Genomic DNA, 288,358 nt, shown 5'->3' on the forward strand with positions numbered 1-288,358 from the left:
TGAAATGCATTTAAATGGATTATAGTAAAATTCATATGGGTTCAAGGGCAATTTAATGAGCCCGAAAATTCATCCAAATCATTTTAAATTGATTTGTAGACAAGAAAGGTCAATTAATTCAATTTAAAATCTATTCCAGTTCTTTAAGTGTAAGTTTTTAATTGATTTGGAGGAATTTAAAATTGATTTAAAATCAATTCAAACAACCTGAAACCGTTTTTGTCAGTAAGGGTATGAATTCAAGACTGCTAGTAACAAGGCAAAAACCGACTGTCCATAAATTGTTCCGAAGGTCCATAAATTGGTCTCTAATAGTTTTTGCTTAAAGAAAACTGATAAAATATGAGTCTCAAGCTTAAGAATGGGTCAATATTAAGAATAAAAGCCCCAAAAGTTTCAAATCAGATTCTAAAGAATTACAAAACTGATCTCGATGTCAAAAAAATCAAACTTTTGTTATTCAGCTAAATTAGACTAAACTGACCGAAAGGCTGACATCTCAATTACAATTCTACCAGAGATCAAGCGCCAAAGTAAACTTTTTTAAAATTATAGTTTCTGTGATTCTTGCTGCTTTCGCCCAAATTAATTTGAACATCAAAATTTGCAGGATCATTTTATGTTCCATTGTTCTTTCTTTATTTTCAAACTTTTATTCCAAAATAAATTTGTTGGAAAATTCCTTGCTTCTGGTACAGTTTATTTACTGAATTAATTTTAGAGTTGATTAAAAATGGTTTGAAGATTTTTTGTTCCAACTTTCGAAGGAAACAGATTTTTTATGCTTGGGCTGGGTTTTTTTGACTTTTTTACTGAGCAATTTTGACAGAAGTTCTACCTAATTTTGATCTTTTTTTAAAGACGCATTGAGCTTGAGGAGTTATGGGTGCTTTGGTGACACGAGTTCGTTAAAACTGCTTTTCCTTAGTTTCAATGCATTATTCGTACGAAGTTCCCTATTTGTCACCCGATTAAACACGTTTCAACCACTAACGTCGAATTTTGGTTTGATGCGTCGATTTCCTAGACAGGACCCCATTTTTTCAGGGGCTTCAAAATTTTTACTCAAAATTTCGAAAACCTTTCAAACTCAGAGGAAAATAATTTGGTCTGATTATTAGGACAGGCTATAATACATCCCTATGCAGTTAATGTTAGAGTGTTAGCAAATAATATTTCTTTTCCTTCCTCCAACTTTTCAACCAAAATAAATAATTGAATTTGACGTGCAGTCGGAAAATTCGGGGCTTCGCCCTGATTTACAAGCACTCTTGCTTCCAATTTAATTTGACAAAACAAACATAAAGGGGCTAGAAGATTCATATAAAAATTCGTATTCAAAATTGAAGCTTTATATGGAAGATTTATATTAAAATTGCTTGCCAAAAATGGTCATTCTGTCTGGCTACTTTGATCAATATACCTTCGCGACAATAATTACTGGTGTTGTATACCAGTGTCATTCACACCCGCATGTGATGTTTAGTCATTAGAAAAATTCTTTTGCGATTGGAATAGCGTCACTCTGAGATATTACTTCAGTAGTCTCAGTTATAAACTGACGTGTATTTATCGATCTCAATTGGCTTTGAGTATATCTTTTCTTTTATTACTAATATTTTGATTACTGGACCAAGTTTATCAAGTAGTTTTTGTCTTCTTGTGTAAACTTTTGATGTTTCTCACGCATGGCGGAAAGTGTTGAACCGGGACAACCAACTGATTATGGGTTCGTTACCGAAACAAAGTTCGACAACTTCACGAGAACCGAGGTCAGCTCGTCCGTTGAACCGGGACAACCAACTGATTATGGTTTGTTACCGAAACAAAGTTCGACAACTTCACGAGAACCGAGGTCAGCTCGTCCCATGATGCCCTTGGAGTTTTGCCACAGAAATTGGCTAAAGTAGCCGACTCCAAGGAGTCCAGATGGACTCATTTCAAAACTGCTCTCGGCAATTCAGGAGATGCCCTCATTCCAGAGGTTATTGGATCCCAGAATGTGTTTTGGGTTCTATTCTGGGTGCTGGCCTACGTCGGTTTGACTACAGTTTTCATTTTTCAAATGTCAACTCTTGTCACAAGTTACCTCGAGTTCGAAGTCGACACCCAAATTTCGATCATGAGGAAAACTGAGGCAACTTTTCCGAGTGTGGTTGTTTGCAACACGAACCCCGTTCGGAAGAGTATCATTTCCAAGATCACAAAGTACCAGGGACTTGGGAATCTGGACGCTTTTGTGACGAGCACCATGTACTCCACTGCTGCGGCTGATATGGGAACGAGTTTTAGTGTATCCTGTACTGAGGGACAGGTGCAATGTCCTGACTCCGTTAGTCATCAAATTGATCAATGCTATCGCGCACCTATATCAATTAGTTGCAATCTATTTTATACAAATAAAATAAACAAAAAACTATAAAAAATCAATTTTTAGAGCAATTCAAAATCAATTAAGTTTCATACAAAATGTTGCTTAAAAAATCAATTTCAATCGAATCTGAATCGATTTATGTCGACGTTTAGTCATTTTTTGATTTCAATTACAAATTAATTTTTCTAGCAAAAAAAAAAATCTTTAATTGATTTAAATCAATATTTTCCACTTTTTTGTGATATTTTCAATTCATACATATTATATACAGATTATGTTCAATTTTATTTGATTATCCAACACAATTTTCTTACAAGAGAAAATTGGAAACAAAAATGTAACAATGGATTTTTCAATTGGATTTTTTAAATTGACAAAAAGTGTTAGGCAGATCATTTTAAAAAATTTTGATAAGATTCTATGAAGAACTATTTCATGGAGAAATATGGTTTGAAGCAATAGGCAGTTTTATTTTATAAAAGTTATACATATTTTTAAAGATGTTTCCTTACCTAAACTGTTGCTATTGCTTGTAAACTTATAACTTGTAACATGTATACACTAACCCTCATCTTACTTTGAGAAAAATGGTTCGCAACCAAAACTTTATCTAACCTAATTTTCTTTGAAATTTGGCGCTCTCGAATTAAAGCGGTAACTACCTGCCCACCTCGAAAGATCTAATTTCCTTTTTAGGTAAAAGAATTAGTATTGGTTTGAAAACGATAAACAAAAATTCGCATGCAAAAATTATACGTCACTTTTTTTGGAAGTTTCGAGTAATTAGAGTCATGCTCTCGAACTTCCGTCCTGGTTTAGGGGAGCGGTGGTAAAGTGGTTAGATGTTCGACGCCGCTCATGATTTGTGCTGGAAGCAGCACTACCAATTCCAAAAAACAGCCTAAAAATCATTTATATCTTACTAGGGACACAACAGCGTTCTCCGCGATTAGCCAAAGAAGTCGCTTGTGGTTCATTGTGGATATTGTTTTCCTTGTATCTAAATTCACAACAAAAACTACTCTTTAATCTTTTCGAGCTCCATTTTCAGGTATGTATCCCCACTGAGTGGATATGTGATGATTACACAGACTGTAGCGACGGATGGGATGAAGGCAACACCACTGCAAGTAAAGCTCTCAAATCTATGCCACTCTTTTTTTTATTTTTTGTTGTTTCAAATATTTAAAAAGTGGGGAAGAACTTTGTATTCTGGTTTGTTTTAGTTTTTTCTTTTTTCTTTTTTTATTTCCCCGCAAAATCAGCTACCACAAATGATCATCGGAGAGAATTGAGTGATTTATCGTCCTAAAGTCTTTTCAGTTGTGATCCAAACGAAATTAAAAAATTATAAAAAAATTACCCGTGTTGAGAAAAACCGTTTGAAATTTTTGATTTTTTATCTTAATGCGAGCGAATAAAGCGAGAGAGCAGGCTTACAATAGCTTATTTTAATGGCTTAATTGCTTATAATAGCCTAATTTAGGCCGTACAAATTTTGCTTTACCCGAGTAAAATTAGTTTAATTTTGAGGATTTTTGCGCTTTTTTGGAATTAAAAGCCACAAAGATTTAAAAAAAAACAGCAATAAAAATGAAAAACTTTTTGAATTTTTTCTTGTTTTTCAAGTCATTTTTCTAAAAAACTGTTTTCCAATTTGCGCAGTTAACTATGACAGTCGAATATGCCTAAGGTCTACTTTTTAGTTCAGATCCTTTTTATCACACCTCACCGAAGAAACTACACTAATTTGAAAAGTCGGCTATCCTTGTTCAAGTTTAGGACCGATAGTTCCAATCAAACTCACCCCATCCCCCATCCCTACTTCACTAGTAACAAGCTGATATTTGTATATTTTCTGTAATGGCCCCTATTGGTTAAAGTAAGACTGAGGTCCGTCTACCCTAGACAATGTTTGACTTTTTTATATCACAAATTTTTTGCACATTTTTGCAGCTAAGTCAAAAAATTATCATTCTCTGGTACACCTCTAATCATTTCCTGATTTTTTTTTGAAATTCATTTTATTTCAATTAGCGAAAAGTGGGCGACACGAAGTGACTAAGAAATTTTAGGAATCATTCATTTGAGATGTTTACAAAAATATACTTCAAAGGGGGTTTGAGGTTATTGAAAACTTTTACCACTCTTATTTGAGTTTTTCTAAGTCTGAATACCTCTTCTGTTATGATTTATATGATATAGTTTACGAGCTCTTTTTTGTTCTATTTGTTCTTACATAAGACAGAGTTTTTTGAAGTCTGAATGCCTTTTCTGTTATGATTCTTAATATATTTTTTACGAGCTCTTTTATGGTCTATCAGTTCTCGGTGCCCATATTTGGAAGGTTTAAATCATCTTTTGAAGTCTGAATACCTCTTCTGTTATGATTTGTATTGCACATTTGACGAGTTCTTTATGGTCTATTTGTTCTGTCATAAAACTGTCATCTATTTGTTCTGTCATAAAACAGCGTTTTTTGAGTCTGAATACTTCTCCTGTTATGGATAATAGGATATATTTTACGAGCTCTTTTATGTTCTATTTGTTCTTACATAAGACAGAGTTTTTTGAAGTCTGAATGCTTCTTCTTTTATGAATTTTATTATATTTTTACGAGCTTTTTTATGGTCTATCAGTTCTCGGTGCCCATATTTGGAAGGTTTAAATCCTCTTTTGAAGTCTGAATACCTCTTCTGTTATGATTTGTATTACCCATTTGACGAGTTTTTTATGGTCTATTTGTTCTGTCATAAAACTGTCATCTATTTGTTTTGTCATAAATCAGAGTTTTTTGAGTCTGAATACTTCTCCTGTTATGGATAATAGGATATATTTTACGAGCTCTTTTATGGTCTTTTTGTTTTTATATAAGATAGAGTTTTTTGAAGTCTGAATGCCTTTTCTGTTATGATTCTTAATATATTTTTTACGAGCTCTTTTATGGTCTATCAGTTCTCGGTGCCCATATTTGGAATGTTTATCAGCGAAAAAACAGCAGTTTTGAAACCCAAAACTGCCCAAATGTAATGTAGGAACTGTTTTCAAGTTCCTGCGAATCGCAGTGGATCTATCAGTAGGCCTTTAACAGTCCTGTCAAGGATAGTCTGTGTTATTTTGTTGAGCGAAGCTCTTTTTTGCGACTCAAGGCCGTTTTTGTGGTACCACTATTGCATCCAAATTTGGTCAGGTTGTGGTACACCTGAAGCTAGAGGTCAAGTGAGAGCTCGTTCTCACACATTATCCTTGCCATGGCTTGGGATCGATTACAAGTGAAACGAAGTTTGTAATTTTTTAATGAAAAAGGTTTAACTCGAGAAAAGGAATATGTTGAAGCTCCTAGAATGCAACATTGCTGAGTTTTGCAAATCGTTCAGCCCTACATTTTATTTGGATGTGATTTGTAAAACAGGGAATTAAAACTAACTACACCTAATGGTAGAAATTGTGTACATCTTTTTTCCACACAGCGGTTGCTAAAAAGAGTCCTGCTAGTATAGTTCAAAAAAAACCATTCAACATGTAGCCATTTTAAGTGCATTTAGCTTTCGAAATTTGTTAGAAACCAACTCACATGTTTTTGGCCAATATTTTTTGGAAAACGTTTATTAGTGTTTGTTATCATCATAATAGATTACCATAAAAAGTTCAGATTTCAGTGAAATAAGACTTTTTCCACCATAGCAAACTCATTTATCAATAAGTTATCAACATATTTTTTCATAGAAGCAATTGATTTAAAGCAATCATATATCTATCTTTTGATTGGTGAAATAAAGGCTGACAACGCGTTTATTCTTATCTGTTCGAGGTCCTTATGACTGTGCCACTTACTCGCCAACTGCCACCTACGAGCAGTTCAACCCCGATGGCTACTGCAACATAGGTCTCGTTAAGTGCGGATCAGATCCCACCTGTGGAGTCCCATGCGATAACAACACAGATTGTGCCGATGGGTTCGACGAGTCGGAGCAGCTAAATTGCACCCAGTACGACACTTGTGGTGGGGACTTGACGGCCACCGGGTCAGACCAGACTTTCGCTTCTCAGAACTACTTGAGTGGTGGGAGTTACCCAGCCGGCAGCCACTGTATTTGGATCATTACCGCACAAAGTAAATTTAAATAACATTCAAGACCACCTACAAGATTTTAAAGCGGAAGATTATTCTGAAACCACGAAAGTGCATCTAATGAGTAGAGCTAATCTAAGATTTTTGCAAGAGAACAATTTTTCAAAAACTGAGAAAATTAGCTAGCATTTCTGGGCAGTTTTTCGAAAACTTGTCAAAAAAATTCAAGACGCCTCTTAAAAATTTGACTTGGTTGGAGGACCCATTAAATGGTTGGGGTGTCAAACTTCTGCAAAGAACGTTTCTTACCCCCCCCCCCCCTCCCCCGCTTTATTCCCTATGTCCGCCCTTGCTTATAATACTTTTAAAATCATAAAAAGACCTAAAATTCACTAAAAATCTGCGGCGCAGTCGGATTTTGAAAGAACGTTCGTATTCAATCTTCTTTATAAACTAATGAGTTATTTCAGATGTTCAGAACTCATATAGTAATTTCAGATATGGTACACCGTCTGCTCGTCACGCCATCTTATCTTCGGCCGGATAGATTCGTGCAACTTCTTAGTCTAATACCGATCTTAATCTTACTCTTATATCTCTTAATCTCAATAGATCTAGAGTATACTGGTTTTGTTACGAGTCGGTCACTTGGAAAGGCAACTAAGTTCTAAGTTAAATTCAAATCTCTCTGGTGCTGAAATAAAAGTAGTTTGAGCACTTACAAATAAGTGGGTTGTTAGTTTGATGGAGTATGATTGTTTAGTATCCAATATTTTATAGGGATAAAACATCTAAATAAAAACCAATAATAAAATCTAGTTTGGATCTGGTTCCAGTAAGGGTGCGCGTCCCTTTTCTAAAAATTGTGCCTTTTTTTGAGTTGGCTGACCAGAGATATTGTCGTAAAAAAAAGAAGTGTCCATGGTGAGAACCTTTGGGGAAATTTTGTCAAACAGGATTGAGAGACGGTGGTAGCTCTATATCTTGTCCCTTATCAACTTTCTACTGCTCTGATTCAAGATTTTTAGAATATGCCAGCAATGTTTTTTAAAGTTTTCCGCCAGTCAAGACATGCTTCAATTGTACTCAAACTTCGCTTCATGCTGGTTTGTACTCAGGTGCATCGGAGATCGTGGAGTTGACGTTCGATAACAACTTTGGTGTAGAGGCGAGCAACGACGGCTACTGCTCATACGACTATTTGCAGATTCGAAACGGAGCCACTGAGTCATCACCAGCCTTCTTCTTCAGTTCGCGAAGCAAACTCTGTGGTTATACGGCGCCCCCCAATCCAATTCAGTCAACGGGTCAATACATGCTGGTCCTTTTCCATACGGATAATTCCGTGCAGGATATTGGGTTTAAGATAAGCTACAAATCGGTTACTCCCTCAGCTCGAGCTAGACGTGACCTCCCTCAGACTCGGAATCTAACAATCCCCCAGCAGAGGGGGTTGTTTTCAATCTACCACTATATCCAGTGCAGGACGATGAGAAAGAGCTAGGACGCGAGCGTCGTTCCGGTAGCTACGGATATAGCTACCCGTACGGTGGCGGCTCTACCTACACTTGGGGTAGTGAAACTGGCGGCAATTATTACGGTTCAACTACTTACGACTCTAATTTCTGGGATAACTACAATTCCTGGTACGATTCCTTTGACCCTTATGCTAACTTTGACAATGATGATCTCTCTGAGTACAACTGGCCCAAAGCCTACGAGCTCTCAGAAGCTCTGGATTATTCCGACCTTCGACCATTTGCTCTATTTTCGAATGAAGAAGTTCGCTTCTTCGGAACTCAAGCAAATGATTTTATCGCCCAGTGTACTTTTGATGGCCGGGTCTGCAATGGTGAAAACTTCCAGCAGTTCCAAAATCCGGAGTACGGAAACTGCTATGCGTTCAACTCTGTATTCAACAGTTCATTTGAAAGCGGACTTTATTCGACGCTGAGAAACACATCAAAAACTGGCAAGAAATTCGGCTTGAAGCTGACACTGTTCTTGGACAAAGACGAGTATATTGGCGTTTTAAGCCAGAGCTCAGGCGTTCATGTAAGTGCTATTCTCATGACTGTCCGAAACTGTTCCAGTAGTCGATTGCAGCAATGACCATTCTATTTTACCTTGAAATTATCCATGTTATCTGTCAGACTTTGTCCAGGTGTTGGTAAATGCCCCCTACATTCCCCCCATGCCTGACTCTGACTCATGGGTGACGCCTGCAGGTGCTGCCACAGTGATATCCGTCAAACAGAAAGTCATTACCCGCAAAGGGGGCAAGTTAGTTCATACAAAGATTTGATTAAAATATCGCGTTAAATATAACATGTTTCCGAATTACTTCAATTATACAGTGCTGTGCATTTATACTTGGAAAATTTATCGACCTTTTTTTAGGTCGACCAATTTGTTTTTCCGAGCTCTTCGAAAATAGGGACCCTATTTTGTAAAAAGGTTTCTGCTCCAAAAAAAAACAAGATAAAAACGACGTTTTGAGCACTTTTAAAAAACATTTGACCAAAAAAATGCGTTTTTTCGGCGCTCGCACCCCCCCCCCCCCCCCTCAAAGTTGGTATATTGGCGCCCAAAGCGCATCTAGACAATTTTTGGATGTTGGTCAGCCAAAAATGGATCTCGTAAAATTATACCAAAAGGGGGAAAATTGGGGAAAAAATGACATCCAGAATTTGGCAACCAGATAGTGTATGAGTATGCACTGTGTGAGTAGCTCCCGCCGCCGATCTGCACGCTACTGAGACAGTGCATGCTCATACAATATCTGCCCGGGTGGAGATTTAGTATGCACCATGATGAAAAGAGTCAAGGCTCTGCTGTTGTTTACTCTCAACTTTATGGAGGTTGTTTCGTCTTCACCACTAATTCATCCTTGATTTCTCCGCCGCTAGTTTCCGACTTATGAGAGGGTCATTTACACTTCCGGGGATCGTCATCACTTGGGGTCGGGGGGTCCGAAGGGTCTGGATTTTTGCATGCCAGGGTCAAATTATCTCTAGTATCCGTCCTATTAGTTTCATAAAGCTAGCCCGGTAGTTTCTATTGGGGGGGGGGGGGGTGGTTTGCAAAATCGGTACCGTTTTAAAATCCTGCTTAGTCTCTGTTATATTGGAACTTAACCAATTGTTTACTCTGCTACTTAGCTTAATGACGAATCAATCTTACGCTCAGGTTACTAAAGCATGTAAGTTCTAGCCTCAAATACAAGACAGCTCGGCAAGTTTTTTTCGGGTGGTTACACTTTGTTGATCTAGACATGTCTGGAAAACCAAAATTTCGAATTTTTGCTCGACTTGTTGCAAATGGTCCTCCTTTAGAGCATATGTTTTTGGTGGTTTATGCTTCTCAGACAATACAGACTTTCCATCAGTCAGAAAAATTTTCTTTCTTTTTCCTCTGAATCATTCAATCACAATTTCGACCCACGTAAACGAACGGTGGAAAATGTAAGCGAAAAAAAAACAGCTAGAAATTATACTTGAACAATGATTTTGAACAAGCTCTCTGTATATCATGATATGGTATTGATAAAAAGTTTTTGAGCTAATTCATCCTTATGACCACGTATGTTAACAAAAAGAATCTTTATGACCAATCCATTAACTTCACGAGATCTGACCAACTTCAACTCCAGGAAAAGTTTCAGGGCTGGTCGTCAATTGATAAGTAACTGGAATTGCTCAAATTTTTTATAGGTTGCAAAGATGTATACAAATCGATAACAAAGATCAACAAGACTGCTCATATCAGGGCGAAGCCTTGAATGTTCAGACAGCCTTTTATGGTTTATGGAGCAGTAATAACACAAAATAATGAATGTAATAAAACAAAATTAAATTTTTTTTTCTGAAATTTGAAGTTTTCTATGAAAATCATCCCCCCACGCGCCAGATAAAGTACAAAAGAATAGGTTTTGCTGCTAGTAACAATCAATTATGACGAATAAGCTTATTTCAACCAATATGGAACGATTTCTAGAACGGATTAAATCTCCGCTTACGCGTTAATAGCGCGAAATATATCGCGCGTTAATTGTGCCAAATTGACCAAAATGCCTATCTTTAAACCCCCATAACTTTACGAAAAATGATCACTGGTGAAATATCTTTTCAAATTTAAGCTCAGGACAACAATACCTTTTGAATGATATAAAAAACTTCCGTCAAAAATGGGTAGTTAAAAAGTCGAAATTTGTCTGAAGAAAAAAAAAACCCACCCCGAGCACAAATATTCCGTTACTTTCGTATCGAAAGTTGGAACAAAAAGACTGCTAGTATATCAGGGCGACGCCCTGAATGTTCCGAAGGCCTTTTAAATGTTTTTTGATTGAAAATTGTCAAGATAATAGAGTAATAGACACACTAATATGAACTGCAAAGGATGAATTTAGCGTCCGCCCCCTAAGACGACCAAATGATTTGCCTCTATTCTATTTAGAACACATTATTCTGCCGCCACACGTGTTGTCAGCAAAATATCGGCGCTACTTCTCTCAATTCCGCCAACTTATCAAAAAATTACTATAAATTCATTGAAAAGGATCACAAGTGATGTTTTTTTAAACAATTTGAGCTCCATATACCAATATTTTTGAGATAAGAAAATACGTACAAAAGTTTTTTTATATATAAGCTCTTCAAGTTTAATGAAAGAATCGTTTGTCCAAATTGCTTGTTTAGAAAGTCGAAAATTATCTGAACAAAAAAAACCGGCCCATGCATTAATATTCGGCCCATGCATTCGTTTTTTTCGAATATTGGAACAGCAAGATTTCTCGAATCAAGGCAACGTCCCGAATGGTTTCTAAACTTTTTTAAAAAAAGTTTGAACCAACCGTACAACCCACCCCAAACCGATTTAGGTTGAAAAAAAACACCGGTTTTTCAGAAAACACCGGCTTCAAGGGCAATTTAAATTGATCTAATAAGTTAAAAACTCAATTGATATCAAAGTATGATTGCTATTTTACGCTATCAACAGGATAAAATAGCTATTCGGTAAAAAAAAATCTGGCAGTATATTTAGTGCGCTTCTTTGAAATGAATATTTTATGTAAAGTTAAACTTCAGAAATAATACCTGCTTGGGGAGACATTACATTCTAAGGTAGGTTACAAGGGGGGATTGTATGGTTGATCCAAAAAGTTTGTAAAAAAAAGGAAAAAAAACTCAAATTTAAAACTAGATTTTGTCATCTTTTTTCTTTAATTTATACCATTAAGCGTCATCTAAAGAACGAAGGACGTAATTTTGGTTGTTGTAGCAATAATACGACTGAATCGCTCGCCTCATTTCATTATGGTTAGTATGAATTAGGAGATATATTTTACATTACCGAAAGATATCACTAGCTAATTACCTCAATTTAACCTTGGCAATGGTTGCCACAAACTAAAAGAACATAACTTTGTAAAAACGATGTCGAAGATGATTTATTTTTGTTCCGACGATGTGGGTTTTTTTTATTCTGACGAATTTCGACTTTTTAACTAGCCTTTTGGCGGGAATTTTCTTGTATCATTCAAAAAGTATTGTTGCCCAGAGCTCAAATTTGAAAAGATATTTTACCTGTGATTATTTTTCGCGCAGTTATGCGGTTTTTAAGATTGCCATTTTGGCCAATTTGGGTCAATTGACCCGCCATATATTTTGCGCTATTAACGCGTAAGCGGAGAGTTAATCCGGCTTAGAAATTGTTCCAAATTGGTTGAAAGAAGCTTATTTTGCTATAATTGATTGGTTACAAGGAGCTAAATCTATCCTTTTGAAATTTATATGGCGTCTGGGGGATGATTTTCATTAAGAAAATTCAAATTTTAGAAGAAATATTCTAGTAGAATTTTTTTTAGTACTTCTAATTTTTAAATTTTATTACTGCTCCATAATTTTTAAAAGGCAGTTGGAACATTCAGGGCTTCGCCCTGATACGAGCAGTCTTGTTTCATTTTGAGCTCAATACGCTGTTATTTTTTCAGATGGCATAAAAATGCATCAAAATTGGCTTGTTAAAAAACTCAGTTTTTCAGGATAAAAAATCAACCCAAGCTCAAATATTCAGTGAATATGTTCAAAAGTTGGGAAAACAGCAACTTTGCACATAATTGTGTAGATTTTCACAGAATAAAAACCGGGGAGCTGAAAGAATTGATTTGTTTAGTTTCTTTGGGCTGAGATAAACTGACTCCATTGTTGCTTTTGTTTTCAGATGAGGTAAAAACTACACCCGACAGGTAACAAAGATGTTACAAACACTTATTCACTAGGTCCGAGCGCTCAAAAATAAAGCAAACATTTCAAAAACTGTTTTGCAATCCAAATATTAAACGATCTAGTTTGCTCGTACATGAAAAAATGTCAATCATCATATTTTTTGGTTGAAAGGAAGGAAAATAAGGAAGAAAGGTGATAGCGCTATAGTCAGGGGACATAGAAGTTACAATTTTTTTATTTCAACGAAAGGACCTTTTTCTGAAAAGTTTTTGGCGTTTTCTCTGCAACTATTTAAGAAGTTCAAAGTTTGACAAATGCTAGTTTTAAAAGAATTATTGTTGTGGAAACATCTTTGCACACAATTTAAGAAATGTGACTTATTGGGCTTGAATAACTTGTTTAGGAAGCTGATCAGCTTGAACTGCACTTTAAGCCGTCTTAAAACGACAGATAACTAACACGAAAAATACACGTCACCCGGCGCCGAAAAACGGCTGAAATTTAAGAATAGTTTCACGCTGACTATAAACAAGTCGACAAGAAAACTATTCCAGCAATTAAATCGGAAAAAGTACTGCTGTAACCCATGCACAGAATTCTCATCAGCAGCTATGTTGTGTGCAAATTTTGTCCAAGTTTTTCAGTATAAGCTTCCAATAATTATTATTTTACAGGATAGCAGATTTGATCTTCTTCAACGGCGGGCCAAAAAACTTTTTCAATTCTGTTATCTGTCGTTTTTAGGCGGTGTAAGTCAGAACTATCTTATCAGCTTTGCAAAGAACTAATTTGAGCCCAGTAATTCACATTCCTGTTTGCGAAGAAATTGCGCAGCACAAACACCGCTAAAATTAGTTATGGGACACTGGCTTGTTTATGACTTCAGTTGAAAACTTATCAAAACTTGGCCCGGCTAAGTCCTTCCAAGTAGCATTTCCAAAATTTTGAACGTTATAATTTAAATAGTTGGATAGAAAACGGCAAAATGAGAAAAAAAATGTTTAATTGGTGATTGGAATTAAAAAGTTCCCATTTGTATGTCCCGTAACTGTAGCTGGTTGAAGATTGAATACCTATAAATCTAAATTCAACAAAAGTTTTCAGAAAGCTGTAAGTTTCAAGAAGCTATAAATTGGTACAGTAGTTTGTCAAAGCACCATTTATGCAATTTATTATGTTATTCATGGAGCTGTTTCTAACTAAGACAGGGTAAGCATCGAAAAGAAAACAACCTGTGGTTTTTTGTAGGCACGCACTGTAAATTGTCCAGCTTTTGAGGGAAATTGATTGCTTTGTATAAATTAACTTGCTAAAGTATAAAGATCAGAAAAAAACGATTTAAAAAATCTTACATTATTTTTTTTTGCTACCGTAATCCCTAGGTGCCTCAATTAAGCTGCTTGTTTCAAAATTCATTTTTTACTATGTTCAATTTTTTAAAATTTTTTTGGTCGGTTATTTGGTCGGTAAACTTATTTGAGCCGGTTTGAAAACTTCACATTTGAATCGGGTCAAACAAATCGAGAGCATTTTCTATAACTGATATTTGTTTGAGCATGCTCAACATTTTCACATGTTGGTCGAGTTAGGCAAAATCGAGCTCATTTTTTCAATCGAAACTTCTTCGAACGTGAAATCGCACTTTTTTAAAATCGAAAATTTTTTGAACGTGGTCAAACATTTCACATCTGAATCGAGTTGAACTAAACAGAGCACAATTTTTATAATCGAAATTTGTTTGAGCACGGTCAAAAAAGTTACATCCGGGTGTGTTCGAACTGAATCGAACGCTTTTTTTCTAACCGAGGTTTTTTAAAAACTGTCGATTATTTTGCATCTAGATTGGGTCCAACAATGTTGACTGCACATCATATAATCGGTTTTGTTTGAGCAGGGTCAAAATGTTCATATCTGGGTCGGGTCAATCAAAATCGAGCGCATTCTTTCTTGTAACCGTGATTTGTTTGAGCAGGGTCAAAAATTTCACATTGCAGTTGAGTTGAGTAAAATCGAGAGCATTTTTAAAATCAAAAATTTTTTGAGCCCCCCTGAAAACATTACATCTTACTCCGATCAAACAAATCGAACACATTTTTGTAAATTTGATTTTTTTTGAACAGCGTGAATAATTTTATATCTGGATCAGGCCGCACAAAATCGAGCACTTTTTTTGTCGGGAAAGTCGAAAGAACACGAGTTCAATGAGAAGGTATGGTTAAACCAAATTACGGCCAAAACAAAGTGAGTACCTCGACCAGGTGTTCGTTAAGCCTCAGTTTGTTTCCTACAAATACTCAACCTAGAAGATTGTGAGGCAACAATGATTATCATAAATGACAAAGTGAAAGAAATTTATACGTTCGCGGATGGTTAGGGTGTAATGTGTTAAGGTATGGGGAGTGCCTGAAAGTATGGCCTAACTTCGTGGCCCTGGACACAGACTTCACCAACCAGTGGCCCAGGTATGACCAGAGAGCGTGTGAGAACTACTGCATTGAAGCTGAGAAGTACCGCAGATGTGGATGTGTCACTAACTACTACGGTATTGTTTTAACATGTGGGCTCTTCTACCACCGTCCCCCATCTGATAAACTAAATTAAAACACATAAAAATTGTTGTACATTTCGGTCTAGCTGTCATTAGTTGGCATTTGATTTAATAATTTAACTAAAACCAGTATGCAGAAAATCAATGGTTGCGCTTGAAAATGATGTTTATATCTGCGGTACTGAAGCAAATGGTTGATTAAGTCAAGACTGTTCGTTTTTCTCTCATGACCCTGCCCTAAGGTCCTGAGAGGTTAATGGGCTGCCACTACTTTGATGTTTTAGCCAGCCATAGCGGTGTTTGCTTAGTTAATCTAAAGTTTGATTTGCCAGCGGATATCGGTGACTGGATAGCGGACTGTTGCTACGGTTTCAAAAAACAATTAGTTTTTAATCGAAGGCAATATTTTTCCCCTATTTTTTTGCTTCAATTTTTATTACACTGTAATTTCTACGATGAGATAATCTGGGCGAAATATTCTGCGATCTACTTGTAAAACTAAGGGCCATTTTTGCAGATATTATTTGATTTTCATCTGTTATGTTCTGTTTAGGTAGTGTACCATTGTGTTCATCGTGGAATAAAGCTGCGCGAGATTGCCAAGTAGCGGTGAATAAAGCGTATCGCAACAACGACTTCGTCTGCCCATGTGGACCAGCATGTGACGACAATTTCTACTCGAAAGAAGCATCCAGCGCTCATTGGCCCAATATACATTACACCTCCTACCTGATACAGCGACTGAGGAAATACACGACTTCCCCAAGGATTCTACAATTTCTGGACGACACTTTATCCAATGAGAATGCATCCATCGCAGACTTAACTGAGAAAATGAGAAGCAACTTTGCCAGAGTCGAAGTGTTTTTCCAGAACCTGAACTTCGAGATAATTCAAGAGCAACCCAGGTACACTCTCACCCAGCTCATCACTGACTTTGGCGGGAATGTCGGTTTATGGATTGGCTGGAGCGTGTTGACATTCCTGGAAATTGTTGTTTTTGCTGTAAATATTATCAAAATAATCATTCGTGGAAAAATCTGAGTACACATGACTCATTGAGGCTTGCTATGTAGATATAAAAAAATAGTGATTCTGAGCAAAAAATTGATATAACAATCAATCAATGTACAAATTGAATAAAAAGTGTATTTCAAGTGTATAAAGAGTTTAATATCAGCAAATTAAAGCATACCGGCCACAAGAGCAGTCTTTTCTCCAAAACTTGAGAACAGAAAAAAAACGACAGAAAATTTGTAATCCGCGTGTTTTTTTTTCAGACAAATTTCGACTTTTTACTTTTGACAAAGTTTTTTTTTAAATCATTCGAAAAGTGTTGTTATCCTGAGCTCAACAGTATTTCATCTTTGATCAGTTTTCGTAAACTTATGAGGGTTTGAAGATTGTCATGTAAAAGACAACGCTTAAAATGTTTCACGATAATAACGAGTAAACGAAGATTTGATCCGGCTTAGAAATTGTTCCGAATTGTATTGAGGCATGCTAAACATATAACTTTGTAGTTATCATAGCGTGTAGGTGATGATTTTCGAAAAAAAAATTTCGAAGTTTTTTGAATTCTTTTTGATAATTTTATTACATATTTTAACTTAATAAAACGAAAAGCAGTCGAAACGTTCAGGGTTTTTCTCTGATACGAGCAGACTTGTTCCAAAAATTCCTGAAATAATTCAATACTGATTTAACTTATCCGGACAAAACTGTTATAACTTGAAACTTCAAACTCGTTCTTCTCAAATAGAGTTAAGATTAGACAAGAATTGATTAAGACAAATGTTGCTTAGAAATGCAACACAACTACCATGGTTCAATTGGTTCTGAGAAAGCCGCAAGCAAAATTTACACCAAATATCGGTCAACTTAGTATTTATTTAGTTAACCGAGAATTAAGTTAGTTATTTAATTAGTTATTTAATTTATATAATTTTATCACAAGAAGTTTCTCACACTATCCAAGACGAGCAAAATCTTAGGAAAACAAAAGATCAAAAACTTTGCAAAAAAGTTTTCAAAAGTTTTTTAAACAAAGATTTTGTGTTTTTATAGTAAAAAGTATCAAGCAAAAGTATATTCTCCTAGATTTCTACAGTTTTTAAGAGTTTTTACCCTTCTAGAAATTAATTGGGCTGTGTAAACTGCTTCATGTAATTTAATTTTGGTTTTAATTGTTTCATTAGTTACATCATAAATCCTAACTAACTGTAAAAAGGCAAAACGACCACCCATTTTTCAGTTAATGTTTTTAGTTTGGATTTTCATAAAAATTTTGGTAAAATTCTAAGAAACTTTTGTCCCGTTCACTATTAGTCTAAACAATTTCTGAAAACCGCGTTTAAATTTTTCACCGCGTTTAAATTTTTCGTTTTATCCAGTTAATTTAAATCAGCACTGTATTGAAGGCTTAAAACATGCTATTTACCCACCCACACAAACACAAACACACGCATATTGGGTTACTTTTCTTCATCTAGTCTAACTCCGGATAACTTAATTGGGATTCAAGTCACTACTGACAGTCATCTTTCAGAAAAAAAAGCAGAGTTAATTTGAAACCTAAAAGTGTTTGTAAGCAGCTAATCCTTGTTGAGTTGTCGTGAATATCAAAATTTTAAGTTTCTCAAATTGGCCCAATTTAGAGCTTTAGAATTTTTATATTCACAAAAATTCATCAAAGACTAGCTGCTTACAAACATATCATGCTTTCAAATTGACTCTACTTTGTTTTCGTTCGGAAAAACTTCATGTAGCCACTACATTTGAATGTATTTAGAAAAAGATGGTGCAACAAGTGTAAATACCTATTGCTATCTTAAATTCATACATAATGAAAAAGGTATAGCCAAATTTTGGGCTCTCTTTGTCCATAAATTCAAATGAAGTAAGATTTAAGAATCCACAGAAAACAATTATGTAATAATTTACTTTTCAAAAACTTTTCATTTTTGCTCATTAACTACAAATTAAAGGACAAGAAAGGAACCAGTCGAACAGAGTAGAGAGATTGATGATATGAGCAGCGTATCGACAATTATTTTTGATACTGCATACTTTTTTTTGGATCAGAGATGGAGATAGGCCCTGGCCCTGCACCGAGCTTATACCACTTTTGAGTTTAATCACTGAATAATCGAACAAATTTCGGTAATAAGAGCCTTTATGTGGCTCAAAGAATTGCAAGTGTTCGCAAGTCTTTATCGCAAGTGTTCAAATTCACACTTTTGGTAGGTCTTTATTTTGACAGACACAACCTTGACAATAAAGGTCGGCCAAGGCGCTTATTAAATCAATTTAAATAGCTAGACAAAAAGAATTTTTTTTGAGGGGCTCGAACTTGAATATGGAGCGTATAGTTTATGTTCTCTCTGGTTAGGCTAATATTCGAGTTTTACAAAGGAAACAATTAAGGTGTGATTGGAACCTACAACAAGCCCACCGGAATGTATTCTGTGGGTATAATTGTGTGTGTATACGCTTGGCTAGTGTCCTTAGTAGTATATGTCGCGCGGAAAAATCGTCCGGGGGAATGACCCCCATGTAATAACAAAGGCTATGTTCGCGCTTAAATTAATGACGTCATTATGGCGCGAAAGTGAAAAAGCTAAAACTAGATTTTCTTAGACAAAAGACCTTGAAAACTACTGGTTTGTCCGATTAAGGTCAGTTTGCCATCCAAATGTTTATAGATTTTTGAGATTGTTGAAAACCGTATTGCTAAAATGCTAACCGAAAATGTTAAACTGATTGTTGTCATATATTACTTACTCTTCATATTATCTGTTAAGTTGCCGATAATTTACAGATTTTGAAGCAGGTTTTTGTAGATCTTACAGGATACGAGAGTGCGGCACATTTTGGTCCGCCGACCCGGACTCGATAGTCCGGACGATATTCCAGAGGATTTTCAGGACGATATTCCGGACAGTACGACCCAGTTGGCCGAAAGTGTGCAATAAACCGAAAATTGCCCAAACAACCCAATTGGCCGAAAGTGACTAATTAGCCGAAATTTGCCCAAACACAAGCCAATTGGCCGAAAGTGACCAATTAGCCGAAATTTGCCCAAACACAACCCAATTGGCCGAAAGTGACCAATTAGCCGAAATTTTTCCAGAGACGACCCAATCGGCCGAAAGTGTCCAATTAGCCGATATTTGTCGAAACACGACACAATTGCCCGAAATTGTGCAATTAGCCGAAAATTGTCCAAACACGACCCAAGTGGCCGAAATTGTGCAATTAGCCGAAAATTGTCCAAACACGACCCAATTGGCCGAAATTGTGCAATTAGCCGAAATTTGTCCAAACACGACCCAATTGGCCGAAATTGTGCAATTAGCCGAAAATTGTCCAAACACGACCCAATTGGCCGAAATTGTGCAATTAGCCGAAATTTGTCCAAACACGACCCAATTGGCCGAAATTGTGCAATTAGCCGAAATTTGTCCAAACACGACCCAATTGGCCGAAATTGTGCAATTAGCCGAAATTTGTCCAAACACGACGCAATTGGCCGAAATTGTGCAATTAGATGAAAGTTGCCCTAAAGTATCCCAATTGGCCGAAAATGTCCAATTATCCGATATTTGTCCAAACGCGACCCAATTGGCCGAAATTGTGCAATTAGCCGAAAGTTGCCCTGAAGTATCCGAATTGGCCAAAATTGTCCAATTAGTCGACATTTGTCCAAACTTGACCCAATTGGCTGAAATTGTGCAATAGCCGAAAGTGGCCCGAGGATGCCGAATTGGCCAGAAGTGTCCAATTAGCCAAAAATTGTCAGAAGGTGACCAATTGGCCGAAACGACCCAATTGGACGAAACGACCCGATTGTCCGAAAAGACCCGATTGTCCGAAACGTCCCAGTTAGGAGAAGGGGAGGCCTTTTCAGGTATCCTGATTGTGGATTGTGGACACCCATTTTTTCTCGACACCCGAAGTTTTCTGTGGAATTTGGATTCTACCGGTGAACGCCTCTACAAAACTTGTAAGACTAAAAAACCAAAACTTTATTCATTTGCTGATTTGATGCTTTAAAATCTAATACGAGGTTTTTTGATGGCAAAATCGTAACCCCCAATTTTTCTCGATACCAAAACCCGATCAAAAAATTTTCTGTGGGTTTAGGAAAAAACCGGCCTCATAAATCTTAATTACGTTATCCTAACACCTTGTTTGTAAGCTCAACACCGTATCAAAAAAAAAGACCAAAAATTTTGAAAAAAAAAATTGAAAATTTTTGATTTTTTTTTCTAAAATTTTAAAGTCATGCAAATTATTCAGCAAAGCGCCTAGTTTCATAATAATTTAATATAAACGACCGAGTCGAGTTTTTTGCCCCAAGTTTTGGACTTTAAAAAAAAAATTCAAAATTTCGCAAACGCATCAGGTTATTGTTGGAACTTGAACCGTTGGGTGAAAACGTGGAAAAAATTTTCGAAAAAACATTCGAAAAAAAAAAAAAAATTTTGTAAAATTTTCGGAAAAAATCCGAAATTTTCGAAAAAAAAAATTTCTGAAAAAACGCCGTGTTTGTTCTTGAAACGTGGTGCAGCTAACTAAACTAGTTCAATTGGATCCGTAGCATATTATTAAGCAAATCGTCTTACCTTTTGCTACAACCTTGTTAGCTCAGGGTGTTGCGGGAGGTCAGGTCGCGGTTTGCTTGATTCCCTCCCTCTTAAGTTGATTTAAATCACTAAATGTTCATACTAGCTGCTAGCTCGCTGCACCACGCTTTGAAAAAACTTTCCCCCGCTTCGCAAAAGCGTGTATCTCAATCGTGCTTAGCCATTCCTGGGTTAAGTTTCAACCATAACGCAGTGAACGTCCGTAAAACTTGTCAGTATCAACTTGATCACTATCTCTTAAACCGAACCGACATTGTTATTTGGCACGACGCTGTTAATAACTCTATTAGTCGACACCGTAGTAATAACTTTAACGCACTAACTCCTAACCAGCTTAAGAAGATTCTTTTAAAGTATATACGCAATATTTATGCAATCGTTTACTGTAAACGTGTAGGCACGGAAGATATATATAGTAAGTTGAAAGAGTCAGGTATATTAGTTATTAACATAGTAACAGACCTGATATCTAGAAGGAAGCAGAACCTCACTGAGTTAGGACAAAAGTACTTAGAACTACACCAGGATCCCTCTGTAGAACTGAAAACGTTTACGATCCTTAGGCGTTATAGCAAGAATTTGAAGTATATTGTTTCAAAGAAAAATACTCCTAAGCCAGGAAAACGCAAGCGGCAAGCTAATCGAAACAGAAGAAATGCTGAGCAGCACTAGTAAATAAATAAATTGCTTCTCTAAGGTGTGATATTGTTTAATGAGTCAGAATATAATTTATCAATACTAAATATAAGGTCTTAAATTAATTATTCCCTTTTTTTCTCTCAAACTGAGCAGTTGAGCGGTTAAGTAGAAGTGAACAAGTTTAAAAGTAATCAAAATGACAGAACAATATGAGATAAAATACCGACGATTGATGAATGGTCGAACATCACTAGAAAATGAGCTTTCCGCAGTTCACAGTCGCATAACTGAGAGTTTAGAGGGACCAATTCGGAAAACAAAAATAAACGCCTTAATTGAATCTTGCAAGAGTATTCTCGAAAAAGCATTAGCTAAAAACGATGAACTTGTGATATTAGCTAATAAAATCGATAACCATAGCAAATTATTAACGGAGTTGGCTGCATGGTGGGATAGGATAGTTAAAGTTAACGATGAAGTAACTGGTAAGGCTCGCGCTTATATGGAATCTAATCAAGCTTCAGAGGTCTGCGTCAGTGAAACTAATCGATCAAAATTTTCATCAAAATCGGCAAAATCCGGGTCGAGTAAGCAAAGCTCAATGAAATCATTGACCCCCAGTGAGCGCCGCAAAGAGCTGCTCCTAGCGAAGATGAAACGAGAAGAGTTGGAAAAACAACATGAAGCAACCTTAAGACTGAAACAACAGGAAGCCATCATCGAAGAGCAACAGCATTTGATTGAGATGGAACGAAAACAACAAGAAATTAAATTTGAAATTGACCGTAAAGAGCAAGAACATCGTTTACGAATCGGAAAAAGTCGGCTTGAAATGGAACGATTAAGCGAAGAAAATCGTATTAAAGTAGCTGAAGCAAAAATGGTTGAAACTGAATACCTCGAAGAGTCTGAAATAGATCAGCATCTCGAGCTGGCGTCTTCGGTTGATTGTCGTTCTGACAGGGTAAACGATTGGGTTGATCATGCATTAGAAAACCAAAAAGGACCCAAGGTAGTTCCGTCTTCTTCAAAGTTTGAAAACTGTATAAATATAGAAAGTGGTTCGCATCAACACAGACTTGTGTCCACAGCGGAAGCTTCACCTCGGCGGCGATCGTTGCCAAATCGGACTTTTGATTGTGATCAACAATGTTATCCCTATCAACCAACCGTCTCCTTCAGTGATGGCGATGGAATCAAGCACGCTGTATCCACTAATCCTGAGCACGAAACGCATTCGTTGCTTATTTCCAATAACGCTACAATTTGCGAAAACAATACATCATCATTTCTTAATCCAGCTGGAACAGCAACTACCAATACTCCGGTATGCTGTTACTTCTCTGTACCTCATCCTTCGTCTTCCATTCAACATATCCCTGTCAACAACTTCAATAACGATTCCCGAGTTGTTGGAAACATGCCCGCCATCTCCAATCAATACTCTGGATACACCCCCTATGCCATTGTGTCACAACCACCTGCAAATTTAATCTGCAGAAATCAAAACTTGCTATCACATAACGTGTATAGCAACCCTGCGTCAGTGAACAATCCGTTTAGCGGACAGTCTGCCGTTATTAGTGAGCCCAACTTGCCACTAATGTCACAGTGGACACCCGCAGTCACCCAATGTATCACTGGGGTAACAAGTGATGGTAACACAATCCCATCAGTTGGCGTTTTTTCATCCGTAACGCCAATATCTCAGCAACAATTCCCCCACGTATCAAGTGGTGGTACAGTTTACTATGGGTTTCCCAATCACGACGCATCGGCTGAAAACACTTACATATATCAGCAGCAACCTTTTGCAGCTGATCCTAGCAACACATTGCCGTCGTTGCAACCAGTTCCCCAACCGCAAGCCGTGACACTGAATGACTTAGTCCAAGCTCTGTCAGTCTCAAAGAAGGATCCCCTTCCAGAATGGAAGCTGGCCCAGTACGATGGCAACCCGCTCCAATGGCACGAATGGTTTGGCCAATTTTGCAGTACTGTAGACGCAGCGTCCCTAAGCGATGATGAGAAGTTGACTTATTTCAAAACATTAGTCACGGGAAAAGCTAAGTCAGCCATAGCAGAGTTCGCATACAGTGGAAGAATGTATAAAGATGCTCTGAAAACTCTAGAAAGAAAGTTTGGCCAGCCACAAAAAGTAATTACGGCCCACCTTGATAAGTTGTCCAGTTTCCCGCAGCTTCGAATGCACAACTCTGAGAACATCATTAGCTTCTCGATGACCATTTCACGTCTAGTGGCTGTCTTTAGGTCTCTTGATTATGAAGAAGATTTGAGAAGCGTCTCTTTGTTAAATCAAGCTCTTTCGAAAATTCCACCAAACATGAGAGAATCGTGGTCACTTTTTGTCGTGAAACGTAATTGGTCACACCCCAACCTAATTGACTTTAACAATTGGTTAAAAGATAAAGCAGAAGCTCATGAGCAAATGAAAAGTATGCCTGGAAAGCCCAAAGTCGAAGAGCCATCCAAAACTAAAGCTGTAACGAGAGTTTTTGCCTCGACAAGTACAGTTGAGAAAAAGTTTGAATATCCTTCTTGTATCCTCTGCAAGGGGAAACATGTCTTGTGGAAGTGTTCTGTGTTTAAGGAGAAAACTCCAACACAACGTGCGAAATTCTCTGCGGAAAACAAATTGTGCTTCTCCTGCTTACAAGGGAACCACGCATTCCGGCAATGTCCCAGAGTAAAGAAATGCACCAAACCAGGTTGCACTAGCACCAATAGTATACTTCTCCATGGGGCTGAACGTGTTTTTCCTAGTCGAAATCCGGACAAAAATGATAGCCATACAAGACCCAACGCTGGTCAACCAAGATCTAATGCAGAGCCGGATAAATCGAGCACAAACGCTGATCGAAAATCATTCAGCAAGAATATACCAAACGCAAGTTTGAATCATGCAGACATTAATCCCGTTCCGTTGGATGTAAGTTGCGCAATCTCGAACGACCAATCATCAATCATAACATCGAAAGGGTTACTGCCCATAATCAAGCTCCAAGTTTCCACCGATTTCCAGAGTGCTGATTGTTTAACATTGTGCGACTCAGCATCTAGTCATTCCTGGATATCGGCTAAAATAGTCAAATGTCTGAATCTCTCAGGAAGAGATTTGGATCTCACAGTAAATGGTATTAACACAACGACTGTTGTTAAAACGAAACAAGTTCAGATGAAGGTATCTTCTAACTTCGATGGATTCGAATACATATTCGAATTAACCGCATTTGTCAAGGATGAACTTAAAGTCGGTACCGATACCGTCAACATCCCTGCATTACAGAGCAAGTATCCGTACCTTGCTCCAATCAAACCAATTGTGTATAGCTACGCCGATGTAGACTTAATAATTGGTCAAGACTCCTTCCATGCTATTCGGCCTGAGGAGTATTTCAAGAGTGAGGCCGATCCAAACACATCGCCCGTCGCGGTTCGCCTTCCAATAGGCTGGGTCTTGAGCGGCGCAATGCCGACATCTACTGGTTTCCTTTCTACTTGTTTCAAGTGCAATACGGATGATACCGAACTAGCTTGTCAAATCAAACGCTGGTATGAAATAGAGTCATACGGAGCCTACAAACAGGTCGATTCCCGTTCAGCCGAAGACAAAAGGGCGGCTAAAATACTTGATTCCTCCACCGTCCACGATGGATCAAGATACGCTGTAGGTATGCTTTGGGCAGAAGAATCTATCATGTTACCAGATAATTACTATTCCTCTTTGGTTCAGTTAAAGTCGTTGGAAAAACGTTTAGCGAAAGATCCTCACTTAAGGGATCAATACTCAAAAACTATCGAAGATGATTTGAGTAAAGGATACGTGATTCAAGTTCCTCCCCATAATTTTTCGAACCGCAGCATACGCGAGTGGTATCTTCCTCACCATCCCGTGGTGAACCCAAACAAACCTGGTAAAGGGAGGCGTGTCCTTAACGGAGCGTCTAAATTCCACGGTACGTCATTGAACAAATCGTTGCTAGTAGGACCCGACCTACTGCAAAACCTTGTGTTCGTTCTCCTCCGTTTTCGTCAACATCATTTTGCCGTATCGGCTGACATTGAAGGGATGTTCCTACAAGTCGGCGTCCTTCCAGAGGACCAAACATCTCTTCGTTTTCTGTGGCGGAAGGACCCCACAGCCGATGTGGTTGTACACCAGTACACCAGACATATCTTTGGAGCGAGAGATTCGCCAACGTGTGCAAATTATGCATTGCAACGGACTGCAATGGATAATCAGGCGATGTTCCCTGACGCAGCATCCGCAGTTCTAGAGAAATTTTATATGGACGACTACCTTGACTCCTTTGAGGACCCTGACGTTGCATTTAAAATGAGTCAAGAGTTGATTACTCTGTTAGCTCTAGGTGGTTTTAAATTAACTAAATTCATAAGTAACGTAACTAAAATTAATAAAGAGTTAAACCCGCCCCAAAGCGCGCCGCAACAGGAAAGTAAAAATATTGTAACTTGTGGGGATAATTCTTCTCATGTTCTTGGTCTGAAGTGGGACCATATTGACGACACTTTGGTCGTAAGCCGTGGTGTCAACCGTGAACTTAAAAATTCGATAACACAGCGAACAGTGTTAAGTTTTGTTTCTTCCGTTTTCGACCCCATAGGTCTCGTAGTGCCCTATACCGTAAGAGCCCGATTATTGTTGAAAGAAATCTGGCGCATTCATGGTCAACAATGGGATGATCAGCTACCCGTTGATATCAAGACAAAATTTCTTGCCTGGCACTCTGGTTTGCCATCTCTAAGGAAAATGAGTATAAAGCGCAGCTACTTCTCCGCACCAGTCGATTGGGTTGAGTTACACATGTTCAGTGACAGCTCAGAAGAAGTTTTTTGTGCTGTAGCTTTTCTTCGCGCCCGTGTGAAAACTTCACTCGAAACACAAGTTGCCTTCGTCTTTGGAAAAGCAAGAGTGGCGCTCATGAAAGCGCTTTCCATCCCGAAGCTTGAACTGCAGGCCGCGTTACTCGCTACCCGCTTGAAGGAAGATGTCCTCAAAGCTCTAACCATTCCTGTGTCAAACACGTTCATGTGGACTGACAGCACCACTGTGCTCCAGTGGTTAAACTCAGGTAGTAAGCAACCCACGTTCGTGGCAAACCGGATTGGAGAGATTCTAGAAAGTACGACCGTAAATCAGTGGTTTCATGTCTTAAGTGGAGACAACCCTGCTGATACGGGAACCAGAGGAATCTCAGCGGAGTCCTTAAAAACAAGCAGCTGGGTGAACGGGCCAAGTCTGCTGAAAAGTTGCGAGTGGCCTTTCAAGCCGAGCATAGAAATACTTAAGAAAATCCGCCTGGCTGGTCCCGCTTGTGACCTTAATGAAGGTTTACAGCAGGCCTCTAATTTTTCAAACGTTGCACAAAAACAAAAACAACCCATTTTATTTGCATGGGAAAAGTTCAGCTCGTTTCGTAAACTCCAGCGAGTGGTTGCCTTCATGCTCTGACTTAGTCCGAAACACCGGCACTACCGCACTAAAGTCAAGGAAGTAACCGATCCGGTTGAATTAGAAACCCCCAAACAACGACTTTTGTTGATTTCCCAAAAGGAATCTTTTGAAGCGGAATATTTACTCCTGTCCTACAACAAAACCGTCAAAAATTCTAGTCGTATTGCACAGTATGCACCGTTTATGGGTCCTGCATTCCTCATTCGTTCAACTGGGCGAATTCGCCGCCTAGTTGAAACTGAATATGACACAAAACACCCCTTTGGTAAAATTGTTCGTAAGTGATATTCATTATCGCTATCAGCACCAGTTTTTAGACTACCTGCGAGCTGTAATTCACTTAGAGTTCGTAATCTTGAACCTTCGCTCTTTATTGAAGTCCATTGAAGTCCACTGGCTTATATGTAGGAAGCGCAAAGCCAAAACTGTCACACCTATGATGGCAGAGCTTCCAGTTGAAAGGCTTGGTTACCGCAAGCCTCCCTTCACAAACTGTGGTGTTGATTACTTTGGACCCTTTTACGTCTCAATCAGGAGGAGTTCTGAAAAACGATGGTGCTTCCTTTTTACATGTATGACCACCAGAGCTGTACATATTGAGATTGTCTCATCCATGGACACGAGTTCGTGTGTAATGGAAATCGAAAGATTCATTGCCCGTCGCGGCACTCCATCAGTCATTTGGTCTGATAACGGCACCAATTTTGTGGGAGCCGAGAAAAAAATCTTAAATTGTATTCAGTCGTGGAACGATCAAGCACTCCCAGAGCTGGCGAAAAAGGGTATTAAGTGGAAATTTAACCCCCCGGCAGCCCCGCATCACGGTGGTTCTTGGGAACGTCTCGTTCGGTGTTGTAAAAGGGTATTCTACGCAATAATAGGAAGTAGAAAGCTCACTCCCGAAGTCCTTGAAACAACTTTCTGTCTTGTAGAACAATCACTGAACGCTCGACCTATAACATCAGTAAGTGCAAGTCCGGATGGTTTCGAGGTGTTAACTCCTAATCATTTTTTGTTAGGCCGAAATGGTACTAGCTTTCCTTCTCTCTCTTTCCAGGAGCACTTCGACCATCGAAAGCAATATATCCGAGCACAAAGCTACGCCAACGCAATTTGGAGTCGTTGGCTGCGAGATTATGTGCCAGCGCTGAATAAACGCAGTAAGTGGCACTCCGATAGTGACGTTATTTTAAAAACAGGGGATTTAGTGTGGATTGTTGACGAACGCAGCCCAAGGGGACACTACCCTCTGGCTCGTATAAAAACCCTTAATTACGGAAAAGACAACATAGTCCGATCCGCCGTAGTTACCACCCGCTCCGGGGAGCTAACTCGACCGGCCGTAAAACTCGCACCCGTTTTTGCTCCTTTGCGCGCGGAAGATGTTCGCGCTTAAATTAATGACGTCATTATGGCGCGAAAGTGAAAAAGCTAAAACTAGATTTTCTTAGACAAAAGGCCTTGAAAACTACTGGTTTGTCCGATTAAGGTCAGTTTGCCATCAAAATGTTTTTATAGATTTTTGAGATTGTTGAAAACCGTATTGCTAAAATGCTAACTGAAAATGTTAAACTGATTGTTGTCATATATTACTTACTCTTCATATTATCTGTTGAGTTGCCGATAATTTACAGATTTTGAAGCAGGTTTTTGTAGATCTTACAGGATACGAGAGTGCGGCACAGGCTATAGAGCATCCGGTCATCACCCTATGTATTAACATAGGGAGTAGAGTCTACAATGTATTAAGATAGGGAATGGTAAGGGTTCAGTGTGATTGTAAGATAATGGTAAGAAAAACGTGGTAATGTCTAGTTTTTTTGCTAAATATTGGCGCGCGTTGCCTAATGGGAACAAATTTTTGGTGTAATACTTGGGAATAGATATTCCAGTGCATTAAGATTGGTCATAGTTTCAGATGGTAAGATGGTAAGTTTCAAAAAAACTTTGGAGCCCGAACTTTTTGGAGCTCGATTTTGCCAATGTTCCAGATCCTAAATGTTTTTTTGATTGAAAAACAATATACTGTTAACGCAAACGTAGCGTTTAAAAAAACTTTTTTCAAAAAAGAGATTAATTACAGAGAAATTGTATTAATTCACAGCATCGTATACAATTTTACTACATAATCTCCTACAAATTTAGAGGTTTAGTAATTATTCCATCACATTCAACTTCCCGCTTAGGGTAAAAATAGCTCAGTCCTTTTTTAGTTTGTTCATAAGTTGCGACTGCATGATTAATCGTTTTAAGTCCTCTTTTCGTTGACTTCAAATTCCTTGCCTCATCCAGTACTTGTCGATATTTTGCCATCGGTCCATCTCCAGAATCTTCTAATGCACATTCGTTCAGACCTTTACTGCGAAACTTATATTTCGACTTTTAATATCGTAACAGCAATAGGTTTTACTACACAACCATAACATTTTGGTGCATTTGAACTCCTCCTTGAACAATCCTGGTTCTCTCTTGTCATGTTTCTTATGTTTAGAACAGCAAGTACAGGGAAGTCGTCTCGACAATCCTTGCTTCGCTTTTCAGTCCAATCTGCTCGCTTGCTGGGAAGGATACAATCATCTAAATCTTCTTCTGCCAAAGCCAATTTGAGGGAATCTGTATCCATTTTGAGTTCTTCGAATTTATTGACATCGCAAAACTTATCGAAAAAATTATAATACAGCTCCAACATTCTCAACGTGGCATACTGTAGTATAAAGAAACCTACTATAATTGGTTCACGATGCTGTATATTAGATTTAACAAGTTCCACTTCATACAAATCTTCAGCTACGATATTAAATCTCTTGATGAATTGGTTTTTGAAAGTTTTATGAGTGTTTCGTCTCCAGGATATTTTGTCATTGTATGTTATGATCTATCCATTATTTGTTAGCCGTAGGAACTATTTCTTAGAAGTATCATTGTTTTGGCTACTACGCCAGATAAGGGATTTCCATCGCCGGCTCGCCTAGCATCAACAACAGACTGAACAAAACTGTTGAATACTTTACGCTGTGTGTATTGTACAAAACGATGAATTTTTGTACAGTGTATTCCAAGATCCAAGTAAAAGTTAAAAACAGGTGTTATAAGTGTTCCGTTGTTCAAATTGAAGCTCGATATTAATATTCTTTGCGGTTGCTTTAACAAAACGTTTACTTCCGCATATGTCTTCATATATTGCCCAATATAGTTTCTGGTAACATCTATATTCTTGAAAATAGGTGGGAAGTTAGAAAATTTTGCTTTTAGCTCATCTGGAACACTCGCATTGCAAATAGCCGAAAATTGTTTCATTTTTAATGCTTTGCACTAGTGAATTCGCATAAAAAGGTCTTTTGAAGAGAAAGTGTGTTCTAACGTGATTTTTCACGTCTACATTGTTTTTCAATTGATCCCACCAACTACACTCCCACATTTCATCTTTAGAGTATCCTTTTTCTCGAATGTTATCTTTTCGAAGCTCATCCATTGCTCTTTTTTTGGTTTTGCGTTTGATATCATCATCAGTTAGGCTTGGTCTAGCTTCTTGACAAGGGCGAAAACGGAAATAACAAGCCATTGCTTCAAAGACAATGGTTGCAATAACCATAAACACTAAAGCAATCAATTTTTTTTTCTGTTTTCCTGTAGTGTAGTAATTCTCAATTTTACATTCAGGTCGGGTTGCTTGAAAGTATGACATGACCATATTTTCAAATGTTCGAACTCGATCTTGCTTTGCCTTGAATTTTTGTGTTTCTTCATCGTAGTCCCATCTCGTATATAAACCTGTGGGCATATTCTGACAGATAGAATAAGGATAGAGTAGACTAGCATCAATACCAACGATTGATTTACACAAATTATTTGATTTTCGAATAAAGGTTTCATTTGCTACTGCTTTCCTTGTGAAAACGATTGAGGAACCACCGGTCATATCTTCCTGTATTTTTTCAAGCAAGCCACTTTCATTCGAAAAGAATGGGTAAAACTTATAGTCGGTTATTTTGTAGAGACAGATTTTGGCTAGAATCGGTAGTGTGCAGCAGAGCTTTAACATGTGTATCCCTTTGTCATAACAAAATTCAATCATTTTCTGCATAGCATCAAGGGTAGGAACAACATCTTTGTTGTTATACCACTGTAGAGAATCGCGAAAGGTTGTCATCTTTTCCTGTTCGCAGTTAGATGTCAACTAGTCGTAGTTTTTCAATCCCGTAGGTGGTTTAGTTTTGAGGCCGAGTTTATCATAGCTTGCTCTTCAGTTATAATCATCAAACTATTTATCGAGAGGTTTGCTCTTCTTCGGTTTGCTGTAGAAGTCATCATGCTAGGGTAGTTCTTGTTCATCAAGCTTGTTGGGAGTATCAAGCCACTCGTATGGAAGGAATCATTTGATCTCACTGGCTTTGTAAGCTTTTAGAAAAAAGTCTAAAGGAGTAGCTCCACCCAAAAACTTCATAATGTCCAGAAGCTGAACATCTTCAAATTTGAAAGAAACAAAATCGTTCGCTTTCTTGATAACCGAAGGTTCAATTTCTTTTTCGTTGATAAGGTAGGAAATGAGGTATGATTTAATGAGGTTTATATCATACCGACCACTGTTGAATCCAAATACTGGTAGAGTATTGATGTATCTCTCTAGATGTTGCATCAAATCAATCAATTAATTTTTTTTGAATACTGAGAAAAGGAGTGGATGCGTCTGTTTCTTCTTCATCCTTGATACATTCGTCTTCGTACTCTCTTGCTTCACTCTTACTGAAACTGCCTCGTTCCTTGAGTATGCTTTAAATGGTGTATAAAAATACTTTTAAATTGTGTGTGTAAAAATACTTTAACAGAAGATCAACCTTTTCTTTTTCTCAAGCGTAAAATATGGCGTTAGGGTTATTCAAAACAAAAACTTTGAAAAATCTGATTGATGTTTAAAATTAAGTAATCACCGCTTTCCCAATGAATTCCGTGCAAGTTATTTGTCAACCAGTTGTACTTTTTTGTGCAGATTTAGAAAGTGAATTGAAACTGGCTGGAGGTAGAAAAATAAGAAAGTCACTGAAATCAGAAGTTGTAATGGCTACTTCTTTTACTATATAACTTTTTTCCTACAACGGAACGGAATCCTTCCAAGTCTAGCCGGACTGATCTTTCCTTCAACATTCTAACATATTGGTTTCGTCAGTTGAAAATATAAACAGAAAGTAATGCCATTCAAGTGACCAATCAGGCTGTTGTTACATTTCCAGGGTAGCATATAACAGTACGTGGGACCAGTCTTATAAACTTTGTGGACAAATCCCGTGTCGTCGTGTACAAATGCATGCAGTCGTAATATTTTTGAATCACTCAAGTATTTGTCCAATAAAGAATTGTCCATGCCAATAAGACCTCCATATGGTCTAAGTTTAATGCCAACATTATAGTTTATATCATTTTTACTAGAAAAGAAAAACAGAGAACATGTAGCAAGAAAATAATTTCGGCGGCCAGAGTGTTCTGGGTAGGTTTTTTTCACAGTCGAAAAAATCTAGTGAATAGTTTTCAAGCCCGTTGAAGTAACTCTACGTTTTTCCAATTTCCTTCTGTGTGTTTTCCAACACCTCGCAGACCTGCTGAATGTCAAGCCAGTGGAAGTGAAAGTGACCTTGCAGATACCACTTACTCAGTCCTGTATCTCGGTGCTAGATATTTAGATAGATCACTGGAAGTTTTTGATGTTATGAAAAATTTCAAAACAAAGTCGAATCATTCGCTCCACCCCTTTCTCAACCATTTTAGAGTCAAAATCGAATGAGTAATTAAATCGGTTTTCATAAGTAGCAATGGTTAGATCAGTAGCCTTACCATTTTTCTGTTTTGCATAAGCGCACCACGTTATTTGTAAGAGCTCTTTCAAATAAAACTGCTGTTTACAACTTTGAGCATCTTCTTTTATTACTATTTCAACAAACCTCGTGATGACAACTTTATGACGATTGTGAATACTACAACTTTTTGATCTGACACCAGTTGAAAAAACTGAGAAAATTAAATTTTCTTGATCAATATCCTCAGTGTGCCAATTTCCTATAAAACTCATTTTATCTATTTTATTATTCAACATTTCAGTATATCAGGTTAAGAAAGAAGTTTGTTATTGAAAGCGTTGATTGAGAATGAACATGCATTTCAATTCCATTACGCATGTTTACAGTGAAGGTAGAAAATTTTTCGTGGCAAATAAAAAACTTTCAAGATCCAAAAAATTAATTTCCGCCAGGGAACCAGCATTTTGTAACTATGTTTGGTAAAATCCTAGCTGGAGGCCAAAAAAAAAATTTGGATCCTAAAATTAGGATCCCAGCCTTTTTCGGTGATCCTAAAATTAGGATCCCAGCCTTTTTCGGTGATAGTGGGCAAAGCGCTGGGAATAATGCAAAATCCTTGCCCTTGGATCCGAGGAGCCAAAAGTAAGGATCTTAGGCGCCCACGAGAACCCTCCCCCCTCAAAAATCCCCCCCCCCTAAGGATCCCTGGCAGACCCCAATACTACTTAGATGCATGCGCAATTTAAACACTCAGCGAAACCAAACAAAGAAATTGGGCGATTGATGGGTGCAATGATGCAATAAGTACTTGTGGCTTTGGTTCTGGAACATAACATTGGCGTTGGTCTTGCTCTTGTCGAGATTGTTGAAGCTAGCCGCCGTGATCTGCTCATAAGACGTCAGAATGTTTTCTAAAAGCATAAAGAACAGACATCAAAAGCTTTAAATTGAATCTGGTCATAAAGCAAATCCAGCTACCCAAAAAAAATGCCAGATGAGCTCGAGTAAAATACACAGAGGTGAAGTAGAGCTTCGCACCACTTGTAGGTACATCACGAGCTAAGATATCTGGAGTCTGGGCGTTTTCTGTTGTCGGTGGTGACACTGGTTTAGAGGAGAGAGAGAGAGAGAGAGAGAGAGAGAGAGAGAGAGAGAGAAAGAGGGACAGAGAGAGAGAGAGAGAGAGAGAGAGAGAGAGAGACAGAGGAACTGACTGAGCGGCTGACCTGGTATCTGATGTCTTTTCCTGAAGTCAGCCACTGTAGTGTGCAGTTCAGCTATCTGCTTCTTGTGGCCCTCCAACTCCTCCTAAACACACACCCACACCACAATTACACACGCAATCTCAGAGGCGAGCACATATACAAAAAGACAATTAGTAAATGGTCACAGTAGTATATAGTATGTGCTTCAGGTGTCGAAAGTCGAAACAATAATAGTCTGTTAAAAACCATAGCAATGGCTGCACTTAATAGCTGGTTATTGATCAAAGCGAATACTTTCAAAATGAACACATTTTATCGCAACAATATTTGCGTCGCAACAATATTTGCGACTTAGGTTGGAAAAAAGATAGTTCATACTATAATACAAGCATTGCTTGTGTACAGATCAATTTTTGAATTGAAGCGACACAGATCAGTGTAATTTTTTTCTGATATGCTGCACATAACTGATCACTTTGATGATCACACACAGATGCTCAAAACTGATCGGTTGGAAACAGTTCCAGTGAACTGAAAGCTCATACTAAAATTTGGTAACTTTGGGCCAACAACGGAAAAGACCCATTGTCTTAATTAAGGAAGCTTGACCACAAGCTTGAGTGTCATCTTGGTTGCCCTGATCAGCAAAAAACTCCTATTTCACTGTTACGCTAAAGGATTGTTCGGCTGAAAGATCAGTCCCCCAAACAAAAATTTGCTTTCAATGAGGTCTTCGTCCTGATAAGAGCAGTCTTGGTGTAGTTTTTGCTAAGCAATTACCAAATTAATATTCCATTTGCCTATATCTCTTGTGATAACTTATTGATAGCTTATTTGATTTTCAAGTTACACAGAAACGTTGTCCTTAGTTTCCTGCTGATTAGTTTCTTGTAGAGTTTTAATTGATGGGGCGGTATTACACAGAATTGAGGTATCATCTACAGTATATGACACTTGAACGGCCGTTTTTAGTGAATTGTACTTTTTCAAAGTATTCACAACCAGCTTCACTGGAGACAACAAAATCTGTAGCACTTGCTATGGCTGAGTTTTTGTACGAAAGCCTCGTCCGAATATTTGAATGTTGACGCAAGTTGTACACTTGCATTCGTAAGTCTCAAAAAACTGCGGCTCATATTTCACCAAGATTTCATCAATTTGTTTAATAGCCCGTAGTGTTTGTAGACCAACCAGAGTTGTGTCCAAAGACGAAAACTCATATTTGCCATTGGGAGTGCAATCCAATTTACGAAACGTACCTGACCGAGCATAAGATAGTTCGAATTTTCTTCCGACAATTTTCGAAAAACGGAAAGATCGGTTATTTGCTTGCTGCTGGGTCGCAGAAAACCTTTTGGCCCGAACTTTATAAACGGTACGAAAAGGAATGGTTTCTTTTGCTTTTTAAAGTAACTTGTACCCACCAAGATCATCATGTGACAAACGACGAACATATCGACTCGGAATTTAACCGTAAAAAGCTATAGCAATTTTTCCACAGACTATTCCCACTCAACAGTTTGAGGAGCACTCATTCTGATTTCAACGGAATGACTGGCTTTGCTTCCCTGTCACAATTTTCAACAAATTTTTTCACGTAATGACCATCACAGTGAGCAAGAATGGTCCAATCAATATCTTCGGAGAGCATGATCTAAAAAAAAACACCAATCAACACCAAGAAATCTTTGCAAAAAACAATTGAAGTAATTTTAAAATCTGCGATGTATGTATCTTTGTATGTAGTTATGTATATATGTATCTATGTATGTATGTATGTATGTATGTATGTATGTATGTATGTATGTATGTATGTATGGATGCATGTATGTATGTATGTATGTATGTATGTATGTATGTATGTATGTATGTATGTATGTATGTATGTATGTATGTATGTATGTATGTATGTATGTATGTATGTATGTATGTATGTATGTATGTATGTATGTATGTATGTATGTATGTATGTATGTATGTATTATGCATCTAAGTATCTATGTATCTATGTATCTATGTATGTATGTATTATGCATCTAAGTATCTATGTATCTATGTATCTATGTATGTTTATATGCAAAGCAATTTACGCTACTGATCAAAAAAGATAGGAAACTCACCGAGCCAAAAAATCGAGCATTTCAGTATGTTAACTATGCACGCGTTTCCTATCTTTTTTTTGTCCAGTAGCGTAAATTGCTTTGCTTATATACAAAGATACATACATAGATACATAGATACTTAGATGCATAATACATACATACATAGATACATAGATACATAGATACTTAGATGCATAATACATACATACATACATACATACATACATACATACATACATACATACATACATACATACATACATACATAAATACATACATACATACATACATACATACATACATACATACATGGATACATACATATATAACTACATAAAAAGACACATACATCGCAGATTTTAAAACTATTTCAATTGCTTTTTGCAAAGATTTCTTGGTGTTGATTCTTTGTGAAGGTGTTTTTTTAGATCATGCTCTCCAAAGATGTTGAGTGGACCATTCTTGCTCACTGTGATGGTCATTACGGGAAAAATTTTGTTGAAAATTGTAACAGGGAAGCAAAGCCCGTTATTCCGTTGAAATCAGAACGAATGTTCCTCAAACTCTCGAGTGAGAATAGTGTGTGGAAAAATTGCTATAGCTTTTTACGGTTGACTTACGAGTCGATATCTTCGTCGTTTCTTGCAGGATGATCTTGGTGGGTACAGTTACTTCACAAAGCAAAAGAAACCATTCCTTCTCGTATGAAGTTCGGGCCAAAAGGTTTTCTGCGACCCATCAGCGAGCAAATTACCGATCTTTCCGTTTTTCGAAAGTTGTCGGAAGAAAATTCGAACTATCTTATGCTCGGTCAGGTATGTTTCGTAAATCGGATTGCAATCTCATTAGCGAATATGATTTTTCGTCTTTGGACACAACGATGGTTCGTCCATGAATACTACGGGCTATTAAACCATATGATGAAATCTTCGTGAAATATGGGCGGGAGTTTTTTGAGACTGACGAATATAAGTGTAGAACTTGCCTCAATGGTCAAATATTCGGACGAGACTTTCGTACAATATACTCAGCCATAGCAAGTGCTACAGATTTTGTTGTCTCCCGTAAAGCTGTTTGTGAATACTTTCACAAACTTCTTGGTTATTTCAAATCTGAAAAATCTATTTCAGATCTAATTTAAGATCTGACATTTAGTTTTTCTTGGTTATTTCAGATCTGAAAAATCAATGATTCGGACATAATTTTTGCTACTTTTTTTAGCTTCTGCTAGCTACTAGCAGGTACTCAGCAAAGTCTCAAGTTGGAGACTACCGAAGAATGTTTCCCCAAGCATGCGATATACAGTGGAAACGCATAAGTAGCGCATGAAAGTCAAAAATTTTATAGGTCTTCTGACAGTTTTTGAAAACTTTCTAACACACTTGAACAAAAAACTTATAAAAAAACTGTTTGCGAAAATATTGGGAAGTGTTTTTGACCGCTAGTTAATCTAAACTTAATTGTGTATTGCAGAATCATCAAAAAAAAGAAAACATCATTTTTTGCTCGAATTGCATAAATTATAATTTAAACAACAATTTCTCAGATCTGATTTCAGATCTGAAATTTTGTTTTTCGAGGTTTTTTCAGATCTGAAATTATCCATTTCTTATCCAAATTTCATATCTGAAATTTGTAAGTCTTTATTAAGATCTGAAATAAAGAATTTCAGATATGAGAATCAACTTACATTAAAAATTAAGAATTTCAGATCTTGCACAGAAAATTCCCTGGGTACGGGGTTGAAGGAAGCTTAGTTACCACAATTGATTTGTTAATAGTAGCGAGTTTTATCATTTTGTACTTAATGTGCCGTGTGGGGGGGGGGTGAGTTTCACAAAAAATTCTCAAATTAAAAAAACTTCATTTTTTTCTTACATTTTACTTTTTTCATGTCATTACTGCTCCATAGACTGCTCTCTAAATTGAAGCATATTAGTCTTTTTTTTCAAATTGACTGGTACTGCTAATGTGTCATAATTGGCGTGCGTCACTTGAGAAATTTATTAGACTCAAAATTTTACTCATTCAGTTTTTCCCAGTAGCGTTATTGGTCATATTTTTGCTTCGCCTCTGTGTGACATTTAAAATAATTACTGATCTCAACATTTAAAACAAGAAATGATCCTAACTTCTAATTTTAAACCAAATCAAATTTTGATGAAAAGTCTTCGTGTTTTTTTTCAATCAGAGCAAAAAGCGAGATGCGTCTTCTGTATACTGTTTTGGGTTCTTTAGCCGAAACACCTGAAGCACATACTATATACTACTGTGACCATGTACTAATTGTCTTTTTGTATGTGTTCGCCTCTGATATTGTGCGTGTATTTGTGGTGTGGTTGTGTGTTTAGGTGGAGTTTGAGGGCCACAAGAAGCAGATAGCTGAACTTCACACTACTGTGGCTGACTTCTGGAAGAGACACATCAGCTATCAGGTCAGCCGCTCAGTCAGTCGGCTGACCTGATAGCTGTCCAAAATTTATAGACCTTCAGTCGGCTCTTTGATGTACTGTCCAAAATTTATAGACCTTCAGTATTTTCTTTTCCCAAAAACCTATTCGATATGAATTAAGGGGCGGGGTCCTATGCACAAAATGGCCCAAAATGAATACTTATACATCTTGAGCTCTTTGATGTACTGTCCAAAATTTATAGACCTTCAGTATTTTCTTTTCCCAAAAACCTATTCGATATGAATTAAGGGGCGGGGTCCTATGCACAAAATTGCCCAAAATGAATACTTATACATCTTGAGCTCTTTGATGTACTGTCCAAAATTTATAGACCTTCAGTATTTTCTTTTCCCAAAAACCTATTCGATATGAATTAAGGGGCGGGGTCCTATGCACAAAATGGCCCAAAATGAATACTTATACATCTTGAGCTCTTTGATGTACTGTCCAAAATTTATAGACCTTCAGTATTTTCTTTTCCCAAAAACCTATTCGATATGAATTAAGGGGCGGGGTCCTATGCACAAAATGGCCCAAAATGAATACTTATACATCTTGAGCTCTTTGATGTACTGTCCAAAATTTATAGACCTTCAGTATTTTCTTTTCCCAAAAACCTATTCGATATGAATTAAGGGGCGGGGTCCTATGCACAAAATGGCCCAAAATGAATACTTATACATCTTGAGCTAAAATTTATGTAGTCGAATCCGATTGGCTATAATTAGCCAATCAAATTCAACCGACATGGTCAGGCGGTCAGGCAATCTAACCAAAACTTCCAGAAAATAAAAACTATTAGCCAAAAATTACAAAATATTAGCCGAAAATACCAAAATGTTAAACTTTGCCTAATAATCAATCTATTTTCAAGTCACATCGTAAGTTGTTTTCAAAAAAAAAATTCAAAATATGGCTTCAGCAGATTAAAACTTTAATAGTTTTCGGTCATGTCGGCCAACAATTTTATCTGCTTGAAATATCAATTGAAATGCAAACCATGTTATTTGAACTTGAGTGAATAAATTGCCAAGCAGTTCAAGAAAGATGACAAAATACTGATTTTGGGCCGTTTAGTGCACAAGAACCAAGGGGCGTTGTCGTAACATTCATTCAGGACTTTGACTTGTTATACGAGCAGTCTAATCTAAATATCTGACCAGAAATTCTTTTTGAAATATTTAAGCAGGGATTTTCTTAAATTTACTACAGGGTTAAATATGACGACTAAACATGCTTGCCGTGGCCTGACCATTCCGATGCCAATTTTTGTAACAATCGGACCAGGGGCAGATTTAGGGGGGCGCGGGCGCCCCTTCCCCCCTCAGGGATTCGACCCCCTGCCGACCCAAAGGGTCCCCCCTTTGTTTTTTTAAGAAATCCATTTTTGGCCGACCGACCATAAAATTTTTCTAAAGGCGCCTCTGACGCCATTATATACTAATTTTGAGGGGGGAGCGCGCGCCGAAAAAACGCGATTTTTTGGTCAAAATTTTCAAAAAAACTGCCAAAAAACGAAGAAAATATGGTCAGAAAATATGGCCAAAACAGGGACCAAAACGTTCTTAGGGAGAGCTCGAAAAATCAATTTGGTCGACCTAAAAAAATGTCGACAAATTTTTGTTGAAAATCCGCCGCCCCCCCCCCCCCCCCCTCGAGAAAATCCTAGATCCGCCCTGAATTGTACAATATGTACTTGAAAATCATCTCAAAAAGCTCAAAGGTAAAGTCCACCAGAAAAATGAAAAAGACTGAGGATGTTTTTCAATTTGCCGAATATTTGCTAGCTTGTTCATTCAATCCTTCTGGAAGGTGGCGTCCCTCATGCTTGGAGAACCGAATGCTTGAAATTAATTTTAGCTTGCTTTCAACCAATCAGAATTGAGTATTCAAAATCTCAATGTAAATCGCGAAAATCTCAAAGTAAGAAAATATTGTTAGTGTTAATATTGACCGATTAGATAATAAGCAGATGAGTTTTGAAGACTGAAAAATTCTTGATTTTAAACTCACTAATCTTGAAGATTATCTGAATAGTAATGCAGTTGTAGCCCGCAATTTGTAATGTTTTTGATTATTTTCCACTGATTTAATGCATTTTCTGTTAATTTTGACTTCGATTTTGTGAGAAAAGGATTTTGTCAATAGAAAAGCTTAGCGATTTGATTTGTTGAAATTTTTCAAGAATTCGGTCCTTCAAGCATGAGAACCCTTCCACTTCTGCAACATTCTTGTCTTATTTTAACGTCACATGAACGCACAGCCGACAGCTCCAATTCAATCTAGAATGTTCTCCACGAGCATGTGTAGTATACCTTAACAATTTTGTGACGTCATTTCTAGAATATTCTCATTTCTGCGTTTTCATTCATGATTCTACTAGAAGTTTCCTTGAGCCAGGTATAAAAAGGGAACATTTCACCTCTATTTCAATTAATTAATTCGATCAATCAGCTACTTATATTACCATTAGAACCCGAAATTTCAATCATGCTTTAATTCTTGCGAAATGAATCAATTCTTCAATTCTTTAACTTTATTTCAGTTAATTAATTCGATCAATCAGCTACTTATATTACCGGTGCGTATTCATAGGTTCCAAAATAAAAAATTAGTCCCATAGGTCCCAAAAAAGCAGTCGTTTAAGTTCCAAATCTTTTCAGTTGGTCAAAAGACTAAATTAGCCGACTAAATTAGCTTTGCGGCGATAACCGGCTCTAAATTGCGTATAGAGTCCTTCCCTTTGGTTTCAAGCTCGCAACACTTTGGCGCGGCTGCGGCGGTCACTATGCTGCAGCTTGCGTTTATGCTGGTTGAACAGGGGGCTATTCTCATGCGCGAAGTACCGAATGCGCGAAAAAAATTGTGTGCGAAAAATTGAAAACAAAATTAGCCGAAAGTCAATTTTTAAAAAGAAGCAGTTGCCGTTCAATTTAAATGAAGTACATGAAGAAACATTTTGCTTCTTTCATTACGAAACCTTGAAATGTAAATTTTGCCCCAATTTTGCTGCGGTCAATGGCAATATTAAAATTTTGCATATTTCTGCCGTTTTTATATTTGGCCAATCTCAATACCCCAGTCCCTGGAAATGTTTACTTTCTTTCCAAATTTTAGATTACTGAAATCTGATTGGCTGATTTTTATTTCCGCGCATTCGGACCTTCTTGCATGAGGGATTCCACCGGTTGAACAGTCAATCCATAAATTCGTTGGCCCAAATTTCAACCAATAAGAATTTAAGAAGATAAATTTTGGAACTTATGCGACTGATTTTATATTTTGGGAGCTATGACTATTGGAACCTATGGGAATTCACCATATTACCGTTAGAACTCGAAGTTTCAATCATTGCTTCAATTTATGCGAGCAAGTAAAAACACTCAGAATTTTCAAGTACAATATAAAAACAAATCACGCCTAACTTTCAGAAATGTTGCGGAATTTCGTCGATTACGATCCGTATCTTCTGGTACGACCCGGAAATAGCAGAAGAGGACAACCTTCATCATCGGCAGCCTTCTACCCGAGCCGAATGAACTGGCTTTCTCCTCACGCCGACACTTTGATCCAGGTGCTCAACGGAGACGAAGAAAACATAGACAACGACTTCCGAAGCTTAAACTCTCTTTTCGGATCAGGCGTGAACAATGAGCAGATGAGGAATTTTCGAGACGCGGCGGGAGTCGGGAAAGACGACTGGGCTGCCGTTGTCGACACTCGGGGCTTCACACCAGACGAAGTGAATGTTAAATTGGAGGGAAATACTTTGACGATGTCGGGAAACACGGAATGGTGAGCTCGGACGGGACGCACAAACGAACGAAGACTTTCTCGCAGGCGTTCTCGATCACCGAAGATGTTAAATTGGACACTTTGAAGACGAAGATGATGGAAGATGGCTCTCTGGTCGTTCACGCCGAGCGAGAGAAGAAAAAAGAGAAGAAACCGTCGATTCGGGAAATTCCGATTGAAAGAATTCAGCAGAAGGAAAGTGCAGAAAAATAGATGGATATTTAAATTTCTAGCATCATATTTCTAACAATGAACTCTGATATGTGTTTTGTTTTTATACTTAGTCTAAGATAGCAAGCGCAACTTAAGCTCAGCAAAATGTGATTTGTTTACTGAACGCAAGTGATGATAATTAAGCTGCTGGTGATGATTCTTGTTGAAAATATTTACAAAGACCATTACTACTAATTTACTGCTATTGACATTTACTGGATGCTAAGCAAGTTCGATTTTCACAATGCGCTTGAAACAGCTGGTTGAACGACAGGCATGTAATTGGACCTGCAAAAGCACATACACCGCAATCCGGGTCATATCGATGAATTATCTACGAAAAAAAATTACTAGTAAATTACGACCATTGAAAGTTACGGTGCTCAGCAAAAATCTCGATTTTCGCCATGCGAATGAAACGGCTGATTGAACAACGAATATATTGCAACCCGGCTCTTCCTTCTGTAATTCTCTTGATTGGAAGCAACTGTTCCTTTTTCTTTGGAAAAAATTGCAGTTTCAAAAATCCTGACAATGTTTCCTGTGGAAAATTAATTTTAGATGAGTAAAAATTTGCTGCAACTAAAATACAAATAGTGGTGTGTTCGGTAGTAATCTTTTCTACTAGAAAACACAACACCGATTTGAAGGCCGAGAAACGAACAGGACTCTCTCTAATGAACGGTTTTGCTAGATGATTTTACCATTAAAAATTTACGATCCGATAGACTCAACAATTTTCCCGGGTTTCTTGTCTATGAAAGGCCATCTCTGGAGCCATCAATGCAGGCAGGCCTGACCAGGGGAAAAACCAGGTCAATGTCTTGCAAGGATTACCCTGGCTTTCCTGGATCGGTCTAAGAGCACACGGCTGGTTTTTTCTAGGAATCAGGGCTGGATTCCCAGGTTTTTTCGGCGAAAATTAAAAAAAGGCAAATGCCTACAAACCTTGCTGAAAGCTAACAAAAAATTTCTCGAGTGAGCTCACATATGGAGGTAGCCAAAATGGAGTTACAGGTTTTTTGTGTCTATAGACGAAATACTTTCCCTTCCATATTAGCTACCAGTGAGCAAGCAAGAGAGATCTGAAACCACAATAATATACTCTAGAAACCTGAAAAGAAACAAAACATCAGTCAAAATATACAAACATCAAAAAACCTTCAAAAACATCAGAAAACATCTATAAACATCAAAAAAATCTTAAAAACATATAAGAATGTCATTAAAACATTTAAAACTAAGTAATGTTTATAATTTGTTGGGGAAAAAATCTTACGGTTGAAACACATGTAGAGCATCAGAAAGTTTTCCTGAGCAGTCGAGATGCGGGAAAACGAAAAAAAAATTCCGATTTTTCAAAATTATTTGCAGCAGTTTTATTTTTGTATATATATATATATATATATATATATATATATATATATATAAAAAGTTCCCGGCGAGTATCCTATGGAAAAAGCAATAATGGTCTCCTTATATATAAAAGCGACCACGCGGTTGACATCAATTGTCTTAGCTCAGAATAGGATCCAAAATGATTAGATCAAAACTACGCCTCAAAAATCAACAAGTTTCTTCATATTGCAACAGCGATTAAATATTGCAACGACCACGCCGAATTAAGACGTGATGCGTATGTCGCCAAAAAGCTCGCTTATAACTCTAGCGGTTACAGCGTACATTTATCAAAAAGTTAGAGTACTGTAAAAGTTTCATCCCAAAGTCTGCAACAAGCCAAAGTCTAATTGAAGTCAAGGTAGTAGGAAACAAAGAAAAAAGCCAAAGAAAGTCCTCATAATGTCGTATCGATTGCAGCAAACAGCCCTCAAAATTATGGAGTGATTCAAAAGTTATGATCCAAACTTGCGACATGCTCGGATTTTTCAATTTGGTTCTTTTTTGACTATAAAAAATCACAATATTAAAAAGCTAAAAACATATTCAAACGAGCTCTAATAGTGCCCAGGCGATTTTAACACAGAGCTTTTAAAAATATAGAGCGTTTCACGAGTTATAATTTAACACCTGCGACGAGCAAGGATTTCGCAAATTGGCCTTTTTTTAAACATTTAAGATCTCAACGAAATCGCACCATTAAGAAATAAGAATATGTATTAAGAAAGCTCAACTGCGCTAGCGCTTAAAACAAAAAAAAATCTCGGAAATAAACAGAGGTTCAAAAGTTATGATAAAAATTTCGAATCACTAAGAGTCACAAGATTTTCAAAGGCGTTTGATATTTTCGACAAAGTCAACAATGAGGTTATCAAGCTGGAACAGATTTGCTCACGATATCAATGTCGTTCAATATGGTCCAAAAAAACAATCTCATTCAGTCCAGAAAAGTCAAATCAGTTTTTGATTTTCTGGTTATTTTGGTATGCAAATTGATGTTTTGAGATGTATAAACATTTTTTCAGAAAAAGTGCCAACATCTTGAAATTTCAAAACCTTGAAACAGATATCGAGTGATTATCTGATTCTGTTACACACACAAAACGTCATTCTTAAACAATTAAAACACTTCAAAAAGATCGAATTATCTTAAGCTTAAATTTAGACAACAAAAAGCTCTCAAAATCTAGAGTGGCTCAAAAGTTATGATACAAAACCTTCGAAGAGCCAAGACTTAAAAAATTGTTGGCTCTTTTAAGCAAAAAAACTAATAATTTAACAAATATTTCGAAATACTAAACGGTTTTTCAAAGTCTAAGACCGTTCAAAAACTATGATTCAAAGCCTGCGCCGAACCGGAATTTTTATTAAAAATTTGTCTCTTTTTGCTTAAAGTATCAATATCTCAGCAGCAGCGTCCAGTTGGTCAGCGAAGTATATCTCAAAAAGAAGATCCGTTATTGGTCCTGCGATGACGATAAACAGCGTTAAAAAAATACTCATTGCTTGCACAAATTTGAGCTTTTGCTTGCATCAAGCAGGAATTCGTGTAAAATATGCGTGCCAACATTAGATTATTTCCAAATATTCTGGGAAGAAGGGCTATTTTTGCGAGTTCCCGGCGAGTATCCTATGGAAAAAGCAATTATTGTCTCCTTATATATAAAAGCGACCACGCGGTTGACATCAATTGTCTTAGCTCAGAAATAGGATCCAAAATGATTAGATCAAAACTACGCCTCAAAAATCAACAAGTTTCTTCATATTGCAACAGCGTTTAAATATTGCAACGACCACGCCGAATTAAGACGTGATGCGTATGTCGCCAAAAAGCTCGCTTATAACTCTAGCGGTTACAGCGTACATTTATCAAAAAATTAGAGTACTGTAAATGTTTCATCCCAAAGTCTGCAACAAGCCAAAGTCTAAATGAAGTCAAGGTAGTAGGAAACAAAGAAAAAAGCCAAAGAAAGTCCTCATAATGTCGTATCGATTACAGCAAACAGCCCTCAAAATTATGGAGCGATTCAAAAGTTATGATCCAAACTTGCGACATGCTCGGATTTTTCAATTTGGTTCTTTTTTGACTATAAAAAATCACAATATTAAAAAGCTAAAAACATATTCAAACGAGCTCTAATAGTGCCCAGGCGATTTTAACACAGAGCTTTTAAAAATAAAGAGCGTTTCACGAGTTATAATTTAACACCTGCGACGAGCAAGGATTTCGCAAATTGGCCCTTTTTTTAAACATTTAAGATCTCAACGAAATCGCACCATTAAGAAATAAGAATATGTATTAAGAAAGCTCAACTGCGCTAGCGCTTAAAACAAAAAAAAATCTCGGAAATAAACAGAGGTTCAAAAGTTATGATAAAAATTCGAATCACTAAGAGTCACAAGATTTTCAAAGGCGTTTGATATTTTCGACAAAGTCAACAATGAGGTTATCAAGCTGGAACAGATTTGCTCACGATATCAATGTCGTTCAATATGGTCCAAAAAAAACAATCTCATTCAGTCCAGAAAAGTCAAATCAGTTTTTGATTTTCTGGTTATTTTGGTATGCAAATTGATGTTTTGAGATGTATAAACATTTTTTCAGAAAAAGTGCCAACATCTTGAAATTTCAAAACCTTGAAACAGATATCGAGTGATTATCTGATTCTGTTACACACAAAACGTCATTCTTAAACAATTAAAACACTTCAAAAAGATCGAATTATCTTAAGCTTAAATTTAGACAATAAAAAGCTCTCAAAATCTAGAGTGGCTCAAAAGTTATGATACAAAACCTTCGAAGAGCCAAGACTTAAAAAATTGTTGGCTCTTTTAAGCAAAAAAACTAATAATTTAACAAATATTTCGAAATACTAAACGGTTTTTCAAAGTCTAAGACCGTTCAAAAACTATGATTCAAAGCCTGCGCCGAACCGGAATTTTTATTAAAAAGTTGTCTCTTTTTGCTTAAAGTATCAATATCTCAGCAGCAGCGTCCAGTTAGTCAGCGAAGTATATCTCAAAAAGAAGATCCGTTATTGGTCCTGCGATGACGATAAACAGCGTTAAAAAAATACTCATTGCTTGCACAAATTTGAGCTTTTGCTTGCATCAAGCAGGAATTCGTGTAAAATATGCGTGCCAACATTAGATTATTTCCAAATATTCCGGGAAGAAGGGCTATTTTTGCACGAAAAGAGGTGTTTCAGGCCCAGTTAAAACATTCAGAGCCAAATAATTTTGTTTTCAACTCTTTTCCTAAAATTTTCGACAAGATTAGACCAGAAATAGATTTGTGTTGGGAAAACCCAATTTTACGCCTTGAAAATCTCATTATGAGAGGACGGTTTTCCAGGAAAAACAATTTTTTGCTACTTTTTAACCTAATCATCTATATGTTTTGACCCATGTTATCATCAAATGAGATAAATTAATGCCAGCACTGAGCCAAGTTTCCTGAAAAAACCGTTAAAGTTTGTTTTTGATCATTTTACCCCCCATAACCAGTAAAACAAAGTTTTTCAGAAAACCAAAACCTTACTCATATTTAGCTCGTTGTGATTTGCGATAGGTTCATAACGTTCATTGACACTGACAAACTTAAGAAGGAGATAATTTGGTCGAAAAAGAGTTTTTAATTTTTTGGATGATTTTGCATGCAAATGCATGTCGTGATGCGTTTTTGTGAGCCAGTCTTAACACAATTTCCGGTTGATGATCATTTCAAAAAAATTACCAAGATCTTCATATTAAAGTTTCTTGTCTTGAAAGAGACCTTGAGTGGTTATCTGGATCTGCAGCATGCTCAACAACGACAGTCACAAAGAAACACCTCAATTCGTAAATATAAAATTAAAGTCAAATCTAGACAACAAAAAGCTCCCAAAAAAAACTGAGTGGTTCAAAACTGATGATACAAAATATGCGACAAGCCAGGAATTTGAAAATTAATGGCTCTTTTTGAACAAAAAATAATAACTCAACGAAACGCCAAAATAACTAAAAAATATTATATCGCAGAAAAATTTATTAGCCCAACGACATTAGCCCAACGACCACGCCGAATTAAGAAACGAAAAAATTTATGCAAAGGAAGTTATGTTGATGATGTAGCGTTGAGAACAAACAATTTGTAAAAATTTAGTTGTTCAAAAAGTATGACCCAATCTCTGGGGCAAGCCAGTATTTTTTAAGTTCAAAAAATTATCTCATTGACCACGACGAATTAGGAAATGATGAATATGTCAGAAGGAAGCTCTGTAAGTCGTCTGGTGATGACGATAAACAGCTTATAAAACACACAGTGGATGATCTCCAGAAATTGGGAGAAAAGGCATTTGTTTCAGACACTGTTTGAGAAATCAGATCCATTTTTCTGATTTTGATTGTTGTCAACAAATTTTGGACACAATTGGACTAAAATGTAAGTGTGTAGGGAAAACAAAAAGTCACTCTTTTTTCTTCAATCTGGAAACGTATCGATTTATTTTTTTATCGGATTAGTAATTATACAAGTTCACATAGAGTAGGAGCTGAAAACACTCCTTAAACCTAGAGAAACGGGGATTAGGGTTCACGCTTTATCGAGAGCAGAATAGCAAAAACGAAATTTCAATAGCTTCAAAAGTTATTTTTAGCTCTGAAAAGTAAAGCAAACTTGGATTTTTCAATTGCTTATGAATACATTCAAGGGATATATTTTGAGTGTTTATTAAGAACATCTTTCATATAAAAGCCGACAGTCGTAATTTTTTTTGATAAAATCTTTGATTTCCTGGCTATCCTGGAACAGTTGTTAACGATTTTTTCAAAAATTTGAACTCCTGTCAGGGTTCCTAGACGGCTCCTTCCAGGAATTACAGGATTGCACTTGACCCTTAAGTTCCTGGAAGGAAGTCTATGGTTTTCCCCTGGCTTAGTAACCTGGGTTAACAAGACTCTGAAGGTGGTTATTTTTACAGATTAGGGATGTAATGGCCAAATGCTCAGCAGAAATGATCGTCATCTTGTCCGCGGCATAATAGCCTCTAAAAACTTGAGAATGAAGCCCACTTGAAGATGTTTACAATTCGAGTCATTAAAAACTTTTGATTATCATTATGAATAGACAAAAAGCAGGAAAAGCGGCTTGTAGATTGGTCATTGTCTTCATAAGCGCAAAACTGGACAAACCACAGATGGAAAAAACTTAAGTCTCCTTAGGGTCTATAATGCGAGCTCGAACGAAACTCAACCGCCCAAAGTGAGCAAACACATGCTTGATTTTTTTCGACGAGGACATCGAAACACCGCGGAACGGTGACAAGTCTCAGCGTTGACCCAAACGTTATTCGAGGAAAGGAGCTGAAAATTCTTCAGGCATTTGGTGTTGTTCTACTGTTCGCCACTAAAGCGCCAAAACTCCTATAGGAACAAGGATGCTCTCCTAGTGTACAACACGACAATTCAAATTTGATTCAAAATGATGTCTGCAAAAATTAAATCAACCCACAGGCTTCACCGAGAGCAAAATATAGCTCCGAATCAGTGTGAATGTATGTGTGCCCCCATGTGTGTCTGTTTGTGTGCCCCTATGTGTGTCTGTATGTGTGCCCCTACGTGTGTCTGTATGTGTGCCCCTATGTGTGTCTGTACATGTGCCCCTACGTGTGTCTGTATGTGTGCCCCTACGTGTGTCTGTATGAGTGCCCCTATGTGTGTCTGTACATGTGCCCCTACGTGTGCCTGTATGTGTGCCCCTATGTGTGTCTGTATGTGTGCCCCTATGTGTGTCGGTACATGTGCCCTTATGTGTGTCTGTATGTGTGCCCCTACGTGTGTCTGTATGTGTGCCCCTATGTGTGTCTGTATGTGTGCCCCTATGTGTGTCTGTACATGTGCCCTTATGTGTGTCTGTATGTGTGCCCCTATGTGTGTCTGTATGTGTGCCCCTATGTGTGTCTGTATGTGTGCCCCTATGTGTGTCTGTATGTGTGCCCCTATGGGTGTCTGTATGTGTGCCCCTATGTGTGTCTGTACATGTGCCCTTATGTGTGTCTGTATGTGTGACCCTATTTGTGCCCCTACGTGTGTCTGTATGTGTGCCCCTATGTGTGTCTGCATGTGTGCCCCTATGTGTGTCTGTATGTGTGCCCCTATGTGTGTCTGTACATGTGCCCTTACGTGTGTCTGTAAGTGTGACCCTATATGTGCACTTATGTGTGTCTGTATGCGTGCCCCTGTGTGTGTCTGTATGTGTGCCCCTACATGTGTCTGTACATGTGCCCCTACGTGTGTCTGCATGTGTGCCCCTATGTGTGTCTGTATGTGTGCCCCTATGTGTGTCTGTACATGTGCCCTTACGTGTGTCTGTAAGTGTGACCCTATATGTGCACTTATGTGTGTCTGTATGTGTGCCCCTATGTGTGTCTGTACATGTGCCCCTACGTGTGTCTGTATGTGTGCCCCTACGTGTGTCTGTATGAGTGCCCCTATGTGTGTCTGTACATGTGCCCCTACGTGTGCCTCTATGTGTGCCCCTATGTGTGTCTGTATGTGTGCCCCTATGTGTGTCTGTACATGTGCCCTGATGTGTGTCTGTATGTGTGCCCCTACCTGTGTCTGTATGTGTGCCCCTATGTGTGTCTGTATATGTGCCCGTACGTGTGTCTGTATGTGTGCCCCTATGTGTGTCTGTATGTGTGCCCCTACGTGTGCCTGTATGTGTGCCCCTATGTGTGTCTGTATGTGTGCCTCTATGTGTGTCTGTACATGTGCCCTTATTTGTGTCTGTATGTGTGACCCTATTTGTGCCCCTACGTGTGTCTGTACGTGTGCCCCTATGTGTATCTGTACTTGTGGCCTTACGTGTGACCCTATGTGTGCCCTTATGTGTGTCTGTATGCGTGCCCCTGTGTGTGTCTGTATGTGTGCCCCTACGTGTGTCTGTACATGTGCCCCTACGTGTGTCTGCATGTGTGCCCCTATGTGTGTCTGTATGTGTACTCCTATGTGTGTCTGTACATGTGCCCTTAAGTGTGTCTGTAAGTGTGACCCTATGTGTGCACTTATGTGTGTCTTTATGTGTGCCCCTATGTGTGTATGTACATGTGCCCCTACGTGTGTCTGTATGTGTGCCCCGTACGTGTGTCTGTATGTGTGCCCCTATGTGTGTCTGTACTTGTGGCCTTACGTGTGTCTGTATGTGTGACCCTATGTGTGCCCTTATGTGTGTCTGTATGCGTGCCCCTGTGTGTGTCTGTATGTGTGCCTCTATGTGTGTCTGTACATGTGACCTTATGTGTTTCTGTATGTGTGACCCTATTTGTGCCCCTACGTGTGTCTGTATAGGTGCCCATATGTGTGTCTGTACTTGTGGCCTTACGTGTGTCTGTATGTGTGACCCTATGTGTGCCCTTATGTGTGTCTGTATGCCTGCCCCTGTGTGTGTCTGTATGTGTGACCCTATGTGTGCCCTTATGTGTGTCTGTATGTGTGCCCCTATGTGTGTCTGTAAGTGTGCCCCTATGTGTGTTTGTATGTGTGCCCTATGTGTGTCTGTATGTGTGCCCCTACGTGTGTCTGTATGTGTGTCCCTACGTGTGTCTGTATGTGTGACCCTATGTGTGCCCTTACGTGTGTCTGTATGTGTGACCCTATGTGTGCCCTTATGTGTGTCTGTATGTGTGCCCCTACGTGTGTCTGTATGTGTGCCCCTATGTGTGTCTGTATGTGTGCCCCTATGTGTGTCTGTACATTTGCCCTTACGTGTGTCTGTAAATGTGACCCTATGTGTGCACTTATGTGTGTCTGTATGTGTGCCCCTATGTGTGTATGTATGTGTGACCCTACGTGTGCCCTTACGTGTGTCTGTAATATGTGCCCCTACGTGTGTCTGTATGTGTGCCCCTATGTGTGTCTGTATGAGTGCCCCTATGTGTGTCTGTACATAAGCCCTTACGTGTGTCTGTAAATGTGACCCTATGTGTGCCCTTATGTGTGTCTGTATGCCTGCCCCTGTGTGTGTCTGTGTGTGTGACCCTATGTGTGCCCTTACGTGTGTCTGTATGTGTGACCCTATGTGTGCCCTTACGCGTGTCTGTATGTGTGCCCCTATGTGTGTCTGTAAGTGTGCCCCTATGTGTGTTTGTATGTGTGCCCTATGTGTGTCTGTATGTTTGCCCCTACGTGTGTCTGTATGTGTGCCCCTATGTGTGTCTGTATGTGTGCCCCTATGTGTGTCTGTACTTGTGCCCTTAAGTGTGTCTGTAAATGTGACCCTATGTGTGCACTTATGTGTGTCTGTATGTGTGCCCCTATGTGTGTATGTATGTGTGACCCTTTGTGTGCCCTTATGTGTGTCTGTATGTGTGCCCCTACGTGTGTCTGTATGTGTGCCCCTATGTGTGTCTGTATGTGAGCCCCTATGTGTGTCTGTACATGTGCCCTTACGTGTGTCTGTAAATGTGACCCTATGTGTGCCCCTATGTGTGTATGTATGCCTGCTCCTGTGTGTGTCTTTATGTGTGACACTATGTGTGCCCTTACGTGTGTCTGTATGTGTGACCCTATGTGTGCCCTTATGTGTGTCTGTATGTGTACCCTATGTGTGTCTGTAAGTGTTCCCCTATGTGTGTTTGTATGTGTGCCCTAGTTGTGTCTGTATGTGTGCCCCTACGTGTGTCTGTATGTGTGCCCCTACGTGTGTCTGTATGTGTGACCCTACGTGTGCCCTTACGTGTGTCTGTATGTGTGACCCTATGTGTGCCCTTATGTGTGTCTGTATGTGTGCCCCTACGTGTGTCTGTATGTGTGCCCCTATGTGTGTCTGTATGTGAGCCCCTATGTGTGTCTGTACATGTGCCCTTATGTGTGTCTGTAAATGTGACCCTATGTGTGCCCCTATGTGTGTCTGTATGCCTGCTCCTGTGTGTGTCTTTATGTGTGACACTATGTGTGCCCTTACGTGTGTCTGTATGTGTGACCCTATGTTAGCCCTTATGTGTGTCTGTATGTGTGCCCCTATGTGTGTCTGTATGTGAGCCCCTATGTGTGTCTGTACATGTGCCCTTACGTGTGTCTGTATGTGGGACCCTATGTGTGCCCTTATGTGTGTCTGTATGCGTGCCCCTGTGTGTGTCTGTATGTGTGACCCTATGTGTGCCCTTACGTGTGTCTGTATGTGTGACCCTATGTTAGCCCTCCTGTGTGTCTGTATGTGTGCCCTATGTGTGTCTGTAAGTGTGCCCCTATGTGTGTCTGTATGTGTGCCCTATCTGTGTCTGTATGTGTGCCCCTACGTTTTTCTGTATGTGTGTCCCCACGTGTGTCTGTATGTGTGACCCTATGTGTGTCTGTATGTGTGCCCCTATGTGTGTCTGTACATGTGCCCTTACGTGTGTCTGTAAATGTGACCCTATGTGTGCCTTTATGTGTGTCTGTATGTGTGCCCCTATGTGTGTATGTACGTGTGCCCCTACGTGTGTCTGTATGTGTGCCCTATGTGTGTCTGTATGTGTGCCCCTATGTGTGTCTGTACATGTGCCCTTACGTGTGTCTGTAAATGTGACCCTATGTGTGCATTTATGTGTGTCTGTATGTGTGCCCCTATGTGTGTATGTACGTGTGCCCGTACGTGTGTCTGTATGTGTGCCCCTATGTGTGTCTGTATGTGTGCCCCTATGTGTGTCTGTACATGTGCCCTTATGTGTGTCTGTATGTGTGACCCTACTTGTGCCCCTACGTGTGTCTGTATGTGTGCCTCTATGTGTGTCTGTACTTGTGGCCTTACGTGTGTCTGTATGTGGGACCCTATGTGTGCCCTTATGTGTGTCTGTATGCATGCCCCTGTGTGTGTCTGTATGTGTGACCCTGTGTGTGCCCTTACGTGTGTCTGTATGTGTGACCCTATGTGTGCACTTATGTGTGTCTGTATTTGTGCCCCTATGTGTGTCTGTAAGTGTGCCCTTATGTGTGTTTGTATGTGTGCCCCTACGTGTGTCTGTATGTGTGTCCCTACGTGTGTCTGTATGTGTGACCCTATGTGTGCCCTTACGTGTGTCTGTATGTGTGACCCTATGTGTGCCCTTATGTGTGTCTTTATGTGTGCCCCTATGTGTGTCTGTATGTGTGCCCCTATGTGTGTCTGTACATGTGCCCTTATGTGTGTCTGTATGTGTGACCCTACTTGTGCCCCTACGTGTGTCTGTATGTGTGCCTCTATGTGTGTCTGTACTTGTGGCCTTACGTGTGTCTGTATGTGGGACCATATGTGTGCCCTTATGTGTGTCTGTATGCGTGCCCCTGTGTGTGTCTGTATGTGTGACCCAATGTGTGCCCTTACGTGTGTCTGTATATGTGACCCTATGTGTGCCCTTATGTGTGTCTGTATGTGTGCCCCTATGTGTGTCTGTAAGTGTGCCCCTATGTGTGTTTGTATGTGTGCCCTATGTATGTCTGTATGTGTGACCCTACGTGTGTCTTTATGTGTGTCCCTACGTGTGTCTGTATGTGTGACCCTTTGTGTGCCCTTACGTGTTTCTGTATGTGTGACCCTATGTGTGCCCTTATGTGTGTCTGAATGTGTGCCCCTAAGTGTGTCTTTTTGTGTGCCCCTACGTGTGTCTGTATGTGTGCCCCTACGTGTGTCTGTATGTGTGCCCCTACGTGTGTCTGTATGTGTGCCCCTACGTGTGTCTGTGTGCGTGCCCCTATGTGTGTCTGTAGATTTGCCCCTACATGTGTCTGTTGTGTGCTCCTATGTGTGGCTGTACTTGTGGCCTTATGTGTGTCTGTATGCGTGTCCCTGATTGTGTCTGTATAAGTGACCCTATGTGTGCCCTTACGTGTGTCTGTATGTGTGACCCTATGTGTGCCCTTATGTGTGTCTGTATGTGTGCCCCTATGTGTGTCTCTATGTGTGCCCCTATGTGTGCTTGTATGTGTGCCCTATGTGTGTCTGTATGTGTGCCCCTACGTGTGTCTGTATGTGTGTCCCTGCGTGTGTCTGTATGTGTGACCCTATGTGTGCCCTTACGTGTGTCTGTTTGTGTGACCCTATGTGTGCCCTTATGTGTGTCTGCATGTGTGCCCCTACGTGTGTCTGTATGTGTGCCCCTACGTGTGTCTGTATGTGTGCCCATACGTGTGTCTGTATGATTGCCCCTACGTGTGTCTGTATGCGTGACCCTATGTGTATCTGTAGATGTGCCCCTACATGTGTTTGTATGTGTGCCCCTATGTGTGTCTGTATGTGTGCCCCTACATGTGTCTGTATGTGTGCCCCTATGTGTGTCTGTATATGTGCCCCGTACGTGTGTCTGTATGTGTGCCCCTATGTGTGTCTGTATGTGTGCCCCTATGTGTGTCTGTATGTGTGCCCCTATGGGTGTCTGTATGTCTGCCCCTATGTGTGTCTGTGTGTGTGCCCCTATGTGTGTTTGAATGTGTGCCCTTATGAGTGTCTGTACATGTGCCCTTATGTGTGTCTGCATGTGTGCCCCTACGTGTGTCTGTATGTGTGCCCCTACGTGTGTCTGTATGTGTGCCCATACGTGTGTCTGTATGATTGCCCCTACGTGTGTCTGTATGCGTGACCCTATGTGTATCTGTAGATGTGCCCCTACATGTGTTTGTATGTGTGCCCCTATGTGTGTCTGTATGTGTGCCCCTACATGTGTCTGTATGTGTGCCCCTATGTGTGTCTGTATATGTGCCCCGTACGTGTGTCTGTATGTGTGCCCCTATGTGTGTCTGTATGTGTGCCCCTATGTGTGTCTGTATGTGTGCCCCTATGTGTGTCTGTATGTGAGCCCCTATGTGTGTCTGTATGTGTGCCCCTATGGGTGTCTGTATGTCTGCCCCTATGTGTGTATGTACGTGTGCCCCTACGTGTGTCTGTATGTGTGCCCTATGTGTGTCTGTATGTGTGCCCCTATGTGTGTCTGTACATGTGCCCTTACGTGTGTCTGTAAATGTGACCCTATGTGTGCATTTATGTGTGTCTGTATGTGTGCCCCTATGTGTGTATGTACGTGTGCCCCTACGTGTGTCTGTATGTGTGCCCCTATGTGTGTCTGTATGTGTGCCCCTATGTGTGTCTGTACATGTGCCCTTATGTGTGTCTGTATGTGTGAACCTACTTGTGCCCCTACGTGTGTCTGTATGTGTGCCTCTATGTGTGTCTGTACTTGTGGCCTTACGTGTGTCTGTATGTGGGACCCTATGTGTGCCCTTATGTGTGTCTGTATGCATGCCCCTGTGTGTGTCTGTATGTGTGACCCTGTGTGTGCCCTTACGTGTGTCTGTATGTGTGACCCTATGTGTGCACTTATGTGTGTCTGTATTTGTGCCCCTATGTGTGTCTGTAAGTGTGCCCTTATGTGTGTTTGTATGTGTGCCCCTACGTGTGTCTGTATGTGTGTCCCTACGTGTGTCTGTATGTGTGACCCTATGTGTGCCCTTACGTGTGTCTGTATGTGTGACCCTATGTGTGCCCTTATGTGTGTCTGTATGTGTGCCCCTATGTGTGTCTGTATGTGTGCCCCTGTGTGTGTCTGTACATGTGCCCTTATGTGTGTCTGTATGTGTGACCCTACTTGTGCCCCTACGTGTGTCTGTATGTGTGCCTCTATGTGTGTCCGTACTTGTGGCCTTACGTGTGTCTGTATGTGGGACCATATGTGTGCCCTTATGTGTGTCTGTATGCGTGCCCCTGTGTGTGTCTGTATGTGTGACCCTATGTGTGCCCTTACGTGTGTCTGTATATGTGACCCTATGTGTGCCCTTATGTGTGTCTGTATGTGTGCCCCTATGTGTGTCTGTAAGTAAGCCCCTATGTGTGTTTGTATGTGTGCCCTATGTATGTCTGTATGTGTGACCCTACGTGTGTCTTTATGTGTGTCCCTACGTGTGTCTGTATGTGTGACCCTTTGTGTGCCCTTACGTGTTTCTGTATGTGTGACCCTATGTGTGCCCTTATGTGTGTCTGAATGTGTGCCCCTAAGTGTGTCTTTTTGTGTGCCCCTACGTGTGTCTGTATGTGTGCCCCTACGTGTGTCTGTATGTGTGCCCCTACGTGTGTCTGTATGTGTGCCCCTACGTGTGTCTGTGTGCGTGCCCCTATGTGTGTCTGTAGATTTGCTCCTACATGTGTCTGTTGTGTGCTCCTATGTGTGGCTGTACTTGTGGCCTTATGTGTGTCTGTATGCGTGTCCCTGATTGTGTCTGTATAAGTGACCCTATGTGTGCCCTTACGTGTGTCTGTATGTGTGACCCTATGTGTACCCTTATGTGTGTCTGTATGTGTGACCCTATTTGTGTCTCTATGTGTGCCCCTATGTGTGCTTGTATGTGTGCCCTATGTGTGTCTGTGTGTGTGCCCCTACGTGTGTCTGTATGTGTGTCCCTGCGTGTGTCTGTATGTGTGACCCTATGTGTGCCCTTACGTGTGTCTGTTTGTGTGACCCTATGTGTGCCCTTATGTGTGTCTGCATGTGTGCCCCTACGTGTGTCTGTATGTGTGCCCCTACGTGTGTCTGTATGTGTGCCCATACGTGTGTCTGTATGATTGCCCCTACGTGTGTCTGTATGCGTGACCCTATGTGTATCTGTAGATGTGCCCCTACATGTGTTTGTATGTGTGCCCCTATGTGTGTCTGTATGTGTGCCCCTACATGTGTCTGTATGTGTGCCCCTATGTGTGTCTGTATATGTGCCCCGTACGTGTGTCTGTATGTGTGCCCCTATGTGTGTCTGTGTGTGTGCCCCTATGTGTGTCTGTATGTGTGCCCCTATGGGTGTCTGTATGTCTGCCCCTATGTGTGTCTGTGTGTGTGCCCCTATGTGTGTTTGAATGTGTGCCCTTATGTGTGTCTGTACATGTGCCCCTACGTGTGTCTGTATGTGTGCCCCTACGTATGTCTGTATGTGTGCCCCTATGTGTGTCTGTAAGTGTGCCCCCATGTGTGTTTGTATGTGTGCCCTATGTGTGTCTGTACATGTGCCCATGTGTCTGTTTTTCCTTCTTCCTTGATTGTTTTTATTATCCGAAGGTTGAACCAGAACTGCCCTCACTGTTTCTCTTTCCCGATGCCCACTGAGGTCACTAGTTCTCCTACCCGGTGCCCGCTGAGGTCACTGGTTCTCCTACCCGATTCCCGCTGAGATCACTGGTTCTCCTACCCGATCCCCGCTGAGGTCACTGGTTCTCCTACCCGATGCCCGCTGAGGTCACTGGTTCTGGAGAAGTATGGGAGAATATGAATATGAACACATTTACCATGTTATTCTCATTCATATGTCCGAAATGTATGCTGATTCTATGTCTTAAATTATTCTTTGCTTTAACTGCATGTTTTTAGGAAAACTTAGTAATTTTACCTTTTTAAACTTGCATTTTTCTTCAGACATAGATAGAACAAAAAATAGATTAGCCTAATTAACGAAATGAAATGGGTTATTATGGAACTTCTTGACAAAATAATCGATTATATTGGAGAAAAAAAAATTGATTATAATGGACTATAATGGATTATAATGACAACATTTTAGACAACATTTTCCCAGTATAATCGATTATTATCCATGGAACTCCGGTGCGGGACAGATTGGTATCTATAAATCATCCATAAATCAAGCTACAAAAAGGTTGACAGACTCTAAGTTACCGCAAACTATAAACTCAGGGGTATGTATTGAATATTACAATCTAAGGGTTGCACAGAAAAAACCACGCAAGATTTGAAAATTCAGTTGAACCAAATACATTTTGGCTAGAATGAACTTGCAGTAATTGTTGCACACTCTGACTCTGATTCAAAAAGTGGGTAAACATAATCACGTCATAATATGTAAAATGTGTATAATTATAAATGTTTTTGTCGCAACTGATCGCTGAGCATTAAAACAAACTAAATAATTATCAAAAATATTCAAAAACTGATTCAGCGACAATTTTTATGTAGGCGTCATCAAAGAAGTGATCTAAAACTGTGAAGGGATCTTGTTAACTATTTCTCCCCCTCTTTTTGGACGCTGTTAACTATTTCCCCCGTTCCTTTTGCATGTATTTTTTGACAACCATTTCTGTATAAATTATGCATTTCAAAAATGTCAACCACTAATTGGGTTTTCATTTTCGCGCGTTCGTATTCTCTTTTTATATATTACATACGTAAAAAAACATTTATTTATCTATAATTTCTGAAAATTGTTTTAAGCTATTGAAAATGTGGCCGCCAAAGTTGAATTTCTGAAAATCGAAATAGGGGGGGGGGGGAATCGTTAACAAGATCCCGGTAAAGTTAAGGCTAATACCTTTGCTAATATAGATCACCGGATTTTTCGGAACTCATACTATTTGACATTGGCTGTTGAGGGAGAAAAACAAACAAGTTCAAACTTTTCAATGCAATTTTTTGACGAAATTATAGAGACCAATTCAAAGAATTAGAAAGCTTACCCGCACTCAATAAAAAGAGAAAATAGTCGATCATATTATAATTATAATCGTACTCTTAGCAAAATTATAATTAATTATAAGCGCCAGTTTTAGATGTTTAAACGATTTATAATCCATTATCATGATAACAGTTTTGATGACATTTTAATAAAATATAATCAATTATAATTCATTAAAATTTTTCCGAAAATCTCTTATAATCTATCATAATAGAATATGATACCTTTTTCTATGAATCTCACAAAAATTTATCTCACAAAAAGTCAATTAGAATGGATTACTAATTCAGCTATGCTGCATAAAAATACAATAAAAATCAAATTTAATGTAAGTTTGAGCTATAAGCAGGGGCCGATCTAGGACTTTCTTGGGGGAGGGGGGCGGATTTTCAAAACAAATTTCGAATATTTTGTCGACCATTTTATTAGGTTGACCAAATTGATTTTATGAGATCTCCTACCTCAATAGAAAGACCCATTTTGATCAAATTTTCAGCGCCACAGGCAAAATTATGAAAAAAAAATATAAAAAAGTTGGAAAGTTTTGATCTAAAAATCGCGTTTTTTTGGCGCGCTCCCCCACCCCGCCCCCCTCAAAATTAGTCCATATTGGCGCCAAAGGCGCCTTTAGAAAGTTGTTAGGCTCCGTCACCAAAAACGGATATCTCAAGATAGTTCAAAGAGAGAAATCCCACCCCCCCCCCCACCTAAAACCACCTCTGGCTATAAACACAAAATAACAAATTATTTTAGTTCGGTAACCACCCGGGTTGACCAAAAATAGTAGTCATACATTTTTCATATATGAAAAAAATGCTAATCATACACTTTTCATGCAATTCCATAAGTACAGAAAATTGCATAAAAGGTCTATGATTAGTAATTTTCCATATATGGAAACTATATGACTAGCATTTTTCCATAAACCAAAAATATTGATTTTTTACATTTTAATTTCTCAAAATTTATTGGTTGTGTTCGTAACCGAACACAAATGGCATAAACCTTGGTTACCCAAACGTAGAAACCAAAGATTAGGCTGTCTCGCAATAAAAATGCATTGGAAACAGCCTGAAATGTTTAAATTCTGTCTCACACAAATAATATAACGAACGTAACGAACTTTTAATTTTTAGCAAAAATTTTAAAAGATGACTATTTCTAAAATTTGAGTTTTTAAACTACCAGACATTGATGAAGGCATACAAAAGAAAGAGGAGTTTTAAGCGTTTCTGACAAACGTTATGAAGAGAAAAGGAAAAAAATCCAATATTAGTATATCTAGGACTACGTTATACACACAAAAAAAAAATTTTTGCATGCCAATTTTTTTTTTCAAAAAATGTTTGTTCGAGAACGAAAATTAATTTGCTGTTGAAAAAAAAGTTAAAACAAATTTTGGGGGGTCATTTTCAAAAATACTTCGAAAAATTTTTGTCGTCCCAATCAAAAAAAATTGCTAGTCATACATTTTCCATATATGAAAATTGTATGATTAGCAATTTTTGACAAAAAGTTTTAGGATACACCGAGTTTTATGCCAAAACAGGAGAAAAGTTGTTCCAAAATTCAATTACACGATTTTAGCAAAATGTATGAAATTTGTATGATTAGCATTTTTTCATAGATTTAGTTTATGGAATTTTATGATTAGCATTTTTGGTCTATGAAGGTCAACTCGGGCAACTGAAAAGCACACTAAACAAAACAAAAATAAAAAACGAAAAAAAGCAATGACACAATTATTGAATAATAAAGGATTATAATCCATTATGAGGGATTGTATTCAATAAAAATTGAGATAAAAAAATCAAAAAATAATCGAGTATAATCGATTGTAAAATGTTAAAATGATTTTTATTGTTTCGAAAAAAAGTAACATTTTAATGCGGTTTTGATCAATTATAATCAATTCTTTTTGAATTTTATAGAGACTGACAATAAAAATCCAGTGAATCCTATTGTGTTTTCCTTTAACGGGTTGGACTCGCGTGCGGGTTGGAATTTGTCCTGGATATAAGCAGTGAGTTAGGTTCTTTGGTTAACTCATAGAGTAATTTTAGATAGGGTACACCGTCTGCTCGTCACGCTATCTTATTTTCGGTCGGATAGATTCGTGCAACTTCTTAGTCTAATACCGATTTGAATCTTACTCTTATATCTGCTAGTCTCTTTTAGTCTCAATAGATCTAGAGTATACTGGTTTATTGCGAGTAGGTCTCTTGGAGAGGCAACTAAGTTCTAAGTTAAATTCAAATCTCTCTGGTGCTGAAATTACAAGTAACTTCAGCACTTTTTAAATTAGTTAGATGGATCATGATTGGTTACTATTAAATTTTTTATAGTGATAAAATATCCAATAATAAAATATAGTTTAGATCTGGTTCCACCCATCCGGGGTTTACAGAGTTTTTGAGTCTTTTAACTTCTATCTGTAATGAAGGATGGATGATGATCGTTGGTTTTTGATGAGCATCATTTCTTGTTCCGTTCTTGGAGAAGAAAGCTCCAGGAAGCTAGAATCGTCGACATGAAGTTGTTAGCTGTTGTTTGACGATGATTGTGACCGCCAATGAAATCAATCTGATTTCCAAATGGTTTGCTATGATTGTTCGTTCTCCTTCAGCGGAGGACTGATTGTGTTTCGTTTTTGTCTGGGAAATGGCGTGAATATTGAGTTTGGAGGGAATGCCATGTAACTCGGATCAGTACGTATACTTGAACATCGAGGTGGTCATTGGTCTGATCCAACGAAGTCCTTTTCTGCGAAGTCAAGTCGTACTTCAAATCCTTTTGAGTTGTGATTGTGAGCGGCATGTCGGTTGTATTTAGCCATTCTGTAGATTGAATGCGAAGGGTTCGTCTAGTTTCTTGATGCTTGTCTTTGTGGTCGTGTATGATCTATGCACTGCATTATTTAATTTACATTTTATAAAAATTTGTTAATTTGGTTTTTAGCTATGAACTCAATTATTTATTATCGCAAAAGCGTTTTAATTTTATTTCTGTTATTTTTAAGAGTACCTCACCCTTGAGTACCTCTTGTCAAAATATGGAGTGGTCACAAAGCGTGGGTGTAGCACGGTGGGTTAGGCCGGCTATAGAGCATGCTCAGGACGTCCTCTTCTGGTGGGTTAGGCCAGGAGTGAGGTTATAATTGCATGCTGGTTTTTTGTTGGGTCCTGTTTTGTGTTAATGTTTTGTGTTATGTTTTTACTGGTTTTTTCTTTTTGTTGTTTTGGTTGTGTCCTTTTCTTCAAAAATTAAATTGTTTGGTTTGGGTTTGTCGTGCGACTTTTTGGTGTCTTATTATTTCTTTTTTAGACTTGTCAATAGTCTTCAAAAGAATAAATTATCCAGTTCTTAAGCTGGTTTTATCCAGTTTGAGTGCCGTTGGTTTTCTTTTCTTAGTCATGCTGTTAGTTTTATGGTTTATGGTGTTTATTAAGCTGCGTTGGTTAGTTTGGATTATTATATAGTGCCATTCTAACCGTGTTAAAAGAAAATAGGAAACTTGTTATCGCTTGTTTGAGTTGTTGTTAGGGAAAGTTAAAATTTGAATTCATTATTTTAAACAATTCATCCTGGACGAGCTGTGCGAGTTTGGATAGAATTTTTGTGCGAGTGAATAGAGAAAAGCAATTGAAAAGATTAGTACTGCTCTCTTCTGTTATAAATTTACTGCTTTAAATATTAAATCTTACTGCTTTGTGGGGGTTGAAATTTTTATTTGATTTTCATCGTATTGAGTTTTACTACATTAGGGAAAATATTTTATAGATTAATATATTACTGTGAGGAGGAACTTTTACTTCATCATTTAGTGCTTGAACATCGAGGTTGTCATTGCTCTGATCCAATGAAGTCCTTTTCTGCGAAGTCAAGTCGTACTTCAAATTCTTTTGAGTTGTGATTGTGAGCGAGCGGCATGTCGGTTGTGTTTAGCCATTCTGTAGATTGAATGCAAAGGGTTCGTCTAGTTTCCTGATGCTCGTCTTCGTGGTCGTGTATGATCTATGTACTGCATTATATAATTTACATTTTATAAAATTTTTGTTCATTTGGTTTTTAGTTATGAATTCAATTAGTTATTATCGCATAAGCATTTTAATTTTAGTTCTGTTATTTTTAAGAGTACCTCACCCTTGAGTACCTCATGTCAAAAATATGGAGTGGTCACAAAGCGTGGGTGTAGCACGGTGGGTTAGGCCGGCTATAGAGCATGCTCAGGACGTCCTCTTCTGTGGGTTAGGCCAGGAGTGAGGGTATGATTGCATGCTGGTTTTTTGTTGGGTCCTGTTTTTTGTTAAAGTTTTATGTTATGTTATAACTGATTTTTCCTTTTGTTGTTTTAGTTGTGTCCTTTTCTTCAAAAATTAAATTGTTTGGTTTGGGTTTGTCCTGCGACTTTTTGGTGTTTTATTATTTCTTTTTTTAGACTTGTCAATAGTCTTCAAAAGGAATAAATTATCCAGTTTTTAAGCTGGTTTAATCCGGTTTGGGTACCGTTGGTTGTCTTTTCTTAGTCATGCTGTTAGTTTTATGGTTTATGGTGTTTAGTAAGCTGCGTTGGTTAGTTTGGATTGTTATATAGTGCCGTTCCAACCGGGTTAAAAAATAGGAAACTTGTTATCGCTTGTTTGAGTTGTTGTTAGGGAAAGTTAAAATTTGAATTCATTATTTTAAACAATTCGTCGTGGGCGAGCTGTGCGAGTTTGGATAGAATTCTTGTGCGAGGGAATAGAAAAAAGCAATTGAAAAAGATTATTACTGCTCTCTTCTGTTATATATTTACTGCTTTAAATATTAAACCTTACTGCTTTGTGGGGGTTGAAATTATTAATTGATTTTCATCGTATTGAATTTTACTAAATTAGGGAAAATAATTTATAGATTATTTACTACTGTGGGGAGAAGGAAATTTTACTGCATCATTTAGTGCTTTTGTTTAATGAAAGTTTATAATTTATAAAGGAATTTTGTATTTTTATTTGTTTTTTCTTGTTTTGCAGATGATTGTGATGTAAAGACTAAAACAAAAACAAAAACTTTTATCAAGAGTGTTTAGTTGTGTTTTTGAGATTAGTTAGTTTTAAATTAGTCAATTCATTTTAACTATTCGTCAGGCAAGAACCCATCAGGGAAGATATCGTGAATAGCATCAGATGTGGTTAGTAGTTTTGCTAATATGCGGTTGATATTTTTGGCCTGAAGCAGCTGCCAAATTAATTGGCCTAAGCAATTGGTTTTTAATTCTTCGGTGCCAACAGAGAATTCATGAGGTGTGTTTTGGATTAGATTATAAATATTGTGATTGTATTTAGTGTTGTGGATGAATTCTAAAATAGGTATTTCTATAGGTTGAATATATTCTTGCGAGACAATTAGTGGTCGGAATTCTTCTACGTTGAAGTTTTAGTGATTACACAGAATATATACATTTGTGTGATGGGATCATAATTTCGAAGGATGCCTTGAAAGTTAGTATTTTTAATACAATATGTGAAATTAAGAAAAAAAAATGGTGATGTATATTTGGAGTTAATGAATTGAAATCTATGATGGGGTTGTCGTGATGGTATGGGTAAATCAAAGTGATTTTGAATGAAACGATAGTAAGTGTAGGTAAGTGTTTGTTTAGTTTGTAACATGATGTCGTGTGAACAGTGCAAATCACGATCTTTTGGTGTAAATAAGTGAAAGGTTAGTGAAAAGGTTTCAAATTTTTCATAAAAGGATTCATATGTTTGAATATCGGATAGTTGTTTTGAGATGATGTGATCATGTTTCATGTCTAGTATGCTAAATGTGAATAAATAATGTATTTTAATGAAGAAAATTTCTGTTAATTGTGGTTTAGCGAATCTATCGTCGTCAGGGAATTGATTTTACTTAGCTCGGCTAATATTGTTATCATAATACTCGATTGAGTATTGGTTACCTTGAGGTGCGGTGAATGTTTTTAGTAGTTTTATAAATCCTACGTGCGTGAATTTTCGAGGGGTTAGTGCTGTTGTTAGTCTGAATAATTCTATTTTTATTTCTTTCGATTTCCTGTGAGGTGTTAAGGAGTGGTAAAGCAAGGGGGTTTGTAAATTTATAATAGGCTGTCCATTGAAGTGTGGGTATTAATACATGTTCGTCTTCAAAGTTATGTTGTTCAGGGTTAGTGTCGGATTGATTATATGTATATTGGGGAAAGAAGGGTAAGGTTTCTTGGAGATATTTAGTTGTATTTTTTTGGGTTGGATGATTTATATAATCTCGGGAAATTCCGGGTTTGGATGGAAACGGTTGATTGGGGAATTTTCGTTTAAATGTTCTATAAGCACGGTTAGTACTAGTTGACGATTGTGTTGGTGTGGATGACTGATCTAGTGATAGGGTGTAGTCTGAGTAAAGTGTAGGAATTGGTGGGTTTGATCACGTTATTATTGATGATAATGGATGAACAGTTAGGGTGTTAGGGTATTGTATTTGTTGTTGTAGTGTTATAAAATAGTTTAGTTTATCAGAAATTTGGGTATTTTCAGAGGAATTGTTTGTGAAACGTTCAGTTGTAAAAGATGAGTAGGTTGGAGTTGCTTGTGAAACATGAGAAGGAGTAGAGGGGGATACACAAAGGGTTTGGGAGTGGATAGGTTGAAAGGGAGGTTTTGAGAAGGTTAAGGGGCTGGGTTGAGAAAAAAATGAAGGGGATGGTTCGGAGTCTGCAAATTAATCGGGGGTTTCTAGATCGAAGTTGTCAAATTGGGAGATAGTTTGACAAATTGTAATATCTGAGTTAGCGTCAGAATTAATGCCGGATGATGTGTTAATGTGAGGTGAATCCGGTGACCGGAAAGCAAAAAGTGGAATGATGGGAATTGAGTTTTGGAGATTGGCAGGGTGGGAAGTTGAACGGTGGAGGGATTCAATTTGTCTGCTCAACGTGGGCTGAAGAAATGATTATTTTGAGATTGAAAAGTAGTGGTATGGGGCTGTTCGATTATTTGCTCATATGTATCGTCATTTTGAGAATGTTGTGTTAATATATGGTGAACGGGACTTTGTATATAATAAGATCTTAAATTTGTGGGGTTTGTGAGTCCCAAATTTCTAAAATTTCGTGATACTAAGGATAATGGATGATTATGGTGTAGGTTTGGTAAATGTGGTGCTGTGGATGATACGTTTGTTTTATTTTGTGATTCATCATGTGTGTTTGGATTTGTTGATAGTTTTGTATTATATTCTTTTTTTTGAAAGTCTAAAAGTATTTTGTTTATTGATGTGGAAAAAGTTCCCAAAAAATCCTGCAAATAGTTTGCGTGCTACGCTTGCTTGTCGGTTAACTTGTGTGTGTATTGCGCATGTGTTATAGATTCCTTTCAATAATGAGAAAATAAATATAGTTAAACATTGCATATAATATAGTCAATCTTTCTGAGATGTAATAGGGCCATCCTAGAAAAGCAAGAATTTCCTTTTTCAAAGTTACGAAGCTAAAAATATTTATTGGTGAGATGTCTTGTGGTCTATATTTTTCGCGGTTTAAATATATATAGTCTTTCAAATCTTTGAAATATCCTCTATAATCTTGTGTGTAAATGTCTGAAAAGCCTGCGGTTTCTGCAAGTTTGCGCAAATTTCGATCTATTGATTGTCGTTGTATACTGTCCATTTGTGTTAGTAGATCTTGAAATTGTTGTATACAAATGTGATGTTGGATATCTGATTTGGAGTATATTCCTATCAATTGTAGATCGATATTTGGATTATGAGCAATAGCTTTAATACTTTCGGGTGAGAACTTTTTTAGTGATTGCATCAGTGTGGGATATGGTGTAAGTAGATAGTATTTTTTTTCGTCGGTATTTAATTGTACAACATTGTGGCTATTTTTTGATCCACATGGGACTGCTGTATCCCAAAAATATTTTCTTCTTGAAAGTGTATCAACAAAATGTTCTTTATTTTAAAGGAATTTTGGAATTCTTTTGTAACATCGTTTATCTTCAAAAACATAAGAAGGTGATACTTTTTAGGTGCAAGTATAAAACCATAAATTGTTTCCCTCATAGTCAAGGAAGTTTGATCTAATTCCTGATAATAAATATCCTGAATATTTAGAACCCCTAGTGCTAGTGATTGTAAAATTTGTGTTCTTTCTAGTTCACATAGTTGATGTAATGTTTCTAATTCTGAAAGTGAAATTTCTTGAAAAATTATACTAGTTGTGTAGTTTAATCTCATGTCTAAGTAGATATCATGATGAGTTGCGCCAAAATATGTATTGTTCATTAGTGATAGTTTTTGTAGTCGTGTACTTTCTGTGTCTTGTGGTTTTATTTTTCCACGAGTGTTTCCTGCGTATCTGAAAAGGTTTACTGGGAAAAATGACGTTCCTTCATTCAGAAGATGATGTGTTGCGTGGGGATCCTGTATTATTTCTCCAGTGTTCATATCGAAACCTTGTTCGTATTCGACAAGTATTTCGAATATTGTGTTTTATAGAGTGGGTTTCTATATTTACATGCAAGTTCTGTTTCTTGATAAATTCGAAAACGTGTTAAGTTGTTTTCTACATTATGGATGTTTCTAAATCTATGATTTGTTTGTCTTATTTGGTCTTGGTTTAAATCTTCAAACGATAATGACTCGATAAAACATTTTTGATGAAATTTTATCATTCTAGCGGGAATTTTTGAAATGCTGTACAAGTGTCTTCCGGAAACCAGACAATGGTTGCTTGTGTCCTAGTAGTAGGATCACAGTAACCTTGATCATTTTTGCAAGGTAGTCCGATTCCTTGGTTAAATTTAGTGTTATCATTTAAATCGCGTGTGAGTTGTACTTTTTCAAGTTGTATTTTTCAATCAAAAAACATTATTTCTTAGTATCCTTTGTTTTTTGTGTCTGCTTTACAGTTTGAAGGGTTATTTATTCCAATGTGTGGTATCCAATAATTATCGTGAAGATCATAAGTTATTCTTCCGTGTGCGCCATTGAATGGGTATTTTTGTCTAATCTTATATGTTCTTGGTATCTTTCAAGTTCTGCTTGGTGTGCAGAGTCCTGGAAAAATTGAAATTTTACTAATTTTCCGTTTGAGTTTTTATTTGATGTTAAATTTAATCTCAGCAGTTCATTTTTACAATCTTCGGGTTGTAGATGTAAATTTCTATCTATACTGCTCTCAGAGAAAGATCCGTGATTAAGTCAGTTTTTATTTCCATTTGAGACTTGTGAACAATGTACTTTCTTTTCGGAAAATGTCGCTATGAATTTATAGCCGGTGAGTGTGGTAGCTCGGGCTTTTGAGTATAATGTGGCTCTTATGTTCGTAGTTTCGTTTGCTGGTGGTTCGGATTCGCCTTGTGTTACTTGATTTATAGCATATTTATGTAGTGTTTTTTGTTCGTTTTCTTTTCAATCGTACTGTGTTACTAATAAATCCTGGGTTCATGTGCGAGGAGATGGATTTTGATTTTGTTCGGAAAAAATTAGAAAAAAAAGTGGTGAAATGTGAAAATCTTTAAATTCTACATGTGTATGATAGTCCTGAATATGGGTTGTAAAAAGTTATATATCCAATTGTCTTTTTAGTATATCTATCGTACTTATATGTTTTTTCTGTTGTTATGAATGGGGGAGGTAAAGATTGAGCTGTTATATTTGGAGGTGCTAGTGGAAGTGGGTGTTGAACAATATTGTTCAGTCTTACTGTAATTTCGAATTTGGTGTGAGACTATTTTGTTGAAGTATTTGGATGTTATGTTCTTGAATATCTCTGTTGATATCTTGTCTATATTGTAGTCTATTTAGTGCCCAATTGTGAAGTCTACTACTTTCTTGATGTTGTCCAAATAATGGGGGAGGTGCTACGAATTTATTCCAATCTAATCTTAGGTGGGTATTTGTGGATGATTGTTCTTGGTATCTATCGTCAAGATTTGTTGGAAAATTTAGGGGAAAAGATGTTGGTGATATTTGACTCATTGAAGGTGTTGATGGAAGGGAGAGTGTTTCGGGTAAGCTTGTGTTGTAGGTGTCATTGTGTCTTCTTGAGAAGTTGTTGGTGGGGACTGATGTGTTGGTGGTTGATTAGCAATTTTGAAAAGGTATTTGAGTTTTTAACTTTTATCGAGAAAATTTATCTTTGTTATAGTATTCTTCAATGAAAAGTATCAGAAGAATAGTTGCTAAGGCAAATGGGACGATTGCTTTTTTTATACATTCGCCCATTGTCATGATGAGGGATATTAAAAATGTGAGAAAAACTATGAATAGTAGAAAAATATCAGTTCTACTAAAGATGGTTCGAAACATTTAAATAGATTTAAAGTTTTCGTACCTGTAGAGGTGATCAAGGATTTGCGAAATTTGGCATTATATTTCGAATAGGGAGTAGAAAATTTAAAAAAGATTGCAAAAAAATATGAAAAGAATTAATAGAGTTTCAAAAGTTTCAGCTAAAAAAATGATAGAAATTTAAGAAGATTAGAAAATTTTAAGATAAAATTGGAAATTATTTGTTTAAAATTGTTGACTGTTATGGAGAAAAGCATTTGAGAAACGATTCGTTTCGTCGAATCTTTTAAAGTTTTGGGGCTAAATTCAATTGTGGTCGGATTATTTATTGATTTTTTGACAAGTGGTTGAGTTCTGTCAAAATTTGTTGAGGGGTTATTTTATGGTGTTTGGGAGGTCTTCATAGTTTTGTTTTTGTTTTGTGGATAATTGGGGGTATCTTGGAAGTATTTGCACTTTAGGCCAAATGATCATGTGTCTTTCGTTCTTTAGGCTAATTTTTGGATGGAGGGTTTTTGAGTTCTGAGTTCTATTGGCTGATTTTGAACTAGAAAGGTTGAAATCTAATTTCAGCATGTTAATACGAAAATATGAGAATTCAAAGTGACTAAATTATTCTTAATATTGAATTTAAAGCTGTTTTTGAAATTCAAATTTCTTTTATATTTTAGATTGCGGAATGAATGTTTCATAATTTTTTTGTGGCTGATTTCTAAGTTGTGATAATTATCTTTGTTCAGATTTTTGTTGGAGATCTTGTGGTAAAATCTTTTCTGTTATTTTTCTTTTTTTTCTTTCTTTTTGAGGTGTTTTTGTTTCTGGTGTATGAGATCTTTGGGGGGCTATATTTTTTCTGGAGTTTTTTTTATTCTTTGCTTTATCGATGTTTTGATTTTGTTCTAATTCTGGATTGTCTTGTATAATTTTTAAACCTGTGAAAGAATATAATTGAGTTAATTCGCGAAGTGCGTATTCTTTTGAATAATAAGGTAATATGTTGTTACCATGTTGAACAATTTCTTTCTTACTGGAGTCAGTAAGTTTGTATGTTACTTCAGTGGGTTTATCAATTATTTGATATGGTCCTTTTCGGAGTGGTTTTAATTTTTTTAAAAATCCTTTTTGTGTAGTGAAATTTGGAACTAAAACAAATGTTCCAATTTTTAAATCTGTTGCTGGCCTAAAGCGTGATTTGATTTAGTTACTTATGTTTTGTTTTTGTTACAATTTCTTTGTTACTTTTTGGTATATTTCATTATGTTTTATCTCTATTTAAAATCCATTCCAAACGTGTGCTGGAAGCTAATTTTTAAATTTGATGATGATAGCGATCTTCATCATGCGTATGTAGTGGTAGATTGTAACATATTGAATCTTTATTTGGTTGACAATAGCCTTGTGTGTTTTTATGAGCATTTGCTGTGAACATAATTGGCTCTTGTGGTTTTTGATTAAATACCATTTCGTATGGTGACATTCCTAATATTGTTGTGATTTGTGAGTTGTAAGATAAAGGGAATAATTTTATATGTTCGACTAATCCATTTGTCCAAGGAGCATGAGATGTACGTGGTTTATGTTTAATATTATATACGTGACATAGTGTTATGATTTCCTTATTTATAAATTCTCTGCCGTTGTCTGTGACTAATATTTCGGGTAATCCGAATTTAGCTATCCAATGTTCGTAAAGTGTTGTATATGCATAATAAGCATTACAATGTGGTACTGGGTTGAGTGCTACGTAGTGCGTAAATGCATCAACAATGACCATTATATAAGAACTTTCTTCGGAGGATGGTGAAATTGGTCCTTTTGTGTCTAATGAAATTCTATGATTTAAACATAGACTTTGTCCTTTAAAATCTATCTTGTTTTTGTGCAACTTGCTTTTGGTCCGGATAAGGTTTATTTAATTGGTACTTTTAGATCAGGTGTTTACTATTCTAGAAGATCTGTGTTTTCATTTATAGTAGTATTGTTAAATTTTCTGAAATATCGGAGGAGTGTTTAATTTCCTAAGATTGTGGTATCAGCTTTTGCTGGTTTAGTTTTGTATTTGTGCCATGATTTAAGTTGTCTGATAACAGAGTCAAGATTTTGTTAGTTTTGTAGTAATTCTAGGGTAATTTTCTCTAATGTTGGTAGAAAAGTATTGTCTACTTCTAGTTTTGGTAGGGGTATCGTTCAAGTGGGTCATGAAGATTGAAAACTTGATTTATTGTATATTTTGAATTGTTTGGTAATGGTCCTGATAAATTTATTAGTATCAGTTAAGTTTTTTTTAATTTTATTGGAAAAGGGTATTTTTGTGTGGTTGTTGCTAAATTTGTTTCTGTTGCGTATTCTTTTCAATCCAATGTGAATATGGAATTGGTTTAAATGTGGATGTACTTTATAAATCAATTTCATAGTGGTTATTTTGACAATATAAGTAGAGTGGGAAATGTTGTAAATTGTTTATTTGTGATTGATCTATGTCAGTTTTACTGCATATTCTCATTTACATTGTGGTGGGTTTCATTTTTTACGAGATAAAATTTAATATTTTGTGGTACTTCAACGGTAGTTTTTTGTGTAAGTAGTTCAGGTGGTGTATTGCTGCTTAGTGTATCTGGTAATGCAAGGTTTTTTCCTGCTTTCCAAACTATATGCAGGTTTGAAAATTTGATTAGGATTAATTGAAATCTGTAAACTCTATGGTTTGGATTTGATTTTTGTGTAAAGAGAAATATAATTGGTTTGTGATTTGTAACCAAAACTGTTGTATGTTTTGCAAGTATCAAAAATTCATATTAGGTAAGTGTCTATATTATAGCTGTGCATTCTCTCATAAAGGTAGAGAGTCATAGTTCAGCTTGTTTAAATAAACGAGAATTTGCTGATATGAGATTCATTTTAATCGTTCCATTGTGTAATTGTAACAATGCTGCGCCGATGCCGAAACTCGTAGCATCTCACATTGCAACGAGTAGTTGATTGGGGTCTGGTATTGTATTTGATATTTGTTCTGTTAGAAGTTGTTTGGTTTTTTCAAATTGTGTTTGATGTTCTATTGTCCATTCAAAGTTGTTTTGTTGTTTAAGGATGTTATAGAATGGTCTTCAGTTTAATTGCAACTTAGAAACATATTTACTTAAGAAATTTGGGATTCCGAGGATTTTTTGGGTTTTCTTTTTGTTTGTAGGTGGCTGAAGTTTTTGAATTGCATCTATGCATTATTTTAATGGGGTTATAGTAATTCTTTCAATAATTTGTCAAACAAACTTGGGGTCTTTGACACATTCTTTCTTTGACACAAATTAGGAAAAAAATTGATTTGTCCGGGGTTGCTTTCATGGTTTCCGTTTTTATTATATGATGATACTGTTCTAAAACTATAAATATTTCATCTATGGTTTGTGATTGCATGAAAACATCGTCTAATCATAAGATTGCATTTTTCTTGAGTCAAAGTGGTCAAAAAATTTTACTCAGAAAAGCTGAAAAAGCTGCTGGTCATATGGATATTCCATAGAATAGTCTATTGAATTCGTATCGTTGATTTCCAATAACAAACTGGGTCGAGATTGCTCATCTAGGGGCATTTGATTGTATGTGGGGGTAGTTGTTGCATTTGTTTCACAATATCCTAAGAGTCCTAAAGGTAATGTTATTTGATATGGTGAATTGTTGTGTACATGTAAAGAAATAATATCAGAGTTTGAATGTTTCATTGGATTTCATCTTATGGATGAGATTGTTCCGAGAAAATTTTTTTGAATTGTTCTAAATGCAAGGTCTGACATCTAGAAATGTTGTTTGTTTTGTTCTCTATCATATTGATGAACTTGTTTGATTGAAAAGTTATATACAGGTCCTGATAGTGGTTTCAGGTATTTTTGTTCCTGATTGTATAAAGGGTAAAATTTGGAGAAAAAAGGTGGTTGTTTGTTCATTCTTTGAAAAAATGTTAAAGCTGTGTTTTTCATTTTTGGTGGATCTATCTCATCAATGAATTTTACTATTTAGTATGTTTAATGTTTGAATATAGTTTGTTATAAACGGTATTCCAAAGATATTGTGTTTTATGTCCTTTATGTGAAATGTTTGTTTAAACGGTTTGTTTAGGAGTTTGTTTTGTTCCATTGTTCTAGTGGGAACAAGGAAAATTGGATTTTTTCATAGTTTGTTAATGCTGAGCCTTGTGCTGTTGCTAGTTTACTGGTTGTTTTCAAGGGTGTTAATTTTGGATGTAGAAATTTGATTTCGTTCCAAGTAGGAATAAAAATGATATTTGATTCTGCTCCTGAGTCAATTAAAAATCTATTTCAAGATCCGTTGAGTGAAGTTCTTTATTTTTTGGACTTTCTAAGAGAAAGGGAATTGTCCAAATTTTTCTTTGGTAATTATTTTTGTATGTTTTGATAGATGTGATTTGTACGTGAACATGGTATTTGGTCTTTTTCAGGTTTAATTAAAGTGTTGATTTCGTTTACTTCTTGTACTACTGGTATTTTATTATTGGTCGGTTTATTGTAAAAATTGTGAAGAAGTTCCATTTGATTTTTGTAGATGTATGAGTAAAAAAATTGTTCATATATAACAGGTTGATAATTATTTTCAACTTCAATCATATTGATTGAGATGGTGTTATCTGTATTGCTTCCGCTATCTGTTGATTCACAATTAATGTGATTTAATTGTAATTCAGTACTTTCTGTATTATCGATACCAGGAGGGTCTGAATTTGTTTCTTCAGTTGTTTGTACTTGATTATTTGCCTTTGATGTTTTGGTGTGTTGCTTCTATTTTTATTTTGCGAATTGTGGTAACGGTTGTTATTCCGATGAGGGGATTGGGAATAGTTTCTCTATCGATTGTTATAGTTTGAATTCCTATTTTGCGAGTTATCTCGTAATCTATTTGGTTATTGGGTCTTTGATAGTTTGATTTGTTGTTTGAATTATTTGTTGATCTGTTGTTTTGATAATGTTGATTTCGATTATTTAATTAGCTCCTATTTCTATTGTTAGAATAATTCCTGTTTCTATTATAAGATGAGTTTCGTGATCTGTCATTTGAATAGTGTCTATTCCTAGAGTTTGAATGGGAACTGGTATCAAATGAATAGTCTCGTCTGTTCGAATTTGATCGTGAATCGATACTGATTATTTTGACTATTTGATCGACTATATCTATTTTGAGAGAAATTTCGTGAATTTCTTTGTTCTGGTGATCTGCCTCTATAACTATAGTAGTAAGGTGATTGATTTCTTGAATAATTGGAATTGTTTGAAGGTGGTTTTCCAGAGCTATTATTACTGTGAATATTTTTATTTGGTAAATTTTGGTCTTTTTTCATGTATTGATAAAATGACTTATTTGTTTCTTTATACTTTTGTGGTTTCATTTGGTTATCTTGCTGTTTTTCTCGACACTCGGCAATGCTGTGTCCGTATCTGCGGCAAAAATTACACCGTTTTTTGAAAAATGGTTTGCCTTTAAAATTTGAATTTTTCTCATAGATGTTCAAAGTTTCAGTGATTTTTTTTCTGATAAATCTACGTCTGAATCATGTATGTAATTTATGTGTGTAGTATTTGTTTGGATTCTATTAACGTATTGTAATTAAGAGTCTCTGTTTCTTCGAGTTTCATTGTTATTTCAGCTTGTTCTAGTTTATCGACTAATTTTCTAAAATCCAAATTGGGTTCTCGAATTGAGGAAGGATGTGATGCTCTCTTTTTATTTGCTATTTTTCTTAATTCAGGTGTTAGAGTTATCTTAAGATTTCTGTCATTTTTGTGTTTTTTAATCATGAGTATTAAGTGCATATGCTTTTCGAACTAGTGTTTCGATTCTTACTGTTTGATTGTTTCGCTTGGTAATCTGCAAATTTCATTACATAAAACTCTTTGATGTTGTTTGTTTCTTTCAGAATCGAACAATTTTGAAAACCCTTGTGTGTTTTTTTTCCAATTTGATTTTTTGTCTGTAGGTAAAACTGAAAACGATTTTTGACCTAAGCCATCAAGCGTTGTTTGGATTAACACTGTGCGTCTATGTATCCAATTTTGGTGAAGTGGTGTGTTTATTGGTTCAGATCCTATATTTAAAATTGAATTTGCTGTGACTGCATTTAAATAATCTTCTACAGAATCTTCAGGATCTGTGCCCTGATTACCATTAATGGTTTATTTGATGTTATTGACGATCCACCCATCAGGTATGGTTTCATTGTCATTTGTAATGATTTTGCGGCATTTGGTATTTGTGAGAAGTTTGTAAGTTGACTTTTTGTATTGATGTTGTATTCATGTTGTTGTAATTAATATGGTAACGGAATTTCATTTTCCATTTGTGTTGGTTAATAAGAATGTGTACTGACAGGTTTTTGTATTTGCATTGATTGATAGGGTTGCGTACTAGTTGGGTTTTGCATTTGCAATTGTTGGTGAGTTTGTGAACTAGCTGAATTTTGTGGGTAAAAATTGTGGATGCATGATTTTGTCGAGATTTTTGTACACGGTGTTCTTGTGTATATGGTGCAAAAAATCTGGTTGATAGTAGTCGTCATCATCTGATGACAAATAGTTAGGTGTATAATAAGGTGTTTGTTGTTTATTTCGTTTTGTTGAAAATATGGGTAATTTTCACTCTTATCTTGTGAAGTATAAGGGTAGTCATGAAAATTTACTGAAATTGATGATGTTTGTGGTAAATTCGATGTTTGTGAAAATAAATGATTTTGCGTATTTATTCGGGTGGATGAGTTGTTTGTGGTCGGTTGACATAATTATAATTGTGTTCTGCAAAATTATTCTTGTGAATGTTTTTCGTTTTTTCGCTGCTTTCGTCATTGGTCTGTATGTTTGATAATCCATATTTGAATTTTTTGGAGCAAAGGAGGGTTTAACCGTGGATTGTAATGTTACCTGTGATAATATTGGGTTTTTAGGTTTGGCGTTGTAAGATTTGGGTGTATTAGTGATATACTTTGTTGTGTTGTTGTTACTATTGTTTCGACTATTCTTCATTCACGAAATGTCATGGTGTTTGAATATCCTGTTGGGTAACATTTCTAGTTCCATTTAGATTTTCTTGTTGTGCAACAGTTGAGTATGAACTTTTATTGCCTTTTTGATCAGTTAAAAATGAATTATAGTTTAGAGTTGTTGTGTATATTGTGAGTGGAATTACTTTTACGTAGTCTTGTGAATAGAGATTGTATTAATTGCTTGACTTGGGATATCTATCGGGATGTTCAAAAATAGTGGGTGAGACCAATCGGGATCCCAAACATAATCTGATTGATCTGATAAGACAGTGTCGTTATTCGTACTTAGGGGTCTCAAATTTTCTCTTGCTTGTGAAATTAAATCAATATTATGTGTGAAATAATGAAAAATAAACCATGCTAAAAGTTTTTTAGGTCGTGTTTAACATTGTTGGATAAATTTTCACGGATTGTATCTAGAAATTCTGAAAATGCTGCAACTTCATTTCTTACGTTCCTTCGTGTGCCTTGATGTTTGAACTGCTAAAGTACTTTGGGTTGTACTATTATAGATAAATAACTATATGTTATTGAGAATACATCATTAGTAAATAGTGAATTTGCTCTCTGTGGTTTTGATGTTATATGTTTTTTATGTATTCTGCGAATACTTTTGAAATTTTTTTAATCTACATCTTCTGTTTGAATTGTTTATTTACAATGAAATTTACTTGGTGAACTAATTTCTAGATGATAGACTCCAGACTGTTGTTGTATATTACATATTCCTTTTAAATAGTGATCGTCAATTTGTCTTTTGATTTTTATTTCTGGAAATTCTGTTTTGAATGGGCTATTTCCTCGTTCAATTAAATTTGCAATTAAATTTTGGCAAAATTGTATCTGTCCTCTATCATCAGTTAGTGAATTGATAAAAAATGGGAGCAAAGAGTTTTCGTCTTGACTTTCTTCATTTTGGTCCATTTCTGTGTTTGATGACTGTTAATGCGTAATGTTCATTGTGTTTTATTGGTTGATTCCAATTGTATAGACGTACTGGTTTGTTTTTGTATGTCTTTTTTTGTTCTTCGTTTTCCTTGTATTGATGAATGTGATGTGGATTTTGAGACAGAAAATAACATTGGTTTTTGATCGGGTAGTATTTGTTGCCTGAGTCTTTTAATTTGTGAAGTGTATCTAAATTACTGGCTTCTGATTCGGAGACAGCGTTTCTTCGCTTTGAAAATCTCTTTCGCGTAATTTGTCTTTGTTTACTTAAAATTTTTATCTTTATTGTTTGTCTTTTCGTTCGAATATATCCTATGGTTTGTTTGTGTGGAGTGATTACGAGATCGTATTTTTCCTTTTTGATTTCACAATTAAGTAGTACAATTGTTTGTTTATTTCCTAAATTGTTTGGTGACATAAGGTTTAGGATGATGGGTGCAAGATTGTTATTAGTGATTTTAATATCCTTGACTGTTAGTCCTTACAGTTTTTTGAGGTTCGATCCACAGGGTTCAGGTATAATTAAAAGGCAAGTAGTTCCTTAGAGACAATTTTAAACTTACTAAGTTTAAGTATTAGCCTGGGTCAGGTAAGAAGGGGGATTAAGTGAAGGATGAATAGCCAAATTTTTTCACTGTTTATCCAAATTAGAATGTTTAGTTTGTTTGAAAATCTCTATTAGTCCTGGGTCTGAGAAAGGGTTGGATAGTGAATCGACGTTTGAGGTCGTTAGACACTTAATAATTGGGTGGGGGAGAACAAAATTGTTCTATTGGATTCAAGGATAAGCCTTGATGATCAGGATATAAATTTAATGATTTAAAGTTAGTTAAAATAAATGTTAAAAAGAAAATGTTAATCAAGGAAAGTTTTGATGGTCTATTTTAATTTTAAATAAATTTAAGTTAACGAAGGTAAAATTTAGGATAGGCCTTCAGAAATGATTTTAAGTTTAATTGATAGAAAAAGTTAGTTTTGGATGATGTTAGTGGTTTTATGATTGCTGTTATGTTTAGGTGATGAAGCTGGAGATGACGGGATGATTTATATATTCTAACAATTTTTGATCATACTAACTAATTTTCATAATTTTATATTCAATAAGTATTTTTTATCAAATATCTTTTTTGAATTTTACTGCAGTTTTAGGGGAAACGATTAGAGGTGTTTTTATCAATCGTTATTGTACAATAGTAGGTTTAGCTCCTTTAATGATCATTGAAGATCTTTCTTCAAGGTTTCTATGTCTGCAAATGAAAATCTAAATTCATTGCTAATAAAATTCTAAATATAAAAGTTTGTGTTGGCTTTTGCCGTACGACAATGAAACTTAATTGGTTAGTATTAAATGTTTTATAGTGATAAAATATCAAATATTAAAATATAGTTTAGATCTGGTTCCAGCAGTTTTGTTTAATAACGTTATAATATTGCCGGCGTGTGAGCTCCATAGATCAGTAGCCGAGGAAAACAGGTGGCACACACAAAAAATTTATATCTCTCGGTTTTGCATATGAGCTGCAGTTGAAAATATCGGACGGGCATGCATATGGTGATTGAGCGTACATATCAGGCTGGTGTATAAATCGAGCAACTTCCAGACATAGGCTTCTGCATGGGGGGACAATTTGCACCCAGGAAGTGTGGTTTGCAACATGATTTTTCGTTACATCTAAGCACACAGGCCACAAAAGTGAACAAAAAAATCTGAAACTATTATGATGTGGCCAAAGACAGTTGTGGAAAAGGGTCCAAACGTTATTTCTGTATAGTTTTTTCAAACCAAATAAATCTCTTTCAAATGAATTTGTTGATGACAGCATGCTACATGCCATAGGACGTGGATCCAAGCTGGCTTTTGGATAATTAATGCACCGACCAGGAAATGGTTTTCCTGTAATTTCCGTTTTATGTTCAACTTCATGACATCTTGTAATAAACACAATGAAATAGACTGCGAAAATGTTCCGCAGATACATCATTTTGCTTTATTCGTTAAAGAAACAGAACGAAAATTTAACAAGAATTAAAAGCAATGAAGCTCGATATAAAAGCTAATTTGGCTTTAAAAGAGATAAGATTTTATCTGAAGAATTGGGTGAAGCGAAACTATTTGTTTGACAGACAGACGGACATACATGTAACTACAAGAGCAGATCTGTCTATTTAATAGATAAAACAGTGTCAAAGTGGTCCTATTGACAAAAGTGCTTGTAATACAATTAAATTGAATAAGAAAAAATGCCATCATGAAATTCAACGCTATTTATATATTAAAAATATGATGGAAAAATACAAATTTTAGAGTTTTAAAAGTATGCTTATATATATTTTTTAGAGATTTGAGTTATATTTTGTGAGTAGTTTCCACAAACTAATTTTATGAATTGCTGGAGTTTCATTAATTTTGTCTTACATTTAACTCATTCAGAAAACCAGGCTTTACAAATTTCTTTAACAAGACTTGTTTTTTAGTGAATAAATCGGATCGGTGTCCCACTCTTCAACCCCACGATATTTAATCCCCTATGTTTACACGCCCTATATTCTAACCCCGTAACAAGACAACCCCAGTACAATTTAACCCTCTTTTAATGACGATAAGTTGTTTCAATTGAAGTCCTTTTTATAAATACAGGAGTAGTCCAATTAAATGTACTAATTGAAGCCTGAAAAGCTAGTCTTAATTCACTTGATGCCTCTAGCATCTAAAAAATAATTGCATTTAGATTAGTTAGAGAAACAATCCCTCACTCACGCGTTTAGAACATGGTGCTTATTGAAGGCAACAAAAGACGTTTGTGAGTTTTATAAAAAATCATACTGCCTATTTCTTTAACCATTGTTAAGCCAGACTATCAGATCAGATATAATGTTTGAAGCGTCTTTCCGTTTTATTTTGTCTTCGAACGACAAACAAATGCTAGTAGTATCAGGCCACAAGTACTACCTTAAACGCAAAAACAAGACAACTACAGGTTTGAACTGCTCGAAGTACCAACATCATAAAAGCCGCGCAACAGCAATTACAGACGGAGAACATTTAATTGAAACGATGGGTGAACATAATCGCGATATTTCTACGGGCAAACCTGATGCTCGACCGGTTTTGAAAAACATCAAGGATCTGTGCGATAGTAATACCCCAATTGTTGCAGTCGCAACCGCCATTCAGTCCATTACAGACAACATTGCCACTCAACTAGCCATATAAACCAAAGAAAACTTAGTTCGCACCGCACAACGAGTGCGCAAGCAACGAGAAGAAGTCTTGCCAGTCTCCTCAGCAACCAGAAGTACCCGAACTTTTCAAGAATTTTATAAGATTCGACAGTGGGCAAAATGATCGCGAAAGAATTATTTTATTCGGCGACCCTGAAATGCTACGTGCGCTTGAAAAATCTAAGCTTTGGTTGGCTAATGGAAATTTCAAAGTCACCCCGAAAATGTTTTATCTACTTTACTCTATACACATTAGTATTTCAGGAATAGCCCTCGCTTGCATATATGCATTCCTGTCAAAAAACAGAAAAAAAACGTACCACCGTTTCTCAGAAGCCCTAAAAACACTAGTCCCTGATAAAAAACCTGAAAAATTTTTACTGGATTTTGAGCAGGCTGCTATTCAAGCGAATCAGAAAAATTTTCCCGAGTCCAAGCTGTCGGGATGTTTCTTTCATCTTTCACAAAATTTTATGCGAAAAATTGCGAAGCTCGGATTGAAAGAAGATTAGGAAAGAAATCACCAGTTCGTTTTACCACTCAAAATGTTACCCGCTTTGGCTTTTCAAAAAGAAGAAGAAATAGAAAATATATATATACCATAAAATAGTGGAGGAAATTCAAATTGTTTGCGATCGCACCATAAAAGAGTCGACAAAACAGCAAAAGTTGACGAGATTTGCCTTTATTGTGGGTCTAACTACTTAAAAAGTCTAGTCCCGAATCGAGAAGTCCTATTTTCCCCTTCATTATGGAATCAAAGGGATGCCGCATCATTGGGTTTGGCCAGAACAAAAAGTTTTTTTGGAGGGCTGGCATTATGGCATACAGTCATAATGGATCGCATCCCAGTATATGAAAAGTGATTGCAATTTAGCAAAAAGACGCTTCCGTCCAAAAACTTAATTTATATAACGCCTCGATTGGGCACCAATTTACGTAAAAGAAAAAATACCGGGTGCTCAACGAAAAAATGCAGAATATTTTGCAGGTTTTCGGGAGAAAAAAAAGATTTGCATTTCTTTCGCACTATGGCGAACTTGAGTTAAACATTGGATCTTCGGTTTTTTGTATTTATTTTTTCAATTTAAAACTGTTTGCCATTTTTTTTGAGAATTGAGAAAAGTCGTCTCCTTGCAGCCTCCCGAAGACGTAAAAAAAACGCATTGACTTGACTCGCATTTGAAAAATGGTGTCTCTAGCAATTTAATCCCGGAAGAATCGCTCCTTTGGATGGTACGCTAGGTTGGGACTAGGGGCTGGTAAACCCTTTAGACGCTGCGTTGTATGCCGACAGTTCAAAAAAAGTTGACAAAGATTAGATGGTTCGAAAAAATAGTTAAGTTTTCAAAAAAAATGATCGGTATTTCAGTTTAAAATGGTCCGCTTAGATCAACTTTTGGGTCACAACCAGTTTTCTTTTCTTTTTTCATTTAAATTCAGCCAAGGAGTTACTGGCAGGAACTGTTTCATGATCAAGTTCAGGTTTGGAAAAATCTAATCAGTTTTGGTTACTTTTTTGAATCATGTCGGTCGGATTCGTTTTCAAGTTCATATCAAAGTCTAGACTATCGGCAAGGTCATTTCTGTTCAAATCTAAAACGCATTTAGCAGCGTGCCAGTTAATTCATTTTGGTTCCAAAATTTTTCGAATTTAAAGCTTGGATGTTTACCGACGATATGGTTCCGAATCCCTTTCAAGTAAGTTTCACTTTGATTCTAACAATTGGAATTAAAAAGGGGTTAAATTGTAGTGGGGTTATCTAATTTCGGGGTTATATGAGAGGGGGTTAAGAAAAAGGGGGTTGAAAAACAAGGGGTGATAAGCTTGGGAACCGAATAAATCAAAGACCAGTAGCAAGCAAATATTTGTTATGAAAAATTAGTAGGAAGTGTATCTATCAAAGGTTTCTCATGACATTTAGAATTGTTTTAATTAAGTTTATTGCATTTATGCCACTTTTACTAAAATTTGACACTACTGCGGATTTATAAAGTTTAAAAAAACTGCAGTAACGGCAGATAAAGCCGTAAAAGATATTCAATGACTGGTTTCTTTTTTGTTCTTTTTTTTCACATGTTCTACTAATGTGAACTGATAATTTTCAATAGCTAGATACCAGGTAGCTAATAATGAAATAAATGCTAGTTATTGAACTTCCAAAGATAATAATTGTATCATAACACCTGGCATATTGCTCGTGTTGGCTGACATCCTTAGGGATAAAACTATATAAAACTATGAGATATAGAGAGTTGCAAAAAGTTCGGACAGACAGAAATAATTAAAAAGAGCAACTGTCTAGACATCAACCGAAACTAAAACTGAAATAAACATAGCATCGAAAGTTCATAAAGCAGAGTTACGGGATCTACTTAACAATCCCCACTTTCAAGAAAGGGGAGGAGGTTGTTAATTAGATTATTGGCAGCGAACTTTCGACCAATCAGAATGCAGCAAAATTCGAGTTTACATACAATGCTCTAGTGCGAATTTACTGTTTTTATTTACAGGGGTGGATTTTATTTAGTAAATACAATAGGGGAAGGGAGGGGGGGGGTGAGATTGTTAAGTAGATCTGAGTTTCGCTCAAATTCTATAACCACGGCGGGCAATTGCATCTGAAGCGTCGAGCTGTTTTATAGTAAAATCTGGATGCACATCGCAGTATTTAAAAATTAGGCTCGCATAATCATCGGATAACCGACAATCTCGCATTTTGAATTTGGTCTGACAAAAAATTCAAGGTTGTTCGGCTTCAGATTTTGCATGCAAAAAAGCGTCGAAAAGCACTGATTGCTCATTTTAATTAATTCTGTCTGTCCGAACTTTTTGCTACTAATTATACTTGCATGTAAGCTTACGAAAATTTGTTGTTCTCTATGTACGTACATTGTTTAAGAAAAATTCAGTTCTACACTTTCAACTTTTGATGAAAACTTTTGGTTGACAAATTATTCTCATTTAAGTCAATTTGATGTGCTAAAAATTCAAATTGAACGTTACTAGACGAGTTTTTTTGTGACAAGTTTCTGGTTAAAACTGAGTTAATTTTATTAGGGGATTTTTCCGTGTGATGCAAACCCCGCATAGATTGAGAGCTTCAAAAATACCAGAACATAACGTCACAAACATAAAATTGATACTTTGAAAAATACAAAAAACTGTTCAAAGGACATGAATTGCCAATTTTTAAACAAGTGTAATGTCAGGAATTTTTAGGAAAAATTTTGAATATATACATCATTTTTATAGGTGGATGTACATTGTACGCAAAAGTTTTCAGTTTTCAATTTTTGCTCGAAATTTTTTATTGAAAATTTATTTTCATAGAAATTATTCAGATAGGCTGAAAGTAATGCTTCTCGATTAGGGTTGTTGAAAACTTTCAGGTTACATTTTTTCTTATAAAAGTTTTGGATGGGATAATAAACCCTCAACAATTGAGTAGTTTAAAAAAATACAAGAACCAATAAGTCACAAATGTGACAATAACTCTTTGAAAAAGGCAACAAATTTGTCCAATGGACATTTCAATGAAAATTTCAGCCATGAGTTGTCGAGAAAAGTTCAACTAGAATGTATGGAAAGTTGGCAAATGTGCAAACCTTAACTTCTTTTTAATTGAGAATGGGTTCTACTTCTATAAGTTTTAATTATTTTATATAAAAGTTTATCGAAAAAAAACTTTCTTTTTCAACGGATATATTGGAAATAATTTTGGAAAAAATTAGCTAAAAGTTTTGGCAAACTTGAAAAAATCATCCTTTTTTAGTCAAAGTGACATGTAAATTTTTTGATTTCTTAGAGAAAGGGTGATTGAAAAACGTTTAATACCTGAAGTTTTTGATTGGATATTACAATAGAAATCATGCAAACCAATTTGATTCTGCTTCAAAGTAATGATATTGTCGAAAACTCTAGGCCAATCCAATCAATCAGAGTTTCAGTTAATTCGAAAAATACAATTTATATTTTTGAAAGTAAGTGTGCAACTAAAGATTTGAAGTCTGGTTTCAGATGACCAAATTGTTCCAAAAAGTTAAAATTTCATACTTTCATGACATCCAGGGGTTGATTAGGTTGGTTGCAATGGGCGGGGCGAGCGGTGCAATTTGATCTTTTGACTATGTTACTTCTGTGGGAGGTGCGCGTGACAAAAAAAATAATTTTTGCCAAAATAACCCCAGCAGTGCCCACAAACCTCGTGTTGTACAAAAAGTGGGCAAAACGGGGTCTTTAGAGTGTTCTGGTAGAGCTTGAAATATAATTTCAAATTAAAAGTTGACAAAACATTTGACAATTCCCCCTCGAATAATGTTTAGATCAGCTCCTGCTGATATCTATTACTCAAAGCTGAAGTTTCCATCCAAACTTAGTTCTCAAATTAAACGACAAACTAATCAATAAACTCCATGAAAAAAGCGAAATTCATTACGGATAGCCGAATCCGACCGAAAAACAAACACAATTTAGCAATGTTTTTTGCTCGTGTGGCCATGAGTAGATCTGAGTAAAACCTTCGACAGTAGCAAGAGTTTAATACGCACAGTTGACAACAGTTTTTATCTAAAAAAAGCAAAAAACAAAAATTAAAATAAAAAATCAAAACAATCTTTCGATCGCCTAAGATTAAAAAAAAACGTTAAGAAAATTTACAAAAATGAAAACTTTTGGAGTAAACCAAGTTCTGACGTCTTCTTCTCGTTTTGAAGGCCTGCTTGCTTGCTTTAATTGCTCAAATTAGACAAAAAAACTAGATTTTTATACTGGATTTTGTATTTTATGGGAAATCGAAGTAAGACTGCCGAGCATTAAGGTCAGGATACTCCACGGTCAGACAAATCGATTGAACAAAATCATGTCAACTAGTAATCATAATCTAATTAATTAGTCTAATGGTAATCAGAGGCCAGCCTATGACACCAAGATGCAGCCTATGACATCCAGAACAGTGTTGCTTCAGCAGAGAAAAACAACCAAAAAATTGTACGCAACTGGCGTTGGTCCTAAACAACAGTACGCTGATGCACATAAGGAATGATTGCGTACGAACAAACGGCTATTGCGATGGGACTAAAAGTCAAGAGAAGTTTTACTGTGTAGAGAGGTCGACGGATCAGAGGAGGGTCCTGCTGATACATCCATTCGCAGCGACGAGACGATGACGACGTAGGGCGAAGCTGAAGAGGCAATCACGGAGACAGTGTTTTGCGCTCTGGTGATCAATGAGCTGCCTGAAAGCAATGAGCATTTTGTGGTGCAAAAGAGCTTTCAACAAGGAAGAAGTAAGAAGCTTAAAGTAGTGGCTGCTATATGTGCGGTCACAAGAGGCATATGGCGGGGGATTGCCAAGCTAGAAGTGACACAATGAGCAATAAAGTGCTTGAGCTAGTGGGTCGAATGAAACCAATGGGGCAGGCGCAAGAAAAAATATTTCAGATATGAGCATCATGGTTCTTTCGCAAGAGACTGCCCACAGGGAAAGACAGGGTCCTTTGGTTCTTGTGTAACTATTTTAAGGAATGGTGACGATCTCATTGTGGATACGATATGCACTGATCATGTGATTTGCTACAGGGTTGTCTTTTTTTACCTTTGGGAGCCTGAACAAAGGGATAACTCTGAAGAACTCCAACGGCAATTGTCAAAGGTTGAGAGCAACGGATCAGTGTAAATAGGCACCTACCACGACGTGGAATTACTTGGAGAATTACTTTTTTGACGACATGCTGTTTGCCCCGAGTGAAAGTGTCAAATTGAAAAATGTGAGCTCAGAAATATCTAGATAGTGAGTTTTCAATTTTGTCGCAGATACTTCTCATGTACTGGCAACAGATGGTGAACAGGTACAGATGAAGCAGCATGACAAGTTTTTTCTTCTAAAGTTCACCATTTGGAGAAATCCGATGACTCTGGTGGTGAAGACAAAGAGGCAGACCAGTGATGCAATGCTCGGTCACCGATCACTGGAGGCACATCAACAAGCAAGATCCTTCATCACTTGTGAAAGTAGTTGGGACAAATTTTTGCGAAGCGTGAACTGCTTCCAAGATGCGTGCAAAAGCAGTGCTAAAGTAGGCTGGCAGCAGAGCATCGACAGTTTGGCACTGGGTCTTCAGTGACCTCCAGGGAATACTTGAAGAACTAAGTTTGACTAATTTCGACTCGCTGATTGGATATATGTGGCGAAATATGTTGATATTTCACTGAAGATCCAAGAATTGTGGCTGAGAATGAAATGCCTAAGACAGGACAACGGAAATTTTTTTCTTTAGATGCCTCCAGGATATCTAGTAAAGAATACCAGGTAACTCATTAGTTCACAGTGAAAAACAACCCTCAACAGTATGGAGTAGCAGAGCGTTACAGCAGAGTGATCAACGAGATTACTTGAGGACTACTAGCCAATGAAAAGTTACCGAAATTGTTTTGGGTGCGTTCATTGTCGGCAGCTGTGGAGGCTTACAATTGTTCCCTACATCCAGTAATGATATCACCGACGCATGTGCTCTATGAAAAAATGTTAGACGTGTGCTGTTTGCGTGTGTTCAGATGCCTGGCGTACTATCTCGATTGGGTCGTTCTATCTAGACGGAAAATGAAAAAAAAAGGTAGGAAGAGCAAGCTGATTGATTACGATGTTGAGAGCGTTTTAGTGGATAATTCGAAATAAAAAACGAGTGGTGCGAGCAGAGTGGATGACATTAATTGAGTGCACGATCCAGACGACTTCATTGTTGATAGTCAGCCATCGCAAACACTGGAGCTGTCAGTCAACTATTAGTCTATACGATTTGGCCTACACCCATGCTTCCAATTGAGGTGATTGGAACTCACGAGCCAAGGTGCTATTCAGTAGAAGTGTCTGGACCCAAAAGTAGCAGTGGCTGACAGCAATGGCTTTTGAGGTGAAGCCTAGGGAAGCCATAGCAAGCAGAGAAGCAAACAGAGTCCTTCACCCTAGCTAGTATGACTTAATTTTACCGCTTGCTGGCTAATGCGGGCAGAGCGCACCGAGTCGCTGCGAAAATTTTGATATCCTAAACGTAGCAACGATTTGAAGCTGCGGTACACCAAGGACGCCTCGCGGGGATGGTGCGCACTATATGAATTTTTATTACAGTTCGAGTCAGGACTGCGAATTAAGAGGCCAGACTATTCCAAACTCAGACAAATTTATTGAACAGAATCTGTTTGGAGGTCAATTAATCAAGCCTGTTGAAACTCAGGCAAGTTCAACTAGAGATCACAAACTAAAGAGTTAGTCTTTACTCAATTGACTCATCAGTTCTTTTGTGATATGCTTAGCTTGTGCTACTTTCTCAATTCATTCTCCAACAATCGCTACTTCTTTTGCTTAAACTATTCAAACCTTAGATCCAATTTCAATCTCTAACCCTTGTTGCTCTTACTCTGATTTTTAACGCAAGGAGTTTCATATGGTATATCAGTCGACCCCTTCCGAAGATTATTTGTGGAAGTTGATTTTGGGTGGAGAACAAAAAGCTGAAACACACTCGAAAAAATTGCTCGAACAGAAGATTGTTTTTGGAACTGTGGTTGTCAATTGACGTCTCGCATTGGCAAATGAGAAACGTTTTAGATTTTGAGAAAACTCCTTTCTTTGTTTCACAAATTGAAAAATAAATCGAAAACCTTGAAACAGCTATATAAAATTTTATAAATAATTTTTATCAAGCTAATATGCATGCAATTGTCAAACTTTGGTGCATTTAAACTGTAATTTTGCTATTTACTCAGTTTTGCAGTCAAAGCAAAAACTATCGAATCCTTTTAGAGTCGTTGGAATAAGGTAAAATAAATTGATGCCAGCGAATGATTTTTTTTTCTTATAAAAAGAAAGATGCCAGGAGTTGTTTTTTCGCTAGAGAATATGACGTTGAACCCTATATCACTGTATTTTTTTCTTTTTGAAACGTTTTTTTTTCTATTTCAGTCCTCTTTGTCTGGTTTCTGGTGACATTTTTCCTCCACGAATGTCGAATACGGAGGCGGCGGAGGTGCCGACGGACCATGACGACCTCCAGATCCGCCTATAGTTGACTCGCCGAGACTCTGCAAAGGTCCCATGATTATTGGCCTCGGAAAGAAACCGCCTCGGCTCCCGGGAAACCCAATATTTTGTCTCGTCGGGAATCCTCTGAGGTTTTGGTCGCCAGCGCCTGTCTGTTGAAACTCTGGTCGTCTGGACACTCCTGATGCATCCGCGGGATCGTTGCTCAGGGCGGGGTAAATTGGTTGGTCTCGAGTTCTGTCGATTATCTCGGCGTTGCTCCCGCTACTATGTCCATTGTCACAGGAAAGAGAGCGAGAAAATCCTGATTTAGCCTCTGAAACAAGTAATGATTGTGCTTCAAATAGTGTCTTTCCTCTTGTTACAATCAAACTTTTTGTGGTTGAAAAAAATAATTTAGCAATTGAAAAGTGCTGTATCTACTTAAGAACTGCCACCCCTATTAATAAAAGCAGTAAATTAGCACTGAGCTTTCTATTGAGAATTAGAATTTTGCTGCATTCTGATTGGTCAAAAATGCGTTATTTTAATCTACTTAACAATTGCCCCCCCTTTTTTTAAAAGGGGGAGGGGGCAATTGTTAAGTAGATCCTTGCAAAGTATTTGTGATTCGAGAAAACAAAAAGGCAAAGACTGTAGAAGTTTTTTTTTCAAATTCTCGGATAAAAATGCGAATACTCTGATGAATTTATCGATTAGTAATAAAAACAAAAGTACTCGAGGGCAGCCCTGCAATGGCCTTCAACCTGTCCGAGAACCTCCCCTGCTGCTCCGACCCCGACTGTGCCCCCTGATCCCCCTTGTTCCTCCCCCTCCCCCTCGCCTCCCCCCTTCGCTTCATTCCCTCGTAGTCTTCACTCGCCATCTTCGAGTCCAAATGGCGGAAGAAACTGTTGCCTCTTCGAGATATTATTTGACCAGTTTGTCCCTGTTCGCCTAAGGAAACACAAGATGGGTTACATTTTCACAACGCTTAAGAACTTAAGCTAGGCACACAATTTTTTTGTTAACTTCAGGATTAAAACTTTCTAGAAAATTTTCTCGGGACGAGAAAAATGTTAGAAAAATTGCAATTTATCGGTATATTTGCACAGAGATGACCGGAAACTTCCTGTTAAACTTTTTATGGCTCTTTGCTTTAGACCTCTTTAGTAGATACAGGGACTAATGGATATATCAAAATAGTACAAAGGGGTCCCCCCTAAATCCGCTACTGAATATATATCTACCTTGTGCGCTGTCGTCTCTCTTGCCTCCGAACTTGGCGGTGAATCTCTTGCTGGCAGCTGTCTGCTGAGTCTGCGCAGGTGCATCCCCACTGTTCATCTGCTGCTCCACGTCCGCCGCTACCTGTTCAACACCACAGATTATCAGATTATTTGAATTATTACAGGCTTACTGCTCTGGAGGGTTTATTTTTTGGAAGGAAGACAAATCAGAAGTGGAAGTCAGGTATCTTGGAGGGAAGTTTGGGAGATGGTCAATTGTAATAGCATATTAAAGCCATAATGGCAGTGATATGGATTCAACTATTTATCTAAAATTGCTTAAGCTAGTTGTAGCTAATTCTTACAGCTAATTACTTTGTTAAATCCCCTCATTCTAACTAAAACATTGACCAAAAACTAAAAAAGGTGTTCTATTGTTTTCCTCATGTTTTTGTTGCACAACTGAATTGTTCAGAATATTATGGTCGGAACATACTGAACTAATTGCACGTCAACCCATATTAAATTTTTCATATTTTTCAATTTTTACCCATATTAAAGTTTTCATGCCATCTTTGTGTATCCATCAAAATGTACACTCGTGTTTAATTCCTTCCAAATTCGTTACTCTTTGAAGGAGAGTGTGACTAGGGATCGACAGCAAAGAGCCGCAAATTAATTTAATCAAGCATGTTCAGTCATTCTAAAAGATTTTTTTTCTACTTTTTTAAGAAATTTAAAAATTTTACTTTATTTTTTTTTACTTTTTTAAGAAATTCTTTTGTACTTCGTATCCTTTACCCCTTCTGAACCAGCAATGAAAAAAATGCATTATTTAAAAAAAACGGCGTAGGAAATTTATGAAAATAGGAGTTTGAAAAAATTGCCATTTTTAGCAGCAAATTTCAAAAGGCTTTTGCCCAAATGATCATTTTCATTGAGACGGGCGATCTTGCCACCAACCAGTGAGTATTTCCTTCGGTCGTTTCAAAAATAACGCAGTAAAGTACCTACAGAGTTTTTAAGCTTCTAAGTGGCTATAAAATAAAAAAAATGCGTTTAAATTTCGAAGTAATATACCTTCTTCTTCATTTTGGAAGAGAGGAGTGGCTCGAAGATGGAGAACTTGGTGTCGTCCTTGATGCGCAGAGGGGGCAACAAGTCCTCATGTTCAGATCCACCTACAGTTAGAGGGCACAATCGATACATATCAGGTATCGTTAATGGTATGAGACATCATTTTTATGGATATAGTTACAGTTTTGATAATTTTTACGTAAACTGCTTGACAGTGACTTAAGACCTCTCAAAAAACACGCGAAGATGTTAAAAAAGGCAGATTTTTATGCAACTGGTATTTTTAAATGTCCGTTTTAAGAAGTCCACCCTATGAGCAAAAAAGGCGTCCCAAACCATCAGTTCTTTCTTAATCAAACAATCTGCTCGTCGCATTGGAGGCTGATCAACTTACCGATGGAATTGTGAACGGACACTTGCTTTGCATCCATTTTCTTCAGAGACGCCAACACTGAAACATATATCTATTATAATTAAATCCCAGTGATAAGTTCTAAAACTAGCCAAACTCGGGTTAAAAAAACATTATAAATTGAGCGAATAAAAAGTTTGAAAATTTGTAGAAAAAGAAATCCCTCTGTTATCATCATCTTCAGGAGAAACGAACTATCATAAATGAACAAAAAAAAACTTTTTGAACAGAAAAAGCCCAGATGTGACCTCTGTTGTCATCGTCTTCAGTGAGCAGTCCCAGATCCTTGAGCTGGTTATGGTACTCCTCTGCCCTCTCTGTGACGAAGGGGTGGTCCAGGAAGTTCTCCCAGAGAGAGGAGATGATCTCACTGGAGATGAGACAGTTGGTGTTGATGGCGATCAGTCTCATCAGAAACACTCCATCTGGTCTCAGGTAGTGGTGGATGAAGTACCTGCAAATATTTGTATTAATCAAGCCAGAGTAAAAAAAAATCGTCATTTCGATTTAAAAAACTGACGCCTCCAAAACCGATTCTGCACATTCAAAAATGTGTCCCGCCTCGAAAAGTTGTATATACGCGTGCCAGATTCATAAGCTGATCGTAATACATGTTTGGGTAGCAGCTCAGATTTTGAGTGGCAACTGTTTTGTAAGCGAGAGTTTTTCCAAGAAATTAAAACGGAGTTTTTCTGCAAGAAACATCAGTCCATTTTTGATCTTTTTAGACCCAAACCTCTCCTGAGGCTAGAACAAAATTTTAGTTCAAATCAGTCTGAAATATTTTGCTTGTTCATAATACTCAACTTAATAAGTTAAATTGTTCGTTATGATAGAAATGATGAATAATAACAGACATGTTGGCTTATGGTTAAAATCAAAAGTAGATCTAGGACTTTTTTGTCGACCAAATTATTTTTTCGAGCTCTCTTGAAACCAAATAACGGCCTCATACTGATTTCAGGAAAATTTTTCGAAAAGAAAACAAACAGGACGAAAAAGACCGTTTACGGGAACTTTTTGGAAGTTTATGACCAAAACCTGGCGCGCGTTCCCTCTCAAATTTTGTTTTGAATCAAAGAAATGAAAAAAAGAGAGAATAATGACATGCCTCATGAGTTTTTTGGTGATCTTCTTGTGGTGTCGCATCTGGTCCTCACCCAGTTTGCCCATGAGTCTCAAGTGCTTCATGATGTAGTGCTCCCGGTTCCACGAGAAGCCCAGACGCCACAGCCAAGCTAGTCCACAAAACGGACCCATTTTTAACTTTTATCGCACATTTAAGAGCATCTTATTGATTAATATAAACAGCTCCAAATCCATGAAAAGCTTCCAAATTTTGCCTAAAATTGATCGCGAAAGCTCGAACTGAAATTGGGCGTAAAAGGGCATCTATACGAGTTCTAACTGCTTCAGCCAATGTTTGAACTACGAAATAAAATCATCAAAAACATCTGTGTCTTCAGAAGTTGCAACTCCACAGAAAATAAATTGAAGTGGACCTGTTTTCACGCAAAAACAACAAAAACGAAAATATATATACGAAAACTGCCCAGCCATCCTAAAACCACGCGCTCAACTTGGTGTCACCTCTTCAAACCTTCAGAAAATAAATGTATTTAGCGCTATTTTTCTTTTTGTTTCTCAATTGTTAATAATTTCAATTGTTTTAAAAGCTTCATTTCACTTTTCTTTCACTTTTTGAAGATATAAGCAAAATGTCTTCTAAGAACCGCGTCAATTTGTTTTTCAAAATTGAAACGTTAAAAACCAATGCTTCAAGCGAACAAATTCTTCGATAGGTTTTTCTAAAATGCCAACAAGAGCCATTTTGTACAGACGCGTCTGAGCTGCAGGTAAATCTTATAGAACATTAAAATTAAAAGTTATTTGTTGAGAATTTTTCAATATTGCTGCCGATTTTTGCGCTATTAAGAACAGAGCGCTTTCTCACCTTTCTAGGATCATTATATGGGTATTTTCCATAGCTCATGGAGCAAAATATTGCTCCCATAATACTAAAACTACAGTTATGGGGGCTATGATTTTGTATACTAGACTGGGAGCCATAATGAGAAAGACCCAAAAACATCTCGTGTGTGCATATGTGCGGTATTGTTCATTATTTTTCTCCTATTAATATTATTATTATGCTGAACCAAAACAACTGATTTTTTGTATAATGAACAGCATTCGTTTTGGTCGCATATCTTGAGCGAGGAGAAAAAAGCAAAATATTGCACGGAATGATTTTTGCAGCGCCTTTTTGTTGAGCTATCAAACCAAAGGTAATAAAAAGCAACAAGTGTCTGTCTACTCGACTATTTTTTTTAAAATCGTATCGTTTTTCAGATGATTTGAACACCTGATTAAGTCAAAACAATTTTCTGCGAAAAGTTTGAAAAGTTTGTGAAAAAGTTTTGAAAGTTTTTCTGATTTTTGTTGATTTTTTTTTCGATGAAAACTTTTTTCGAAATTGCCTTAATTACTGTGTCCATCACTTAGGTCTAAGTTCAAGACTCCCATTCAATTCTTCTTATCGCAACAGGAACAAAATTAGAAAAAAAACGAACTTGTGTTTTTTAGTTTTTTATATTAATGTCCAATTTTTCTGTGATACTTTCACAGCAAACTTCTAATCTTGTTGTTGGCGTATTTCGTAACTAATCTATAACTTATTGTTTTTTTTGAAAACTGTAAATATAGCGAGATTTATTCATAACTATCTAGAAAGTATATGAAATTAATCTTTATTCAAACTGGCTTGCAAGGAGGAGTTCTTATGCCAGATGTAATTTTTCCATCTGTGAAATTTTCTTCAAAAAATTTTCTACTCTAATTTAGAGTTTTAAACTAAAATTTTTGGTTGAGCTGCACTTTTTTGCTCATTTTTTATGGTTTTGATAAAGTTTTAAGATATCCCACGTTCAGAACTTTGATATTTTGGTACTAACAAATTTAAGATGTCCGGACCAAAAATGGATAAATAAAATTTAAAACAGAGGGCTCTTTGAGAGCCAAATGTGCCGAATTAATTTGAATCTAGGAAGGCGCGGGCAACATATTTGTTTTTTTTACATGAGCTTTTAAAATAAAACTCTGTTTGTTTTGACCTAAGTTTTCTATGTCTGAAATTTTTTATTGGCAATTTTTCTTGCACCAGTTATGGAAAAGTTTTTTTCTTTGTAAAATTGATTAAATCATTTTAAAGAAGTTTGTAAAACTTTGTTGGCCTTAAATTTTTTGAGAAGACATAACAGAAACTTGCAAGCTATAGTGCTTTTGAAGAAAATTGATGATTTATCACAACTTATTTCATCATTGTCCAAATAAAGTTGAACCAAACAATAATCTATCAATTTTGCTTTCTGTTTTTAATATCGAGGTTATTGCAGCGACAAAAGACTGATTAATGAGGTGTGAACTAATGAAAATTGAGTGATAGTTCCAGTAGTTTCACCAACTAATCTTAACAAGAATCGGGAAGTGATCTTTAGGTTTAAGAAAGATAAATTTCCGTTCAGTTACAAAAAATCACCAATACCCCGCCTTTCAAACTAGGTGGTTCCTAGTAGAAAGTCTCGTAATTTTGCAGTTTTTAAATTTCCCAAGTTGTTCGTCAAAGCATCTGCAGGCATGTTTGCTGTTGGTAAAATTGTTATGACACCTTCTTCTGTTGAACTAAATCCCGAAGAAAGTGAAGTTTTTACTATGAACAATTTAAGTTTGGTTGTCAATGAACACTCCCAAAGGCCTATTAGATATTATGCCTAAGTCGCCAAGTATAGCCTCTAAATGAATTCTTTCCTTTACTGTTTCAACCACAGCATTGCGTTCTGCTTCTGCTGTTGAAGTTGATACACAACGCTGGAGTCTGCTATACCAAGTTTTTACACCTGAGTTATCACTGAGCTTGAAACAATATCTTGAGGTACCTCTTCTTTTGTCTATAGTTCTAGCCCAGTCAGCATCCGAATAGCCAAAAGAATCAACGCCTTATCCCTTCTATACACTAAAGGTAAATTTTTTTGTTCCTGGCAGATATCGTAGACAATTTTTCCTGCGTTCCAATGTTTTTCACCTGGGTTTTTTTTCAAAAGAACTTAGAGGGTTTGCTGCAAGGCAAATGTCGGGTCTACTTGATAAACCTAAGTAATTTAGGCAAACAACAAGTCCTCGATAGTCACATTTCTTCATACAATCTTGTTTTATGCTACCTTCTAAAGGGCAATCTTTTTTTTTAGCCAGTTTTTCGATTTCAACAGGAGGGATTGTTATCGGTTTTGCTTCGGTCATCTGGAATCTTGATAACAATTTCTTAAAGTCTTGATAACGTAGTCACAAATTCTTCATTTTTCATCCGATTGTTTATTTGTTGAATTTATTTCATTTTTGTAACAATCAATATGGAAGCCTCCAAGGTCGGAGTTGTAAAAAGATTCAAAGGTGATAAGAAAAGTCATTTTGATCCATGTACAATTTTCTCCATTAAAATTGTGTTACTAGATCAAAAAACACAAATGTACGTTAATTTTTTTTGAAATTTGCAAACAGCATCATAATATCTCGATACCAGGGCTCGGTGGTTAAGTGAACCGATTCGAAGCAAACCGAAGAAACGAACCATTAGATTAATCTCGCGGGTCGAGGAGGCAGTTTTATGCTTTGAATTCTATAGTCCCAATCAATCAAGATTGGGATCAAAAATACACAGTCCCAACGATTTGAAGTCCTGGTAAAGAAAGTGCCTGAACAAAGAACAAAATTTGAATGTAATCAGGATAGTCTGAACAAAATTTGCAGGTCTTTATACTCCGCCCAAAGACCCCACGGGTCAAACCGGATTCTTTTTAATCCACACGATCGGGACATACCAGTTTTAGGTGTGCAATTGTACCAATTGTTCATCTCGTTGTTTATCTTGTTCTGAAAAACAGTTTAAGTATTTGAACTTTTTCAGAAATTGAATCAATAACCAAAGCAAAAACTTATGAAACCGAACCGAACTGACATTAAAAAACCGACTCAATAAAAAATTTGTATTCAAATTTCAAAAACTTCCTTTCAAAGTATGAAAAAGATAATTAAAAACTCCATTTTCAGCAAATAGGGTTATCAGGGGCGGATTTAGGGGGGAGGCTGGGGGAATGGGGCGTACGCCCCCCCTCTCAGGGATTCGACCCCCTGCCGACCCAAAGGGTCCCCCCTTTGATAATTTTTCAGAAATCCATTTTGGGCCGACCGACCCTAAAATTTTTCTAGAAGCGCCTTTGGCGCCAATATATACTAACTTTGAGGGGGAGCGCGCGCCAAAAAAAACCGCGATTTTTTTGTCAAAATTTTTTAAAAAGTGCCCAAAAGTGATTTTTTGACTGTTTTTTCAAAAATTTGCCGGCGGCGCAGAAATTTTAGCCAAAATAGGGGCAAAACAGTGCTTTGGGAGAGCTCGAAAAATCAATTTGGTCGACCTAAAAAAAAAGATCGTCAAAATTTTCGAATTTTTTTTGAAAATAAGACCCCCCGCCTCGAGAAAATCCTAGATCCGCCTCTGAGGGTTATATAAGCAGAAGTCAAGTTCTTGGTTTAAAGAACCAGTTAAATCATGGCGATGGTTTTTTGAAGTAATAGATTTTTTTTCAGTTTCAACTTTCGAATAAAAAAAAGGAAAAAATATGAATTTTATGGATTTTGAGATTATTCGTACCGTACCTTCTGAAAAATAGACTGGAATAATTTGAGCTAGAAAGAATTTAACCGGATTCAGCTATTTGTAATTTATTTGCTAACCGTCTCTTACTTATTGATCAAAACTAACATTGAATTAACGTTTGCGGTGATTTGAGCAAACAAGTTATTTGCATAAAGCTTTATCAAATATCTGTCGCCAGAATTGAGTATCATTGTTGGCAAAGCTAACCGATTTGGTAATTCTGTTGCTTTTTGCTGCCTGATTTGCTTAAAACACGTTCAACTAATTTTTGAAAATAAACAGCTTCTCTTTCTATGTGCTGAACAAATTGGCAGCGGAAAACGACTGCTACAGTGCTGATTTAAATTATCCGGACAAAACGAACAAAACTTGAATTTTCAAACGCGTTTTTCTTAAATTGGGTTAAGATTAGACAAAAAGTGAACAGAACAAAAGTTGCTTTGAATTACGCTGAAACTACTTTGTTAATTGATAAAAATATTATATCATTAGAAGCTTCTTACGCAGCCCAACAAAGTTTAAGAAGGGATAAATCTCCAAAAACCAGTATAAGAGAAAAAATTTTCACTTGATAATCAATAAATGTGATTTTTACTATATAAAACCCAGAATCTCTGTCTAAAACAAATTTCAAACAATTTGCGCCAATTTTGGAGATTTAAACCTTCTTAAACTTTGTTGGGCTGTGTAAGAGGCTTCTAATGATATAATATTCTTATCAATTAACAAAGTAGTTTCAGCATAAATCTTGATAATTGAAAAAAGCCCATTTTTGGGGTAAAATTTTTGTTGAGAATTTCGGAGAAAAAATGGAACCATATTAATTCTGGTGAAAATCTAAGCAAGTTTTGTTCTGTTCACGTTTTGTCTAATCTTAACCCAATTTAAGAAAAACGCGTTTGAAAATTCAAGTTTTGTTCGTTTTGTCCGGATAATTTAAATCAGCACTGTATTTAAAGAGCGTAAAGCCACAACTCGCAACAAAAGAGAACCTGCAATAAAAGACAATTCGCAATAAAAGATAACTCGCGATATACCCACCGCCGCAGTTCGCGCCAACGTGTTGCGAGCTTGCCATTAGAGGGTAGTACTTGACACAAAATTTAGAGCCGGTTATTGGCGCCAAGCGGCGACGGGCGCGTAGCGCGCCCACCGGCGACCTTAAACCGAGAATATAAAACTTACAATTAGCTTCAAAAACTTGCCAGTTGTCGCTTTCCTTAAATTGTGCGAGTTGTCTTTTTTGCGAGTTGTCTTTTGTTGCAAGTGGCATAAAAATCACATCTTAAAACTATGGCAACTGGTGGTGCGTTTGAGGATTTAGAATGTTCAATATGCCGGGAAACTTTCCTCGATCCCCGCGCACTTCCTTGTGGACATTCATTCTGTGGCCCTCCGAGAAGATGTTTGGAAGGAATTAAACACGACAATGACAGAGCTTCGAAATGCGCTATTTGCAAGGAAGTGTTCCAAATAAGTGCGAGTAATCTTAAGCCTCTCTACGGAATCCGAGAAGCCTTTAGCGCTTTGGCACTCGAACAAACCACTTCGGAACTTGGGAGCGATTGTAATCATCATATATCAAGAAGAAAAATGTGGTGTTCTGATTGCAGTGTCCAACTGTGCGGTGCATGTGTAGACGAGTTCCATTTTGATCACAGTCTTAAGAGTTACAGGGCTACTCTGATTAACAAAAAGGAAGAAACTGAAATCGCTTTATCGGGACTCGAAAATGTTGACCTGATAGAATTTCAAATCGCCAACGAAAGAAAGGAGCTTCAGAAAAAACAGAATGATTTTCAAAAAATTAAAAGTATAAAACTAGAGATAAACAAATTTGTGGATGGCAATGGACACGGACCACTGAGCAAAAATCTGTCAAAAAAATTGTGTTCCAATAATTTCAAGGATCAACTTCAGCAAATTGGGGAACAGTTGAAACCATTTGAGTTCACAGTACAAGTTGAAAAGAAGAAATGCGATATTTCAAAACCCTATTGTTCGCTGGGCTATAATTTTCAAATTCAAGTTGTAATTCCAAATAAAAATCAGGCATATTTTGATCTGGTTGTTACACCTGCGGTGTTACTAGATATAGCTTCTTCCAATATAAAAATAGATTATCAATTAGTTCTTGTTAACTCCGATGCATCTAGAAATATAGAGACTAATGTTCTCCGTTACGAGCATGGTATTAGAACAGGTGTGACCTCTCGACCTGGAAATGCTTTTACGCCTCTCTGGAATTGGGAAAAAATTACACATCCTCCTAGTGGATTCATTAGCGAGTTTTCAGCACTAACAGTTAAAATTCAAATACAAAAACTGATCTTATCCAAACTCAAACCCTAATCAGGATTCTGTTTTATATAACATTTATTTAACAATTAAATTCTCTTTTTTTTTAATGTTCGAGTAGCTAAAAAAGTGCAAAAACAGGCTGTTAATGTCAAAGTTGCATGTAGGGAAGTTTTGAGGATTTCAACCAATTGGCTTTATCGTATCATTTTTCTCCGGAATCGTGATCGTTTTTACTGGGAAAAGTTAACACTTTTCTGTTTTTGGTTGGCGGTACATCAAAATGCGTATTAGTTTTCAATTTAAGAACCTTTTTTTTTCACCTCTGCAAAGTTTTTTTATGTTTGAAATGAATGCAATGTTTCTTTCAAGGCGATGTCGAACTTAATAGGAATCCTAAAAGTCGTGTGAGTACATTAGAAGTTTTTGTCGTTTATAAAAACTTTCATTACGAGGCCAAACTGTTTACTGGATAGGCGCACAATTTTTTCTCTGTATGTTCCTGGATTCCTGTCATACCTCAACGTATGAGCGTGAGTATAAGGATGCGAAACGGATTGATAAACATAGTCTTTATGTGGTTTTGAATAAAACAGCTGTTGTTCAGAAACATAAACTATCGTCTGACACTTGCTCATGGACATTAGTCAGCATGCAGCCGTATCAAGGTCAACTGATCAAACAAAAGATAATAATAAATATGTTAATCAAATTAGTGAATAACAACGATAATAAGTTTATCGATCCGTACCGGGTGACACTCTGTCTTCTCTAGAAATTTTAAGTTTCAATATTAAGAGTTCTATAGTCCTTTGAGGACTCATATGCATTTTTTCCCTCTTGTCCATTGTTCGCTATTTCATTGGTTCCTCTTCTTCTTCTTCTTCTAGGCGTTCGGCTCGTTCGAGCCATGCCCTCTCCCCCTGCATCTGTCTGTGTGTTTGGCCATGTTTATCGCCGACAGTGTCCTGTTGCATTTGCTACATTCCTTCTTCTTTGCTATGTATTTTCTGGGTTTTTCAGCTTCTTGAGGGTTACAGACTTTGACGTGATTTTTGTATGGACCTTCTGTCTTCCATGTTTTCTGGCAACGACTGCACGTGAAAGAGTGCGAGGCTTCGGTGTGCATTCTCTTTATGTGAATCTTTAGTCCCCCTACCGATTTGCAAACCTTTTCACATATGTCACACTGTAAGTTCGTCGGGGGGAGATCGAAATTCCTCTTCTCTCACTTTTCTTCCCCATCATGGCGATTCCCTTGTTGGTACTCCCATTTCTCCAAGTGGTCCATGCGTATCTTGATTCTTCTTTTCCATTCTTTTCGGTCTAAGGCAAATTTAGGGGCTTCGGTCCAGTTAATTCCGGCCTCCTTGAGCAACTTCCTCCAGTAGAAAATAGTTTTCTGTTTGTAACCTGGTCGCTTCTGGATTTCCTCGAGGCTGCCCAGCCACCCTAACACCGCCATTTTAACCGTCCTTGCGTTGCTCATTCTTATTATGTGGCCTATCCGCTCTAATGTACGTTTCTTGATCTTCCATCTCAATGATCTTATGTCGTACATGTTCCGGATGTCCTGCATATTAACCCCCTCATAATGCATTTGTTTCAGCGGTGGACCCTTTTTATTACTCCAGAGATATCTATACCTTTTATCTATCCACGACTGAATATTATTGATCTCTTGGTTATACCACGGCCGAGTAGCGCAATCGAATAGGAGCCCACTTTCGACACATGCTTGCACCACTTGTGCTTGTTTCTTTCTGGGAAATTTACTTTTCAGAAGTTGCGAGCGGCATTTTGCCCATAGGTATCCAGCTCGCTTTTTTCTATTCATTAGGTCTTTTTTTGGACCTAGCCAACAACCCAACATGCGTATTTCTTCTGCTTCTTCTGATCCAAATAAAGCCTTTTCTTCTTTGTCTGTGTTGTTCTTTTCCTCAAATTTCTCCATGACTTCTTTGATAATGTTAACGCCCTCTTCCAGCTCTCTTTGCTCGCCGATGATAGTGGTATCATCTGCGAACAAGGATATGGTTATGTTAACAGTTTGCATCTCGCTATTTGACTTTTCGATCTTGTTTATATCCGAAATATTGCTGCCTGGTATCCATCGCCATTTTATGCCCGTCTGTCCAAGTTTCGCGTCTGATATCTTTTTCCGTTCATTCTCCGCTATGCGCATTACCACTTGGTGATAGATATTGAATAGACATGGCGATGTCGAGCAACCCTCCCTGAGACCCCGTTCTGGGATCCATTCCTCGCTATCTCCTTCCTTCCCTTTCACTTGGTAACTGGTTGCCTCGTGTAAATCTGCTAGGGATTCTAGGAAGGGTCCTTTCATCCCGTAGTTTCGCAGGATTTCCCAAAGAGCTGGTTTGTTCACTCTGGGATACGCTTTACGTAGGTCCAAAAGCCTTGCTTCGGGGTCAGTATGTTCAATTTGAGGCAGGTTCCAGATTGCTCGCCTCTTCTTTAGATCGTCTGCGTCTTCTGTTATTCTGACCAGGATTTGTGTTGCATCCGCAGTCGACCTTCCGGCCCTGAAGCCGCTTTGATTGTCATCTAGAAGATTTAGGCGTTCTGTCCACTTTCTTAGTCTTTTGGACAGAATTCTTGCTAGGATCCTGCTGCCCATGGCCAATAGGCAGACTCCTCTATAGTTGTTTACATCATTTTTTCCGCCCTTCTTATGTAGGGGTACTATTTGTCCGTTCTTTAGGATTTCGTCCCATGTCGGGGCGCGGAATAAGAACATCTTTTTAACCATGGCCACTATTGCTGATTTAACATGTGGGCTGGCCAATTTGATGTACTTTATGCGGACATTGTCTTTTCCGGGCGCGGACTCCCTTATTTCACTGATGCAGTCCTGTATTTCCTTATCCGATAGGGTCTCATTTAGCAGGTTATTTTCTTCGATATACTTCTTTTCCGCTCTGTGATCCCTCATACGTGCAACAGTATCCATTAGAAGCTGAGGGCTGATTTCATATATGTTTTTCGATACTCCTTCGAAGTGGGCTTTGAATTCATCAGTTGTGAGTGTTGTGCCAGTATCCGGTTTCCTATCTCTGCCGCCTAATTGGCGTAGTGTTCGGTACATGGTGCCCATATCTCCTTTGATGTTGGCCTGTTGGCATTCGTCTAGGATTTTATCCCACCATTCACGTTCTAATTCTTTCAGCTTCCCCTTCATTTTAGCCCTTGCTTTCCTAAGGTTGTCCCTATTACGCAGTATATCTTGGAGTGGACGGTCCTTCTCTAAGGATTCGTTTCTATCTTTCACGGCCGAAGCTATGGAATTATGGAGCTGTGACAGCTCATCTTCGTGGCCGATCGTCCACGGATTCGCTATCTGCCTGGTTCTCTTTCCACATACCTTTAATGCAGCTTGCGTTAGCGCTGTCGCTGTTTCGCTCCATGAGCTATCCTCGTCCACCTCCTTTGTCTCGGTCTCCTTTTGGAATTTTAGAGCTGTCCGCTCAGTACTCAATTTCTCCCAGTTTATTGCTGGTTTCCGTGCTACTCTTGTTGGTCTGGACCTCTTTGGGATTTTTAGGTGGAGGGATACCGGCTTGTGGTCCGATAGCGTTAGCTCCTCGGTAATTTGTATCCTTTTTGCATGCCTGTGCCTTTCTCCTCGCCTCATTATAAATCCGTCCAGCTCATACCATCTGCGGTGGCTGTGGTTAAACCAAGTTCCCCTTTTCCTAAGGTTAGAGAAAGAGTTTATCCATTGGAGATCGTGCGCTACACACCAATCGAGGAGGTCTCCTCCTGCTTCGGTTGTTGGCGTGGTTAGACCATACCTTCCATTTGTTTCGCAGGCTCTCTCCCTTCAATGTGAGCATTATGGTCCCCTCCAATTATTAATACCTTGGTCTTGGGGGTTCGGGCTACTTCATTTTCTAGGCAGTGTCTATATTCTTCTATTCCTTCGACCCCGTTACTCCAAAGTGGTTGGTAAACTGATATAATTTTCATACCATGTACCTCTATGGCGGTAGTGCGCTCCGAGAAACTTTTCTTTTGGCCTTCGCTGATCCAGGACTTGAGGGCCTCGCCACTGAGAACTATACCGCTACGTTGGGAGTGTATAACAACTGTTTGTTCACTATCTTCACCTAACCATATCACTCCTTTCGATTTTGATCGAAGCTCTGATATTAAGATTATTTCCCATCTTTTGCCTTGTGCATACGTAATTACTCTCTTCAGTCGGTTTCTGTTTCTTTCGTGGACTGATAACCCTTGTAGGTTCCATGCTGTTACCGTAATACTCGGCTGCCCCTCGGGGGGAGTGGGTAATCTTCTTTGTCTTCTCTTCTGTCTGCGAGCTTCCCGGTGTTCTTCAGTGGGGCGTCTCATTTTTCTTCTCCTTGTTTTCTCCCCTTTGTCCGAGTCTTTTTGCCGCAGAAGATGTTGCGCGGGGTTTTCGCAACTGTCTATGCCCCTGGTTTCTTCTTCTTCAGGCTCCTGTCCGGGATGGAGGCAGGGACTCTTCGGTTCCTCTCTTTGCGGGAGCTCGTTTGTCAGTGTTGGGCCCTGCGCGGGGTTGTCGCAGGTATTTGTTCCCCTCGGTTCACCCTCTGCTGACTCCTGGTCGAGGTGGGGCCAGGGAGCTTGTTCCCTTGGTTCCCTTGTGTCTGTTCCGTTTGCTTCCTTTGGCTCCTGCGCGGGGTTTTCGCAGGGTTTTTCTCCCCTCGTTTCAACCTCGGGAAACTCCCTGTTAGGGTTCGACAGAGCGGAACTGCATTTGGTGCACTCAAATGCACATCGGTTGGCTTTAGCTAGCTGTTTGATCTCTTGCCGGGATAGACCGCTACATCCTTGGTGTATCCATTGTTCGCACCATGTGCATTTCACGCTGTTGCTTGTTACTTTCTTCCTGCATTCTCCGCACAGCGTGGGTCCCGGATTCTTCTCAACGTCTCCGGCCCTCGTTATTAGCTGACCCAGATGGGCTAGTCCCGAGTCAACGACAAAAAACCTGACACACTCGAACCTGGGGGAGGTTCTGGCCACAATGTTGTTGTAAGAGGTGCTCTGACTGGCTGGGTCTTCGCCACTCTGTTGGCATTCCGGGGGGTTTTGGGTCCTCGCCGTTCCCGGTTTGTTCCCTTCCGTTCCGAAAATCCTGTGTGTTCTTTGCAGCACAGATAACTCGTGCGTTTCCCGCTTGTCCCGCTCGGAGGGCACACACGCACAAGCTTCTTTCATTGGTTCCTCCACTTCTTGATTGTTGTTATCGTCTACGAGTTTTTCGTGTTCCTCTTGTGTGGCCTCCTTGTCCGTGATTTTGTCCGCTTCGTTGCTGCTTTTCTTTTTTTCGATATATAAGATATCCATTTTGTTCGGGCTTTCATCTGACGAAGTGAGGTCGATAACTTCGTCCATTTCTTTCGCCTTGTTTTTCGGGCTGATTGCCACCAGAAAATTCATGAACGCATGATATCCTGGTGATTTGTCCGCGAAGCCCAATTCCTGAATGAGCGACATGAGGCTTGGTTTCGTCGGTGGGTACATTTGATCCGATGGCGAATCAATGCTGAAATTCACAGGCTTTTTGTGTGTGGCTGACTCCTCAATGGTATTTATCGGGATAGGGTCCCCAAAAGTTTTTGCCAAGATTGAGTGACGTTGGCGAGTGGTTCGTCTCGATGGTGCCATAATCCCTGAAATTGAAGTTGTTGTTGGCTGTGTTTTCTTTTGGGTAATCCTTTTTGGCGATGGTTCGGCCGCTTCTGAATTTGACGACTTGTTGCTCTCCGTGCCACTATGGATGATCGTTTCCGTGGTCGGGCTGGAGTATTTGTGCTTTTCTTCAGAGAAGAAAGACTCATTCCTCGCGGTTTATCGCAGGGACGTCCAACCGTCCTCTTTTTCGTTGGTTTGCGCCGCCGTTTAGCTGGGCTGTTGTGTTTGTTACTCTGCTCCTTTAGCGTTGTTTGCTCCTTTCTTGTCAATTTTCTTGTCAGCCCTGATTTTTCATCTTCCCGGAACATACTATGTTGAGGCGCTGTTGGATCCTCGTTGTCTAAAAAACGAAGATAAGGCCCTGATCTTCGTGCCAATTTGTAAGCTTCGTAGTCACTCAACCGTGATGGTCGACACGGTCCGTAGATTAAAGGATTATGTACAAAAGCAACCCAAATATTTCTCAAAAGTCTAGGTCAGTTACCGAATGCCTGTACCCATGCTGTGTGTGGTGTGTATGTTAAAATTTTTCCGTCGGTTGTTTTATATTTTTGTTAGAATGTTTTGGGATCTTTTACTTTGGTTGCCACTCGGATCGTCTTTATTGCCACTTGGTCTAATCGTTTGCTAAAAGTTTTTGTCTGTGGGTGTTTGTGTTCCTTTATACCTATTGTTTCTTTTATCTATTTTTATTGCTACGTTACGTTTGCGTTTCGCACATGGTGTTTGTTTTGATTCTTGTCTGCTCCAATTGGTTGTGATGGAGTTGCTGTCGTTTGTTGATAGAAACTTCCTCCTCCGACCAATGCTGGAAGTCGTGCATGATTTCAGTTACTAGAGGCGGCTTTGTGAGGTTCTTTCGATCTAAACATGCGTGTTTTGCATTTTCCCAGTTAAGATTGGTAGGTGAACTAGTTGTTGCCAAGCCTGACAGAGGAGTATTTGGTTTTCTGCCCATGTGTGCTTCAAAACGTGAAATTTTGGTTGCACCATGTGGTGTTATGCGCAAAGTTTTTATTATTTCAGCAACGTCCGATGCTAATTTGTATGGTGTATTCGCTGGATCTCTTCTCATAACCCCTAGATGACGTTTCAAGGTTTTGTATCATTCTTTCTACCACCCCTATGGCTCTATCATCGTCAACCGATGCCAAAAGTAACTTAATATGATTTGTGTTACAAGAAAGTTCAAATTTTTTTGCTCCAAATGTTTGTGCTTGATCACATCTTAGCCGACGGGGTACTCCATTATTTTAGACATACCGTTGCGTGAATTTTATGGCGATATCTGCTGTAGTTGTCGGAACAATCTTTGCTGTCGGAAGCTTTGACCATTTTTCTATAGCAACGAGTATGTAAGCATCCTTATTGAATTCATTGGGAAGGGACCCGGCAAAGTCAAATTGTACTTCCTCATTTGGTTCTACTATCGAATCCACTTGGAACGAATGATTTTTTCCTATTATTGGTTTGAGGTTTTTACCTTGTTCTGTACAGTGCTTGCAATTTTTCGCCGTCTGGACGATTGATGATGGGTGTGTCAAGTGTGTCGATTGATCCCTGGGTGTGCCAAGCGTATGCTTTCCAGTATTGTCTGGCGCAGCTATGTTGGTATAACGATGCGTTCGTCAATCAGCAGACAGTCCTCCCGCACATGTATTCTGTAACGGACATTGAACCAATATTGTCCGTAGGCGGATTTTATCGCTTCCCAATCCCGCTTTTTAACAAAATTGATGAGCGGTCTGAGATTCTTGTCCTTTTTGGTAGCTGCGGCGATGAATTTGACCCCCAGGACCTTCTGCAATCGATGTCAGAACAGCGGTGTGTCCTCCTCTGCTTCCGTCATTGTTGTCTGATTAACGGTTGTTACTAACCCTTCTGTTAAGTCATGGTGGCTAGCTTCCGGTTGTGTGGCTTGTGTTCCTGACATCGTGGGCGGTTCTTCATTAGGGGCACATTCCTCCTGGCTTGCGATGTCGTAGTTTATTCTATTCACGAACACCTCTCGTGTCTCCGACCGTTCCTCCCAAATTCTGTTCGGGTTCCCACCAACGATTTATCGTTGTCCGTTTGTATTGCCATTGTTGTCTTCATTTTGGGGATGTGCTGTTTTGCTGGTAGTGGATTTTCTTCAGTAAAGGTTATTGTCGAGAAGTTTTTGACTGGTGGTGGCCTTGAGGAGGTTAATCATCTGGCGTTCCTTGACGTTTATTTGTGTAGTTGCCGATGCCGAATTGTTGGCTGTTGCTTTCTTTTTCATTGGTGGTCGTTTGTGCGACTGAGGATCTGAGAGGCTTTCCTCCCTATCTGATGTCCCTTGCCACTTGATTACTTTTCCTCCTTTCGACCACGTGGGCTTAGTGATTTCACTTCGTCCGGAAGGAATCCGCCTTTGTATTGATTGAGGTCCGGTTTTCTATTCATAATCGGATGTCTGTGTATGAATTTGACAAAATTTGTTGAATTTTTGAAAGAAACTGATCTAGTTTTTGATCTAGAGCGGAACTGATCTAATTTTTGTTTTTGCAATTGACCGCTTGCGGAACTTTCGAGAGATTGCTTATTCAAATCAAGTTTTGAAGTGTTAATTGGTGTCTTTTTATATTCAGCGCGCTTTTTGATCAGCTGACACGGTGCCAGATTCTGATTGGCAAACTCATCAGGCATGACGTTGTCAATCACCTCCAAGTTATTTATGAATGTATTAATTGATGCCACAACAAAATCCTCTTCATACTCGCTTGGGGGTGTTGCCAATCCAACTGAAATTCGTGACATATAATCTTTTAGTCCCATTTTGTTACCAGCTAAGCGTTTGATATCGAATTTAAATAGACTCAGTCGATCATTTCATCTGGTTAATCTACTTTGACTGGTTTTGGCTCTTTCGCTTGCGTTTAAAGCGCTGATTGAAGCTTGGTGGTCTGTGATGACAGTGAAATGTTTCCCGTACATATATTATCTGTAATTTTCAGTTGCCCACACTACACCGAGTAATTCGAGTTCGTTGACTGAATACTTTTCATCGAGGGAATTTAAAAATCTTGAAGCATAAGCAATTGCCACTCAACCTTCTGGCGAATATTGTTTGAGTGACGCCCCTTATCCTGATGTAGAAGCATCAGTTACTATACGTGTTTCTAGATGTTGATCAAAATGTTTGTTTTGTGTTATTCCAGATATCAATTTTTTAATGTTTTCAAATGATGTTTTGTGTTCCGCTTTCCAGTTAATTGGTTCATTTTTCAGTGTGTTTTTCAATAGTGGCCTCAATGCTGCTGCTGTTTGTGCTAAGTTTTGGATATACCTGGTGAGGTGGTGTATAGACCCCATGAAATTTTTTAGTTGTTTGAGTGTTTTTGGAGGAGAGAGCTCAACTGCCTCTGTTTTTCTTATCAAAGGTGTAGTGCACTCGCTATTCATAGTGTTCCTTAGCAAACTTACATTTGTTCAATGATATGGCGAGATTTTCATCATCTAACTTTACCAGAATTGTTTGTAGTTTTTGTTTGTGTATATCGATTGACCCCTTGGTCACAATCAATGTGTCGTCTAAATATGCGTAGGTGTTTGAACAATTTGTAAGTGTTAGATGGATATCCTTTTGAAATTCGGCTGGTAAATCAGTGAGGCCGCAAAATCCAGTTTGGAACTGGTGGGTTCGTGTAGCGTTGCCACCAATTAAACTGAAATTGCATTGTTCCCGAGTTGGTTTGTCTAACGGGATTTGTGATCACGCGTAGCGCAAATCCAGTGTTGAGAATAGAGTTTGCTGATTACTGTTCGATTTAATCACCTGTGCTTTGTTGTCTAACATTAGATTGATGTTTGGCATTTGACATTTATTCTTATGATTAAATTTGTTTATCTTCTTTGAGTCTAACGCCAATTTCACTGTCTGGTCTTTTTTTACTGTAATCAGGATTGAACTAATGAACTTTCGATCGGAATATTTATCCAGTTTTTTAGGTGTTTTTGATCCATGAGTTTGTTGAGTTCTTTTTGTTCTCGTTCTTGTAGATGAACCGGGTCACGGCGTCCTTTCTGCTGTACCGGAATAAATTTTTTTTTGAATTGGGTCCGCATTACGTGATTTTTTGACTTTCCAACATGAATGCATAGTTGTGGATAGTTATTTTTTACACAATGTTTGATTTCTGGGTTTGATTGTTCTTGTTCACGTATATTCACTACGTTCCCTTGTTTTGGCTTTTCCAGTACTAATCTTATTCCAATTTGTGGGAGGATGTTTTTGCCTATGATGTTTGCTTTTTGGTTATCTACGATGATGAATGGAGCAGCTCCTATTTTCCAGCCTCCTGATTCAATTGTCACTATCAGTCTTCCCTTTGGAACAATTGTTTCGCCATTGTAGCATGCTAAGTCCAAGCCGTATCTTCCGGTGGAATTTGTTTCTGTATTACGGATTTGTCATTTTTTTGTAACCGTCGGCCAGTTTTTTTGTTTAAAAACGACATTGGGCTCCCGGAGTCAGCAATTGCAAATAAGTCTTCTGTTTTTGTGTCCAGTTTAATGATGTGTCGGACAATTTTGTTGCGTGCTTTATATCAAATGCTTCAGATATTGCCACCACCGAAAAATTATTGACGTGATACTCCTCCCAACCTTTTTTCGACGTAAATTCAGCAAACGCGACTTGGTCGAGTTCAGTTCCTTGACTATATGATTCGGTTTCATCTTGTTCCTCTTCGTTGTTACGGTCTCCCAGATAGTTAACAATTCCTGAGCGACAAACTTTGGCAAAATGGCCCCGTTTAGCGCATTTCGAACAAATTTTATCCTTCACGGGACATGATTGTAAGTGGTTTTGTCCGAATTGGTTACCACATTTGTAGCATTGCTTTTGAAAGCTAGAACATTGGTTTATTTTTTGTTGAGGATGACCTCGTGTGTTTTGTTGACCTCAAGTTTCCGCTGCCTCTTCGAGGTACCTGATTGCAAAATTACCTCGTCCCCGTGTGTTGATATAGTGTATTGGTTCCTGTACTGTTGTTGTTATCTGATTTCCGAACGGATTCGTTTTCATTGTGCGGTTGTGTTCGATCCCTTTTTCTGTGCGTATTGCATTCTCATACGCATCTTGTGGGGTTCTTGTTTGTGCGAGTAACTCTTCGGATATATTTTCATTGTGCATGTGTGCCGTAGACTTGTCTCGCACCCACTCGTCCTCTCTGTCCCCGCCATCGGTTCTGGAAGCCAACTCGACCAGATCAGCGTGAAATTGTTACAGGCTTTCCGTTTTCTTCTGTTTTCTGCAGATAAAGTTGTTTCTTTCGAACGCGACAATTCTGGTTGCAACGAATAGGTCTTCTAGTGTCGTAAATAGCTCTCTTGTTGTTACTGCGTGTAGTATGAGACCCGGGCGTTTTTGCTGAATTTAACGCTGGCCCTCGGCTCCAAGGCAACGAAAAATGTAACTTCTTAATTTAGCGTCTGCTTCATCCCATCTGAACGAATTGCATAGGACTCCCTTTTCTCGGGCTTTCACTACGTGGTTTTCCCAACCAACTCTCTTTTCGTGATTGCGGACCTCCAGATTTTTCCTCTGAGCGTCTGTTTCTCCGTTTATTTCGACCTCATATATCGGTTCTGTGGGCTCGACGAGTGGAGGTTTATTTCTTTGAAGAATTTTTACTTCGATCCCGTCTTTGACAAATACTGCCATCTCAAATATCGCTGCCCACTTCGACCATTCCAGTGGTTGCTCGCTTGAGGCTTTCTCCCAGAAAGGGTTGATATTCAGCGGGTTTTTAAGTATACTGCCGACTGTGCCATGTCATGCCTCAAGGCATGAGCGTGAGTATAATGAATCCAAACGGATTGATAAACGTTGTCTTTATATGAATTTGAATAAAACAGCCGTTGTTCAGAAACATAAATTATCGTCTGAGACTTGCTCATGGACTTTAGTCGGCATGCAGCCGTATCAAAGTCAACTGACCAAACAATATATAAATAAATATGTTAATCAAATTAATAAATAACAACGATAATCAGTTTAGCGATCCGTACCGGATGACAATTCCAGAGACAAGTCTTTAATAATGTTAAAAATTTGTCGGAACGATCAAAGGAAAGTAAAAAACAAAAGAAGAACAAAGGGAGCCTCCTTGTTGCGGAACTCGCTTACAATGCACAAAATGCACAGTTTGGCCTCATAATGTTCAGGTTGAAAGTTTAAAAAGATATTTATTAACATGTTTTTGCTGAAAAGTTGCAACTTTTCTTTAAAAACATACGAAGATCAGATGATTCTTCGAAAACTCAGTGAGCGAATTTTTGTGGATGAAACAGTTAACAATCTAGTTCTTCTAAACTCTAGGTGGATCTGTGATTTTGTGGAGGAGCTCGTTTTTTATACCGTTTTTAGAAAAATTTGATGTTTTTTTTTAGGTCTTCTGAAGTGATTTTCCAAGCTCTTTCAAAACATGAGGCACTTTTCTGCAAACTTAGCTGCACCGCAGGCCGAAAAAACATAGTGCAATATTTGCATAAAATTAGTATAAGATGACGCCTTTAGACAATATTTAGAGCCATTCGATGTCATCCGGAAATTGAAAAACGAAGACCATTTGGGCAGTGAGGGAGTCGAATCATCGAAAAATTAAGGGTTCGCCCAACTCCCAAAATTCACCCCTTTTTATCTCTTTTTTTTTGCAAAACTGCTTTCTTGCATTACCGTGAAATAAAAAGCAAAAGTATCTAGCGTGAGTTTTATTGTACAATCATTTCAAAAAAATTTTTGACGTCCAAAGTTTTCAAACAAAAAATCATTCAAATGTTTGATAGCTTTCTGAAAATTTGAAAATTGCATGACAAGCAAATTTGCGACAACTGTTATTTTTTTGTAATCCACGTTTTGTTTCATTCAAAAAATCTCTAAGAAAATTTTCTTTCCTTTTCTCGTTTTTCAAATTCGATGGATAGTTTTCTGCTGTGTCAACAATGGAGGTTATCAGCATGTTTTCTTTTGAAGTATGCACAATTTGTTGATAATCAGATTTTTGTGCTTTAATTCCCCTTAACAACTTGTTGTAAAAATTTTCATAACAAATAAATGGAAGCTCAGACTTTGTTTACTATTGACTTCGCGCATATAGGTATTTTTCAGCCTATTACTGTACAATTCGAGTTACTTTTCATAAAAATTCATCCTGGAACAATCTCTAAAGCCAGGCTTGGCCATGAAAAAAAGGTCAGAACCAAAACCGGTGATTTTTTGTTAATTCACAATTGGAGCGAAGCTGACATAATTAGAACCGAAAGCGCAATTAGAGGGTAGGTGCGTACGACCCCTCCCTCAGGAAACAACAATTCATTGCAGAACGACGCTAAGTTTTCATGAGGGCGCCTTTAGTCAAAATTTTTCCAAACAAGCTAATTAACGAGATTTTAGTTTTCCAAAAAATTAATTAACGAGATTTGAGAGGGCTTGGGATTTCAAATTGGTGCGAAAAAAGCTAATTCGATACTTGAATTAAGACTTCCAGAAAATGCAACTTGATTATCGCTTAGATCAAACGAGATAATGTTTTAGATAACATCCGAAGGTGTCAAACACTCCGAAGGCCAAACACCTGCCAAAAATGTCTAGTATTGAGATGAAATGAAATTATTGACAAAAGGAACAATCAAGAACTAAATAGACTTTGATAACTGATTTAGCACTATGAGATACCCTGTTGTAAAAATAAATGAACTGAACTGGTATTGATTAAGGTAATTTTTAGATCTAGATGAAAAGTTTTTACACACAAATTTCAGATTGACCCCGCCGATATTAGCTCACGTTTCTGCACTAAAGTCTAAGGCACTGACTGATTAACATACTAAGTTTTAAATAAATGTAGCTGAGTTTTCAGTTTATACTCCAAAGTTTCATCATTTTTCGAATACATCAATCCGCTCCCATTTTACTCGTCTCCTTTATCCTGATATCCGCCTCGTGATATATGGTCGATCTTGACCCCGCCCATTTTCGTCACAGCCGTTCGCTTCCTGCTAATTTTCTCGACCCCGTATCACTCCCCGAATTTTGGCTTTAAAATGATAATAGCCTTGGTTTCTTTGGTCGTCTTTTCCCTTCGCCCGCCGTCGTTACCGTTTCCGGATCAGCCTTCAACGTGCGTCGCTCCTTGCCCAGTCTTTTTCTTTGATTTTCCGCTCTCCGTCCTTGCGCCCGTAGTACTCGTTTCAGCTTCCTGTTCAATGGCTGTCCGCTCGGTAATCGCTCGCGCCGTATTCCCTTGACCTGTAACTCCGGTAATGATGCCAATGGCAAGTTTGCTCCAATCCGCCTCAATGCCAACGGTTGGCCGTCACTCTCTGAGTCTGACTCCTCATAGTCAATTCGTCTGCCCTTATTTTTGCTTTTGCTTATTTTCACTTTGCTACTCGTCACCTCCCGTTTCTTCGAGTCCGCTATCTTATTTCGTAATTCCGTTGGTGGTTTTTGGTACAACTTGTTTGGACTCGTTTTTTCGTCGTAGTTGCTTTTCGTACTGAAACTCCGGGTTTCCTAAGCAAGGTAACTTAATTCATTTTAAGCGTATGCGTCCTGTCCGCCACAATTTTGGTATTTTCTGTACCCGCTTAAATTTTCCTTCTCCGGTACTGTGAAATACCTTGCGGGATGGGCCCGCTCCGTCGCCTGGTCCTCGAAAGAATTTTGCCGTCGACTCATCTGCCTGGTTTACTGCTTGTGGTGTCGATAGGGTGAGTGGGTGGTTTCGTCTTTTGTCCCCCCATACTCATTGTCAGACCTCATGTCCCAATTGGTGTCGGCCGGCTTCGGCACTTTTTGTGCTTCGGAATCTTATTCGTCTAAACAGGCAGATTTAGACTTTATAATCTTCGAGCAATTCAAATTTCTTAGCGATGGCTTTTTAGTTAAATTTTGAAGTACGGTTTTCGCCTCCCTTATGTGGTGTGCTTCGAATGACGTTTTTTTAGTGTCGCATTCGGAATAAATCTCAAAGCTCCGAGGGCTCTCTCCACCCTTTTGTCCAACGGTTTTGGTTGTTTCGGTTCCATGCGTAAGTCAGAATGGAGTTTTTCAAGCTCCTAGTTGTTTTTTCTACGCAACTGGTGGCTCAGTGGTCATTAACCGGCGACTGTACAATTTCAATGCCATCGGCATGGCAAAACCTTTCAACATCTTTCGACATGAAAGTTGTCCCTTGTTCAACATGAATCTTCCTTGGCACCCCATGATTATTTATGTATTTTAAAAGAAATTTAAGAATTTTGACCGAATGGTTTGTATTGCGGACCATTGCGGATGACCATCTCAAAAATCTATGAACTGCTACTATCAAGTATTTTTTTGATTCCTGCAGGTTGTTTATGCGTCCCTAAAGTCCAGCTGGACGGCCTCATTAGGCTATTTAGGTTCGGATATTTTGCCTAGGTCCCTTTTAAAACACATAGATTTTAAATTCTTACCGCCGAGTAAACACTCCAGGCATTTTTCTGCAATGGAAGCGATGTTCCGATGGATGTACGGCGTCATTCAATTACCCTTCTCCGCCGCAAACATTTTACTCTTCCCATGATGATACTAGTGTAACCAATTATTGATCGCTTTGTGCAGAGAATTTGGGATAACTAATTTATCATCCATCCAAAAGCAATTTTCTTTACTGTGAAAATCATTTACAAATTTTGCTTAGTAACGGTTCATAGCTTCCGGGTCTTTTGATTTAATTAATTGATAAATAGCTTCCAGCTGAGGGTCTGACGAGTATTGCGATTCAATGAAGCGAAGATTGAATAACTCTGGTAATGCTCTGGATTTAGAAACAACTTTACAATTACGAGGAACTATAGACATAATGGTATGCGCCAGGTTAATGTTTCGCGACTACTTCCCACTAGAAGCGATTCAACCAAAATGCCCATAACATGGGAGGTTCCGCAATTTTAGCCGACCAAAATGGTTGAATTTCTAGTGGGTTTTCCCCCCACTTGGGCCTGTTGAGTGCGCCATGTGAAAAACGCTAATTCGATACTTGAATTAAGACTTCCAGAAAATGCAACTTGATTATAGCTTAGATCAAACGAGACAATGTTTTAGATAATAGCCGAAGGTGGCAAACATTTCGAAGGCCAAACACCTGCCAAAGATGTCTAGCCTTGAAATGAAATGCAATTATTGACAAAAGGAACTACCAAGAACTAAATAGACTTGGATAATTGATTTAGCACTATGACATTTGTTAGCCAAAAAATGCGACAAAGTTTTCATTTCCCCTCCCCTTTGAGAAAGTCCCCGATTGACTTCTATTCACTTTTTTCATGTGTTTCAATTAGAGTTTTTTTCATGAATCACTGATGCAAAATTGGTGAGGATAGTTTTTCGTATGTTTTCAGAAACAAATGTTTTTTTTTTTCAGAAACAAAGCTGCGTAAAATGAAACTTTTGTGGAATCTGACAAAAGTTTATTTTGAAATGAGAGTTTCAGACTGTTTATTTCATAGATTCAACAAAAATTTATTTATTTCAACAAAAATTTAGTTTGTTTGTTGAATACCGCTTTTCGGCGTCATTCAAGTACAGCGATGCAAATGAAAATGGTCTCCAACCTTCGATACTAAGTTGCTCTAGTACAGCCCCCACTCCGTTGTGGCTAGCGTCGCGCACTATCCAAATACCCTTATGTACATCAAAATGCCTAAGCTCCACGATATTCGCTACATGCCGTTTCAAAATTGCTAATACTTCCTGACACTCCGTTGTCCAGGTATATTCGTTTTTCTTGCTAAGTAACGGTCATAGCGGTGCTGGTGATTCCGCCAACGCTGGTAAGTTTTGTGCAGACTATGAAATGGCCCAATAAGCGAATTTAGTTGAGATAGTGTGCGAGGCGGTTTGAGTGCTTCGACTGGCTCCGTTTTCCGAATGAGCGGTTTGGGCGAAATTACATTTTGTTAGCTTCAATGACAATTTTTCTTTGTCTAACTTCCGTAGGATTTTTTCCACGGTTGATATACGTTCGATTTCCGAATCTTTTTAACAACTAAGATCTCATCGATAAACGCATGCGCCTGTGGATATTCCGAAAGGATGGAATCCATTACTCGTTGAAATTCCGCCGGCATTGTGGTTAGGCCATAGAATCCGGTTTTGAACCTATACGATCCGGTCAATTTTCCGCCTACTAATGAGAAATTACAAGGTAAGCTGGTATGTTAACTTAGCGGCCGTTGTCCCTACGCGTAGGTGAAATCCAAAGTCTTTCGCCCAATTTCTTTTCACTTATCGTTTGACCGACGGCGTTCATTAGTTGTTCAATGTTCGGCTTTAGGTATTTATTTTTTTGTACTTGCTTATTCAATTCACGTGCCTCCAGTGCGAGTTTTACCGAGTCGTCCTTCTTCACCGTGATTACAATCGGTGATACAAAAAATTTGTCTAAAGATTCTTCCAATTTTTCTATATGCCCTTGTTTAATTAGTTTATCAATCTCCCCGTCAACCTTCTCTTGCAGCGTGATTGGGATCCTTCGTTCCTTTTGTTGAATCGGTGTCAGATTAGCAAAAAAGTCAGCCTGCACTTTATAATTACGTATTTTTTTCCACACATTTAAAGAGATTAGTGAATTGCTTACTTGTAATCCTGCACTTCTCCAACTTGACGTCGTAGTCGTCGTCACCGGCTCTGTCCTGGATCGCCATCACTTCTTGACCCGGCTTTCTCTGGACTAACTGCAATCCTAAGAGGGTCAACTAGTCTCGTCCGATGATGGATGGTCGAGCTCCTCCAATTACCGTGATTACAGCAGTTGTACTCCAACCATTCGATGCCAGCTCCATTTTCATGAGATTATTGGATTATTCCCATAATCGCGATTTAAAATCCTTCAAATAACCTTCGTCCCCCGTTTCTTCCTATTCAAATCGTTCCTGACTATCCTGCCCCTTAATAATCCCGACCGATGAACTCCCACTATTGTTTTTCTTGGCCCGACAGTTCCGTTCAAAATGCCCATTTTTCCGGCAGAATTTGCCGGTCACATTCGTGGCAGCAAACTCGCTCATGTGTTCTCTCGTGAACCCGGGTTTGTCGCAATTATAGCACCTCCGGTCTCCCGTGTATTGCCCCTCGGTAAGATCCTCGGCCTTGCGTTTGGCCCCGTACTCTCCCCCGGTTACTTCGATATCTTCCTCAAATAGTTTCCTCCGATTCCGATTTGATTTGTATTCCGCCGCCTCCGGTACTGCTCGACGCTGTGCCTCCGGTCATAACGTAAGTTTTAGCGTATTTGTCCTCTCGATCGTAAGAGAGAGCGATCCGCCACGCTTCTTCCGGGGTTTTTGTGGCCCTGCACAACTCGTTTTGGGCCTCACGATTCGTCATATTAACGATGAAAACATCGCGTAACTCTCGTGACTCCTGTTCCCGAATGAAAAACGCGCCCCCAATCCACGAAGAACTGTATGAAATTCCTCCAATGATCCCCTGATTCTCCGCTTTCTCGACAACAGCTGAAATACTTCGTAGATTTAACTTCGTTCCTTTTTTAATTCCCCCTCCATCACATCGAGCACCCTCGGATAACGTTCGTCTCCCAATTCCAGATATGGTCTACGTTTGTGAACTTCCTCCTGTCCTTTCTCCCCCGGGCAAAGGTAAAAGTTCGAGATTAAGGTTTGTTCCCCCGCTAACCTGTTTTTTCCATCCACTTCTTCCGTCAACGCCGCTATCTGCGTGGCGTCCAGTATAAACCGCGTAGTAATAATTATTTGGATTTCTGGAATGTTTCGCGACTACTTCCCACTAGAAGCGATTCAACCAAAATGCCCATAACATGGGAGGTTCCGCAATTTTAGCCGACCAAAATGGTTGAATTTCTAGTGGGTTTTCCCCCCACTTGGGCCTGTTGAGTGCGCCATGTGAAAAACGCTAATTCGATACTTGAATTAAGACTTCCAGAAAATGCAACTTGATTATAGCTTAGATCAAACGAGACAATGTTTTAGATAATAGCCGAAGGTGTCAAACATTTCGAAGGCCAAACACCTGCCAAAGATGTCTAGCCTTGAAATGAAATGAAATTATTGACAAAAGGAACTACCAAGAACTAAATAGACTTGGATAATTGATTTAGCACTATGACATTTGTTAGCCAAAAAATGCGACAAAGTTTTCATTTCCCCTCCCCTTTGAGAAAGTCCCCGATTGACTTCTATTCACTTTTTTCATGTGTTTCAATTAGAGTTTTTTTCATGAATCACTGATGCAAAATTGGTGAGGATAGTTTTTCGTATGTTTTCAGAAACAAATGTTTTTTTTTCAGAAACAACGCTGCGTAAAATGAAACTTTTGTGGAATCTGACAAAAATTTATTTTGAAATGAGAGTTTTCAGACTGTTTATTTCATAGATTCCTCAGAAATATTACAAACATAGCAGGAGCTCAGTATTTTTTTAGTAATAAATACAAGATTTTGAGTTTTGCATTGACTAGTTTATGGCAAGCAAAGAATAACAACAGTTTTTTTTTGTGAATGAAAAAGACCAAACTTTCTACCAGCGGCTGCCAGGAAGCACGGGGATGACTAAGATTCTTTAAACCTTGGCAGAATGTCTCTGGATTTCTCCTGGCTAGGTAACCCGAGATTTTGTAATGAAATATTACCGGTTTATCTGAGAAAATATGTTAGACCGCTCTCATATTCTGCAGCTTTATTTTTGAGAAGTCATAAATTTCTGAAACATTACAAAAAACTGTATTCAATAGTTTAGTATCAATCTTCATGGACAAAAAATATATATATTAACACTAACAAGCAGAAAACTTGAGATGGAGGAAAATAACGAGGAACAGTTTTGGGGGTTGAAGCCTAGTTTTTAAGCCGATGAGTAATGCAAGTAAAAGGGAAGATAGGGAAGATTTCCCTTTCAAGATTTTGAAAGCAGGATCAACCAAGGAGCCTTTTTTTACTAAATCCGATTTGAACCCATCGGCTTCAAGATTTTTTGTGACTTGTTGAGTGCGGGGGGGGGGGGGGGCTTGTCGAACAGATGAACGCATTGTTTTTGGTCGAAAAATCCAAAGCGAAGTTCGAGCTCTCTTTTGCACAAATCTAACCGGAGTGGATTAAAGGAGAAGAAAATGAGCGGAGGGCAAATATTTTCCATTTTTGAACCCCCTTTTTTGGCTTCTCCCGTTGTCTGTCCTCTCGAGGTCTCAGACTTTGATGCTCTGATTGTAAGTTTTTTTAATGTTTTACTGGAAAACATCCTATGTCGGTCCCTGAATTCAAAAATTTCGTCTCTCACCGAACATGTTGATGACAGTCATGATGAGTACGAACATAATCCACATCCAGAGAAAGAGGAATATCTTCTCGTTGAACAGATTCAAAGGCAGCACACACTGCACATTGTATGTGAGCAGTTCCCCCACCGACCGCACTTCGAACTCACACATGGTGATGCGTGGGAACTTGGGCGACAGTTCGAGGGAGGAGTTGTCGTGCGCCAGGCTCCTAAAAACAATAAATCATTGAAAGCTACTTCAGAAGATCTAATAGAAATTCTAGACAGGAGATATATACTGATTAGATCAAGGCTTTGACATGCTTGGTTCTACAAAAAAATTAGAGCAAAAATGTTATAATGGATCAAACATTGGCAGCTTTCCCGGATCCCTATAGTTATACCCCTTGTAACCTATTCCAAAGCAGGGGAAATTCGTTGTTAGGTACAAAGTTTGCTTATGCTAATATGCTAAATCGCTTTATCAATTATTCATTGGGTTGGATGTTCGTTACTAGATATCAGAGGGTATTAGTTAAGAAAATATTTTTGTCAATTAAAATTTGGTTGATAGTCTGGACATTTTAGATCGATAATCAGGTCCTTTCTTATGGCGCATTTTTGAAACAAACTAGATCCAGCACTGCTCTGTTTTTTTCCAAATCAGTTGTTAGGTTCAATAGTCTTCTGATATGTTAAACAGATGGATTCGTTTATTTTAGCTGTGGATATTGGTCGTTGTGTAATATAGGCGGGGATTGTTCACATGGACCAGTTTTCTACCTTTACAGGTTTTCGCAAATTTTATGACCAGCAGAAGACTACAATGAAACAATCTCTGGACCATTTCATCAATATGAGCATGCTAACCGATCAGTGCATAAGTTGCACATCATTATTGTACTCACTATGTGAGATTTTACTCAAAAAATGACTTATCTTTTTTTCCAGTTTTTTCGAATAATTTCTAAATCAGAGTTTTCATTATTTTGATGATGAAGCAAGAAGTGTTCGAACAAGCAGCCGACGTTGTTCTTTTCGCAAATGGCGATATATCTCTGAAATCATCACTAACCGGTTTATTTTTAGTTATCATAAGTTACGGATTGCAAATGGGAAATGTTTTTATTCATAACACCACAAAAGAATGTCAATTTTCAGAAGATGGCAACGTTTTTGGTATGAAGAAACAATCGGCTGTGTGTGCGTTGAACTTAACAAAACTTGACAAAGTCGCTTCAAATGAAGTATCTTTGCATATGGAGGGTTTCGAAAGAAATTTAAGAGTGCTCTTTGACGAAAGTCCAGAGAGTCGAATAGCGATGGATGGGGTGAAGGGCACTGGTTGGCGAGGATGCAAAAATAGAAGTTCTGGTTTAGGAGACAACGTGACTGATCCAGATTACCATGGTTGGAAATACAGGTAAGATTTCATCCCAATTGATTAATTTGGTGATTAGTTCAATGAAGTTGGCAATTTAGTTTGTCTCAAAATATTTGTTTGCTACCAAAAGTTTTGGATCAAGTTAACATCCTCTCTCATAAATCAACCAAGTTAAGATCTTCCTCCGCAAAATTTGAATTGTAAAATGCTGCAATATTTGAATGTTAATGCTGGATTCTTATGAGCGAAAAATTTCAGCTTAAAATAAAGTTAAAAAGCTTGAAGGGGGAGGAGCATTACGATTCCTATAGGTGTTTCATTTTGCGTAGCATATTATTATGCTTCAGTGCAGGGGCGGATCTAGGATTTTCTCGAGGGGCGGGGGCGGATTTTCAAAAAATTTTCCAAAATTTTGACGACCTTTTTTTTTTTTAGGTCGACCAAATTGATTTTTCGAGCTCTCCCAAAGCACTGTTTTGCCCCTACTTTGGCAAAATGTTCTGCGCCGCAGGCAAATTTTTGAAAAAACAGTCAAAAAAGCCGTTTTTGGGCAATTTTTGAAAAATGTTGACAAAAAAATTGCGTTTTTTTTGGCGCGCGCTCCCCCTCAAAGTTAGTATATATTGGCGCCAAAGGCGCCTTTAGAAAAATTTTAGGGTCGGTCGGCCAAAAATGGATTTCTGAAAAAATATCAAAGGGGGGACCCTTTGGGTCGGCAGGGGGTCGAATCCCTGAGGGGGGGGGGCGTCCGCCCCCCCCCCCCCCGCCCCCCCCCTAAATCCGCCCCTGCTTCAGTGTAGGCTGATTCTTCGTCTTTATTCCGCGAACTCTCAAAAACCTGTCGCAGAATCCACAATTTTTTGGTCCATTATTCTGATTTAAAACTGCTTTTGATGCTTGTAGTTTGTGTCCTCATATGGCGTGTGAAGTGGCAACAGTGACAGTGGAATTAGTGGACTGTGAAAATCTATGGAGGGCGAAAGACATGACCAACTTAGGGTACAATGTCAGGACATACTCCTCAGCAGAAGACACGAGGAAAAAGAAATACAGTCCCAAGTTTGAATAAATCTTTAAATTGATATTTTTCGTTTCAGCTACAACAGTTTTTCTCTTATTTAGAATGATAAGTTTTGTCAAAATCGAAATATTGAAAAAAATTAAGAAGAGTTTTCTAAAAACTTATTTTTTAGGTACCCGTGAAATCTTTTTTGTTTCTAAAGCTCAATTGAGGCTGGACTGCAAAAATCACAAAAATTTATACTTCAAAAACGTTAGAACATCAAAAATGTTTAGGAGCAGGGGCGGATTTAGGGGCGGGGGGGGGGGGGGGGGGGGGTAGGCAAACATTTTCAAAAAGTGCCTGAAAACGTTTTTTTTTTGGCCTGTTCTTTTTTTCAAAACGCGGCGCAAAAAATTTGGCGCAACCAGGGTCTTTTAAGTACAAAAAAAGTCGACAAACTTTCGAATAAATTTTGAAAATCCGCGACCCCCCACCCCCCCCCCCCCCTTGAGAAAATCTTAGATCCGCCTCTGATTAGGAGCTATCTGAGAACAAAAAAAATCTCTAATTTTTTTAAAATGTAATTCCAAAATAAGAAGGAAACGTCTTCTGATGTTTTAGCATTGTTTAAGGCTAGAGAACTCCCGTCTCATCGAAGCTCTGACAGCTGACCAATTTGACGAGAAAACAAAACAAGTTTTTATGGAACCAGGCGACACAAAAACACTCAGTTGCCGAATCAAGAAAGACCTTCTCGGCTCACAGACAGTTCACGAGAACGATCCAGTCTATTTCTACTTCGTCACTCCCGAAGGACGAAGAATTGATCATGGTTTAACGAACTCAAAATATTCGATTGAAGGCGCCTCTTTGAAACTTAAAGACATTCAAGAAAGAGACATAGGGGTGTATTATTGCGTCGTGGAGTTGAAGGATTCTGTAATTTTGGGAACGAGGTTTAATGTGAGAATCAGAAGCTGTCATGATACAGGTTGGGGTCTTTTTTCCGCTTAAAATTAACAAAAAAAACTCTAAATTTTTTAAAATAAAGAATATTAAAAAAATATATATATAAAAACTCCAAAATGACTATTATAAAAATAAGAAATATAAAATAAATAAAAAACAATAACAAAAAATTAAAAATATGGAAATTCTGAAATCTGAAAGTGACATATGAAAATCTGTACCAATCATAGAAAGTAAAAATAATAACGAAGAAAGGCGACTTAAAAATTTTTCGAAGCCTCGGTTTTATTGTATGTCTTTCTTAAACACTTCATCCATAATTGAACCGAAATTCTACCAGTAAAAAATTCAACTTGCATAATAACGTATTTTCACTTTCTCAATTGATAAGAACATGATGAAAATTGTGAAAACACTGGGCGAAAATAATAGAGTGGTACAATGACCCGAAAAAAACCCTAGGTTGCAGTGGAACTGATGTTTGCACCCATCTTAAAAGGTCAAGTGGAATCACAGATTACATATGCATACCGCTGGACTTCTTCGAGCCAGATACAATAGCGATTGGATATATGACGCCGCTTTGGATGAGAATTACTTTCTGGGTTTTGCTGTGCCTGTTTTTGGCTGCTAATCTAGTCGGGAGTTTTTACTATGTCGCTGCTATGAAAGGGTTTCTAGGAACAGAAAAGCGTCAAAAACGACATCACAAATCGAAGAAAAAAGAAAAAAAAGATTCAAAAAACTACAATGAAACCGAGCTGTAACACTTGGAAGTTGAATGAAAATGCCATAAAACTACTACGAAAAACTGAAGAACGTTTTGTGGTGAAAATTTTTATAACTTCTGTTCACATATTTAATCAGTCTTCGCTAATTGAATACAAAATTAGAAAAAAGAACAATTTGTTATTTTTGGGTTATCGTTTGCATTTGCCATCTTGCTAGTTTATTTCTATGATAGAAAAAAACAGACAAATTGTTAATTTTTTCATCAGCGAACCTAAGGCTAACCTTGAAGCTATTTAGTCAGAAGTCATGAAAGAAATTATTAAACATGTGTTTAGGTCTACCGATCCCGTTTTGTTGTTTTTTTTTTCAATGAAAGTGAGTGGAAAATAAAAACGCTTAACTTTTTTTATGTTGTTTGCAGAATTATGAAGCCTAAGTTAAGAAACATTTCGAATATCAGAGAAGAGCCCTGAAAATTACCACTCCTTTTAAACCCGACGCGCAGTGCCAAAATCTGAATAACTCAATTTTCGACCAAGTTTGAAATTCTGAGTCAGATTAATTCGTACCTTACGCTTTGAATACGTTCGCCTGCATGTAATTTTAAGTTTAAAGTGATATATTTCGCAACTATTTTCAAAGGCGATTGGTACCGTTACTTTTTTTGAAAATTGGAACAATAAGTAACAATCGGGTCATTCCCTTATAGCTGTTTGGTAGCTTATGACTTGGCGGTAACATAGCCAAGCATATTCCGGGCTGGTGAATTAATATGATTAGATCCGGACCTATGATTTTTTCTCAAGAATAATTCCAAGCATTCCATCAAGTTTTTTTAATTCCACCAAATACATAACTGAGCTCTCCTTAAACCCCAATGAGGCGCTAAATAGGCAAAATTGTTTTTTATTTGCTGTTTTTGGGCCAATTTTGAATTCTTTTCAATGCGTCTGATTAATCTTGCTTTCAGAATATTTCTACGGTGTCCGAAAACAGAAGTCGTAAATCAGTTCCAAAGGGTGTAGTGAGGTGTATTAAGTAATTTATGCTTATTAAGTAATAAGTATTAAATTGTTATTGTATAAATTACGCGTTTAGTCATTGGCGCTGGTGACGAAAAAGAATTAAAGTTGTTCTTTTACGTTTTCTTTGTTGACAATAGACATTATCACACCTCCAATGAGTATACTTCTACGTGAGGCAGTCACAAACGCAATCGAGTTACTGTGGACTAGATGCGGACCGACTCAGGAGCCGCCGGTACCTTGGCAAGATTGGGCGCAAAAATTCCAACTCGTCGTAATTGCCATGGAAGAGATAGACATTGACTATATATTTGCAGCAAATACGCTACCGGAGAATGTGTACCCTTGGAAGAACCTATTGGGACGGAAGAAGCTCAACTGTAGATTTAACCTCTTCGGGATAAAACAACGTGAAAACTAGGGGATTGAACAGTTTTATGGAGCATTAAGTGATCTATCCCGAGGGTGTGACTTTGGCCCGAAAGAGGAGTCTTTAGTTTGGGATGTGTTTATATTCAATATGCGAAATGAAGAATTTCGGAACAATTTTCCCAATCGACAAATTTGAGTTTACTCAGTACAAAACGAATATAATGAAAAATTGTAATGAAGAGAAGTGTGATTAGGAGTTTGGCGTTATCGCGATACGAACGGCGTGGGACAAAACTGGTAACAAAATAGAAAATTGTTCAAATGGGGAAAAACCCTTGCAAACTGAATTTCTCGTCAGATTGCACTAGCCTGGTGGGTGTCTTTCATCTAGCTGACAAAATTACACGAGCTCAAAACTCAGGACAGATTTATAAAGAATCGTTCGGTCCCGGGACATTTGAAAAATGCATTCTTTAGTGCGACTGATGGCACGGTCAAAATAATCGGAAGAATCCTCATCGATATTAGGTCCGAAGGATGATTAGCAAAAAGCGCGGAACTGTTTATTACCAGAGACGGCCAATCAATAATCATTGGAAAAATGTCGAACCGCATTTGGGAATCGAAGTTTGGCAGAAACCGATGGCATAGTCGGTCAACGAAGTTGAGCAAGGGATTGATTGCTTGGAAATAAAATACCCTCCAATCCAACGTAATTTCTTTAAGTATTTTTTGCCGATTTTTAACGATTTGTTTGAACAAAAGAGAGTAATACAAAACGCAAATTGTGAACGCATTTTCACGAATCGCAGCGTCCGATACAGGTTAGGGGCAAACGGGTACCGTTCACATATTGCCTCAAATGGAGGATACAATTGGCATATTGCTAAAAGAGGGCCACCTTGTGAAATTGGGAAATTGTACAGAAAATTGTTTTGTTTTACCGATGGTTGCACCGGATCAGTGAAATTAGCGTTGAACTCGAAATTAATAAATGAACAAATTTTTATCAGAATTGCTTTGAGATGCCCAACAAAAATGAATTGGTTGATAACGTAACTTTAGCTGTTAGTGGAAACACCATTGATCCCATGTGGTCGTCAACCTGATGTACGCGCATTCTCAGAGCGAAACTACCAGCCGGCAATGTAATTTTAGTATTGTTGGTGACAACTCAACAGGAACACACCGGATCAAAGCGGGGTTATATGGTTTGGGGATATGCCTAACGACTTCCAAGGGGTTATGGATTCTTTGTTGGGCCACTTACCAGGTGTGCACGTAGATTTAGATGTTTAGATGATATACTCATTACAACCCCGAGTTCCAAAGAACGTCAATCTATAAAAAATTAGAGTGGTTGGGATTTTTTTATTCACTAAATTTACCGTACCGGTAGAATGAAGAAATGAGTCTATCATAAAAATGAAACAACCGGAAAATAAAACGGATATTAGGTCATTGATTGGCCCCATTAATCAGTTCATTAGGTTCATACTCAGTCTTGACGCTACCACTGAACAGTTCAGGAGTTTAATGAAAAAACATTCCCGTTTTGAAAAGAGAGTAGTCCATGAAAAGGCATTTCAGCAGATGACAGAAATCGTGGATGATTTTGTCCAAAATCATGATTTTGACGTTCAAAAACTAACTAGAGTGAAATGTGACGCCTCGAAACAGGGCCTGGGGACTGTATTAGAGCAATTACACGAAGATGGATGGAAAGCCGTTTAGTATGCACCCAGGTTTCTGAACGGTGCAGAGTTAAAGTAAATTTTTAATATTTAAGAACTTTTAGCAGTCGTTTGGGCAATGCCTCATCACCAAAATTATATATTTGGTGCTCCATTGAAAATAATAACAGATCAAAAAGCATTGTAATTGTGTTTATCAGGTGAGAAAAACACAAAACAACCCAAGCTCGGTTAGTACAGTGGGTAGACCAGCTGTTACATTTTGACGACGAAATTGAACATATTCCACCAAAAGAATATGCGATTGGTAGTTACTTTGTTTAGGCACCCAGTGAGAGCAGCCACGAAAATGTCAGATCTTGACAATACATTGGTAGTACCACAACATATTGCAACTAGTACGCTGCTCTAACCAATGGCTAGAATAAACACCGCTGAGAATGATCGAAATCATGAGGTAATATGCAGCACAAAAATGGAGCGAAATTTATTTCATCGAAAATGGTAGAAGACCCAAAAGTTACCCGCCATTATTGTCCAAGGGACTAATTCGCCGAGATAGCCGTCCGCTGAATCAACTTTGATTTCACCGGAAATGTTTCCGTTTACCTTGATTGAGTGGCCAGAGTTTGTTGCAATTCTCACTAAAGCAGACAAAATAATAAATTTTATTGTTGAAGCATTACAATCAAATAAATTAAACTAGATTCGAGACTTAGACCCTTATTTTACCAATTATCTCGACAAGCTGTACGCATCAAACGATATAATAGCAGATAAGATGGTGATGCCGCCGCAATTAAGGGCCTTAACTATGATGAGGAAAATGAAGGAAGCGGCAAATAGTTACTTTTGGTGACCTCATATGATCCGTCAAATTCAACTGACGGCCGCGAATAGTCGAGACTGCATCAAATACGGTAGGAAATTGAAATCGGTCATTCCCTAGGGGAAGTTACAAAAATTGATCTGCTAGAGGAACCAAATCAAGAAACTAGTTAGATTTCCTGGATTGTTGCCGTCGTTTTCGGGTGGTAATTTTTTCATAATTATGTGCGTGGCTAGATTTTCTAAGAAAACTTCAATCCAAATTACTACCAGCTCAATGGCTTGGGTATTTTTGGAAAATATGAAGAACTATATTACGTTGCACGCAATACCGTGAGTAATCTGGACAGACCAAATATCGGTACTCATCTCGAAACCCATCGATGACTTCTGCGCGAAAAACATTATTCGGTTGATATTCGCACCGGTGGGTAACCACGAGCCAACAGGGCTTGTAGAGCGGTGTATTCGAACAATACGCAACACCTCAAGCCAAGCTCTTTCCAAAAATCAAAGTTGGCTCTTAAAACGGCACTTGTTTAGTTTTCGAACAACTGTCCACCAGTCAATGGGAGTTTTGCTATTCGAAAACCATTTTGGCCGGAAGTCAAATACTTTTGGCATACGGGCCCTAAACTTGCGTCCTCAAATAATTTGTCTTGGATAAATGTGTTATGTTCCTTACATAAGGATAAGAAGATATTTCCGGCCCAAGTAATGCCGAATTACACATTACCGGACGATGAGAGTACAATGGGAACATATGACCGGATATGAGGGAAACCTCATACGTCTCGACGACCACACAGTATTGTACCAACTGTTACAGTTGGGGGGCAAGTGGACGCACCTAGTGATCAGAGGAAGGCAGATAAAGGAATCACAAGACCTTCCAAACGAGTCGTTAAAAGCAACGACCAAGAATGCGGACAATTCAACTGAAGTGGCAGGATCAGTGGATAATCCGAGCGTTATCGACTGTTCTTCGGACGGATTATTGTCGGTAGAAAACTCAATAGGAAACCAGAAAAGGAAATCGGCTTCCGAGCTGGATCCTGCAATTTATAGCTTTCGAAGGTTTGAGGAAAAATCCCGTACTCTAGCTCCGAAAAAAATAGCGGAATAAGAATGGACATCGAAAGAGGAGTGAAGGAGCACAGTTGCCAAGATGAAGTGAACTAAAATTGCCAAACGGCTAACGAGTCCTCGGTATTGGGTGTTCAAGATGGGTAACAAGTCCTCGCAAAGAATCGGAGGGGTTAACTGCAACGCCCGAACCAGTTAAGATGTAGTGTCTTAGCTCGCCACCAAAAGACACACCGACGAGCCGGAGAAAACGAGAAGTCCACTAGCTGGAACCCCAAAGCCAATAGTACGACCTACTACGAGACCGCAAACCACCGAAATTTCTGACGGAGCAATTTTCACCAGTAAGGATACAGCGGATGCTAGAACTATTAACGTAACCCAGACGAAATACAGCTCGGAGGACGAGGGCACTAAGTTGCCAAAAAGAGGCCCCAGGGTTGTCATATAAAACGACTAACCAATCCAGGGGAGCGAGCCATTGTGGAGACAGATGAGCCCGAAAGAAAGAAAAAATAGTGACTCCGAAGAAGATCCCGAGTCCTAAAAAAGTAACGCAGAGGACAAATACTTTGACCGAGAGATATGTCGTTTTTAATAAGGAGCGGATAACGTTCAGGACGATATCAGCTATTAGGAAAAACCGTTCTTGGGACATTTCGTCGATGTACTAGACAAGCAACGTAGGATCAACAAGAAATCGAAGGGAATAGTGCTAGTAACTGATTCGCAATGGAACACGATCGATGAATTCCGCCTACCGTCACTTCATCAAAGACTTGAGTCGCCTATTCGCAATAGTCGGAAGAACCCGGGGTTGGATGAAATGGTCGAAGCGGCTCAGGCTGAAATCCAGCGGACTAGGTAAGCCATTGACAAAATGGGTCGAGAGTTGCTCAACAGAGTTCTGTCGGAGGGTGATAATAGCCCAACACAGAGCGCTCGGCGAGTCAAGTTTGGAGTCGTACCGGAAACGGTTGAATCAGGGTCTGAAGGAACAGTTTGATTAGACCTAACACCAGTGGCAACCATGCCGGCCGCGTTAGTGACCAATCAACATGTGGTAATACCATAATTGTCATCACCGCTCTCCGAGTAGACGTCGATGGAAGCAGATCCCACGGTGATATTGATTCGCCGATCAAAGAGCAATTAGGTTACGACCGCGAAGAGCCTTCAGCAATCATACAAGGAGTTGCGGATATAACCAGTGTGAGTGGGGATTTGAGTAGGCCGATGGTGACAGATGATTAGAATATCACGGACGAGTTATCAGCAATAGGTATGACCGAGGAAGAACATCGTCAGATTTCAGGGAAGTTGGAGAGCCTGTGAACTCCTTGACTCTTTGACTGTGAACTCCTTGAAACAACATTGACTACTTAAGACTTGCCTTGTTAGGGCAAAAAGTGACAGAATCTTATTAACAGACATTTTGAATGAAGGGTAAAAAGTACTTATATGTTATTGGAGCAGTAAATTGATTGCTCAACATTTCAAATTAATGAAGGGGGAGTGTAATGAGATATATAAGGTAATGCTTCTTACGTATATAATGTAATCTTATGCTTATTACGTATTATGTATTACATTTTTATCGTATGGTACCAAGGGTAGTCGTAAACTATGCATTTAGCTATTGGCGCTGGTGACGAAAAAGAATTAAAGTTGTTCTTGTACGTTTTCTTTGTTAACAATGTACATTCTTACACCTCCAATGAGTTTACTTCTACAAAAGGGCATCCTTTGGTTGCAGCAGCCGGGTGTGTCAAATTCCTTAAAGAAGAACACACATTCCACCTCCTAAAATGGCTGCTGTCAGCAGCTGTTCCATTCAAGCTTAACAAGTTAAAAGTTAACATGTTTCAACGGTAAAAAAAAAAGTTTTGCGCTAAAGAGTTTTCTGGAACAGCTTCGATGCAATTTTCTCTAACAAATTCGATTTTTAAACTTTTTTGTATTCTGTAAAATCGGTGTGTTGGCTCTGTGAGCTACGGATTATTAGAGCCATTATTATTTTTAAAAGCCCATCATACAAGTCTTAATGCACCTACATTTGTGACTCCGCGAAAATTGCTTTCTCTTTGCGAGCTAGGGAAACATACTTACTCTAGCACCTTGATGGCGTATGACTCTGTGAATATGCTTCTGTAGTACGAGAACAGTGATGACTCAGTCGACCCCATCAGGAAAGTGTCGATCCAGTAAATCTGCAGCACACCTGCAATACAAACACGCAATGCGAACCATTTTAAGTGTGAATTTTTATGTCAAAAACAATAACAAGAAGAGTTCAGGCGTTCTTCAATTTGCTATTGTTATAAAATGAATTCGGATTTTTTGGTGATTGATTAGGTAAACATACGAAAGAGACGAAAAACTTTTTTTCATAAAATTCATACTTTGTGATAACATTTATGACTAGAGCTGTAGTTTGAGAAAACTATTCTTGATGATTTGTCTGGAATCAAGAGCTGAATGTAATTGATTACTGATTCTTGGATGGATTTCCAATTTATTAACCTAATAACATACTGCCCGTGTTCCAACAATAGCAATCTAGGGTTCATGTTAACTATTTGAACCCTTTTGCAAAAGGGGCTAATTTGTTTCAAGGTAGAAAATTTGAATATGCTTTACTGTTCAATTCTTTCTTAATAGATGGGTAATGTCGTTACAAGTTATCATAGGCGGCAAACATTTAACAAGATCCCAATCTAGACTTATCAATGATGATGTAACGTAGTTCGAGACTTAACTAACAATGATGAGATAACATAGTTTGAGACTTACCTAACAATGATGAGGTAACATAGTTTGAGATTTACAAATGATGATGTGACATAGTTTGAGACTTACCTAACAATGATTATGTAACATAGTTTGAGATTTACCAATGATGATGTAACGTAGTTTGAGACTTACCAATGATAATGTAACATAGTTTGAGACTTACCTAACAATGATTATGTAACATAGTTTGAGATTTACCTAACAATGATTATGTAACATAGTTTGAGACTTACCTAACAATGATTATGTAACATAGTTTGAGATTTACAAATGATGATGTGACATAGTTAGAGACTTACCAATGATAATGAAACATAGTTTGAGACTTACCTAACAATGATTATGTAACATAGTTTGAGATTTACCAATGATGATGTAACTTAGTTTGAGACTTACCAATGATAATGTAACATAGTTTGAGACTTACCTAACAATGATTATGTAACATAGTTTGAGATTTACCTAACAATGATAATGTAACATAGTTTGAAACTTACCTAACAATGATTATGTAACATAGTTTGAGATTTACAAATGATGATGTGACATAGTTAGAGACTTACCAATGATAATGTAACATAGTTTTAGACTTACCTAACAATGATTATGTAACATAGTTTGAGATTTACCAATGATGATGTAACATAGTTTGAGACTTGCCAATGATAATTTAACATAGTTTGAGACTTACCTAACCATGATGAGGTAACATAGTTTGAGATTTACAAATGATGATGTGACATAGTCAGAGACTTACCAATGATAATGTAACATAGTTTGAGACTTACAAATGATGATGTGACATAGTTAGAGACTTACCAATGATAATGTAACATAGTTTGAGACTTACCTAACAATGATTATGTAACATTGTTTGAGATTTACCAATGATGATGTAACATAGTTTGAGACTTACCAATGATAATGTAACATAGTTTGAGACTTACCTAACAATGATGAGGTAACATAGTTTGAGATTTACAAATGATGATGTGACATAGTTAGAGACTTACCAATGATAATGTAACATAGTTTGAGACTTACCTAACAATGATTATGTAACATAGTTTGAGATTTACCAATGATGATGTAACATAGTTTGAGACATACCAATGATAAAGTAACATAGTTTGTGACTTACCTAACAATGATTAAGTAACATAGTTTGAGATTTACAAATGATGATTTGACATAGTCAGAGACATAACAATGATAATGTAACATAGTTTGAGACTTACCAATGATGATGTAACATAGTTTGAGATCTACCAATGATGATGTAACATAGTTTGAGACTTCCCAATGATAATGTAACATAGTTTGTGACTTACCTAACCATGATGAGGTAACATAGTTTGAGATTTACAAATGATGATGTGACATACTTAGAGACTTACCAATGATACTGTAAGATAGTTTGAGACTTACCTAACAATGATGATATAACATAGTTTGAGATTTAACAATGATGATGTAACATAGTTTGAGACTTACCAATGATAATGTAACATAGTTTGAGACTTAGCTAACAATGATGAGGTAACATAGTTTGAGATTTACAAATGATGATGTGACATAGTTAGAGACTTACCAATGATAATGTAACATAGTTTGAGACTTACCTAACAATTATTATGTAACATAGTTTGAGATTTACCAATAATGATGTAACATAGTTTGAGACTTACCAATGATAATTTAATATAGTTTTAGATTTACCTAACAATGATTAAGTTACATGGTTTAAGATTTACAAATGATGATGTGACATAGTCAGAGACTTACCAATGATAATGTAACATAGTTTGAAACTTACCAATGATGATGTAACATAGTTTGAGATTTACCAATGATGATGTAACATAATTTGAGACTTCCCAGTGATAATGTAACATAGTTTGAGACTTACCTAACCATGATGAGGTAACATAGTTTGAGATTTACAAATGATGATGTGACATAGTTAGAGACTTACCAATGATACTGTAACATAGTTTGAGACTTACCTAACAATGATGATATAACATAGTTTGAGACATACCAATGATAATGTAACATAGTATGAGACTTACCTAACAATGATTATGTAACATAGTTTGATATTTACAAATGATGATGTAACATAGTTTGAGACTTACCAATGATAATGTAACATAGTTTGAGACTTAGCTAACAATGATGAGGTAACAAAGTTTGAGATTTACAAATGATGATGTGACATAGTTAGAGACTTACCAACGATAATGTAACATAGTTTGAGACTTACCTAACAATTATTATGTAACATAGTTTGAGATTTACCAATGATGATGTAACATAGTTTGAGACTTACCAATGATAATGTAATATATCTTGAGACTTACCTAACAATGATTAAGTTACATGGTTTGAGATTTACAAATGATGATGTGTCATAGTCAGAGATTTACCAATGATAATGTAACATAGTTTGAGACTTACCAATGATGATGTAACATAGTTTGAGATTTACCAAGGATGATGTAACATAGTTTGAGACTTAGCTAACAATGATGAGGTAACAAAGTTTGAGATTTACAAATGATGATGTGACATAGTTAGAGACTTACCAACGATAATGTAACATAGTTTGAGACTTACCTAACAATTATTATGTAACATAGTTTGAGATTTACCAATGATGATGTAACATAGTTTGAGACTTACCAATGATAATGTAATATAGTTTGAGACTTACCTAACAATGATTAAGTTACATGGTTTGAGATTTACAAATGATGATGTGTCATAGTCAGAGACTTACCAATGATAATGTAACATAGTTTGAGACTTACCAATGATAATGTAATATAGTTTGAGACTTACCTAACAATGATTAAGTTACATGGTTTGAGATTTACAAATGATGATGTGTCATAGTCAGAGACTTCCCAATGATATTGTAACATAGTTTGAGACTACCTAACCATGATGAGGTAACATAGTTTGAGATTTACAAATGATTATGTGACTTAGTTAGAGACTTACCAATGATACTGTAACACAGTTTGAGACTTAACTAACAATGTTGATATAAAATAGTTTGAGACATACTAATGATAATGTAACATAGTATGAGACTTACCTAACAATGATTATGTAACATAGTTTGAGATTTACCAATGATGATGTAACATAGTTAGAGACTTACCAATGATAATTCAAAATAGTTTGAGACTTACCTAATAAGGATTATGTAAAATAGTTTGAGATTTACCAATGATGATGTAACATAGTTTGAGACTTACCAATGATAATGTAACATAGTTTGAGACTTAGATAACAATGATTAAGTAACATAGTTTGAGATTTACAAATGATGATTTGACATAGTCAGAGACATAACAATGATAATGTAACATAGTTTGAGACTTACCAATGATGATGTAACATAGTTTGAGATCTACCAATGATGATGTAACATAGTTTGAGACTTCCCAATGATAATGTAACATAGTTTGTGACTTACCTAACCATGATGAGGTAACATAGTTTGAGATTTACAAATGATGATGTGACATAGTTAGAGACTTACCAATGATACTGTAAGATAGTTTGAGACTTACCTAACAATGATGATATAACATAGTTTGAGATTTAACAATGATGATGTAACATAGTTTGAGACTTACCAATGATAATGTAACATAGTTTGAGACTTAGCTAACAATGATGAGGTAACATAGTTTGAGATTTACAAATGATGATGTGACATAGTTAGAGGCTTACCAATGATAATGTAACATAGTTTGAGACTTACCTAACAATTATTATGTAACATAGTTTGAGATTTACCAATAATGATGTAACATAGTTTGAGACTTACCAATGATAATTTAATATAGTTTTAGATTTACCTAACAATGATTAAGTTACATGGTTAAAGATTTACAAATGATGATGTGACATAGTCAGAGACTTACCAATGATAATGTAACATAGTTTGAAACTTACCAATGATGATGTAACATAGTTTGAGATTTACCAATGATGATGTAACATAATTTGAGACTTCCCAGTGATAATGTAACATAGTTTGAGACTTACCTAACCATGATGAGGTAACATAGTTTGAGATTTACAAATGATGATGTGACATAGTTAGAGACTTACCAATGATACTGTAACATAGTTTGAGACTTACCTAACAATGATGATATAACATAGTTTGAGACATACCAATGATAATGTAACATAGTATGAGACTTACTTAACAATGATTATGTAACATAGTTTGAGATTTACAAATGATGATGTAACATAGTTTGAGACTTACCAATGATAATGTAACATAGTTTGAGACTTAGCTAACAATGATGAGGTAACAAAGTTTGAGATTTACAAATGATGATGTGACATAGTTAGAGACTTACCAACGATAATGTAACATAGTTTGAGACTTACCTAACAATTATTATGTAACATAGTTTGAGATTTACCAATGATGATGTAACATAGTTTGAGACTTACCAATGATAATGTAATATAGTTTGAGACTTACCTAACAATGATTAAGTTACATGGTTTGAGATTTACAAATGATGATGTGTCATAGTCAGAGACTTACCAATGATAATGTAACATAGTTTGAGACTTACCAATGATGATGTAACATAGTTTGAGATTTACCAAGGATGATGACACATTATTTGAGACTTCCCAATGATAATGTAACATAGTTTGAGACTACCTAACCATGATGAGGTAACATAGTTTGAGATTTACAAATGATTATGTGACTTAGTTAGAGACTTACCAATGATACTGTAACACAGTTTGAGACTTAACTAACAATGTTGATATAAAATAGTTTGAGACATACTAATGATAATGTAACATAGTATGAGACTTACCTAACAATGATTATGTAACATAGTTTGAGATTTACCAATGATGATGTAACATAGTTTGAGACTTACCAATGATAATGTAATATAGTTTGAGAATTACCTAACAATGATTAAGTTACATGGTTTGAGATTTACAAATGATGATGTGACATAGTCAGAGACTTACCAATGATAATGTAACATAGTTTGAGACTTACCAATGATGATGTAACATAGTTTGAGATTTACCAAGGATGATGACACATTATTTGAGACTTCCCAATGATAATGTAACATAGTTTGAGACTTACCTAACCATGATGAGGTAACATAGTTTGAGATTTAAAAATGATTATGTGACTTAGTTAGAGACTTACCAATGATACTGTAACACAGTTTGAGACTTACCTAACAATGTTGATATAACATAGTTTGAGACATACCAATGATAATGTAACATAGTATGAGACTTACCTAACAATGATTATGTAACATAGTTTGTGATTTACAAATGATGATGTAACATAGTTTGAGACTTAGCTAACAATGATGAGGTAACATAGTTTGAGATTTACAAATGATGATGTGACATAGTTAGAGACTTACCAATGATAATGTAACATAGTTTGAGACTTACCTAACAATGATTATGTAACATAGTTAGAGACTTACCAATGATAATTCAAAATAGTTTGAGACTTACCTAATAAGGATTATGTAAAATAGTTTGAGATTTACCAATGATGATGTAACATAGTTTGAGACTTACCAATGATAATGTAACATAGTTTGAGACTTAGCTAACAATGATGAGGTAACATAGTTTGAGATTTACAAATGATGATGTGACATAGTTAGAGACTTACCAATGATAATGTAACATAGTTTGAGACTTACCTAACAATGATGATGTGACTTACCAATGATAATGACTTACCAATGATAATGCAAAATAGTTTGAGACTTACCTAATATTGATTATGTAACATAGTTTGAGATTTACTAATGTTGATGTAACATAGTTTGAGACTTACCTAACAATTATTATGTAACATAGTTTGAGATTTACCAATGATGATGTAACATAGTTTGAGACTTACCAATGATAATGTAATATAGTTTGAGACTTACCTAACAATTATTATGTAACATAGTTTGAGATTTACCAATGATGATGTAACATAGTTTGAGACTTACCAATGATAATGTAATATAGTTTGAGACTTACCTAACAATGATTAAGTTACATGGTTTGAGACTTACCAATGATAATGTAGCATAGTTTGAGACTTACCAATGATGATGTAACATAGTTTGAGATTTACCAAGGATGATGACACATTATTTGAGACTTCCCAATGATAATGTAACATAGTTTGAGACTTACCTAACCATGATGAGGTAACATAGTTTGAGATTTACAAATGATTATGTGACTTAGTTGGAGACTTACCAATGATACTGTAACACAGTTTGAGACTTACCTAACAATGTTGATATAACATAGTTTGAGACATACCAATGATAATGTAACATAGTATGAGACTTACCTAACAATGATTATGTAAAATAGTTTGAGATTTACAAATGATGATGTAACATAGTTTGAGACTTAGCTAACAATGATAAGGTAACATAGTTTGAGATTTACAAATGATGATGTGACATAGTTAGAGACTTACCAATGATAATGTAACATAGTTTGAGACTCACCTAACAATGATTATGTAACATAGTTAGAGACTTACCAATGATAATTCAATATAGTTTGAGACTTACCTAATAAGGATTATGTAAAATAGTTTGAGATTTACCAATGATGATGTAACATAGTTTGAGACTTACCAATGATAATGTAACATAGTTTGAGACTTAGCTAACAATGATGAGGTAACATAGTTTGAGATTTACAAATGATGATGTGACATAGTTAGAGACTTACCAATGATAATGTAACATAGTTTGAGACTTACCTAACAATGATTATGTAACATAGTTAGAGACTTACCAATGATAATTCAAAATAGTTTGAGACTTACCTAATAAGGATTATGTAAAATAGTTTGAGATTTACCAATGATGATGTAACATAGTTTGAGACTTACCAATGATAATGTAACATAGTTTGAGACTTAGCTAACAATGATGAGGTAACATAGTTTGAGATTTACAAATGATGATGTGACATAGTTAGAGACTTACCAATGATAATGTAACATAGTTTGAGACTTACCTAACAATGATGATGTGACTTACCAATGATAATGACTTACCAATGATAATGCAAAATAGTTTGAGACTTACCTAATATTGATTATGTAACATAGTTTGAGATTTACTAATGTTGATGTAACATAGTTTGAGACTTACCTAACAATTATTATGTAACATAGTTTGAGATTTACCAATGATGATGTAACATAGTTTGAGACTTACCAATGATAATGTAATATAGTTTGAGACTTACCTAACAATTATTATGTAACATAGTTTGAGATTTACCAATGATGATGTAACATAGTTTGAGACTTACCAATGATAATGTAATATAGTTTGAGACTTACCTAACAATGATTAAGTTACATGGTTTGAGACTTACCAATGATAATGTAACATAGTTTGAGACTTACCAATGATGATGTAACATAGTTTGAGATTTACCAAGGATGATGACACATTATTTGAGACTTCCCAATGATAATGTAACATAGTTTGAGACTTACCTAACCATGATGAGGTAACATAGTTTGAGATTTACAAATGATTATGTGACTTAGTTGGAGACTTACCAATGATACTGTAACACAGTTTGAGACTTACCTAACAATGTTGATATAACATAGTTTGAGACATACCAATGATAATGTAACATAGTATGAGACTTACCTAACAATGATTATGTAACATAGTTTGAGATTTAGAAATGATGATGTAACATAGTTTGAGACTTAGCTAACAATGATAAGGTAACATAGTTTGAGATTTACAAATGATGATGTGACATAGTTAGAGACTTACCAATGATAATGTAACATAGTTTGAGACTTACCTAACAATGATTATGTAACATAGTTAGAGACTTACCAATGATAATTCAAAATAGTTTGAGACTTACCTAATAAGGATTATGTAAAATAAATTGAGATTTACCAATGATGATATAACATAGTTTGAGACTTACCAATGATAATGTAACATAGTTTGAGACTTAGCTAACAATGATGAGGTAACATAGTTTGAGATTTACAAATGATGATGTGACATAGTTAGAGACTTACCAATGATAATGTAACATAGTTTGAGACTTACCTAACAATGATGATGTGACTTAGTTAGAGACTTACCAATGATAATGCAAAATAGTTTGAGACTTACCTAATATTGATTATTCAACATAATTTGAGATTTACTAATGATGATGTAACATAGTTTGAGACTTACCAACGATAATGTAACATAGTTTGAGACTTAGCTAATCATGATGAGGTAACATAGTTTGAGATTTACAAATGATGATGTGACATAGTTAGAGACTTACCAATGATAATGTAACATAGTTTGAGACTTACCTAACAATGATTTTGTAACATAGTTTGAGATTTACCAATGATGATGTGACATAGTTAGAGACTTACCAATGATAATGTAACATAGTTTGAGACTTACCTAAGAATGATTATGTAACATAGTTTGAGATTTACCAATGATGATGTGACATAGTTTGAGACTTACCTAACAATGATGATGTGACATAGTTTGAGATTTACCAATGATGATGTGACATAGTTAGAGACTTACCAATGATAATGTAACATAGTTTGAGACTTACCTAACAATGATTATGTAACATAGTTTGAGATTTACTAATGATGATGTGACATAGTTTGAGAATTACCAATGATAATGTAACATAGCTTGAGACTTACCTAACAATGATTAAGTTACATGGTTTGAGATTTACAAATGATGATGTGACATAGTCAGAGACTTACCAAGGATAATGAAAAATAGTTTGAGACTTACCTAATATTGATTGTGTAACATAGTTTGAGATTTACTAATGATGATGTAACATAGTTTGAGACTTGCCAATGATAATGTAACATAGCTTGAGACTTAGCTAACCATGATGAGGTAACATAGTTTAAGATTTACAAATGATGATGTGACATAATTAGAGACTTACCAATGATAATGTAACATAGTTTGAGACTTACCTAACAATGATTATGTAACATAGTTAGAGACTTACCAATGATAATTCAAAATAGTTTGAGACTTACCTAATAAGGATTATGTAAAATAGTTTGAGATTTACCAATGATGATGTAACATAGTTTGAGACTTACCAATGATAATGTAACATAGTTTGAGACTTAGCTAACAATGATGAGGTAACATAGTTTGAGATTTACAAATGATGATGTGACAAGGTTAGAGACTTACCAATGATAATGTAACATAGTTTGAGACTTACCTAACAATGATTATGTAACATAGTTTGAGATTTACGAATGATGATGTGACATAGTTTGAGACTTACCTAACAATGATGATGTGACATAGTTAGAGACTTACCAATGATAATGCAAAATAGTTTGAGATTTACCTAATAACGATTATGTAACATAGTTTGAGATTTACAAATGATGATGTGACATAGTTAGAGACTTACCAATGATAATGTAACATATTTTGAGACTTACCTAACAATGATTATGTAACATAGTTTGAGATTTACAAATGATGATGTAACATAGTTTGAGACTTAGCTAACAATGATGAGGTAACATAGTTTGAGATTTACAAATGATGATGTGACATAGTTAGAGACTTACCAATGATAATGTAACATAGTTTGAGACTTACCTAACAAGGATTATGTAACATAGTTAGAGACTTACCAATGATAATTCAAATAGTTTGAGACTTACCTAATAAGGATTATGTAACATAGTTTGAGATTTACTAATGATGATGTAACATAGTTTGAGACTTACCAACGATAATGTAACATAGTTTGAGACTTACCTAACAATGTTGATATAACATAGTTTGAGACATACCAATGATAATGTAACATAGTATGAGACTTACCTAACAAGGATTATGTAACATAGTTAGAGACTTACCAATGATAATTCAAATAGTTTGAGACTTACCTAATAAGGATTATGTAAAATAGTTTGAGATTTACCAATGATGATGTAACATAGTTTGAGACTTACCAATGATAATGTAACATAGTTTGAGACTTAGCTAACAATGATGAGGTAACATAGTTTGAGATTTACAAATGATGATGTGACATAGTTAGAGACTTACCAATGATAATGTAACATAGTTTGAGACTTACCTAACAATGATGATGTGACATAGTTAGAGACTTACCAATGATAATGCAAAATAGTTTGAGACTTACCTAATATTGATTATGTAACATAGTTTGAGATTTACTAATGATGATGTAACATAGTTTGAGACTTACCAACGATAATGTAACATAGTTTGAGACTTACCTAACAATGTTGATATAACATAGTTTGAGACATACCAATGATAATGTAACATAGTATGAGACTTACCTAACAATGATTATGTAACATAGTTTGAGATTTACAAATGATGATGTAACATAGTTTGAGACTTAGCTAACAATGATGAGGTAACATAGTTTGAGATTTACAAATGATGATGTGACATAGTTAGAGACTTACCAATGATAATGTAACATAGTTTGAGACTTACCTAACAATGATGATGTGACATAGTTAGAGACTTACCAATGATAATGCAAAATAGTTTGAGACTTACCTAATATTGATTATGTAACATAGTTTGAGATTTACTAATGATGATGTAACATAGTTTGAGACTTACCAACGATAATGTAACATAGTTTGAGACTTACCTAACAATGTTGATATATTATAGTTTGAGACATACCAATGATAATGTAACATAGTATGAGACTTACCTAACAATGATTATGTAACATAGTTTGAGATTTACAAATGATGATGTAACATAGTTTGAGACTTAGCTAACAATGATGAGGTAACATAGTTTGAGATTTACAAATGATGATGTGACATAGTTAGAGACTTACCAACGATAATGTAACATAGTTTGAGACTTACCAATGATAATTCAAAATAGTTTGAGACTTACCTAATATTGATTATGTAACATAGTTTGAGATTTACTAATGATGATGTAACATAGTTTGAGACTTACCACCGATAATGTAACATAGTTTGAGACTTACCTAACAATGTTGATATAACATAGTTTGAGACATACCAATGATAATGTAACATAGTATGAGACTTACCTAACAATGATTATGTAACATAGTTTGAGATTTACAAATGATGATGTAACATAGTTTGAGACTTAGCTAACAATGATGAGGTAACATAGTTTGAGATTTACAAATGATGATGTGACATAGTTTGAGACTTACCAATGATAATTCAAAATAGTTTGAGACTTACCTAATAAGGATTATGTAAAATAGTTTGAGATTTACCAATGATGATGTAACATAGTTAGAGACTTACCAATGATAATGTAACATAGTTTGAGACTTACCAATGATAATTCAAAATAGTTTGAGACTTACCTAATAAGGATTATGTAAAATAGTTTGAGATTTACCAATGATGATGTAACATAGTTTGAGACTTACCAATGATAATGTAATATAGTTTGAGAATTACCAATGATAATGTAACATAGCTTGAGACTTACCTACCAATGATTAAGTTACATGGTTTGAGATTTACAAATGATGATGTGACATAGTCAGGGACTTACCAATGATAATGAAAATTAGTTTGAGACTTACCTAATATTGATTGTGTAACATAGTTTGAGATTTACTAATGATGATGTGACATAGTTAGAGACTTACCAATGATAATGTAACATAGTTTGAGACTTACCTAACAATGATTATGTAACATAGTTTGAGATTTACCAATGATGATGTGACATAGTTTGAGAATTACCAATGATAATGTAACATAGCTTAAGACTTACCTAACAATGATTAAGTTACATGGTTTGAGATTTACAAATGATGATGTGACATAGTCAGAGACTTACCAATGATAATGAAAAATAGTTTGAGACTTACCTAATATTGATTGTGTAACATAGTTTGAGATTTACTAATGATGATGTAACATAGTTTGAGACTTGCCAATGATAATGTAACATAGCTTGAGACTTAGCTAACCATGATGAGGTAACATAGTTTAAGATTTACAAATGATGATGTGACATAGTTAGAGACTTACCAATGATAATGTAACATAGTTTGAGACTTACCTAACAATGATTATGTAACATAGTTAGAGACTTACCAATGATAATTCAAAATAGTTTGAGACTTACCTAATAAGGGTTATGTAAAATAGTTTGAGATTTACCAATGATGATGTAACATAGTTTGAGACTTACTAATGATAATGTAACATAGTTTGAGACTTAGCTAACAATGATGAGGTAACATAGATTGAGATTTACAAATGATGATGTGACAAGTTTAGAGACTTACCAATGATTATGTAACATAGTTTGAGACTTACCTAACAATGATTATGTAACATAGTTTGAGATTTACGAATGATGATGTGACATAGTTTGAGACTTACCTAACAATGATGATGTGACATAGTTAGAGACTTACCAATGATAATGCAAAATAGTTTGAGATTTACCTAATAACGATTATGTAACATAGTTTGAGATTTACAAATGATGATGTGACATAGTTAGAGACTTACCAATGATAATGTAACATATTTTGAAACTTACCTAACAATGATTATGTAACATAGTTTGAGATTTACAAATGATGATGTAACATAGTTTGAGACTTAGCTAACAATGATGAGGTAACATAGTTTGAGATTTACAAATGATGATGTGACATAGTTAGAGACTTACCAATGATAATGTAACATAGTTTGAGACTTACCTAACAAGGATTATGTAACATAGTTAGAGACTTACCAATGATAATTCAAATAGTTTGAGACTTACCTAATAAGGATTATGTAAAATAGTTTGAGATTTACCAATGATGATGTAACATAGTTTGAGACTTACCAATGATAATGTAACATAGTTTGAGACTTAGCTAACAATGATGAGGTAACATAGTTTGAGATTTACAAATGATGATGTGACATAGTTAGAGACTTACCAATGATAATGTAACATAGTTTGAGACTTACCTAACAATGATGATGTGACATAGTTAGAGACTTACCAATGATAAGGCAAAATAGTTTGAGACTTACCTAATATTGATTATGTAACATAGTTTGAGATTTACTAATGATGATGTAACATAGTTTGAGACTTACCAACGATAATGTAACATAGTTTGAGACTTACCTAACAATGTTGATATAACATAGTTTGAGACATACCAATGATAATGTAACATAGTATGGGACTTACCTAACAATGATTATGTAACATAGTTTGAGATTTACAAATGATGATGTAACATAGTTTGAGACTTAGCTAACAATGATGAGGTAACATAGTTTGAGATTTACAAATGATGAGGTAACATAGTTTGCGATTTACCAATGATGATGTAACATAGTTTGAGACTTACCTAACAATGATGATGTGACATAGTTAGAGACTTACCAATGATAAGGCAAAATAGTTTGAGACTTACCTAATATTGATTATGTAACATAGTTTGAGATTTACTAATGATGATGTAACATAGTTTGAGACTTACCAACGATAATGTAACATAGTTTGAGACTTACCTAACAATGTTGATATAACATAGTTTGAGACTTACCAATGATAATGAAAATTAGTTTGAGACTTACCTAATATTGATTGTGTAACATAGTTTGAGATTTACTAATGATGATGTGACATAGTTAGAGACTTACCAATGATAATGTAACATAGTTTGAGACTTACCTAACAATGATTATGTAACATAGTTTGAGATTTACCAATGATGATGTGACATAGTTTGAGAATTACCAATGATAATGTAACATAGCTTAAGACTTACCTAACAATGATTAAGTTACATGGTTTGAGATTTACAAATGATGATGTGACATAGTCAGAGACTTACCAATGATAATGAAAAATAGTTTGAGACTTACCTAATATTGATTGTGTAACATAGTTTGAGATTTACTAATGATGATGTAACATAGTTTGAGACTTGCCAATGATAATGTAACATAGCTTGAGACTTAGCTAACCATGATGAGGTAACATAGTTTAAGATTTACAAATGATGATGTGACATAGTTAGAGACTTACCAATGATAATGTAACATAGTTTGAGACTTACCTAACAATGATTATGTAACATAGTTAGAGACTTACCAATGATAATTCAAAATAGTTTGAGACTTACCTAATAAGGGTTATGTAAAATAGTTTGAGATTTACCAATGATGATGTAACATAGTTTGAGACTTACTAATGATAATGTAACATAGTTTGAGACTTAGCTAACAATGATGAGGTAACATAGATTGAGATTTACAAATGATGATGTGACAAGTTTAGAGACTTACCAATGATTATGTAACATAGTTTGAGACTTACCTAACAATGATTATGTAACATAGTTTGAGATTTACGAATGATGATGTGACATAGTTTGAGACTTACCTAACAATGATGATGTGACATAGTTAGAGACTTACCAATGATAATGCAAAATAGTTTGAGATTTACCTAATAACGATTATGTAACATAGTTTGAGATTTACAAATGATGATGTGACATAGTTAGAGACTTACCAATGATAATGTAACTTATTTTGAAACTTACCTAACAATGATTATGTAACATAGTTTGAGATTTACAAATGATGATGTAACATAGTTTGAGACTTAGCTAACAATGATGAGGTAACATAGTTTGAGATTTACAAATGATGATGTGACATAGTTAGAGACTTACCAATGATAATGTAACATAGTTTGAGACTTACCTAACAAGGATTATGTAACATAGTTAGAGACTTACCAATGATAATTCAAATAGTTTGAGACTTACCTAATAAGGATTATGTAAAATAGTTTGAGATTTACCAATGATGATGTAACATAGTTTGAGACTTACCAATGATAATGTAACATAGTTTGAGACTTAGCTAACAATGATGAGGTAACATAGTTTGAGATTTACAAATGATGATGTGACATAGTTAGAGACTTACCAATGATAATGTAACATAGTTTGAGACTTACCTAACAATGATGATGTGACATAGTTAGAGACTTACCAATGATAAGGCAAAATAGTTTGAGACTTACCTAATATTGATTATGTAACATAGTTTGAGATTTACTAATGATGATGTAACATAGTTTGAGACTTACCAACGATAATGTAACATAGTTTGAGACTTACCTAACAATGTTGATATAACATAGTTTGAGACATACCAATGATAATGTAACATAGTATGGGACTTACCTAACAATGATTATGTAACATAGTTTGAGATTTACAAATGATGATGTAACATAGTTTGAGACTTAGCTAACAATGATGAGGTAACATAGTTTGAGATTTACAAATGATGAGGTAACATAGTTTGCGATTTACCAATGATGATGTAACATAGTTTGAGACTTACCAATGATAATGTAATATAGTTTGGGACTTACCTAACAATGATTAAGTTACATGGTTTGAGATTTACAAATGATGATGTGACATAGTCAGAGACTTACCAATGATAATGTAACATAGTTTGAGACTTGCCAATGATGATGTAACATAGTTTGAGATTTACCAAGGATGATGACACATTATTTGAGACTTCCCAATGATAATGTAACATAGTTTGAGACTTACCTAACCATGATGAGGTAACATAGTTTGAGGTTTACAAATGATTATGTGACTTAGTTAGGAACTTACCAATGATACTGTAACACAGTTTGAGACTTACCTAACAATGTTGATATAACATAGTTTGAGACATACCAATGATAATGTAACATAGTATCAGACTTACCTAACAATGATTATGTAACATAGTTTGAGATTTACAAATGATGATGTAACATAGTTTGAGACTTAGCTAACAATGATGAGGTAACATAGTTTGAGATTTACAAATGATGACGTGACATAGTTAGAGACTTACCAATGATAATGTAACATAGTTTGAGACTTACCTAACAATGATTATGTAACATAAGTAGAGAGTTACCAATGATAATTCAAAATAGTTTGAGACTTACCTAATAAGGATTATGTAAAATAGTTTGAGATTTACCAATGATGATGTAACATAGTTTGAGACTTACCAATGATAATGTAACATAGTTTGAGACTTAGCTAACAATGATGAGGTAACATAGTTTGAGATTTACAAATGATGATGTGACATAGTTAGAGACTTACCAATGATAATGTAACATAGTTTGAGACTTACCTAACAATGATGATGTGACATAGTTAGAGACTTACCAATGATAATGCAAAATAGTTTGAGACTTACCTAATATTGATTATGTAACATAGTTTGAGATTTACTAATGATGATGTAACATAGTTTGAGACTTACCAACGATAATGTAACATAGTTTGAGACTTAGCTAACCATGATGAGGTAACATAGTTTGAGATTTACAAATGATGATGTGACATAGTTAGAGACTTACCAATGATAATGTAACATTGTTTGAGACTTACCTAACAATGATTATGTAACATAGTTTGAGATTTGACAATGATGATGTGACATAGTTAGAGACTTACCAATGATAATGTAACATAGTTTGAGACTTACCTAACAATGATTATGTAACATAGTTTGAGATTTACTAATGATGATGTGACATAGTTTGAGACTTACCTAACAATGATGATGTGACATAGTTTGAGATTTACCAATGATGATGTGACATACCAATGATAATGTAACATAGTTTGAGACTTACCTAACAATGATTATGTAACATAGGTTGAGATTTACCAATGATGATGTGACATAGTTTGAGAATTACCTAACAATGATGATGTGACATAGTTAGAGACTTACCAATGATAATGAAAAATAGTTTGAGACTTACCTAATATTGATTGTGTAACATAGTTTGAGATTTACTAATGATGATGTAACATAGTTTGAGACTTACCAATGATAATGTAACATAGTTTGAGACTTAGCTAACCATGATGAGGTAACATAGTTTAATATTTACAAATGATGATGTGACATAGTTAGAGACTTACCAATGATAATGTAACATAGTTTGAGACTTACCTAACAATGATTATGTAACATAGTTTGAGATTTACCAATGATGATGTGACAAGGTTAGAGACTTACCAATGATAATGTAACATAGTTTGAGACTTACCTAACAATGATTATGTAACATAGTTTGAGATTTACGAATGATGATGTGACATAGTTTGAGACTTACCTAACAATGATGATGTGACATAGTTAGAGACTTACCAATGATAATGCAAAATAGTTTGAGATTTACCTAATAACGATTATGTAACATAGATTGAGATTTACAAATGATGATGTGACATAGTTAGAGACTTACCAATGATAATGTAACATATTTTGAGACTTACCTAACAATGATTATGTAACATAGTTTGAGATTTACCAATGATGATGTGACATAGTTAGAGACTTACCAATGAAACTGTAACATAGTTTGAGACTTACCTAACAATGATGGTGTGACATAGTCAGAGACTTACCAATGATAATTTAACATAGTTTGAGACTTACCAAAGATGATGTAACATAGTTTGAGATTTACCAATGATGTTTTAACATAGTTTGAGACTTCCCAATGATAATGTAACATTGTTTGAGACTTACCTAAACATGATGAGGTAACATAGTTTGAGATTTACAAATGATGATGTGACATAGTTAGAGACTTACCAATGATACTGTAACATAGTTTGAGACATACCAATGATAATGTAACATAGTATGAGACTTACCTAACAATGATTATGTAACATAGTTTGAGATTTACAAATGATGATGTAACACAGTTTGAGACTTACCAATGATAATGTAACATAGTTTGAGACTTAGCTAACAATGATGAGGTAACATAGTTTGAGATTTACAAATGATGATGTGACATAGTTAGAGACTTGCCAATGATAATGTAACATAGTTTGAGACTTACCTAACATTGATTATGTAACATACTTAGATACTTACCAATGATAATGCAAAATAGTTTGAGACTTACCTAATAATGACTATGTAAAATAGTTTGAGATTTACCAATGATGATGTAACATAGTTTGAGACTTACCAATGATAATGTAACATAGTTTGAGACTTAGCTAACAATGATGAGGTAACATAGTTTGAGATTTACAAATGATGATGTGACATAGTTAGAGACTTACCAATGATAAAGTAACATAGTTTGAATCTTACCTAACAATGATTGTGTAACATAGTTTGAGATTTACCAATGATGATGTGACATAGTTAGAGACTTGCCAATGATACTGTAACATAGTTTGAGACTTGCCTAACAATGATGATGTGACATGGTTAGAGACTTACCAATGATAATGCAAAATAGTTTGAGACTTACCTAATAATGATTATGTAACATAGTTTGAGATTTACTAATGATAATGTAACATAGTTTGATACTTGCCAATGATAATGTAACATAGTTTGAGACTTACCTAACAATGATTATGTAACATAGTTAGATACTTACCAATGATAACGTAACATAGTTTGAGACTTAGCTAACAATGATGAGGTAACATAGTTTGAGATTTACAAATGATGATGTGACATAGTTAGAGACTTACCAATGATAAAGTAACATAGTTTGAATCTTACCTAACAATGATTGTGTAACATAGTTTGAGATTTACCAATGATGATGTGACATATTTAGAGACTTGCCAATGATACTGTAACATAGTTTGAGACTTGCCTAACAATGATGATGTGACATGGTTAGAGACTTACCAATGATAATGCAAAATAGTTTGAGACTTACCTAATAATGACTATGTAAAATAGTTTGAGATTTACCAATGATGATGTAACATAGTTTGAGACTTACCAATGATAATGTAACATAGTTTGAGACTTAGCTAACAATGATGAGGTAACATAGTTTGAGATTTACCTAACAATGATGGTGTGACATAGTCAGAGACTTACCAATGATAGTTTAACATAGTTTGAGACTTACCTAACAATGATTGTGTAACATAGTTTGAGATTTACCAATGATGATGTGACATAGTTAGAGACTTGCCAATGATACTGTAACATAGTTTGAGACTTACCTAACAATGATGATGTGACATGGTTAGATACTTACCAATGATAATGCAAAATAGTTTGAGACTTACCTAATAATGACTATGTAAAATAGTTTGAGATTTACCAATGATGATGTAACATAGTTTGAGATTTACCAATGATGATGTAACATAGTTTGAGACTCAGCTAACAATGATGAGGTAACATAGTTTGAGATTTACAAATGATGATGTGACATAGTTAGAGACTTACCAATGATAAAGTAACATAGTTTGAATCTTACCTAACAATGATTGTGTAACATAGTTTGAGATTTACCAATGATGATGTGACATAGTTAGAGACTTGCCAATGATACTGTAACATAGTTTGAGACTTGCCTAACAATGATGATGTGACATGGTTAGATACTTACCAATGATAATGCAAAATAGTTTGAGACTTACCTAATAATGACTATGTAAAATAGTTTGAGATTTACCAATGATGATGTAACATAGTTTGAGATTTACCAATGATGATGTAACATAGTTTGAGACTCAGCTAACAATGATGAGGTAACATAGTTTGAGATTTACAAATGATGATGTGACATAGTTAGAGACTTACCAATGATAAAGTAACATAGTTTGAATCTTACCTAACAATGATTGTGTAACATAGTTTGAGATTTACCAATGATGATGTGACATAGTTAGAGACTTGCCAATGATACTGTAACATAGTTTGAGACTTGCCTAACAATGATGATGTGACATGGTTAGAGACTTACCAATGATAATGCAAAATAGTTTGAGACTTACCTAATAATGATTATGTAACATAGTTTGAGATTTACTAATGATAATGTAACATAGTTTGATACTTGCCAATGATAATGTAACATAGTTTGAGACTTACCTAACAATGATTATGTAACATAGTTAGATACTTACCAATGATAATGTAACATAGTTTGAGACTTAGCTAACAATGATGAGGTAACATAGTTTGAGATTTACAAATGATGATGTGACATAGTTAGAGACTTACCAATGATAAAGTAACATAGTTTGAATCTTACCTAACAATGATTGTGTAACATAGTTTGAGATTTACCAATGATGATGTGACATAGTTAGAGACTTGCCAATGATACTGTAACATAGTTTGAGACTTGCCTAACAATGATGATGTGACATGGTTAGAGACTTACCAATGATAATGCAAAATAGTTTGAGACTTACCTAATAATGACTATGTAAAATAGTTTGAGATTTACCAATGATGATGTAACATAGTTTGAGACTTACCAATGATAATGTAACATAGTTTGAGACTTAGCTAACAATGATGAGGTAACATAGTTTGAGATTTACCTAACAATGATGGTGTGACATAGTCAGAGACTTACCAATGATAGTTTAACATAGTTTGAGACTTACCTAACAATGATTGTGTAACATAGTTTGAGATTTACCAATGATGATGTGACATAGTTAGAGACTTGCCAATGATACTGTAACATAGTTTGAGACTTACCTAACAATGATGATGTGACATGGTTAGATACTTACCAATGATAATGCAAAATAGTTTGAGACTTACCTAATAATGACTATGTAAAATAGTTTGAGATTTACCAATGATGATGTAACATAGTTTGAGATTTACCAATGATGATGTAACATAGTTTGAGACTCAGCTAACAATGATGAGGTAACATAGTTTGAGATTTACAAATGATGATGTGACATAGTTAGAGACTTCCCAATGATAATGTAACATAGTTTGAGACTTACCTAACCATGATGAGGTAACATAGTTTGAGATTTACAAATGATGATGTGACATAGTTAGAGACTTACCAATGAAACTGTAACATAGTTTGAGACTTACCTAACAATGATGGTGTGACATAGTCAGAGACTTACCAATGATAATTTAACATAGTTTGAGACTTACCAAAGATGATGTAACATAGTTTGAGATTTACCAATGATGTTTTAACATAGTTTGAGACTTCCCAATGATAATGTAACATTGTTTGAGACTTACCTAAACATGATGAGGTAACATAGTTTGAGATTTACAAATGATGATGTGACATAGTTAGAGACTTACCAATGATACTGTAACATAGTTTGAGACATACCAATGATAATGTAACATAGTATGAGACTTACCTAACAATGATTATGTAACATAGTTTGAGATTTACAAATGATGATGTAACACAGTTTGAGACTTACCAATGATAATGTAACATAGTTTGAGACTTAGCTAACAATGATGAGGTAACATAGTTTGAGATTTACAAATGATGATGTGACATAGTTAGAGACTTGCCAATGATAATATAACATAGTTTGAGACTTACCTAACAATGATTATGTAACATAGTTAGATACTTACCAATGATAATGCAAAATAGTTTGAGACTTACCTAATAATGACTATGTAAAATAGTTTGAGATTTACCAATGATGATGTAACATAGTTTGAGACTTACCAATGATAATGTAACATAGTTTGAGACTTAGCTAACAATGATGAGGTAACATAGTTTGAGATTTACAAATGATGATGTGACATAGTTAGAGACTTACCAATGATAAAGTAACATAGTTTGAATCTTACCTAACAATGATTGTGTAACATAGTTTGAGATTTACCAATGATGATGTGACATAGTTAGAGACTTGCCAATGATACTGTAACATAGTTTGAGACTTGCCTAACAATGATGATGTGACATGGTTAGAGACTTACCAATGATAATGCAAAATAGTTTGAGACTTACCTAATAATGATTATGTAACATAGTTTGAGATTTACTAATGATAATGTAACATAGTTTGATACTTGCCAATGATAATGTAACATAGTTTGAGACTTACCTAACAATGATTATGTAACATAGTTAGATACTTACCAATGATAATGCAAAATAGTTTGAGACTTACCTAATAATGACTATGTAAAATAGTTTGAGATTTACCAATGATGATGTAACATAGTTTGAGACTTACCAATGATAATGTAACATAGTTTGAGACTTAGCTAACAATGATGAGGTAACATAGTTTGAGATTTACAAATGATGATGTGTCATAGTTAGAGACTTACCAATGATAATGTAACATAGTTTGAATCTTACATAACAATGATTGTGTAACATAGTTTGAGATTTACCAATGATGATGTGACATAGTTAGAGACTTGCCAATGATACTGTAACATAGTTTGAGACTTACCTAACAATGATGATGTGACATGGTTAGATACTTACCAATGTTAATGCAAAATAGTTTGAGACTTACCTAATAATGACTATGTAAAATAGTTTGAGATTTACCAATGATGATGTAACATAGTTTGAGACTTACCAATGATAATGTAACATAGTTTGAGACTTAGCTAACAATGATGAGGTAACATAGTTTGAGATTTACAAATGATGATGTGACATAGTTAGAGACTTACCAATGATAAGGTAACATAGTTTGAGACTTACCCAACAATGATTATGTAACATAGTTTGAGATTTACCAATGATGATGTAACATAGTTTGAGACTCAGCTAACAATGATGAGGTAACATAGTTTGAGATTTACAAATGATGATGTGACATAGTTAGAGACTTACCAATGATACTGTAACATAGTTTGAGACTTACCTAACAATGATGATGTGACATAGTTAGAGACTTACCAATGATAATGCAAAATAGTTTGAGACTTACCTAATAACGATTATGTAACATAGTTTGAGATTTACCAATGATGATGTAATAGTTTGAGACTTACCAATGACAATGTAACATAGTTTGAGACTTAGCTAACAATGATGAGGTAACATAGTTCGAGATTTACAAATGATGATGTGACATAGTTAGAGACTTACCAATGATAATGTAACATAGTTTGAGACTTACCTAACAATGATTATGTAACATAGTTTGAGGTTTACAAATGGTGATGTGACATAGTTAGAGACTTACCAATGATAATGCAAAATAGTTTGAGATTACCTAACAATGATTATGTAACATAGTTTGAGATTTACCAATGATGATGTAACATAGTTTGATACTTACCAATGATAATGTAACATAGTTTGAGACTTAGCTAACAATGATGAGGTAACATAGTTTGAGATTTACAAATGATGATGTGACATAGTTAGAGACATACCAATGATAAGGTAACATAGTTTGAGACTTACCCAACAATGATTATGTAACATAGTTTGAGATTTACCAATGATGATGTAACATAGTTTGAGACTCAGCTAACAATGATGAGGTAACATAGTTTGAGATTTACAAATGATGATGTGACATAGTTAGAGACTTCCCAATGATAATGTAACATAGTTTGAGACTTACCTAACCATGATGAGGTAACATAGTTTGAGATTTACAAATGATGATGTGACATAGTTAGAGACTTACCAATGATACTGTAACATAGTTTGAGACTTACCTAACAATGATGATGTGACATAGTTAGAGACTTACCAATGATAATGCAAAATAGTTTGAGACTTACCTAATAACGATTATGTAACATAGTTTGAGATTTACCAATGATGATGTAATAGTTTGAGACTTACCAATGACAATGTAACATAGTTTGAGACTTAGCTAACAATGATGAGGTAACATAGTTTGAGATTTACAAATGATGATGTGACATAGTTAGAGACTTACCAATGATAATGTAACATAGTTTGAGACTTACCTAACATTGATTATGTAACATAGTTTGAGGTTTACAAATGGTGATGTGACATAGTTAGAGACTTACCAATGATAATGCAAAATAGTTTGAGATTACCTAACAATGATTATGTAACATAGTTTGAGATTTACCAATGATGATGTGACATAGTTAGAGACTTACCAATGATAATGCAAAATAGTTTGAGATTACCTAACAATGATTATGTAACATAGTTTGAGATTTACAAATAATGATGTGACATAGTTAGAGACTTACCAATGATAATGCAAAATAGTTTGAGATTACCTAACAATGATTATGTAACATAGTTTGAGATTTACCAATGATGATGTAACATGGTTTGAGACTTCCCAATGATGATGTAAAATAGTTTGAGACTTGCCCAACAATGATGATGTAACATAGTTTGAGACTTCCCAATGATGATGTAACATAGTTTGAGACTTACCCAACAATGATGATGTAACATAGTTTGAGACTTACCAATGATGATGTAACATAGTTTGAGCTGTAGGTAGATGGTGGTGATTGAGAGACCATACCTCCTGCCACAGTAGAACAGGAAGACCTTCTTCTTGGCTAGATTGGCCCTCAGGCGGAAGAAAGGGTGCTGCCTGTACTCGGTCGCACTCAACAGGTACCTGCAAAAATATGATGAGGATTGAGTGTCATACAGCAGAATAAATTATAGTCATAAAGACGTTTTTTTTCTCTCTAACTATTCCATCAACTAGTGGCGGTTTTGGGGGAAGGGGGACTCAGATATTCGACTCCCTTTGTTTTCTTTATTTAGAACTATTTCAGGATATTCATCTTTGGCCGACCAACCCTTAACTTTTTAAAGGCGCCTTTGGCACCAATTTGTAGTTATTTTGATTGGGAGCAAAAAAAAATGCGTTTTTTTTTCGCGGAATCATTTAAAAAATGCTCAAAAACGGCTTTCTGGGCCTGTTTTTAGAAAGACCCATACGGCACAGAAAATTCTGTCAAATAAGATCTTTATGCTGTTTTAAAAGAGCTTGGAAAATCAATTTGGTCCACCAAAAATTAAAAAAAGTGCTTAAAATTTTCGAGAAAAACTTAGATCCGTCCCTGTCATCAGCAAAACGGTTTTCCAGAAAGGCTCTCACATTATCTCTACATAAAAGAACTTGTTGTATTCGGGAAAATTATAAAATCTCTATACCGCATCAAACATTGTTTTGCATTATTATTTGCATCTATAGGTTGTATCGGACCTGTCGATGTGTTTTGCGACCTGCATCACCGCTGGATCTCTGGTCTCGGGGTTGACTGCATTGTCGAACGAGGTCAACAAGTCCACGATGGCATTGACGTCCACAAAGTGGTGGCTGAACACATTGAACCACACAGCTCGGGGCACGTAGAAACACATGGCTGCAGAGAAACAAACACAGAATCAAAAAGTTCAAGTTTAGTTTCAAGTCAAATCTGAAAAACTCAATTCTGAATGTTGAATGATCTGAAATTATTTTGTATCATTTTAATTGCATCGAAAAGTACGCACACCACAAAATAACAATTTAGGTAATCCCTGACTTCTCGGCTATTGGACTTCAGAATTTGCTGTTCCCAAAATTGAAAATGGGTAGGAAGTTTGTATTCAGGTGTTTTAGTTTTTTTTCCCTTCTTTTAACTGTTTTTTGTTTTCTATGCAAAATCAGGTACCACAAACAATCATTCGACTGGGTTGAGTGATATATCATGGTAAAGTCCTTTCAGTCGTGATTCGAACAACTTTGAAGAATTTTGAAAAAATTTTCTCAGCGTCGAGAACCGGTTTGACTTTTTGTTTTTTCTTCTAATTTCGAGCTAATAAGAAGAGCGTCCAGGCTTATTTTTCGTATTTTTTTCGAGTACAATTTTAGTTGTTGCAGTTTTTTAGCACTGTTTTAGGAATCAAAAACTTCAAAAATTCAAAAAATTTCTGCAAAAAAAAGCTTTCTGCATCGAAAATTTCAAAAATTCAAAAAGTTTCTATAAAAAAACTTTCTGCAGAATAAAAAAAATTTTTGTTTTCGATTTTTTTTCTCGTCAATTTCCTTTAAAAATTGATTTTCAATTGGCTGAAATTGCTATGATTGTCGAATCTGCCTAAATTTTATAATTCGTTCATATCTTTTTATCACATCGCGCAGAAAAAATGACAATAATTTGAAAAAAGAATGTATTTTTTAAGACTCAGCCCGGTACGTTCTGTTTCTCTTGCACAGTAACCAGCTATCTTTATTTTTCTGTTTTTTGCTGACCATGCAAAATTAGGTACAAATAGTCATCGGAATGGGTCGAGTGATATATCATAACAAAGCCCTTTCAGTCGTGATTGGAACGACATATAGAAAAAGTATTTTGAAACTAGTTGTCTAAGCACTCAAAACTTAGTTATATTCCAGTAAAGTTAGTTTTTGAAAAAATATTATGTCGTCTTGGCAATAAAAAATTTCAAAAATTCGAAAATATATGTGTAAAAAAATTCAAAAAAAAAGAAAACAATTTTTGATTTTTTTAAATTTTTTTATCACATTTCAAAGAAACTGATGCCCATTATACCTAATTGATTATGACTATCGACAATGCCTAAGTTCTAGGCTTTTGTTCAGATTATTTTATCATACCAGGCACAAAAAAAACTACCCTAACTCGAAAAAAAAATCGAAAAAACGACCCTATTTCTTTTTTGGTAGTTTTCTTAAGAGTATGATCGGAAAGTGTCTTCTGATGAAACTGAGTTTTATACCCTTGTTTTGTCATGATTTTGCCTCTCTCACCTAGACACATGAAGAATAGCGGAATCCACTGGTAGTATGTGATCTCGTTCTCAGCCCTGATCCGAGGCGCCTCGTCTGCACCAAGAGGAACCTTCATGGGGATGTAGTAGGTACTCTGGACGAAGCACAGATTGTTAGTGTAGTCCACCCACGCCTCCTGGAAGTACGAAGGGGTCCAACATCTGAAAAACATGGCACGAATTTCAGAGCTACCAGTTACTGTGCCAAAAGTATCAAAGTATGCGACAGAAAATGTCTCAAATTTACTTGAATTTTTGAAAAACTTTGATAAACTGGAATCAAAGGTATATTTTATTTTTGAAACTCGGTAGAGTGCGTGATTATTGTTTTTAGTGCGTCATGTGAGGAAAGAACTATGAAATTCTTTAGAAAGCTCAAGAGTTTATTTTAAAAAAATGAATGACAAACTAAAGCAAAAAATTTTCAAAACAAATCTTTTCTTAAATTAGTTCTAATTTTTTTTGGACAATGTTACTTTCATAAACACTTTTCTAAAACTATTTTTTTTTCGCACAATAACTTTAAACTTTTTTTGCCAAGAAAGCGCTAAAGGAAGCTTCCATAACGAGTTTCCTTTCTAGTAAAATAAATGTTTCTTAGTTTAGTTTGCATGTATCACTCGAGCGCTCCACTTACTCAAAATAAGAAAATCTCAAAAAATTGAAACCATTGAAACCAAAAAAAATCAATCATTTTGCTTAGGCAGTGTAGAAAGTAAGGAGTCTTATACTTGAAGTAATAATGCTTTTGAATTTATTAATTACAGTTCAACAGTACTTAAGAAAGTGAGAAAAAATCCGACTCCAAATAGTTTTTCTCGAATTTTTTTGATGATTTTTTTTTCGTTATCCGTCCCATGTTTTAAATCAAAAACCAAAAGATACTGTTTAAAGTGAGGCAGAAATTCTATCAGGGCAATTTTATTGCTTCAGTTTGATCCATTTGCAATGGTTAGACCATTAGACAAAGCAATAGCGCCTTTTTACTTGGTAATTACTTGTGTGTAAATTGTGGGACTCCAACCAAATTTTTGAAGCATATAATCAAAGTGGTAATAACTTAACCACTGCTTCAGAAATAATTTTCCCAATAAAACGTTAAAATCTGAAACTAAATTGCCACTTAATTGATTCTAAGCGAAAAAATAATATTGCGAGATAGGTTCGAGCTTAAATGTTCTGATAATTCGGCCGGCGTTGATTAATCCGACTCTGCGCTATTTCCGCTAAGGGGAGCGAGCTGGCAACCAAAAACTTTTACCACAATCAATCATTGTAATGGGTGGAGTGATTTATTGTATTAAAGCTCTATCGGTCTTCATTCAAACTGATTTGAAAAAAGTGAAAGTGTCGAGAAGAACTGGTTTGAGTTTTAGTTTAATTGCTGTCATAAGATCTAGTCATGATTGAAGTTTCAATAAAAAGTCGAGAAAGTTTTTTGTCGGAATGTCTACGTTTCTGCGTGGCCTTATTTCGACTCTCTCTAACTTTAACATTTAAGCCTATTTCAATCTGTCACATTCAACTGAGACTCAATTTTGCTTGTTCACTCCGACCATTGCGGGTGTGTTTGACTTTTTTCTTTTTTTTTGTTTTCCACGCAAAATCAGATACCACAAATAATCATCGGAATTGGTCGAGTGATACATCATATTATAGCCCTTTTAGTTGTGACTCGAGCAACATTTTGAAAAAATGAAAAAAAAAATACTTCAGTATAGAGAAAAACCAGTTTGAGTATATATTGAGTTTCTATTTTAGAGCACTAAAGGGTGGGAGCTGGCAACCAAAAATTTTAAACCTCAAATAATCATCGCAATGGGTGGACTGTTTTATAAGGTTAAACTTTTTCAGTCTTGATTCGAGCAATATTGAAAATTTTTCAAAAAGTTTCGAGAAGAACCGGTTTGAATTGTAGTCTAATTTTGAGCGAGTGAAACAAGCGAGTAGGCATTATACAGAAGAATAAGCCGTGAAACTTAAAATCTATTCTAGTATGAAAAAGTTCTGAAATTTTGTTAGACCATTATTGGAATAGTAAACTTCAAAAAATGACAATTTTTTTATTCAAAAAAAATAGAAAAAAAATAGAAAAATGAAATTTGTTTTTTTTTCTAGTCAGTTTTCGACAAAAACCGTTTCCCGGGTTGCCTGTTTTACTGTGAGTGTCAATTATACCTTAATTTTAGGTTTTCTTATGATGCTTTCATCACACCATGCACAAAAAACAACATTAATTTGAAGAAAAAAAACATGAAAAACTTTTTAGGTATTTTTATGAAGAATATGGTCGTAAAACTATGTGCAGCGTTTTTCCAAGTGCTAGTTTTTTGAAAACTAATATTGTATTTCTGAAATTACCGCGAGCTTTATCATTTTTCTTATTTCCAGAAACGACAGACCAAAAGATTGGTAAGAATTGATGGTTTATTGAACGCTCAATTTTTCCTCATAATAAAATTACAATTTTCAAAGAAGCGAGAAAACATTATGTTAGGCAGGCAGGGTACTTCAATCACAATTTTCCTTCGCTCTTAATAACATGTCAAAAATATAGCTGCCCAGACGTCAAAGTAAAATACATTAATCACCTGCATTTGATTACTATAAAGTAATGGTGTACGCATATCGCAAATCGGCTATGTTCCTGGCTATTAACTACATATTTTTGTACTGTCTTGGTGCACGCACTAAAGAAACGATGGATCATGGTCGGCCTCGAACCACCGACCTCTCAATTGAGGTTCATTACAATTGAGGTTCTTACTGTAAACTTCATTCTTTGTATGCTCACTTGATGGGGTCTGCAATGTATGACCTGCCGATGACAGCCATGGACATGAGCATGTACACTGCAGCAGTGTATCTGTAGTTGAGTCTGTCCGCGAAGTCGTTGTCGTTTCCGGGAGCCGACTTGGTCACCACTTTGAGAAGCTTTTCAAACATGGCGACGGGTGACTACTTTTCGTTTATAAGGTGCAAAAAATTAAGAAAGATGATCAAGTAATGGTTGTTATCCTGCAAGAATGTGCTATTATGCTTTATGCGAGCATGGTTTTTGTAATAAGCTCAAACACAATCCGTGTTTTAAATTCCATAAGGTTTTTCTCACTGCACAATTTTGATGGTTTCGTTGAAATTAAATTGAAATTGAGGACTCGAAATCAAAACATTTGTTGCGCTGAATGAATCTGACTCATGAAATATTCATAAAATTTTTTATTAATTTTTTCAAACATTAACTTTCCAACAGAGTTAGATTGGATATTTTAATGACATGCTTCGTTTATTTCCCTGTATAAGTGGACATCTCTCATATTAAGGAAGAGAGCAGTTACACGCAATCAATATCCATTTAATACCTACTTTATTTTTTTCATGGTATGTTCCAATTAAGGAAATCTGACCATCCAATCGGCTTTAAGCGTGATGTCATGACCTCAAACTGATTCATAATTTTTCATCCTTTTTTAAAATTTGTTTCGGATGTTTTGCAGACAACAATCGATGTTTTGCAGATAACATCTGAGGGTTCAAAATGGGCTTTAAGTTTCAGGTTGCTTATTTGGTGTCGTTTATTAACCGGTGCATTAATATTCAGCATTTTGACATTTCTTGATAGTTTTTTTTTGAAATGATTTAAGTTTTTTTAAGTAAACATTCAAATTTGTCTTGTGATGAATATTCAATTTGTTGGTTTTCCCTATAAAATAGCATGGAAAAATCGTTCTGTTTGTAGGCTTTGAAAACCTCCAAAATATTTAACTAACTGCGGTTATAAATAATCCCCTCTAATTTGGGCCGGGGGAGGGAAATGCGTCAGAAACAACTCAACAAACGACAGAATTCTAGCCTCCAGGTCCAAATCAAATTGATGATAGTCGTCGCTCGCGCTCAGCCTTCGGCAATCTAAATTCAGCTCGCGATTTAAACTCAAAGCTGCGCTCTGCGCTAATAACTCTACAACATTTTAAGATTGGTTATATATTTTTTCGTGTTTTCCGGCGGTATTTTCTGAGTTTATTAAATGGACAGCCTTGGGCCAATTGCGTGAAAAATTTTGATTGATCTGTTGGCAAAATTAATTCAGCCCCAAGCCAGGTTGTTTTTTTCTCATTTTCTCTCAAAAGGTACAAATTTATTCTTGCAGCCGCTCATCAATATTACATTACTTACATTCGGCACAACTTGAAATTTTTAGCGTTTGTTGAACAAAATTTGCTGAGCTCGAGGCTTTGTGAACAAAATTAAAGAACGCACTGCGCTCATAATCGGGGCTTATAACTAACTACTGAACCGCAGTTCGAATCCGCCTCGGGCTTAGAAATCATCGTTGCTTCGCTGCGAATAATTTCAACGCAGCCTCAGGCATTTTCCCTCTTGTTTGTTTGTGCCTCACCTTTGAAATTACGGCAGTTTTCAATTTATTTTTTCCTATTTCCGCTCTATTCATATTGCTGACGCTATCAATTAGTTTGCAAAAAAGCATCAATTCAAAAAATCAGCCACTTTCTTAAACTTTAAATTGGATTTTATCTCGTCAATAACTTTCGAAAAATTGTATAAAAGCTGACTTCAAACCATTTGAAACTCTGGATGATAGATCACTATTAGGTGAGTTTAATACCAGCATCACAAAGTAATTTAATCGTATCGCTTTCAGTTGTTTTTTATGTTTTTCAGATTCTGAGCAAATTTTTTCTTTCCAAAAAATGGTTTCGTAGAAAGTTTTAACTTTTTTCTACAATTTTTTTTTCCGAATATTGAAAGAGTTTAGGCGTTTTGGTTATAAAATGTCTTCTGTTTTTAAATTGAAGATTTATTAAGATTTATTCTCTGAGAACACGTGACTGATTTTGTGTGCCTGTGGTCGTATTAGGGGAAGTCGTAGCAGTAGAATACCTCTCGAGGCTAGATAGGATTTATGATTCCCGCTTGCCCCCGAATTGGATTCCAGAAGAGAAGGGAACCATACGCGCGTATAGTGGAAATGAAGCATCTCAGAATGGCCCGAGGGTCCCTATTTCAGTGGGTTATATGGGTCCCCCGTGCAAATAGGCAGATGGCCCCGGGTGAAACTAAATTGCGCGGGCACAAATCGCGCAGTAAAGAAACGGTTCAATTAACCTAAAATAGTTCGAACAGCACGCTATTTTCGAAGAGAAAACTTTTGAAAACTTTATTCAAAACATGACTATTTAATGATGTAACTGCAAAAACTAAACAAAATGAACAATTTAGTTGTTGCTTACATTTTTGATCTTTTTTTTTCATAAAACGTCATTTTTAAAAGTCCAATTTAATAATAATTTATGTTAGCTGGGAATGAATTTTTAATTATGACAGGAACAGCACTGGGAGCATACATTTTGCTCCAGCCGGGAATTAGGAGTTGAGCTCGGTTGAAATGGGGGATTTGGGGCCGGCGGCGTCTAGCTAGGTCCACCGCCACGCACAGCAACGTAGTATTATTTATTCGTAGCCCTAAGCGTCACTACAATTTTTGCTCATTGCTGCACTACACACATATGGCTCCTCTTGCTTTTAGCCTCCGGTTCTGAACACAGCCGCCCCGATCTGCAACATTAAAACGTGCACAGATATAGTAACTTCAAAATCCGGGACGAGATAGAAACCAAAAAAATTGGGAATCCTTTTTTCAACAGTAGCTTCGAGAAAATAGCAGCAGTGATTAAAACCCGCAAAAAAAATAACATTATTTCTATTTGAATCAAATTTATAAACTAAAAATCAATTACTTGTCTGAATTTGACCGAGTTATACAAACTTCCTTGCATACAAAGAAACAGAGGTAAGTGTTGATAATTTTTTACGAATCATCCGCGCGAAAAAAGTCACATCTTAGTGTTACAAGTATCATCCCATTTTGAAAAGACGTCAGAAAAATTCAAGCTTTTTTGGGCATCATCTCTATGTGATTATGATTTCACACATCGCAAAAAAATTGTTCACGTCATTCTGAAAAAGCATCTGAAAAGTAAAAATGTATTTGAATCAATTTTTTGCCATCTAAATGAGGCTTATCTTTTTTAGTACGCAAAACTTCCTAATGACGGAGTTTTCGAATTTTTTGGTTTTCTTAAACTGTCTCAGCCTGTTTTATTCACCAAAACTTGTTTTAATTTCCAGCTCTGTTTGACTAATTCGATAAAGAAACAGAATCAAGATGATAAACTCTCCAAGTGCAATGGCAGCAGCTGCAGCTGCCATCTACCAGAACCTGCAAATGAGCGGATCTAACACCTCCAACGCATCCCAGGAGCCGCGGAACCTCTCGCCTCCTATATCCCAGTCTGGAACTAATTCCATGTCATCGGTTTATCTTCTTCCTGGAATTCTAAACTCAAACTCGGGTTCAAACGGTATTGCCGACCGAAGGAATATTCTGAATTACTCGGAGTTACTCGCCACTTTTGGAGCCGGAAACACGCAGTCGGTTTTGCAGCGAAGTCAGACGAACAACTCGATGATTGCAACAGAGTCGACATCAAGTCTGGGAGTGCCGGATGCAAAAATTGCGAGAAACCGACGCAGTTTCCACTTCAAAGAGCGTCCAGACACCGATCAGTTGGCTCGAGATCTGGAGAGGAGAGACTCCGTCATCAAAACGATCACAGAGCGAGGTTAGTTTTTTAAACTTTTTCGTCTGCATTTTTTTCGACAAAGTTTTTTTTTGACAAAATTTGATAATCATTACCGCAAGTAATTATTTTTTGATGTTTTCCTTATAAACTGAATTGTCTAAAATACTCAACAACATTTAGTGTTGATTTGCAGTTTTCCAAACAGAACCTGAATATGGGGAAAACATTTCCTCGCATAAGCATATATCATCCTAACTTGGTGCAACTCGTTGCGGTTAAGGCATCAATTCTCAGCAAAAAAAAACAATTCGAGGGTTTGAATAAAAGGTTCGCAGCAGATTGCCGTTATGAGCTAAGAAGCTTATGAATTGCCGTTTCCCTCATTGATAAATTTCTTAATTACTAAAACCTTTTCTTTTCAGGAGATTCCATCAACGGCATCAAAGACGAACAACTGTCTCCTAATTCCCAAAACGGGTCGAGCAGCTCAAGTTTGAAATCAAGTGGCAGTCACTCCAACGGATCCATCCATTCCAAATCGCCCTCCCCCATCCAACCCCACTTGAACCCGACCAACCCGCCCTCACTAACACCCGGTGGAGTTCCAGTACCCGCTCAATTAACTCGACTGAACGCCCCAGTTCACATAGACGTTGGAGGCACTGCATATACTACAACTCTTCAAACCCTGACAAAATACCCCAACTCAAAATTGGGTAAAATGTTCAATGGCAAAATTCCTATTGTCTTGGATTCGTTGAAACAGCATTACTTCATTGATCGCGACGGAAAATTGTTTCGATATATTCTAAACTTTTTGAGAACAGATTCGGTTTTCTTAACGAAAGAATCCCCGATGATCAGTGGTCTCTTAGACGAAGCACATTATTTCGAAATTTCTGAATTGGAGAGTAAAATTCAACTAATTCTCGGCGCGGAAAACAAACCCTACGTAACAAAAACTGAAGACGAAAATAAATCTTCACATAATACAGAAAACTCAATTTTGATTGAAAGTATTGTTCACACAGGGACTAATGAAGCCGTGAAAAAAGACCAATGGTTCATTTCCGGAAACGCCAAGGACATTCTTCAAATTCTAGAGATGAAGTTTTCGGCTAAAATAGCCAACAGTGATATGATAACACGCGCATCAAGTGAAGATTTTGAAAAAATTTCGGAAGTTTCGTGCTTGGAATTGATTCAAAAGTTCTTGGACAATGATTACGTAATTGAAAAGACGAAATTTGCTACCGAAGAATCTGGTAAAATATGTCAGTTCACTTTGAAGAAATGAGTTCATATTGAGGAACTAAAACAACGTTCTTCTACGATATGTATAGCGTCTATTATTTTGATATAGTATTTTAATTTCAGTTAATTATCGGCCAATTGAGTTTTTTCTTTTGTTTTTAAACTCTATTCTCCGTTACTCTGTACTGCTGAAACTCATTTTTGGTATAATAATAACCCCGCACCTACTAAAAAAGGGAAGTATATGTTTTTTTTTCGGTATGGAGGTTCACCATGCACCAAAGAGATCTGTTACCCGGGCAGAGGTCCACAATTTGTGTCCAGGCTTCAGCGCTTAATTTCCGCCAACCCAGACTAATTTGGGTTTCACGTCATTTTTTCACCATTTTGTGACTTTTTCAGGCTACTATAACTGTGGGTGATATGACTAAACTTTGCCATCGAGCATTAAGAGCTAATATAAGAACTATGTTTAGGCTCTAGAATGAAGTTGACGCGACTTAGAAAGCCTGGCCATAAGTTGCAGACATCGATCTAGATATAGCATTCCGCTCAAACTGATTTTTTAGCCTTCTATGCAAATATAATTTTCTTGGTTTCAAAAAGACATTTTGTTTGATAGTTCTTTAGATTATTTAATTACTGCAAATCTGAGACATTCCTTAAGTTAGAGATCTTTCTTCTGGCCATTGTAGTAGGCTTTGTGTTTCGGATTCTTACTTTGCTCCAGCCTTGAAGTTCGGTTTTCAAACGTGTACAGAGGCATCGGCATAAAGTTTCTTCTGGTAATTTCTAATGATACCGAATCCACCAAATTTTGAATTCTTGCCGTGTCGTTTCTGCTGTACGGAAGGAAAGTCGACACATCCGGGTTGTATTTTCGCACGTAGTTTTCAAGTGTGCACAGTAGGCGTTGCGAATTGAATTTGACTTGTAAGAATCGAAGCATCCTGAAAATATCAAAACTTGAAAAAAAGGTGATTTTCAACATGACATATTGCAACCAGATTAGAATTATTTCGCTTTGGCTCTTTTTATTCCCCCAGCTCATTTAAACGTCAATTTTATGGAGTAAAGAAGGACTTTACAAGATTAAATACGAAGATTAAATGCGTTTGTAATGACCTAATCGGGTTTCAGATGTGGGGGCGGGCGGCTGGGGGGGGGGCGGAAAAAGAGCATTTGTTTTTTTTTGTGCTTCAAAGAGTTGATTTAAACTAATCGACGTAAACTATTCTAATCCTTAATCAAGTTCTCTCTACTCTAAAAACTTAGGCGCCAATGGTTAATTGTTAACAAGAACCAAGTTGTTCTCGAATCAGCTGCGCGCACCTTTATGATTTTAAATTTTGGAAAAGTAACCTAATTTATATGCTCTTTTTGGCATTGGACAAACAGTCACCATTTTTTTTTGCCAAAAAGTTCATGTAAACTGACAGACAGTCTGAATAAGCCAAGTTTGAGCTGATATCAGCATTTTTTTATGTAGATCGAGACTAAAGGACATCATGATAACTCTGTTTGGATAGGCAAGTTCTTAAACTGGTCCAGTAAAAAAGCAGATTGCATGGCAGGCAGACTGATAACGCAAGGAAAATCCTTCTTGCCTGCTGAAATGTCCTACGCTCCAGCTATCTCAAATTTGACTTGAAGCAAGATCATGGTCGTATTAGCTCCCTACATGACTCCGATTTTATCTTTCAATTATTCTGTTTTGACTCCTTGGAACGACAAAAAAACTTCAAAACTACAGCAAATCATGATTTTTTTTCTTCACCAAAGCTATATCAGACAAATGACAGGGCATCGGAAGTTGCACAGTTTTGAAGTGGGATACGAGCAAGCGTTTGTTCCGATTTTTCCAAACAAAAAAAATTTTCTTTGGGGTGTTTTTCTTGAGACCAGTTTATCAGAAATTTTGAAGAATGGATATCGAACCTGGCAATCATGGGTTCACAAGCGGGTTTGCTACACAGTATCAATACTTATCGTTGAGTCCAAGTTAAGTGTAAGCGTAACACGGGTTGTTACTCTGCCCACAAAAATCTAGCAAAATGATTTTCTTAAAGGACTCAAAACCTAACACAACATTTGATATTGGCAGATCAAAATCTAGTTTGTATCAAAATTTTTCAACAAAAATTATGATGACCTACTAAAACGCAGTCAAAATTAGTGACTTCATATCATTATACGAGCAGTCTCATTTTTTATTGAAACTATTTTATGATTCGAGTTTTAACCAAAAATTTTCAAGTATTACAAGCTTATACTTATAATTTTTTTGTTCAATGGTTAACTTGCACTTTTTTCCATAATTTGAGTGTTGTTGTTCAACTTGTTGAGTTCGAAGAAGGATAATTTGATCTCTAAGAATACTTGTTCAAACTTGTTTATACTTGAAAACAATTCGGAAAAGCAAACTAAAAAGAAGCTTTTCATTCGTTTTAATTTTCGTTCTATCTTTGAAAGTACTTACTCTCTAATTCATAACACTATGAAGATTAAAATGTGTAGAAAAAAATTTCTAATAAATAACTCAAAGTTTCTATAAAAACCCAGTCTGAATATGCAAAACTTTGAAATAATACCAGCTTTTTTTTAATGTGAATCGAGACTAACGACATTATGAGGACTCTGTTTGGATAGGCAAGTTCTTAAACTGGTCCAAAAAAACAGATAGCATGACAGGCAGACAGTAAATGTAAGGAAAATTTTTCAAGCCTACCGAAATGCCCTACGTTCCAGCTATCTTCAATTTGACTTGAAGCAAGATCATGGTCGTATTAGTTCCCTACATGACTCAAATTTTATCTTTCAATTAATCGGTTTTGACTCATTGGAGCGACAAAAAAACTTCAAAATCTATAGCAAATCACGATTTCTTTTTTCACCAAAGCTATATAAGACAAATGACAGGGCATAGGAAGTTGCACAATTTTGAAGTGATATATGAGCAAGCGTTTGTTCCGATTTTCTCAAACAAAAAAATTTTTTTGGGTGTTTTTTTTTTAAACCAATTTATCAAACATTTTGAAGAATGGATATCAAGCTTGGCAATCATTGTTTTTCGTTGAATCCAAGTAAAGTGTAAGCTTCACACGGGTTGTTACTCTGCCCACAAAAATCTAGCGAAATGATTTTCTTAAAGGATTCAAATCTTAACAAAACATTTGATATTGCCAGATCAAAATCTAGTTCGTATCAAAATTTTTCATCCAAAAATATGATGACCTACTAAAATGCAATCAAAGTTAGTGAATTCATTTCAATATACGAGCAGTCTCATTTCTTACTAAAATTATTTGATTATTCGAGTTTTAACCAAACATTTTCAAGTATTACAAGCTGATACTTACACTTTTTTTGTTCAAAGGTTGACATGAACTATTTCCAATAATTTGATTGTTGTTGTTCTTTTTTGTTGAGTTGGAAATTGATAACTTGATCTCTAAGCACAGCTTATAATTGAAAATTATTCGGAAAAGCAAACTAAAATTAAGCTTTTCATTCGTTTTATTTTGTGTTCTTTATTTGAAATACTTACTCTCTAATTGACAACACTATGAAGATTAAAATGTGTAGAACAAAAATGTCTATAATATAACTCAAAACTTCTCTAATATCCCAGTCGGAATATGCGAAATTTTGAGCTGATACCAGCAAATTTTATATGTAGATCGAGACTAAGACATTATGAGGACTCTGTTTGGATAGGCAAGTTCTTAAACTGGTCAACAAAAAACAGATAGCATGGCAGGCAGACAGAAAACGTAACGAACATCTTTCAAGCCTGCTGAAATGTCCTACGCTCCAGCCATCTCCAATTTGACTTGAACCAAGATCATGGTCGTATTAGGTCCCTACATGACTCAAATTTTATCTTTTATTTCTTCTGTTTTTACTCCCTGGAACGACAAAAAACTTCAAATTCTACAGCAAATCAAGATTTCTTTCTTCACCAGAACTATATCAGACAAATGACAGGTCATCGGAAGTTGCACAGTTCGGAAAAGCAAACTACTCCGAACTGTGCAAAAGCTATGATGACCTAATAAAATGATGTCAAAATTTGTTCATTCGTTTTATTTTGTGTTCTTTATTTGAAATACTTACTCTCTAATTGACAACACTATGAAGATTAAAATGTGTAGAACAAAAATGTCTATAATATAACTCAAAATTTCTCTAATATCCCAGTCGGAATATGCGAAATTTTGAGCTGATACCAGCAAATTTTATATGTAGATCGAGACTAAGACATTATGAGGACTCTGTTTGGATAGGCAAGTTCTTAAACTGGTCAACAAAAAACAGATAGCATGGCAGGCAGACAGAAAACGTAACGAACATCTTTCATGCCTGCTGAAATGTCCTACGCTCCAGCCATCTCCAATTTGACTTGAACCAAGATCATGGTCGTATTAGGTCCCTACATGACTCAAATTTTATCTTTTATTTCTTCTGTTTTGACTCCCTGGAACGAAAAAAACTTCAAATTCTACAGCAAATCAAGATTTTTTTCTTCACCAGAGCTATATCAGACAAATGACAGGTCATCGGAAGTTGCACAGTTTTGAAGTGATATACGAGCAAGCTTTGGTTCCGATTTTCCCAAACAACAAAAAAATTTTGGGTTGTTTTTTTCTTGAGACCAAATTATCAAAAATTTTGAAAAATGAATATTGAATCTGGCAATCATAGGTTCGCAAGCGGGTTTGCTACGCACTATCAGGATTTATCGTTGAGTCCAAGTAAAGTGTAAGCGTCACACGGGTTGTTACTTTGCCCACAAAAATCTAGCGAAATGACTTTCTGAAAGGATTCAAATCTTAACAAAATATTTGATATTGGCAGATCAAAATCTAGTTTGTATCAAAATTTTTGAACAAAAACTATGATGACCTAATAAAATGATGTCAAAATTTGTGACTTCATTTCAATATACCAGCAGTCTCATTTCTTATTAAAATTATTTTATTATTCAAGTTTTAACCAAATGTTTTCAAGTATTACAAGCTGATACTCACAATTTTTTTGTTCAAAGGTTGACCTGGACTATTTCCAATAATTTGAGTGTTGTTGTTCTTTTTTGTTGAGTTGGAAAATGAAAACTTGATCTCTAAGAACAGCTTATAATTGAAAAATATTCGGAAAATCAAACTAAAAAGAAGCTTTTCATCCGTTTTATTTGTGTTCTATATTTGAAAGTACTTACTCTCTAATTCATAACACTATGAAGATTAAAATGTGTAGAACAACAAGGTTTATAATATAGCACAAAGTTTCTATAATATCCCAGTCTGAATATGCGAAGTTTTAAGCTGATACCAGCTTTTTTTTATGTAGATCGAGACTATAGGACATCAAGAGGGCTCTGTTTGGATAGGAAAGTTCTTAAACTGGTCCAGTAAAAAATAGATAGCATGGCAGGCTGACTGAAAGAAAATTTTTCATGCCCAGTGGGTTGTCCTATTTTTCACGCCTAACTGATACAAAAATTTAATTTTTGCTTTAAAATGAGATAAGTGACATCAGCCACAAATTTTTGTTTCATTTTGGGAAAAATTCTAAACTCCTTCCAACCGCAATACTAAGTACGAAGTAACGTAACTTACGGCGTTTAGTAAACTATTATTCCATTCGAATCAGTTCATTGAGGAAGTTTGGGGAAGAGCTTAGAGGTTGTTGATTTGGGGAAATTAATTGCGAAATCGCCAAACCCTTTTTTGTAAACCACGTTCACAGTGAAAACCCAGGGCATTGAGATTCAGGGCATTTCTACTGAAAAATAGACTGACAGTTATTGTCCGAATTAATTTCAATAAAAAAATAGCTTGGAGAAATAACACAAATAGCACAATTCGACCGCTGTTTTGTCGAAAGTCGGAACAAAAATGTCAAAAACGGATCTAATTGGTGACTTTGAATTAAATTAATTAGTTAGTTCTATCAACCGTGATATTTTAAATATTTTTCATTGTTAAGTGTAAAGCAAACAGTTACTTTTTTTTGAAAGAAAACATACAGTTCTCAAATCAGAAAGAAAACTTTGAAAAAAACATACACCCTCAAATCAAAAAAATTACCTTGAAATTTGTCCAACTGGGTTCACCAAAAAATCCTCATAGTAGATGATCATCGAATTTTCCCTTTTGACATTTGAGATCCAAAACTTGTATTGCACGTCCCAGCTCCGCATTATTTCACTGACAAACATCTCCCACCCGTAATCCCCTAAAATCTTCGAGTCTAGATACGTATGATGTGTATCCATGTTATTTTCAGCTTCAATTTTCCTACGAAACATTGACAGGAAAGTTGCGTAAGGATTACGTAACAGAACGACGACTTTAGTCTTCGGATCTACGAGAACCATGGAGTCTAGTTCGTGAGTTGCCTGTAGTATTTGATGGTTGAAAAGAGTGATAGATTCCTTCGTTCGGTCATCCAGCCCGATGCTGCTTCGGATTAGAGTAGATATCCAAGAGGTACCCGACCCCTTGACCCCTAGAAGGTAGGCTGGGCTCTCTTTCACGTTTTGAGAAATCGCATCTAAAATTAGGTTTCAAATGAATTTGATAATGATAAATTTTTTTACAACTCTCGGTTCAAAGTAAATTAAAACAAATCAAAGTAAATTAAAACAGCTCAAAGTAATTTAAAAAGTTAATAAAACTTATGTGAAATAATCATAACTAGTGCCAAAATTATAAAAAAAAACTTCAGGTTCGTTAGTTTTGAAAAAAAACCTATAACTACCTTGAGGAGTTGATTCGGATGATGAGCAAATGTGTCTGAGGCTTTTGGTCCTGTACACTGACACATACCCTGGACCCCCACACGACTGCTTGTCCACACAGACCAACATGCAGTGGGCGGGGTCCACTCCGTCGTGTAAGTGGAGGGAGGGGGAGATGTTCTCACAGCCACACGAGCTGGAAAAAGTGTGATGTACTGTGACTTAAGTACAGGAACAAAAAACGTATGCTTTTTAGAGCAGAACACAAAAAAGAAATTTCAGATCCAGCAAAATGTTTTAAATTAAAGATTCAAATTTTAAATGGACTTCCCATACATTTTACCAAAAAGATATACTTCATCTGAAAAAAATAACAGATAACAGCATGGAACAACCATATTGTTCAGTATAAAATTGATTTTAGAACTAAATTTAGTTGTTCAAAAAACAAACACTTCGACGTGATTCAACAAAAATTGGAAGAGTTTAGTTGTTTGTTCACCTGGGACTTTGGATGCCCGCTAGCATATAACCATTCCTCTCACAGTGGCTGATGCAGAAGTCAACTGAGAGATAGCCGAAGCTGAAGTTGATCAACTGCTGCCATATGACTGCTGGACTTCGTCGGAAACAACCACGGAAACCTGGAGGCAAATTCAATTGGATCAGCTTTTTTGTTAGTTGGAGATTAATTATCTTTGTTTACGATTACAATTTTTGAGCAAAAATTAATCCAAGATCACGCATTTGAAAACTTGTTCGCTCTTCAGTTTTTTCTGAATCCGAGTACCAATGAAGATATCTGAAGGAAATAAAATTAAATGATATCTTTCGTAGATATCTTTCTAAAAATTAGAATTAGACTGCTTTTATGAGAATAAGAGCCTGAAAAAAGCATGTCATTTCATTATTTTTTCTTTTTCAAGTAATGAACCGCTGAGCTTGAGGTTACTTATTGTACATACTACTCTCAAAAGAGTGCCAAAAAACTATGGTACAACAGTTTGTTCCCGCTTTTGCCCAAAAAACTGCCCAAAGTTTTATATTGCGGAGGTTTTGTATACTAAAAATGCCAGTCATACAAGTCCATACATTTTTTATTTTCATATATTGGAATTGTACGAGTAGCAGTCAAACAAAATGAAATTGTATGATCAAATATGGGAATTGCATCACTAGCATTCTTTTATAATGAAATTCTACAGTCATATTTGAAAATTTCTACTTTTAATACATAACGTAGTCCATATTCAGCTTTTTACTCAGAAGAACAAAAAATCACAGAAGGTTTTTTTGTGTTAAAATCAAAATTTTGTGAAAAAGTCATAAATGACTAAACCTGTAAAAAACGTGAAAAAACTTTTTCTCCATGTCTATATCTGATCATCGTAAGATCATAAAAACATCATTTCTGTATCAGACGTGAAGAATGTCTATTTTCAGCATCATACTTGCATCTACATCAGACTTGCATCACATACATGCTAACACCTGGAGTATAGATGATCATATCTGATCGGAACATGCTAACGCCTGCAGGATACTTGATCAAACCTGAACTGAACATGCTCACAACTTCAAGATACATGATCTTGCATGATCTGAACATACTAACACCGGCAGTATACATGGTCATTCCTGAACTGAACTTGCTCAAATTTCTAGGATATATGATCACACCTGAACTGAACATGCTCGCGCATACAGGATACATGACCATACCTGAACTGAGCAAGCCCACACCTGAAGTATACATGGTATTACCTGAACTGAACAAGTTCACACCTGGTTGCACCCCTGAACAGAAAATTTTCACAACTGCGGGGTACCTGAGATAGCTAAACTGAATAAAATGTATCTAAGTTGCTTCAACTTCAGCCGGGAGGTTTTGCACCTTTCTGTTGAAAGCAAACAAAACTCAAAAAGCAGAAATAAAAAAAATTCTTTGATATATAGAGATTGATTAAACCAGCCGAAGTACAAGTCACCCAAAAATGCGCAGAATACACCAGCCAACCGAACAGTTAGATCATATCAATGAAATTGTAAGACTATAGTAACTGTTGCATCATTGTTACATAATCACTATTTAATAAATATTTAATAGTGGCTGGTTCTTACTTCATTTGGATTATACTTCGGCTGGTTTATATACCACCGATTTACAGTACCGAAAATAAAAAGAAGAAAAACGCAAAAAAAACACACCATATTATAGCCAGCTCATTGTTTTCATATATAATTTCGAATTTCTGTATTTTTCAGACTTTTCCTGGCATCGGGTACGTTGCTTGTCGGACGCTGATAAATATTTCTTGTTTTTTCATTGCAGGCAGCGAGCAATTGTTAGCGGAGAGTAGTGGATAGTTGCAAGCTGTCGCTTGTTTATGGAAACAAAAAATTAATAACTCAGTAGATTGCAGTTTTTTTGAGAAGTTAATTTGGAAGCTGCGCTAAAATTGATCAATTATAATTTCTTCAAATCGAATCTGTTTACCCTGCTTTTTCCGTTAGTACAATCTTTTTTTTAGCTTACCTCACTTTAACAACGTACCGTGCAATGAAAACTTAGTTAACTGCTATTATCTAAAATGGTTTTCCGCAAGAACTGTTGGTATATATCCGAGCAAAGTGCTGATGAATCCATCCTTTCATTAGTTTCGGATTGTTTGTGATTAATGAAATTTGACTAACTAAAAGCTTTGAGATGGTGAAAATTCAAGTTTTAAAATTTGGATTGCCTTAGGCCTGCCTCAGTTTAACTTGAAACAACTTTTTAGCGAGGGTAAAGCTGCCAGGCTTATATAATCCGTCTGTTACACTTTCTGCATCAAAATTTTAAACGAGCGATTTGTTTTGATAGACTCGTTACAGAGCGACCGCAGACTCAGATTAGTATAGTTATGGCAGCACCCGCTACAAGCAAGAGAAGCGAAGAATTGATCGCCCAAATAAGCAAATTTTTATTTGGACTTTGGTCTGAATAAACACCTCATGCATATATAGGTGTTTTTCATCTTAGATATCCTAGTCATTACTTGAAAATTACAATAGTGTAGTTTTCAGCCCAGATAAGAGGCCACACTGAGAGCATTACTATTCTGGTTCAAGTAGCTTGGATTTTTTTAATCTTAAGCCGTTGAAACTGTGTAATTACACTAGTCAGAGGGATGCGCGTCTAGGAACAACTGCCAAATATAACTTACAAGTCTTCGCAAATAGAAGAGATAACTGTTGAGGACAGACGAGCTCAATGCCAGACTAGTGAAATACCAGACCAAGCTCAAGGTCAGACTTGAGCAATAGAAACCTAATTAAAGGTCAACTGGTATAAAACTCAATGCACTCAGACAAGGTCAACTGGTCTGCTGGTATTTGATAAACTAATTAATTATCTGGTAATTAATTAACTGGTACTATTTGATGCTCAGTTTGTCGTGTCATTTTAAAAAACACAATCTCAATTCATTCTTCAACAATCAGTATCTCTTCTCTCTCCTCAGTTGAAACCTCAGATAACTCTCAAACCTCTATCCCCTAGTCCTACTTGCTCTAACTCTGAATCTTAACAGGTTATGGGCCCAGATTTCTAAACTTTTTGATTTAATAATTATTTGATTTCTGTCAGAGTTTTTTTTAGCTTTTATCTAGCCTTTAGCAAAGCAGAGATGGACTTGAAACTGGCTGGATTCAGTGGAAAGTCTGAAGATTTTCCAGCTTGGTCGACGAAGTTTGTGGCACTGATGCATACCAAAGGCCTGTTCAGGACTGTGATGGGCAATGACGATCTACCAGAAGCTGAACCTACGCTACCTGAGAATCCGAATGCTGACCAGATGACGGCGTACAACACCAAGATGCAGGAGCGAGCTGTGCTGATCCAGCAGAGGAAAGACAACCGAAACACAGTGTGGTCACATCTAGCTCTGGTCCTGAACAACACCACACTGATGTACATCAAGAACGACTGCGTGGCTGCGGATGGCTATGGCGATGGGACGAAGGCCTGGAGACTGCTGCAAGAGAAGTTTTGCAGTGTGGAGAGGCCTACAGTGGTCAGTCTAGTAGGCCAGCTTGCGAAGCTGCGCCTAGGATCAGAGGAGGATCTCGATGACTACTTCGTTCGAAGTCAAGAGCTGATGACGCGGCTGAGTGAAGCTGGGGAAGCAATTACGGACACACTCTTCAATGCGCTCGTGATCAACGGACTGCCTGACAGCTTTGAGCATTTCGTGGTGCAGGAGAGCTTCCAGCCGGCCAAGACTTTTACAGAGCTGAGAACGAGGTTGAGGAACTATGATGACTCGAGACGAGCTCGATGTGGAGAGAAGACTGGGAATGGACACATAGCTATGCAAGCTGTGAGGAAGAAGAAAGGAGCGTCGGGTGGTGGCTGTTTTGTGTGCGGTCAGAAGGGTCATTTGGCAAGAGACTGCAGATCCAGAAGTGACAGTGGTCAATCTGGTGCTCGAGGCAGTGGCTCGAATGAAGCAAGTGGTCCAACTTCAAGGAAGCAAGGGTGCTTCAAGTGTGGACAACAAGGACACTTTGCAAGGGACTGCAAGCAGGCAAAGACAGGGTTCTTCAGTTGTTGTGCAACAACCTCAATGAAGGGAGATGATCTCATTGTGGATACGGGATGCACCGATCATGTAGTGCGCGACAAGGCTGTCTTCTCAAGCTTTGAGAAATGGGATGAGGGGACAACAGTTGAGAATCCGAACGGTACAATATCAAAGATTGAGGGCATAGGCTCGGTGGAAGTGGACATACGAGACTGTCAAGATGTGACGAGGAGCTACACTTTCCACAATGTGCTGTTTGTGCCGAGCTACAACGTGAATCTGATGAGTGTGAGCTCAGCAATAGCTAGAGGGTCTAGTTTCAGCTTTACATCAGACTCTTCTCATCTTGTGGCACCGGATGGTCGACGGCTACCAGTGAAGCAGCGCGGCAAGCTTTTCTTCCTGGAGTGCAAGTTCAAGAGGAACGCGATGACTCTAGCTACGAAAGCGAAGATGGAGACAAGTAGTGCAATGCTGTGGCACCGAAGGCTGGGGCATCTCAACAAGCATGATCTAATATCAGTTGTTGATGTCGGCGAGCTAGGGTTCTGCGAAGTGTGCACAGCTTCGAAGATGCACGAAGTAGCAATGCCAAAGAAGACAGAGAACAGGGCAACTGCAGTGGGGCAGCGGGTCTTCAGCGACATCCAGGGACCATTTGAAGTTGCGAGCATGCATGGAGCGCGCTATGCCGTGAGCTTCATTGATGACTTCAGCCGTCTGGCAGTGGTCAAGTACCTGGTTAAGAAGAGCGATACTCTTTCGAAGTTCAAAGACTTTGTAGCTGAGCACGGAACACCGAAGTGCTTGAGAACTGACAACGGAGGTGAGTATTCGTCGAATGCTTTTCGGATGTTCTGTAGAGAAATGCAGGTGAAACAGGAGTTTAAGTACCTAATACTCCGCAACAGAATGGCGTGGCAGAGAGGTACAACAGGGTGATAACTGAGATGACTCGATGTCTACTGGCCGATGCAAAGCTCTCAAAGATGTTCTGGGTACGAGCAATGTCAACGGCAGTCAGGGTTCGCAACTTGTGTCCTACATCCAGCAATGAGCATCGCATTTCATCAATGGAGATGCATTATGGGAAGCCATCGAAAGTCAACTACCTGCGAGTGTTCGGATGCCTGGCGTACTACCTGGACAGAGGAAACCGGCGGAAACTGGATCCGAAAGGCAAGAAGAGCAAGTTCATTGGTTATGACGAGGTGAGCAAAGCCTACTTGCTGATGGACCTGGAGACAAAGCGAGTGGTACGAGCAAGAAGCGTGACGTTCAATGAAGACATCATTCCAGACGACTTTCTGGTAGACAGTGAGCAGTCACAAACACTGGGTCTATCAATCGAGGGATGCCTTGATGTAGAGGAAACTAGCACGAAGACCATCACTGAGTCTACCAATAAAGCGAATGATAGTGGAGCAGCAGCTTCAGTGGGGGTTACGGAAGATGACCCAGTCGAGACTGAAGAATTGGAACCACCTTCCACAGAGCCTCCAGAGCAGAGGCCAACAGAGATTCCAGAGCAGCGGTCAACTAGAACGCGGAACCCTCCCATCCGATACGGACTGGCTTACACTCATGCTTCAGTGATAGCACAAGAGCCAAGAAGCTACTTGGAAGCAGTATCTGGACCAGAAAGGGAGCAGTGGCTAGCAGCTATAGCTTTGGAGGTGCAGTCACTGAAGGCAATGGGCACCTGGACACTTGTTGATAGACCAAATTCTCGCAAGGTCATTCCTGGACGCTGGGTGCTTGCTGTGAAGAGAGATGCAATGGGACAAGTGGAGCGGTTTAAAGCCAGATACGTGGTGAAGGGTTTTATGCAAGTGGAAGGACTGGACTTCAATGAGACCTTTGCGCCAACCTGTAAACCAGAAACAAAGAGAATACTACTGGCTTTGGGAGCGCAAGATGATCTTGTACTTCATCAGATGGACGTGAAGTCAGCCTTCCTCAACTCGCCGTTAACAGAAACTGTGTATATGGAACAGCCCGAGGGGTTCAGCAGCGGGGACAACCAAGTGTGTTTGCTACAACGCAGTATCTATGGGCTGAAGCAGGCAGGAAGGGACTGGTACCAGACGCTGAGCACGTTTCTTCTGGAGACTGGTTTCACTCGAAGCACCAATGACTTCTGTTTGTTCACGATGAGGGGAATGGATGATGCTATGATCTATGTTCTAGTATGGGTGGATGATATCATCATTGGCTGCAAACTGCAAGCAGAAGTTGACAGGGTGAGGGACCGATTCACTGACCGATTCAAGATGGATGATCGCGGTCCATTAGCCTGGTTTTTGAAAATGCAGGTCAAACGGGCACCTGGTTCTGTCACTGTGAATCAGTCTCGCTACATTGAAGACTGCTTGGAGCGCTTTGGGTTGGCTGACTGCAAACCAGTAGGGACACCAGCTGATATCAGCACTCAGTTGACGAAGAAGGACTGCCCTGGAGCGGGCTCAGAAGAAGCAGTGGCAATGCAGCGTGAGGACTACAGAGGCATAGTGGGCTCGTTATTGTACATAGCCAAGCAAACGAGGCCAGACATCCTAGCTACTGTGACTCAACTTTCACGGTTTCTGGAGAATCCTGGGAGAACACACTGGGTGGCTGCTAAGAGAGTACTGCGATACCTGAAAGGAACCAAAGATCTGGAGCTGTGCTACATCAAAGATCCTGATGGGTTCAACCTTTATGGTTCAGCAGATGCTGACTGGGCTGGTGACGTTGATGACAGAAGGTCAACAACAGGCTACAGTTTTCATGTGCAGCGGTCAGGAGCAGCAATCAGCTGGAGTACCAAGAAGCAACCTACTGCAGCAATATCTACCAGCGAAGCTGAGTATCAAGCAATGGCAGCGGCTGTTCAGGAAGGCCTCTACTTACGATCCCTACTCAATGAGATGGATATGACGTGTGATGGTCCAACTGTGATCAACGAGGACAACCAGAGCTGCATCAAGATGTGCAAAAATCCCGTAATGCAGAAGCGTACAAAGCACATTGATGTCAAGTATCACTTTGTCCGAGAGCGGGTCGAGGATGGAACATTTGCGCTCGAGTACTGTCCAACCGAAAACATGGAGGCTGACTTGTTGACGAAATCCCTGAGCAAGGCAAAGGTGGATCAACATCGTCGAACGCTGATGGGTTGCAGCCTGACATTGGACAAAGCCAATTCAGCCTGAGTGGGGGTGTTGAGGACAGACGAGCTCAATGCCAGACTAGTGAAATACCAGACCAAGCTCAAGGTCAGACTTGAGCAATAGAAACCTAATTAAAGGTCAACTGGTATAAAACTCAATGCACTCAGACAAGGTCAACTGGTCTGCTGGTATTTGATAAACTAATTAATTATCTGGTAATTAATTAACTGGTACTATTTGATGCTCAGTTTGTCGTGTCATTTTAAAAAACACAATCTCAATTCATTCTTCAACAATCAGTATCTCTTCTCTCTCCTCAGTTGAAACCTCAGATAACTCTCAAACCTCTATCCCCTAGTCCTACTTGCTCTAACTCTGAATCTTAACAATAACATGGTAAAATTTTAGAACAATTACAAACTTTCTACTTTTTTTATTTTGCCACAACTGTTAGTTTGGAATACATAATATGCCTCATTTGATTGTAGACTACCGAAAAAGGACATTCGGAACCTTTCTTGTTTAAAATATTTTGAAAATAGAAGATGCCTCTTTTTTCTTTGCAAGCAGCGAATTGTCGAAAGTTGAAAGCTGTCTTTGTTTTAACTGTCAACAAACAGTTAAGATTTCGCGTGTAAACAATGCTAACTTTTTCTTGGAGATTTTTTTGCAGTCATTCAGTTTCTGTTTTCACATTCAAAGTCTGTTTTTACATGTACTATAACAAGTCAGGATCAATTTTCCAAACTGTAAGAGAAATCTTAAGAAATATAAAAACTTGAATGTTTACGAGAAATTGTACTGAATTAATGTTATTTGATCCTCAAACTAACTTATATCAACGTACCAAGACGGACTCTTCTGCTTGATTGTGTGTCTCATATGCCAATTTCAGCAAATTTTGAGCTAAAATTTTTCAAAAACTCTCTCTAAAAAACCAAAACTAAAAACAATCACACAGACAATTTTCAATTATTGCTTGTAAAGCCATCAGTGTCCTAAATAATTATTTGTGTGTGTGTGTGTGTGTGTGTGTGTGTGTGTGTGTGTGTGTGTGTGTGTGTGTGTGTGTGTGTGTGTGTGTGTATTATTCAGTGTCATCGTTTCCGTAAACGAACAAAAATGCGGAAAAAATTGTACTTCATGAAAAAACGTTCGGTCATACAGTCCCATTACTTTGACACGCTCTTTGAGCTCGAACCGGTTGCGCAGTCTCAACGTTGGTCACTAAAGTTGCAGCAGAACTAAATGGTCTGCATCTTCTGAGAAAAGCAGAGCTTGTAAGCGCCAGTCGCGTCGGTGGCAAAAATCGTGACGTAACTATACGATCGCAAAAGCCTGGGATCAAAATTTTGATCAAAGCCCTTATTCATTTATGTGTTATGTTTCCTACTTTTTATCAGTTTCGTTTCTAAACAAAACTCAATTAAACCCTCCTGTAATTTTGATTTGATGCGAAGCATTGGGATCTGAAGGTTTTTTTGTCAAGAAGTGATCAAAATGGAGACAATATAACTTAACTACACTTGATTTTATAAATAAATGAACGCATGCTTTGCTGAAAAAACTAATTTATTGATCTCATATGTTCTCCAAAAACTTTTCGAACGCTGTATATAATATGTGTTCTCGAGCGCCGCTAAAAGCGCGGTTAAAACCAGGATTGATTATGTCCACATCTGAACTATTCTGAGTTATTTCTGAATTAATCATAAGCTAACAAGTTTTTAGTCAGGCTTTATCATGTTCGAGGCAAGAATAATCAAATCTGCGGCAAGCATGAACAAGTCCCACTCAGGTCTGGCCATGTAAATTCCTGGTACGATCATGCCTGTAAGAAAGTACGTATGCTCATTTCTGAGCAGAAGTGCATAATGCGGGAACAGTCCTAAAATCTTCTCTTCCCTGCTGAATGAAAGGTCAGACGAACAATTGTACAAAAAGTTCAGTACGGGATCTTTTTAGCCATATACACAAACCATGTTGTTTTTTTTTCCTATATGTCTATTTGCTCTTCCCTGCGTCAGCTTAGATCCAAGTCTTCTGGAGCAATTTATCTGAAAAATTATTGCCACTTAATCTATGGGTTGTTCTTATTTGAAAAAAAATAGTGTATCGTGTTCCAGGATTAAAGCTAAATTTGAAGCGGAACTCAAATATAATTTTTATCATTTTAGTCAGATACTTCGCATTTAACACCTTAAAACTTGATTAGGAGGATAGCTAGTCATACTATTCCGAATAGGGAACAATGCTAGTCATAGAGTTTTCATGCAATGTCTTAAATGTATAAAGTGTATGAGCCACCGTTGAGCTAGTGTATGACTAGCTCTTTGGTCAAATCGGGTTTGAGCATTTCAAAAAAAGTTTATCAACATTGTGTCAGTGACAGATTACTTTTTCTGTTTTTTATTTTTTGCAAGTAAGAAAACAATCGATGAAAAAACGGATTATTTTATAATTAAACAAGACTGCTCGTAGCAGGGCGACGCCTTGAATGTTCCGACTGCCTTTTAAGGTCTATGGAGCAGTAATAACATCAAATGTAATAAAAAAACGAAATTTTTTTTCTGAAATTTGAGATTTTTTTGTGAACATCATCCCCCACACGCCATATCAAGTACAAAAGGATCGATTTCGCTCCTTTTAACAAATCAATCACGGCAAATATGCTTCTTTCAACCAATTCGGAACAATTTCTAAACCGGATTAAATCTCCGCTTACGCGTTAATAGCACGAAATATATCGCTCGTTAATTGTCACAAATTGGCCGAAATGGCATCTTCAAACTCCCATAACTTTATAAAAAATAATCACAGGTGAAATAACTTTTCAAGTTCAAGCTCAGGATAACAATACCTTTTGAATGATATAAAAAATTTTGTCAAAAATGGCTAGTTGAAAAGTCGAAATTTCTCTGAAGAAAAACAACCACCCCGAACACAAATATTCCGTTACTTTCGTTACGAAAGTCAGAACAACAACATATGAGTGGATTAGTATGTTAAGCAAAATTTGAAAGACGAAGAAAAAGCTCTGTTCCTTTGCTGCTATTAGAATTATTAGAGGTACTAGAACTATTCTCTGATTTTTTGTACTGTACAGAAGATCCTTAAGTAATGGTTGATTCATTTTGACTGATAAAACTTAACAAGTCTTTTTTGAGTTAATCAGACTTCAATAGAAACCAGCATATAATATACACTTAAGAAGTCTGAAACTTTGTCGTCAAAGTGTCTGAGAAGAATCTCCACTCGCCTTAAAAGCGGAAACATTGTGTCAACTTTCTACAATGCGGCTGCTAGCCTTTTATGAGTTTTCAGAACAAAAGTTTGATAAAATCAGATCGATCATACCTATAGTTGGGGGGATTCTGACCAGCTGTTTGTAAACTGCCAACGTATCGTTTGCTCCAACAATCAGCTTCTTATTCTTCTGCCCTTTCGTTCTTTTCATTGTTATGTTCATGACATCATCACATGAAAAACTTTTCGAATACGTCGGAAAAAACTTGAGAACGTCGCCGTGTTCATTGAAACATGCGCAGAGCTCTGTGTTTAAAATAACTGTCGATAGATGTCGTGCCTGGCAAAACGTTACGCAACTTCTGAATAAGTTAATTTGCAATTTTTCGGAAAATTTAGGCAAAACCCAAAAAGCTGATTGGTTAGAATTTGCAACACCAGATACCATTGACCAATCGAACGACGTCTCAGAAGTTGAGCCAAAACAACCAATCAACGCCAAGACAGAATCGAATTGAAGCTCAACAACGTATTCTTGCTCACGATTTTTTGATTTGGGTGATGATAACAAAGTATCATTTCCTAAAGTTGAACTATCGAAAGTCAGAATGTTTAGAGCAATCATGTAATAAAAAACCAGAAGTAACGAGCAAGAAAAAGCATAAAATACCAACTTGTTAGGAGTGAAATAGCGCTTCATGTTGAATTGAAATGTTAAATGTGTTTAAATTTTGCTTAAAAATACTTATGAACAAACTTGAAGCAAGAAAAATGCTTCACTGCTGCGCATTTTCAAACTGAAACTGGTCGACATCTTTTTTACTTAAGAAAACCCGCTGAGCGCGCGTGAAAAAGAGCAAATTTGTCAAAAGCGTATAATAAGTTTCTGTAGCTTTAAATGATTCATGTATACAGTGCTTAAACACATTTTATAGACAAACTCTGGCATCAACGCAAATTTTAGGACTTGATATTTCAGATTTTAGAAAATGTTTTTATCGTTTTACCTCACACGAGATGTGAAGTCTTGGGTTCGAAGTGTTCAAATTTAGCATGAGTATCTCAGATAAAAATTCTTAAGAATCGAAGAAAAAAGGAGCATGTTTCGACTTGCATCAAAAACTACTAAGTTTTGGCAGACTCGAACATATGAAAAGATTTTCGAACGTGTTCAAAGATTTAGACTGTGCCATGCTTCGACAGACGAAACCTTCGTGATTCTACCCGAGATGAGGCTTAGACTTTATGTGTCAGCAACGCGATCGTAAATGCCTGTGTTTGGAGTGTTGCAGCCTATTCAGCTATACTTTGTACTATCTTGAGATTTGTACTATCTTGAGATACCATTTTGGAGACGGACCCTAAAAGTTTTTTAAAAGGCGCCTTTGCAGCCAATATATATTAACTTTGAGGGGGAGCGCGCGCCGAATAAAAGCGATTTTTTGGTCAAAATTTTCCAAAAAGTGCCTAAAAACGCCTTTTGGCCTGTTTTTTTAAAATTTTGTCTGCGGCGCGGAAATTTTGGCCAAAACAGGGGCTTTTTAGTAATTTGCGGGAGCTCGGAAAATCAATTTGGTCGATCTCAAAAAAAAGGTCGTTAAACTTTTCGAAAACTTTTTGAAAATTCGCCCCCCCTCGAGAAAATCCTAGATCCGCCCCTGGTTTGCTATATCTTATAACTTTCCACCTTGAATTATTTCCACCAGTTGAGCTTCCGGGCACTACAGAAAACTAAAAATACCCTTTTTACCGACCAAGCAATTTTTCAGAAAAAAAACAGGCCGAAAATGGCTTTTTTAGGCACTTTTTGGAAAATTTTGACAAAAAAAGTCGGGTTTTTTTGGCACGCTGTCACCTTCAAAATCAGTCTTTATAAGTTTTCTAATCCCTGAAGGAAGGGTAGCCCCCCCTCTAAATCCGCCCCTGCGTTCAACTATTTTTCAATTTTCTCTTTGCCCAATTTTGGAATTTGTGCTAGATCTTTTCCTTTGTGCGCGTTATACTTTGAACGGTTTTTGTATTTGGTTTGTTTTATTTTTTATTTGATTTTTCGAGCAAGTTGATGGCGTAAAAATTTAGAGACGGGAACTGCGTTTTCAACCGACGTGGTCAAAATATGAATCAAACACCTCTGATACGTTCAAAAGTTTCTAAATGAAATTTTTCTAAAACTAGTTCATAATTTGAATCAGTAGTCTAAATTTTAGTCCTAACAATAACTACCTCATTTCAAAATGATTGTCTTTAGTGAAAATGATCTAACTTAATGCAATTTTATGTTCCATATTTTTTTAAATAATAAGTTAACACTATTTATTGTTTTTTTGAGTTAATTAAGAGTTATCATGTCTAGAACTTATAATTGAAAAACTTGACAAAACTTTTACCATTGACTGAAATATATCATTTTACTTAAAATTTTTTTGACAAGCTGGCATTAGTATGAAGTATTGATAGCTTGTAACATCTACTCATTATATATGTCTCATGTGTCTGTTTGAGTGTGTGTGTTTGACTGGGAGGGTTTTATAATTAGTCTCAGTTTGTTTTTGAATTCCAAAAATGATTTCCATGTTTTAAAAGCACTTGTCAATGGTATCCAATAAGAAACAATGTCTAAGCAAAATGCCATTAAAGATTTTTTGTTGTTTGTGAAACCAGAAACAAAAGTGTTTTGGCAGTTGAAACGAATTCCAAACACGACTGCTTGTATTAGGGCAAAGCCCTGAATGCTCCGACAGAATTTTATTTCCGATGGAGTAGCTTACATCAAACTATTTAATGAAATTTTTAAAGCAAAAGAAAAAAACATCCACCCACGCGATATGTAAAGTACACTAAGATTTGTTTTGCATATAGCAAAGTAACAAATAGATAAAAAAGCATGAGTTCATCCAATTTGGAATAATTTATAACACATATTCAATCTCCGCTTACGCGTTAATAGCACGAAAGAAATCGCGGGTTAATTATCCCAAATTGACCAATCTGTAAACCTCCATTAATTCAAAAAAAAAATTATCGTACATGAAGTATACATATTTTTAAATTTGAGGTAGAGACAACAATAGTTTTCGAATGATGTAAGAAAGTGTTGTCAAAATGAGTTACAGCTGCAAAATGTGTCTGGAGAAAGAAAACCACTCCGAGCACAAATATTCCATAAATTTTTTCCCAAAATAGTCGGAACAAAAATATCGTTGCTGGATTTCGCAGTATTCTCCCTCAAACTTGTTATTTTCATCTTTGGATTCAGCATTTTGTCAATGGATGCCGGATTTTGTCATTGGGCTCCAAAAAATTATCTCTAGATTCTAGAATTTGTCTTTGAACTCGATTAGTTTTGCGCTGCTCAACAGTGTAATCCAGTGACTTTTGCGGCAATTGCTTCAAAAGGCCAGAACACGCTTGTGAAAACCTAACAAGCTACGCATTTTCTCTAATGTTCGTCTTTTCTAGTTAGTGCATATATTTAATAACATTTTTTTAGTTACGTTTCTGTCGTTTCTATCAGATTTTGTTTCTAATATTTTTTGAGGAATTTTTTTCATTTTTTATGTACTCCAGAGACAATGTTGAATCTGGATGACTACCAAAATACCCTGATTTTTGGTGTAGTATTACAAATCATTGATTTGTAAGACGCTCTAAAATAATATCAAATATGGTCATCTGAAAGATAACTAGCAAAAACTAGTGGGAATCAGAATATTTTAAAGGTGATTGGATGGAGGAAGGGGGGGGGGGGGGTTATTCTCCATGCGCGAAGGACCGAATGAGCAAAAAAACTTCATCCAAGTAAACCATTTAAAAAAAATTTAAAAAAATCAAAATTAACTGCTTTTATTGCTTATTTTCTCCAAATTGTTGACTAATAAATTCTGGTTAACTGACAACATTTTCCCCGCATTCCTTGCTTTGGGCATAAAGGGTTCTCCGATCATTTGAAGATTTTCGTTAATAAGATATTAAGGCTCATCTCTTACTTCTTTTTAACGAATAGCTTCAAGTGTCATTTTAAATTTAAAGCCCCGACAATGTAATTCTAGGTAATACGCTCGATGTAAAGAGCTCACTAGATAATACATAGATTTCAATCAATATTAGTTGGTTTGTTAGACTTTTGATATCCTGCAATTGTTGTTTGGCGGTATTTTGCCATGATGTCGTCCATAGTTCTGGCAGACGTCACTGTCTTCTCAATTGTACTTGGAGGATTCATTCTTCCAGGGTAGTTCAGGTTCTCCTGCAAAACAAAACAAAAATCAATTTATGGTAAACCATACCAAACCTTTTTTTACTGACCGGAAACCCATATAAATTAGATAAAAATTTAAAAAATCTAGGCATAATTTTTTTAAAAAGCAGATTATACATTCTTAATTCTTTTGCAAAATTAGGAACTTATGGTAAATATTGATTGATACCTAATGCTGAAGACAATTTTCTGATGATAATCTTTGTTGAAAGTTTGTTTTTGCTGAAAGTTTGACGGTACTCTGGTGTGTAAATCCAAAACCTAGTGAGATTTTTGCTGTGTTCTAACTTAATAATACTTGCCTGGCTAAATCGGCCATCTACTGACTTGTTGGTATGCACAATCTGAAACGCATAGCCATTTTTAGTGCGACCATCATCTCCATAACCAGCAGCGTGGAGCCGAAGCAGTGGATGAAACACTCATTCGCTCTATATTTATATATTTATTTTCATGCATCTATTTTGCTGGAACAAAAAAATAATTTTGTGGAAAAAAAATTGCTGAAGAAAAAAGAACAACCATGACTGGCTCTGGCTCTTCCAAGCTTTTCTTTAATTTTTAAGTTTATGGGTGAGAGCGTGCGCCAAGAAAATGTGATTTTTGGGTTAAAGCTTTCGAAAGTGCGCCAAGCGGCTTTTTTGACGTGCTTATTGATTTTTAGGCGAAAGCACAGGAATTGCAAAAAAATGACTGAAGCGTTGCAAAGAGTGTACACAATAATTTTGATAACGGAAGAGTGCGACAAAACTATATCGCAAAAACTTCTACAAGGTCCTAAAATGATTTTGTCCCAATAAATTTTATGCGGCTTAAAACAGTTTTTTTTTTAAATCATGATGTTTTTGTATAGCTTATCAATCTTCGTTCAAAACGGTTAAAAATTGTATTCGGATAAGATCAAACATTACCAAAGGTTTATTGTTTTCGTCACGGTGATTTTATTATAAATACGACCAACTTTTATTTTCTCAGACCACTAAGCACAGAATTTAATCAGAAATTGATTTTTAGTCTGTAGATGTGTACCGGATTTGCAGGTGTGTAGCGCTTGGATGCAGCAGGGATCTCTGCCGACCTCTTGATCGGGGACTCTGGATACCCTCTACGTCTTGCACTCTCATTCGCATCAATACTTGTAACTCCGCGGTCCAGAACAAAAAAACGAAGGTAATCCAGCTCCATGCACGATTGAATAAGTGAACTTCAGTTTTTAGTATTATCTATGAAGTGTTCCAAAATGATCCAAAGAGACCAATTTTAGTATTAAAATCATAGTACTTAATGACTGATTGCATCGAATTTTCGGTTTCTACCCCTTTTGCTCCCCGCAATCAATGCAAAAACCTCAGTATTGTGGGGAAAGCTGAGCTCCTAATTTTTGAACAGAGGGGAGGGGGGGGGGAGGGGTGGTCATTATTTTTTTTCGAAAATTCGTTGTCTTTTTTTTAGATCGACCGAAATAATTTCCTGAGCACGCCTTATACACTTCAACGACAATGTTTTGTGAAAATTATCTGCGCCGCAGGCAAATTAAAAAAAACTGTTAAAAAATGACAATTTTGGGCGCTTTTTGGAGAGCTTGATCTTCTTAGTTCTCACCTAAGAAGGAGGGAAAAGGGAAAATGCCACTGCCGAAGTGCTTGTGTCCTTTGGCCACGAAGACTGGGGCCTCGGCTTTCGGCCGGAGGTGCTCTGGGACTGCCATGTGTCCGAGTCCTGCGTAGCTCCTATGCCTCCCCCAAGGCTGTTTGGGCAAGTGACCGACATGTTCTTTATACCGGACGAACCTAATAATCGTAAAACTTTCTAGTAATAAATTCGTTTTCAAGAAGGGGGAAAAATACAATAATTTACATCACATTTATGAGCGCCAATTAGAATAAGAGTAATTCAAGAACATTGAAAATCTTAATTCAAGATCAACTGCTTATGTCGAGGCGCTCGATTTATGTTTCGACCTTCTCGACCAACAATGTTCTTCGACCAACAATGTTCTTCGACCAACAATTAGTGTTCTTCGACCGTCTCGACCGAGTTTTGGCGTGTTTCGACTTTCTCGACCCAAGAAAAAAAGTGTTCGATTTTGCGCGACCCAGTGCAAAACGTTACACTTTTCTAGGCCAAAATTTGATTTTTCGACATTCTAGACTTTTTCAACCAATTTTTTTAGAACTTATTTCATGGACCCCGCACAGATATTTTTCGACTTTCTCAACCAAAAAGTGGTGTTTCAACTGCCTCAAATTTTTTTACAGAAATTATTAGACCCAGCTTAAGTATGTTTTAATCGGCGAGAATAAAAAGTCAACCTGATTGTGTTGAATATCTATTTATCGTAATTTGGATTCTTGTTTGTTTAGACTTTGCTCAACTTATGTTACGATTTTTTCGGTCAACATTGGGTACGTTTCTTCTGTTCTCGACCCCAAACTTTGACTTTCCCGATCAAAATAGGGTTTATTTGTATTTTTTTTGGATTTTTTAAATTGCATAGGGACCACGGATTTTTAGAAACAAAGCTGCACCTGCTCGGCTTTTAAGTTCGAAACATAAGTCGGGGCACTGGGCCTGGTCTTTTTTATTTATCTCATACGCTCTTTCAAAGATTTTTTCTAAAAGTGAAAGAACGAAGTGATATATATACTTGGTCATGATTTTTTTCAAGAAAAAATCTTTAATGTTTTTCACGCTCAAAATTGAGTTTTGAGGTTTGACTCGTAGAATACAAAGGGTAAAAAGCGTGAATGACTGCTAGTTTCAACACTGGACTTAAGTTTTTTGAGTTCGCATTGCACAAAAAATTTCTAAAAACTTCCTAACCGTTTTATTAACATAATATTGGATATAATAAAAAAGGAGTCCTTTTCCCTGTTTGGGGCAATCAAACTTTGTATTGACTGTACATGTCGACCGATTGTCTTTTTTTCATTCAAGTTAAATGAATCGACCAAAATTTTTCTTTGACCAAAGTTGAAACAAAAGTTCGACCAGCCTAAAAATTTAACAGTGTTTTCACTTATCGAAAATTTATTGTATTTTGTTTTGTTTTGTTCACGTTCTTACATTGCTTGTTATTTTTTAATCACAATTATCACGTTTTTTTCATTTGGGTCAATTGAAAAATAATAAAAGACCAAAAAAGTTTTTTAGCAGCAGTTCTTTCATTTTTTCTGCAAATTTTGCGTAATTCAGAATCAAGTGAATTGGACCGTTTTGAGAGTATAATTTAGGTCCAATTTTTATAAAATAAACCAAAATCTAGTAACAATCTGAGAAATTTTTTTTTCTACAATACTTTTTGTCGTAAATAGACTCAGATTGAGAGAATTCCCGCACTCAGTAAAAGAGAAAATAATCGATTATGTTATAATTATAATCGTACTTTTAGCAAAATTATAATTAATAATAAGCGCCAATTTTAGATGTTTAAAAGATTTATAATCCATTATAATGATAACAATTTTGGTGACATTTTAATAAAATATAACCAATTATAATTGATTATAATTTTTTCGAAAATCTCTTATAATCTCTTATAATCTCTTATAATCTATTATAATCTATTATAATCTTTTATAATAGATTATAATCCCGTTTTCTGTCAAAATAAGATGATGGATTATGATTTAGCTATTCTGCATGAAAACACAGTAAAAATCAAGTAAACCAGGGCCGGATGGATTTTTCGAGCTCTCCCAAAGCACTTAAGAGACCCATTTTTGGCCAAATTTTGCTCGCCGCAGGCAATCTTTTGAAGGAACAGGCCAAAAATGGCTTTTTTAGGCATTTTTTTGGAAAAATTTCACCAAAAAATCGCGTTTTTTTTTGGCCCGCGCTCCCCCTCAAAATTAGTTTTTAGTGGCGCCAAAGGTTAAAGGGTCTGTCACCAAATATAGATGTCTCAAAACAGTAAAAGGAGGAACCCTTTGGGAATCCCTGAAAAAAGGCGTCCGCTCCCCCCCCCCCCCCTAAATCCGTCCTTGCAGTAAACAGTAAGAAAGTAAACAGTAAACAGTAAACAGTATGAAAAGAAACCAACTGAAAAGCACACAAAACAAAACAAAAATAGAAGGAAATGAAGCGAATACGTTTTTTGAATAAAATGGATTGTAATCGACTAAAATGGATTATAGTTCAATAAAATTTCAGAAATCATTTTTTCAAAAAATAATCGATTATAATAAAAAAAAAAAAATAAAAAAAAATTTAGCACGTGTCTTGTTAAACAAGAAAAGAAACGGAAAAAACAACAACAACCACAACAACATTGACATCTACTGCAACTATTGCGAATATTGCAACTATTGCAACTATTGCAACAATTGCAACTATTGCAACAATTGCAACTATTGCAACTATTGCAGCTATTGCAACAATAGCAACTATCGCAACTATTGCAACTATTGCAACTATTGCAACTATTGCAACTATCGCAACTATTGCAACTATTGAGGAGTTTGCCAACCCCGACACGAAATGATGAGGAGAAGCGACAGAGCGATAAGACCGCCGTCTTATTTTGGTTTTCGTGATCACTCGGAAGAAAATCCAAAAGAGGACACCGTTTCAGCGTCGCAGAGAGTTAGTGACGATGAACAAGAGGATTCATACAACGAAACCGTAGACAAAATAGAAATTGAAGAACAACATACTGGGGCGACTCAACAGCTTCGTGTTATGACCCTCAGTGAGCAAGACCATTATCCTGTCGTACCCATTACAGAAAACGTCACAAACTGTTTGTTTGACGCCTTTGGAGGGTCTCTCGACATATCTAAGGAAGTTCAAGAAACTGAATGGGGGAATAGATGGAATGTGAGTGTGAACCTCCAAGGCAAACTGTATTTAGTCCCGGGGGGAAACATTGGCCGTAAATACGTTGATCTTTTAACGAAAGAAGTCTGCCGATTGAACCAAAACGAATGTTCAGAACGACTTCTTGTCTTCAGCCGATTAATCTTACAGCGGGACCCAATGATAAAAACCACACGTGATGTGAGAGCTTTGATAGGAAGACGGCTTGAAGACTGGGACAATAGTAAGTTCAATATTCTACTACAAGAAGCCAAACGATGTTCACAAAAACAACCGAGGAAACCTATGAAAAAAAACAGATCTGAAGACGAGCACACCGCAGTGGTTTTTGCACGAATGATGATGGAAGGGAAAGTTCGGTCTGCCATGCGTTGGTTGACAAGCAGATCTGGCGGAGGTCTGCTCCATCCAAATGACGAAGTTCTTGATCCCACAACAAAAACAAGAAAATTAGTCATTGACATTCTGAAAGAGAAGCATCCCGTAGCAAAACAGTCAAAAGAAGAAGCAAGAATACAAGTAGACAGCTTGCCTGAGTTAGAAACAGTAACCATCACTTCTTCTTGTATAGAAAAATTTGCGAGGTCAATGCACGGTGGAGCCGGACCTTCAGGAACAGATTCGGAACACTGGAAAGACGCATTTCTTCGATTTGGAGGACACAGTTCGGCTTTGAGAGACGAAGTGGCAGCGCTGATCACAAAGATAGCTAACGAAATTATTCCATGGAACCAAATACGAGCATTGATGTCAGGTCGTCTGATCGCTTTGGACAAGTGCCCCGGAGTTAGACCAATTGGCATAGGTGAGTGTTTGCGAAGAGTAATGTGTAAATGTATGGCCGAAGCGACCAAAAAAGATCTCGAAGAAACCTGTGGATCTCAACAACTAGCTTGTGGTGTGAAAGCAGGAATAGAAGGAGCTGTACACGCAGTGGAGGAGTTGTTTAATAGCACCAAAGAGGACGGACATGGTCTTCTATTGATGGATGCCTCAAATGCATTCAATGCATTGAACAGGGAAACTGCTCTATGGAATGCTAGAATACTTTGGCCAAGGTGCTCACGATTTCTGTTCAACACATATAGAGGGTATGCGCCGCTAATTGTTGCAGGAACGACAGAACTTCTTTTCAGTAGTGAAGGCACTACACAGGGTGATCCACTAGCGATGTTATTCTATGGGGTTTCATTGATGCCATTGATTGAATCACTCAAAGACCGAGATAAGTATTTACAAACATGGTATGCAGATGATTCGGGAGCTCTTGGCGCACTAGAAAACCTGGTTGAATGGTTGTCATCTTTGACTGAAAAAGGTCCGAAGTATGGCTATTACCCCGAGCCAAGCAAAAGCTTTTTCACCCGAACTTTGTTGAAAAAGCTCATCAATTGTTTGACAGGTTCGGCATCAGAATAGTTGAAGGTAGAAGATATTTGGGCAGATTTATTGGCTCTGATGAAGGCAAAATTCGTTTCACTACAAAAAAGGTCCAAGAATGGTTGGATTGTCTTAGCGAGTTGTCCAAAGTGGCAGAAAAAGAACCTCAAGCTGCTTTAGTTGGATTAACAAGATCACTGCAATGCGAATGGAATTTTTTTCCAGAGAGTAGTCAAAGATACGTCGCAGTTGTTTGCTCCTATCGAGAAGATGTTGGAGGAAAATTTTTTGCCAAGCTTACTAGGAACTTCTAATGTCACACACTCAGATCGTGTTTTGTATTCACTTCCTGTCAAAAGAGGGGGACTAGGTGTACGAAATCCAATAGAAGGTTCCAAACTAGCATTTTCCACTTCACGTGAAGCAACCGACTGTCTCGTGAGTTCGATCCTTAACCAAGATGATTTCGACCAAACACTACACAAAACAAAGATGAGAGAAGCAAGAAAAAATCACGAGGAGAAACAAAATGCTGTGGACAAAGATAAACTCGATGAATTGCTTGCAGTTTTACCAGCAGATCAGAAACGAGCGATCCGGAGAATAATCGACAACAACTGTTCCTTGTGGCTAACTTCGCTACCCTTGTTGAAAGATAATTTTGATTTGTCAGCCACAGAGTTCAGAGACGCTCTATGTGTCAGGTACAGAAAACCACTCAAACGTTCTTTCTCGAGATGCGATGGATGTCAACAAGATTTTGACTTACAGCATGCACTTTCTTGCAAGAAGGGCGGACTGGTAACACTACGACACAACGAAATAAGAGACGCAGTGGGCGATCTTGCTTCAATTTTGTGGAAAGATGTGAAAAGAGAACCTGTCGTAAAAGAACCAGATATAGAAAATGGAACCCCGGCACTAATTGCAGATCTTTCAGCTCGAGGGGTTTGGGATAGACAGTCGGCTGCGTCGTTCGACATCCGTGTTACAGACACTGACGGTCCATCTTACCAAAACCGCAATCCCATGAATGTACTGAAAACTGCAGAGATTGAGAAAAAAAATAAGTATGGACCAGCTTGTGAAGAAAAGCACATGTCTTTCACTCCACTTGTCACTTCAATAGATGGTGTTTTGGCACCGGAGTTCACGTTTTTCCTCAAACGACTAGCAGATGGTCTGGCATCAAAATGGGACCGCCCATATAGTCATGTCATGTGCTGGGTGAGATGTAGAATTTCATTCGCTATACTAAGAGCAACCAACATTTGCATCAGAGGCACAAGATCCAAATGGCGATCCCTCGGCGTTGAGGACGGTTACACACTTGGAATGGCATTCTAAAAATTCACACGCTGTTAACTGGGGCTTTCATTGCGCATAACTGACTCCTATGATATTAGAATTTCGACACCATTTGCATAATATTTCGAAGAATATGAGATGTTTGAAGATAAAAACACAGGATGACAACTGTGAACAAGCAATGAAAAACTTTTCCTTGCACCATTCGAAACCAATTTATTTTGATTTTAATTTGAAGAGAAAGATTGGGATTGTTTAAAGAGAACAAAAAAAAATTCTAATCGATTAAAATGTTTTTTTTTGTTTCGAAAGGTAGTTGCCTTATAATCTATTTTTATCGATCATAATCTCTTTTTTTGAAACTTATGGAGACTGACAATAAAAATCCATTATAATCTATTATTTTCTCTTTTTTTTTGAGTGCGGGTTTATTGTAAAGTTTTCTGTTGTTTTTGTTTTCACCTCCACTGCATGAGATTGTTTATGTTAAAATGCGCATTAAAAGTTCGTTAAACCGTGAAAGAATGCGGAATTTACTCTGACGAAAAATATCAAAATGTTTTCTTAAGAGGGCTCAAGAAAACATTTTCGAAAATACTTTTATAATAAGTATTTGATTTATGCATAATTTTACGATTTCAAAGAATATTGATTTATGCATAATTTTAAAATTTAATAATAAGCCCTGTCAAAATTTAAAAACTATGTTCGGCTGACTTTACCTTCGATCTAGTGTCGTGATTGGTTTCTGAGTAGTGTCTGGGAAATGGGTCTCGTTTGCCATGAATGTGTTCGAGACATAATCTTTCCACACATGTGTCTTGTACAATTCCGGCGATGAGGGCGACATCTAGAGATAGCCGATTACTTGCTCTAAACAATCTAAAAAATAAACGAATAAACCTAAAGTTTATGATATCCATAAACTTTTTCCGCAATCTTTTCAGATTTTGTCAAAAAATGATGAACATTGGGAAAAAATCTGCTGTTGGGGAAAAAATCTGATAAATTTATGTTGAAATTACCAATGGATACTTGAAAAAATAATGGAGCACTTCAAGGGCGGACAAATGACTTTTTCGAGTGCTGATTAAAAAATATAAGTAAGATAACTGAAACCACAGCAGTAACAAAATACAAGAAGATTAACAAAATTAATTCTTCGGTTTTAAGCCATTAATCTGCAAATAGCATCGTGGATTTTTAATTTTACGTTTTTGTGGATGCGCAATAGAGTCAAGTTTCCGAAACGATATTGGAGCGATCTTAGATTTTCAGTAGTTTGACACTGTTTAAAGAGCCCTCAGCAGTGCAAATTGTCTGGAGCAAGGCAAAAAATGTGATCGCTAATTTGTAGCAATTTCTTAGGGAATGTGTGAAAACTTCTTTGTGAATATGCTGAGAGGGAAGCGCCCGCCGTATAATTTTCTAATTTCACCTTTGGCTAGATCAAGCAGCTACTGAAAGAACGCGTTTCTACCCTGGAAGAAGTTCAAGAATGAAAAAAAAACAGTAAAATGCAAGGAAAACTTCGATTTGAAATGGTTTCTTTCTAGAATTCATCAGCCCTCAATCTGTGCATGATCTAGTCTCCAAGCATTGGTATGGACTTTTTGAAGGTACCACTGCCCTCATTGTCGCTCTCAGTGGAAGAGTGAGCTTATAAATCGAACATGAGCTGTCGAATGAGCTAGATCTAAAAAGGTCCCTTAAAGTGCAAACAATGCTGGAAGCCTTAGTCGCTCCTGGCAGATGCCTCATTGTTATTAGGCTAACCAGAAAGTCTGATTGCACCATACAAGCCAATTAAGCACGGCATTTGGATGCACTTTCAGCAATTGTCAGTTTCTGATATCTTCTAATGTAGCTTCAATGGAAGGCTTGAGCTGGATTGAACTCTTGAGCTGGATTGAACTCGCTGGTAGAAGAATCTTGTGCCGCTTGACCCATCAGATGTCAGGTGAATTGATATCTTTTTTCTTAATTTGGTTGCAATAGCCCTATGATCCCACAAAAAGTATCAGAACGCTTTGCAAACGACGGATAGTGTGATGATTTGCGAAATAGGGCAAAGGAACGTCTGTTGGATATTCATTGTGCTGGCAGCTTTGACGAGCAGAAGTGAGTTCCAGCGTCCAGATCAGCCAGAAGACAATTTTTTTAATGTGAGGTAGTTTTGGACTGGTTAATGTGAAAATGAAGTTCGGAGTCCAGCCCAGAGTGCATAGTTTTAAGTATACTGAATTAGGTTAACTATGAGACTATTTACAGCCGAAACTCTGGAAGGTACTGGGCTAGAGTCTAATATTGAGACCGATTTGAAACCTCAAAGTTAAACGCCTTCTCGTATATTTAAATTGTCTCGACCTATTTTTTTGTAGTCAATTACAATATCGCATTTTCTCACTGGGGAAGTTTGACTCACTGAGTACCCAAACCCAAGAGGTAAATTATTTGAGGTGCTTTCACCCACTTTGAGCCACTCAAACCTTAAAATTTAAGTTAAGCCCAAAAATTTTCAAAAAAGGGGAGTAAGCTTGTCAAAGCATTTTTTTGTCAATGACCGCAGTTTTTCTTTTCGGTTGCCCAACGTTTTCAATTTCAAAACCACTCACGTTTTTCCTTTCAATGTCGGCTCAGAAAAAAAATAAAATACAATTCAACTCAAACTTTTGTGTTATACTAAATAGTTTTAATTAATTTCCGCCGCGGGCTTAGCTTTTTAGGCCACTCGTAAGATGAAAAGAACGTACTTACGGTTTCAAAGCCACCTGATAATAAGCAAAGGTTGGTCCGAGATGACAAGCAATAAAAATAGAATTAAAAGCGTCTCAACCATATAAGAGCGTCTGTTCTAGCTATGGTTTAGTTATGGTCATATCATTTTATGACTATTACAGCCAATCCTTCAAACACTCAGACGGCCCGCAGGTGTTCAAAAACAACCGAAGTTCAACCAATAATAGTCGTGGCTATTTTTGAACACTTTGATCATAAATGATTAAAAAATATCATTTGACATGTAAAAAAAATAAAAAGACAAGCACCATATTTTTTTATGGTTCATTTAACAAATGCCAATTATTGCAATTAGTCGAGCAAAAAACTGATTGCAAATGCGGACGTGGATATTTTGTGAAGGAAGACAAATTTTTTTATGAAGGGAACAAAGTTTCATCGGACAAAGCCACGAGTCATCGAACAAGGTCCGGAGAACTGGGCGATGGAACCGTTGATCTCAAACGTCCGAGTCTATTGTATTCATAGAGGTATTGAGGTAGGGTTAGTTTATCTTATCTAAACTTATCTAAACACCTCTAATCTTACTTGGGTAAGTTTAAGCCTGAGCAATTTGGGGATAGCTTGCAAGTTTTTTTGATGAGTCTGTTGGTCTGAAAAAGAGATTTTTTATTGGACTTCTACACTCTAGGAATGTGATTGTCTCAAAATTTGATTTAAAAACAGGTAATTGCTTAAAATTTTTCATTTGCTTCTTTAAAGTTTGTTCATGTTCTTCGGTATAAAATTTGATAATTTTAGGGCATAGTACGGTCGAGTGGAGTGCAGCCTGTATTTAGACAACCGCGTATTCATACTCGTCAGTATTTAGACAAATACTGTATGAACCAATCAGAATCGAGAAAAGACATAAATAATCCAAAATAAATCATAATTATTTATTATTTCTTCTTTGTCTCGATTCTGATTCGTTGAAACAGTATTTGTCTAAATACTGACGAGTCTGAATACGCGGTTGTCTAAATACTGCTATGTAACCGGTCGAATACAGTCGAAACAAAGTCAAGCACAGTCGAAACATAGGTCGAGTACAGTCAAAACAAAAGCCAAGCACAGTCGAAACATAGGTCGAGTACAGTCAAACGAAAGTCAAGCACAGTCGAAACATAGGTCGAGTACAGTCAAAACAAAAGTCAAACACAGTCTAAACATAGGTCGAGTACAGTCAAAACAAAAGCCAAGCACAGTCGAAACATAGGTCGAGTACAGTCGAAACAAGGGTCAAACACAGTCTAAACATAGGTCGAGTACAGTCAAAACAAGGGTCAAACACAGTCTAAACATAGGTCGAGTACAGTCAAAACAAGGGTCAAACACAGTCTAAACATAGGTCGAGTACAGTCAAAACAAAGTCAAGCACAGTCGAAACATATGTCGAGTACAGTCAAAACAAAAGTCAAGCACAGTCGAAATATAGGTCGAGTACAGTCAAAATAAGGGTCAAACACAGTCTAAACATAGTTCGAGTACAGTCAAAACAAAAGCCAAGCAGAGTCGAAACATAGGTTGAGTACAGTCAAAACAAGGGTCAAACACAGTCTAAACATAGGTCGAGTACAGTCAAAACAAGGGTCAAACACAGTCTAAACATAGGTCGAGTACAGTCAAAACAAGGGTCAAACACAGTCTAAACATAGATCGAGTACAATCAAAACAAGGGTCAAGCACAGTCGAAACATAGGTCGAATACAGTCAAAACAAAGTCAAGCACAATCGAAACATAGGTCGAGTACAGTCAAAACAAGGGTCAAACACAGTCTAAACATAGGTCGAGTACAGTCAAAACAAAAGCCAAGCACAGTCGAATCATAGGTCGAGTACAGTCAAAACAAGGGTCAAACACAGTCGAAACATAGGTCGAGTACCGTCAAAACAAGGGTCAAACACAGTCTAAACATACGTCGAGTACAGTCAAAACAAGGGTCAAACACAGTCTAAACATAGGTCGAGTACAGTCAAAACAAGGTTCAAGCACAGTCGAAACATAGGTCGAGTACAGTCAAAACAAAGTCAAGCACAGTCGAAACATAGGTCGAGTACAGTCAAAACAAAAGTCAAGCACTGTCGAAACATAGGTCGAGTACAGTCAAAACAAAGTCATGCACAGTCGAAACATAGGTCGAGTACAGTCAAAACAAAAGTCAAGCACAGTCGAAACATAGGTCGAGTACAGTCAAAACAAGGGTCAAACACTGTCTAAACATAGGTCGAGTACAGTCAAAACAAGGGTCAAGCACAGTCGAAACATAGGTCGAGTACAGTCAAAACAAGGGTCAAACACAGTCCAAACATAGGTCAAGTACAGTCAAAACAAAAGTCAAGCACAGTCTAAACATAGGTCGAGTACAGTCAAAACAAGGGTCAAGCACAGTCGAAACATAATTCGAGTACATCCAAAACAAAGTCAAGCAAAGTCGAAACATAGGTCGAGTACAGTCAAAACAAAAGTCAAGCACAGTCGAAACATAGGTCGAGTACAGTCAAAACAAAAGTCAAGCACAGTCGAAACATAGGTCGAGTACAGTCAAAACAAAGTCAAGCACAGTCGAAACATAGGTCGAGTACAATAAAACAAAAGTCAAGCACAGTCGAAACATAGGTCGAGTACAGTCAAAACAAGAGTCAAACACAGTCTAAACATAGGTCGAGTACAGTCAAAACAAGGGTCAAGCACAGTCAAAACATAGGTCGAGTACAGTCAAAACAAGGGTCAAACACAGTCCAAACATAGGTCGAGTACAGTCAAAACAAAGTCAAGCACAGTCGAAACATAGGTCGAATACAATCAAAACAAAAGTCAAGAACAGTAGAAACATAGGTCGAGTACAGTCAAAACAAGGGTCAAACACAGTCTAAACATAGGTCGAGTACAGTGAAAACAAGGGTCCAGCACAGTCGAAACATAGGTCGAGTACAGTCAAAACAAGCGTCAAACACAGTCCAAACATAGGTCAAGTACAAGCAAAACAAAAGTCAAGCACAGTCTAAACATAGGTCGAGCACAGTCAAAACAAGGGTCAAGCACAGTCGAAACATAATTCGAGTACAGTCAAAACAAAGTCAAGCACAGTCGAAACATAGGTCGAGTACAGTCAAAACAAAAGTCAAGCACAGTCGAAACATAGGTCGAGTACAGTCAAAACAAAAGTCAAGCACAGTCGAAACATAGGTCGAGTACAGTCAAAACAAAGTCAAGCACAGTCGAAACATAGGTCGAGTACAATGAAACAAAAGTCAAGCAGAGTCGAAACATAGGTCGAGTACAGTCAAAACAAGGGTCAAACACAGTCTAAACATAGGTCGAGTATAGTCAAAACAAGTGTCAAGCACAGTCAAAACATAGGTCGAGTACAGTCAAAACAAGGGTCAAACACAGTCCAAACATAGGTCGAGTACAGTCAAAACAAAGTCAAGCACAGTCGAAACATAGGTCGAATACAATCAAAACAAAAGTCAAGAACAGTAGAAACATAGGTCGAATACAATCAAAACAAAAGTCAAGAACAGTAGAAACATAGGTCGAGTACAGTCAAAACAAGTGTCAAACACAGTCCAAACATAAGTCGAGTACAGTCAAAACAAATTTAAGCACAGTCCAAACATAGGTCGACTACAGTCAAAACAAAAGTCAAGCACAGTTAAACATAGGTCGAGTACAGTCAAAACAAGGGTCAAGCACAGTCTAAACATAGTTCGAGTACAGTCAAAATAAGGGTCAAACACAGTCTAAACATAGGCCGAGTACAGTCAAAACAAGGGTCAAGCAGAGTCGAAACATAGGTCGAGTACAGTCAAAACAAGGGTCAAACACAGTCCAAACATAGGTCGTGTACAGTCAAAACAAAAGTCAAGCACAGTCTAAACATAGGTCGAGTACAGTCAAAACAAGGGTCAAGCACAGTCTAAATATAGGTCGAGTACAGTCAAAACAAGGGTCAAACACAGTCAAAACATAGGTCGAGTACAGTCAAAACAAAGTCAAGCACAGTCGAAACATAGGTCGAGTACAGTCAAAACAAAAGTCAAGAACAGTAGAAACATAGGTCGAGTACAGTCAAAACAAGGGTCAAACACAGTCCAAACATAGGTCGAGTACAGTCAAAACAAAGTCAAGCACAGTCCAAACATAGGTCGACTACAGTCAAAACAAAAGTCAAGAACAGTAGAAACATAGGTCGAGTACAGTCAAAACAAAGTCAAGAACAGTAGAAACATAGTCGAGTACAGTCAAAACAAGGGTCAAACACAGTCCAAACATAGGTCGAGTACAGTCAAAACAAAGTCAAGCACAGTCCAAACATAGGTCGACTACAGTCAAAACAAAAGTCAAGCACAGTTAAACATAGGTCGATTACAGTCAAAACAAGGGTCAAGCACAGTCTATACATAGTTCGAGTACAGTAAAAATAAGGGTCAAGCACAGTCTAAATATAGGTCGAGTACAGTCAAAACAAGGTTCAAACACAGTCAAAACATAGGTCGAGTACAGTCAAAACAAAGTCAAGCACAGTCCAAACATAGGTCGACTACAGTCAAAACAAAAGTCAAGCACAGTTAAACATAGGTCGATTACAGTCAAAACAAGGGTCAAGCACAGTCTAAACATAGGTCGAGTACAGTCAAAACAAGGGTCAAGCACAGTCTAAATATAGGTCGAGTACAGTCAAAACAAGGGTCAAACACAGTCAAAACATAGGTCGAGTACAGTCAAAACAAAGTCAAGCACAGTCGAAACATAGGTCGAGTACAGTCAAAACAAAAGTCAAGAACAGTAGATACATAGGTCGAGTACAGTCAAAACAAGGGTCAAACACAGTCCAAACATAGGTCGAGTACAGTCAAAACAAAGTCAAGCACAGTCCAAACATAGGTCGACTACAGTCAAAACAAAAGTCAAGAACAGTAGAAACATAGGTCGAGTACAGTCAAAACAAAAGTCAAGAACAGTAGAAACATAGTCGAGTACAGTCAAAACAAGGGTCAAACACAGTCCAAACATAGGTCGAGTACAGTCAAAACAAAGTCAAGCACAGTCCAAACATAGGTCGACTACAGTCAAAACAAAAGTCAAGCACAGTTAAACATAGGTCGATTACAGTCAAAACAAGGGTCAAGCACAGTCTATACATAGTTCGAGTACAGTCAAAATAAGGGTCAAACACAGTCTAAACATAGGCCGAGTACAGTCAAAACAAGGGTCAAGCACAGTCGAAACATAGGTCGAGTACAGTCAAAACAAGGGTCAAACACAGTCCAAACATAGGTCGAGTACAGTCAAAACAAAAGTCAAGCACAGTCTAAATATAGGTCGAGTACAGTCAAAACAAGGGTCAAGCACAGTCTATATATAGGTCGAGTACAGTCAAAACAAGGGTCAAACACAGTCAAAACATAGGTCGAGTACAGTCAAAACAAAGTCAAGCACAGTCGAAACATAGGTCGAGTACAGTCAAAACAAAAGTCAAGCACAGTCGAAACATAGGTCGAGTACAGTCAAAACAAGGGTCAAACACAGTCCAAACATAGGTCGAGTACAGTCAAAACAAAAGTCAAGCACAGTCTAAACATAGGTCGAGTACAGTCAAAACAAGGGTCAAACACAGTCCAAACATAGGTCGAGTACAGTCAAAACAAAGTCAAGCACAGTCCAAACATAGGTCGACTACAGTCAAAACAAAAGTCAAGCACAGTTAAACATAGGTCGAGTACAGTCAAAACAAGGGTCAAGCACAGTCTATACATAGTTCGAGTACAGTCAAAATAAGGGTCAAACACAGTCTAAACATAGGCCGAGTACAGTCAAAACAAAAGTCAAGCACAGTCTAAACATAGGTCGAGTACAGTCAAAACAAGGGTCAAGCACAGTCTATATATAGGTCGAATACAGTCAAAACAAGGGTCAAACACAGTCAAAACATAGGTCGAGTACAGTCAAAACAAAGTCAAGCACAGTCGAAACATAGGTCGAGTACAGTCAAAACAAAAGTCAAGAACAGTAGAAACATAGGTCGAGTACAGTCAAAACAAGGGTCAAACACAGTCCAAATATAGGTCGAGTACAGTCAAAACAAAGTCAAGCACAGTCCAAACATAGGACGACTACAGTCAAAACAAAAGTCAAGAACAGTAGAAACATAGGTCGAGTACAGTCAAAACAAAAGTCAAGAACAGTAGAAACATAGGTTGAGTACAGTCAAAACAAGGGTCAAACACAGTCTAAACATAGGTCGAGTACAGTCAAAACAAGGGTCAAACACAGTCTAAACAAAGGTCGAGTACAGTCAAAACAACGGTCAAACAGAGTCTAAACATAGGTCGAGTACAATCAAAACAAGGGTCAAGCACAGTCGAAACATAGGTCGAGTACAGTCAAAACAAAGTCAAGCACAGTCGAAACATAGGTCGAATACAATCAAAACAAAAGTCAAGAACAGTAGAAATATAGGTCGAGTACAGTCAAAACAAGGGTCAAACACAGTCTAAACATAGGTCGAGTACAGTCAAAACAAGGGTCAAACACAGTCTAAACATAGGTCGACTACAGTCAAAACAAAAGTCAAGCACAGTTAAACATAGGTCGAGTACAGTCAAAACAAGGGTCAAGCACAGTCCAAATATAGGTCGAGTACAGTCAAAACAAAGTCAAGCACAGTCCAAACATAGGACGACTACAGTCAAAACAAAAGTCAAGAACAGTAGAAACATAGGTCGAGTACAGTCAAAACAAAAGTCAAGAACAGTAGAAACATAGGTTGAGTACAGTCAAAACAAGGGTCAAACACAGTCTAAACATAGGTCGAGTACAGTCAAAACAAGGGTCAAACACAGTCTAAACAAAGGTCGAGTACAGTCAAAACAAAAGTCAAGCACAGTTAAACATAGGTCGAGTACAGTCAAAACAAGGGTCAAGCACAGTCTATACATAGTTCGAGTACCGTCAAAATAAGGGTCAAACACAGTCTAAACATAGGCCGAGTACAGTCAAAACAAGGGTCAAGCACAGTCGAAACATAGGTCGAGTACAGTCAAAAGAAGGGTCAAACACAGTCCAAACATAGGTCGAGTACAGTCAAAACAAAATTCAAGCACAGTCTAAACATAGGTCGAGTACAGTCAAAACAAGGGTCAAGCACAGTCTATATATAGGTCGAGTACAGTCAAAACAAGGGTCAAACACAGTCAAAACATAGTTCGAGTTTAGTCAAAACAAAAGTCAAGCACAGTCGAAACATAGGTCGAGTACAGTCAAAACAAGGGTCAAACACAGTCCAAACATAGGTCGAGTACAGTCAAAACAAAAGTCAAGCACAGTCTAAACATAGGTCGAGTAGAGTCAAAACAAAGTCAAGCACAGTCGAAACATAGGTCGAGTACAGTCAAAACAAAAGTCAAGCACAGTCGAAACATAGGTCGATTACAGTCAAAACAAAGTCAAGCACAGTCGAAACATAGGTCGAGCACAGTCAAAACAAAAGTCAAGCACAGTCGAAACATAGGTCGAGTACAGTCAAAACAAGGGTCAAGCACAGTCGAAACATAGGTCGAGTACAGTCAAAACAAGGGTCAAACACAGTCTAAACATAGGTCGAGTGCAGTCAAAACAAGGGTCAAGCACAGTCGAAGCATAGGTCGAGTACAGTCAAAACAAGGGTCAAACACAGTCCAACATAGGTCGAGTACAGTCAAAACAAAAGTCAAGCACAGTCTAAACATAGGTCGAGTACAGTCAAAACAAGGGTCAAGCACAGTCTATAATAGGTCGAGTACAGTCAAAACAAGGGTCAAACACAGTCTAAACATAGGCCGAGTACAGTCAAAACAAAAGTCAAGCACAGTCAAAACATAGGTCGAGTACAGTCAAAACAAAAGTTAAGCACAGTCGAAACATAGGTCGAGTAGGGTCAAAACAAAATTCAAGCACAGTCGAAACATAGGTCGAGTACAGTCAAAACAAAAGTCAAGCACTGTTGAAACATATGTCCAGTACAGTCAAAACAAGGGTCAAACACAGTCTAAACATAGGTCGAGTGCAGTCAAAACAAAAGCCAAGCACATTCGAAACATAGGTCGAGTACAGTCAAAACAAAAGTCACGCACAGTCGTAACGTAGGTCAAGCACAGACGAAACATACCCATTTATATTCGAGAAAATCGAAACATATCTATGCGGGGTCGAACAAAAAAAATTTTGAAAAATTTCGGTCGAGAAAGTAAAAACATATCGAAATTTGGTCGAGAAAGTCGAAACATATCTTTACTGTGTCAAACAAAACTGAAATTTGTTGGGTGGAGAATTTCGAAAATACCAAAATTTGGTCAAGACGGTCGGAAAATACTGATTTTTGGCCGAGAAAGTCGAAACTTAAATCGAGCACCTCGACCCGGGTAGTGATTTCATTTGTCAGTTGGGAGCTAGTTGAACATGTGTTGTTCTTAATAGCAATTTGGATGTGGACTTTAAACTCTCTTTCAATTGGCCTCCGTTTGTACCCGAATGCGCTTTTAACTCAAATAGACCAACCCTGACTCTGCTTGTTGTTCTTACTGTTTGTTTTTCTCTTTTTCTTGGGCCCGGGTAGAACGGGTACGATTCGTGTTTCTTGAATTTCTATCTAAAATTGAACTCAGGGATTCGAACCCCTGCCAACCCAAAGGGTCCCCCCTTTGGTACTTTTTAAGAAATCCATTTTTGGCCGACCGACCCTAAAATTTTTCTAAAGGCGCCTTTGGCGCCAATATAGACTAATTTTGAGGGGGAGCGCGCGCCAAAAAAACGCGTTTTTTTTTGTCAAAATTTTCCAAAAAGTGCCCAAAAACGGCGTTTTTGACCTGTTTTTTTTTTCAAAAAATTGCCTGCGGCGCAGAAAATTTGGCCAAAACAGGGTATTTTTACTGCTCTGGGAGAGCTCGGTAAATCAATCTGATCGACCCAAAAAAAAAAAGAAAAGTCGTCAAAATTTTCGAAAATTTTTTGAAAATCCGCCCCCCCCCTCGAGAAAATCCTAGATCCGCCCCTGGTTGTAAATAGGTAGTAAAAAGTTTTCTTTTTAGCCGAGTAAGATCGGACCCTCAACAAAAGGCTTCGTCTATAGCTATTTTTGGCCAAAAAGAAATTTTCGTAGATCACTCGGCCATCAGTTCTTATTTAGTTTCATTTGTAGTGCACATACGCTTCAAGCTATACCCGCACCGGAGTTTCATGATGAAAAATCGATCATAATGGAAAAATATTGGCTAAAAGATTGTCATTATAAACTATTATTGTTGCAAATTTAGACCACGAAACCGATTATTTTGTCATTTCAAAAGGTTATTTCCGTACAAACTCAATCCAATAGAACCCCCCCCCACAGTTTACACCCCTTTTGTTTAGCCCCTCCCATACTTAAACCCCCCAGTGTGCACCCCTCAGTTAGCCCCTCTTCCCCCTCTTCTTTTACTTCCCGATCAAAATTTCTGGCCATTTTTATGGCTGGCTAACTTGTTCACATACATTGCATGCATGAAGAAAGTTGTACCAAAAATATCTCCTTACTTTTTTCGGATCAGTTAATTATATGACTATCGTTTTCATTGCAGGGATTGGTTTGAAAAGTTTTACTTCATAAGACAAAACTTCCATACGCCAGGGATACAACAAACAATAATAACTTTTGAAGCAGTCAAGAAATAATCGATTAAAAGAGATTTTTTTGCTCAAAGTTTTGCCATTATAATCAATTGTAAATTACTTCAGGACCACCCCATCGATTATAATCATTTATCATTCATTATTTTTTAAACGAATTTTAATGACTTAGTCTGACAAAACTTTTACAAAATTTTGGCAAAATTTGCAACAATTTTTACATTAGTCACCTTCTGCTCCATTTCTAGATCTACTCTCATTTGCTTATTGATTGCACAAAGATATCCCATGATTTCTTAAAGCACCTCCTCTCACTTGTTACACCCAAGTTCAGCGACTCAAAACTTACCCCCAATTCCCCATATTTATCCCCTCATACCGTACTTCACGCCTACATCTTCTCCAACCCCCAATCATGAAACTTAGTGCCAAACTTAACCAGTACTTTTGCCTGACTCCCCTACACTTGCCATTATCCGCCAAAAAAGTGACTCCATGTGTTTGGGGATTTGAATGCATGAAGGTGGGACTACGTTTAGATGCGTGTAGACGCACGTAAATTTGTGAAAAGGGTAAGTATCGGCAGGTTGCGGCAAGGAAAATAAGAATAGCGGAATCAAATGCTTAAGCCAAATTCAATTTTTTTTGAACTAATGCAACGTTCAATTTTTGAACAGATATGGAAAAATTGTGGAAAAATCTGATGGTTTTTTCCACCTTACCAACAACTTCTAATTTAAGTTTTTAAACATTACTGCGAATATGAATCGCGTTGTTGGCAACCCGAGGAGGAGGTTGGTAAATTGAAGGATTTTATGATTGAAGCTACACTTGGAGGAAGCCCCGCCCACCTCCATCAGTGCAGCTTGACCTTTTTGAGTGCTTCTTTTCTCTTACTTCTTAAAGTTAGAGGACATTTTTTGAGCCGACATTAGACAGAGCCATCCAGAACTAAAACATGCGCAACCATGTAAAAACATCTTTTCTCAAACACTTCTATATATAACCTGAATTAATTTGTAAAGTCATTGAAGATCTAAACCCTATCTGGTCGAATCATAGAGTTTGTGACATTATGTTGAAATTAATTTCAATTCTTAAAAAAAAATATTCTACTTTTTTCATTTTAACACCGTATAAATCTCTGTATCTCTGTAAAATTTAGTTTTTTTGTCATAAAGTTATAGGAAATCTGCGATAGCTTCTGTTGATAACTTTTAATATGAAAGTGTTTTCAAAAAGATACACCGAACTATGAATATTTTTGAAGCAGTGTTACCACACAAAAAAAGTCAAATAAAAAGAGTTTGGCATTTAAAATTCTGCCAATATAATCAATTGTAATTACACAATGGGACACACTATCGATTATGATTCTTCATAATTCAATATGTTTAAAAAAATAACGAATTTTAATCCATTCAAATATAGTTATATTGGACTATGATGGAAGGATTATGATGTATAAATTTTTCCTAAGTTTAAGCGAAATTTGCAGCTTTTTCTATATTACTCACAGTCTGCTCGTTTTCTAAACCTACTCACTTTTACTTTTTTGCAGAAGGTTTTCCAAGAAGGTGTATCACCCCTCCTCTCACTAACTTATCGACCAATACTTATTCTCTTTGCTCCTCTTACATTTCTCCTCACCGACAGCTCCTCTAGCCCACAACTCTGACAACTACTGCCATATCTATACAATACACATCTTCCACCCCCCCCCCCACCCTGCACTTACCTTTCGCAAAAAATGCACCCCGTCACTTTGGGCGGATTTGAATGCATGAAGGGGAGTGTAACTTTGTTTATAAGGGCGGTCGGTTTTTTGATGAAACGTAGTTTGGGGCGATTTGAATAAAACCCCCGCATGATACCTACCTTCTAACGGGTCGAGTCATAGAATTTGTTACACTATGTTTAAAACAATTTCAATTCCCAAATATTCATTTATTTTTGTCTGCTGGTTCTCATTAAATCACCGTAAATACCTTCTTAACTGTAGAAGAAAAAATCAAATAAAGTAGAGTTTGATATTCAAATTGTTTCCGTTATAATGAATTGCAATTATCTTTTGGGACGCGCAGTCAATTTTGATCCTTCATAGATCAAAATTTTCCAAAAAAAAACTCAATGATTTATAGTTCATTTAGTGTTCTTTACAATGGATTATGCTGTTTATTTAACCAGTAGATTTTTTGCAACGTTTTTTTTTTGCAAAAATTGCTGTTTTAGTAGAATTTTTACAACATGCTTGATTTCTCAATCAGATTTACTTAATTTTTGCTCAAGAATACATGGGTCGAATTGCTCGATTTATGTTTGACGTTCTCAGCCGAAAATTGGTATGTTTCGACCATCTCGACCAAAATTTGGTATGTTTCGACTTTCTCGACCAATTTTTGGTATGTTTCGACTTTCTCAACCGAATTTTACCTTGCTTTGACTTTCTTGACCCAAACAAAAGCTGTTCGACTTTGTTCGACCCAGTTCAGATATGTTTCGATTTTCTCGACCACAATGCGACATGTTTGGACTTTCTCGACTGTCTCGATCGACATTTTTAGAAAGTTCATTTGCTCGACCCCGCATGGATATGTTTCGACTTTTTCGACCAAAATTGATTGTTGTGGGTTGCAATTTTTTGGCGGAGGTCTTTTCTGAGCAGATATTTTTGCTCAATTTCCATTTTATTGTTTATCAAAATCTTGAAAAAAAATAAACTTTGGAAAAAAATAGGTTGTGCTCGCCTATGTTTCGATTTTCTCGACCATAATCATGTATATTTTGACTGTGCTTGACCTATGTTTTGACTTTCTCAACCTAAAGTTCGACTTACTTGACCAAAATTGGGTATGTTTTGACTTTGTGTTCGACTTAAAATTGCTTCTCTGCCGCGGAATTGCAGGCGCAAAACTGCTCTCGCTCGACTTTTAAAGTCAAAACATAATTCGAGCACCTCAGTTCGAGTATTATAAGAATTTTTAACAAACATCCTCACATTTAGTTTTTGAATTGCGCGATTGAAAACTTATCCCCATTCCCTCATTCTTACCTTTATTTACCTTTACCCACACTACCCTCCTCCAACCTCGATTCTCCAACCCTGACAGTTACTGCCATAATTAACCAACACCCTTGCCCCTTTTCCCTAAACTTGCCATTTTTCGTCAAAAAATGCACACTTGTCAGTTTGGGGGTTCGAATGCACGAAGAGAAGCGTAACTGTATGTAGAAGGGCTTAAATTTTGTGGATGGGGGTGGGGTAATTATGGGCAGGTAGCCGTAAAGGAAGTAAGAATAGCAGAAGCAAGTGTGGGGTAATTTAGGGGGGTGGGGGGGGCAATGACAAAAAATTGTGAAGAAGATTGGAGGAAAACAATGCAAAATTTTTTAAGCCAAACTCAAATCTCAATTTAAATTTTGAAACGTTCAAGCTTTGAATAAATTTGAGTAGCTTTTGAAAAATCCGATGTCTTTTCTCCATTTCACCAACACCTTCCAACTTCAGTTCTTTAAATCTACTTAAGCATTGTCATAATGCAATGAAACATAGCTTGGTGAACAAACTAAAAATATTGAACATCTATCTTCTTATCTAACTATGAGTAACATGGCGCGTTTTGTCGCAATTTACACCTAAGACAACCGCAAAAAGAAAACCTGAAAGGTGAGAGAGGGAAGGAAACCCCCCTCACCTGTATCAGCCCTCGAATTCATCTGTGAACATTAACCTTTTAGAGTGTTATGTTTGTCATACTAGTCGAATTCACTAAGAAATTTTTGAGCAGACTTAGAGAGAGCGATCCATTAAGAACTCAAACATGCGTAATCCAGTAAAAAACATTTTTTGTCAACAACTACTATATGTAAAATGAATTAGTTTATTGTGAAGTCATTTGAGGTCTAAACACTAACGGGTCAAATCGTAGAGTTTGTGAGAGTTTTTGACGCTAGAAAACAAGTTTAATCCCCAAAGGTTCATTTGTTTTTGTCTGCTCTTTATTATTACAATATCCTTAACACCTCAGTAACTCTTGAATTTAGTTTATTTCTGGAAAAAAAACGCAAAAATGATCTGCAAAAAAACGCTGCTTAAAGTTTTATTTGAGTTTTTTTGAGAAATGTTGAAAGTTTTTACTTTTAAGAGCCTGCCATAAAACAGAAGTCAAACTTCTGTTGAAAAGTTATGATAAAGTCAACAGTTCACGGATTGATTTCCGATCTCAAGTCTTTTCAGAAAAAGCGTGAAATAGTAAGAAATCAACAAAGCTTTGCAGTCAAATTCAGTTAGTCTTTTTTTGACCGAAGAAAAATTAAAATTAATTAATTACATGCGGGGTCGAGCAATTCATTTGCTCGACCCCGCATGGATATGTTTCGACTTTTTCGACCAAAATTGATTGTTGTGGGTTGCAATTTTTTGGCGGAGGTCTTTTCTGAGCAGATATTTTTGCTCAATTTCCATTTTATTGTTTATCAAAATCTTGAAAAAAATTAAACTTTGGAAAAAAATAGGTTGTGCTCGCCTATGTTTCGATTTTCTCGACCATAATCATGTATATTTTGACTGTGCTTGACCTATGTTTTGACTTTCTCAACCTAAAGTTCGACTTACTTGACCAAAATTGGGTATGTTTTGACTTTGTGTTCGACTTAAAATTGCTTCTCTGCCGCGGAATTGCAGGCGCAAAACTGCTCTCGCTCGACTTTCAAAGTCAAAACATAATTCGAGCACCTCAGTTCGAGTATTATAAGAATTTTTAACAAACATCCTCACATTTAGTTTTTGAATTGCGCGATTGAAAACTTATCCCCATTCCCTCATTCTTACCTTTATTTACCTTTACCCACACTACCCTCCTCCAACCTCGATTCTCCAACCCTGACAGTTACTGCCATAATTAACCAACACCCTTGCCCCTTTTCCCTAAACTTGCCATTTTTCGTCAAAAAATGCACACTTGTCAGTTTGGGGGTTCGAATGCACGAAGAGAAGCGTAACTGTATGTAGAAGGGCTTAAATTTTGTGGATGGGGGTGGGGTAATTATGGGCAGGTAGCCGTAAAGGAAGTAAGAATAGCAGAAGCAAGTGTGGGGTAATTTAGGGGGGTGGGGGGGGGCAATGACAAAAAATTGTGAAGAAGATTGGAGGAAAACAATGCAAAATTTTTTAAGCCAAACTCAAATCTCAATTTAAATTTTGAAACGTTCAAGCTTTGAATAAATTTGAGTAGCTTTTGAAAAATCCGATGTCTTTTCTCCATTTCACCAACACCTTCCAACTTCAGTTCTTTAAATCTACTTAAGCATTGTCATAATGCAATGAAACATAGCTTGGTGAACAAACTAAAAATATTGAACATCTATCTTCTTATCTAACTATGAGTAACATGGCGCGTTTTGTCGCAATTTACACCTAAGACAACCGCAAAAAGAAAACCTGAAAGGTGAGAGAGGGAAGGAAACCCCCCTCACCTGTATCAGCCCTCGAATTCATCTGTGAACATTAACCTTTTAGAGTGTTATGTTTGTCATACTAGTCGAAGTCACTAAGAAATTTTTGAGCAGACTTAGAGAGAGCGATCCATTAAGAACTCAAACATGCGTAATCCAGTAAAAAAACATTTTTTGTCAACAACTACTATATGTAAAATGAATTAGTTTATTGTGAAGTCATTTGAGGTCTAAACACTAACGGGTCAAATCGTAGAGTTTGTGAGAGTTTTTGACGCTAGAAAACAAGTTTAATCCCCAAAGGTTCATTTGTTTTTGTCTGCTCTTTATTATTACAATATCCTTAACACCTCAGTAACTCTTGAATTTAGTTTATTTCTGGAAAAAAAAAACGCAAAAATGATCTGCAAAAAAACGCTGCTTAAAGTTTTATTTGAGTTTTTTTGAGAAATGTTGAAAGTTTTTACTTTGAAGAGCCTGCCATAAAACAGAAGTCAAACTTCTGTTGAAAAGTTATGATAAAGTCAACAGTTCACGGATTGATTTCCGATCTCAAGTCTTTTCAGAAAAAGCGTGAAATAGTAAGAAATCAACAAAGCTTTGCAGTCAAATTCAGTTAAATTCTCGAAAAATCAATCTGCTGGTTGTCTTCATTTCAACAAAAAAAATCTTAAGTGTCTTTTTTTGACCGAAGAAAAATTAAAATTAATTACATTCGAAGAACCTTCTATTCTAACTATGGTCTTCGAAATGGAAGAATTGAGAGCAAATGATGATACTTCATTAGTGTAAGTTCTTCATAACAAGTTCATTTCTGTAAGTTCATAACAAGTCCATTCTAGACCAAATGGAAAAAAAAATGAACCGAAATGCATTATGATTTTTAAATTTACCTTGATTTATTATATGATGTCAGTTTGCCTGATTAAAAAAAACTATCCAGAATTTTTTTTGATAAAAAGAATCATGAATTCATAATGTTAACGAGTACCTGGTAATTAAATAGAATACTTAAAACTAAGCAAAATAAGAAGGACAAATATTTAAAAACAGCTTGATGTCTCGTCGACGATTGTTTTTTATATATAAGCAAAAAGCACTATTACAACAATTCATGTCTATGGCGGAAAGGTGCTATTTTTTTCAGAGATGACAGCATTGAGAAATCGACGAAGAAGAACAAGGAATTGGACCCGTCATCCAAACCCTTCACACCCTCGACCACTGCGAACCAAGAAAACACCCCAGCCCCAAATGTTGGAAGTAACAGGAAAGGGTACTTTAAACACATTTTTTACTTTAGCGTACAGATTTGAATGAGCTCCAAAAACTACCAAAGCGTCATGGCCGGTTTATCAAAAAAGTAACACAGTAGATTTTTTGGCAAATTAGGGTCTGCGTGTCAGGTGAGCGCGTAAAATCAATTGATTGACCTAAAAGTCCGACTGATCGACCTTTTTGAGAAAAGACTAGACCCGCGCCTGTTTTATACCTTTTTGAGGAGTGAGGTTGTCTGGGAATTTGTCTTTGGTTTTAGCTAAAATGAATAGCAATTGTCTCATTATTTATTTGACCGTAAACTTTTTTAAATAATAGGAAAGCTTTTAATAATCATTTTCCTCAAAATTAAAAGAGAAAAAACATGAAGTTTACAAAAAGAAAACAGCTTAAATTTTTTATCAAAGGATCCAATAGTAGAAGTTTTTTTTTGATTTAATTTCACTCAGTAGATTTTTAGAGATAAATTTTTATTCAATTTTTTTATTCAAAGTAACTGTTGGGGTTTTTAGGTATAAAATAAGATTTGATAGTTTGAAACGTACGTTTGACAGGTGTCCGAGTAATAAATCATCGCCTGGTAAACACAATGAGAGTGACAATAGTGATTTAAGGAGTTCTTTGAGGGGTCAGTTTTCACCCCACAATGACAGTGGACTGGGATCCATGGAGGATCACGACGAGACAGGAAGCGAGAGATCCGACGCCAGTCCATCACTGTACGTGGCATATTAGCTGAATGGTTTCCATATACACTAGGCGACAAAATTAAGGGCAAATTCAGGGTTTTTATCTCCAAAAAGCCTGTTTTCAAGGATGATTTAGGACAGCAATCACTTTGGAATTTAATTAAAAATTATAAATAGACCAATTTGCATTTATCAAAATTTGTTTTCAAAGACTTGAAAATGCCAGTTTACACAATCTGCACTAAGTGTTTAAAACGCATAAAATTGTAGGAAACAGCTGAGTTTAATAAAGTTGTCACACTGAACAACTGATGAAAATTGCTTGAAACTTTTCACGTCGCTGTTTTTCCACTTTTTCTAGAAAGAGATTACAACGATGCAAAACTTAATGCAGATGGTGAAAACTGGCAATTTCAGACCAGAAAAAAAAACATAGGTAGCTCCTTGAAACCAAATTTTGAAAATTTCATGGAGAGCGACTCTGATTATTTGCTCTTGGTCTAATTGAAAATTTTGTTTGAATTCAAAGTGCTTGTTGTCCAAAATCAGCAATCACTTTTTAGAACAGGCATTTTAGAGCAAAAAAAACCTGAATTTGCGCTTAATTTTGTTTACTGTGATGTGATAACGTAATAAGAAACACTCTTGCTTATAGAATATCTTTTTGCAAAATTAGGTTTTTCTTTTCTGAAACGTTTGTTTTCGAGGTTGATTTTGGATAAAATTGAAACAAATTTTTTGCAGAGAAAGAGAGCAAATGAACAGAGCAATCTTTAATGAGATTATCAATAATTGTTTTCAAGAACTTACCAGTTTATTTTGGGTCTGGAAATGCCTTTTTTAGTCTCTAGTAAGTTTCGTATCAGAGTGATGACCTATTTTTTCCAATAAATGGGGAAAATTTATTCATTTGTAAAACGAGAACACCGATTGTTAAATGTGAAAGCCTAATAAACTGGGCTTTACTGTCATTTTCACGCGGCTTGTAAAAACTAGTAGAGAATGCGAGAATTTTTAGACCTGGATTGAAAAAGCAAATTTTTAAAACCTTGAACTACGAGTTGTTCTGATAATTTGTTTTCTGTCAATGTAAAAAAACTTTGAAACTAAAATTAACCTTTCCCAAGCTTATTCTTACAAGCAGACCTTTTACGCTTGTTGTTACGCTTGTTGTTGTCCATAAGATTACACAGTAAAGCCTCAGTAAAGCTCCAGTAGTGTACAATTTTCTGATTTCATAAAATCATGAAACTATTTTTTCCTGAGAGGACTTAAGCTAACTTTTATGCCTGGAATGTTTCAGTACTATTATCAGTCCGATCAATAAACACGATTCATTTGGACAAAACGTTCTCACGTTAAACAGTCAATTTTTGAAGCAATTTTTTGGATTCGAAAGTGCTGATTAAAATGTTACAGAATTTGGAAAAATATGTTCACTAAAATAAACTTAACTTTAGCAGGTAATATGAATCTTAAAGAGGAGGCAAACAAATCAACTTTTTGAAGTAAATTAAAACAGTATACTCAACGCCAAAAAAGCAATTCAGATTTGAAACGAAAGGTTTGTATCGAAAAGTTTTTTCTCTCTCATTTTTTCAGTGTACATATTTGTCTTTGGCTTTCGAAACGTTTTTGTTCTCCTCGATTGTTTGAATGGTTTTCTTTTGCTTACGATCTCTTCCTTTTATATTCCGAGATTTGATTTTTGATGTGAAATCTTGCTAAGAGTAATGAAAGTAGTGAAGACTCTTACATAGGTCGCTGTGACTTTTTTTGTTTTATTTTCAGGAAAAAAACCTAAAATGCTCTAATAACTACAGATGTGCATTCATATATATATTTTTATATGTATATATATATATATATATATATATATATATATATATATATATATATATATATGTCATTCAAATACTAACACAATTATGATTGCACTTAGGTTTATATGCACTTTTTGCACAATTGAATTTTCTTCTGCTGAAAATTACGTGAGCAGCACTCTACAAATACGAACGTAGAAATGGCGCGAAACACGTGAACAATTTCTAGTTTCGAAAGTGGAATTTAATTTTTAGTTTTCCAGCGGAATAAGTTCTTACCAGTTTTCACAAGGTGGGCGTATGTTATCAAGAAATGCCAATCAATCTGGAAACTCAAAGAGCTCAAAGGTCGTCTTCTTACTTTGAATTTCGAAAGTTGAGCTTTTTTCAACATAACCAGTGTTTTTTTTTCGGTTTAATTGCGTTCCTTGCTCTCTTCCAACTTTCAGTTAGCTATGTTTACGTTACTGCAAATTGGTGTTCTGATCATTTTTTTGACATACTTTGTTTCCTCGTGGAAATAATCAAAAATTTTAGGTTTGTCTATAGATTCAAAAATGTCATCATTTTTGACAGTTTACAACATCTTTAACGTTAGCCTGATAAAATACGAATAAACTAATTTATTACACTTTAGAGATACATTGTAGTAATTTATTTATTAACAAAATCATGCCATTAAATTAAATTGGTACTTGAAGCATTACGAGGATAATTGAGCACACCCGAGTATAAACAGTTTTATGGTGTTCCTTGCATTAAATTTTTATCTTGCAAGCTTAAGTGCAAAATCATTTTTTTGTAATGTTCTTTGGCGTTACTCAGCTAATCGTGGCGAAGCAATTGCGGCTGCTGGAAATGTTCGTTGTGGTAGCCGAGTCAGTAAGTAGTAAGGCAGGAAAAATCTGAAATTTGGAGAATAATGCATAAAATTGATTAAAAACAACCTTATGTGGCGTTTAATTTACGGATCGAAAGAAATCTTACAAGATAACTTTTTCGACTTTTCAAATTCTCCAAACACTCCAAAAACTAGCCTAAATTTTGTGGTTCAAAACCAACAACATCAAATGCAAATTTGCTGTAATAAAAATAGAATAAGAATGGTTGTTTTCACTTATTTGGAAAGTTTTGAGACTTATTTTCTATGTTTTTTACCGTATTGTGATGTTGCAAATGTTATTTAACCTTCTCTTGAACTCACACAATTAACGTTTTAGTCGAGTCGCGTAAAAAATATATGTTTATGACCAGTTGATAGCTGTCAGAAACAGGTTTAAGAACTCCTTTTCCTTGCAAGATGGTTTGTTTCATTTGAAGCGCATATTTCAAACAAGAAATTAGCTTTTTTTTTTGAAACGCACTTTCGATCCGGCGTTTATCTCTTAAATTTTCCAACGCTCGGAATTCATGCGGTGTGATGTTGGATTTGAGGCAACAATTCCCTAATTCAGTTACACAATTATGTTCTTTTTGTACAAATTGTTCCATTTGGTTGAAAAGACCTCTGGATCATAAAATTGAGGCAGACGTAAAACGATGCAACTCTTAAGAGATATTCTCTCGTCTATTGCAATTTTTTTTTAAATCTGCTTTTCTCTTATTAAGATTTAACGTCATTTTGCTTTTGCTGATATCAAATCGATAAATTTTTTCCTGTTTTTTTTTAAGTTCTTTGATCTCGAGTTAATACAGCACCTATATTTTTGACCGCTTTTTGCGTTATAAGGTATGACCAGTTATTAGTTGGAATAGAAAAATTTAGCTTGTATATCTCCTCGTCAGGCCTTGCCAATCCGGAGGCTGTTCATTAGGTATCCTCCGGAAGTTAGGATTTTCTGTCCTTGATTTGGTGTATGGCTGCATGTGGGTTGCTACGGCGCTGTCCGTGGCGAATTTTGCGTTTCCCAAGCACATTCTGCTTGCGTCATTTTGTGTTTTTTTTTAAATTTCTGACTCTATTTTTCGAGTGAAAAGAATAATGAGCATTTGTGCAGCGGATGTTACGAGAGTTCGTGTAAAATTTCATAGTCAAAAATGGTTACTACCTGAACTGGTTTTGTTTGGACTTTTCTGCCCTAGAAAGTTAATTTGAAAAAATCATGAGTGATTGTTTGACCATTTGTGCATCAATTGTGATTATTTTGAGCGGATGTTCATAACTACCAGAATAAAAACAATTCGAGCATAATGGACACTTTTCAAGTTAATAATTACTTTACCCTCTGTTGTTACTGGATTTTGGGAAATTGGGTTTTTTGTAGATTTGGTTTTGATATTTGTTCTTTGCTGTGTGTCGTGGTACTTTTCCGTCGATCCGTTGAAATTCAGGTTTTATTTAATTCAATAAATGAAACTGTGCATCTGATCTAGAAGTGATTTATAGTAAGTCTTCCAATGATGGTAAGAGCTTACAAATTGAAGTTAAAGGATCTATTGAATGCTGTGGCTGGAAGTCGAGTTTTCTTGTTGTCATTTTGATTGATGCAAACGTCATGATTGATGTAAAGGCATTCAAAACCTTTTTTCCGAGAGTGCAGAGAGCTGTTCTCTATGCTTCAAGGTTCGCTCAAATTTTGCTTTAAGGTTTCAGCCAGACCGCAATCACAGTTTTGTATACCCGTATTTTACGGCTGTTCTTCTTAAATTGCTTTTTAGCTTGCTCAAATCAAATAAAAATGTTCAGTTTGGTTAGTTGCTGTCTCTTGGGTGTTCTCCGATTTGATTTTGAGATACGCCATTGCTCGTCGAATGTTTTAACGGTAATGGGCAACTCGTTTGTCACAGCTTTCAAAGACTGATTTGATGAAGCAGAGGAGTGCGTTACCTGCTTCTATTCCAATGTCGAAAATTATAGCTGAAGCAGCTGATGCTGCAACAGCTCTTCGATGTCTGATCTTGGTTGTGATTGTTGGCAGCTCTGTTTGAAGCAGTGCATTGAAATCAGTTATAAGGTTTTCTTTGTCTCGTTTCGCTATGTCGTTCCGCTTTTGACTGCTGGGCTATCCAATTGAGTCCAGCGGTGGAGTCGGTCATACTATGGTGATTTGGCGCACTACCACGATTCGAAGGGATTCATTTTTTTTCTTTTTCGCTGGTCAGATGCTTGAGATTTTTTCTTTGACAATGTTCTTGTTTAAAGTGTAAATTACTAGTTTTTTAATTGGACAAACTTTTGCTCAGCAGTTTGATTTTTAGGTTGATGCCTTTTTTGTAGCTATTGCACTGAGCTGTTGAGTTAAGTTATGTGAGTGATAAAATAATCAGGAGGTGAATTAGTGAAAGGAGGTTACTAATATTTTGTAGATGTTATCACGATTGCATTATTCAGTATAATGGATTATACATAAATTTTTTTTGTTTTCTGATTTTTAAGTGGATAAAAAACATTATCATATTAGTTCAGTATGCCCAATTTATATCGGAAACAAAGGGTTTTAATGATTGGTTGATTGAAGTGATCAACAACGTCTTTTCTTTCAAAGTCAAATGTTTTTTGTTCCGGGTTTCCTTCAATAAGACATTCGTATAGATTTATCGAAATTTTACTTCTCCTATGGTAATCAGTTAGACCCAAGTCGTCAACTTTACGATTATGTGTGTCGATCATACTTTTCTGTGTAGTCAGATGTTTTGATATATATACACATGTTTAAATGCAATCAAGCCAATTCCTTCATGGTTTTGATTGAAAAAAAAATTCCGGTGTGATAAATGAGAGAACGCGCCAACGCTTCGGCTAAGTCTCTGCGCTAACAACTGGAATGCTTAAATTTAAAGTAATTAAGAGTGCTTTTAATCAATTTAAAGCACCTTGCTCATCAAAAACGTGGTTTTAAAATCAGGTTTTTTATTATTTGCTACCCGGGTCGAGATCCTGCTCAAAAACCGCTCAAGATATGGGCGGTTTGATTGGTTTTCCTGCAAGATTTGAGCGGTTTGAGCGGTTTGAGCGTTTTTTTTTGGAAAAACTGCCGCTCAAACCACTCAAATCTTGCTTAACAAGCGCTCAAAAACCGCTCATTTCTTGCGGTGATTTTTGAACGGTTTTTCAAGCAAGCTTTGAGCGGTTTTTAAGCGGTTTTTGAGCGGTCTTATAGAGAAAACCGATTAAAACCAACAAAAAGGCCTGGAAAGGTAATGTGACGCTAATATGCAGTTGAAATACTACCCGAGTTGACCTCCATATGCTTATCTTACATTTCCCCACACCGAAAATGCTTATCTTACAATTTCCTACATCAAATGTATGGAAAAATGCTAATCATACAATTTTCTTACAATTTCAAAAAACCATTGAAAAAAGATTCAATATGGTTTCTCCGGCTATTTGAACCAAATAAAACGGTCTGGTAAGGAAAAATAACTAAGTTTATTTTTTTTGGAAAAAAATGGTTATCCTAGATTTTCCATATAAGAAAATTGTATGATAACCATTTTACATGAAAGGCAAGATTTTCAGAAACTTGTTAAAACTTGTTCATAACAAATTTATATTATTTAAGAGTACTTTTGCTCAATTTAAAGCACATTGCTCATCAAAAACGAAAATTTAGTTTGAAGCTAATAAAATGGTTATCATACAATTTCCATATATAAAAATTGTATGATAACCATTTTTTCATAAAAGGCAAGATGTTCAGAAACATGTTAAAACTTGTTTTTAATCAAATTTAAAGTAATTAAGAGTGCTTTTAATCAATTTAAAGCACCTTGCTCATCAAAAACGTGGTTTTAAAATCAGGTTTTTTGCTCAGTTTTACTCGTCACAAATTGGAGCGGTTTTGAGTGTTTTTTTTTAGATAAACCGTTCAAAAACCGCTCAAACCGCTCATTTTAAAGCAAGATTTTGAGCGTAATTGTCTAAAAAAAACCGCTCAAACCGCTCAAATCTTGCTTCAAATTAGGTGAAAAATCTCGACTAGGGTTAGCAATTGGATTGATTGTTTGTCCGCCATCGGTTGCAAGACGTAATGGTCACTGCCGTCTATGTTGTAAAATACATTTTCCTCGCACCTCGAATACATCAAAAAATTGCTGCTGAAAATTTTTGCTACTGTAATTTTTTTGGGTGAGATGATTTCATCAGGTCTACCAGAATGCGAATTTTTGATTTTTGGTTTTCTCTGCAGAAGGGTATCTGCAGAAGGGTAGGCTTGCTATCACTCCATAGTACCATAGTTTTGTAACAGTTATACTTCGACGATTAGATTGTTTTGAAGTTTCTCTAAGTAGATGGCCTTTTAGCTCGATGATAAGATTGTCTTATAAGTTTGCCCAACATCAAGTCAATGTCGTAAAAATGTCATCGATTTCTTCCAAATATATCTCTGTTTGATGTTTTGCCGGCGATCACTGTTGATTCTGTCTGCTGAAAAACGTTATGATTATGATTGTGATTTTTTTTATCGTAAAAGGTTTCGAGCAGTCAAAAGCTCTCCATTGCTTTGAGCTTTAGAGTTCTTCAAAGATTCTGATTTTTACTCCGATAGATTCAAGAAAGTTTTAGTAGGTCTCGGGTGACGGAACCGGTATTTACCTGTTGGTTTATTTATGAGGTAATTAACTGTGCCTTTTGCAGTTGCTTCAACTTGATTTGCAAGAATTTTCCTGTTTTTGTCTCATTTATCTCTTCTAGAAACTTGGGTTCGAGAGGGATAAAACAGCACGCATTTTTGTAATACTACCTTAAAAGTGGTTATGGCTGCGGTCTGCGGTAGGGTGATTAGGATTTCCGTTGTGTTTTGGACCGCTATGTGGTAGAAGTTTTGTCACTGAGTTAGTCAAATCCACTGATGATGCATGAGCTCTGTTTTTTCAATTTGTCATTCGGTGCGATTAGACCAGTTAATTTTGTTTGAATTTTTTTTGTTGTATCGGCTATAACTTGTTTCAAAGGGTCAAGTTTTGTCTCCGCTTGTAAGAAAGCGTATAATGTCTGTAACCATTTATATAACTTATTGTTTATGTCTTTTTTGTGGCTAATAGGACAGGTTGTATAAAAGCTTAGAAATTAGGTAATTTTCGACTGCTTGTTGATGAACATTGCGTTGATGCGGTACGAATGCGGTACGTTGCGATTTTTATTTTTAAATTTTTGATTTCTCTGTCTGGGAAGCGTGTTCTTTCGTATGCATTATATATTCGTATGTTCTTTCGTATGAACATTGCATTGATAAGAAATATTGCGGTTGTTCTTGTAAATGTTTGATTTCTCTCTGTCTGGGCAACGTGTTCTTTCGTATTCATCATAGTATAGTATACTCTCGGACTGACAGTTGAGGGTTGTTGGCCAGCTCCGTTTTGACACCGTGTTCGATTTGATTCCGGTAACTACTGATGGACCGCTAATTGCTTTCAATTCATTAAAAATTGTAACATCTAGTTGCGCTGGTTTCATTTGGTTATGAAGCAAACTTTGATCTGTTTTTGATCCTTAAAAGAAACTGTTTTTTTTTTCGAGGTAGTTTGTTTGAAGAATTGTTTTTGCATGCCTCTTGTTCGTTGTTCGTCTATTCAGTTTATGTGAGCAACAGCATCAACAACAATAGACAATTCGGTAATCTTTTTGGTGGTTTTTTTGGACGTCATCTGGTTGTTCCTCTGCCGTTTCAAACGTTCTTTCGTATCTGGTTTGGGCAAGCGTATTGTAAATGATGTTGGTTGTGTGCACATTCGGAATCATTTTGTAGAGCTTCTGCTAGACTGAAGCAGCAACTGAGTGCGTTGCCGTCTAGGTGCAACTGCAAATATTGCGCTCGCTGGTTGTGTGCCTGCGAAATTCGTGCTACAGTGATACTGGCGCGGAGAAGTTCTTCAAATTGTTTCCAAATATCGGTACTGTGTCCTGAGAGTCTCTCAAGTGGAACTTGAGGTAAGTTTGATTCAACCATTGCTGTTTTTTGGTGCTAATGAGGTTAAATGACAATTGTTGGCTGGTAAAAACTTCAGTGGGCGATTTTTCTAAACACTTTGCTGATATTGCCAATTTTTCGATCTGATAAACTTGTTTGGCATTTTTTCCACTATTTGCGAAAGTTTTGCGGTATAAATTTGAGTGAAATGCTGGTTGTGTTGAGCTGATCAATGTTTTGGTTTAATTTTTGAAGAAAAGGCAGAAATAAGATGAAAAAGGGACAGTGTAGCAAATTTGGTTGTGCTGAGTTTGCCACTTCATAAGATTTTGATTTTTATTTCTTCTGTTCTTTGATCATTATTTTGTAGCTTTAATATCCCACCGTTGATTAGCAGATGCATTGTTTAACCAGATTATCGTGTTCATAAAAAAACATAATGAAATGTTTGATTTGTTATTTCAAGAGTATCATCATCTTCAGAGAGACGGGAACCAAAGAGGATCATCATCATCGGTTCTCATCTCTCAGAGTTATTAGTAGAAGAATTGTCAAGTTGGGAAAGTCAAATTCAATTATTAAGAGTAGAATGTGTGGGGAGTCAGACTTTATATACAATTGATATATGTATAAGTCAAGGAGCTATTTCCGTGAAAAATGAAAACTCCTGGCTTACTTGTGGTGGTAGCTTGTGATGGTATCGGAAATCTGGATAAGTCTTTGAATAAGTGATCTATTAAAAGTGAAAGTTGATCCCAGCAATTTTATGTTGTTGCTTGATGATCTTTTGCTACGTAATGAAGAAGGGAAGCTGTTGTCCACGTGATATTGATGAGGATCTGGATTTGGATATATTGATGAGGATCTTAATTTGGATATATTGATCAGTTCAACGATTTCATAAATCTCCTCGTATCCATGTGAAACCTTAATGCTGTATCTTTAAGTGCTTGAAATGAAAGTGAAATCAGTTTTGACACACTTGAGTTCAGAAACCAGAAAAGAATGTGATTTTCCTAAGCTAAGATACTTGTTTCGTTAGAAACTTTTGCTGATGAAACGTGACCACCTCTGCCGCCATTTGATAACGAGGATATTATCTTGGTTGTAATGCTTTTGTTTCTTTTCCTTAGGAAAAGTTCCAATCTTCTTTAATCCCAATACCTCCCAACGGCATATTTTGTTCTACAGGATATAATTTTTTTTAGCTCCCTAAAAAAATTGCGATGTTTCTAACCAACCTCATTTTTTCAGAGACTTGTATTTTTATAAAGTTTTCTGGAATTTTAACAAAAGAAACCCTAGCGACTTTTGAGAAAGATTCATTCGTTATGCTTCGGATTCGAATAGGGACTTGTGTTGTGTGGGGCGCGTGCTTTGTCCACTAAACTTTTAGAGAGATTTTTGGATTTTTTCCATGCTTTAGTCAGAGCTTTTCTGTTGCGAGGGACAAGAAAAAAGTTCTTGGGGGATCCAACCCTGGTGTTTGTTGTGTAAGACAAAAGTCTTATTCGTTCGGCCATGAAGGATAACTTGCTCCAATAATTGAATGCAACTTATCTTTCTTTATCCTGCTTACTTTCACAATACACAACTTTGTTAAACTAATAACGATTAACAACTTTAGAATTGTGGCATGCTTCGAGAATTTTTATATAGATGCATTAAATCAAAAATTTTAACTCAATTCTTCGATTTTTCTTTTCATGTTTTTAATTATTATTAGCTGTCATGGCCGCTCTCATGGCCATCAGTTGGTGGTATGGGTTATAAAACACCTCAATTTTTCAAGTCTTGCTGGCTCCCCTCCCCCCCCCCCCCCCCCCACCATGATGTGTTTTCCACTCGGACTCGCCTGCGTGAACATTTTGCTCCTGATTGTGTTTGGGTCCTTCAGGTACATGTATGATATGATAAGTAAACTTTACCCGGTTGCTGATTGTCGTTTTGAGGTTCAATCAGGGTTTTTTCTGGGTTTTATTATAGAAGGTTTATTATAGAATGTTTTTTATAGAAGGTGTCTGTTAAGAGGAATATTAACAAAACGACCCCAAGCTGCTGGTAGGTATCTGTATTCTTTCGGAGTTCAACTCGAATTCTTTTGCTAGAAGGTAGGCAAAATGCACTCTCCAATTGTGAAAGCTGAAATGGCGCGAAAATGTGATCCTTTTATGGTTTCGAAAATGGAGTTTAATTTTCAATCTTCCCAGCAGCATAAAACTTTTCCTATTAGTCAAGTTTTTTCAAGTTGGGTCAGTTTTATCAAAAAATTGCGTATCTTATTTGTTTTTGAACTTTAAGGCCAAGTGTTTGTTCATTGACTGTTTTCCAGCTATCTGTTGGCTATGTTTCCAGGCTAGTATAGACTAAAACTAGTATCAACTTTCTCTTCTGCAAATAGACTCGACGACCGCTGATTGCTGTTGTTTGCTCAAAATCAGCCTGAAGGTTTTTCTACGCCTCATTCTATTTAACTCATTTCCGAGACTCCCCAGTCAAATGCGATGCTTGCTGCGTGTAACTAGAGCGTTGATTGGAAAAATGTTTCGTCCAAGCTGTGAAAACACGTCATTTGGAATAAGCATTTTTTATAATACTTACCTTAAACCATTTATATCGCTTAGCCGGCATTTTTCGAACATAAAATAGCATAAACTTGAGCCTGCAAAATGTGGGTTCTCATTCTTTATACTTGATATAACATGTTTAGTTCTCGAATTGCTAAAACACAATTATGTCTGAGGATTCAAAAGTGTCATCAGCTCCATAGCTTTGGCAATAGACTGCATACGGTGTGTTGCCGCAAAGATAGTTCAGAACGTGAACTAAAAAAACATCACTAAATCTTTCTTGCTTTGATTGAACAGAGTGTTAAACATCCACTAGGTAGCTCTCAAAGGTCTAAAACCCAGGGATAGGGAAATCAATTATGGACTGCTTCAATTAATTAATTAGAATTGGCCATAGTCTATCAATTAATTAATTGCAATTATTGTAATTAATTGAATTTTTACTGAAATGTGAGAAGCAAATTGACTACAAGACTGCTCGCATCAGGGCGAGACTCTGAGTGTTCCGACTGCCTTTTAAGGTCTATGGAGCAGTAATAACATGAAAAAGTTGAAAGTAGAAAAGTTAAAATGAAAAATGTTTTCTTTAAAAAAAATTGAGATTTTTTGTGAGAATTATCCCCCCCCCCCCACACGCCATATAGAGTACAAAGTTATAAATTTCGCTCTGAATAACAAATCAATTTGGCACAAAGCTTGCTTCAACCAATTTGGAACAATTTCTAAGACGGATTAAACCTTGCAATTAATTAATTGGATGGACAATTAATTGCATGGACTTGACAATCAATTACTTGAATCCAATTGATTGCAATTAATTGGGTTCCAATAAATTGTTCCCAAGCCGTGCTAAAATCAACTCTAATTACTGAATTCAAAGACAAAATCGGGCTACGGTTTTAATACAGGCTTGTTTATTATAATGAAAATTTTATTTGGAAAACTATTCCGGTGACGAGCGCGCTGAGTGAAATTTTCTAAGCTTCAGACAACCTCCGAGAGAGTTCTCGAGGTAACAAATCGACTCAAGTTGAATCACTCAAAAGATAGTTTGTTGAGCTGAAGGCAATTATTGTAAAATCGAACTAAGCAAAACTATAAATATGGTTAGCAAAACATAAATTTGTCAATTAGTTTCCAAAAAGTGGCCTGTACTTTACGGGTCATTAAAAATCTTTTATCATGACTTTTGTCTTTTTTTTGCAAATTCCAAAAAGTTTGTTGGCTTCAAACCACGTAACAAATGAAATTGATGCACTGAAAAAGAAAATGAACTGAAATTGGTTGTCTTCTTTTTTATTTTGGAACATTTGAAGACTCATAACACTTTGTTCTTCTATGTTTTCGACCATATCATGTTGTTACAATGTAGTTTTTTGTTTTCGAGAAATCAATCAATTATTGTACATCAGGATGAACATCAAAAAATCAATCAAGACTCAAATAACAAAATTGTGAGTGACCCAGTTGATAGCTGGCAGAGTTCATTTTAAAAACTCTTCGTCATTCGGAAAGCGGCGTATTTTGTTTGAAACGTAAAAATTGAACAAAAAACTTCCTTTTTTGAAAAAAATTTCGAAGAGTCTCGCGTTTCAAATGCGATTTTCACTCGTTTCAAATCATCCGTACCGCGTGCGTGTGATGTATTTGAAGTGCAGGTTCGGAATTCCAATTGAGCGATTGTTGTCCCTCTATATGAAGTATTCCGTCTGGTTGACACGGGTCGCTGAATCAGAACTGTAGGGCGTGCGTAGCATGTAGCGACATCTATGAGCTCTTCTCTCTGCTTACTCTGCTCTTTATTCTTTTTCTGATCTACTGCAACTGGGATTCCACTTCACGAGTTCTTTTGCTTTTGCTTGAAAAGTTAGATTTTAAATCGTATCGGTAGAAATCTGCATAAATTTTTCATGATTTAGTGATACCGAGCCTTGTAAAGGCTACGCCTCTTGACTAATTTTTGTGAATCGTATCTCAAAACTGAAACTGAGTCCGCACAACAACTTTGAAATTGTTTTAAGATACATAAATGTGGCGTTAAAATACACGCTAAAGCGTTGAGTTCACTGAAATTTGCGGAATCCACTAAAATGTGAAAATCACGTCGAAACTTTTTGAACTTTGAAACCCATTCCAGAAAGTATTAACACTTAAACACGCAAAATAGGACCGAGGAATTGTTGTGTTCTCAGAAAGGTCCCCATACTGCTTTACTAACCTGACTGTAAATTCGCTGTCAAACTAGTCTAAGCGAACTGCTCGTTTTTCACAGCTATGATGAAAGAGTAACGCGCACTAATTTAACCGTGGCGAATAACCCCGCACCACAAAATTGTTCTAAATTGAACTGAGGCAAGGCAGGCGGAGCGGTTTTCACTAATTCGACTCTCGGCACAATTTTTATTACTTAGAAGTTTAAATTATCTGCCTAAAATTCATAGTTTGTCCATATTTTAATCAGCAAAAAGTATCCGAGTTAACCACTCGAATAGCCTCAAGACTAACTTACTTGAATAAGGAAAAACGTGAAAAAGTAACAACTAGCATAATTTGTCAGCTTTAATTCTGAGGAAAACAAAAATTCGCAAGCGAGAAATTATGCAAAGAACAATCAAATCTAATTCTTTAAAACATAAATCATGATGAACCACAACCGGACTTGTAATATCTTCAATTGAACACTGATTGCCCCTTCCAATCTTAAAATGTGTGAAAAAGCTGTAATTTACGTAAATTTTTTGTGTTTAATGATTTTAATCTTGACCATATTTACGTTTTGCGGGGATCGACTTTGCTAGTCAAAACAATTTTCAATTTTAGAACTTTTATGCTAGTCGAGCACTATGCTAGTCAATATACCGACCTTTTCTATTTGAGACTACTTAATGGGCAGTTGGAACATTCGATTTTGCTCTGATGCCAGCAGTCTTGTTTGCAAATATGCTGCTTTATGTTGAAAACATGTAGCTAAATTTTTTTGTCCGATTCACAAGAATGCACTGAGACTTTATAATAGCAAATTGTGAACTTTTTGCAACGAGGAACAAATCAATTAGTGCGCATTGATTTCAATTTTAGAGGAGACCATCAAATATTTTGTTTCATAAAAACAGATTTTAAGAAAATGCATAGCATCGGGTTTTTTATTGAGACGCTTTGGTAAAAGTTTTGACATTTAAAAAAAATAATTCATCTGAAAAACTACTCAACCGACTTTCGAAAAAGTAGTTTTAATAAAGAGACTGTCCGCGACCCTGTTTGCGTATATAATTGCCTAGTCTCTTTTCACCTTGCCCTACTTTCTTCAGCCTTCGAAAAGCATGTGGGTGAAATGTTTGACCCATATTTGTGGACTTTTTAAATTACATAATAAGTTATGGCCCTCTGAAAAGTCAAATATTGGACTTTTTGACCGTGTTTTGAAATTTTTTCATTTTTATCAAAATCTAGAATCTAATGACCAGTATCTGAAAACTTAGATCCAATGGGCAGAGCGAATCGTGGGAAACTCCCCTGTGTAACCGGTTTAGCTCAAACATTTTCACAGAGAAAGTTATGATCCTCGGAAAAGTCAAGTTTTCGATATGTTGAAAGTCTTTTGAAAGTTTCGACCTTTCCCAAAAACAAAGCTGAAAAACAACCAAAATACTATCTGATATACCAAAATTATATCTGCTGTTTTATTTTCAATCTTTAACCTGTTTTTAAAAATTTTCTATGTTTATACGCTTATGCTCAAAATTTTTTACACAAAAAGTTATGGCTCTCGGAAAACCAAATTTTCAATTTTTTAACCAACTTTTGAAACTTATTGATTTTTTCGTTAAAAGTACCCTCCCGAATCCCAAACTTTAATTTCAATGGGTGGAAAAGCTTGTGGAAAACTCCCCTGCATAAACGATTTAGCTCAAGTTTTTTAACACGAAAATTTATCAATTTCGGAAAAGTCAATATTTCGATTTTCCAACCGTTTTTTAAAGCTCAATTTCTCTCAAAAACAACGCTTCCAAATCTGAGATTTTGACTTCAATAGGTAGAACTGGTTGTAGCAAGCTTTTCCTCAACATTTTAGATTTTTGTTTTTTCGATTTTTTTAATCTTTGAATTTTCTCGAAAACTATCCTGCCAAATCTGAGATTATTGGAAAGAACGGGGTACAATGGAACAGGGTTTTTCACTCAATGAAAAGAACAATTGTTGGAAGCTCCTCTGCATGAGCGGCTACGCACAATCTTTTTGTACTAAATAATTTTAAGCCCTCGGAAAAAAATACAAATTGTGAGACTTTTTGATCCTTTTCTCTGAAACTTTTTGACTTATTTCGAAAACAACCATCACAAACCTGAGTTTTCGGGTTCAATAAAAAAATGTTGAGTCAAGCTCCCCTGTGTAAGCGCTCACGTCCAAATTTTGTACCAAAAAGTTATGGCCTTCAGAAAATCCAGTGTTTTGATTTCTTGTCTGTTTTTTGAATCTTTTTGACTCTTCTCGGAAACAATTCGATCTGATATCAAATTTTTTATCGAGGCAACAGGTTGTGGGAAACCTCTGTGCATAAAATGCTACTCATTAAACATTGTACAAAAAAATTGTCTCTCTGGGAAAAATCCAAAATTACCAAAAAGTCCACTCATAATTCAATAGAGCAACAACTAAGGTTTTGGGTGAAGCCTAATTATCAGTACAACAACATCAAAAACTATCAAACAGGTATCTTCAGCTTAGCTAAGCCTCTAGTTTTTTCAAATAAAAAGTTTTACTTTTTCGAAATACAATAAGAGCCAAAGATTGTGATGATTTCGAAGAAAATCCAGAGTATTTGAAATATTTCACATACACGAATCTCCAGCTCTTTTTTTGTTTCGAAAAAATGGAACTAGCTAAGCTGGAGGTACCTGTTTGATAATTTTTGATGTATGAATCTTTTGTGTAAGATATTTCAGTTTGTTTGTAAGTCTGTGTTATCAGATCTGGAGCAAAAATGACTAATCCGGGTTGTCTATAGATACAATTTTACCAACCCGCCCTTCAATTGCCCTCGAAGCCGAAACGTACTAATTTTGAGACAGTATCATTTTCCCATATATCTACAATTTCTTTCGGTTTTCGAAGTTAATTCACCGAGTTAACCAATAGCTGTACATATTGTAAGCTTCTGCTACCAAACCTTCACATTTGTAGAAAAATTGGATGAATAATCTTCAATTTTTATGTTTAGCTCGCGTTTCGACTCGAGCATTACTTCATGGGAAGGAGAAAATGTCACTCAAATTGGGTCGGAGCACAAGGAGAACATGTGTTCCTTCAGTGAACTGAATGACTCATACTTCTCACCTCCTTCGCCCGCCGGGGGAAATAATTTCAATCGAGGAGCTGCCAGGAAGAAAATTCAAAGGTACATAACAGTTGCTTACATTGGACTTCGATAATCTTGCCAAGATGGTGGTTAATCTTGGAATATCCAACTAAGATGCACATTTTGGCAAGATATTGATGGTACTTCGTAACCATGGTACTTGGTTAGATTTGAGATATTCAATTTGCTCAAAAAAAATCTTCATACTTACTCAAAATCGTAATCATGGTAACGTGATTGAAAACGTTTGTCCATACTTTGACAAAAAGACCCTAATTTGACAAAAAATGCGCAACAGGCAAAAAACAGGTCAAAAATGTCGTTTTGTGCACTTTTTGCGAAAAATTGACCAAAATATTGCGTTTATTCGGCGAGCGCTCCTCTTCAAAAATAGTATATATTCGCGCCGCAGGTGCCTTTTGAAAAACTTTAGGGTTGTCGGGCGAAAATCGATATCATAAAATAATACCAACCCCGCCCTCCCTGCCCCCCTCTCTAAATCCGCCCCTGCCCATTTGCAAATTTTTGGAAAAAAATGGCGGTATCAAGAAATACGACAAAAGGTTTCGCGCTCTTCTCATAATTGAAGTGTATTGTAACGAGCTTCATCAAAAAAAGTGCCAATCATAAATTATTCTGGAAACTCAAAGGGCTTTAAGGGCTTTTTTCTTTTAGAATCGAAAGTCGCGATTTTTTTTTTTTAAAAAGTCATTTTTTTTGTTAAACTGCGTTCATTGGACTCTTTTCCAACTGCCTGTTGGCTATGTTTTGCATGTTTGACTGTTTTTTGAGACAAATCTCAAAAATTTTGAAGCGAATCCAGAGTATTCGAAATGTTTCACAAAACAACTATTGACAAAATGAAGAAAAAGGCTTCTTCTTCTTCCACCTGGCAAACTATACCGCTTCCCGAAAAATTATACTGAAATTTTACAAGAGATGACGACTACCTGAGTTAAATCAATTAAGTGTGCTACGGATGAAAACGCAGCCATAATAGGCAAATATTGCAGCCATAATAGGCAGCCATATGCAGCCATAATAGGCAAATAATACGGTAAGTGAGTATGGAGTATGGGGCTATAACTTTTTGTTATTGGGCTGGGAGGGGGCTATTATGGCAAAAATTCGTATCATATCATGCAAAATTAATAACATAGAACTTTCGAAATAAGATAAGTAGCTTGAAATTGAGCAAACTGAAACAAGAGAGACAAAACCCGCCATTACTAAATGTTTTTTTTTGCTTAAAGGAAATGCAGCACTCCTACCAATGCCGGTTCGAGACAGGCGTTGGGCGGTTTTGACCTGCATGAAGTAGTCGAGGAGAATTGCAGCAATACTGGCAAACTGATGACGCCACCCGAGAGACCCAAGTCGGTCGCCACAGTCACCCGGAAGGTGGAGGAGCCGGAACCTGTCTCCTACGACACCTCCAACTGGGAAGTGATCGGGTTGGAACTTCCTCATAACAGTGAGTAAAAACATTGTCGTTTGCTAATTTCGCGTTTGCTCCTAACACCACCTCTTTCACCTCTTATAAGCATCAAATTAATGTTACAACGAGTGGTTTTGTAAGGTTGAGTTTGATGAAAAAATATATTTGAAATAGATTACTTAAATGCTGAGCCTATTTTTATGATAAATGTTTAACATCTCTAGCCCATTTTCTGAGGAAACACCAATTAACTCTTTTGATAAGTGGAGGTAAATGATGTTTGAGCCAGCAGGTCCAAAATGAATTCGCATGAGATTGAGTTTGGGAATATCGCGTGCAGTCGTCGAAGTGAGCATCGTAACTCAATGAAAGAAAGCTCACACAACGTTGCCCTATTGAAAACTGAATTTGCATCAGAGCACACGGTATTTAGGGGCAGGCAAAAATTGACTGTTCCACGAGGCAAAACGTGGATCAAAAGTTATCGTCCGTTACTCTTCAACAGTGTAAACGAGTGATAACTAGTTTTGCCTTAGGCACCAATCTCATCAAACGCTGCTATAATAATAATCATAAGATTTAAATAGGCCCGCAAGGCGGGGATTAGTTGCTCTTAGTCATTGATAACAAAGTTAGTAAAATAAACTTAAAAACCATGACTCTGGATAAATCGAATATTTAATTGTTTGTAAATTGTCAACCAATAACAAATTCTTTCTAAAGATTACAGATTCTTAAAAACGATCATAGCCATGCAAATTGTTCGATCTCATGAGGGTGTTTGACTTTTCTGCAACACGGTAAACGAAAATTTCACAAAGGCTGCTCCGTGTTAACATTGGCATTCTCAAAAACGTCTTGTTTCTCGTTCGATACGAACCAGGGCCACGGTCGATTGTCCAAAAATCAAGAAAGTTTATCGGCAACTCCTTATTAGGATTGTTATTCAGGAAAATTAAATCGTTTTGAAATAACACAGTGAAATTGGCAACAGTTTGCTTTTATTCAAGTAAAAAACATAATCCTCATCATTCAATTCAGGTTTTTTGTAACACCCTTTTATGCATCGTCGTTGAATTTTTTCTATTCGGTTACAGTAAATTTTAGTTGCAAACCAAACTACAGATGCATAAAAAAAAATGTTAGTGAGCAACTTTTAAAAAGCGAAACCAGAACAGAGCTACTCAGTGAGTTTGGCAAAGATCTTCTGATGCAATGAAATTGCATCTTCGCTTTGTAAAAATTTTCGGTTATGTGTTATATCCATGTTATTTTGAAATTGCACAAAACACGAAGGTCTTTCGCCGTGTCTTTTAAAAAAATTTGTTCTCCACCAACACATAAACAATCGCTTAATGGGTATAGCTTATTTAATTTTTGAATTTTTATTTGTTCGAATTTGCCAAAATTGAAGTCAATTCTGTTTTATGCTGCCCAGGTTATTACATTGTTTAATTCTGTTTAAATCGAAGAAAGGCGAAACCAATCTTTATTAAATTTTGTATCGTCAGCATTTAAAAAGGAAAGATTGTCAATAATTTATATATATAGAAATCAAGAGCGCTGCAAAAATTAATCCCTGTGGACAACCTCTCGTCAAATTGCGGGAATGAGACAATGTAATAAGCAGAAAAAGATTATTTGTTTTCTGTTTGTGAGATAAGATGCAAAATTGAAGAAACTACTGGTCGAACCTTATTTTGGCCATCTTGTATAAAATGTTGTTATGGCTAATAAAGTCGAAAGCTTTTGCAAAATCTAAAATTAGCGTGAGAGATAATTCTGCTTGTTCTTATTTCTTGTATACAACATCACAGTACAGTGTAAAGTTTGTCACAGTCGAATGATCTTTTTTAAAACCATGTTGGTTTTCACACAACTTTATTTGATTGAACCCTTTTATCTTGTTATTCAAAACACGTTCAAATATTAGGGCAAATGCAGGAAATATTGAAGTGGGCCGGTAATTTTCAATGTTATTACGAGAAACTTTTTTATGCAAAGCATTAATGTGTGTTATTTTCCAGATATGACTATGCAGTTAAACAATTCAACAATATCATACAAACCGAACTGTAACACAAAAACTATTTTGTTAGGAGATATACCAACAATTGAATTTGTTCCTGATTTGCATTTATTCAGTTCATTAAAATTTTCCAATGGCGAAATGAAAAAATCTGTTAAGCATACTACTTGAAAAATAGATTAGCGTGGAAAAATCAGTGGTTCGTTGTCTACTTTGTACACAGATGCAAAAAACTTGTTAAAAACCTCACAGATTGCAAAACCAGAGCATAAATTGGTATTTTTATATGACATTTCTTGGGTATTTTTGCCTTTCTAATTATTCATCTCAGAAAATTGTTATCGATCTGAGAAAATATTGTATACAGCCCATAAACGTTTCAAGCAATCTATTTACAAAACTTTCGAGCTATGAAGTCGGTTGTTAAAGAAAAACAAACGCAATGATTCGGAGTCTGCTTTTCGCATACAGTAACGGTTTAGAATTAAATGTTCCGTTTCAACTCCAAATGCCATTTGACAGGAAAGTGCAGTTTGATCTGAGAAGCTTTTGTTTAATTCGACGTTATTACATAAAAAGGATTGTCTGTTAATATTACATCTCGCTGTAAGAATTCCTTATCTGTCAGTAAACCAAGATTGAATTCCGCAATTGATTTCAAAAAACGGGATTGACGTTGGTCATCACTTGATAAAGTGTTCAATCAACTGAACTTAAGTTCAGATCGCCGCATAAAATCCGGTGGGTTGTGTTCAAGTTAGATTCTACCATATGAGGGTTGAGTTTTTTGCTCACTTTACGGAAAAAAGTTTCAATTATAATTCGATTTAGAGTGTAAAAACTGCCATGCGGTGGATTGTAAATGGCTGTTTCGCAAAGCGTTAGGTTATTCAGCTTCACAGACATATCTGAACCAAAGTCAAAAATAACTGATTGATCATCGATTACACTTAATTTAAATGATATTTTAACCGCAAACAGGACTCCTCCAAGAGGTCCAGTTTTCCTGTCAGAACGGTTAATTACTTCAAATCCATCTGTGCAAAAGACTGCAGTGTTTTCAACATTGTCCAGCTTGGTTTTTCGTTCAATTGTTGAAATTGATCTTCAATTAAGTTAGAAAAGTTTTATGTCTTTTAAGAGTCAAGATAAAGAGTTCCCTTCACCGAGAAATCGATCGCACTCAAATTGAACCTCTTAGTTGCAGTCAATAATTTAAGTACCAAAAACAATGCTTCCAGCCTTTATTTTGAGTTCTGATTTTTCTTCTTGCATTAAAGAACTCAAATCGTATCTATATTTAAGAATTTTCTTTTCGTTCTGATAGTCCGCATAATTTAAAAATTCCTTGATATACATATTCGAATTCTTAAGTTTTCTCAATGACAGAAATTTAGGTTTATGATGCCAAGGAGATGGAATGTAAAAACAAAAGGTCTTGAATTATTTGGTTGTTGTTTACCAATTCTAAAACAGTCGCTCACAGTAATTTCTTTAAGTTCCCTTCTATCTCTGAACATTCGCTGCAAACTAATTATCTCCCTTTCAATTTGTACAAATTTATCGTCCTGTATCTTTTCTGTTAATCCATATATCACTAGTTTTTGTCCAATAAGACGACTCTGTTTTAACTTGGTTTGTGGTGAGAGCAAAATTAATTGTTGTAAAAAAACTGCTCTGTTTTGATTTATTTTTGCTAATATCTTTCTCAATTGATTAAAAAAATCGTTACTTGTTATAATGGACTGCTTCAAAGAAGCAAGGTTTATTTCAGAAGTTTCTTTCTGCAATTTTCATTACTTGGTCGTTATTCTGTTGTATTAAAAACTTAATTGGCTAAATCGTTTTGAATTGCTAAAAATGCGTTTGTGGTTTTCTCAAAAGATTAATTCAATTTATCATTTTTTTAAATTTTTAAGTGTAACATTACTCGCATTTCCAGAATAAACTTTTACTTTGCCTAGGTTTTGGAGAACTTCCTTAGGCCATTTGTTACAGTCATTGTGAAACCAGGTTTCGCAAAAGTCACACGAATGACAATTAAATTCGCATTCAATTTCGCAAAATTTACATGGATATTCGGGATCTTCAAGAAATAAAACACTTATATTCTAATTATTATACGTTTTCCCTTTCTTAGGCGTTTTCCCGGAAAAATTTGGCAGAATAATCGGATTGATCTCGCCAGGCTCAAGAATCCGCGCAAAGGCTCAGCTGAATCTGTATGCTTTCACTCCAGCCCAAGTGTCAACCAATAGGGATCTGATGGAGTGTTCTTTCAAAATGTTTCCTCCAAACCAGTATAAAAATCTATTACCGGGTAAAGTTCTTTGCAGGCCCTCCACGCGAACAGTATCACTGTTTAGCTTGGTTTGATCTGATATAGTATTACGACGCAAGAAAGAAATTTTAAAACAAAAATATTTTTAGATCCATTTTTTTTTCAATGCAAACAGCACGTGCAACTCAACTCAACGTACTCGCAGAATAAGGGTCGCTGGGCGAATTAAGCTACCAAGTTGATTCTTTGTGAACTAGCTGTTTCGAGGCATACTTTTCCGAATTACCGGTTCACAAGGACAAGTTTCTTGCAACGCAGAAATGTGGTTTCAATGTTCGGCTCTTTTCCAGTTTACCACCCCCCCCCCACCCCGTAAAGTTTCAACACAAAAGCTGTTCAAAAATTGTTCACACGACATTTTGCATGTAAGAAAGGTTGTGAAAATTTGTTCACCTGTTCACGCTGACACGTTTTAATGCATCTTATAACATGAAAATCATTTTGAATAAGTTTTCATTTTTTAAATTTCCGAAAAAATCAAAGGGGGGACTGGAAAAGAGCAAACTATTGAGTTAGTTAACCAAAAAAGTTCCGCTTCTTGAAACAAACCGTCCCATTTTCATGATGCTGGAACTTTTGCCTATGAAGATAACATCTTCTATAATGACTGGACGCGTTTCCACTCGGAATCTCAAGTTTTTTTGCATCTTCGTTGCATTGGAAGAAAAGAAAACCCGGTCCGGTTAAGTCCAGATGAGGGTTGGCAAAATGCGGTTGTCAAAAGTGTTAGTTTTTAATATCCGAAATCGGTATTTGTACCTTAGCGTTTTCAATTCGGTCGAAGCATACGAAGGTGTTTGATGGAACGGATAACCCGAATCCCGACTACAGAAAACTCAAATTGTGTAACTGCGTAAATATGATCGAAATGCTGATGTATATGTATGATGCGAAATAGCAGTACAAGCACAAATGACAGCGTAGAGCCGAATGAACTTCGCAGCAAAGAACGTACGATACGACCAGAACTAATGAACGATTTAAAACCGTTATGCTACAGGTCTTAAATAATTTCAGAGTTTTGAAATCGCTCGGAAAACATTCCGTTTAAACTAGCAACATTTTTTCTTTGTGCAAGGCAAGCTTTCAACTTATTCATGCAGTACTGAGTTATCCTTGGCTATTGTGAACGGTTTCAGGGCTACGATTCGATAAAGCGCTGACAGTAAGTAGAACATGTTCCGACATGTTTAAAAGCTGCATAGGTCTGCGGCATTTATACTGGCTTTTAATCTGTTCAGTCGAGGACCTTCAACGACACCTCAAAAGCCTTAGGAGCAGTTGAGGTATTGAGCTCTGGCAACGGACCACAATTGACCCTTAATCTTAATAAGCGATTGGAATTTGGTAACTTATAGCTTCTTCTAAGAGGAAATCAAAAGGTCAAACTGAGAGTTATTAATCTTGTCCTATGATCACTTTAGCATAACATTTTTGAGTAGTTATAAAATGTTCTAATTGAGGAAGTACTCTAAAAATTGACAATGCTAACATTTGGAAGCAATCCGAAAGTTTTCCTTGATATATGCACACAATGTGGAAAACAAAAAGTTTTTTTTTCGCACGTTCAAACGAACCGACCTTTTTTAAATCCAAGCGGTCTCCAAATACAAACGTGGAAATGGCGCAAAAAAACGTGAACAATTTCTAGTTTTGAAAGTGGAATGAAAATGTAGTGATGAAAACGCAGTGATCACAAAAGTATCTCAGAATTTTTTTTCTTTTTATTGGCGTGACTTTTTAGTGTGTATTTTTAGTGTGTTGAAAGTCGAGTGGAAATTAGGCTCTTTATTGCCAATTGAGAAACTAAAAATTGGAAAGCTAAAAAATGGGTAGAGTAATTTCATCCTTTTCTAAGTAATCTTTTCAAAACTACTGCTCTCCCGTCTAATTGATTCGATGTGGAAGCTTAGTATTTTCCCGGAGTCTTGATTACCAATTGAATCCTTCCTTTTTCTGAATGGGGTTTGTGTTTAGTTTCTTTTTTCAACACTTAATGACCATCATTTTCTTAGTAGATCAGTATTAACACAATCGGTACGACAATCAATTCCACTCAATTTGTTGAAAACATGTTTATATTGACATCCTCAGTATAATGATATCCTCAGTCGTAATGCACATTTGAAGCGTTGCGTTGAAACATAAAAAAACTTTACAGCGGAATAAAAACTTTACCTTTTGATCCAGTTTTCTCTAGTTGGGTTCATGTTATCAAAAAAATGCCATACAAAAATTGTTCTAGAAATTCAAAGAACTTGAAGAGCGTCTATTTTTTCTTCGAAATTCGAAACATGAGATTTTTTCCAGAAACTCAGTGCTTTTGTATGTTTACTTGCGTTCATTACTCTTTTCCAAACTTGGATTAGCTAGGTTTTTTCTTTGCAATTCAAAATTTGAGATTTTTTCAACAAAATCAGTGCTGTTTTTTTCTGTTTACTTGCGTTCATTCTGTTAGTTGGCTATGTTACTGTATTTCAGGAGCAGTTTCCCAACCATTTTTACCATTGAAAACAACCGTATCACTTTTTGAAATTCGAGTTGTGTATTCAATTCTTTTCAAGTGTTTTGCGAGCACTGAAAAGCTTTTGGATTTTTTTAATCAAAATTTCGCCACGTTTTTAGTTTGTGATTTTTGATACTATTTGATACTAAGGAACTACCCATTTTTTTAACTCAGATAAAAGTTTCAGTATGATTGCATACGGGACATCACAAAAAAAACTGTTTTCCGGCACGAACAACTTGACGTCTCAATGCTTGTGCCCTTAACCTACTATGTATCGCTTTTTGGTTCGTAGTGAGCAAATTCTTACAATTTTTTTTAGAATTTGACGATATAGAATTTGCTACTGCAGTGACTAAGCAACAAAGACAGTCTTTAACTTAATCCGGCGGGCTGATGAAGTTCCCGAAAAATCACGTTTGGAAAGGGAACCTGAAACGTTAAGGATGAGGATAACTGGTTCAACTTTAGTTTTTTCGATACTCTTGGTTTCTGTTCTTTGAAAATTGCCAATTGCACGGATGATTTGAAAAATTAGTAGAAAACTGGTAAGCCGTTCAGTACTTAATATACGGTTATTGTTAATTCTATTTCGACGTATTAAAAGTGCAGAAAAAATGCAAAAAGTATGATATACCAAAATACCTGTTAATATGAACACCATATGCACAAGGACCGCATATTCAATGAAAAATTTGATAGCGGCGATACAAGATGTTGAGCCTGTTGGTGAGCGGGAAGCGATGTAGTGTTTGCAGTTTTCCAAATTGAATTGGGTGTCGGGCAAATCTGTTAGGTTTTAACAACCAACGCAAATGATACCAGAGGCTGAAAAAACTCAATTTAAGTTGCATAAAATAACACTATTAAACCATGTAACATGCATTTCAGCTTAAAATTTTGTAGTTTTTCCATTGACGCGTTTTGTCAAAAAAAATCAATCATAAAACTTGTAGGGTGCCCGATGTATATGTTACGACTTAGTGGATTTGTGGACCCACAGAAAATTGATCAAAAACTTGGTCAGAAACTTGGTTCTCGAGGAGAAGTTAAAAACTTGGTCAGAAACTTGGTTCTCGAGGAGAAGTTAAAATTAGGGGCAGGCTGAGAGACAGTGAAGAGTATGGGTGACGATTTATGAATAAATTAAAGCACAAAAAATTGAAAGTATAAGCTTCTGTTGGTGAATATTTTGGATTCGTTTTAAAGTTTTCCAAGAATTTCACTGATTGTAGAAAAAAAACTTTCGGCGGATATAAAAAGTCGAATTTCACACGAAAATTTGAGGCAGTTCAGCAAAACTCCTTGGAGACGGTTAAATTGGTATCACAAGTCGCCACACCAAAAAAATTCCGGTCCAGTCATGGGTAAAACTAAAGACAAGACTCAATAAATTGTTCATACTTTTTTCGATGTTTTTCATGGGTAAATTTATGCGAATAAACAATTTTCCACAGATGCGAAATCAATTTCAATAGATATTTGAACCAAATATAAAAACAAAATTTTTTAAAGTAATTGAATTTTTTAAATAAAATTCAGTAGTTACGAGTAGATGAAACAAGTTCAGAAGCTTATATAGGTGTGATGAATTTTTTCGTTTTCCTAATTTTGTTCAGAAAAATTTAAGCATGCTCATATAACAAAAAAAGGTCATTCATATTTGTCAATGCACATACGAATGCCCTTAGATTGATATAAGCGTTTTTGAGTTCAATTCAAGTTCGTTTACTCTTACTAGAAGGTAAGAAAATACAACTTCCATCTATGAAAGCTGAATTAGCATGATGAGTTTCTAGTTTCGAAAATAGAATTTAATTTTTATACTTCCCAGTGAAATAAAAAAATTTCCTGATTATTCAGTTTCAGAAAATTGCGTTAACTTTATCAAAAAATGCCAAACTGCTTTCGAAATTCAAAGAGGTCTAAGGCCATTGTTATGTCAAATTCTAAACTTTCGAAACCCACTCCACAACCGCCTGAATGCTATACACAGCTTGAATTTTATAGTCGCCTTTTGTAGTTTAGTTTCAAATCAACCATTTTTGCGCTGCAAGGGTTTTCTTTCATAATTTCGCAGTTGTTTGCTCTTCTTCAAAACATGCTTCTTAAACCCCGGTTTTGATTCCGATTTTTGAGATCTGAACAAGACTCTAGATTAGTTTTTTGGATGGGTAGTTGCGGCCAAGTGACTTGTTTACTGAGGTATTGCGGAATAATGGGATTTTTATGTCCAGGAAAAGTTCAAAGCTTGTCGAGAAATTCACCAATCTCAGCAAATTTTTTAATGTGTTCTTATGATATTGTAATAATTTGATTAAATTTTAGAAGCCATTAGATCAACTAGGTATTTATTGCAAACTATGATGAAATCAAACAGTGAGAAATTTTTTACACTGATTTCTCTCAGAGTAATTCATTTTTGTTAAAACATGAAGGGATGTTATTGCTGTTTTTACAAGTTGTAAAAACCTTACTTTATCGGCATGTTTTTCCAATTGGCTTTTAACTGAATTACGTTCCTTATCACGATTTACAGAGTATCCAGTATATTTGAAACTTTTATTTTGGTCAACTTGATCCTTTCTTTTTGTTTGATATATTTTGTTGTATTCTGAAACCAGAGTTCCTAAGTTTTTTTTGAAAACAATCATCTCTTTTTGTATGTGAGCGTTGCAGAGTACAATAACCAAAAATTACACGTTCGAAAGTTCGGATTCCAAGTTGCAAAAGAAACATTCCAGAGTAATCTTGATAGAATAAAAACCCATCGTTTATCCCGCCGTTCAAAAACACCGCCTCCCGGCATACGTCTCCAATGGCAACATGAGGTAAAGAAGACAAGAGAACTGAGATGGTGGTCAGTAAACGTTAACCAACCCTAAGTATCTCGTTAAAGAGAGAGAGAGAGAGAGAGAGAGAGAGAGAGAGAGAGAGATGGTTTGAGAGCTTTTGATGGTTTGCCGAACATGGGTCATTACCTTAAGCCTAAAGTCCGTACAATATAAGCTGAATGACTGAATCTGCTTGCAAAGGTAAAAAAAACGGAAAAAGTGGAAAAAATTCCTGGAGAGTTTTATAGCTTCTGTCTGAGTACTGTTTTGATGTTTTTTGACACATGCTTCAAATTCTCGGGAAGAATGCCGGGCTCTATTGCACGTTGCAAATTTGAAACAAGCCAGTCGTTGTCCAGTTGAAGTCGTATTTGTAATCAATTGTCCTGTTGTCATTGATGAAGTTCCTAGTGAATGGAGATGATTTCTTCTGAGTCAGTGTTCAAAAATAGTTTTATGGTGGGTCTGCTGAGTCGTCCACGGCTGCTCTGTACTTCACACACTCTCACTATTCCACAGATCTTGTAAAAATACGGAATTTTTGTCCCAGGGGCCAACGGCCGCGAGGCGTGAGGTCTTTGAGAATCCAGACTAGGTGTTCTAGTTGTAATTTCTTGGCGGATTTTGTTCATTTTTGTCGTTGACTGAGTGTAGGCAGGTATTCTCAAAGAAAGTGTTACCAGAACCGTTGAGTGAGCGCTTCTGCCGGTGTCAATAAAGTCGAGTTCGATAGATGCCGCGGCTGAAACTAACCAGGTGGCAGACCTCACCTCACAGATGGTCATCCGAGCAGGTAATGATTAGGCAAGAGAGCTTCCGAATTAACCGAGTCAGATGACACACTTCTTGGCCAGAATTCATGACTGCTTCTACTGCACAAGCGAAATTAGACAAATTTTTGTCGTTGAAGATGCATGATCCAATTACTTTGTGAAAGGAGAATCCTTCCCAAGATCTTTCAAAGTGTGGTGCGTCGGTTGGGTTGAACTTCCGTTTCAACCCACGAAATTCGATCTGACCTGCGAACTGTTTTGATTCTTGAAGTTGCTGCAGAAATTGCTCGAGTTTGTTGTTGGCTTCAACGAAAAATCTTCCGTTGTTCGATTGCATATGGCTGGGTTTTCCAATTTGGGCGATGAAGCGTCGAAGAGCTTGAAGAGTGCAGTCGGTGTTGATGAAGTTGCAGATTTCATTATGTACTGCTCAATTAACCAGGCAAATGAAGCGCAAAACATATCTTTGAGAAAAAAGCTGTTTTTTTTTCGTTGAGAAGGGTTCAATTAGGTCAACTCCTGTTGTGAGGAAATGTTAGGTGTTGTCCGGTATTGGCAATAAGACAAGACGCAGGTCAGCCATTAGAGACGTTATTGATTCTTGGTGTCGGCGGCATGGTAGGCCATGACATAATTTTTTTCCTTGAGTGAAGAACACAGCGTACGCAAATTTATAGCGAAAAGTTCTTCGCATACAAACGAAATGAGTTTTTCCAAGCTGGGGTTCTCAAAGATTTGACTTGACTTTCTTTCTGTTTCAGTTTTTTGGTTTGAAAAATCTGGTCCTGATTGCTTTCCCACCACCTGCCAAGTTTTACTGGGCAACTCTCGCTTAAAAATTGCGAACATTTGCTTTCGGTTTCCGAAGCCAGTAGAAAAAGCAGTCCGATCGTACGTGCAGTTTAGCTAATTTTTATATGTGTCTCTGCATTAAATTCCTGTATTACTCCAACCATTATTTCAGGACAAATACGTCTCATTGGCTTTTTAAATAGGAGACGTGTCAGGTCCAACAGGACAAATACATTAGGACAAATTTCAATTAATATAATGATAAAACCTTGTTTCTCTCATGTCTTCAACATGGCTGACTTCAAAAAAAAAATTCTACAATTCATATTTGTCAATGGTATAAATTAATTTGCATTTTTTCAAATAGCAAACCTTTTAGCTTTTCCATGAAAGAGCCGAACTATCCAATTCTAACAGTCAAAAGGGCAGGTTGTTGATACCCAACGCAGTCTCCACCGTTTTTCGTTCCCATGACAATCGCAACTTTGCCAGCCCTTCAAATCATCCGGATAAAGTTTGCAGCGTTCATTACTTGATTTGGATTAAAATTGCCTAGAGCTGCATGTATAATACTCGATCATCCAATCATCTCAAAATGACTTTCTTAAACATGAGGAAACAAAAAAATCCCTTAGCAAAACACTTTTAAACTTAACTGTTCAATTAGTCCACTATAGATGTTGAAACTCTATCGTTGAAGATTTTTATTGCGAAGCACTAAGAAAACGGAGAAGACCCCAACTGGTGTGATAACCAGCTGGTTTGTTTGTGTTTAGTGCTCAACAAGGATATCACCTCAGCTGGCGGGGGAGGAGCTGGGTCAGACCAGTGGGGTCCAGCGGGGGGAATGGGGGGTTGCAATAAACAGGACTACTACTGGTTCCCCTTTCGACAGGAGTACAAGTTGGATAATCTGGAACATGACTCCAAGAACCAGACTCTCTTTCAGCAGCTTTATGACAAAGTGGAGTACACGGACAATCCGGGAAACGCTTATGCCACTATTGTGAGTGTTTTTCTCAAATTTAACCGAATTTTCAAAACTAAAAACACGGCAGAGGCATTGTAAGCCAAATAAATCAAACTGCCTTTCAAATCAAAAAAGTTTTGAGATTTATAAAAAATACGCTTGCGGCCATTTTTTTATCTTGTCAAAATTCGGCTTTAACAACGTTTTTTTAAACCACCTGAAAGATATCGGTGTCTTGAGCTAAAAAACATTTTATCTGAGACCAATTTTTGAAAAATTTTTGATATTATTATAAGTTTCTGAGATCAATTTTTGATGACAATATAAATTATCATATTGCTACTAGTATTGTCAAGATCATTTAGTGTCAGCCTGAAAGAGCATGACTGCATGTTCAGTCTGTCATACAGAGCTATGGAGTTAAGCCAGGAGATCTGAGCGAAAGAAAAAAAAGATCATTCTAAATTAATTTCGTGGAATTCTTATTAGTTTTACATCAACAAGCTACAGATCAAATAGTTTGTCAATCATTTTTTGAAAGAAAGAATATTGAAAAATTATTAATTTTGGACAATATCGAAGATCAAGTATCAAAATTAGAGACATACGAAATTAATACGGCCAATTAGCTAGCTTAAATTCAATTTGGAACAATTTTGTTGTGCGGGATAGTTCACCGCGCATGAATAATTCGTGTTATGCTTTCAACATTATGATTAAAATCTTCAAAACGCGCATAAATTAGTCAAAAGCATGGCCAAATTGGCAATTCTCAAACTTTCAAAATTTTACAAAAAGTGATCGTGGGTAAAATAATGTTTTAAAATTGATTTCAGGGAGTCGCTAATAATTCGATCGCCGGAAAGTTTTTTGAAGAAAAAACTGCAACCAGAAATATTCCGTTTCCACTAATATTGCGGAACAATAAATCACTTTGTAGTTTACATAACAAGTGTGAGCATAAAAAGAAGAAAGAAATGAAAAAAAAAACAAGTCATCCATTTTTTCAATTGTTTTCGACTGGTGTATCGATTTCTTTAAAATATGCTTTTTTTCAGCTTTAAGTGGCATTCAAAACATTCAAAGCATAATTCTGATTTAGAATCAGTCTTGTTAAAATGAAACTTACAACATTTCAGCAAAATATTGAGTAGTAACCGCTTTTTGGAAGTTTCAATTTCATAGCAGATTCAAGCTCTCAGATAAATATTTTTGGTTGTCGATTAAGTTTCAAGTTTGCAGTGGACATGACTCAAGAACCAAGACAATAAGACGGAAAGAACTTAAAAATTTTATTCAAGAGTTTGAAGTGTGTGAAAATAAAAAACATTGAACGCTCATGCGAGGCTCATCAGTGAGAATCGCCTTCATTAAGCTAGAATGTTTAACGCCAAAATTAATTTTTTAATAATTTTTATCATATTTTACTGAAATAAAAAGAATCATAAAATTTGTTGATGCTACTCCATTCTATATTTTAAGCAGAAAAAATCATCCAGTTTTTATCATCCAGCAGAAAAAATTATCCAGTTTTTATTTGTACTTATTTTTTCTGATATTCAATGATCTTTATAGGTAATTAAGAGTAATGAACGTAGTGAAGACATTTATATAGGTTCTGGCAATTTTTTCGGGAAAAGTCTTAAAATGCTCTAATAACTACAGATTTGCGTTCATAAATATTAATAGATCTATGAATGCACCTAGGTTATATGCACTTTTTGAGTTCAATTGAAATTCATCTGCTGAAAGTTACGTGAATGGCCTTCTCCAAATACGAACGTGGAAACATTGCAAAAATACGTGAACGATTTCTAGTTCCGAAAGTGGAATTGAATGTTTAGATTTCCAACGGAATAAAAAAAACTTTACCTATTGATCCAGTTTTCTCAACTTAAATCAGTGTTATGACAAAAAGTCAATCATAAGTTTTTTTAGAAAATCTAAGAGCTGTTCGCAACTGTCTGTTCGCTATGCTAAACGAATAAACTCGTCTGAAAAAAAAAACTCGTATTAAATCAACTTGTCTTAATGAAATCGCAAATTTCCAAAAAACTGGATTTTCTCTTACGTTACTATTACTTTTTTTTTAAATTACCCAGAGGCTTAAAGTGTAGATTTTGGTTCAGCTTTAGTAACAAAAAGATCAAACTTGAAAAAGAGACAATCATCCAAAAATTTCTATCAACTGAGAAACTTAAGTGACATGTTTTTTGACACATTTCCAACTGGATGTTGACTATACTTGCAGTTATAGTAGTTTTTAATCGTTTTCGATTGATACTTTTTCACAGGACCGCGAAGGCAACTACAATTACGTATTGAATGACCATGACCGAAACACAGTCAAGGGCAAAAACACATTCCTGGTCAAAATCTACAAGGTTAAGTGAGGTCATCACATTAGTTGGCCCTCTGCAAAACATCATGGCACTGTATACCAAATACAAAACAATCAGTGATGGTATTATGATCATATCAACCAATTCTCGGAAACTCAAATGTCAAATTGTGATTTAAAATGGGTTTCCAGATGATATTAATATGTATAGTTGCGTCTCTCTGTTAGACGTTGATGTATTTATTCTCTGCTTTAAATGTATCACTAATTCGCTAATTACAAATTTGATTGAAATTGATTAGTTAAAAACGTTTAATCATTGAACACTGTCATAGTAACTGATTGATTGCGGTGTTTGCAAAGTTTACTGAAACGAAAGTTTAATCAAAAGATAAGTTAATTGAATTGAATTGATATAATGTACAACATTTATTATTCCACTGATTCTAATGAAATCTAAGGTATTGTGACTATACTTCTTTTTTTACTGTCAACATCCTTGAGCAAGAGAGCAGAAAAAGTTGTGAGCTAAAAAGTTTCGGCGAGTTAAAAGCTGCGTATTAAAAGAGTAATAATTTTTCAACTCTTCGCTGGTAATTGCTTCTGTTTGCATATCTTAATGAATTGATTGAACTTTCAGGTACCTAGGTCTTCCTGTTTCTCTTTTTTGAAAAAATCTTAATTAAAAATAATTGTTTTTGCCATTATATTGTTTGAAGTTCGCTTTTCAAGTTCTTTTTCAGGTGGGATTCGAGTTAGGGTTTTTTTTTCAAAAATGTTATGTTCATTCCTGTGCTACTTAACAAAAAGAATTATGCAGATGTATTTATGACCCATTATAAAGACCACCTGTCAGTTTTGACCGCAGAGTGTGACTAGCTTTTGTATTCGAATGTATTTTTAAAATTCAGTGAACCAAGTGAAGGCACTTATCAACAGTCATGAACGTAGTGAAAGCTCTTTCATAGGTCTAGGTGATTTTGAAAAAAAATGTTAGAAAAAATCAAAATAATTTTTTCACGCTAAAATTCAGGCAAATAAAAGGCAAACTCCGCTATTGGACTACAAAAGTTTAAAGTACACGAAAACATAATCTTACGTGGTCTCGTAAGTGAACTTTAACTTCAAGTTTTCCAGCGGGATAAATAACTTATTTATTGATCTAGTTGCCTCGAGTTGTGTATATTTCATCAAAAAAGTCAATTTGATGCAAAATTCGAAGCGTTTCAATGTCAAATACTTTTTCTTAGAAAATCGAACTTTCATGTATTTCAGAATTATTTTCTCTTTCCTTACGTACATGACTGTTTTCCAAGAGTCGATGAAAATAGTTCGGAAGCTCATATAGGTTGCAATGACTTTCGTAACTTTTTTCAGGAAAAATTTTCAAATTTGTTCCGGTTTAATTTTTTTGCGGTTTGACGACTTGATTTCTTCTTAAGTTTATTTCATTTCCATCATAAAAAAGAAGGCATTCCACTGTCAAACAGCAAAGTGTAAGCGTCACGTTTTGAAGCTTCGAAAGTGAAATTTAATTTTCAGAATTCCAAGCAAAATAAAAAAAAATTTGATCCACTTTTCTCAAAGTGGGTTTTTTATCAAGGTTGTGTCAATCATAAGTTCATCTAGTTTTTTTTCGAATTCGAAAGGTTAAGTTTTTCGAAAGCATTTTTTTTCTGTTTAATTGCATTATTTGATTTTTTCGATATATTTGTTGGCTATGTTTTAGATTTTGTTTTGACCGTTTTTTAAGAGTCGATGAACGTGTGACAAAACAAGTGATCGACTCCTAGTTTTGAATGTGGAACTTAATTTTCAGATTTCCCAGCGGAGTAAAAACTTTAGCTATTGATCCAATTTTCTTAAATTGAGCTAACTTCACTGATAGAATTTTTTTCTGAAATCAGAAAGAAGCGGTAAAGCAAAATATTTTTTCTTTAAAATTTTCAAATTGAATTTTTTTTCAAAAACCAATTCAATTGTTTTTCTTTTTTATTCCGTTCATTGACTCTTTACAACTGTCAGTTGGTTTTATTTTTCTGGCTGTTTTTGCTTACAATGAAATACTAGATTAGCCGGGTTCACTGTCAAGCTGAGACACATGAAAAAAATATGAAGGGACAATGACGATTAGATGTCAGAACTAAGTGATAACACTCAAATTCATTTGTTAAGAGGTAGACGCAAATGATTAAATGCTCGTTACTTTAGACTGAATGTGTATTTTTTAGACAGAATCTTTTTGTGTCGTACTTCATTTTTTTCAAATTCATTTGTTAAGAGGTAGACGCAAATGATTAAATGCTCGTTACTTTAGACTGAATGTGTATTTTTTAGAAAGAATCTTTTTGTGTCGTACTTCATTTTTTGTTTGTTTGTATTTTATTAACCTTACGATGGACATTGTTGTATTTTGCTTTGTTAAAACTTTACATATCTTTTTTTGATCCAATTATAAAACGGAACAATTATGCTGGAGGTAATTTTTTTATTCTGCTAATTTTTGGCGATCGAATTAATAATTTTTAACAAAAATATTTTGTCGCCCCATTGAAAATATCGACTCATTGAAATCAATTCTAAAAAGATTTGTTATGCGCCACAAGTTATCCTGTACAACAAAATTCTTCCAAATTGAATTGAGGCTAGCTTTCGTAACTTTAATTTCTACACTTGATCTTTGATATTGTCCAAAACTGATAGCTTTTCAATTTTTTTTCCCAGAAATTAAACAATTTTGATAAAGGGGTAGTCGGAGCATTCAGGGTTTTGTCTTGATATACAAGCAGTCTTGTTCTTCCGACTTTTGTTACTTCTGTGATCAATTTTCGTAAAGTTATGGGGGTTTGAAGAATGCTTTTTGGCCAACTTGGGATAATTAACGATATGTTTCCCGCTATTAACGCGTAAGCTCTTTATTCCCCTCACACTCTTCACTTTATATGGCGTGTGAGGGGAAAATTCTCACAAAAAATCTCAATTTTTCTTAAGGAAAAATTTTTCATTTTAATTTTTTTACATTCAATTTCTTCATGTCGCTACTGTTTCATAGACCTTAAAAGGCAGTTGGAACGTTCAAAGCTTCGCCTTTATACGAGCATTCTTGTTATATTTTTAAAGCATGTTTGTTTTTTTGTCTCAATGTTCCGTTTTTGTTCCGACTTTCGATACTTTCGATTTGTGCTCGGGGTGGGTTTTTTTTCTTCAGACAAATTTCGACTTTTTAACTAGCCATTTTGACGGAATTTTCTTTTATCATTCGAAAGCTATTTTTGTCCTGAGCTTAAGTTTGAAAAGATATTTCACCTGTGATCATTTTTCGGAAAGTTATGAGGGTTTAAAGATTGCCATTTTGGCCATTTTGACCAATTTGGGACTATTAACGCGCAATATAATTCGCGCTATTAACGCGTTAGCGAGATTTAATCCGTCTTATAAATCGTTCCAAATTGGTTGAACGAAGCTTATTTGTCATAATTGATTTGTTACGAGGAACAAAATCTATCTTTTTGTACTTTATTTGGCGTATGGGGGGATGATTTTCATAAAAAATTTCAAATTTTAGAAAAAAAATTTTCATTTTATTTTATTTCATTTATTTTTTTATGTATTACTGCTGATGCGAGCAGTCTTGTTTAGTTTGAATTTTGTGTATTTGTTTTGGTGAACGACTTAGAGAAAGTCGCAATGCTATACTTTGTTGCTGGCTGGAAAACAAATAACCCTAAATTTTCTGAAGTAGATTCGAAGTAATCGTTCTAGCAAAGAAGACGGCTCGTGATATGGCATGTGCACGAAAATTGCGCGTTAATCATCCCAAGTTGGAAAAACTGCCATATATCAAATCCTTGTAATTTTGCAAAAAGTAGCCCCAGGTATTTTTTTTAATTTGAGATCATGACATCAATAGTTTTCAGATCAATAGAAATTCAAAAACAAACGTCAAAAAAGGCTATTTAAGGAGTCTAAATTTGTCCGAAGAAAAAGAAACTCGAGCACAAATATTTTGTCACTTTCTTCGAAAGCCCGAGCAAAAAATTGCCTAAAACATAGAGAACAGAAAATGAGTCTGCGAGAAGATGTGTGTGCGGCTATAAGGCCTGCATTGAGCGCAAAAAAAAAGTTTTATGCGTGAAGGTTCCTGTTATTTGAAAAAGAAGGGCAAAGTGGGAAAACTAAATAAGCATAAATAGAAGAGATCAATTGTTTTTAAGACAGTGAGACTTTTGTTGTAATTCTGTGGTGATTTACATTTAATGCAATTATTCAGTATCTTCGATGGAATTTTGATATCATGAGAACTAACTACAGAAGAACGCAGTTTCAAATTATGATTCGTTCCGAGAAAATTACTACCAATATGATCTATATACGCAAAACTTTACAAGTAATATTAAATTATTCTGTGCGGGGATTTTCCAAAAATCGAAGTCATGTTTCAAATGCGAAGTACAACTATTAATAAAATCAGTAATTGAGTAATTCACAAATATTTCTAAGGAGTTGAGCCCGTCCTATCTTACAAACCTCATCTGCACTAAATTATCTCAGGAAGTTTACATGGCTAATATATGTTTTCATCAAATGCAGAACAACCATTCCAAACCAATGAAGGAACGATAAAGTTCATCAATAAAGCAATTCATTCAAAACAAAAATATATCATTTGAGCATCTATGAGGGAAAACTTAAAATACACAGGAAGAGCATAACAAAATTTTTGGTTTCTAAAAAAAAACGAAAATTAAACTTCTCCTTCCAATTTTTCTCTCATCAATTTGCATCACTTTTCTTAAAATTCTTGACTTAAGTTTTTCATTAAGTGGTCAAAAAAAGTACAAAAATTTCGTTATAATCTCGTAAACAATTACTACCAACTTTTATTAAATGCGCTATGTTGAGTTACTTGACACCATATGATGGCTTGGAACTATCACTGCCGATCAACCTCTCAGTCGCTTTTCCCCCATCGCCGTGACTCATCATATTCGTAGAATTAACTGTAGGGTTACTTTTATTCGGCACTTTGTCGCTGTCGAGTCGGTCCACGAAGTCGTTTTGGCCAGAGACGCTCTCGTCCTCGTCTGTCGGGAGGAGGTACACGTGGATGCCCAGTTCAGGGATCTCGTAGAGGGTTTCGAGAACCAACAGGGCAAACACCACGCCCACAATAAGAAATGCTAAAACAGACACTTTTATTCAAGCTATTTTCCACGATGCTCATGATTCTTATTTGAGCTTGTTTTTATTATGAAACATTTTCCAAACACAGTTCTGGATTATGACAATGGCTAAAGAAATTGACCATTTAAAATGGCCTATAGCTCATTTAAATGATCAATTTTATGAGTTTTTGCAAAAAAGAGATTACCAAGTACATGTCTCTGACACTACCAAAATCTTAACTTTTTGTTGCTAAACCTTTTTTGGATATCTTCTTGTAAAACACAAATATATTAGCAAAAACACACGAAGTTCAAAGTCACCTGAGCAGAACACGAGGTAGAGCTCCCTCCAACCCCCGTACACTTGGGATCCAGGCACGTAGTCCCCCAATCCCACCGTGGACACAGACACTATGCTGAAGTAGAGAGCCTCTAACATGTTCCAAGAAGGCTCTGTTTCTCGGAACACGAGGGTAGCTACGAACACGAAGAACGAGAGCACACACGTGAACACGATGAATAAGTGCAGGAACCGGGTCAGAAACAGACCCAAAGAATTGCCTGAAAATTAGAAAACAAAACTCATCTATTTTCTTTGGAAAATTACACATTAAAATCTTTTGATCATCAAATCTGATATTCTTAGTTTAATTTTAAACTATTTTCTCTTAATGAGCAAATACCTTAAAACAAGGCCTTTACGACTCGTTGGCCTTGTTAGGTTCAAATGTATGCAAAATTGTGACAAAAAAAGGGTTCTGGTAGAAGATTTTTTTTTGATAAATTAGTGTCCAGCGTTTTGATTTGTTTCCGGCGGAAATAAATTTTTTAATTCAGTAGCTAACATAGCCAGATAGAGTGAACTGACCAAGTTTGTTCTCTAAGTATGCCTTGAGTTTTCGAGTGAACTTGAGGAGACGGATGACCATTACAGTTGTCAACAGCAGAGTCAGTGGCACCGAGACAGAAGTCAGCAACGCTGTCAGCACTTTCCCAGTCACTGTTCCCGGGGCTAAGTTGCCATAACCTGTCAACGAGGGAAATTTGTAATTGATTGCTGGTGCCCATTTTACATCCCCTTAAGCCACTTCAGTGTGCGGTTAATAGCCTGGATAACCTGGGTCGAGGTGCTCACTTTATGTTTCGTCTTATGTTTCGTCTTGTTTCGTCAAAACCCAAAAAAAAGTAGCCGAGACAGGAGTTTGGGTCGAGCAAAAATTCGAAACATACCGCGAGCACGGACCCGAAAGATATCAGAACTTGGTCGAGCATGGTCGAAACATACCTCGAGCATGGTCGAAACATGCCGATTGCCCCGCGGTACTTCGGAATCAAAAACAAAAACTTCTTTCAAATATAAACATATGATCAACAAGTAAACTGCTGCAACTGACCGACTGTCGTTCCGATGCTGGTGGCGAACAGGAGAGATGCCCCGAAGGACCACCCATTGTCATTGTTCATGTCGCCAGAGGAGGAAAACCCATGCAGTTGACCAATCTCCACCTCCAATATCAACTCTACACACAGCAGAAGAAACAAGTATTAGCAGAAGCAACAATTATTAAAATAAAACATGTGAAAACTTCATTGAATTTAATTTATTGTTGACCCAAACTGTCTGTAGCTTCCTCCAAATTTTTACGGATCTAGTGTAAAAACTATAGACTTTATGGGCAATAAATGAATCAACCGTACAGTATCCCGTAAGGTGATACCCGCTAGCCGTATTAATATTGACACTTTTTTTATCTAATATACCACGAACAGTTTTTTTCCGTTTTTTGCCGCATCTTTTAGACAACTTTCACAAATATGAGACACAAAATTGACAAAATTAAAATAGTCGTGGCTATAATCTAAGAAATTCATTTTAGAACAAATTTTTTTTCCACCGCTATATTGAATAAAAAAGGGTTGTACCGTTGATTCGTCAAAGTCTTGACGAAGCATCAAAGTGAGCCGAGGGACGGGACGGAGGGGCATCACCGCCTCCCCCTTCATTTCTGTTTGCCAATTTTTATCCAAAGTGTTCACACTTTGTTACTGAAATCCACACTCACTTTTGATTAACTAACCCCAAAACTTTTCAAAACCTCTTTTTGGCGACAAAATACACCAAAAATGAGGGGGTAGCGTACGCAAAAAACGCCATTTTTCAATCAAAAAGGGCTTAACGTGTCGTTTTTCTCAGTTTTTCTGTTTTTTTTTGTAAAAGTTGCCTGCGACGCAGTTTTTTTTTACAAAATAGGGAGGTATTTTTGGTTATCACCCCCTCCCATTAAATGATGAAAATTTAAAAAAAAATATTGCAACCTTGGAATTACTGCAAAACACAAGGCAGATATCAACAGCCTTGAATCACTCGGAAAACTGAAAAAAAAATGGAAACCAAATGGCGTTTCAGGGAAAAGGACCTGTTTGAGGCTAAATTAGATTTTATTGCTTCGTTTTGGTGTGCACCATATTGACAGCCACCAGCACTTCTTGGTAAAATCAGTCCAATTTTAGAGAATTTTTGATTTTGGTGTTAAATGAAATTATAGAGGAACTAGGAAAAATTGGTTAGCCTATAAAAGTCTGCAAGAAAAATAAAATAATGAAACCGGCATAAAAAACAGAAAAAAAACAGAGCATAGTTTTAAGAGCTGTTCTGATTTTTCGCTTTTCGATGTCGGCTGAATCTGGGAAAGGACTATAATCATTTAAAATAGTGACCTTGTCTTGCAAACCGCGCACACGGCCATTACAATTTGATAAAACACATCGCCACAAAACTCAAGTGTCTGTCAAAATTCGATGTTTGAAAAAAGCGTAAGCATCATGAACTAGCATTTCATTGTTTTTAATTGTCACAAGAGCTATGTTGCAATGCAAATGTAGAGTATAGAATGTAGAGTATAGATGCATATAAAACTGAACTAAAATGTAACAACAATAAGCACAGTTGGCCGAGCGGCCTAGAGACAAGTCTCTCACGCCGGTCAACCGGGTTCGAGTCCCCCCATATGCAGACCTTAAAACATGTAGACCCGAGGGGCTATAGCCCCATTTGACCGTTTTTTACTGTTTTTTGGTTCTAATTCGGTTCAGCCTTGATTAAGGTTGACCGCCAAAAAGAGCAATTTGTCTCAAGGACATTACCGACCGGTTCTTGTGGCTAGCTTGCGCCGTTTTGTACCAAAAACGGACAGATGAAAAAAATGTTGTATGATGTCCTGATCAATAGAAAAATACCGAAATTTATCTATTGCCTGAGTTATTTACCGATAAATATCTCTTATTAATTTACGAATTTGGATGCAATTATTTTCGTTTGGAGATTAGCGAGCATATTTTGGCGCCCCACAAGGGACTGAAGTTAGAAATCGAAATATAAGCAGATAGTCAAGAAATCATCTTACTTCATAACCTCAAAACGGTCATGCGACGATATCTAGACTCACGAGATTTAACATGGAGTTAATTGTACGATCTATTATTTGATTTCAAACACTTTCGATCGACGTGCATAAACTCGTAAGAATCGTGGCGTGATACTTGGTCTTCAAATTATGCGACTCCAATACTTCATCACTTGGTAAAACCACCCGCTAAATCACAAATACACAACTTCAATGAGGTGCATGAATGTCTAACGTGATATGATCTGAAGTGCGTCTTTGAGTCGGTGTTAAAGCTCGTGTATCTTGTCCTCTGCCTTGCACAGTTGGTTTTGTAGAGAGTGCAACTCTTTGTGAAGTCTCTCATTCTCGAAGTCTCTCGGAATTTTGCCACGATTGATTCATTTGGAAATATAGTTGGAACAGTTGGAAATATAGCTACAGGAAATTACTACACCAAACCAACTTACGATATCCTGACTGTCAACAACAGACGTATTAAGTGAGTACAAGTCAACTGCAGACGTTTTGTGTAAGTTAGAGAAGTGATTGCCGAACAATTTCTCTGCACCTGACCGAAGGTCTGACAACCCAAAACCGGTGACCGCCCAATCTCCAAAACTGTAAGAAGTTTCCAAAACTTTTAAAACTCCAATTGTGCTATAAATTTAAATACGATGTCATTTATGATACAAATTTTCCCGCAAGCTAGCCCCCGGTAATTTTTCTCAATACCCAAAATTTTTGGACAGTTCCGTTGAACTGAAACATCTTACAGTCGGTACATAGACAAACTGACTTGACATTTTTTCTCGATACCAAAAATTTTTGGATATATGTGAACGGAATATTAATCAGTGAAATCGGAACATAGACAAGAGGTACTGGACTAGTTTTTTGGGTTGATTTACGACTCGAACCTGCTGACCAAAATTTACTGAAAAATTTTGTGAAAAAAGTAAAAAAATTAACAAAAAATCCTCAAGACGTCTCCAGAATTCTGCGAAACTGTGCTGTAAGATGACACCAACCTTATGTTAAGTGGTCGGGTAGCGAAATATCAGGCAAATTAAGTTGAGTTTTTTCATCCTCAGGTTTCTTCCGCGTGTGTTGTTGGAACTTAACCAATTTGCCTGATCCCCCACCCACCATTGGTGAAACTGAAAGCCAGTTCGCTTCGAGTAAAACAAAGCCGTTTCAGCCCGTCAGATTATTGACTTCGTTGCGTGACAGTAAAGTTAAGTGGTCAGGTACGGTGATATTAAGTGAGTTAAGTTGAACTCTTTCATCCTCAGGTTTACTCCGTGTGTGTTGTTGGAGTTCAACCGACCTACTTAATTTTCCAACCCCATTGGTACTTAAGCGTAACGAAGCCGGCGCATAGGTCCCCTAAGTGTATGGTATTCATTCTAGGAGCTAGTTCTTTGGATCACGCGCTCCGAAAACTTCCCGCTCCGTCCCAGAAGCGCGTCAAAGATACTTGCTTTACGAAGCCAGGTTTAAGTTTGAACTTTAACGCTAGGGACTCTCAGAAAACGATACAGTACTACCTTCATCACTACTTGTCGCACCGTAACGACCTTGTAATTTGGCACGACGCCATTAATAACTCGATAAGTAGGCACCGCAGCAACAATAACCGCAAGCTGAGTAGTGAGCAACTTGTCAATTTGTTATTAAGGTATAGGACAAACATTTGTGCGATCGTATACTGTAGACGGAACGGAACCGAGGATATAGAGGAAAGTTTAGGTTCAACAGGTATTCTCGTTCTCAACGTCGTTAAAGACTTTATCTCTAAGCGTAAGGCTAAGGACCAGGTACTAATTGAGAAGTACAAAGAGCTTCACCAGCCTCCTTCCCTTGAGTTAAAGACTCTCCTCCTTCTAAGGCGTTATAGCGCTAATCTTAACATCCTTAAGACACGTAAGAAGCGAAACCGCTTACCCCTCAAAGCTCGGAAAGCTATAAGAAATAGGCTTCAGGTAGAAGCTTTGAGACGTCAAGTTCCCCCGTCTTGTAAGCTAATGTTGATTTACTAATGCAAATTTAATTACGTACCAAAACAATATCTCATTTTATTGATTGGTTTCTATAAGTGAGCATCCGTAGAATATTGTCAATTTGTGAAAAACATGGACGAAAAATTCCAAAGTAAGATACGCAAGTTATTCGAAACCCGTTTAAATCTAGAAAATGAGCTGCTTAAAGGTCACTCATTATTACTTGAGTACATTGAGAATAATAGTCGCACTACAAAAATTGATAATGCTGTTTACAAATGTAAAATTGCGTTGGAAAAAGCTGTCGACGTCAATGAGCAATTAATTAGGTTAGCGGGAAAAACAGAAAATCCTGAAAAAATTATTGCTCAGCAAGACCTTTGGCTTAAGAAAGTAACCGAAATGAACGATAAAGTAATGCACGAAGCTCAGAGTTACAAGATGAGCCTTGAACCTTCGTCATTTCCAGCAGCCGGCATTACAGGGAGCAAGGGATCTTTACAACAAACTAGGTCTGAGACATCCTCACACTCGCACAAAACAAGTGATTCAGCAGCACGAGTATCTGAAAACAGGTCTAAGGTCTCTAATAAGTCTAAGGATAGTAGAAAGCTTGACTCACATAAGTCTGATAAATCTGCTTCCACTCGTCATACGTCGACTGTTCGCACTATGTCATCAAGTGAGAAACGGCATGAGTTAGCTTTAGTAAAACGACGCCATGAGGAGCTGGAAAGGCAGTATCAAGTATCTTTAAGACTTAAAGAGCAAGAGAACCGTCTTAAGTTTGAACAAAGTCAGCTGGAACTAGAGCAATTGGCTGAAAATCATAAAAAGCAACTAATTGAAATGGAATTGAAAGCGTTTGAACTTGAGGACAGTTCATCTGAGGTTAGCGAGAAGGTAGCGGAAAGTAACTTAACAGGAGTAAGTCAACCTATTTCAAAGGTAGCAACCAATCGAACTAATGATTGGGTAGACTCTGTTAGTTCACAAGCACCTCCCGACGTTGCTAGTGCGCCAGGTTTGCAGGCCTTCACTCATGTACCCGTTTCGTCAGGACCGACGACTTCCGCCCTCCTTGCTCATGCAATTCACACCAGTAATAGTCATAACCATGAGCACACAGCATTGAGTGACCCTGGAATCCATAGTTATGGACATCGGGCTATGCCTCAATTTGGCAGTGCAAGCCGTTTGCCATTGCAAGCTTCTGTTTCATTCCCAGCCTCTGTTCCATTCCCAGTTAACAATATGCATTCTAGTGCACACGTGCTACCACCACCGTCTGCTGTTCCTTTACAGACCATGAGTTCAAACATAACTAATGGTAGTTTTGCCATCGCGCAACCGGAATCATTACCTGTCCCAATGTTACCGGCCCAACCCGGTTCTGGTTTTGTTTCTTTGTCGCCTGCATTTGCTGGCGGTGGCTTCTCATCTTCTGGAGTAAACCCAACGCCGGTTTTCTTTTCGGCACCTAATTGCCATGCAGCGCCAGTCCAGACGCAACATAATCTTCCCTTTGTTCCGCATACTGTGTCACCTAGTATCAACGATTACTACACAAGTGATGCAAACTTATGGCGATTGGCAGCTACAACTCCAATCGTCACGCCTGCTCAGTGTTGTAATGCTGGAAACATTTTTTCTAATGTGACAACTATTGTCCCATCGTGTAACACCGCCTCTCCGTATACTAGTGGTGGGACTGTGTATTTTAATACTCCCCCAGTTCATCCACAACATGTTCCGCATTTTGTCAATCAAACTAATACTGGTTATCAGCCAGTCAACGAGGACTACGCACCGTCTCCCGCTTATCCGAACCAAGGTTGTTCATCGGATCGACCTCTCTCCGCTCGTGAATTGGCGGAATTATTGATGCATAGCCGCAAAGATCATCTTCCTGAATGGAAGTTAGCCCAGTTTGACGGCAACCCGTTAAACTGGCACGAATGGTTTGGTCAGTTTAAGTCCACCGTTGATTCCGCTGTTCTCACCGATGATACGAAATTGACATACTTAAAAACGCTCGTCACAGGCAAAGCAAAAACCGCAATTGCGGAGTTTAGTTATAGTGGCGTTATGTACAAGGATGCACTGGCCACCTTGCAACGGAAGTTTGGGCAACCACATGCCATTGTTGGTGCGCATCTTGATAAGCTGAATACTTTTCCTCCACTTAAGATGCACAATTCGGAAAATGTCATTAGTTTCTCCTCTGCCATATCTGGCCTCGTAGCAGTTTTCAAATCATTGTCTTTCAACGATGATCTAAAGAGTGTTAACCTGTTAAACCAAGCTGTTAGTAAACTTCCGCCTAACCTCAAGGAGGCTTGGTCGATGCATACTGTTAGACATAATTGGCAGCGACCAACACTCTTAGACTTTAACAACTGGTTGAAAGAAAAGGCCGAGGGGCATGAAAGATTACGTTTACTCAGCTCTAAGGCAAAAAATGAAGAACCGGTTAAACCAAAAACAACCAAAGTTTTTGCAGCCAATAGCCAGGTAACTAGTAAGGCTCAGGATAAGTCTCAGGATAAGTCTAAGTTTCCGCCGTGCGTTTTGTGTAAGGGTAGTCATGCATTGTGGAATTGTGCTGTTTTTAAGGAAAAGAATGCTACTCAGCGAGCAAAATACGTAGCTGAACAGAAACTTTGCTTCGCTTGCCTCAATGGCAATCATAGTTTCCGGCAATGTTCTAGAGCAAAAAAGTGCCCGAAGCCAGAGTGTGATAGCACACATAATGTCTTGCTCCATGGAGCCGAAAGAATATTTCCTCGGAAGGAAAATTCAAATGTCTCGAATAAGGCTGGAACAAACAAATCCAAGGAGAATACAAACACTTCCACCCATGCCGCTGTTAGTGATGTACTTGACATTGAATCTTCTAAAGGGTTGTTGCCAATTGCAACACTTGGTGTATCCTCGGATGTAACCAGTCTCCTGACGTTGGTTCTTTGTGATAGTGCATCGACTCACTCCTGGGTGTCTTCGTCACTCGTAAAGCGTCTCGGCTTAGTAGGGGAGCCCGTTAACTTGTCAATTAGTGGTTTCAATTCGACCACCGTTGTTGAGACTCAGAGAGTCAAGTTTACAGTTTCCTCCGAGCCGAATAATAGTGATTTCGTATTTTCTCTCTGTGCATATGTTAAAGACAGTATTCGGATTGGTTCCGAATTAATCAATATTGCTGATTTGCAGAATAAATATCCACAATTAGCACCTATTAAGCCCATTCAATATACTTATGAGGACGTTGAAATTATTATCGGACAAGACTACTACCACGCCGTTAGACCCATTGAGTTCATCTTGGGAGATGATAAAAACTCACCGTGTTCCGTTCGCCTACCGATAGGTTGGGTCTTAAGTGGTCCGTTGCCGCCGTCCGGTAATTCTACTTCTTCGTGTTTCAAGTGTGTTGTTGAAGATTCTTCTCTGACCGACCAGATAAAATCCTGGTACGAGTTGGAATCGTATGGTGCTTTCAAACAAGTCGATGCCCGTTCCGCCGCGGATAAACATGCTTTATCCATCCTCAATTCTGAAACCGTTCACAATGGCGAAAGATACATTGTGCCTATGCTTTGGATTGATAGTAATGTCAGTCTACCAAACAATTATTACTCGTCACTCGCCCAATTTAAATCATTGGAGAGAAGGTTAAGTAAAGACCCTGAGCTGCGCGAAAGATACGCAGAAACAATTAGAGAGGACATTAGGAAAGGCTATGCCGTTACCGTCGAACCGCATGATCCACGTAAGCGTTCCGATCGCGAGTGGTATCTTCCGCACCATCCCGTCGTAAATCCGAATAAGCCGGGTAAGGTGCGCCGAGTCCTTAATGGGGCTTCTAAGTTTCACGGCACATCCTTAAATAAGTCCTTATTGGTGGGTCCTGACCTACTCCAAAATTTAATTTTTGTGCTTTTGCGATTCCGTCAACATAAGTACGCCGTCTCCGCGGATATAGAGGGTATGTTCCTCCAGGTAGGAGTCCTTGCCCGCGATCAAATTTCGCTCCGTTTTTTGTGGCGGGAGGATACCACTTCCGATGTGGTAGTTCATCAGTACACTCGCCATATATTCGGCGCACGGGATTCACCTACGTGCGCCAATTTCGCGTTGCAAAAAACAGCAACTGATAATATGTCCACATACCCTGAGGCCGCCTCAGTCGTAAATGAAAAGTTTTACATGGACGATTACTTGGATTCATTCGAGAACGTTACCCAAGCAATTAAAACTAGTCGCGATTTGGTTTCCTTACTAAAATTGGGAGGATTTAATTTGACTAAATTTGTCAGTAATGCTGATGAAATCACTTCAGCAATGAACCCCGAGGAATCCGAAACCTCATCTTCACCCATCAAGGAAATATGTAACGGTGCCGAACGATCATCACACGTCTTAGGTCTTAAGTGGGACCATGTGAAAGACACATTGGTTGTTAGCAGAGGCGTGGATCGTCCTCTCGATAAAGCAATAACTCAACGAACCGTCTTGAGTTTCGTCTCTTCTGTGTTTGACCCTGTTGGGTTAGTAGCTCCATACACAGTTAGGGCCCGTCTTTTACTGAAAGATATTTGGAAAATCAGTGGTCAAAGTTGGGACGACGAATTGCCAGAAGACATAAGAGATAAGTTTCTCGAGTGGCACTCCGGTCTCCCTCTCTTAGGGCAATTGACTATTCCCCGTTGTTACTTCACAGAGCCTGTTGATCAAATTGAGCTCCACATGTTCGGTGATAGCTCGCAGGACGTTTTCTGTGCTGTTGGTTTTTTGCGTGCGCGACTCGCGAGCTCGCATAAAACTCAAATATCCTTCATCTTTGGTAAAGCTCGCGTTGCGCCCATGAAAGCGCTATCGATACCGAAGCTAGAGCTTCAAGCTGCTCTGCTCGCCACACGACTAAAAGATGATATACTGACCGCCCTTACCGTCTCTATTAATCATGTCTTTATGTGGACAGATAGTACAACAGTTTTGCAGTGGCTAAACTCCACTGAAAAATTACCTGTATTCGTCGCTAATCGTGTCGGCGAAATCCTCGAGTCGACCACTATTGATGAGTGGCACCATGTTCTGAGCGGCGATAATCCAGCTGATACCGGTACGCGGGGGATTTCTTCGGAAGCCCTCAAGGATAGCAGCTGGGTTATTGGTCCGAGCATTCTCAGGACTACTGATTGGCCGTTTTTACCCGACGAACGTGTAATCAATAAAATTCGTTTGAAGGGTCCTTCTTGTGATGTTGATAATTGCTTGGAGACATCATCTTCCTTCGTCACCGATGTCACATCAATAAAACATCCCGAACACGGGTTCAATTGGGAAAGGTTTAGTTCCTTTACAAGATATAAACGAGTAGTCGCTTTTATGTTGAGGGTGTTGCCTTCACATAAGCATTTTCGTGGTAAAGACTTACGAATCACCGACCCCACTGAACTTGATATTGCAGAAAGCAAACTGATTCATCTTGCTCAGATGGAATCCTTTCCCGTTGAGTTAAAAACACTCACCGCTGGCAAACCTATTAAGAATAGTAGTAAAATTGCCACATACTCGCCATTTATCGGTCCCGCTGGAATCATTCGTTCCACCGGACGGATTGTGCGCTTAGTGGATACCGAGTTTGATACTAAGCACCCAATAATACTCGACGCCCGACATACCTTAGTTCGTTTGTTGGCCCGCAGCCTCCACCATAAGCATTTTCATCAAGGATTAGATTACATGCGCTCCGTTTTAAATATGAAATTTGCAATACTTGGGTTGCGTCGACTACTTCGGTCTGTCGAAAATCAATGTGTGACATGCCGTAAACGCAAAGCAAGCACCATCCAGCCAATTATGTCCGATTTACCGGTCGAACGTCTCGGATACAAGCAACCACCCTTCAATCATACGGGTGTGGATTACTTTGGACCGCTTTACGTTCCGGTTCGCAGAAGCACGGAAAAAAGATGGGGATTTCTTTTTACTTGCCTCACTACCAGGGCTGTACACCTTGAGATTGTACCGTCTCTGGACACCAGTTCGTGTGTCATGGGCATTGAACGGTTCGTTGCGCGCCGTGGTACGCCAAGCACAATCTGGTCGGATAATGGCACGAACTTCGTTGGTGCGGAAAAGGAATTACTTGCCTGCATCAAGAGCTGGAATGGCATGGCTCCGACCATTTTTGCACACAAAGGTGTTACTTGGAAGTTTAACCCGCCAGGCGCACCCCATCATGGCGGCTCCTGGGAACGCCTCGTCCGAAGCGTGAAGCGCGTGCTGTACGATATCCTAGGCAGTAGGCGAGTCACTGAAGAGGTGTTAGGAACAACACTCTGCTTAGTTGAACAGGCTTTGAATTCGAGGCCAATCACTCCCGTTAGTACCGATTCACGTGAGTTAGAAGCGTTAACCCCAAACCATTTTTTGCTTGGACAACATGCCACAAGCTTTCCTTCGCTTTTACCCGGGGAGCACTTCGATCACAAGAAAAGGTACGTGCGAGCGCAGTCATATGCTAACGCGATTTGGTCTCGTTGGCTTCGAGAATATGTTCCCTCGCTGAATAAGCGTGTCAAGTGGCACACTCATTCTGACTTTACTCTTAAAACAGGCGATCTCGTGTGGGTGATTGAGCCCGATAGTCCGCGTGGGTACTACCCTCTCGCCCGAATCGTCAAGCTAAACTACGGACAGGACGGTTGCGCCCGATCCGCCCTTGTCAGGACCGCAACCCGTGAAGTCACGCGGCCGACCGTTAAGCTCGCTCCGGTTCTTCCTTCTTCAGGGGGGGAGGATGTTGCAATGCAAATGTAGAGTATAGAATGTAGAGTATAGATGCATATAAAACTGAACTAAAATGTAACAACAATAAGCACAGTTGGCCGAGCGGCCTAGAGACAAGTCTCTCACGCCGGTCAACCGGGTTCGAGTCCCCCCATATGCAGACCTTAAAACATGTAGACCCGAGGGGCTATAGCCCCATTTGACCGTTTTTTACTGTTTTTTGGTTCTAATTCGGTTCAGCCTTGATTAAGGTTGACCGCCAAAAAGAGCAATTTGTCTCAAGGACATTACCGACCGGTTCTTGTGGCTAGCTTGCGCCGTTTTGTACCAAAAACGGACAGATGAAAAAAATGTTGTATGATGTCCTGATCAATAGAAAAATACCGAAATTTATCTATTGCCTGAGTTATTTACCGATAAATATCTCTTATTAATTTACGAATTTGGATGCAATTATTTTCGTTTGGAGATTAGCGAGCATAAGCTATACTAATGATACTAGAATCAGTCATAGCTACGTTTGGCACAAATTTAGGTATATGGAAATGATTTGAGTCCAATATCTTCCTCTAATATCTACCCAAAGAAAACTCTAGTCTGACTTCAGAAATGCGCGGCCTTATCAAATTATTCCTTACTCTAAAATTTGATCTAATAATTTCGGTTGTTATCTAGGTTGGCAATTAACTGGACAATTTTTGGACAATTTTGGAACAATTTTGACTGGGAACCAAATGTCTTGGACACTTTTTGAATTTCGGAAAATTTTGTTCGGGACATAAATGTCTTGGACACAATTGTTTGGACACAAAAAATATCGTATTGCATAAATTAGTGTTTTGGCTTTTCTTTCAAAACTGTGAGTGAATGTTTGTTAACATTTTTTGTTCCGACTTTAGTAAAGAAAGTAACAAAATATTTGTGATCGGGTGGATTTTTTTTTCTTCAGAAAAATTTCAAATTTTTAACAAGCCATTTTTGACGGAATTTTTTTATCATTCAAAAAGTATTGTTGTCTTGAGCTTAAATTTGAAAAATTATTTTACCTGTGATCATTTTTCGTAAAGTTATAGTGGCTTGAAGATTTCCATTATGGCCAATTTGGGATAGTTAAGGCGCAACATATTTTGCGCTATTAACGCGTAAGTGGAGATTTAATCCATATTAAAATTATTTTGATAATTTCAAAATAATTTCATTTTATTTTAATATATTTAATTTTTTTATTTAACTACTGCTCCATAAACGGCAGTCGGAACTTTCAGGGCTTCACCTTGATACTAGCAGTCTTGTTTTTTTTGGGTTGTTTTCTTTTGATTAAAATTCCATCCGAGAAAAAAATGTAAGCTTCAATTTTATTAACCTAAAAATACAGCATATTGAAAATAAACACTAGAGCTTATTCACAAATTTTTGAACACAAATTTTGAACATAATCTCATGATTGATTTTTTCGCGGTATCTCAAAACCATTTTACTAATTTAACCATTTTGATCTGGGGAACTATAAATGAAGCTTGATTGTTTCTTTAAAAATTCAGTGGTTTGAAATCAGAGGCGGATGTATGATTTTATCGAGGTGGGAGGGCATTTTCAAGAACCTTTCGAAATATTTGTCAAACTTTTTAGGTTGACCCATTTCATAATTGAGAATTCTTGCACAATATTATGAAAAGCCTGCACCATAATTGGTGTTTTTTGGCGCCTGCTTCCCGATTATCATAAACGCCTTTAGAAAACTATGAAGGTTTGTCGAAAAAATGGTTGGCCCTTTGTCGATGTTTGGTTGGCCCTTTGGTTGGGCAGGGGTTAATTCATCCTACTTCCCCTCCCATAAATCCACCCCTGAGGGTAGCTATCAGAAAACAAACTGCAAAACATCCGCAAAAAAAATTCGAAAATTTTTGTAGAAATAATTTTGAGCAGAAATAGTTTGCCCTTTTCTCGATTAGTAATTGATGTACTTAATAATATTAAGATCCTGGACATGACTTCATAGATGTTTCTTTCTATTTTCCCTAAAATTCAGTACTTGTTATTTTGTCTATGAGCCAGGAGTAGGGTAAAAATGAGTACGCATTCATACATAGGCACAAATTTTATAGAAACAGGAACATAAAAAAGATATTATGCCATTGAAAAAATCTCGGCCACACGTTTTGGATATGCAACACAACAACGTGAATCAGGTCAAAAACCATGGCTTTTTCGACTGTTATTTAATGCCTTTGAGTAAGTTTTGCTTAAGCAAATTCAGAAAAATTTCAAAAAAAAAACTTTTTCATGAACTGCAACACCCACAAAAAATTTAAAGTAAAGAAGATAAATGAGCCTAGCAACACACTATTTAATTAATGAGCTTACTAAAACTCAGGGGCCTTCATCGAGATTTTTGTCCTCAAAAACTGGTGTTAAATAATTGAAACACGATAGCCGATCACCTCAACGAGTTAAAATAGGATCTGCTTGATGGGATTTAATTAAATTGGATTTATGGGATCTCGTTAACTTTCAATGTTCTATTCAGAGCATACATCTTCTGAAACAAGATGGCTGGTTTTTTATTGGAACCACTAACCCTCAATGTCGTCAGAGGTGATACACTCCAATTCATTCAATCTGCTCTTCAAAGTATTCATCCTCTGCCTCCAGTCATCCTCAAACGGCTTCTCGACTTCTATCAACACCATCGCACTCAGAGTCATGAACATGCAGTACATCACCACGAGCACCACAAATAACATGAAGTTTCGCACGCCCGAATGCATCATGCTAGGAAAGTGACAAATGCACTCTGATTCTCACGCTAGATTGCACGGATGCTAAGAAGTCAGCGTGAAATCACAGTGGTAATTTTTTTTTGTAATCCGAATCTTGTTTGATGGAAGTTTATTGTCGCTGGCGTTGTGATGCGGAAACAAATCGGGTAGATCTAAAAACTTACAAGTAGTTTAACGTAATTTGAAGCTGAAGGTAAATGCCAGCCTTATGAGAACTCAAAACTCAATAGTTATATTTTTTAAACAAAAAAACTCCTCTTTTTGGTCACAGTTGTTTGAGTTGAGACAAACTTTGATGGTTTTGGCAGTTTTGAGGCAACGTCTTCAAATAATTTAAGGTCAACTTTTTCGAGTGGAAAAGACCGTGCAACTGCTGTTTTTAATCTGAATTTCCATCTATAGACTACAGACAACGTACCGGATCGAGTTATTCGTGCGTGTCTGGCAATTGTTTTCAATTGAAAAACTTTAAATTGTCTTCAATTTGATAAATATAGGAGCATTGAATGTTTCAATTCTAAGATTCAATTTAGTTGACAATAAAACTGAGCCAAAGTCGAGATATGAATAAGGTCACAAGTGTAACAAAGAGTAAGGTTATAAGACTTTGTGACCATAAAGAAAATCTAAGGATTCAAAATCAAGTTATTCGACAGTTTCTCACATTGTAATCAGATGTAGCGGTTGCAAAATAAAACTTCAATATCTTTGGTCGTTGAGTTTCTAGCTATTAAAATCGGCGAGATCACCAAATGCTCTGAGAAATGCAAACCACCAATTCTAAACCAGGTTAAAAAAATTAACTATAGACAACATAAACTATATGAAACAAAAGTTAACAAATACAAAATGTAAAACTTGGTTTCATTTCTAAAATAAGATAGTTTTGAAGCTTTCAAAAAGTTTAATTACTGCTGATAACTGCATCAAGGATTTAAAGAAAAAAATGTCCGCATAAAAACTGAAAAACTGGCCTTTTAAATTTGATATTAAAAATTCTGCACTGTGGAATTAGTGGGTGGTAACAGATTTCGATTTTATTACGCAGAGAACTTTTTCAACAGACGTGCCAAAAATGGCTGCGAAAACTGAGTTAAACTGAAATGGAGCTTCAAACTGATATCCGATTCAATTTAACTTCTCCTTTCTTCTTCCTTGGTTCAAATTGTAACTCAACCGACATCAGTTTCAAAGGAAAGCCAAAATGCTAATCCAGTTGAATAAATTTGAGATTATTTAAACTATGTCCGTCAGCTATCCAAATAAATTACTTTTTTGGGGGGACTTTTCCAAGTAATTCTGTTTTTATTAATAAATCAGAAAATTAAATAAAAATTGTTGTTTGAAATGAAAATGGACTTATTGGTCGTCTTTTTTTAAAAAATCGAGGCATGTAACAAGTTTAAATGTCACTGCGTAGGCTGAAGATAATTCAGAAAAATGAAATCGAGGACCATCGATGAAGAATTTAAAGGCTGAAACTGAAAAGTTTCAAAGGAAAACAAAACGAGTATTTTTTATTTTCAACACAATGCCATCAATGAAATTCTTTCACATATGGTGTTTAGCATGGCGTTAACTTGAGGCAATATGTTAGTTCTGTTCTGTTCATCATTTTAATTAAAACAAACCGCCGCTTTCTAACTTCAATAAACGGTTTTTGTATTCAGTTTTTTTCTAAAATAAAAGAGTGAGACGAAGTCTTATATAAAAAATGGAAAATTTTCAAAGATTGAAACTAAATTTCAAAGTGACATTTAAAATTTCTCCAAAGTTCAACTTTTCTGAACTCTTCTTCCATAGCGATATACGAAATATGAGAAAAAAAATTGTTTTATCCCCTAAATTATCATTATGGTAAGTCTTTGTGGCCTCCTACTACTTAATGACAAAGCGCATTCCGTCACATCATAATCTCAGTTTCACGTAACTCATTCAACCCCATTTGGTGTCCTTATTTAACCGTCCTAAAACATTTTGTCAGTTTTTGTATTATTATATGTTAAAAGAATGAATCATGGACGCAACTTCAAACTATTCCATATTAAGTTATCCATTATAAATGGCAACACAGGGACCGGCCTATTGAAACAAGGGATCAAATTCAGATTCAAATTCAGATTTAAGGGTAGAAAATACTAAACTTTCTTAAAATAAATTTTGAGTCTATCCCAAATGATTTCAATTTGCAGTTTCCTTTAATGAAAACTTTTGAATACTTTAAAATATATTCAAATGACTAACAGTGCTCAAGAGTGCCTAAGTACAAGGATACCGAAAACAAAAAACGCTTCAGAATGCCAAAGAAAAGCCGTTTTGGAACTACTTTGCTTTGTTTTAAATTTCTAATGGGTTCAACTCGGATATGCTTGAATTTCAAAACACAAGCTGCGAGAAATATTTGTTAATTTCTGGATTAATCGTCTAGTTTTAAAAACTTATGATTTAGGAGAGCTGTCTGTTTGTTTTTTATTGATGCCAGCAACAATTACGAGGTTTTCTAGCTTTTTTTTGCTTTTTTGCAACTTATTTTGTACAGTTTTTATGTTCGTCCTAGTACAAGCTTGTTTGAAAAAACATCATCGGCATTCTTGACCAATTTTTGAAGAAAATGACGGAAAGTTTGTGCCTCAGGCAGGGGCTGATCTAAGGTTTTCTCGAGGGGGGGGGGGGGGGGGGGGGGCGGATTTTCAAAAAGATTTCGAAAATTTGGTCGACCTTTTTTTAGGTCGAGCAAATTGATTAAAACACTAAAAAGACCTTGTTTTGGTCAGCGCCGCAAGCAAAATTTTTAAAAACAGGCCAAAAAAGGCGTTTTTTGGGCACTTTTTGGAAAATTTTGACCAAAAGTCGCGTTTTTTGGCGCGAGCTCGACCCTCAAAATAAGTATATCTTGGCACCGAAGGTGCCTTTGGAAAACTTCTAGGGTCCGTCACTAAAAATGGATGTCTCAAAATAGAACAAAAGGGGACCGCTTGGGTCGGCAGAGGGTCAAATCCCTGAGGGGATAAAATTAGACTTTTTAAGCAGCCACTTTTAGCAGAATTTAATTATAGCATCTGAAAAATATTGATATCCAAAGCTCAGAATGAAAAAATGCCTGCGGCAATTTGGTTTGAAGTTAAAGATAATTGAATCTGGGACAATTTTCAACGCTTTATTTTGGCTTGTGATAAACAACACACAACAATATATTTTTGTTCTATCACTCCAAATTTCATTTGTTCAGTCTGCTTTTACTGAAAGGGTAGCAGTTTGCTCTCATTAAAACAACTCCAGACGCAAAATAAATTGTTTTACTTTTCATAACGTTTGCACTGATTAAGAAACAAAATAGACAGAAAAGTTTAAACATTTTTCATCTTTTTTGCACAGTTATCATGACTTTTTTTCTGAGCAAAAAACTTTTCGTCGACCGTCGTTAAAAATCAGTTAAAACATTCAGGGTTTTACCCTTATTTTAACATTCTGTATTATAATGCACCAAATTGCATAGAATTTTCATCGCTTTTCTAAAATGTTAAGATTCCATGGTTGATTCAACATAAATTCCGATCAGTGTGAGGCAACTATAATTTCTCGCGCGTCGTCTGACATTTTAAACAAAAACTAAAATTCAGAAAAATCAATATATGCTTCAAACACTGATTCATTTGCACTCTAACACTCGTGCCAAAAATATAGAGCGGCGCAAGCTTTACATAAATTTAGTATCACATTCTTGATCAAAAGTGGCCATAACATCAATCCAAAAATATATAATGTTCCGAAAAAAGACAGTATTTTCGTGCTTGAGGTGGTTTTTTCCAGGAAAATTCGTAGTATTCATTGGCCATTAAATATCCATTCTTGAATTTTTTATATCATCTTCCAAAAATATAAGTTCCAAGCTCAAAGTCGAAAAGACATTGCACCAGAGACTAATAGTTACTGGAGATAAAGGATGGAGTTAATTTGTCCACTATAACTCAAAATGAATGTCCTGAATGTTCCGACTGCCTTTTAACATCTATGGAGCAGTAATGACATGAAAAATTTCAATGTAATAAAGCAAAGTTAAAACTTTTTTAAAAAAAAAAATTGAGATTTTTTTGAAAAACATCCCCCCAAACGCCAAATTAAGTACAAAGTGATAGATTTTGCTTCTATTAACAAATCAATTATAGCATATAAGCTTCCTTGGCCCAGTTTTGAACGATTTTCTAAGACGGATTAAATCTCCGCTTACGCGTTAAAAGCGCGAAATATATCGCTCGTTAATTGTGCCAAACTGGCCAAAAGGGCAATCTTTAAACCACCATAACTCTCCAAAAAATGATCACAGGTGAAAAATCTTTTCAAGTGTTAGATCAGGACAACACAAGTTTTTGATAGATATAAAAAAAACTTCGTGAAAATGGGGCAGTTAAAAAGTCGAAATTGGTCTGAACAAAAAAAACCCACCCGAGCACAAATATTCCGTTACTTTCGTTAGGAAAATCGGAACAAAAAAGCAAGCTATTTATTTGCTCAAATTAAAACGGTGCAGACGCGATAATATCTCATTGTCGAATTTTTACGAAAAATAAAAAAGAAAGAATTGAAAATTAGGAGAAATGAAACTTTTTTTAAACCAAAAATAACGTCATCAACGTTAGTTATAAGAATGAAAGCTTTGCGCTGATACGAGTAGTTTTGTTATAGTTAACCTATTTTCGAACCTATTCAACTCAATGAAAAATTTTCAGCTAGTTAGAATTATTACAAATGTCTATTGGTTGAATGTTTTAAGCATAAAACAAAAAAATATATCAGAAAAAAAACTTCATAAATCGGTGTCCCTAAGAAAGTAACTCCTTTCTAATGCGTCTTCATGCGGCAATTTTTGAAAATTTGTGCACTTGCATATTTTATAATTGGTCAGTTAAATTTTTAGTAGCTGGTACTTACAGCTTACTTTAAGATTTTAAAATGTATTGAAAAATTTACTTCCTTCATTCTGATTGGCTAATAGTATCTTTCAAACATTCTGACTCTCCGTCATACGCAGGCGCCGGATTTTAGTTAAATAATTATTTTTCGTTTTTAAACAACTATTTCTGAGAACACGGAGGAAATAAATTAATCATAGAGATGCGCTTTATTTTAACTAATTCTGTTGAAGTTCTCCAGAAAACCGGCAGTTTTTCAAAAATTATTCGCCAACATTGATCTTTTCACTAAAACCTCTGACCACACGAAGACGGAGTTGATTAGATGCTGTAAATTCTAAAATTAAAATTTGAAAATATCTCGTTAAATGAAGATCTCCGTTTTTTTTCAGACTCGCTACTTTTTTTATACCGAAAATTCGTTGAAAAAGATTTTTTTTTGCTTTTAGCGGGAGTGTTATTTAACTTTTCTTCAACTAACTCGATGGTTTTTAAGCAAATATTTAGTTAACTAAAACAATTTTTATACTTAACTAAAATCCGGGGCCTGGTCGTAAGAAAGGACTTTAGCGTAATGCAGACAAAGATTCTTTCAATTAAAAACTTTTGATAGTACCATTTGGGATCATCATTTTAAATTTCGATCTCTAGTTATCGACGTCCTTAAACAGCTGGTCGTAAATTTCTCATGATGCATTTAATGATAGTCAATATAGCCGCACATTGAAACCCTCATAATTTTCCGCAATAGATTTTTTTATTTTGCGCATCCCGCATTAATAGCTTTTGGATTGAAGATTAAAAAACCTGTCCAATTCTGCTTCCTGTCCAAAAATTTCTGGATAAAAATTTCTTATACAAATGTCCTATCACGTTCTTCGAAAGTCGGAATACACGATAATGTCATTGTTTACTCAAACTGTTCGTTAAAAAAATTGAAATTGAGAAAAAAGTTAGAAGCAATAACTTAGTTTTGTGGAAAAACAATTTACATGAAGCGGCTACTAAAAATAGCTAAGATCATTTGCTCAACCTATCGGGATCAACATTAAAAATGAGGAGATAGACCGTTTATCAGAAAACTGAACTAAGGACATTAACCAGACAATGACAGTACTTGTCGCAATTGGGAACAATCATCTCGAAACGTTGAGGAAAATGTGCGATCATTCTTTCAGAAGAGCAATTTTGATCAGCGGCAAACACATTTTACCTCAAACTACATAGGTTTATTTAACTGATCTGATCCAATAAAAGCTTAAAAATTAGGTTTCTGGCTGAAAAAATGGCATCTCAGTATATTACGAACTGTGCAGGCCAAAAAAAATTTCCTAATTATTGTTCAACAACTGAACCGACAACTTTAGCGCAATTTTATTGCCTAATAAGGGCCCAAACAAACACGGTAAATGTTTTTTGTATCCATCACTATGAACAGTTCAATGAAAACAAATTGAGAAAATTAATTACTGGCGTTAAACAAGCTTTTAGTATTTTCTGTGCGTTCATTTAGCCACCAGCACATTGTTAGACGACAATTGATTGGAAACAAAAAATGCTTAAAAATGTTGTCATAAAAAAAATTGATCGATTAAAAAGTTTGAATTTCAACTTTTAGACTATCAACTGACCTGATTTGTTCAAAAGAACAACAATCATTTTTTATACTTAAACCGTTGCAATTTAGGCCCACTAAGCCGAAAAAACTTGAGCCGAAACTATTGAGCCGAACCAAATTTCACAAAGAAAAACTGACCAAACAATGAAAAATATAACAGTCAAGGATAGTAAATTTAAAAAACTACAGGATTTACCCAACGACACCTGAGACTGCAATTAAAACTGTTTAAAGCGCAAAACTTGGTGATGTGGCAGTTAAGCCGACAAAACAAAAACAGAAAGACTGTAGTTCGATTATTAAATTTTTCCCGGAGAAAAATCAAATTCAGACGCTGAAAAAAAAAACAATGTCCGGCCCGGTCTAAAAACCCAGACCATAAGGTGCAAAGGCAACTGCAATACCTCCAGACTAAGATAGAAGAGGCCTTGCAAATGCTAAGAATCGATAATGAAGCAACATCAATTTCAGTTACACATGTGTAAGAAAATTTGTTTGTGGGACAAATTCAAGTTTCCGATTACAAGACACTGCTTTCGCAATTATAAAAAGGTTTACTCCTCCATTTTTTTTTGTACGGATAATTGTATTTAAACAAAGGAAAATAAAGACAAATTTTTTAAATTTTTTTGCTCAAGATTGAAAACAAGTTTCAAAAGCAATTCGTTAGATAAGTTTTCAGATATAATTTTGTCTGTAAGACTTTCCGCGTAAGGCAATCAAATTTTCATGAAAATTTGCCATTTTCCTGAAACATTGTACAGGCAAATAACCTTTTTTAAAATTCAAATTTTAATTAGGACACTGTAGCTTATGTTTTTACACATTTTTTCTGCTGTCATCAACATCATTTTCGGCCATACTGAACAAAGACCGGAAGTTCATTTCGAAACTGCTTAGAAACTTTAAGTCTAATATTATTCACTTTCTATCGCAAATAGGGCCCGCCGTCCTGATGAGAAAGAAATTGAATGAAATTTGCAACACAAAAAACTAACTGAAAAACTATGCCTCATTCAAAGCAACTGTTTTTCGCAATGCTGCGCCAAGCCTTGTTATCAGGTTTTGTAAGAATGATTTCATAGAACTCGCAGGAAATCTCTACCTACAGTTTCATCCTTGTAGTATTAGTGAAATACAAAAAAGCTAAACTGGTTGATAATATATCCAATTTTGCGTTTTTCCAGGGAAGTTCAAGAACTTGACCCCTCCCCTTCTATGGTTTGACACCATCACTAACAAATTTGGCAAATCGACCTGAAATTTTTCTGAAGACGTCTTTGGCAAAAAGTCAATTTTCTGGTCAAAATTTCCCAAAAGCTTTTTCATAATTCATTTGGGTTGGTACAGTTGGTAAAATAGGTTCAACTGTGTTTTGTGAGACCACGGTAAATCATTTTGGACGGCCGAAAAATAGTCGGTTAAATTTCAGTAAATTTCCAGTTTATTAGAAAAATCTGCTTCTGATTAAGACTTTTTCCGAGAAAATTAACAGTACCCAAACCAAAGCAATAAAAGGGCAAAACGTAGCTCTGAAGAAGTGCAAAAAAAGCGGGAAAAACAGATTTTAGCCACCAATATAGCAGATACAACAGTTGATATTTAATTGACATTGCTACAACAGAAAAAGTGCCACCAAATGAGCAGATCTATTCACAAGTTGGGTTGGAAAAAGAGAGCTTCGTAATTTGACACTACGGTCATTACCTGGATTGTGTTAATAAAAGCAAGTAACCTATTTTAAGAAACTTTCAAATTTACTAAACAATGTACCGGCACTCCTCTCCTGTGTTTGAATATGCGAACAAACTTTCACCCTTTTAAACAAAAACAGTGGTAGCATCCCTCGTGATAAGAGAGTCGAATGTTGAAAATTTATTTCATTTATTTTCACTTATTTTCAGCTTGTCAGATCTGAGTACTCAAAAATCTCAAAGAAATCGAGAAAAACTCAAAGAAAGCAAATAAATCCAGGCCAAGAATTTTTTTCATTGATAAATAAGCAGGCACAAGAAATTTCAGTTGATACGAAAATGAAATCGGGTATTGGGAGAAAACTAAAACCGATTTAGAAAGAAAAGAAAATCAAAACAAAAAAAAAACATTTTTATCAGCAGAAAATGTACCGCAAAACTTTGCTGAACCGCTATATTTCACTTTCTGTTAATAAAGACTTTGGTTATGTGCAAAAGGTGATTAACCAATCGGAACGTCTAACGATTCTGATTGGTTGAAAGTTTTCCATCATGCGGTCCCTCCATCATGAGAATACCCCACAAAAACAGTATTTAATGTCGACAAGGCAGTTTTTCATCCTTAAGGTGAATGTTTTTGATAAATAAAACAGCTGTTCCAATTGAATTTTTTTTATTAGTGATATTTTTCTTTTTCCTGCACTCCATTGCCCATTTTAATCGATTAATTTTTGCTGACGGGGACTTTCTTGGGTAGATCCAACTTTGACACGCTAAGGCTAGTTTTTCGGAAATATTTTATGTCTGAACATCGCTATGGATATAGTTAACGATATCCACTTCTTGTTGTTTGCTTACAACTTTGACTTTAAACTTCAAGAATTCGCTTGCTCAACAATCTGTTAATAATCAATACTAATTAATATTTCAAAATATTTTGAAAAAATGACAAACCTGTTAGTTAAAATAAGTTAGCTTAAGACGATTCATCCACGCGCAAAAGGACAAATATACGAGCTGTTCAGTTCTTAACTGAAATCCACCATTAAGCTCCCAGTTAAGAATTACATGCATTTTTTTGGTTATTTTTTAAAACTAACAAACCTGGTAAATTGCGTCACAACGCGCTGTTGAAGCTTAAGGTCACAATGGATTAATACAAGCAAATAATAAACAAGAACAGCATTGTTTAGTTTAAACAAATGATAAACGTATTAGCTGACGCCTTTCGCTGGTAAAATGAAAGTCCAAAAAAGTATATACAACTGAAACTTAGCTGACGAATTAATACGCATAATTTTCTGCATCATACCATCAAAGTATAATTTCTTCGGTCACCAGAGAACTGAATTTTTAATTAAATTTAATTCAAGAACAAACTTGAAAAAGAAATTCAAATATCAGTCCAAGTCTACATGTGTCAAACTAGGCGCTTTGAAATGCCCTATTTCATTGGCCAAATCTTCAAACGTGACAGAATCCATGTCGGTTTTGTCGTTTTCGATCGCAATGTTCATCTGCTTAATGACCGCCTGTCTGCAAACTTCTGTTATTTCACTACCTGCAAAGAAACAGACTTTTATTATGAAGTTTCGAACTTTGTTTAGTAGCTCTAATCTATATTTCAAAAGGAATCTAAATTTTATTTGTATGGCTACGAAATGATATTTCATTATATGGGATGGGAAACCTGAAGTCGAAAAGTGATAACAGACTAGATGAAAAAAAAACTATCTTAAAAACAGTGTGAGGTTTTACGTAAGATATCACACATAGACTTGGGTGATACGGATATAGTTCATGGCTTCATGTCTAACTAACTTGAGTTCTGAAAACATTTAAGAGTCTCCCTATCACCTTCCATATTTATTTCTTCGCCTGTTAATGTATCCGGCTATTTCGTGAATGAGACATGGTCAAGGACAAATTGATATCACTTTATAATAGAACAACACAGAAGATAAACAGAAGAGTTTCCCAGCACTACTGGAACATAAATAAAAACAAAAATAGCCAGATGCTGTGCAAGCACAGAATGTTCCGATCACATTCATAAAACAACTACAAAAAAATGTTTTTTTTTTTAAATTTTGTTTCGTTGTTTTTGTGATGTATGCAATGTGCGTAGTGTGAATGAGAAAACTATTAAAGGCGTAAAACGCTAGTTAATTAGCTAAAATCTATGACACTTGTCTTCGTAAAAAGAATATCAGAAAATAGACTTCAGAAAATATTTCTTGCTGAAAATAATTAATTTTAAAAAAATTTTACAAAGAAGAATAAATGAAACTAATTTTTCCGTAACAAAACTAAATTAATCACAAATTAAATCAAAAATTTTAGTCTAATTTTGAGCAAGTAAAGGCCTACTCGCTCGAAATTAGACCAAAAATCAAAAATTTCAAACCGGTTTTTCTCGGCACTGGAACAACTTTTTGGAAATTGTGTATGGCATTCGAATCACAACTGAAAGGTCTTCAATCATTTTTACGCCCAGTCAGTCGTGAATTCAATGACATAACACAATTTCCACAAAGTTGTTCCAGGATCAAGAAAAGCCCGAACCACTCGAACCATTCCGATAATTATTTGCAGAAGAGCAGAAAGAAAAAACTTTATTCCAAAACTCGATATTCGTAGATTATTGTTCCGACTACATCCCTCAGGAGTGAAACTGTAGGTTCCGTTTCTTTTCCAGCCGACTTTAACTAGCTCGTATTTGATATCATATTTAAGCCTTTCAGTCGTGATTCGGTATGTTGCAAGTTTACTTTGAACTAACTATTAACTAGCACTCATTTTCCAAGTTTTTCATCGAAATCAATCGCCCCTTCTAAAAAAAATTACCAAAACTCTGAACAAACAAATCCAAATATATTTCAAAAAAAATGATTTTTTTTTGCCAAATCTGTTTGCTGCTTTAATTCTAACTCTAATTTGAAGTTTAATCGCATAGATTTTATCCGTTTTGATGGTGGCTGGTATTTGAAAGACATGTAGCCGGTAGGATGGAGTTAAAAAGAAAATGAAATCTCGTTGACAGTTAGTTTTTTAAGAGTCGAAGAACTCAGTACAAAATGGAACTTTAACTATGCAGGTTTCCCATACACAGACTGCGCAAATTGAACATTTTGCTGTTATCAATGATTGAGAAAAATAACGGTGTTTTGATGTTGAAAAAAATAATGTGAGCAAATACAACTTATCTCGGACGAACTATCTCAAACAAAATACAGCTTACTACGAAACCAGATGATCATCAAAACAAATACTTGAGCTGCTGGCCTACAAACTTGAAATTTGCAGAAACAATTTAGATTTCGAGCTCCCAGATATTTTTATAGTCTGAAGAAGCATTTACCTGTTCTACAGGCAATTGGACTCAAGCAAAGACTTCTGTCCTTTTATTGGACCCATTTTGAGGAATACTTCGATGTTAATAGACTCTTTACTTGGCGCTATGCGTTCGTATGTAGTGATTGTCGCGATTATGATCTGTAAATTTTTTCAACGGGGTTATTCACAGCGGCCTGCTGTAAACTCATAATAATAACGAAGATTAAACACGTGCGGGAAGAAAAAAAACACATGAGCCATACACAGATATTAAGTTATTCTTGCTGAGCACTAATTTAAGCCAGTTAGGTTGAAAAATCTGGACTCGATATCTAACACAATCGTATAAATAGTAAATTAAAAACTACAGTGCGCCTTGTGAATCGTATATTATAGCTTGCGGCAACTAAGTCGAACACACTTAAACAGACACCTCATTCATTTAGAAAAATAAATCCACAAAAAAACACAAAAATTAAATAAAAATGGAACTTTATTTAATGTAAGCAGCCAAACAGCGACTGGCAATGATTACAGGAAAAGCAACTCAATTTGCGAATTTTGCAAAAATTGAGCATGTCAGCAGCTGAACAGTGGAGAAAGATTACAAAAACTAATAATCAAGGAAGTGTTTGATATACAAGTTGTTTACAGGAAAAAAAAGCTTCGAAATATAAATTACAGGAAGTATATTCTGTCTTGAGGTGACATTCAGAAACATAAGGGACATTTTTTCCGGCTATAACCTAATTCTGATGAATATTAACTTGCTTACTCACCAGATAACCCTTCTGACTTTTCGCCCAATGCATCATAGTCTACATGTGCAGAAACTGCTTCCCCTTTGAGGACCTTCTTGAATATCTGACTCCTCTGAGACTGACTTGGCAAGGGCACGTAGAACTTGAGGGGCATGCGTCTCCGCACAGCGGGGTCTATGTCATTGGGTCGGTTGGTGGCGCCTATGATGATGATCTGAGTGTTGGTCTCAGTCGTGATTCCATCCCACAATGCCATGACCTCCGCCTTCAAAACCCACATATTATTGCAATCAGCAAAGAAGAGAACTTGTAACAAACTTCAACTAGGCCCATCTGAACAATCTCCCAGTGTGGGGAGATTGTTCAATTGGTCCTCTAAATTTTAACGAGCGTGCGAATGGTTAGCTAAGGAATGCGTTTTATGTCGGCCTTGGTTTAAAATCGCGACGCAAAGTTTGTATCCGAAGGTGAAGCAAAAAGGAGATCCTATGAATTGTAAAATTAGAACAACTCAGCATCTGCCACGAACAAGTCAAAGATTTGACCACCATCTGCTATCAGTTCACTAGTTCACGCAAGCTTTAAAAGTAATTATACACCTAGACAACAAATTAGCGATTTATAATTCGTCGCACAATCTGCGCTGCAAAAAAACAACATTTGCCACCTCTAACTCAAAGGATAAAATTCAAATGAAGAACCATTAGGGGCAAAAACACTTCGAGCGTAAGCGCAGCTGAGCAAGCGGTTGCTACTCGCTAATGCCGCGTTTTAAGTTAGTCTCAGGAGTTGCTAATTGTTTTGAGTCTGCCAAAAGATCGGTCTGCTATTATACCTAGCATCTTTCAGTTCATAGCCTAATAGCAGATCGTATTCAGCCGATTATAGTATGGAAAGTATACCATGCTTTGCCAAAATATAACAGTGTTCACTGCAGATCAACAGCTGGCTAACCTTAATCATTGCAGTAGCCTCATGATCTGATGAGTCTCTGTTTCTCAAGAAACTGTCGACTTCATCTATGAACACGACTGCTGGCTGCAGCTTCCTAGCCAGACTGAATATGGCAGCAGTGTACTTCTGGGACTCCCCGTACCACTTGTTCATCAGGAAGGACGTCTGCACGTTGATGAAGTGGAACCCTGATTGACTGGCGATACCACGTGCTATCATTGTCTTTCCACATCCTGCCAGCAAAAATTTAAATAACTAAGAAACGTTATATTTGGCGAATTAGCTGTCTGTATTTTTCCCTCATGAAAAATTAGAGGAAAACTTTAAGCGTCTGAAAGGGTAGCTAACGGATGTCTATTGATTTTAGATCTAAGTTTTTTTCCATAAAATAAAAACAAAACGTCATATCTCGGAAACGCAAGGCTATGAGCAATCATAATTAGATGCAAGATTTGCAACCCTTCAGCGCAACCTAACACAAACCTAGAATAGAGATGAGAGTTTCAAACTTGAAAATTGTTTTAAGTCCAAGTTTTCTTTAAAAAAATTTATTTATTTATTTAAATATTCATCATGAGTAATCAAATTATCATAACACAATATGCAAAAATTCAAAAATAACTCATGATAGGACAACCAGAACGAGAGGCTTGTTGAAGGTTGCCCTGTAAAGGAATCACATCATATGACATCAGATCAAAAGGTTCAATAATTAATTTAGGTCAAAGAGGCAAATTTAAAGCGAAAAAAAAAACGAGACTTAAATAGTGCAATCACTCTTTTTTTAAGTTGAGATCTTTATTCTTTAACATGAGAACCAGAGATATGATGCAAGCTTATACTTACAAGGGTATACAACTGACAGCGGGCGGATGCGAAAAAATGACAGCTAATTTAATCAGCGAGCAAGTGGGCCCAGTTCTTAAGAGCTGGTAATCCAGTTGTTCGCTTTTTTCTAACTCCCCTCCCTAGAGTCCACTGCCTGGTACCTTCGACGAGAGGTTATCAGGTCTAAGCGAGGACTCAGGGAAGTTAGAATGGATAAGTTCAAGTCTAGCGATATAATTCATCAATCAAATGACAATTTCCTATTATATATGAATCTAAGATTGAATGACAGAAATCATTTTTTGAATGATGGGTATCAAAGGAGGAAGGTATAGTTACACAACAATTGGCTAATATACTGATTAATTTGGCAACACGATGGGAAACAGAGTTATATTTAAGCTTACTTTTCATTGATGGTAAAATACGAGCACCCTTTACTGATGACCTCGTTGAATAAAAAATAGTTTCACATTTCTGAGACAATTCTTCATTAACTATTTTCTTTAGAATTTCATATACATGTAACTCGTATACAGAAGCAATTTTGCTTTTGGCCATTATTTCCGTTATCGAGTCACAATAACTTTTGCGAAAAGTTATACGAAAAAATCGTTTTAGTAGTTTATGAATAACATCTAATGCACTTTTGCAAACTGCTCCATAAACAAGAACTCCATATTGAACACAAGGTTGTACATAAGTTTTGTAGTACATGACCATTTGTGAAATGGTCATCACATTACGAAGCCGGTATGCAACTCCGCAGAAGCGGGTTAATTTTTTTCGTTTAATCTCAATATGATCTTTGAAGGATAGTTTATTATCCAATTCAATGCCAAGGTATTTGCAACTGGCAACGGGCTGTAAACAAGTGTCTGCGAAATAAATAGCATCAGCTTTGGATTTTGAAAAAATTAGTAGCTTAGACTTCGATCCTTTTACGGTAAGTTTATTAAACTTCATCCAATTATCTATTCGATTTAGATCCTATTGAAAGTCATCAAGGGAAGCCTTTTTGTTTTTAATAGCAGATGTATCGTCAGCAAACAAAGTAAGTCGGCAATTTCTTACAATTCTGGGAAGGTTATTGATATAGATCAAAAAGAGCAACGGTCCTAAGACTGAACCCTGTGGCACCCCGCACAAAACATCTTTCAATTCGCTTTTAAATTGATTTAGGACAACATACTGTTTCCTATTAGACAAGTAACTTCTTAGAATTTCCAGCGACTTTTCTCTTACTCCATACCGCTCTAATTTACCAATTAAGATCGCATGATTGACAGCGTCAAAAGCTTTTTTCAGATCTAATAAAACTAACATAACGTCGTTATTCTTCTGATCTCTCAGGTTACGAACCTCTTCTGTTAGATCTAGAACCGCTTTAACTGTGCTTAATTTACTACGGAAGCCATATTGATTTGTACTGAGCAACTTGCAATTTTCCAAATAACTACTTAATCTGAAATGAATTGTCTTCTCAAAGATTTTTGACAGCGTTGATAACAAAGATATGGGTCGATAATTTCCATATTCGTCCTGCAATCCACCTTTATGAATCGGAAAAACTTTAGCAATTTTTAAGTATTTCGGATAGCACCCATTTGTGTAGCAGGTATTGAAAAAGTTCGTGAGCCATGGCGTGATTATTGGTTTACACAATTTGACTATTGCTGTATTGATGCAATCACAACCCGAGCTGAGTTTATTTGGTAATTCTGTTATTATTTGTTATTTCTGTTTCCTTTATACTCGGAAAGAACATTGAATAATCAACATTTTCTAATGAAATAGGATCTGCAACTCCAATTTTATCACTTAGATTTGGACCAATATTTACAAAAAATATTTGCTTTTTTTTTTCATTTATATCATCTGGCAATGTTACATTTTTATGTTTTCCAAGATATGCTGCAACCGCTTTGTGATACTTATGAGAGTCTGTTGTATTTAGCTTAGATCTCCAGAATCTTCTGAATGATTTCCGATTCAGGGCATTGGATTTGTTTCGTAAGGAGTTATATTTGATCTTGTTATCTTCTGTAGGGTTTTGTATATATGTCCTGTATGCGAATGCTTTTTTATTTTCTACTTTTTTCACTTCATTTGTCACCCAGGACTTGTTGTTTTTCGGCACATAACGAGTTTGAGAGGGAGCAAACCTATCAATGCAACTGAGAATTATTTCAGAGAAATTTTCAGCAGATTTATCCAAATCGGATAAGGTACCATCAACTTCCTTCAATTTGGACTGTAAGAGGAAAGCAAACCTTAACCATGTATCATCATTTTCAAAAACTTTCATATTTCTAAAGCTAAATGTTTCTTTATATCTACTAACCAATTTTGGCACAGAGATAGAAACTTCAATCATGAAATGATCGACTGGACCCCAGCGGTGTATGCAACTATTGTTAATTCCAATATTTCCCCAAATATGATCGATACAAGAGTTTGTTTTTGAAGTTACTCGTGTCGGTAACAGAGGTGACAACAAATGATAACCGAAAGAACTGAACATTTCAGTAAGATCATCTCTTGCCTTGTGTTTTTTCATCATATCAATATTAAAGTCTCCCATAATCACATGTCTCTTTTTCGACTTGGCTTCGGTTAAGACCTTTTCTAGTTTGTGGACAATATACTCGACCCTCATTGACGGTTGACGATATAAAACAGTTACAGTCGTTGCCGTTTTATCACCTGCTACAACCTCTCTTTTTAAAATTTCTCCTTCAGACACCTCCACTAACTGACTTGTATTAAGCTCCGTTCGTATATATAAACCTACTCCACCTCCTCTGCTCAGCCGAGGGCTCGAGAAAAACTTGTATCCTTGCAAATTGAACAACTCGGCTGAATCATTAGGGTTCAGCCAAGTTTCAGTGACAGCGATAACAGCTGGGGCTATTGCAAGTTGCTCAAGACTTACTTTAAAGGCTTCAAAATTAGATTTAAGTGATCGCATGTTAACATTTAGTAATGAAACAGCCTCAAGAACTTGGGTAAATGACGATGGGGACATAAAATGAAATAAAAAAATTTAGATTGAATAAAAGTCCCTAGTGAGGCTGTCTTGTCTTAAATACTTAACCACTGTCTTCTACAGTAAACACACTTGAAGTATTGCTAACATTAGAATGAAGCTCAGTTTGAGGAGATTGTTTTGCTAAGTTATCAACACACTGCACAATTTTTTCAGGTTCATTTCTGTGCTTTTTAACATAATCAAGGATTTGCTGATCCGACCCGGGACTTGGCGGAGACACTCGTTTTGGCGTTGTCGTGTTGACATTTAGCCTCATCGTTGCATCTTGATTTCCTAATTGAAAAATTGATTTTCTCTTCTTTGCTAAAATTTGCGCTTTTCCAGAAGCAAGCAACGTTTCAGCATCAACCGAGTCTGCAACATTATGAGTGAACACCTTCCCGTTCTTACGCTTTATAAAGACTTGCGGTGCGCAGTTGTTCGTTGTTGTTTTCAAATTAAGGCCTTTCATATAGTCGAGTAAATCCGAATCTCTCTTAGTCTCTCAAAAAGCTATACAGGTTTTTTATTGATCTGATTGAGATAATGTCGTAAAAAATGCTTCCTTGCCCAGATACCGTCTTTGACATCAAAATAGACAAATTTCACAATAATGGCTGGGGGGTTTTTGATGTCGCGAATTGGGCCTAGAGGTTGACACGCTACCATGGAATCACGAGGCACAGAGATGTCAATTGCTTCACGAAAGAATGCGATTACATCTTCTACATAATCAGAGCCATGTCGCAGAGGTAAATTGTTTATAATGATACAATCTTTTGAGGAATAGCGCTCCAGATCATTTACTTTTTTCTTCAGAAAAATAAATTCATTTTTCATGTTTGCAATGGCGACGCTTTGAGTTTAATCATGGGATAAAAGACTGGTTGATATTTTCTTTGATAATGTTCAACATCATGACAGCTCCCAGTAAGGTGTAAGAGTTATCTCATTGTACAGTCCAAATCTGAATTTATTTAATAAGTTTATCACAACAATTAGGCTTGAATAAAACCTCATAAAATCATCATATCTCGTAAGCGCAAAAATGATTTGCGCATTCATATTGAGAGGCCAAATTTGCAGCCTCTAGTAGAACCCTGAAGAACCCAGCCATAGGGTTGCTGATTTTAAATTTTGCAAAATTAATACTGAAATGAAAAACTGAGGACGTTAGCGTGAAGAATAGAGAAAAACGCGCTCTAACAGATGTATGGTAAAAATATAAGATGACATTGAAAATCTTTCAAACAATAAAATGAATAGAAAAAATTTCAAAAACATGCCAACACTCACCGGTCCCAAACTTGATTCTCATAAAATAGTATACCATGACGACGACAAACATTGATATCAAAACCTTACTCCACACAAACGAAACAATAAAAAACTTCGCGCCACAAAATCTACGAGCAATATTACGAAAACCAAACACAGCTCTGCAACCAATAGGTATTTACTCAAAATGATATAGTGAATACCATATTCCTAAATGACAATTTCGCGAGTTTTCATCACGGATGGATATAAATCAAAGACAATCAATCGATCAAAAATTTTGCTGCTTGAACAGGATTCACTGATACTAGCGTGAAACGCACCTCCGGTGCTTTGAATTTTTAAGACAGTAAAGAAAACAGCACATATTGAAAAAAGATCTGCATCCTTTGAGTGTACTCTGACAGCACCTGATTTCAGGGTTGGTAATTTCAAATTTGGTAAAATGTTTTATTAGGTTTTTTAAATTCAAAGTTTGAAAAACCATAAAGTTTCTACATTGTGCTTTTGAAAAATTTTAAAATGACATGAAAATACGCCATATCTTGGAAACTAAAAACAATCGAACAGTCACATTTAGACGCAAGATCTGCAACTCCTGAGAGTACTCTCACAGTACCCAACTACAGTGTTGGGAATTTCGAAGTTTTCTGAGAATTTTTTTTTGAAAAACCATAAAAAACGCCATATCTCAAAAACTACAAAGATTTGAGCAGTCAAATTCTGAGGCAAGATTCGCAACCCCTGAAAGTACTGACATTCGACCAGAATGTGAAAAATGCAATCTCTGCAGAATTCGAATTTTTAGCAGCGAGCCTTCCGGATTGATGATTATTAAGAATTAAGAACGTTATTGGAACGATTGGCCAAACGGTGAGGGCTAGAATATTCTCGTATTTTAAAAATTCGAAGTGATGACGTAACATTTCTGAGAAACGTCAGAAACGGCCATTTTGGCAAAGAAGTAAAAGAAAAACACAACAACAACATTAGTTGCGCGGACGAGAAGTACGAAAATTGTGAGAAAAAACAATAGCCGATTGCAGAAATAGCAGTGAACACTCCGAGTTGCAACTATTGTGTCGCTACAATAGTTGCAGGGCCGTTGCAGACAACGGTGAAGGGTGGAGGACAGCCTTCCGGATTAAGAGGAAGTCAAGATTAGCAAGCTTGATTCAGTGGATTCAAGAATCCGGAAGGGTTTCGGGACTGAAACTTTTAGCCTGTTATATAGATTTTAGCTTCTTGTCATGTCCTGATTTGAATTTAATTAACATCTGGATTCATTTTGATAAGGATGAGAAGCTAGGAGTTGGGGGAAAGGGTTGATCCATCTTCGATGGAGATGATGATTTTTATCTACTGAACAAAAACAATAGTAATATAATCAATAGTAGTAGCCCTGTTTTTAGGAGTGACCTCGTGGTCTGGGGATACTGAGACCCAGCCATGAGCTCACTATTTCTGCATGTAATCTAGTTAATTTGAGTGTTTTGACCGAAGCCGGAAGCCGTTTTTGTCGACCTGATGTTAGAAAAGACCACCGAAAGTACTGGCTTGGTAGAGACGGTGAAAAGCATGCAAAGCTCTGTTTAGACGTTAGCCAGTCGTCTTAAGACTTAGTTTTGTTTTCCGTCGATATGTATCTTCCGGGCGAATGTTACATACTCTGACTGCGCCCAACTACAGGATTAGGAATTTCAAATTTGAAGAAAAATAAATTTGAGTTTTCTAAAGTTTTTTTGAAAAAATAACAAAAACGTCATATCTCAAAAACTGCAAGTACTTGATAAATCGT

General features: G+C 36.7%; 10 protein-coding genes across 16 annotated transcripts in view; 5 read left to right on the plus strand and 5 right to left on the minus strand.

Annotated features, from left to right (window-relative positions):
• Window positions 1-1,688: 1,688 nt before the first annotated feature.
• LOC134851906 (uncharacterized) lies at window positions 1,689-16,414 on the plus strand. Its single transcript, XM_063868180.1, has 9 exons — window positions 1,689-1,772; window positions 1,895-2,332; window positions 3,426-3,504; window positions 6,186-6,464; window positions 7,565-7,753; window positions 7,927-8,501; window positions 8,611-8,729; window positions 15,064-15,215; window positions 15,775-16,414. Exons 1-9 carry the CDS (start codon window positions 1,689-1,691, stop codon window positions 16,263-16,265), a joined length of 2,406 nt encoding a protein of 801 aa, XP_063724250.1. The 3' UTR covers window positions 16,266-16,414.
• Window positions 16,415-53,428: 37,014 nt separating this feature from the next.
• Window positions 53,429-54,406, plus strand: LOC134851907 (keratin-associated protein 10-8-like). The gene has a single exon (XM_063868181.1). The coding sequence runs from the start codon at window positions 53,429-53,431 to the stop codon at window positions 54,404-54,406; it is 978 nt and encodes a 325-aa protein (XP_063724251.1).
• Window positions 54,407-55,838: 1,432 nt separating this feature from the next.
• On the plus strand, window positions 55,839-56,816 carry LOC134851908 (keratin-associated protein 10-5-like). Its single transcript, XM_063868183.1, has one exon. The coding sequence runs from the start codon at window positions 55,839-55,841 to the stop codon at window positions 56,814-56,816; it is 978 nt and encodes a 325-aa protein (XP_063724253.1).
• A 31,393-nt stretch (window positions 56,817-88,209) lies between these two features.
• LOC134851639 (innexin-7-like) lies at window positions 88,210-161,814 on the minus strand. The gene is made up of 13 exons (XM_063867812.1): window positions 161,016-161,814; window positions 158,202-158,383; window positions 156,651-156,810; window positions 155,896-156,053; window positions 130,836-130,947; window positions 119,655-119,863; window positions 92,748-92,874; window positions 91,885-92,090; window positions 91,619-91,675; window positions 91,228-91,328; window positions 90,169-90,289; window positions 89,657-89,875; window positions 88,210-89,255 (listed from the first exon to the last, which is right to left on the minus strand). Exons 1-13 carry the CDS (start codon window positions 161,165-161,167, stop codon window positions 88,858-88,860), a joined length of 2,202 nt encoding a protein of 733 aa, XP_063723882.1. The 5' UTR covers window positions 161,168-161,814; the 3' UTR covers window positions 88,210-88,857.
• On the plus strand, window positions 120,799-155,955 carry LOC134851641 (uncharacterized). 3 transcript variants are annotated; one of them, XR_010164245.1, is made up of 4 exons: window positions 120,799-121,056; window positions 121,921-122,076; window positions 122,642-123,011; window positions 123,452-123,948. XR_010164245.1 is itself a non-coding variant. In XM_063867817.1 (4 exons), the coding sequence occupies exons 1-4, from the start codon at window positions 120,815-120,817 to the stop codon at window positions 155,938-155,940; spliced, it is 771 nt and encodes a 256-aa protein (XP_063723887.1). In that variant the 5' UTR covers window positions 120,799-120,814; the 3' UTR covers window positions 155,941-155,955. The 3 variants fall into 3 exon arrangements, 2 of the variants coding, with proteins under 2 accessions (XP_063723887.1, XP_063723886.1); XM_063867817.1 differs by lacking the exon at window positions 123,452-123,948 and adding an exon at window positions 155,927-155,955 and having other exon boundaries at window positions 122,653-123,011; XM_063867816.1 differs by having other exon boundaries at window positions 122,653-123,011; window positions 123,452-123,945.
• A 56-nt stretch (window positions 161,815-161,870) lies between the features above and the next one.
• On the plus strand, window positions 161,871-166,209 carry LOC134851640 (uncharacterized). Of its 2 annotated transcripts, none has more exons than XM_063867814.1 (3): window positions 161,871-162,835; window positions 164,372-164,865; window positions 165,249-166,209. In XM_063867814.1, the coding sequence occupies exons 2-3, from the start codon at window positions 164,409-164,411 to the stop codon at window positions 166,121-166,123; spliced, it is 1,332 nt and encodes a 443-aa protein (XP_063723884.1). In that variant the 5' UTR covers window positions 161,871-162,835; window positions 164,372-164,408; the 3' UTR covers window positions 166,124-166,209. The 2 variants fall into 2 exon arrangements, with proteins under 2 accessions (XP_063723884.1, XP_063723883.1); XM_063867813.1 differs by lacking the exon at window positions 161,871-162,835 and adding an exon at window positions 163,458-164,033.
• A 538-nt stretch (window positions 166,210-166,747) lies between these two features.
• On the minus strand, window positions 166,748-183,996 carry LOC134851909 (sialate:O-sulfotransferase 1-like). Its single transcript, XM_063868184.1, has 5 exons — window positions 183,897-183,996; window positions 173,325-173,466; window positions 172,843-173,018; window positions 172,170-172,635; window positions 166,748-167,030 (listed from the first exon to the last, which is right to left on the minus strand). The coding sequence occupies exons 1-5, from the start codon at window positions 183,994-183,996 to the stop codon at window positions 166,748-166,750; spliced, it is 1,167 nt and encodes a 388-aa protein (XP_063724254.1).
• Window positions 183,997-187,769: 3,773 nt separating this feature from the next.
• On the minus strand, window positions 187,770-198,474 carry LOC134851757 (uncharacterized). Its single transcript, XM_063867983.1, has 6 exons — window positions 198,303-198,474; window positions 196,272-196,431; window positions 189,646-189,833; window positions 189,073-189,194; window positions 188,346-188,387; window positions 187,770-188,031 (listed from the first exon to the last, which is right to left on the minus strand). Exons 2-6 carry the CDS (start codon window positions 196,397-196,399, stop codon window positions 187,879-187,881), a joined length of 633 nt encoding a protein of 210 aa, XP_063724053.1. The 5' UTR covers window positions 196,400-196,431; window positions 198,303-198,474; the 3' UTR covers window positions 187,770-187,878.
• Window positions 198,475-252,835: 54,361 nt separating this feature from the next.
• On the minus strand, window positions 252,836-277,650 carry LOC134851184 (potassium channel subfamily K member 1-like). 3 transcript variants are annotated; one of them, XM_063867153.1, is made up of 6 exons: window positions 277,477-277,650; window positions 267,949-268,302; window positions 254,584-254,709; window positions 254,058-254,216; window positions 253,511-253,750; window positions 252,836-253,204 (listed from the first exon to the last, which is right to left on the minus strand). In XM_063867153.1, the coding sequence occupies exons 2-6, from the start codon at window positions 268,139-268,141 to the stop codon at window positions 252,927-252,929; spliced, it is 996 nt and encodes a 331-aa protein (XP_063723223.1). In that variant the 5' UTR covers window positions 268,142-268,302; window positions 277,477-277,650; the 3' UTR covers window positions 252,836-252,926. The 3 variants fall into 3 exon arrangements, with proteins under 3 accessions (XP_063723223.1, XP_063723225.1, XP_063723224.1); XM_063867155.1 differs by lacking the exon at window positions 277,477-277,650 and adding an exon at window positions 277,327-277,446; XM_063867154.1 differs by lacking the exon at window positions 277,477-277,650 and adding an exon at window positions 268,569-269,858.
• Window positions 277,651-277,719: 69 nt separating this feature from the next.
• LOC134851182 (outer mitochondrial transmembrane helix translocase-like) overlaps window positions 277,720-288,358 on the minus strand; it is a 16,611-nt gene continuing 5,972 nt past the window's right edge. The window contains exons 4-6 of one of the 2 annotated variants that reach the window (XM_063867152.1): window positions 281,424-281,656; window positions 280,488-280,734; window positions 277,720-277,933 (exon numbers count right to left, since the gene is read on the minus strand). In XM_063867152.1, coding sequence (XP_063723222.1) covers window positions 277,773-277,933; window positions 280,488-280,734; window positions 281,424-281,656 — 641 coding nt within the window. In that variant the 3' untranslated portion in view covers window positions 277,720-277,772. The remainder of the gene's footprint in view (window positions 277,934-280,487; window positions 280,735-281,423; window positions 281,657-288,358) is intronic. The other variant, XM_063867151.1, reaches the window with a different exon arrangement.

The sequence above is a fragment of the Symsagittifera roscoffensis genome, chromosome 7 (genome assembly GCF_963678635.1).
Source record: "Symsagittifera roscoffensis chromosome 7, txSymRosc1.1, whole genome shotgun sequence".
Taxonomy (NCBI): domain Eukaryota; kingdom Metazoa; phylum Xenacoelomorpha; order Acoela; family Convolutidae; genus Symsagittifera; species Symsagittifera roscoffensis.

Excerpts from the sequence above, each read along its gene's own strand:
- LOC134851906 (XM_063868180.1), top strand. The coding sequence starts at position 1,689 with ATGGCGGAAAGTGTTGAACCGGGACAACCAACTGATTATGGGTTCGTT. Across the intron at positions 7,754-7,926 it reads CAATCCAATTCAGTCAACGG|TGCAGGACGATGAGAAAGAG; the intron begins GTCAATACATGC and ends CACTATATCCAG. Across the intron at positions 8,730-15,063 it reads ATTACCCGCAAAGGGGGCAA|GTATGGGGAGTGCCTGAAAG; the intron begins GTTAGTTCATAC and ends TAATGTGTTAAG.
- LOC134851907 (XM_063868181.1), top strand. The coding sequence starts at position 53,429 with ATGTGTGCCCTATGTGTGTCTGTATGTGTGCCCCTATGTGTGTCTGTA.
- LOC134851908 (XM_063868183.1), top strand. The coding sequence starts at position 55,839 with ATGTGTGCCCTATGTGTGTCTGTATGTGTGCCCCTATGTGTGTCTGTA.
- LOC134851641 (XM_063867816.1), top strand. The coding sequence starts at position 120,815 with ATGAAGAAACAATCGGCTGTGTGTGCGTTGAACTTAACAAAACTTGAC. Across the intron at positions 121,057-121,920 it reads TACCATGGTTGGAAATACAG|TTTGTGTCCTCATATGGCGT; the intron begins GTAAGATTTCAT and ends TGATGCTTGTAG. Across the intron at positions 122,077-122,652 it reads AAAAAGAAATACAGTCCCAA|GCTAGAGAACTCCCGTCTCA; the intron begins GTTTGAATAAAT and ends GCATTGTTTAAG.
- LOC134851639 (XM_063867812.1), bottom strand. The coding sequence starts at position 161,167 with ATGTTTGAAAAGCTTCTCAAAGTGGTGACCAAGTCGGCTCCCGGAAAC. Across the intron at positions 91,676-91,884 it reads TGAAGACGATGACAACAGAG|TGTTGGCGTCTCTGAAGAAA; the intron begins GTCACATCTGGG and ends TATATGTTTCAG. Across the intron at positions 89,876-90,168 it reads GAGAGACGACAGCGCACAAG|GCGAACAGGGACAAACTGGT; the intron begins GTAGATATATAT and ends GTGTTTCCTTAG.
- LOC134851640 (XM_063867814.1), top strand. The coding sequence starts at position 164,409 with ATGATAAACTCTCCAAGTGCAATGGCAGCAGCTGCAGCTGCCATCTAC. Across the intron at positions 164,866-165,248 it reads CAAAACGATCACAGAGCGAG|GAGATTCCATCAACGGCATC; the intron begins GTTAGTTTTTTA and ends TTTTCTTTTCAG.
- LOC134851909 (XM_063868184.1), bottom strand. The coding sequence starts at position 183,996 with ATGAAAAGAACGAAAGGGCAGAAGAATAAGAAGCTGATTGTTGGAGCA. Across the intron at positions 173,019-173,324 it reads GCGGGCATCCAAAGTCCCAG|CTCGTGTGGCTGTGAGAACA; the intron begins GTGAACAAACAA and ends CACTTTTTCCAG. Across the intron at positions 167,031-172,169 it reads CCAGTTGGACAAATTTCAAG|GATGCTTCGATTCTTACAAG; the intron begins GTAATTTTTTTG and ends TGATATTTTCAG.
- LOC134851757 (XM_063867983.1), bottom strand. The coding sequence starts at position 196,399 with ATGTCGCCCTCATCGCCGGAATTGTACAAGACACATGTGTGGAAAGAT. Across the intron at positions 189,195-189,645 it reads CCCTTTTCCCTCCTTCTTAG|ACCGCGGAGTTACAAGTATT; the intron begins GTGAGAACTAAG and ends TTTTTGTTCTGG. Across the intron at positions 188,032-188,345 it reads TAGATGGCCGATTTAGCCAG|GAGAACCTGAACTACCCTGG; the intron begins GCAAGTATTATT and ends TTTGTTTTGCAG.
- LOC134851184 (XM_063867153.1), bottom strand. The coding sequence starts at position 268,141 with ATGATGCATTCGGGCGTGCGAAACTTCATGTTATTTGTGGTGCTCGTG. Across the intron at positions 254,217-254,583 it reads CAGCATCGGAACGACAGTCG|GTTATGGCAACTTAGCCCCG; the intron begins GTCAGTTGCAGC and ends CCTCGTTGACAG. Across the intron at positions 253,205-253,510 it reads CTACCTCGTGTTCTGCTCAG|CATTTCTTATTGTGGGCGTG; the intron begins GTGACTTTGAAC and ends TGTCTGTTTTAG.